Source organism: Jaculus jaculus, chromosome 1, assembly GCF_020740685.1.
Source record: "Jaculus jaculus isolate mJacJac1 chromosome 1, mJacJac1.mat.Y.cur, whole genome shotgun sequence".
Taxonomy (NCBI): Eukaryota; Metazoa; Chordata; class Mammalia; order Rodentia; family Dipodidae; genus Jaculus; species Jaculus jaculus.
In genome coordinates this window covers 9,945,741-10,234,098 of record NC_059102.1, presented here as the reverse complement: position 1 = coordinate 10,234,098, position 288,358 = coordinate 9,945,741, and the positions used below count along the sequence as shown (strand labels likewise).

The 288,358-nt window shown below is 48.1% G+C and overlaps 2 protein-coding genes and 1 long non-coding RNA gene across 3 annotated transcripts in view; 1 reads left to right on the top strand and 2 right to left on the bottom strand.

Moving 5' to 3' along the window:
* The window catches only part of Gpr26 (G protein-coupled receptor 26), a 23,090-nt gene extending 9,576 nt beyond the window's left edge, over positions 1-13,514 (top strand). The window contains exon 3 of the mRNA XM_004659268.2: positions 10,107-13,514. Coding sequence (XP_004659325.1) covers positions 10,107-10,338 — 232 coding nt within the window. The 3' untranslated portion in view covers positions 10,339-13,514. The remainder of the gene's footprint in view (positions 1-10,106) is intronic.
* Positions 13,515-55,946: 42,432 nt separating this feature from the next.
* Positions 55,947-206,967, bottom strand: Cpxm2 (carboxypeptidase X, M14 family member 2). Its single transcript, XM_004659267.3, has 14 exons — positions 206,670-206,967; positions 195,826-195,924; positions 171,209-171,318; positions 142,339-142,478; positions 108,357-108,441; positions 107,184-107,334; positions 92,583-92,671; positions 83,025-83,148; positions 78,205-78,401; positions 76,860-77,039; positions 71,287-71,584; positions 65,513-65,652; positions 61,861-61,960; positions 55,947-57,279 (listed from the first exon to the last, which is right to left on the bottom strand). The coding sequence occupies exons 1-14, from the start codon at positions 206,965-206,967 to the stop codon at positions 57,026-57,028; spliced, it is 2,265 nt and encodes a 754-aa protein (XP_004659324.2). The 3' UTR covers positions 55,947-57,025.
* Positions 206,968-254,566: 47,599 nt separating this feature from the next.
* LOC123460274 lies at positions 254,567-274,487 on the bottom strand. The gene is made up of 4 exons (XR_006636864.1): positions 274,399-274,487; positions 257,331-257,484; positions 256,758-256,858; positions 254,567-254,732 (listed from the first exon to the last, which is right to left on the bottom strand). It is a non-coding gene; the product is annotated as an uncharacterized LOC123460274 (long non-coding RNA).
* Positions 274,488-288,358: the final 13,871 nt, after the last annotated feature.

Below are 288,358 nucleotides of genomic sequence, written 5' to 3'. Positions count from 1 at the left end.
TTCTCCCTAGTCAGCCTTGAGTTCAATACTGAAAAGCTTTGAGAGGCTTTCCCACTGGATTTCTAAACACAGAAGGCTAACCCTTTATGCTGACCCACAGTCCAGTAGGCCAACGGGAAGAAATGGGGCAAAAAGGCACAGAGGAGCACAGCAAAGCGCTGGGACCCCTGATGCCAGGTGAGGGGTGGGTAGCCAGCCCATGTAGCTCCCTCAGCCTGTGTCTCTGGTCCACCCTCACGGGGGTAGAAAGCAAGTTCTGTGTCTAGCCAGTCAGGCTCGCTGTGAGCTTGTCCTCTCCTCAAAGCTCCAGCTCCCGAGCCAGCCACGGCTGCAGTCTGTTGGGGATCTGCATTCCTCATTGAAGCCTGCTTTGGCTATGACATTTTCTCTATGCTGGTTTCAGCCAGAAGAAAAGATATATTATATATACATAAATACATACATACATACATACATACACACACACACACACGTGTGTGTGTGTGTGTGTGTGTCACTCCATTTTTTTGGTGGACTGAAAGGAAAGGGAAAACTCTGTATCCAATCCTATATCCAAAGTGGTTTGAATCTTGGAAGTAGGGAATCAAAAGGAACATGAACGTTCCATTAGGAAATAGAGGTAGGCGCTTTGGTTGACTTTGTGTTTGAGTGTGAATGAGTGTGTGTTTTTGTGTGTGTGCATAGTAAGATCACAGCCAGCACAATCCACTTCAGTACCGTCGTCACACCCGGGGAGAGCCAGCCGCTGTGGAAGGGGCTCACGGCTCTCTCCGCCCTCCCTGCCACAGCCACAGCCCTCGATCCTGCAGCTGAGGACAAGGTCCTCTGCTCCCTGGATGTCTTGGGACAGGCACACTGGCTGTCGGTGACCCTGGCCCGCCTCGCCAGCCCTGTCCTGTCTTCTCGAGACAACCCGAGCAGGGTTTCTTCTGCTGCCCTCCGTGGCATGGCCCTCCTCTAGGGAGATGAAGTTGGCCTGCATTTCAGTTTTAACCCAACCTGGGCCAGTGAGCAGGTCTCTGGGTGGAGTGACCCAGGCAGGGCAGAGCCATCAATTCTTCCTTCGGGAACTGTCCGCTGCACTTTGGCACTATTGCTGTGATATGCAGATATCTAGGAAAAGTTGCCCAGTGCACTGCAGAGTATTTTGTGGGCTCCCCAAAATTATCCACTAGATGACAGGAATGTCTCTTTCCTTCCCCACCCCGGCCCCCAGTTTTGAAAACTAAGGCTTGAGCTTGATAACCAAGTCTCCCTTGGTTGAGAACCACTGGTGGACATGGAGAGCTAGTCTAGAGCAGGGTCTGCATGGGCCACAAGCTCACCTGCAGTGACAGAGAAGAGCTCCATTGCTCTCCGAGAGAGGAGCGGATGGGTAATTAGCAACCTCGGGCCAGTGTTCTCACCTCTCTGGACCCCCCAGAAAGGAGTATGATGCTGTGAGGGTTAAAGGACACAGAGCTCTGAATCACGTGACAAAGGTGTGGCCTGAGTGCCATCTCTACCCATGACACTATCTACACACACACACACACACACACACCTCTGGCTGTTACTGTATGGTGCCTGCTCAGAACTGAAGGAGATCCAGCCAGCCAGGGAAGGTGGATCAGAAAAGGAACTGTATAGAGAACCCCTCTTCTTAAACCCCAGAGTAAGGAGCCCATGAACTGGTGAGGTGAACTTGACCCCTCAGGGGAGAGAAGGTAATGTGCCTACAGCTTTAGCTGACTGGATTTTTCCCCAGGCAGCTCCATTCCTTTCTCCCTCCTTTTCTCCCTTCCTCCCTCTCTCCCTCCTTTCTTCCCTTCCTTCTGGCCATAGCTTGTTTCTCACTAATAGTGCCCAGGAAATAATGTTTTCATAATGCTGCTAGTGGAGTCACACAGTTCAACGTGTTCCTTCCTAATAGATTTGATGCAGCTTGAGTTCTTAGCAACATTTGTAACACTGTGTCCTGCCTGGGGAATGAGCCCCACCTTACCGGAGAGAAAGGTTCTGCCCAAAGAAAGCTCAGAAGTGTAAACCTGGCTCTGGGGAAGAGTGCATCCCCCAGGCCTTTCATGTGCGTGCATGCAGGAGGCTTCCCCATCAACCCTCCCACAGCTTCTGGTCACTTCAGCACACGTGCCTCCAACACCTCTGTGCAGAGTGTAAAAGTTCACCCACTGATGGGGTGTGAAGAGACCTCCAGGGACACTTGTAACCAAGTCAGAGCCATGTCACCTAGCAGGCCCAGCATTCAGGGATCTGCGGCAGGGAGGAGCTCCCTGGAAGGGCTCGTGGTGAAGCTCGTGAATTGGGCCAAGTGGGCACAAAGGAGAGGGGTTATCCAAGCAGGAAGGACAGCATGTGACATGTCCAGAGCGGCATCGTCTAGCATGACAGGTGGCTAGGGAGAACTTGAAATGTGACCCATCCAAATCAACGGGTACTGCAGGTCTAAGATTTCCAAGATTTAGCATGATGAAAGTAGCATAATTAACACGATTTATATTGCTTCCATAATGAAATGATAAGTTAAATATAAAATGAAAATTAATTCCATCTGTTTCTTTTTACTGGAACATGTCAGATGGCATCTGGGCCCAGCTTTCCTGCAGCTATCTGGCCATGGCCATCTGCAGCCAGGGAGGTCTGGAGTGAGCTGTGCAGCTCTTGGGTCCCAGGCACCCACCTAATCCCTGAGCAAGCAGGGTTCCTAACAAGGAGACTCAGAAGATGCGGCAGGGCGCCTGGCCTTGCTAGGGTGACTGAGCGTGGGCGAGGGCAACCTTATATCGCTGTGGGAACTAAAAAATATGCTCTGTCACGATTCTGTTGTATCTAACCTAGCTGCACCTTCCTCAGCACTCTACAGTTTGCTCAGCTCTTCCCCCTGGAATTCTACAATGTCCCCAAGAGGTGTTCTGGGTGAGGTTCACCTCACTGAAGGGGAAAGGGAGGTTCTAACAGGGAGGGTCTGCTGGACTCTCGGGCTCAGGGACCCAGCCTTGGGTGCTATTGTATGGTGCCGGTCGAAAGGATGGCTCTCCTGGACACAGCACCGACTCCTTTCTGTCTGGAGACGTGAACATCCAAAGCTGGTGTGGTGGCATGGCCCTTGGGAGGTTGGAGGCAGGAGGATCAGGAGTTCAAGATCACCCTTTTTTTTTTTTTTTTTTTTTTTTTTAGGTTAGGTTTTGTTTTCCAAGGTAGGGTCTCGCTCTAGCCCAGGCTGATCTGGAATTCACTATTTCATCTCAGGGTGGCCTTGAACTCATAGTGATCCTCCTACTTCTGCTTCCCAAGTGCTGGGATTAAAGGTGTGTGTCATCACGCTTGGCAAGATGATCTTTAATACAAAACTAGTTCCAAGCCAGCCTGGGCTACATGAGACCTTGTCAAAAAAAAGGAAGGAAGGGAAGGAGGAAGGAAGGAAAGGAAGGAAGAAGGGAGGGAGGGAGGGAGAGAAGGAAGGAAGGAAGGAAGGAAGGAAGGAAGGAAGGAAGGAAGGAAGGAAGGAAGGAAAGAAAGGAAAGGAAGGAACAAGGAAGGAAGGGAGGGAAGGAAGGAAGGAAGGGAGGGAGAGGGGGAAGGAAGGAAGAAAGAAGGAAGGAAGGAAGAAGGAAGGAAGGAAGGAAAGGAAGGAGAAGGAGAAGGGAGGGAAGGAAGGAAGAAAGGGAGGGAGAGGGGGAAGGAAGAAGGAAGGGAGGGAGGGAGGGAGGGAGGGAGGGAGGGAAGAAAGAAGGAAAGAAAGGAAGGAAGAAGGAGGGAAGGGAGGGAAGGAGGGAAGGAGAAGGAGAAGGGAGGGAAGGAAGGAAGAAAGGGAGGGAGAGAGGGAAGGAAGGAAGAAAGAAGGAAGGAAGGAAGGAAGGGAGGGAGGGAAGAAAGAAGGAAGGAAGGGAGGAAAGGAGTGAAAGAGGGAGGGAAGGAAGGAGGAAAGGGAAGCGTCACCAACCCCACCCCCATCTTGTGATTTATAAAGGGCAACATGCCAAGAGCATGACTAATGTCAGCCAGCTCCAAGAAAGCTGGCGGCTGACGGTAGGAAGATACTGAGGCAGGGGTAGGAGGTTTCCATTGTCTGCCACCCTTTGAACCAATCCAGAAGATTCTTCTGGCACGGAGCATCCCTTCTCTTTCTCCTCCACATATTCCCATCCATGGAAGCTTCCTCAGAGAGAGAAGCAATGCCAGTCTTGACCCAACCCTTAAAACAACCATTCAGCTCTTCAGATAGGAGCCATATTTTCTGGGAGAAAACACAAAGCTTGCCTAGTCACACCTGTCGCCTGGTGAACACCTGTCATACCGCGTGACTGTTGCTGCATGCTGCCCTGCACCTAGGACATCTTTCCTGCAAAGTGGGGACTAGGGTACCGCACAAGGCCCAGAGAGGCAAGATGAATTGCCCAGGGACATATGAATAGTGAGTGAGCGGCTGAGCCAAGCAAGGTCAAGGGACAACATCAGGACAGTTGGCTGTAAGTTAGCCTTTGGGGCCTTATATGTGTTCAACACTGGGGCTAGGTGCAGGCTTTTGGCCCCACTTGATGTCTAAAGGGAAGTACCTTGGCTGGACCTCACACGGCACCCCAGACTCCCATGGAGGAAGCAGGTATGTGTTTCTCTAGCACGAGCAACGCGGTCATGTGGAGCCATCCCTACCTCCCACCCAACTGACTGGCAGCGGGTTGTATAGCTTTAGTTAGACCCAAGAGGCCAGCGGGGCTGGTGGCTAAAGCCACAGTTTGGTACTTGCTGACCATGTGGAAAATGGCTTTCAGAAGACACCTCATTCACCAGCACCAGCCCAAGAACCACCTACCTCTTAAGCACTGGGACCTGCGAGGTGACACGGGGACGTGCTGGCAAAGCTCTTACCCCAAGTCTGATACCTCCGCCTCACAGTCACACAGCTCCAGTGTCCTCCAAGCTCTGGGTTAATAGACTCTTTTGGGAGCCACTGAGCAGGGCCTGAGGGCCACCTGTCACTCATAGGCTTTCAGTGGGATAATTTCTGCGTTAATGTTCATGTGACTGGAAACAGTTGTAAGTCTATTGTCTCTGCAGCAATCTATGCTTATAAATAATTATAGTTGTAAGGCACTGGGATCAGGATGTGAGACATTTCCAGATCTGACAGCTCCATTATTACAACTTTCCAAAATAATAGAAACATGTAGATGGGAGAGGGGTTAATATGCAGGCGGCTCCCAGGTAACCTTCTAGTGATAAAATGACTATTGTTGTTTAGGGTCTCATGCAAGTTTAAAGCATTAGCTCATGGCTTCGGACCTTCACATATATAGAATATGTTCTCCAGACATCCTGAGAACTGTCAGGCTCTTTTCGCAGCCGCGCTCCGTAGCCCACAATGCACTTTGTAGACACTGTGTATGTGTTGAGGAGGAGAGAAAGACAGGGATGGAAACAGGGAGCAAGAGTGAAGGAGAGAGGAGAAGCAGAGTATGAAGGGAGGGCTCTAAATTGGTGCTTTGAATTGGGTTGGTATTTGAGAAAAAAAATGTGTCCCATGTACTATGGAAACAGAAACAGAGTTAAAGGAGCCTGTGGGGCCGTCTGCCACTAAGAATGCTCATGGTCAGTGGAATTCATAACCCAGAGTCAAAACATGCTTCCTCCATGTCTGGGCTACGTGGCGACCCTGACACATCACTGCCTTCGTTCATGTCTTCGGGCAGAAAGAAAGGATAAGGGGCTGGGCCGGGAGATGCCGTGGGAAGCAGTGAGTGAGGCATTGGGCCCCTTGGGGCCCAGGGCAGGTGATCAATGGTCACTGCTGTTCTCACCCCAAGCTTCTTCCCTAGGGCACTCCCACTGGGAGGAAGAAGGGCAGGATGTTGTCCCCTCCAGGGTCAGAGATTGCCTTGGGATTTGGGAAGGTATGTCCCTACCTCCTTCCAGGGACCAGGGTGGCCAGAGCTTCTAGACGGGGCGAGGTCAAGGCTGAGCAGCTTCCTGTCTTGCCAGCCCTCCTCTGTGGCAGCCTGTTCACAGAGCTGTAAGAAGGACTCACTGCCAAGGGAGGGATCACGGTGCACTGAGGTCCCCCAGACACGAAGGGGTGAGCAGGTGTGTAGGATTCGGGAACCATGGTCTGTGGGTTTCTGCTCTGTACTGCACTTTGAGTAAGAAAAAATATATATATACCTCTCTGTGTTCTGCTTCCTATTCAACATGCTCTGTGCCTCGAAGATCTTTATGCTCCCAAACAAATACACATGCACACACATGAAACAGGCATGTACACAACACACATGCACAATACATGACACATTCCTACATAATCCACACGCGTGAACACACAAGTGTGCACACTGCACAGATTTATGTAGACACACAGTGGGGCACTGCTCAGACTCATAATGGGTAGAAGCATCTGCGTTACACTAAACTGGGGGGCTTGAAGGGGTAGGACCCCCCCCCACAACATGCTGCTTGATGACTCGTGCAGACTTTCACAAGGGGGCAGGAGTGGAGGCAGGGGGCTTTGAACACAGGCTTCGCCCAAGTGGAGCCTGATGACGGGCAGGATTTTCGGGAAGCATGTGGAAGTCACCCTGTGCTTAGTGGAAGGTGGGGCAGGTGGCAGAAGCGATGCTCATGGGGACAAGCCCTGCTTCCTGGAGGCTGGGAGGGGCCACGCTGCTCCTGGAGGTGCTGAAGCTGTGACAATTCTCCACGGCCATCCTGGGCACACGGGGTGGAGGGATGGGCTAGTGCTGTTTCGACATTGCTGCGGCCAGGCGCCTGGAACCGTCACGCCACCTCAGAACCGCGGCACGTCCCCACGGGCTCTCGGGCTCCCTCGGGGTGCGGGGCTGCCAGGACAAAGTGCTCCCCAAGTGGCTTTAGCAGTATAGTCACGGCCTCTGAGGCTGCACATCCAACAGGAGGCCGTGGATGCGGGCATTGGGGGCACGTGGGCAGGGCTGGGCCTTTGGGAGCTGAGAGGGAGAATGGGCCACACTTTGTCCCAGGGGCTTGCTGGTGATCTTTGGTGTTTCTTGTGACACATCACACTGCTCAGCCTTCATCATCATCACCCGCACTTATCCCTGAGTGTCTGGGCCCACAGAGCCCTTACTTATGAGGACATCTCTCACACTGGGTCAGGGGTCCATCCCACTTACACATGCCACAACCCCATTCCCACAGATCCCATTCTGAGATCTTGGAAGTAAAGACTTAAATATGTAATTTTGGGTCTATATTGCTTGTCAACCTGACAGGACCTAAAGTCACCTGGGATGAATTGTCTAGATTAAGTTAGCCTCAGTGCACATCTGTGAGAGATTATCTTGATTGGGTTAATTAAGGAGGAAAGACCCACCTTAACAGTGGACATAGCACCATTCGGTGGTCTGCTCCTGGACTATGTAAAAAGGAGAGAACTGGAGAGATGACCCAGTAGTTGAAGGTGCTTGCTTGCAAAGCCTGAGGCCCAGATCCAATTCCCCAATACCCATGTAAAGCCAAATACACAAAGTGGTGCACACATCTGGAGTTTGTTTACAGTGGCAAGAAGCCCTGGCATTCCCCTTGTCTCATTCTTTCTTTCTCTCTTTCTCCTTACAAATAAATAACAAAAAAATATTGTTTTTTGCCAGGCGTGGTAGCTCACACCTTTAATCCCAGCACTTTGGAGGCAGAGGTAGGAGGATCACCATGAGTTTGAGGCCACCCTGAGAATACATAGTGAATTCCAGGTCAGCCTGGGCCAGAGTGGAATCCTACATCAAAAACCAAACAAACAAACAAACAAAATATTGTTCTTATATCATTAATATTATTATTTGGTTTTACGAGATAAGGTCTCACTCTAGCCCAGGCTGACCTGGAATTCACTCTGTAGTCTCAGAGTGGCCTTGAACTCATGGCGACGATCCTCCTACTTCTGCCTCCCAAGTGCTGGGATTAAAGGTGTGCACCACCACGCCCAGCTCAAAATTATTGTTTTTTTGTTTGTTTGTTTATTTGTTTGTTTGTTTGCTTTTTTTTTAAAGGAGAGCTGACTGAACAGCAGCATTCACCTCTGCTCTGTGTCCTCATTCTGCACTAAAGGTGACCAGCTCCTGCCACCTGGCCTTCCCTGCTGTGATGTGCTGTGACTTTTCATTTCCATGGCTCTCTGCCACATTCTTTGAGACAGTGTCTCTCGTTGAGTTTAGAGCTCTCTGGTTGGGCTAGACTAACTAGCTGGCAAACCGAGCAACCTGTCTGCATGTCCACAGCGCTGGGATTATAGGCATTTGGCCCTATGCCCAACATTTTATGTGGACACTGGGGATTCAAACTCATGTCATCATGCAGCAAGCACTTTACCCACTGAGCCATCACCCTAACACAAATATTTGGCTCCTTAAAAAAGAAATCCTTCTGAGAGAACCAGCATGCTAGAACTGATGTTGGTGATATATAAAAGCCAAGACATTTTGGTAGTGTGATTTGGCATCCCATGGCAACAGTGTGTTGGCATTCAGCTATTTCATTGTTATTATGAAGTGTGAAATCTAAATTCAACAGTTTTGTCTCTTTTAATCCATCAACCCTCAAAAATAGATTTGATATCAGTGCAGATTCCTCAAATGCTAACAGTTACAGTTCCCAATTCAGGCTCTCAAGGGCATGAGAAAAAAATGTAACCACAATCCCCACAGGGTCAAAGAGCAGAGTGATGCTAGAAATGGAGGGTCAGAGAGTGACTTCAGAATGTACCCCCTGGACGTCCATGCGGGACAGAGCTATTTTCATGGGGACAGCATCAAACTGTCCCTTTCTCCCCTCTACCAGTTCTGCAGTCAGGCCACACACCCTCAGCCACCAGAAGGCTTCAAGAAAACTAGCCAAGCTGGCAGCAGAGTTATCGCTCATGCTCTGACCCCTCTGTCCCTGCGTCCTCTCCCTGTTTGGTCCACCAAGCTGAAAGCCACCACTGACTGCTATCCCGCAGATGCCAGCATCAGCCCTGAGAATCTAGAACGCATGTTCTGGAGCTGCCGTGGCCGACGTGCTTTGAGATGCTGAACATCCCCTTCCCTCTCCTGGGCCTCGGCTTCCTTGCGACAGTGGATTGGTGGAGAAGGATTTGTGATCTCCAAGCATTCCCAGCTCTGTGGGCCTTTTTTGACCTTATGTTAATGCCAGATAATTTTCCAGATATGGCCAGAAGCTCTTGATCGTATCTGGGAGAGAATTAGTAGCTTGATTGGAGCGGGGTGTATAGATGCGGTGTACACAGTCCAGGAGCTCTTACTATCCTCAGAGCCAGAATGTGCACAGCTCCGTGGTGAGCTCCGTGGGTACCAAGAAGGCTCTGAGGACCTTCCTCTTGACCACACAGGCTATGTGTTCCCTTGCCCTTCCCAGTGGTAAATGCCACTTTCAGGTCTCCTCACTGCTGCTAGTATCGAAGGTCTCCAGAACCCCATTTGAGGAGGAGCTTCTCCTTGCTGTCACATTCTTCCCCGGGCCAGGCCATATGCGCTGAGTTTACAGAATTTTTGCCAAGCGTGTCTCAGCCCTCCCTCCCACACTGCCTCCCTAGGAAGACAGAACCAGGAGGGGGTGAAGGGGCTTCAGAGAAGACACTTCGGGATGAAAAGGTCATAGAGACAGCCCCATTCAACATCTTCACTCTGCATGCAGGCCCAAGGAATGCCAGGACTTGCCCCGGGGCACAAGGAGGGCCGGCAGTAGATTTTGAGCGAAAGCTCGTGAGTAGTTACACACCCACTTCCTAGCTCAGTCTGGAATTATGTGTCAGGCAGAGCCAGCTTCAAATCTTGCCTTTGCGCTCACCTGGCCTTCAGAGCTGGGGCAAGCTACTTAACCCTCGGGGACATCTGAGCGATCACATGGAAAATGGAGATGGGCATGTCTCCAGGGTTGTGCAATTGCCTGCATGCTCAGTTGATGCGGTAAGTACCTGATCAACGCTCACCTGCATCTTCATCGTTGGCGCAAAGTACTACTGTTGCCATGGTCTCTTGAGATGGTTTCTAAGAAACAGAGTATTTCTTAAGGGAAACATGGCTAAGAAGCAGTGGCCCAACACGTGCTTGCTGTACCCTCAGTGACATCCTCCTGTCTCTTCACAGGCTGGTGGAACTCTTCTCTATGGCGCCCATCGGCCCCCACTGGGGGGTGCTGTCCAAGTGCTTGGCCTACAGCAAGGCCGCCTCCGACCCTTTTGTGTACTCCTTACTGCGACACCAGTACAGGAAGACTTGCAAAGAGCTTCTGAACAGGATCCTCAACAGACGCTCCATCCGCTCGGTGGGCCTCACAGGTGACTCTCATAGTCAGAACATTCTCCCAGTGTCCGAGTGAAGGACCACCCTCCACTGGGGAGTTCTGAATGAGGTGGCCAGAAGCAGAGGGAGGCAGGCTCGGGCACCTGGGTTGGCACCAACCACTACCATTGCCCGGCAGGCCCAACGATGCTGGCACCCGAACACGTTCTGGGGCTGCTCCCTGGATCGTCCAGGACAGATGTTGGACTGTCTGCAATTGTCACCAAAGGATGGCCATGTGCCATGATCTGGCCTTTCTGAGAGAGTGTTTTGAGCTCCTAGACTCACCAAAGGCCTCCCAAGAGATGATAGGTCAGTCACTGTCAAGGACACAGAGTACCAATGACAGGAAAGGGACATAGCACCCACCTGTTTGATAACCACTGGACATGAGGCTCCATGCTAAAGAAAAGCAGTGTCTCCAAGGGACACTTCAGATATGCTGAAAGTGAAAGTGGCCACCTGGCCCCAGATCTACTCTGGTGACCCTTCTGTACTCGGTAGTGCTGGCTGCTTTAACCCAAATATTATCCAGCTGCTGCCAACCAAATTGTGCTCATTTGGGACCCTTGACCTCTGCACCTAAAGGATAAACATTTAACAACTAGTGGTCGGTTACCAGATCACTGCCCACCAGTTGTTTTAGGAATGGTAAATTGGATTCAACTTTCGTCCGTCCTCCCACGAAACAAACTCACGTTTGTGTGTGCAGACAATCTCAGCATGAAAGTGGTGTCAGTAGGCAGGCAATACATGCCTTAGGGACTCTGAAGTCTGACCAGGAAGTCGTTTTTTTCTCATTTACATTTCATGCTTATAGGAGCTAAGTAAAGCACCAGGGTGGCTAGCGTGTCCCGCCGCCCTTTTTGTGTCCTGAGTTGGCAGGAGGTCTTCCCTTTGTCTTTCACATCTTCTCTACTACATCCTGTGAAATGGAAAGACAAGAGCGGACCTGAACAGAGGTGCAGCCTTTGTTTTCAGGCACTGGGTCCCATTATCTCTGTTTCTATAAATCTGTCCCCAGAAAGCAGAGGCTGCCCAAGGCCACCAAGGAAGTGCCCTGTGCCACTGATGAGAGAATGAAATTATTATATCATTATCATAATGCACAGGCTGGACCCACTGGGCACCCCTGTCTCAGTTTCCTTAAAAACCAAGACAGATGGCCCAAGTTTCTGCTCATCTCACCATTATTTATCAATTCAACTTGACTTATGAATGTTGAACGCAGTTGGTGCTTTCTCAGCCCTGTGACTCCTCCAGGTGGGAAGGATGGTGTGCCATCAAACCAGAGGGCTCATTTTCTCCAAATAGATCACACATCCTGGCTTGGGAGGGACAGAGTGGAGGACACAGTTTGCTAGGGACATATAAGGAAAGTATTGATTTCCATGGACAGAGAGTCTCAGGACTTAAAGCAGAGAAGTGTCTGCTTTTCTGTTTGAAAAGTTATCCTCTCATTAACTCTTAGCTCCTTGTTTAGAAAACCACTCAGCCAGGCCTAGTGTGGTCTGGTTTCAGAGTTTCCATAGAGACAGACGCAGCATCTGAGGAGGCATTGACATCTTCTGGGAGCTAGCAGAAGCATGCTCACACCTGCCTTGTTAGAGAAAAGGGACGTGGGCTTTCAGAGAGGAGTTCTCCAGACATTTGTTTGGGTCTGGGGTCAAACTCTGCCTAGCCAGTCTTCTGGGACAGCCAGTGGGGCATGTCCCTTCCTCCTTCTGTGATGGGGGACGTCATGTGAGTAGCATGAAGTTGGCTGTGGTGGAGATCTTGATATCATAAAAATAGCCAAATGTTATAAATGAGGCCTTTTCCCTAGAGAGCAGGTTGCTAACCTTCTACCAGAACACCACTGCCAATCATATTTTGTTACTGAAACAAAATTGCTGGGGTTCAGAGTCCATCAGGCCCCTCTGTCTCAAATCAACATAGATGCTTTTATGCAGTTTCCCAGCGACAAGCGGCTGTCTATCTTCTATTATCCCAACACCAAAAGTGCCATGGACGCTGAAATCAAACGGGGAGCTAAGATAACATACACAACATAACATGGCAAGAGACACTCCCCTTTCACACAGATATTCTTTTTAAAAAATATTTTATAAGAGAGAGAGAGAGAGGCCTCCAGCCACTGCAAATGAACTCCAGATGCATGTGCCTCCTTGTGCATCTGGCTTATGTGGGTCCTGGGGAGTTGAACCTGGGTCCTTTGGTTTTGCAGGCAAACTGTGCCCAGCTGGTGAGGTCAGTAGATATTCAAAGCCAAGAAGTGACATGGGCTTCACCAGTATTGGTTTGGAGAAGAGGGACAAGTCCTTTCTCTGCTTGCTCCATCTAGGCAGCATATTGTGTCCTGTAGCAATGAGATCTCTTTGTCCCTTAGCTAAGAAACAGAATACACCGCCCACAACACCACGTATCTGGAAGGATGTACGCCGTGATTTTTCACTATGCCTCTAATACTGCCTACTATCCAATAACTCCAGTTTGATTGGTGTCATGTCTATAAGAACCCCAGATAAGTCATTTGATTAAGTTTTCATTGTGATTCAGACACAGGCATTAAAACCCAAGGGGAAGTGAGGAAGAAATGGCTACATGGGCAGTCAGTGCCAGCCAATGCTATGGTAATTATCACTGGTAAATATTTATTTTCATCTCCACACCATCTCTGAATATCACCCCCTGGGTTCACTATTCCCAGTTGAATGTTCTACCTCATTCTAGTAATTTAATTTCTCAAACATCATGTGGTTTTCCCAGTGACAACACACAGAAACATTAGGACTTCTGGCCGCCAAGGCAATGGGTCTGTGCTTATGTGATGCCATGACTTCCTCTAGCTCAAGGATCCACATGCATTGCCCAAGCACCTGGGAGTGATTCCATGGGGTGAGAACATCTATGAAGCTCAGGAGCAGTGGCCTACATCCACAGAGGGCTCGGCTCCTGTCCTACATGAGCAGTTGGTTCATCTTTTGTAACCACGCATCTGCAGTTCCAGCTTTGGAATCCCAGAGCCCAGGGAACACAGGCCACCTGATGGATGCCACAGCATTTGGGTCTGGGTGTCTTGCGGCTAGCTCACATCCCGACTCTTACCTGTGTCCTTTAGGGATCGGGCACATCTCAGAGCAGGGGGTTTGTGTGTGTTCTTCCTGGGATTGGCCCAGGCTCCTGTTGCACTGACTAAAACCTCTCACCTCACGTTTGTGAAATTCTTTTTCTTTTTCATGTGCCTTTCTTCCTGAGAGAAGATAGAGAGAATGGGGACAAGCTTGGGCATGGGTTGTCACCCTTTGCATGCTTGGATGCAGGTAGGTGTCTGTGTCCTGGCCATCCAATGAAGCAAAGGCTATGTGGTGTCAGGATACAGGATAAGGTAATTACCTGGCTTTATAGGAACATCTATCTAGTGCCAGAAATCCCGTGGGTCAGCTCACAAGCCTTTGAACGCCACGGGGAAACGTCTGAAGGGTATGAAGTACCCACTGCTTTCCTGACTGTGTGGGTGTCTGAATGGAGGTTGTGGCTCTTAAACTTTGCCAACTGTCTCCAGCTGTCACTAAGAGAGGTGTTGAAAAGATGAACTTGTAGTGTTCAGTGTCCTCAGTGGCCAATTCCAGAAGGCTGGGCAGGACTTAAGATTCCTCATGCTACCCATCAGTGCCCAGGCAACTGACACGGGTGGTCTTCAAACTTCTCCTTTAGGAAAAATGACCTCAGCTATCAGGATAAACTGGAAGACTGATGTCTCTCAATATCAGTAACCCATGTCTTGTGCCATTGCCTGATTCTCCAAAGAGTCTGCTCTCCAGCTTCACCCTGGGGCTGATCATTTGTCTTCAGAGGGACAAAATGAGTCTCTCCATGAAACTCCAAAAGCTTATTTTCAGAAGACCCTGGCCCACAACAGAGTTTCCCCTCTTGGCCTACAAAGGCATTTACAAAGCAACCTCTTTTCTTTTGGGGGCTGGGTAGGTGCAGATACAAAATGTGAGACTCCCTCAGGGCTGTGGGCAGAAGATGCTGATTTGGGACTCCTTGAGAGAGCCTGTGGATTCACAGCAGGCCTCCTCAGGACTCTTACTTGGTCTTCAGAGCGAGCTGACCCCAGGCAGCCTGGCTGCGGGAGACAAAGACGTTTGACCCTTGTCCCATGATCCAGAGCCTGTCCATCTTCCCACTTTAGAACCGGAAGCAGTGCCAGTCTAGGGCAGGGCTGGGGGGAGGTGGTTCTGGATGCCAGCCCCTGGATGGGGGTCTTCATCAGAGCCTGGTCTCCTCCAGGGAGGCAGCTCCTGTCAGCCCCCCCCTTGGGGGGGCAGCTAGTAGTCATAGAGACCCTTTCATCTGGTGTGCACTGAGTTAGGCTTAACACCATGCATAGTGCTGAAAGCTAGGGCTGAGGAAGTTGGCACTCTTAACCCTTCCTTTTGTGGGTCTGGGGGCATGTGGGGGCCACAGAGACTTGAGGAGTCACCCCAAACAGGAAAGCTCTTTAAGGGCAGGCTGCTCCTGGTGGGGAGGTTCTCAGCTTCACCCAGCTCAGGACAAATCTCAGCACAGTGGCTGTCACTCCCTGTGAACAGCACCCCGCAGCTCATATATGTCTAGGGAATCATGAAAGAGGGTGCTCAGTTGTCACAACTGTCCCCAGCACTGATCATTCACATGCACGGACTCTATGTGGCTAGTGTTTTAGGTCTTGAAGACTCATTCATTATCAACCTGAGAATGTTCCAGAACTTCTGGGCCAATCACTCCATGGGCATCAGTAAGACATGGCATTTCCACCACACCCAAGTCAGCCCCTCTTTCCCTGCAGCAGAGGGATATCTGTGGTGCACTGAGCAGAGCCTGATGTGGGGACATGGCAAAGGAACTCAGCTTCTCCTGGGTTCCAAGGAGAAATGTGCATGAGACAGGCTTTGTAAGCTCCCCCAACCTTCCTAGCCACTCCCATTTTCTACCAAGAACAAGTGGCCTGTTGGAGCTTGGGGCTCTCTCTTGCTTCCTGTCTTCATTCCTGGTCTGGTCAAAGGAAATCGCCAGGAAACCAGAAGCGGCCACGGGCCTCCTCAGCTCCCTCTGCAAACGCAGAGCGAGGAGCGCAGCGAGCAGCCAGCGCGGAGGGGAGCTGCCAGGAGGAAGGGGGCAGAGACACCGGGTGGAAATGTCCAGCTTCCAGGCAACCTGGGTATGCAGAGAAGGAAACAGCTGAGACCAAGAGTGGTTTCACTCAGCCTGGCACCACAGGGCAGCGACTGTGCTCTGCCAGGGCTCTGGAGAGCAGAGTCGTGGGGCGACGTGCAGAGCGGCAGAGATGGCTCTGAGCAAGAGGTGTGGAAGTCTGCACCTGTCACTGCACATTTCTCTGTGTCAGGCCCTGGCAGAGATGGGTGCTTGGGTTTAGGGAGGACAGATGTCCCAGGGTGGTGTTCATCGCAGTGAGGTACAGAGAAAGCTAGGAAACTTGGCTTGAGGGGAAGGAGGGTTCTGGAAGTCTTTTCAGAGACAATGGGGTTTGAGCTGGACCTGACAGTAAGGCATGTGGTCCGACACAGGCATGCCGTCCTGCCTGGTGAGAGGGAGGGCAAGGTGGGGTGCTTCTAGGAATGGTGTCTAGTGGACATTGAGTAGACAGATGGAATGTCATCTGTGGCCAGAGAACAAGTCAGAGATTTTGATGTTGGGTTTGGGGAATCCATATATATATATTTAGCTGCCCCAACAGAGAATAAGGAATTAAAAAAAAAAAACTGGAGGGAAGCAAAAGGAAAAAATAAGAAAAGGAAGAATAAAGGAGTGAGGGGCTAAAGAAATTCCATTCTTTTTGGAGAACATCAAGATTCATTTTAAAAGCAGAATATTTATTTATTTATTTATTTATTTATTTATTTATTTATTTATTTATTTGACAAGGTCTCACTATAGAGCCCAGGCTAGTTTTGAACTCACTGTGTGGCCAGGCTGGCCTTAAGCTTGCATCAATCCTTCTATGTGCTTGGATTACAGACCTGAGTTACCACACACACACACACACACACACACACTGTAATTCATTTTTAAGACGCCAAACCCAGCCACAATCATCCCGAGGACGTCCCGTAACAGCATCCTAAGTGGGAATAAAAGTCTGTCTTTGTCTTCCAGATGGGGGTGTTAGAGAGTATGAACACAGGGTCTGAGGGGCACTGCCCGCAATCCCCAGAAACAAATGGGAGAGATCACACAGCAAGGTCAGCTGTGTTCTGAAAGTTGTCCTCACATTGCTTAGGCATTTCATACCCGTACTCTTTGCCGGGGTCGGGGAGGAGGTGTCACACGGTCCCTTCTGCATTGCGTCATGTAAATGTGTACCTTGCATTTGAAGGTCAAACATGAATCAAATCAATAATAGCGACATCCTATTTTGTCTATTTCCATGTCCACTTTGAAGGACACTTTTAAAGTAACTGTTATTCTTAATTTTATTTTTTTTTTGCTTCAAAAGTCTGTGTGCACCCCTTGGGCGTGTGTGTGCTCTTGGAAACACTGGCGCGTGACATTTTCTGTGTCTTCTCACGCATGCTTAGTGAGTCAGGTTGTCAGCATTGTGCTTATTTCCTGGCACAGAAGTTGGGCAGGTGGCATGAGTAATTGGTGCACCCATGCTTTGATGGTTTGTGTTCGGACATAGACAATGTGCTTCTGTCATGAGATTCAGAGAGGAGTCCTCAGGGCCCAGACCTGAGCCACGCTCCATACCATCCACAAGGGATGTGTGCGGGCACGGGAGTTTCAGGGGCCTTCACAATGACACCAAATTACCTGGGCGATTTCCTAAGGACCAGATCATAGTGATGGCCCAGGCATGGCCAACAGCTCCTAAATTCTTAACCTGCCCTCGACTTCTTTCAGCTCGTCCATTACCAAATCTCTGCTTGAATTAATAGCCCTCAACCATCAACCCTCCCTTCTCGAGAAAGTGTCGAATGCCAAGTTTCCTTGCACGCTGGAATCGTTCCAAACCTCAGCAGTCTTGTTTTACAACAAATGTGTAAACACAGCCTCTTCTGGAGCCCAGGGACATGTATGGGATCTGGTGTCCTGCCAACCCTATCAGGATCTCCCCAGGGGAAACCCTGTTTGCACTGGGTTGAAGTTTGGGTGGGACCAGTGGCTAAAGGTGTTTCTCCTGGCCCTCAGTGCCACCTGGAGTTGTTTAATAATGTTGGAATGGACCAGCCTTTTTTTTTTCTTTAAGGGCTTTTGGGAAAAGGAACTAGAACCTTCTGGAACCTTGCCATCTGAATCTGGCCTTCTCCCCTTCTCTTAGCGAGGAAGCTCCTAGGTGGACATAAATCTCCCTCTGCTGTGGTATCCTGTGCAGTGGATGATAGCATCCTTGCCCTTCCTTCCTCCCTCACCCAGAAAATAGAGGCTTCACCCTGCCAGGTGTTCAGTGGGGGAACTGCCACCTCCTGGGGTGAAAAGAGAGCCGGTGGAAAACTCCTCAAGGGGCCTTCCTGGGGGCTCCAGGTCATGGAGGCACCACAGACCGATGTTTGCATTCCTTGTTTTCATGAATGCTCAATCACTTTTTGGGTCTGTGAAGGGAGGTGAGGAACCCATACCACCCGCAGCTTGGGGCATCCAGAGAGTCCACATTAAGGAAACACAAAGTGCGTGGAGCCTCGCTTGCTGTTCCACATAGACATGCACTGTGTATGCGCACTTTAATGGCTTCAGAAACTAAGATTTAGAAAGTGAAGGTTGGTTCACCTCCGGGGACACAGTGATCTTCTCATGCTTGGTTTCTGTAGTGCTGAGGGTCCTCACAACCAGGTTCATAGGAAAACGGGGGGAGCATCGGTGTGAGGGGAGCCTCTGCACCCGACACCGTGGTGCCTGTGAGTGGTTCCCCGTGGGCGGATTTCAACACAAACAGTTACACAATGAGCGTGAAAGAACTGAAGCAAAATATGAGCGGCTTCTTCCCTATCACTGTAACTTTGATTTTGCTTTCTGCTTGTGTATAGGACAGAAGTATGGCTCCACTTACTCAACACAACACGGCCCCAGCCTTCCTAACACGGCAGTAGTAACTTCCATGTACACACCTACACACAGCTGTTTTCTGTGGAAAGGGGACTCAAGTATTCTGGATCCAAGGCCAATGCTGCCTGCTCTGTTTACAATGGCTTGTGTTTTGTGAATATATCAAATGTTGTAATATATTTTTATGATAGAATTGATGGTTAATACAAGGGAAACAAATATATATATATATATATTGTGATTATGTCCAATAAAGACAACTGTTATAAAATCTCATCTGTTGATCTGGTATGAACACTTTTTAAAAGTATTTTTACTTATTTATTTGGCAGAGGAAGGGAGACAGACATACACAGGAGGGGAGAGAGAGAGAATGGGCACACCTGTGTTTCCTGCCACTACAGACAAACGTCAGATGCATGTGCCACTTTGTGCATCTAGCTTTAAGTTGGTACTGGGGACTCAGGCTTTGCAAGGAAGTGTCTTTAACAGTTGAGCCATCTCTCCAGCCTAAGAACACATTTATTTTATAAATAAGTTAATTATCAGAAATGTTGACAATCCATAATTTCCTTGTTATTTCTTTTCCATCATGATACTGTGTCCTCTTTTCTATCCGTGTCCACCATCCCCGGCTTCATACAGCCACAAGTGGGAAGGATCATCCTTTGGGACTGTCTTAATTTGCCCAAATCCGCAGTAGCCACCCCTTCCCAAACATAGTCTTTGAGGGAGAGACATATCCCCTTCCTTTTCTCCCAAACATCATATGTCTTTGTTCTGTGCTGTTAGCATGCTTGAGACTGAGTAAAATATAAATAACAGAGATTTATTTATAAAGTTCTGAAAGCTGGGAAGTCCAAAGCTGAGGAAGAGAAAGAGAGTGAGAACAAGAGATGAATCTTGGAACTTGAGGCTTCAAGCCCTCTTTTTATGTCCTGTCTATGTGTGTGTGGTATTCACGTATGTGTGTATGCATGTTCATGTGTGTGTGGCCACACATGTATGTGAAGCTGTGTATACACGAGTGTGTGCAGGGGAAGCAGAGGTGAGTGTCAAGTGTCTTCTTCTATCAATCTCAAGCTTATTCTTTGAGACAGGGTCTCTCACTGAACCCGGAGCTCATAAATTTGGCTAGACTAGCTAGCCAGTGAGCCCCAGTGATGTCCAGTCTCTGCTTCCCCTGCAGTGGGATTCCAGGAATGGGTTACTATGCCCAGTATTTTATATGGGCTCTGAGAATAAGAAGTATGGTTTTCTTTAAATTTTTGTTTATTTTTATTTATTTGAAAGTGACAGACGGAGAGAGAAAGAGGCAGATAGAGAGAGAATGGGCACTCCAGGGCCTCCAGCCACTACAAACGAACTCTAGACGCGTGTTCCCCCTTGTACATCTGGCTAACGTGGGTCCTAGGGAATTGAACCTGGGTCCTTTGGCTTTGCAGGCAAACGCCTTACCCGCTAAGCCATCTCTCCAGCCCAGAACTACAGTTTTCATGCTTATGCAGCAGCACTTTATCCACTAAACAATAGTCACAACCCCAAAGGCCTCTTAAAATTGATGCTAATGTAGATGGAGCCCCCCAAAACCTAAACGCCTCTCATTAGGCCCCACCTTCCAACACTGTTGCTTTGGAGATTGAGTTTCCTTCACATGCTTTCGGGAACACATTCTAACCACAGCGCCACACAGCCTTCACCTGTGCGCTGGTTCTCTGGGCCCGGCTCTGACTGATGGGCTGCTGAGGAACAGAGACAGCAGAGGAGCTGCCTGGAAGGAAGGAGCCACCTACCTTCAGCTGGACTGTCACAGGCTTGCCACGGCTCCTGTCTCTCGATCAATAGGGCTTTTTCCCTTCATGCTGCAAGGACTGAGACCAGATGCCCAGGATTGCACGGCTATGGTGAGGGTGGGCTCTGAGACTTGATCCCAAGTGTGACTCATACCAAGCTCATCTTTCACCCAAATCCCCAAAGTTAGAGATGATTCAGCAAAGGCCTCACATTTCTTAGTTGAGGAAACTGAGGCATAGAGCAAGAAGTGACCTCCTAATATGGGACATTAAAACTCAGGTGTCCTGGGCTCTCAGACAAATCGCTTCCTTCTCTCCACACTCGCTGTTTGTGGCTCGAATGTCAGATGTGCCACCCTTGTCTGTACCCATGCTCAGTCACCTCTAGAACTGGGCAGGCATCCTGAGCCCAGCTCCACACAGCTGCTCCAGAGGAAGGAAGCAGGAAGGAGACTGCATGTGGGGGTGGCAGGCCCCGCTCAGCAGGGGCTGCTCTGGCCACCAAGGTCACTGTCGGGACCACTGCGGGGGTACTGTGTTGAGTGAAAGTGCAGACGGCTATGCCCACCTGAGCACCCGCTGCGCCCCCGATGCGGCGTCCCACGCGTCAACGGGACCACCTCCCCACACATTGTTCCTATGGAAGCAGTGGTTTCTTATCTCCATCTCTCAGCAGAAGGACCTGCAAGGCCAGGCCAACACAGGTAAGATAATGCAGCTGCTCTGTGAAGACCCCAGCTGGTCTCCCTTCTGCAGGGACCTTCCACACAGGCTGGTGGGTCCAACCCTGGCATTGATGTCCACACGGCCTTTTATTACAGCGGTCTCCGCTCAGTTCGGGCTTCCTTTGCCAGGGTTTTCGTTTGCTTCGGTATACCATAATCCAAAAATGTAAATGGAAAATGCCAGAGATAATTCATACGTTTTAAATGGCACACCAAAGCCCCTGCCCCATCCCACCAGGACGTGAGTCAGCTCTGGGCACGCAGCTTATCCACGGGTCCACGTGCTCATGTGCCCTGCTCACCAGCCGCTTTGTAACTCTCACGGACCAGACGCCCCTCCCCATTTTGCAGCTCCTCTGTTCCAGTGGCCCCGTTTTCTTTCATACTGACCACAAATGCAAGAGAAGCAATGCTGGCCACGTGGATATGCCAGAGAAAAGCCATGCAGAGAAAAGATGAACGTTCTCGATTTAAGGAAAAAAAAAGAAAATGAAATGCTAGGGTTACTAAGACCTTTAACTCTTGTGGTAAAAATGACTCTCCTATTAGTTAAATGTAAAAAAAGGGGGGGGTGGAGAAAAAACCAGCCTCCTAACTTGACTGTTGTATATGAAACTACAAGTGATGGCCTCGGGCCTGCTCACTCAGTGCCCGGGGAAGGTGGAAAGAAAGGCCTTCCATTCTGAGGCCTCAGTGCTTTGCCGCTTGTAGCACTTACTGGGGGTTGATTCAATGGCACTGAAATTACTAGACATCCACAGAAAAGAAAATAAGCAAACCTTGGCCCAGTCCAACCCCCCACATGAAGTTTTACTTGCAAATCTCATAAACTCAAATGTAAAGACTAAAAATATAAACCTCCCAGAAGAAAACACATGAGAAAGTCTTTGCAACTTTGGGGTATGCTAAGTATGCTTTTGATAGAATTAAAGAAAAAATAAACCATGACTATAAAAGCAAGCCAGGAGCCAGGCTCCATTATGATAAAAAAAAAAAAGTCTGGTCTCTGTTTTGAAAATTTTATTTTATTAGCACACAGGGCATTAGGTTTCATGATGGTGTTTTAATATTTTATTTATTTATGAGAGAGAAAAGAGAAAAATGAAGAGAGAAAGAAAGAGAGAGAGAGAGAGAATGGGCACACCAGGGCCTCCAGCTACTGCACGCGAATGCCAGGCGCATGTGCCCCACCCCTTGTGCATCTGGCTAACATGGGTCCAGGGGAATCAAACCTGGGTCCTTTGGCTTTGCAGGTAAGCACCTTAACTGCTAGGCCACATGATGGTGTTTTAAACTTCTGCTTGGAAGCATCAAGAAGATCCCGAGGAGATGGTTCCATGGGTAAAAGTGTTTGTTGCACCAGCATGGCACACTGAATTTGGCCTCCCAGCACCCACGTAGAAAGCCAGACCCGGAGTAAGCGTTGGTGATTCCAGCCTTGCAGCAGTGAGAGGGGAGTGGTCAGAGGCAGGAGAATGACCGGAAGCTCGCAGGTCAGCTCCAGAAGTTGTTCTCTGACGTCTGCATGCATGCCAAGGCACTGTGCACACTTGCCTCTGTGAGTCACGTGTGCAGGGCTTTTCTAGATTAGGTTCACTGAGGCGGGAAGACCCACCTTGACTGTGGGCATCACTATTCCATGGGCCAGGGTCCTGGACTGGGTAGAAGGGAGAGAACTGGCCGAACGCTGGCATTCGTCACTCTGCCTCCTCCCTGTGGCCTGACCGTGTCCAGCTGCTCCTCATGCTCCTGCCGCCACTCCTTCCCCATCACGATGGGCTGTAACCTGGAACTGTGAGCTAAAAAGATCTGTCCGGTAAACTGTTTTGTCAAGTGTTTTGTCCCAGTAACAAAAGGTAACTCACAGAGAGGCTCCAGCCATCAGCAGCCCTGAGTATTCATGGGCCTGAGGCTGAACTTCCGCAGGGCCCTTGGCTCCACTTCTGGAAGCTTTGCTCTCTGCCCTGCCAAAATCCCCCTGGGGACAGAGTCACGGAGGACGGCTGCCTGCTGAAACTCCCACGGAGTCACTGAATGGAGGCCACAGGAGGGGGAGGGGCTGGCACTTAGGGGAGGTGCCCTTCTTCCATCAGAGAAGCTCACTGGCTGCCACCCCACTGAACAGGAAGGCCAGACCACCTCAACAGCTGCACCCCGCTTCCCACTATGTCTCCTTGGAAACACACAGGCTGCTCGAGCCACAGAACACACACACACACACACACACACACACACACACACACACACACACACACACACAGGCTGCTAGAGGCAAAGTGGGTCTTCAACCCTGTCAGGTACACTTTGATAGAAAGAGAGGTGGTGAAGAGAAGAGGAGGGAGAATGGCCACCAACCCAGCTGGCAGGTGTTAGGACCCCATCCTGGCTCTAGGGAAAGCATCTCCCACACTGACACCACCCTTCTCGACCTGCCCAGCACTGCCAGATCAGCATCTCTACAGAGGGTCCTGGCACCTGTGGCAGAGTCGCCCCCACACATGCCCTAGGAAGAGTTTGGGTGCTGGCCCCTGCCACTGGCTTGGATTCTGGGAGAAGAAGAGGATCAGGGAATCACTGAAGCCTGAAACCTCTTTTCCCTTTCACTGGCTCCATTTAAACTAAGGAGGATGGGGCTGGAGAAATGGCTTAGAGGTTAAGGCACCCCGGTTCAATTCCCCAGGACCCACGTAAGCCAGATGCACAAGGTGGCACTTGTGTCTGGAGTTTGTTTGCTGTGGCTGGAGGCCCTGGCATGCCCATTCTCTATCTGCCTTTCTCTGTGCTTCTTCCTCTTTCTGTCTCTCTCTCTCTCTCTCACATAAATAAATAAATAAATACATTTTCATATTTAAACTAGGGAGGATGGGAGGCAGGGCAGGGGATTGCCAGGGGAGACTAGTCTTGGCTGAGCTGTGCCCAAGATGAATGTGGCCAGTGGCTTGCCTGGATCCAGCAGGTGGGACTTCCCAAATCTAAATGGCCATGAATGTACCCAAGTGACAGGTAGAAATGTAGACACTTGGTGGCTCTAAAACCTATGGGGCAGCACTAAACTCTCACGTCAATGACCTCCAGACTCAGCCAACATATGAACTGGTATTCTCCAAAATCAGTCTGCAGCCTGCACCCAGGCTCCTGTGGAGCTGCACCTCTGAGGCTCCGAGCTAGCTGCTCACCTCACAGCAGGGAGCCTTGCACCTCGACCCTTCTGTCCTACCTGTCCTCACCCATGGCTCCTGCTCCCGGGACCACCTCTTAGCATCCAGGATATAGTCCCTCCTTCTGGTTCCAGAGTTCTGAACTAAGTCCTTATGTTTGATTAGCAAGCACTTTACACACTGAGCCATCTCCTAGCTCTGAGTTTGCATCTTTTCTTACATTGGAAGATGATTAGTTTCAGTTATTCTTTTCCTTGGCTTCCAAGTGGCTTAGCAGTCCATGGAGAGAACACCACACGGGGTCTTGCTGTAGGTGATCTCCATTCTGCTTTATCCTTGAATGTCAATATGTCATTGACCCCAAAATACTGCTTCAAATCTTTTGAACAAATGTGGGCTATGCATCTTAAATTAGCTCCACAAATGCTCCAGTGGCGGACACAGAAATCTTTGGAGAAACATGAGCATGACGGTTCTTTCCTGGTTCATCTGACCTCCTTATAGACACAGTGTTTTCAGTAGCTGAAGGACGTTTCTATAAACGAAAAGCTTGTGTCCTGTTGCTGAGTCACTGACAGTGAGGAGGTATCTGCCTTCTGAGCAGACCACGGAGTCTAAGAGAGGGATGGAGTCAAGTCAGTGACCAGATACCAAACCAGTGCTTGTCCTGGCTGATAGAGAGAATGGCAAGTGCTCAGTCCCTCAGATCCTAAGATGACACTGACCATGGCCAGCCAGCTCTCTTCAGGAAAGGAGGGAGGACCTGAGATAGGCAGGAGCCAGAAGAGCATTGCAGAAAGTCCAGAGGAAGCTCCGAGCTCCCCGCCAGAGGAGGCGACCCACACAGCTGCTGGCAAAAAGTGGCCCTCCCTCTGAGGGTCAGCCTTCCTGCAGCAGGACTGTCAGTGAGGGTCGGGCGTGTTGCTCTACCTTAGCCCTAAGCAGACAGACTCGCACTGACTCGCATACTGGATTTTCTGCCCGTCCCATTCCATCCTCTGTCCCACAAGTTCTCACCTTCTCCATTTTGCCTTCCCAGAAGTAAAAGAACACTGTTATTGGGGTACAGAGTTTGCACACTGGGGGACAGCACTTGATAGAGCCAGGCTGATGAGCAGTTGACATCTGGTGTTTCTCCACATGCCTCCCCCCCCCATTTGGTTGTCTTTCCTCTGACAGCCCCATACAGGGAGAGGCCCCTATATTCTGTATTTATGCGTTAACATAGTGTTTCTTCTGTCTCCTCTCCCACCGCCATCTTCTTTCCTATAACCTAAGTGCACAGAGTACTGAGAAGCACACAGCAGGCACTAAATAAATGTTTCTTCCATGGGCTTCCCATTAACAGCTACACAGTGTGAATGGTACTTGGATATCAGATTTTATTACTTTTTTGTCACCCCTCAAGTTCCTGTAGACATTGGGCATTATGAGAATGCTATTTTCCAGGTGAAAATATTCATACTGCTTACAGTTTCCTCAGTCCAGGGAATCAGCCTGTGGTGATCACCCTCCCATCCCTTGGGAGGAAAGCAGACCTCTCCCTGGGAAGCCACAGCTGAGGCTTAGAGCCCTGCCTCAACACTTGGTGGCCTTGCTGACCTCACTTCTCCACTGACCCCAACCAGAAGACCATTCTAGGTCAAGAAGCCCCAGAGCCCCAGGAGGGCCAACTCCCCCGTCCCTGCATATGCTGTGTGCAGCAGGTGCTCTGGGAAGCCAGGCACCAATCAGGCAAGCCAGCAAGGCAGAGAGCCTTCTGTTTGACACTTCCCCCTGTTTATCCCATTAAAAACAAATAGCTGTGCAGCACCCAAGTTTGTTCGTATGCTCTCATTAGGTGTCTCCTTGTAATTGCAGGTTTTAAAGCAAGATCAAGGCACAGCCTCTCAGGGAAATTAAACCCAAAAAGTGAGGGAACACGCAGCTGCGTAAGGCCTGGATAATTGCGCATCTGAGTCTTCAGTGGCGGCTCAGGCGGGCAGAGCACCAGATGGGATCTCAATGGAGGAAGACTGAAATGAAACAGCTCAGACAGATGCTGACTAAAGCGAGCCAGGGGAACACTGTGGACAAACCTCCTGCTGTGTAACACCTTGGTGATCTTGCTTGATAATTGACCACCCTTTCTTCCTCCTCTCGCCCCTAATGACTGGCACCCACCTAATTCCCTCTCTTCCTGGTGTTGGAGAAGCTTTGGCAACTGTTTTCTGGGCAGTGTGTTACAGGACGCCAGCCAGGAGGCTTCCCTCCCCTTTCCCACCCAGTCTTTCCCAGATATATGCGGTTTAATCCCACTCGAAGACTTATCCAGGGAACACGGGGCTCCTTGGACTCTGTTGTCCTATATAGCAGGTGCTGGGTATGACTTGTTTGAACCCGGGCTTATGCTTGGGAGCTCCTCCAGCGTGTGTGAGTGGGGGAAAAGAAGCCACAGGCTTTGGAAGCTGATGGAAGGATCTGCCCAAAGTCACTTCTTGCCACCTCTGCAGCATTACTCTCAGAGCTGCTGACAGCTGCCCGGTGATGCCGGCAGCTCAACTGTTGGCAGAACTGAATGAGTTCCTGTGAAAAATGCTGGCACACAGTAGGTACTCCTTTCATGCCAATGCCCTCCCCATTGGCCTCCAATTTCTCTGACATGGGCCAAAGACCCTTTGGGATTTTCAGAATTTCTACTCTTGAACACAGCATCTTAGGAACAGAGATGGTGGCTCAGTAAGAGGAGCTCCATGGGCCTGAGTCATCACCTGCTGATATGGAGAACTTGGCTGGGGCCCTGGTCTCTCTGAGCTTCCATGTCCTCTAGGCCGTCAGGAGTTTGGAAATGTTATCCCAGGCCTGCCCAGCTGAGCCAACGAGGCTGTCACAGATTCTAGTGATGGCATGAAACGTGTCTGCAAATTCTTGAAGTGGAGCTCCACTCCAACCCCATGAGTAGTTTAGGGAGCCCCAGAAACCCACAAGAACAGGGGAGTTCTCTGGGGACACCTTGAAGCTTCGCAGCAGACTCTTAAGCAGCCATAACAATGAGAAGAGGGGCAGCTCTGGTCTTAGAAGAGCCCATATGGGCTCCAGCCACGAGTGGTCTTGAGTAGTGCCCAAAGCCCCAAGAGATTCAGTTTCCTCACCCAGGGGGTCAAATTACCTTCTGACACTGGATATAAGTGTTCCTTATAAACTATGAAGCACATGTCAGTTGTTACTTCTTGTCACTCTTCCATCTAGTGGCAGAGTGCTCACTCAACATGGCATGAGTGTTGGTACCAGGAAAAATGTTCAGATCCCCATGGACACCTCTTTCTGTTGAGGAAGGATTAGAAGCAATTAACCTTGATCCTATGATATTTGATGAAGATTGTGGGTGGCAGAAAATGGCTCCCTAAAGATATCTATGTTTCACCCCCAGAACCTGCAGAATTTTCGCCTGGCATGGCTTTGACCTTGGATTTCTAAGTCCCCACAACAGTGCAAAATAAATTTATCTCCTTTACAATCCACCCAGTTCTGGGTGTTTCATTATGGAAGAGCAATAGACTATGACTCACTCTGCCTGTTTCCTGCTTCAGGCTTATCAGAAGCTCCCTGGCACATTTACTTGGTCTCTCCATGGTCCTTAATTGTTTTTGTTTTTTCATTGAAAACACAGGTGTCAACCAGGTGTGGTGGCACATGCCTTTAATCACAGCACTTGAGAAACAGAGGTTGGAGGATCACTGAGAGTTCAAGGGACTACATAGTGAATTCTAGGACAGGCTGGGCTGGAGTGAGACTGTACATCGAAAAACAAAAACAAGCAAACAAAAAACCACAGGTGCACATTTTACTTATCTCAGTATGATCTAGGGACAGAGACAGTTCATAATCTTTGCAGAAATCATGTGCCATACTTGGGATAATGATGGTGTTTTGTGTACGACAATTTCATTCAGCTGAGCATTTATAAACAGCATTGCTGTTCCTGTTAAGGTCAGGTGTGAAAAGAATGACTGGTTGTCCATAAGAAATACTGGAGCTTAGGGGATGGTGAGTGGGAATTTCACTGAGACCCAGAATGTGGCAAGTGGAACAATGGGTCCGTGTGAAACCTCACTGAGTAGGAGAAGCTGTATGACACCCAGGTTAGGAAGTCCACCGGAAGTTAGCTAGATAACTGTGAAAAAGGAGGAAGAGAACGGAGGGGATCATCGGGGAAGCACGCAGAGTTAGAGGGGGGCTGCCGAGAAGACTGCTGGCAAAACGCTCGCTGCACAAGCTGAGAACCAGGTCCACATCTTCACCATCTGCATATGTGCCGGGTGGGAATGGCAGCTACCTGTAATCTCAGCACTCCATCTAACTGCAATTTCAGCACTTAATCTACCTGTAATCTCAGCAATTAATCTACCTGCAATCTCAGCACTCCATCTACCAGTAATCTCAGCACTCCATCTACCTGCAATGTCACCACTATATACCTGCAATCTCAACTTTCCATCTACCTGTAATCTCAGCACTCCATCTACCTGTAGTCTCAGCACTCCATCTACCTGCAATCTCAGCACTCCATCGACCTGTAATCTCAGCACTCCATCTACCTGTAATCCCAGCACTCCATCTACCTGCAATCTCAGCACTCCATCGACCTGTAATCTCAGCACTCCATCTACCTGTAATCCCAGCACTCCATCTACCTGCAATCTCAGCACTCCATCTACCTGTAGTCTCAGCACTCCATCTACCTGCAATCTCAGCACTCCATCTACCTGTAATCCCAGCACTCCATCTACCTGCAATCTCAGCACTCCATCTACCTGTAGTCTCAGCACTCCATCTACCTGTAATCTCAGCACTCCATCTACCTGTAGTCCCAGCACTCCATCTACCTGTAGTCTCAGCACTCCATCTACCTGTAATCTCAGCACTCCATCTACCTGTAGTCCCAGCACTCCATCGACCTGCAATTTTACACTCCATCTACCTGTAATCTCAGCACTCCATCTACCTGCAATCACAGCACTCCATCTACCTGCAATCCCAGCACTCCATCTACCTGCAATCTCAGCACTCCATCTACCTGCAATCTCAGCACTCCATCTACCTGCAATCCCAGCACTCCATCTACCTGCAATCTCAGCCCTCCATCTACCTGCAATCTCAGCACTCCATCTACCTGCAATCTCAGCACTCCATCTACCTGCAATCTCAGCCCTCCATCTACCTGCAATCTCAGCACTCCATCTACCTGCAATCTCAGCACTCCATCTACCTGCAATCCCAGCACTCCATCTACCTGCAATCTCAGCACTCCATCTACCTGCAATCTCAGCACTCCATCTACCTGCAATCTCAGCACTCCATCTACCTGCAATCTCAGCACTCCATCTACCTGTAATCCCAGCACTCCATCTAACTGTAATACAAGCACTCCATCTTCCTGTAATCCCAGCACTCCATATACCTGTAATCTCAGCACTCCATCTACCTGTAACCCCAGCCCTCCATCTACCTGTAATCCCAGCCCTCCATCTACCTGTAATCTCACCCTCCATCGACCTGTAATCTCAGCACTCCATCGACCTGTAATCTCAGCACTGCATCTACCTGCAATGCCAGCAATCCATCTACCTGCAATCTCAGCACTCCATCTACCTGCAATCTCAGCACTCCATCTACCTGTAATCCCAGCCCTCCATCTACCTGTAATCTCACCCTCCATCGACCTGTAATCTCAGCACTCCATCGACCTGCAATCTCAGCACTCCATCTACCTGCAATCTCAGCACTCCATCTACCTGCAATCTCAGCACTCCATCTACCTGTAATCCCAGCACTCCATCTACCTGCAATCCCAGCACTCCATCTACCTGTAATCCCAGCACTCCATCTACCTGTAATCCCAGCACTCCATCTACCTGCAATCTCAGCACTCCATCTACCTGCAATCTCAGCACTCCATCTACCTGCAATCTCAGCACTCCATCTACCTGCAATCTCAGCACTCCATCTACCTGTAATCTCAGCACTCCATCTACCTGTAATCCCAGCACTCCATCTACCTGTAATCCCAGCACTCCATCTACCTGCAATCTCAGCACTCCATCTACCTGTAATCCCAGCACTCCATCTTCCTGTAATCCCAGCACTCCATCTACCTGTAATCCCAGCACTCCATCTACCTGCAATCTCAGCACTCCATCTACCTGCAATCTCAGCACTCCATCTACCTGCAATCTCAGCACTCCATCTACCTGTAATCTCAGCACTCCATCTACCTGTAATCCCAGCACTCCATCTACCTGTAATCTCAGCACTGCATCTACCTGTAATCTCAGCACTCCATCTTCCTGTAATCCCAGCACTCCATCTACCTGTAATCCCAGCACTCCATCTTCCTGTAATCCCAGCACTCCATCTTCCTGTAATCCCAGCACTCCATCTACCTGTAATCCCAGCACTCCATCTACCTGTAATCTCAGCACTCCATCTACCTGTAGTCTCAGCCCTCCATCTACCTGCAATCTCAGCACTCCATCTTCCTGTAATCCCAGCACTCCATCTACCTGTAATCCCAGCACTCCATCTACCTGTAATCCCAGCACTCCATCTACCTGTAATCTCAGCACTGCATCTACCTGTAATCTCAGCACTCCATCTAACTGTAATACAAGCACTCCATCGACCTGCAATGTCACCACTCTATCTACCTTTAGTCCCAGCACTCCAGCTGCAGAGACAAGGGGATCCTCAGGACAAGATGACTAGCTAGACTAATTTGTGAAACCTTGTTTACAAGTGGAAGGATCTGTCTCAACAAATAAGGTGAGGAGTAAAGACACATGATATCAACCTCTCGTCTCCACATCATGCACATACTCATGCATGCTCACCCTACACATGTACCACACACATTAACATGGATATACATACAAGTGTACATACATATACATATGTATATGTATATGTGTATATATATATCTATATATATATAACACACACGATTTAGAAGGCGAAACAATTCATGTGGAGAGAGCACCCCAGCAACTGTGTTCAGTGATGAAGACCAAGGGAACCCAATGTTTATGGGCAGGTATAAAGAGAAGGCTGGAGACAGAGATGAAGGAAGACACATGGTGAAAACCAGGAAGAATGCTAATGCCTGAAGCTCCACAAAGAAGGTTCAAGAAAGGGACAATGTAGCAGAAAGGTCCAGCAAGGTAAGACCACCAATGTGCTCTTGGTTAGAGGACTCATGTCAGACACAAAAGATGGAGCCCAGAGCTCCATCTTACCCAACTAGAGGCTCATTAAATACTAATTAAAGCCTAAAAATAGAAAAGCAAGATAATTTTCCTGTGCTTTCCAGCCTTTCCTTTATCATAACCTTTTTTCCATCCTCACAAATCACACGTATCAATGTGTCCATCTCCGTGTTTAAATCACTTTGCCTTCAGTTATTATACTTTGAAATTGTCTAAAAGAGAAAAATCACAATGCATCCCACATCTGCCAGGACTCTACAGGGAAATAGAAACAGTATGTGTGAAGACATTTGCTGTAAGGAATAGGTTCATGTGCATGTGAAGGAGGCAAGCGTGTAACTGAGCTAGAAACCTGGCATGAGTTGATATTGCCTCCCTGAGACGGAACTCAGCTGCTTCGTGAGAGGTCAGGTTTGGCTCTGAAGGTCTCTGACTGGTTGGGTGAGCCCCCTTCTCATTCTAGAGGGTGACATCTCCTTAACTGAAAGTCCCCTAATGGCTTATGTTGACCACGTCTGCAAAATACCCTCAAGACAGCAGTGAGATTCATGTTTGATTGGCTAGCTAGCTGGTCTAGCCAAGTTGGCATTTGAAGTAACTGTCATGGACTCTAATCATGCGAACTGCACAGGCTGGACCACAAGACAGGCTGCCACGTGTGTCTGACAAAGCACTGGAATGGTCCTCCTATGCCTCTCAATAAATCACAAAGCAGAAGAAGGTAAAACAAGCCCATTTGCTCAGATGATTTCAGCTCGCTCCCTTGGCGTTCACCCCACTTGGCCTATACATGTCTTGTGCAAAGAAGCATTTTATTACTTATCCAACAGTTGTAGTCTCAAAATGACTTTCTCCATGACATGTTAGCAAGCAGGCACCTTTTCAATGACAAACAGTGGGGAACTGATAAAGTGCTCCATCCCACACTCAGTTCTTACGGAGTGTTTAACATGACTAAATTGGTCTGGCATGCTGGTTATCCCCCCCCCCACTGCAATTAACATCAGCCTAATCGCATCTTGAACAGCTGTTCTTTGAGGGACAAATCTCAGTTATCACAGTGTGATACTGGTGAAGTGCCCACCCTGCCACCTCTGGAGGGTGCTGTGCCTCCCAGCTGAATATGGCTAACCAGAAGTGGACTGGACTTCAAGCCAATGCCTTGTTGTACGGTCAGCTGCCATGGATCAGGATGGAAGGGCTGCAGAGGAAAGCAGTGCCAAGTGCTATAGACCAGGATGGAAGGCTGCAAAGGGAACGGGTGTCTTGCTGGTCACTGCCTTGACCTCTACACTGCTTTTGATTCTTTCCTTAGTTCTTTTTTAAAAATATTTTATTTTTATTTATTTATTGAGAGAAAGAGAGAGAGAGAATGGGTGCACCAGGGTCTGCAGCCACTGCAAATGAACTCCAGATATGTGTGCCCCTTGTGCATCTGGCCTTATTTGGGTCCTTGGGAGTTGAACCTGGGTCCTTTGGCTTTGCAGTCCAGTGCCTGAGCTGCTAAGCCATCTCTCCAGCCCTCCCTCATTTTTAAGGTTGGTAGATCTGCAGTGACAGCACCCACAAAATGAGCAGTTGAAGGTCTACGTGGGATGAGGATTAACATTTCTCAACCCCGCCAGTAGGACTACAGATCCCAGAAAAGTGATCAACCAAGGGCAGCTGAGGGCTACCTCGGTGCTGATAGGCGCAGAACTGACCCAGCTCACATACTTACTTCTGTTTTGTTTGAGACAGTTTGTCGGTACCTAGCCCAGGCTGGCCCAGAACCAATGTGTTCCCACCTCAGCCTTCTGTATGTATACCACAATGCCTGGTTTCTTCACCTCGTACTAATGCCTCAGTGCCAAGGTCAAAGAACAGTGCCTTTGACCCTTCTGAAAGAATGGAACGGGGCGGGCTGGAGAGATGGCTTAGTGGTTAAGCGCTTGCCTATGAAGCCTAAGGACCCCGGCTCAAGGCTCAATTCCCCAGGCCTCACGTTAGCCAGATGTACAAGGGGGCGAACGTGTATGGTGTTCGTTTACAGTGGCTGGAAGCCCTGGTGCGTCCATTCTCTGTCTCTCTCTATCTGCCTCTTTCTCTCTCTGTCTGTCACTCTCAAATAAATAAATAAAAATTTTTAAAAAGTATATTTTAAAAAAAGAATGGAACAGGGCTTAGTTTTTTTGAGCCAAGACACTAGGGCCCCCACAAGGAAATCCACAGGCACTTAGGCTCTTTTTAAAAAAATGTTTTTTGACAACTTCCATAATTATAAACAATAAACCATGATAATTCCCCCCCTCCCTCACAACTCTACTTTCCATCACAGTCCTGTGAGTTTGGATGTTCCTTTGTTTGTATCAACTTCTGAAAGTTAGCACCCCTTGTGCTATAGTGTAAGTGACACTTTAAAGTGGTGTTTGCAGAACCTGTGACTGTCACCCCAATAATTAAAGATATTTTGGAATCACATATAGTTGTAGAATTTTAAAAAATATCATTTCTTCTCATCACCACTTCAAAAGGACAGTCACTATGAGTCAGCTGCCAGGTCCCGTAATTAAGGCATTAGTAATGAAGGCTACCCACAACTGCAGTCTCACGCTTGTTTATTAAATTATTTTAAATATCTTCATGGTTATAGTGACATTTAGATGGAATAGATTTTTTGGTCACCCTGTTTTTATTGCTTTGTACATCAAAGTGGATGGCCCCAAAGACTGAGTGACAGAGAAGCCATCCAAACCTCTACCCTGGAGCAGTGTTGTTCAAATTGCAGGACTGATCCACGCAGCTATGATCCCAAAATCAATGGAATGGGTAGGGACTGCCATTGTATAACTCAGGAAAAATGAGTAAAGGAGAAAATATAAGAGTCTACCTGTGTAGTGACAATCCATTAAACTTTTATGATCATTGCTATGTGATTTCTGACTCTCAGAAGACAACATATTTCCCCATGTGCATTGGTTAAGATATTTAAAAATCACACTTAGAGACCAAGTTTATCAGGATAGAAACACTGGCTTCTCTTTCTAGGACTTAAGACAGTGTTTAAGGTCAACAGGCAGCCATCACATATCTGTACAAAGCAGAAATGGAAAGCTAAGGATCTTTAATGGTAAAAATCTGTCAAAAGGACCGTTGTTGAGTACTTACCCTGGGCTCAGAGTGTGCTGGGAAAGGGGGATTTCAACTGGGAATGGTCCCAGTTTACTCTTAGTAAGCTCTTGCTCTGATGAATGAATGACTTTTTGAAGTTTTTACAAAAACAGTGAAAGAATATAAATGTTACACGTGTGTTTTCTGGGTATGCACTGTTGATCTTGGGGACTGAAAGATGAGGGCCAAGTGACCTTGACTGTGAAAAACCCACTGGACCTGGCAATATTACAAGTGTGACAATTCATATTGTCAACTTGACAGGAAACGAATTTTGGACATATCTGTGGGGCAATTTCTAGATTAGGTTGCTTGGGGTGGGAAGACCCACTCTAACTGTGAGTGGTACCGTTCCGTGGGCCGGGGTCCCATACTGCGTAAAGGAGAAAGTGAGCTTGCAGCAAGAATTCATAGCTCTCTGCTTGCTTCCTGACTATAGGTGCAAGGGGTCCAGCTATGTCATGCTCTGGATGCCAGGCGTTCCCCACCAGGATAGACTGTGTCCCCTCAAATCACAGGACCAAACAAACCCTTCCTTCCATTTGCTTCTTGTTAGGTATTGGATCACAACAATAAGAAAAATCACTAATACAACAACCAAGCCACTAGAAGGCCAAAAGTTGCCAGGGAGGAGACAGTGGTCACTGCTTGCCAGAGAAACTTCCCTGAGCCAGGTGTCTTATGTAATCATAGGGTCTGGAGCAGCGAAGATCCGCTGCTTTAGTGGATCGAGACCCTGCCCAGATCCCTGGCATGTGCATGAGGAGCCCCACCCCTTCCTCTCTATCTCATATGGTGTTGTAGTCACCTGGGTGTTGCTAGGACAACACGCCAGACTGAAAGCAGCTGGTGGGAGGAAAGGATGCATTTTGGCTTCCAGTCTCAAGAGAAGCCTCAGGACGGCAGCAGAAAGCGCAGTATGAGCAGACGCTGGACATCTTTCCTGCCATGGCAGGTGGAAAACAGCAATAGGAGAGTGAGCCCTAGCAAGGGAGAGCTGTCTATATAATTCTACAAAACCCTCCCCACAACAACACACCTCCTCCAGCAAGGCTCTGCTTAAAAAAAAATTACCAGGCTGGAGAGATGGCTTAGCGGTTAAGCGCTTGCCTGTGAAGCCTAAGGACCCCGGTTCGAGGCTCGGTTCCCCAGGTCCCACATTAGCCAGATGCACAAGGGGGCGTGCACATCTGGAGTTCGTTTGCAGAGGCTGGAAGCCCTGGCGCGCCCATTCTCTCTCTCTCCCTCTATCTGTCTTTCTCTCTGTGTCTGTCGCTCTCAAATAAATAAATAAATAATTTAAAAAAATTACCATCAGCTGGGGACCAAGCATTCAAACACACAATTTTATAGGGGAACATCTGATTCAAATCACCATGTACAGTAAATAAGTCTTCATTTTTTTTGTAGCCCTAAGTTTCTCATGTAATAGATTCTTTTTTAACTCTTTGGAGTTTATTTTTATTTGAGATAGGGAGGAGGGAGGGAGGGAGATCCATGCTCTGAACCCGCCCCCCTTCCTACTTGCAGCCATTAGAACTTGTGTTATCTGCTGCCATAAAGTGCTAGACACGGGGTTGGAGACATGGCTCAGCAGTTGAGGTGCTTGCCTGCACAACCTAAGGCCCCGGGTTCAACTCCCCAGAGCCCACATTAAGCCAGATGCATAGTAGCACAGGAATCTGGGGTTTATTTACAGTGGCTGGATGACCTGGTATGCCATTCTCTCTCTGTCTCTCTTCTCTCTTTCTCAGCTTGAAAAAAAGAATAGTGTTCGACATGGACATCATCTTAAAATAATTCAGACTGTCATTATCCATTCTCTCTTTACTTAAAGACAGCAGAGGAAAATCTCCATGGAGCTGAAAATGAATAGCCCACAGTCATTGCTATACTCCTGGGACTTCCCTAGCTACCTGTGATCTACCACCTATCTTTGCCTCTCCTTCCCTTGGGACCCCCCCTCTTCTCTTTTTGACAAATGTTCCCATTTCACCTTCTTGTCCAGCGACTGTGTCTCAAGTCAAGTCCTGGATTTGTTTAATTTGGGTGACTTCCCATCTCAAGAAACCAAGGCCAAGATAACAAAACCATGCCACAGTGAGAGGTGAGGCACCAGGCAGATGATGGGTCACATGACCATATCTCTGACTAGAGTGGGTGTGATAGGATCATGTGAACCCCATTCCCTAGGGTTAGAAGAATCTTGCTTTGGCAGAGAGCTAAGTGACCCCAAGGAAGGATCTTCCTGAGTCCCCGGGCACAGTGTTGGCTCTGGCTCTGTCCTCTGGGCTTTATGACAAGACACTGGGCCCAATCAGAGGCAGGCATATGTTCCTGCTCCCAGACGACTTGTCTGCCTTCCTCTGGGGACTGTGCTCTGTGAACGCCTCACCACAAAGCTCTGAATCTTACACAGAAGCTTGCCCAGCAGGAACCAGGCACACAGCAAAGGGCTTTGCAGAGACACCACAAAAATGGGCTCTGGTAGAGACTATTCGGTAAAGTTGCACAGGTCTTCCTCCTCTCCCAAACCACAAGAGGAGCCCGGCACCAAGACGAATATCTCCCCACCTGTGATGGCACAAACGTTCATGCTGCACACGATGACAGTCCCAACCAGGGAACTGAAGCAGCAATGCGTCCAGTGTCCTGGCCGGTAGGTTAGCTCATGCCAAGCACCGCATGGCCCAACCAGTCTTCACAACAAGGCCCCATTCACAGAGAGATGCATGGTTTCTGGACTGGTAGAACCCAAAGCTGTCGGAGGAGTTTTTTCTCTGTCATCCCAGGCTTGTTAGGTGGTTTTCTGTGGTTTCCAGTGGGTCATTGTTTCTCACCAAAAATGATCAAGTATGTCCACACAGATGTATAATGCTGAGCCTGGAACACACACACACTGAGAGGAGAGAGAGAGAGAGAGAGAGAGAGAGAGAGAGAGAGAGAGAGAGAGAGAGAAAGAGTCTTCCAGAAGAGCCCCTCACCAAGCCTGGACTGAAAAGGCTTTGAAAGCTGCATCTCTCTTCATCCTGGTCTCCATGGAAACCTTGAAAGCAGAAAGGATGAAAGCCAGCTGAGTTACTTGTCTCCTCAATGAGCAGTCGCAACAGAACCCAGTCCCTGGGGCTACGAGTTCATAAGACAAGACTTTTCAGATATCCATGCACAGTTCCTGCCTGCCTTTAAATACTGCATAGCTTAGGGACAGCCCTTCACACGGCACCAATGCACCTGTAAGGAAAGGTAACTAGCGCTGGGGCCAGTGGTGGGCTCATGTCTGCGGTGGGAAGCGAATCTTGATAACGGTTGCCACTGCAATGACAGCTAGGTGGGCACTTGCTGTGGCACTGGGAAAAGCTTTACTCCAACTCACCCCCTGGAATCACACAAACCATCAAGCTCCTAAGTCTGCTCATTTTCCCCCACAGCTCAGGGTCCTCTGTGGGCTGGTGTTTGGGGTCCTTGCTCTGGTCTGCTGGGCCTGAACCCCTTTGCTGTTCCAGCAACTACACAATCATTCCCTCTCCTGCTCAGTGCGTGAGCGATCATCATTCTGTGGAATGTGACTCCATCCAAGCCCCAGGGCTGGACACGTGACTCTGCCATTCACGGTCACACTCCTTGGCTGTGACCATTCTAGTTGGCACATGGCCTCCTGGCCCAAATCAACCCTGAGAAGAACACCCCCAGTGAGCCTTCATCAATAGTCCTCATTTTACAGAGTCACTAAGCTCATCGAAGAAAATTTCTCTTTCTTTTTTGTTGTTGTTGGTGTGTATGTGGTGTGTATATGTGCACGTGTGTGTGTGTGTATACATGTAGATGCTGGTGTGTGAGGGTGCACATCTGCGTGCATGTGTGTGGAGGCCAGAGGTTGACATCATCGATTGCTCTCTACCTTATCCACTGAGATAGAATCTTTGCTGAGCTCGGAGCTCACCAATGCAGCTAGACCAGCTCTTCTGTAAGCCCCAGGGATCCCCTGTCTCTGCCTTACCTGTACTGAGATTACAGGTGCACACCAGCACACCTGGCATTTATGTGGGTGCTAGGGATTAAAACTCAGGCCCGTGTGCTTAAAGCATCATCATTTTACCCACTAAGCCATCTCCCCGGCCCTTGTTTGTTTGTTGAGATAGACGCCCACTATGTTGCCCAGGCTGGTCTCCAATTTTATGGAGTGTGGCATCCTCTTGCCTCAGCTCCTGAGTAGCTGAGACTATAGGAGTGCACCACCACAGCGGGCTTAGGGTGTTGTTTTCTAACTGATAGGAACTTATTGGGATTATCAACTTCTCTCTAACTAGCACTCCAAGACTTGATGGCTTTAACCAAGAACAATACCTTGATTTCTCGTGGTTTTATGTCTTAGATACAAACCAAAGGCATGAGCCACAAGATAGCACACTGATGAAATAAATAACTGGAATTTATCAAAAGCAGGTGAGGAGAAGAATGTAGTGGCTCATGCCTGAAGTCTGTACTCAGGAGGCTAAGGTAGGAGGGTCACCATGAGTTCAAGGTTCAAGGCCAGCCTGGGCGAGAGTGAGGCCCTGTCTCAGAAACAAACAAAAGACAGAGATGAAGATGTGGAGTTTCTTAAAGATGAGGTGACTTTTCTAACCGATGTAGGACATGAAGGTCCAGGCCTGGCCCCTGAGTCTGAGTCACTCCAAATTGCACACGCATCATGCTTTAGTATTTCTTCGGGGTCAGAATGTCTAATCTCTCTTTTAGAAAACTGGAATAGTCTAATGCAGCTCCCAGTACCTCAGAAAGGATGTGACCTTGTGAAGTGTTTCTGAAATTCAAAAGTTCAAAGAAAAGGGAGACACTTTCACAGACAACTTGCAAAGCTACAAAGTCCCTCAGTCTACTCAAAGTTTTGTCATCAGCAATCTGTAAAGTGTGCCACCTCTCTACGTGTGAGGAGGAAGCGATGGGAGTGAGTTGGGGAAATACATCAGCTACATCCTTCAGAGGAAGTCCTTCCTCCCTCAGCCAGGCCCCACCATGTCAGCTGGTGGGACAGCCCAAAGTGCAAGGCTGTAATGGTGAACAACCTCCACATCAGACTTGGCAGTATGAATTGTGGGCACCCCAATGGAACCCAGAGCAAGGCTGCCAGGACTTCTATTTGAAGGAATCGGGCTCAGCACCTTCTCATGTCATCGACTCTTAACTTCTAATTCCTCAGAACAGAGCTCCCTCCTACACCGCAGAAGCCTTCGCTCGGGTCAGCATCCAGTTTGCAGGTCGGCCATGGGGCGGCAGGGTAGAGGGACAGCTTCGTGGGCTCCACAGTCTTCCCACCCAGCTGCTGCACAGGAAGGAGGATTGGGGGAGCAGGAAGAGGGGGAGCAAAAATGAAGAGGAAGAAGAAGAGAACGAGGTTCAAATAAGCACCAGGGCAATTCTGAGAGGAGACTGGACACAGGTGAGGAGCTCACAGGAGGGACTGGCAGAAGAGGAAACTGAACTGTCCCCAAGTGAGGAAAACTGAGGCCCCCCGTGCAGGAACAACAGGTGTGAAGTGTGCAAGGGAACATTGCTGCTTACACACTCCTGCCTGGATGGACAACAGAAATTTAAATCACCATGGCACCAGCACGGGTAAACCTGCAGGGGTGGTTTCCACAGGAAATAAATCGTAGCAGTTTGTAAGAGTTTGTATGTCAAGCACCTGTCATATTTAACACTTTAACAGCCCACAGGCATTAGTCTCATTGCCTGCAGTTGAAAGATGAAAACATTTAGGCTCATGGAGGCTGGAACTGCAGACTTATTAAACACCAAACTCAGCTTCTAATTCAAGGATCCCACTGTGCCTCCAGGCGGTTTGTGTCCCACGGCTGGTGTAGACACAGTGGTCCCCGGTCCTACAGACTCACCTTAAAATTCACCCACCCCACTGTACCTCAGGGAGGTTTGTGTCTCACCACGGGATAAAGGCGGCTGATGGAGACACTGTGGGCCGTGACGTCCTGCAGACTCAGCTCAAACTAGCACTGAAGGAGGAGGCTGCATTGAGAGAGGGGCACAGTTCGGGTGACTGGACCCTGGAGGTAAAAATTTTCAAAAAGGCAAGAAAGTCTATACTTGCTAGAAACCAAAGATGATCTGACTTCTTATCTCTTGCCTAGTTCTCACGATCTGCTTCTCCACAAGCAACCAGGACCCCTCCTGGGAGGGAGGTCTTTCATAGGATTTAAACACAGTGGCTGGTCAAGTGCAGCCCCTGGAACTTGGTGTCAGAGACAACCTCTTCCTGAGACAGCCCCTAGTCCTAACCAACCAGCTGGCCCTCTGGCTCACCTGAGTCAGAAGACAGCCCACCACTGTAAGGTTATAAATTCCTTTGCAAGGGGAAGGCAGGCTCTCTGAGCACTTGGGAACTTCCAGCCCAGGCCCAGGCCCAGCCGTGAAAATGCCCCAGCCCTTACTTCCTACATGGATTCTTTATTCCCTCCAGCTCCCCACATGGCAGGAGCTCCTTGAACTTTATTTTCTTTTGTTTCTCTCTGTGGTTTTTTCCAGGTCCTCCACGTGGGATCTCTAGCCATGTGGGTGCCTTTCTTTGGCTCTGTACTTCCCTCAGTAAATATGATAATTTAATAATTATCCTTCACAGTCTTTTTTATTCAATTATTTGATTAAAATTAGAAACAAACCTATGGTTTGGAGTTCAAACATTTTCCTGGATCCCTGACACCCACCTACCCTAGGAGGCAGGGGCAAGGGATGCCACTGAGGGTTGCAGTGTTGGGCATTGGTAGTGAGAAGGAGAAGGCAGTTAGGGTGACTGGGTCCCTGAAAGTGAAAAAAGGCAGGAAAGTCTGCACTTGCTAAAAGATGATCTGACTTCTTATCTTTTGCCTAGTCCTCTAGGCCTGATTTTCCACTAACAACCAGATCCCCTCTTGGGAGGGAGATCTTTTGTAGGATTTAAACATTGTGGTTGGTCAAGTTCTGCTCCTAGAACTTGGTGTCAGGGCTAGCCTCTTCCTGAGACAGCCCCTATCTCTAACCAACCAGCTGTCCCTCTGGTTCACTTGAGCTGGAAGACAGCCCACCACTATAAGGTATAAATACCTTTGTAAGGGGAGGGCACACTCTCTGAGCTGCCTGACCACTTGGGAACTTCTAGCTGTTGGTGAATTTTCCCTCTTCTGGGCCTCTGGGCCCAGCTGGGCCAGCCGAGCAAGAGCCCCTGAACCCTTACTCAACACATGGGCTCTTTATCCCCTCTAGCTCCCCACATGGCAACAACTCTTTGAACTTTCTTTTCTCTCTCTCTCTCCTTTAAATGGGTTTCCCAGGTCCACAGGGGATCTCGAGCCACATGAGTGCTTTTTCTTGGCTCAGTACTTCCACCAATAAATATACTAAGGGCTGGAGAGATGGCTTAGTGGCTAAGGCATTTGCCTATGAAGACAAAGATCCCAGGTTTGATTCCGCAGACCTACGTTAACCAGATGCACAAGGTGGCGCATGTGTGTGGAGTTTGTTTATAGTGGCTGAAGGCCCTGACATGTCCATTCTTTCTTTTTTTTTTCTCTCTCTCTATTTCTGCCTCTTTCTCTCTCTCAAATAAATAAAATAAATAAATATAAAAATATAAGTATGATTTGATAATTATCTTTCTCCTGCCATCAGGACCTTTGCTGGGTCCTCAAATACACACCCCATTGAGACTGTCCTGCACCCCAGCCCATAGCAGAGCCACCCTGACATTGCAAAGTGGAGTTTTACACAGATTCCTAATTAAACAAGAAAGTCACAGTGTGCATTCTGATGGGAAATAGGTGTCACTACATGGTCAAAGGTTTCTTCTTGTCTTCTTGTTTTGCCAGACTCAGGGGACATGGTTGGCTTTGGAGGACAGAAGCAGGCAAGATGCAGCTATGGGCTGCGTCTGTGTGTACGACGCCACCACATGCCCAGGTATGTTCCTTTCACATCCACCAGTCCCCAACCCCTGCTGCCCTCTCTCTAGCCCCAGAATCTAGGACTGGGATGTCAAGAGGTAAGGATCTTCCCCCAGGAAGCAGGGGCCAGCGGAGAGAAGTCCTCTCTCTGTGTCCTGAGGCACTGTTGCCGTGGAGCCACTGCCGGGGCTGAGAGTACAAATAAGCTAAGTGCAGATAACTCCAGATGTGGGGTCCAGGCCTGGGGTGTACGCATCAGGGAGGTACACTCATTCCTGGATAAGATGCTCGTGGCATCTTACTCATTAGACTCAAAGATTCTGTGGGCGATGTGTGTGATGGGGGCCCAGGTGCCTCTATTATATTAAGCATTTTTTTTTCTTTTGAGGCAAGCCCGATAGACTGGCCTTTTTATGAGAGCGAGAAAGAGAGAGATGAATTGGCACACAAGGGCCACCAGCCACTGTAATCGAACTCCAGACACGTGTGCCACCTTGTGCATGCATCACCTTGTGCATCTGGCTTACATGGGATCTGGAGAGTCCAATATGGGTCCTTAGGCTTTGCAGACAAGCGCCTTAACTGCTAAGCCATCTCTCCAGCCCATGTTAAGCTTTTATCAAGTTCCTTATGAGAGCTTGGTGCACCAGTGACCAGCTCATGCTATTTCTTTTCTAGACAAGCATACTCTCATTCAGCCATTTGATACCAATGATGCAACAGTCAACAAGTCAGCAGGCACCCTGCCCTTTTAAATGCTGCTTTGCATGCTAGAAGTGGTTTTTTTCCTGGGAACAGCCTGATTTTTTTTTTTCCCCTTGTAGTACCACGCTCTTTCCCACTCAACACTTAGAATGGAAATCACCTCCTTCGCCAGCCCTTGAGGTGGCCCTGCGCCCCACACCTGATCACGTGGACACTGCAATCTCAGCAGCAAGGGAACCAGATTGGAGACGAACACCAACCCCGAAGCTTGGCCTGGGATCATTGGCAAGAGGTGTTTTCCTCCCCACTGGTAAGAGGTGGAAAGCCTGGTTTCTGTTGCCCCATCTCTAACACTGTGTTTGACAACATTCCTGCTATAAGGCAACTTCTGAGGAAACCAAAGTCAATGTACTTACAGAGGTTCCTGATGAAATCATTTGTCCCCAGACCCGCCTGGTGCCTGATGTCCACATACTCCTTGAGGTTTCAGTCACTTTGACCCAGGAATTCCTTACTTTTCTAATCCTCGCAATAATAATAGTAATAATAATAACCTTTCTCATTGCTAGGGGAAAAATACCTGAAAAAAATTAGTCTAAGGAAGCAAGGGTTTATTTCAGCTTACAGTTCAAGGTCACAGCCCATCAAGACAAAAAAGTCATGGTGGCAGGAGCTTGAGGCAGCTGCTCTCACTCCATCCTCAGTGATGGCAGCTGCTGCTTAGCCGGTGCTCCCCTTTTTGTTCAGTTCAGGACCCCAGCCTGTGGGGTAGTTCCACCCACAGTTAGGGCAGGCCTTCCCACTTAAACTAACTCCATCAACATAATCTCTCGCAGGTGACTCTAGGTCTTGTTAACTTGGCAATCAATATTAAATATCACAGAGCCTTTCTGGTAAAGGTGACCTACACGTCCCTTCAAATGGAGCTGACCTTCACAGACAAATCAAGAAGCCAATCAAGTCCCTTCCATCCAGGATGCTTCTGTTCTCCAGCCTCTTGTCTACCGCCCACAAGCAGTACCACTCCCCGTGCCCATGCACACCTCATCCTGCAAATCCCAAGTCCCCTCAGCTGGGCCAGCCCGTTCGTGCGTCCATCCCTATCTCTGTTCCTTTCCCCCACAATCATTCCTGGGGCCAGGCCCCACAACCCTGGGGGAAGCCGCCCACCTTCTTCCACTCTGGGCCCAGAGGATCCTTTTTATCCCAGTCTCCTTGTCAGGAGAGGAGAAATAATATAAGCAACACGAAATATTTTACTAAGCTGTATTTCCCAGCTCCCTGCTTAGTGAGTTTTGTTTTTTTCTAGGAAACAAAGAAAAAAACAATCCCAAGAAATGCGGAATGTAGCTTTTCCTAGTAACTGTGGGAGTTACAAACAAGGTTGAACATGGAGGAGGCTGTATTTGAATTGGTTTGAGACAAAGGTGACTTATTCCTCCAAAGGTTAATTTTAAAAGTCACCATAAGAGCAGGTCTGGCAGTCTAATCCCTTAGAACTCCTATTTCTCAGTGACATTGTTTTGGATGCTGGCTCGGGCTGTCACCTGGTTACAATGCTTTGAAAAGATGTTATCAGACTCAGAAAGTTCAAATAAAGATGCCCTTTGGAGACCAGAACTATTGCTGTGATTTTATACCTGGGTCATATATATCAAAGAGAGCTTCTTTCCGAGGATGGGGAGGGGAAAGGGGAAATCTACTGACTTCTTTGCCATCAAGTCCCACAGCTCTGTTCACAACAAACAGAATCTGGCGGTAGACATCGTTTGAACTTAAATTAGTGACCAGCACAATAAACCCCATCAAAAAGTCCTGAGTGCTGGCTTTTCTAAGGGGATGGGACAGAGTGGTTAAGGTAGCCATTTAACCACAGCCACTTAGGCACGTGGGCTGGGCAGACACTGTCTTCCTCGAGGAAGAATTTCTATTGGAATATGGGGATTGGGAAGCCCTAGTTAAACTCAAAGGGAAAGAAACCTCCGTGACCTCGTGAGACAGCCCACATATTAAAGACTTAACAACTGCATTGCCGTGGGAAGAAGCCATTCACCTCATCCTCAGCCTGCACTTGATCACTGCCTCTGCCCTTGAGGCTCAGCTGGAAGGAGGCCTGCCTGGCCTGGAAGCCCCACAGGGTAGACGAGTCAGCACACCAGGAACTGCAGCCACCACTTTCTCTGCCTGGGCCTCCACTGCTGTTCACACTGCCAGGGACTTTGGGTTTCAAAGGGTTGTTAGTTATTTTTCCTGTTGTTGTTGTGACCAAATACCTGACAAAAACCAGCTTTTGGCCCACAGTTCAGAGAAGTATACAATCCATCATGGCTGTGGTTGGGGGAGGCATGGTGGCAGGAGCAGCTTAGTCAGAGTTGCCAGCTGGGCAGCAGAGAGAGGCGCATGCCGATGCTCAGCTGGCTTCCTCCTTTTCATTCAGCCCAGGACCCCAGCCATCCACATTCAGGGTGGGATGTCCCCCCTCCAGTTAGTCTCTCTGGAAACTCCCTCAAAGGCATGTCCAAAAGTATACCTCTGGTAATAACCCCTTACCTGTTCATGCAAGCAACCCTAATTAAATAGAATCACACAGACGCGCACACGTGCACACACACACACACACCCCTCAATGTATAAGAGGGGCTAACTGGGAAACAGAAGGGAGTCAGTGGGAAGTGAAAGAAAAGAGAAGGCAATGGAGCAGGGCATGGTGGTGCATGCCTTTAATCCCAGCACTCGGGAGGCAGAGGTAGAAGGATCGCTGTGAGTTCAAGGCCACCCTGAGACTACATAGTGAATTCCAGGTCAGCCTGAGCTAGAGTGAGACCCTACCTTAGAAAATCAAAAACAAAACAAAACAAAACAAAACATGCTGTCTTCTGCCAGGCATGGTGGCACACACCTTTAATCCCAGCACTGAGGAGGCAGAGGTAGGAGTATCTCTGTGAATTCAAGGCCACCCTGAGAATACACAGAAATTCCAGGTCAGCCTGGGTTACAGTGAGACCCTACCTCAAAAAAAAGAAAGAAAGAAAAGAAAAGAAAAGAAATGAAAAGAAAAGAAAAGAAGAGAGAGAGAAGGCAATGGGAAGTCAGTGTATTTGTAATAAAACTACATTATACTTATAGAGATGTATAAAAATGGTCAATATATATGAGATTAACAAATAATCCATTTTTAAAGGTGTGACTCATTAATAGGCCAAACATTTATTAATCCAGTCGAGTTGGCAATGGGAAATAAGCATTATTCGTTCGGGATGAGAGCAGGCATCCCTGGTGCAGACGCATGTCTCTAATATACAACTATTTTTCTACCACCTAATAAATGTTAAATTCAGAACTCAACTCAGGAACAAGAATACAAATCAGCCCCTGGCATTTACACTGAGCAGAATGATTGATACTCAGTTAAATGTGTAATGTGATCCTGTTAATTTCTTAGGAGATTGACACATTCCCACGAGGGAAGATTATGTCTTCATAAGACAAAGATACCATAAACAACTATTTTCTTTCCTACAGAATGTGCATTTCTGCTCTAAAGAAACAGAAATTCTTTTGTGTAGGACTGGATAGGCAAGAACTTTGAAACTTAGCTAATTATATCTGTGATCATTAACCAGCACAGGAAAAACCTACTGTACTTCTGGTGCTAATAGGCATCAGGACTAGACATCAGTTGGAAAAATTGGCACACTTTTGAGCCCACTTTTAATGTATAGAAAATGCCACACTTGTCTGTGAGAAATCTAAGCAATTATTAAAATGAGAGCATATGCTTCATTGGAGCTAGTGACAATGACTTCAGTTCCCTTTGCCTCAGAACAAGGAAAGAGATTTTGCTGAAGACTTAAAAGAGTGGAGGAGAGGAGGTGGGCAGATAGTTCAGCTGGTAAGGTACTGCCACACAGTGTGAGGACCTGGGTTCGGATCCCCAGAAACCAGGTAGCTGTAATCCTAGCACTCAGAAAGTGGAGAGAGACAGGCCCCCAGGGCAAGGTGGCTAACTGAACTAGTCTGGTCAGTGAGCTGTATTTCACTGAGAGACACTGCCTCAAGAACAAGTAGCTTTCAGAAAGGTCATTTGTCCTGAGCACATGAACATCCTAGCTTCACCACCTCATATGTATATTGGCAGAAGTCACCTTAGCCAAGTGGTATTTGCAGTGGATTCCACCAAGCCAGGAAAAATTCACAGGGGTACCATATGTTTTCCTCCAAATACATCTTCCTCCCCTTTGGTGTGATGACTCCTGTGGTAGTTAGACTTTTTGTTGTTGTTGTTGTTGTTGTTGTTGTTGTTGTTGTTGTTGTTGTGTGTGTGTGTGTGTTTGGAGGTAGGGTTTCTCTCTAATCTCAGGCTGACCTGGAATTTACTATGTAATCTCAGGGTGGCCTCGAACTCATCAATTCTTCTACTTCTGCCTCCCAAGTGCAGGGATTAAAGGCATGTACCACCACACCTGGTTTTTGATACTTAATCTTGGTTGTCAACTTGATGGGACATAGAATCAGCATGGTAACAAATATCTCTGAGAGAGTTTCTAGATTAGATTGAGTAGGGAAGACTCACCCTGACCATGGGTGGCACCATTCTGTGGGCTGAGGTCTTTGACATTTTCATAATGTGTGTAACTTATTTTTATGTTATTTCCCCACTTGCCCTCTCTTACCCTCACACCCTCTCCTTCTCCACTAACTTCCGTCTTCTTCCCCATTCATCTTACCTTCCTGCCATTGGGCTCTGCTAGGGTCACTTGCACAATCATGGTTGGAAGGTTGTTTACCATGGAATGGGCAACTTGCCAGAGGCTATGCCACTGAGGGACCCGACTCCCTCTCACCCCACAATCACGAGCTGCCATTAGCTACTCTGGTTCATGTGGGGTCTCAAATGCCCCTCTCCCATCAAAGGTGACTGTAGCAGACAGCTTCAGGTTCACTGAAACAAACTTCCAAACCAAGCACAGTTATGGAGGAAGGGATATTTATTGAAGCTTACAGACCCAGGGGAAGTTCCATAATGGCAGAAGAAGCTGGCCTGCCTTCACAGGCCCAAGCAGACAGAGAGAAGCACAAGCCTAAAAGCCAAAAGCCACAGCACACTTCAGGAACTCCAGCTAGGCACGCTTTTCATATCTTTAGATTGAAGTCTGAAACCCACCACTACACCTTAAGATCCACTCAGTGACACTGACTCCAGCCAGGTGGCTGCAGATGCAAGCTACAAACAATAAAAAACTGAATATATTGGGGGCCATCTGTTCAAACTACCACAGTGACTTACTGATGGGGTCAATCTTGTAAAGGAAGCCACGGGTGCTGGGAAGTCATAAATGCACTGCCCATGCATCCAGAAGACAGCATTGCACAGCCTTCCTTCCCATCCTCCTGCTCTTCCATTCTTTCTACCCCTCTTCCATGAGGCTCACTCAGCCTTGAAAGGGGTGTTTTACATGCATGTCCTGTTTGAGGCTAAGCATATAGTAGGTCACTGATTCTCAGAAACTTTGCCAGCTATGCATCTCTACATTAACCCCTCCCTGTACATTGTTGTAAGAAACTTCTGTGATCAAGGCTTCCAGCAGTACTGATGTATGGGAGCAAGTAGATATTTAGCAAGCAGCTTGACAGGTTCTGTTCAGCAAAACCATTGGAGTAATTTCCTCCATAAGGCCTAGATCCCCAGCTGAAGGCTTTTGGCCAACTTTATAGTACTAGGGTTGAAATCCCTCCAGCAGAGCGACCTCAAATCCAGTCAGAAAGCAACTGGGGGTTGAAGAGGTAGCTTGGTGGTTAGGTGCTTGCCTGTGAAGCCTAAGGACCCTGGTTCGAGTCTCGAGTCCCCAGGACACATGTAAGCCAGATTCACAAGGTGGCACATGCGTCTGGAGTTCATTTGCAGTGGCTGGGGGCCCTGATGTGTCCATTCTCTCTCTCTCTCTCTCTGTCCCTCCCTCCCTCTCCCTCTTTCTCTCTCTGTCTGTTGTTCTAAAATAAATAAATAAATAAAAACAACAACAAAAAGAAAGTAACTGGTTAATCCCATAACTTTCATGCCATTATGACTGCAGTGGCTTTGTTTTGCCTGGCAAGACAGTGGTGGAGTCCACAGGGTCCACGCTGGACTGTGGATGGCCTTTCTCTTCCAGCAGCTTGAGTGCTTAGCTCAACAGCACTGCTCATCCTGCTTCACTCCTGGCTGCAGCCTGAATAGGACAGCTGCTTCTTGCTCTTTTCTGCCAGGGTGGACTATGTCCCCTTGAACTGTGACTCAAAGTCAGCTCTTCTTCCTTCAGTTTCTTCTGTCAGCTATTTTGTCCCAGCAACAAGAAAAGTAACTAATACAGCTCCTAAGACCCCAGTCTCCCAGGCAACCCCAGTGTGTGATCCTCCTCCATCAAGCTGCTTCCTTGACTGGGAAATGTTTGCCTCCTACCTGTCTTCCTCCACATAGCCATCATGAATCATGGACGTTGCTGCATTTGAAAAGAAACTGCCTTACTGGACTTCCTCTACCTGTGATCCCATGGCTTTGACAGGGGACAAAAGGGCCTCATAGGAGGAACACTTCCACATTCTGTATTATAAAGACCCTTTTGTACTTCATATTGTAGAAGGGAATCTACACTGGTGTTCTTGACAGAGAATAATCAGTTGTTTGCTCGGAGTTAGCATGCCCCCTCCTCCAAGTCACCCCTATAGGAGCACAAGGCTGTTCCCTTCAGATGAGAACTAGATGCCATATGCATGTCAAGAGGGCCTCGGGCCCAAGTATCCAAAGAATGAGGCAGGAATGCAAGGATGATAATGAGGGAAGCAGACATCCCAAGTCTCAGGAATGTGACTGACCACCTGACTAAAGGGACAAGAGCTGAGCTGCAGAATGGTGGTCATCTGCTGGCTGTAGATGACAGTGCCCGGGTGTAAACCTGCTGCCTTCCCGGATTGCCAACTCTTTGAATAAAGCACAGCGTCAAGATTCAGCTCCTATCTCTATGTGAGGACAAGACCCCACCAAGTCCAGTATTTGGTTACAGCTTCTCTTGGCATGACTGTATAGCAAGCCCACCAGGGCCAGACTACAAGAGCGCCTCACAAGTCCATGCTCTTGAGGACAGGGTCGTCTGCTCCTTCCTGGGCTTTATGGACAGATCCCAGCATGGTGCCTCATCAGCAGTAGATTTTGAGTAACTATTTGTTAAAATAATAAATCAGTGGGCCAAAGAGCTCAAAGTCCCCCCTCTGGTTGCAGAAGGGGTAGCTCATTTTTCTTCTTGTTGACAAGGCTGAGAGGAGATACGGATCATTGAACATGGTTTCCTTTCCAGGATGTCTTCCGGGGGCTGCAGGTGCTTCTCAGGAATGGAGCCTCTGTCCGCTGGTTCCTGCCAAGCCTCACACTCATTTCTTGCTGGAGGCATCTGTCTCACCCAGCTGCTCTGCATCACTCACTTTTCACACCAGGCCTCTCTTGGACAAATGGGAGGTCCCAAGGCTGCATCAAAGATCAGCCAAGAGTGAAGGGGAGTGACCATTCCACGGTCAACTGTGGCCAGGCAGGAAAGGATCAGGAGGCCAAAGCTTCTGCCTGCCTCCTGTTCCTAACAGGGACATTCACAGCCTCTCAAAGACCACCATGGCATAAGACATCACTGTCCATGGCACTCAGCTTACATTAAGTTCGCTTTCCCCATGTCACCGTCCTTGCTTCCTCAGTCCCTTTTTATTGGGGGGGGGGCTACATCCAAATGAGCTTCCTACACCCAACTTCTTATAGAGAGTTGACTTTTGAGAAACACCAAACCAAAGCCCACAGTTAGACAAGACAGCCCGCTGTGAACATTGTTCTGCCCCAAATCCCATTTGGTGATCAGTCCTTCTCCATCCTCAATTCTCAATGTTTTCACTAAGTCCTACTTTCTCTGAATCTCTGCTTCCTTCTCAATGAAGGAAAGTCACTTGGGTTAGTTTCTGGCCATCCACAGGCTCCGTGTGCCGTGATCAACACCTTAGTATGAAATGAGACATCTCTGGCATATTCTGCAAGGCTTGGGGAACATTACAGAAGAGGAGAGGAAAAGAATGCAAGAGCCAGAGGACGGGAGGAGTGCTTTGGAATGCTGCTCCAGACACGCAGTGGGCATTGCCTTCACGGCCTCAGCACTGTACTCACCCGCACCACGTGGACACGCCGTCCGGGACAGGGGCGTAGGGCCAGCACATGCAGTCTCCAGGGTAGAAGAGGGTCATGAGTTGGAAAGAAAAAGTTCAGCGGAAGGCAGACAGAGGAGGGATGACAGTAGGAGGTACCAGGAGAGGGTCGGGATCAAAATAACGTTCTATCCATGTATAAAAATTGCCAATAAAAATAAGAATTTAGAGAAATTTAAACAAAAAACCAGTTGCAAATATCTCAGTGAACAGTCCATTTCCATCACAGCTTAGTATTTTGACTTCAGGTTCCCCAAACTCTGAGAAGGATGAAATGAAAGACCAGGTTCTCTACCTGTTTGTGGGTTCAGTGCCGCTTAGGGTTAGGCATGTCCTCCTTTACCGCCCACCGTCTGCTTTGACACTGTCCCTCGGGAGAATGTTCTGCTGCACATATCAAACCTCATCTTAAATGAAGCTGGAATAAATTGGCGCATTCAGAAGGTGGCTGGGGACTGACGTAGTGGCACCCTAGTGTCCCATGGTTCCAGACTCTGCCCTCCCCAAGGCCTGGCTTCCCCTGTCAAATTTACCATCAAAGACGGCTACAGAAGCGCAGGACTCTGTCTCTGTTTCAAACCAACAGAAGGAGAAAGAATAAAGAACCAAAGAAAAGGCACTCTTTGGGGAATCCCCAAGAATTTCTGCTTATATTTCATTGTTCAGAGCTTAACCTGGCACCATCCTTGCCCAAAAGCATGACTGAAAAAATGCAGTCTCTTCCTTGTTGATATTTGCATGTTGGGAAAAACCAAATGCCCAGTACAGAATATTTCTGGGGTTGTTTCCTCTTCATATAAAGTCACTCTGCGATGTGAGATGGGCATCCTAAAATTTAATTCCCATGTATCTACCCCAAATAGTGTCAGGTCCCACAGCCTGGGGCTGTCCCATAGTACTGCCTCACTCAGTTCAGACTGGGGTTCCAAGTCATAGGTTATGTACTGCTGTTCAATTCATCTAATGCATAGGTTCGAGTAATTTTTATTATAGTATGCTACCGTATTATATATTATTAATTAATTTCATTATGCCTAATTTATAAACTTTATCCTAAGTATGAATGTATGAGAAAACCACAAGTGCTTATAGTGTTCAGTACTCGGTTAGAGTCCAGGGGGGCGGGGGGATTCGGCCATATGTTCTCTGGCCTCTCTCCTCTTCAGCGAGATGAAACGGAGCTGAGAGTTCCAAGCTCCCATAATGAATTTGTTTTTCAGGGATCCCGCCCAATCTAGGAGCCAATGACAGCCACCTTTTACCAGCCAGAGATTCCAAGGAATTAGGAGCTTTGTGTCAGGATCCAGGGACAGAAGGAGCATCCTGCTTCACTGAGTGCACCCAGGTTCTGCTACACCAGATGGGGGTTATGGGGCAGAACGAACTGTAGGTGGGGCTCCCCAGAAGCAGCTCCTGACCTAGAGATCTGTGTGGAGAGGATTTACGAGGAAGTGAATCAATGGATCCCTTTCATTGTGTATTTAATGTCTCCCTACATGAAGGGAATCATTACTAAACTACATGTAAAACACTTATACTTTTAAGAAGCCAATGTCTGATTGGCATATAAATACACACTTATCACTTTCAGAAATTAAATTTTCCTAAATATGTCAGAATGACATGGACCTTTATTTAAATGTGCGTGTGGTGTGCATGCACACTTGTGGGGGGGGGCACACATGCACATGTGAGGGTATGTGTGCCCACGAGTGTGGAAGTCAGAGGTCAATGTCAGGGGTCTTCTTCAATCACTCATTTTATTTTTTAAAGTCAGTCTCTCACTGAACGTGGAGCTCAATTTGGCTAGATTAGCTAACCAAAAAATCCTGAGAATCCTCCTGTTTCCACTTCCCCAGTGCTGGGATTACAGGTATGCACCGCCATGCCAGGCTTTTTTTTTTTAACATGGGCACTGGGATCTGAACTTGGGCTCCCTCATGCTTGCTTAGCAAGCCCTTTATCCACTGAGCCATGTCCTCAGCCCCAACATAAAACCTTTGAATGCTTTAAATATATCATCAAAGGTAATTTATAAGCAGTTTAGGAATGCATATGATTAATGTAAATCTTTGGCAAATGAAATTAGTTTAATACTTTGGATTTAATTTAAAAATAAGCTATGCTTTTCATAAGTAATGCTATAAGTAATATGAGCTATATTTTACTCTGCTGTGCCCTAAACTTCTCCAGGTTTACTCATCAAGTAAGCTAACATTTTTTTTTTTTTTGCAATTAATGTTGAGACTTACAAATGTGTAAATTTGTTAGTTGAATCATTATTCCTGGAAACTCTAAGTTCAATAGTAATTGTGTTTTTTAATGTGTTGCTTTACAATAATTTTCAAGATCTTTAATATTCTGGCTGTATTAATTTGCATTAACTAATGGATGATCATTAGATGCCTAGATCACTCTTTAATAAGGAATGAAATAAATTATTAAATATTACTTGAAACTTGTAGGCATTTGCTTCCCATTTGACATGCTCTAGGCCACCATATGAGTGAGCAGGCCCATTTCTACTGTTACTGGAGGTTCTGTGGAGGAGGTAGGAATACAGCGTTAGCAAGTTGCTGAGTAAATTAGTGAGTGCTGTTAGGTAAGTTGCTGCTGAGTCATCACAGCTTGCCATGAGCCATCCTGCCACTTGCTCTATGAAAGAGTGATTTACTTTGGCTAAAATGTGATTGAGGGCTAGAGAGATGGCTTAGCGGTTAAGCGCTTGCCTTTGAAGCCTAAGGAACCTGGTTCAAGGCTCGATTCCCCAGGACCCATGTAAGCCAGATGCACAAGGGGGTGCACGTGTCTGGAGTTCATTTGCAGTGGCTGGAGGCCCTGGCACACCCATTCTCTCTCTCTGTCTCTCTCCCTTTTTCTCTCTCTGTCATTCTCAACTAAATAAATAAAAATGAACAAAAAAATAAAATAAAATGTGATGGAAGCTGGTGGTGTGCACATGGAATCCTGACTACTCAGGAGTCAGAGCCAGGAGGCCTAAGAATTTGAAGCTAGTCTGTGCAACTTGTATGTCTCAAAATAAGGTAAAAAGAAAGAAAAACAGGTAGGGCATAGCTCAGTGGCTGAGCACTTGTGTGATGCTCTGATCTCCTTGTAGCTGAGCCACCTGGTGGAAGGTGATGCCTTCTCCCCTCAGTCAGTCCTTTCTCAAAACGCCCTCACAGAGGCATGTCTGTTAGTTGACTCCAGATCCCAACAAGCTGACAAGCAAGCTTGCTTACCACAGACACGCTGATAAAAAGCTTTATTGAGATATAATCTATATAGTTCATCTATTTAAATTGAAAAAACATCAGCATTTTTTTCCCTGAATTGCCACCATCAATTTTGGGATAAATTACTACCCCCCAAAGAAACCTACTTCTCCACTTAGCCTGCACCACGACAGACCCCTGATTCCCTTAGCCCTAGACAGCCACCCATTACTTTGTCTCTGTGGAACATTTCATTGAAATGGAATCAAACAATGCATTTTTCTTTGTGGATAATTTCTGTCACTTAGCATTAAGGTTCGTTTAAGTTATAAAAGGTGACAATTTACTGGCTTTCTTTTTTGAATTATATACATATAGGCATAAGGCTGTCCTAGCACACATGTGTAAGTCAAAAGACAACCTCAGGTATCTGTGGTCTGTTTCCACCTTCTTTGAGACGGGCTTTCTTTTTTTTTTTTAATTTTTTTAATTTATTTATTTGAGAGCGACAGACACAGAGAGAAAGACAGATAGAGGGAGAGAGAGAGAATGGGCGCGCCAGGGCTTCCAGCCTCTGCAAATGAACTCCAGACGCCTGCGCCCCCTTGTGCATCTGGCTAACGTGGGACCTGGGGAACCGAGCCTTGAACCGGGGTCCTTAGGCTTCACAGGCAAGCGCTTAACCGCTAAGCCATCTCTTCAGCCCGAGATGGGCTTTCTTGCTGCAGCAAATGGTGCCTCTCTAGCTGGCCCCACGTATCTTCAGCAAGTCCAGGCCTGCGTCCCTCCTAGGAGGCGGCAGAGAGCGCGCAGCGGTCACATCAGAGCCTCGGCTTTGCGAGAGATCAGGGTGGGCATCCTAAGCAGGCTCCTGCTCGAAGGGGACCACGCCGGGGCAGTGGTGGTGCAGCCATCCTGGCAGGAATGAAGACGCCCTAAAGGGAAACTTGTGCCCCTCCCTTTGACTGTGAGACTATTGAAACAACATTTCTCAAGGAACCAGAATTTCCTCACAAATCATGCTGGGAGATGGGTAAGGCTAGAGCCTGGAGCCAGCTAGAGGAGAGATTTCACACTCCTGACCATGACACAGAACAGACTGAGGGGGGAATTAGTCAGATAGCTTTGTTTCTAAGTAGCTCAGCAGGGACGGGTCAGCGAAGGACAGGACCACACCTTGACCAGGATCACTGAGTTACCCAGACTTTGTGCCCTTCTGTTTTGTCAGACCTGGAAGACGGACGTGCAGGGGAGAAGGTAACTGAACTTCTTCATTTGTTTTTCTTCCCAACATGGCCCCACTGAATAACTCTCCTCTCTCTGTTTTCTACTATCACGTGGGTCTTTAAGTGCCCTGCTGAGGATCGGTGGTAGAGCTGCCAGAGATCTGCCTAACAGATCTGCTAACATCTCTGGTAACAGGACAGACTATGGGTGGCTGGGAAACCACACAAGAAGGTCTTGCCATTTGCTTTATTTATTTATTTATTTATTCTGTTCACTCTCCCCAAGTCAATGAGGCAGCAGGGTGAGTAAAGATGAGACACATGATTTCTTCATACAGTCACTCCATAACCCCCTCCCAAACCGCTGGGTCCCAGATAACCCCAAGCGTTTACATCACATGAAGCCTGATTTGGAAGACATGGCATTCCACTCACCCACACTAACTCCCCCCACCCGTGGAGGCTAGCTGGAACACTTGGCTCCGTTAGCCAAGAGAGGCCTGCGGGTCGGCCTCCTTCATACTCCTGAACTCCTCACCAGCCGGAGGAGGAGACCCAGGCGACTGCTCTGACCTCTGAGGCAGACCTGTCCCTCTGGCCCTCCCCACCCGCAGAGTCCCCAGTACTAGTGGCCCAGCAGGGAGTTGGGGAGAGAACCCCAGTAGTCATGTAATAATTCCCACGAGACTTATCACCTAGCCATAACTCTTGAATTATCTCCACATCTGTCTCCTTTTAGGAATAGTAATCTTTATTGAAAGGAAAAGTGAGCTGGTTCCCGGACTCCCTAATGCTCACTTAGTAATGCCACCATTGTTCACAGAGCGCAAGACTGATTCTTAGTGACTCAGATTGTCCCCTAGAGCCAGAGAGGACGGATCCTCTTAGCATGTCTGAGAGCTTCTCAAATGGGAACATGGGGACAGCAGGGGCCTGGGGGGGCGGGGTCAGCAACACCAGCTGTGCCATTTGCAAACGCTTCAGGAACTTGTAATGTCACGCAAACAGGGCACGTCCTGGCTTCCCTTCCCGGGCTGCCTGGGGACTCTGGATGGGCTAGCTCTTCTCAGACCTCCAGGTTGACTTGCTGAATTCTTTCACTCCCACTAGCCTCTTTTCTGCTTCTCTGCCCAAAGTATTTGGATAAAAGACAATTCAAGCCTCCAAGTCCTCTCCTTTGGAGCCAACCAAGCTGTGCACACACGATCCCAGGCGGTTCTTGAATTACAGACAAAACAGTATGCGAGTCTGCTACGGAGCTACTATTGGAGTTGGGTTTCACTGGAATGGTCAGGGGCACATCTCAAATGTCCCAGAGGGTCACCCCCGCTGCCGTCTCTTCCGTCCCCGCAGCTTCAGCCTCCTGGCAGGCAGGCTGACAGGCCGCTTCCCGAACTTCGCCATGATCTCTCTGATCCTCGCCAGGTTGGTCTTGCTGAGCGTGAAATCGCATCGCGTGGCCCCCATGGCATAGCCGACCATGCAGTTCTTGGTGGAGGTGGTATAGCCTTCTCCCTTCGCCGTGACCACGTATTCTCCAGGGTTCAGCAGGCGCCAGTAATCCCCATCGCTGGCTGTGAAAAGGAAGCAGGGGGACTTAAAATTGATCCTTCTAGCACAAATCCCTTAGCTCTACCGCACGCCCGACCTGCTGGCAGAGAAGGGCCCTGAGCTGGTGGTTGGGGCCCCTGAGCGCCTTACAGATCAAGTTCTTTATGCATTCTGGAAGGCATGATGTTTTCCGCCATGGAAGCTGCCTTGAATGAGTTTAACAGGAAGGGGCTTAGAGCGTAGGCACCCCATGGTGCTCATATACGTGAGCAGAATTGGAGAAGCAAGCATGGCTAGTTTTTCCTCTGTGACAATCTACCCTATTCATGGTGAACTTGAGCTTGAAAACAATATGCCCTTGCTGCCAAATGCCACCTTGCAAAACCACCGGTGTTCCAGCTCCCTGGCTTCCTTGGTCAGATTTAAGGGAACTCATTCCTACCGAGGAGGAGGAAAGGATTTCCCAGGAGAAGACCCTGGTGCCTACATGCCACTCCTGCCCCATCCTGGAGCCAGGAGTCAAAGGAAGGTATGAGAGCCAACCCACTGCAGGCAGGGCTGAGGTGGAATGCCTGTTCCCCCAGTCAATCCACTGGTTTCATAGTGGGTTCCTCATGTGATAAGGTCCTTCTAATGGAGGAACAAGAGTAAGCCAGTTTTGTTATAGGTAGTCAGCCAGGAACACAGGCCCAAGGAGATGCCACCTTAACTGCCCTGGCAAAACTAGAACCGGGGTCTGCTCCTGTCTCATCCAAGATGGCTGAAAGCGATTCTTCTGCAACTGGTCTTCCTGCTCCTTCCTCGGGGCTGGCCTTCCCACATCAGCCACTTGAGTCTGCCAACCAATCAGGTTGATTACAAACCTGAGTCTGAGGACGAGGCTCACCCTAATTGGATGTTTGAGCCACATCCTTCTGGCTCTGACTCTCCCGGTTGGTTCTTGCTCTGGTAAGCTCTCCCTCTTCCCAGCCCAGCCATGTGGGGAGGGGGGGACTTCTCTTCTGCTGGCTGTTCTTTTGTTTACTTTGTCTTGACCAGGGTGCGTTCTTATCCAATCACATGGATCTGCCACTTCTTGGTCCCCTTTGCCCTTTGGGTCAATCTGGACATGAGGATGGACAATGGGGAGGACTTCTTGTCTGTGTCCTTTTCTGCCTTGTTTCTGAATGCCTCCCTGGTTTGCTACACTTGAGATTGTCTCTTTAAGCCCCGAGAGCTTTACTCTTTCCTTGTCTTTCTGACCCTCTGTGGGAATGTGGAGGGGATCTTTGCCATGGGCCCTCTTCTCTGGAGATCTCTCTATGTGAAGATTTTCTCTGTCTCCCCTTCGCCTTTCTAGCCTGGCCAGGGAGAGGATTTCTTTTTGGCTTGGGACTTCCTGCTGGCCCTCATTCTCGGTTCTAACTCTCTCTCTCTAACATACACCTTATAATTCACAATTTACCCTTTTCAGAATCCATATTTTCAACTCATTGCTAACTTCAACAAGAACCCAAAAGGTGCAGGTCCACAGACTTGGGATCCCCTGCATCTTTACAGAATTTAATTCCTCCCTGGGCCTCACATCCTGCATTACTTCCTTAGCCCATCAGAGCAAGTCCTAACCAGCCCTCTGCAGAAGACCTGCAGTCACTGAGGCCCACTGTGTCGCCTGCTTGTGCTGTAGAGCTCTGGCTTCCTGTCCACGCGTTTCTCTTTGTCATTCGGTTGGCCTGGTAGTGGTCAATCACACAAGTGCCACTTGGGATTCAATTGAGGATGGATTATAGTATACAGCACATGCTCTGAAGGACTCTACAGCTTAGCACAAGACGTAAGACAGGAGCCCAAGACCATTCCTACACTCAGAGATGCCATCTTCTAGAAGGAGAGGTGTTAAGGTGGCAGGCCTGTGAAGGAGGTTGCTTACTCAGGCTGGCTGGGGAGCTGTGGGAGCCAGAGGTGCCTCAAAGGGCAAACTATGTACAAGGCTGACTGCCTGACCTCAGGCCTAGGACTGCCAGGTGGAAAGTCATGAAGGTACTTTATTCAGTAGAAAACTCACATTCTCACCAATGTGAGACACAAAGCAAAGGCTGGGGAGTACCAGGGGGCCGTTTCCATGCGTGTGTATGTGTGTGTACACACACATGTGTGTGCCTGAGCCTCTCACATACAGCTACCATTAGCAGACTGTACGACATGTAAAAGACACAGTACTGCCTCCAGATTTCACTGGACAACATCTTGTGCTCCTGAGAGCTCGCCACATTATGCAGGGCATCTCTAATGAATGAGCCTGTAGTACAGATTTAAACCTGATGCTTCAAAGTGTCATGTACGCATATGAGGGAGACATCTACCTCATATTCATTGATTTGGAGGATGTAGTATGTACAGTGTGTGTGTGTGTGGGGGGGGGGTATGCACACATGTGTGCACATGCCCTCTCATCTTGCATGTGCATGTGAGGAGGCCAAAGGAAGACATCGGGCATTTTCTATTACTTTTCTGCCTTATTTCCTTGAGACAGACTCTCATTAAACCTAGAGCTCCCTACTTTTTTGGCTAGGCTGGCTGACCAGGGAGCTCTGTGATCTTGCTCTCTGGGGCCCCTCAACATTGAGACGACAGCCATGTCCAGCCTTTTGACAAAGATGCTAGGGAATTGGTGTTAGGTCCCCAAGCTTGGCCAACATATTCTTACACATTGAGTGATTTTCCCAACCCCAGAGGTTTATCTCCACCCCTCAGAGGAGTTTAGGACATGTGTAGTCAGTGCTGGTAGCTGTGCAGTCTAGAAGTTTCTAGGCTCTTTCTGATTCTCCCCTCTCAACAGCTTAGAGCTCAGCTTCTCCTGCCTCATCCTTGAGGCTCCTCTTGTCTCTGCTTTTCCTCCCATGACCCTTAGCCTAGAACCGTGCACCTGTGTGAGCATTCAAGCACACACTCCATGCAGGTCCCCAGCAAGGTTGCTTGTCCTTGTAGATGGAAGGGGCACCCCAGGCTCCATGAGTGCCTCTAGTCTAGAAGTTCCCGGAGAGGAGTAACCTTGACCTAGCTGTTTATGTAACTCGTTTGCAGGTCAGCTGGGGCTCTCCAAGCAGTAGATGACAGATTATGCTGAATTCCAAGGCAGGTGCATCTCAAAAGTGTGCTTACTAGCTCTCTCACTGTGGAATTCCTGTTTAGTTTATGCAAAATCTTCCTGAAATGAAACATGTCAGATCACATGAGCCTCAGAGAGAAATCAAGGCAAACTCCACGCTTTTGTTGATCACAAGAAGATGCTCATAGAGAGTTGTGTGAAGTGTGGAAGGCATCTGTCAGGTGCACACACTGGGAGATTATTTATGGGGGAAATAGTGAGAGAGGGATACACTTCCCGTTAGTTTGTCCAAATCGTCTCCTTGATTACAGGGCTTGAAATTAAGAGTCCACTGGCAAAGCTTTCTCATCTAGGCTTAGGGGGCCCCAGGGCCTTTTAACTCCCCACTCAGTTTAGAACCCTTGTGCTTTCCCACAATGCCTACCCAAGCCGTGCAAGGAATAGTCCAGCCCTTTATGAAGCGCTCTCTTCAAGGAGCTCTAAAGCAGGATTTAGAATAGAAATCCCACATAGAGCCGGATCAGACAGCACGGCTTTCATCCATAATGACCACTGTCATGAGCATCCTGCATGGTCATTGGCAAATTACAGGGACTCGGTCCACATTTGTTGATTTAATGGGTGAATGGACAAGTGGGTGAATGAATGAATACAGAGATGCCTATAAAGGGCTCCAAGGTCCAAAACTGCAAGCAGCATAATGAGCCCTCCCAGTAGTCAATGGCTGCAAGTCCCAGGACAAATGGGAGGAGTGTTTAGAAAACACTAGAGTAAAGCAAATAGTAACAAGGGCTGAAGGGATGGCTTAGTGGTTAAGGCCCTTGCCTGTGAAGCCTAAGGACCCAGGTTCAGTTCCGTAGAACACATGTAAGTCAGATGCACATGGGGGTGCATGTGTCTGGAGAAACTGAGTCAACATACATATAGCAGAAACATGCCTGGTGAGTAGGTGGTGCCCAAAGCCTTGTTACTGTTACTGTTAGTGCCCTATCCACCTCCTCATCTGACAGGCACCTGCATCTTCCTCAAAGGTCACACTCAGCAATGTTCTGTGCTTCAGCACAAGAGCTGCAGCCCCGGACCAGCATTCAAAGCCTGCTCCTTGCTTCCACGGCAGCCCCGTCTGCTGTCTGCTTTGGACTCTGCACTCCAGCCCTGCTGAGCTCTGCATGAGCATGAAGGCGCCATGCCCCCGCATCCTTGCCTGCCTCCCTCGCTGGGCCCATCCTGCCTGGTCTGGGAGCTCGGCTGCCTGCCTTGATAACAACCCTGAGTTACATCTGCAACTTTTCTGAGCTTCCCTTGCATCTGGCCTCCAAGCTGTCCCATGTGAGGAACAAAGAGAAGCTTGGAAGTGCAGCTTGAAAACCTTGCTTTCTAGGATTTCTTGGGGGAAAAAATTGATTCAGCTTTGAATGAGAAGTTTCTGCAACTCATGTTGTGACTATAACTCCAATAAAATACTCCAGGGAAGCAGATATTTCTCACCGAGAGACAGTTATACATTCGCAGTTACCTGTTCGGATGTCATGATTAATGCCTTCCACGGAGATGACAGCGTTGGGGATTCCTTTACCATGCGAATCCCTCACCATGCCTTTGATACCACGATGGACCTGCTCAGCAAACACCAGATATGGTGAGTCACCGACCAGCTCTGAACACCAGCAGCAGCAGGAACAGGCCAGCAACCTGGTGTCAGCCCAGTCCCCAGCAAGAATGCTTACAGCACTGTTTAGCTCCAACACATCACCTGGCCCTGCGTGGGCTTGGTGAGAGTTTATGCATTCCTTTTGGAGCTCCATGTCCCAGAAAACTTTCCATTGAAATTAAAATCTGCCAAGGTCTAAAAACATTAGGATCTGAAAGTTTTATCAAAACAGTTGGGCCGTGGAGGCGCACCCAGGTAGCAGAGGTAGGAGGATAGCCGTGAGTTCTAGGCCACCCTGAGAATACAGAGTAAATTCCAGGTCAAGCTGGGTTGGAGCCGCCACCCTACCTCAACCGCCCCCCCCAAAAAAACATTCAATACGTCGGGGGTTGTAACTCAAGATAGAGGGTGTGCCTAGAATCTGTGAGGCTTTAGGTTCAATCCCTAGCACTGAAAAAAAATATCGCCAAAAATGGGAATTGATGTTTTATCTGGCACATTTCCTTGGACTCCCTGGACTCTATGAACCTACTAATGTATGCATCAGAGAAGAAAGGAAAGAACCAGAATTCATCTGAAGATGACAGAGCTGTGTAGATCCCATCCGTCAACCAGCTGTGTCACTAGACGCACCCCAGCTTTGAACAGTGGCTTCCCTCCCTCCATCTGTAAAATGACAACAAACCCAGGTGTCACAGCAGCATTTTGAATGATATTCTCGGTACATGCTACTTTGCCTGGGCATTATACCCACGGGGGCACTTCAGTTAGCACAGACTATTGCTAGGAATGACTAGGTTGCTCCAGGCAAGACCTCTCTGCAAGGAAAAGGAACTTTCTTTCGTGAAATTCCAGAGTAGGAACAGAAGGAAATTTCACAGCTTCTCAAGAGGGAGGAGCTGGCTTATGTCCTGTGAGTCAGGAAACCTCCAGACAGACTCACATTGGAGATCCAGGCACCCACCCCTGCCACCCACCTGGGTGGAGATGCGGCCACAGTACCAAGAAGCTACCACCCAAGGCATGGGCTGCATGTATCTGTTGACAACTACCCACTGAAGGGCACCAGCTTTTCACCCCATCTCAAAACCATCCCTCCTCCTGGGGGAGAGAAGCCACAGTCACATAGCTAACGCGCACACATAGAAGGAATCCTGCAGTCCAACTTTCGGTTCGCTCATCCCTCAGATTTCTATGGGGTCTGTTCCTTCCTTAGTGGAGCCTGGATATTACTCAGCTAGTTTCAGCATTAAACTGGTGCTGGTTAACTAAGTAATGCTACAAAATGGGCATGTCCTGTTAGGTCATAGACACTGTTCTTTTAAGAGGACGGTTGCTAGTGTTACGGCCGCTGCGATGCCTTCTCATCCCAGGTACAAGTAAGAGAAAAAGCAGGCAGCTTGGACTACACAGTAAGACCAGCCAAATCCCTGATTTATGGTTTCACAATCTGCCTAATGCCGTCTCCTAGCCACTAACACAACAACCCTGCCGCATGCACCCTGTAGCAAGGCCTTATCTTAGAGGACCCCTCCCCTTAAAAGTTTATGAAAGTCAGCAATTTCTTCATTCAGAGAGCTTTTGCTATTGACCCTCTTGCCTTAGCTTCCCCAGGTGCAGGTGCCTGGTGTTCATAAAATAATATTTATTTTTATTTGTGACATTTTCATGTATATATGTATGTGTGTGTGTGTGTGTGTGTGTGTGTGTGTGTATATGTATATGTATATGTGTATGTATATATATATATATCCCACTTTGCCCAACTACCCTTTCACTTTCCCTCTTTCTCCCACTAAACACTTTTTCTTCCTTTTAGATAACCATTCTAATTTCATGTACCGTTTTTTGTTTGTTTGTTTTTAACATGCTGAGATAAATCATGTCCATTTCATGATCATGGATAGGAGGTTATTTACTGGACAATGAGTATCTTAGGAATGGCTACTCTGCTAAAGGATAAAGGATATTTCACCAGAAACCTGCATCTGCGCCTCACTATGGAACTGGGCTGGAGATCTTTCTTCGATTAAAAAAATATTTCATTTTTATTTATTTGAAAGAGGGAGGGAGGGAGAGAGATTAAGAATGGGCACACCAGGGCCTCCAGCCACTGTAAACAAACTCCAGGCACATGTGCCACCTTGTGCATCTGGCTTATGAGGGTCCCAGCAAGTCAAACCTGGGTCCTTTGGCTTTGTAGGCAAGCACCTTACCACTAAGCCATTTCTCCAGCCCTCTTTCCTCAATTTACTAAACCTTTCCTTGAGAACACAGAGCAGGGAAGACAGCAGAATCCTCACCAGCCCACAACAGGATCTCAGCAGGTATGTGGTACCTCACCCTACCCCCTGAAACAGTGTTGTGGGCTGTGTTGGGGTTTCTAAAATTTGTATCTTGAGGTCTTAATCTCAGGACCTCAAAATAGGGATGCATTTGGAGACTGAGGCTTTAGTGAAGTGATTGTGTTAAATGAGATTCTTAGGGTTGTTCCTCATCCAACATGCGCCTGTGAGAAGAGGAAAAATGGACACATGCAGGGAGTATGTGTTTGGGTGTGGGGGGATGACCTTGAAAAGAGGGAGCAAAAGGAGAGACCTCTGCAAATCACATAGAGAGACCCTAGAGGAAATCAACTCTGTACCTCGACCTTGGGCTCCAGGCTGCATTAACTCATCTCCTATGGTAAAAGCAGACCAAGACAAGGGGTCTGGGCATGTTGGCTCAGGCAATATCACCACTCCTGACAGAACCACACCTGAGCTTCCTGCACCATCTAACTTGCTTGTCCTGTGCCAGTGAAAACCTCACTGGTATGTTATGACTCTGAGTGTGTGCATGTGTGCACATGCATGAGGGACTGGAAGGCAACACTGCTCACCACGGCACCACCAATGCTGCACCAAAGGATTGGACCCAGCACCTTGTACATCCTAAGCCATAAGTGCTTACTCTGCCTCAGAGCTCCACCACAGCCATGTCCATTCTGGAAAAGAATGTCTGGTAGGCTGTCCTCTGCCTGAGTGGGAGAAGCACTTTCTTCAGGAAAAGCTCTTCTAATGAGTGAAGTCTTCTAATGAGGTTGAAGTGTGAAATCTATCCTTTTATCCTGGCCACATCCACAGCATGTCCCCTTAGCTAGTCCCTTCCTCATAGCCATGTACCCATCATGCTTAGCATAGGGACTCTGTGACTGTTAACTTGACAGGATGGAGAATCACCAAGGAAACAAATCGCTAGCCATGTGTGTGATTTAGTTGAGGTGGGAGCACCTCCCTAACTGTGGGTAGCACCAATCATGGCTGGATTCCTGGGCTGTACAGAAAGGTGAGACGGACATTTAGCATTCACCTCGCTCTGCGTCCTCCCTCATGACGTGATGATGCGATGCCAGCTTCCTGCTCCTGCCACACTGCCCTTGCCGTAAGTGGACTCCACCTTCTGAAAGCTGCTTTAAACCTGTTTTCCTTCCATTACCACTTCCGCACAGGCAATGACAGAGTCCCGGATACGATACCTGTTCCATGAATACGATCAGAGACTCGCGGTTGTTCTCCCACTCCTCGGGCAGCTGGCTCTCGTGTGGGTATTTATCACAGCCCACATAGATGGATAGCTCGAAGCAGTTAGTGTGCAGATAGCTGAAGTCATTCAGACCTGCCAAGCCAAGCAGACGGGTTTATGGAATGACATGCCAAGTGGCACAGGGGAGGGAACAAGAATGTCCAAGAAGATTCCAGCTGACCAGGGAAGCATCAAGGATCCACTTGAGATCAACACTTGGGGGAACGTGAATGAGTGTGGGTGGGAGAAGCATGGAGAAGAGGCACAGTGGGGAGGCCTGGGGTGAGGACAGAACACGGGCTGGCCAAGTCAGCCCTCCTCACAGATTAGCTCCTGAGAGCTCCCTGGATCGTTTCACTTGCTCTAAGCCAATGGGATCAAGACCTCTACAGATTTTTACTTTTATAAATGTACTTTAACACTCCATGCTTGGCACAAAGCTATTGTTAATTAGCAGAACAGCTTTTTAAAGTACTTAATTAAATGTATCTCTACACTTACACAGATCTAGAACAGGTTCACTAAAACTGCTCTCCAGGGGATTAGAGAGATGAGTCAGTGGTTAAAATTCTCATGCCATGAGCTGGGTGTGGTGGCGCAAGCCTTTAATCCCAGCACTCGGGAGGCAGGGGTAGGAGGATCGCCATGAGTTCAAGGCCACCCTGAGACTACATAGTGAATTTCAGGTCAGCTTAGGCTAGAGTGAGACCCTACTTCGAGCTGCCCCCTGGCCCCACCAAGTGCTTATGCTATAAGCCTGCCAGCTAGAGTTCAAATCCTTAACACCAACACAACTGGTGCACATGTCTGTGATCCCAAAGCACTCGTGGCAATGGGGGCTCATGAGGCCATCTCAAGTGGTGTTTCCAGAGGCTTAACCAATAGAGAACCTGTCTCAAAGAAAGGTGGAAGGAGAGGATCACCCCGAGGTTATCTTATGGCCTCCACATGCATGCCGTGGCGTTTGCACACCTTTACACACACACACACACACATACACACACCCCATCAGCACGCTCCTCTGCTCTGTGCCTGTCTTCTCCTCTCCTTGCCTTTATAAGGACAGTTCCATAGGCTGTGTCCTGCTGGTCACTATGACGTTCCTCAAGCTCAGACAAGGTATCAAGGTACGCAACAGCACACAGTCTTACCATAAGGTAAATGGCAAGAATCAGATCCAGGGACATGTGTCCAGATCCGCTAGTTCACCCAGGCCCTAACTCACTCAAGGGAGGGATGGACTCCCCTTTCAGCCTAAGAGTGTATTAGTTTTGTCAGAAAAGGTGTGGTTGCTTTAACAGGTCAGATGCTGCCCTGGCCCAAGGCAGAAGGAAAAGCAAGGCCATCCATCCCCCTGTTGTCAGGCCTACTTGAATTATTGCTGTGGGTCCTTCTAGTGCCTTCTTGACTCTGTGCATCTCATCCAGTGCCTCTGTGACTCATAGCGTGTGGCTGGGTCACATGGTATGAAATATCTCTCCTCCCCCAAGAACTTACAGAAAAGGGACTCCTCACTTTGTTCCTTGTAACTGAAGTCCCCACCTCTCACTGTCTCTCTGGCTTTGGGACCCCACCATGCTCTTTTGTGATGTAAGAACCCCTCAAATAAACCTGTACCCAAAAGACCTGTCTCAGCTTCTTTCTACTGAACCTGTACAAAATCTGTTTTTTTAAAATTTTGTCATCTTGTTAGGCCTCATCAGTACTGAAGTAAACGTGATAAGTAAATGTCCCAGGATAGGCCTGTGTTTTTTCCAGAGGCACCTTTGAAGTACTGGAGGCCTGAGACAGCAGTAAGAACAGTAAACTTACTCTCCATTGGAGAATCTGCTTCTCTTTTTCAGATAGACATAGATCCTAAGGAGAGAGCTGCCCCAACATACCTCAAAAGGGGCCCAACTGAAACTAAGGACAATTGGCGAAACAAGCAAGGGTCATGTTTTCCTGTGAACCAGATACCAGCACAAAGGGGAAGGAGACCAACGCAGAGAAAAATCAACTCCTACGAAATCAGAGAGCCAGAGCCTCAGAGGCCCCCAACACCTCAGCACTGACGCAGACCAAAAATGAACCCAACATGGCTCAGGGAAATTTTGCGGAAGAGGGGGCGGAAAGAATGTCAGAGTCACATGTTGGGTCATGATTTGCAGAGACATTTATCATACCAATAACTGTGGGCTAACTCCACAATGCACGACCCATTTACATCAACAAGGAGGGTCCAATGGGAGGGGGTAGATCATAGATGAGCCTAAACAATGGTACCAAACTGCCTGTATTTGCTGAAAAGAAAACTAATAAATTAAATTAAAAAAAAAAAAAAGAACAGTAAGAGCCGTCAAGTGAGGCCTTGCTCTGACAGCTCAGGATGGATGGGCCCTAGACCATAAAACCTGCTTCCTGTCTGAGGCTCCTGAGGATGAGAACCTGCCACACGTCTGGGTAGAGCTTCTGACCCTCAGCCCTGGCTGGGGCATGAGGCATCCTTTAGGTTGGTTCTCTCTGTGACTAAACTCTGCTCCCTATCACTGGCTTCCGTAGAGATGCATCATCCCTCACAGGCGGTGCGTGGACTCCACAAGCCCTTCCTCCCCTGCAGCTGTCTGCAGAATCGCAAACAAGAACGAGCAGCAACGTCACTTTGAGTTCAAAACCACTGGCCACCCATGCTGGGCGCTTTGAAATGGACTGAACTCGCAGCTGCCTTCCTCCCCTTCCACTGTGGCCTGCAGCGGCCTGCTAATGAGAGAGCTGAACAGAAAGATGAGGGCGTGAGGTGGTCAGAAGCCCACAGTTCATTAATGTACAAGAGAAAAGAGAGAAAACTACACACTGCACACCACTGAAGAGAATGATGCAAAAGGCTCCAGCCACCATATGACTCTGCCCCAAAGCCCCTGAAATAAGGGCAAAATATGACTGATAGAAGAAAAAAATCAAAATCAAAGGCTGTCTATGTGCATCTAGGCAACCCCTTTCCATAATGAGACTACTGTCTTGTCACAGCAAACTCCACAGTCTGGACCCTGCTTAGTCATGATGCCATAAGAATACACAGATTTTACTTAAAGATTCTTGTAGGTAGAACGGGGTGGTTTGAAATAGGTGGCCCCAATAAATGCATCTGCTTTCAACATGTCATTTCCAGCTGGTGGCAATTTAGGAGGTGAAACCTTGCTGCAGGAGGTGCGTTGTTGGGGCTTAGGGGTGTTACAGCTCCCCTTTGCCAGTGTTCAGTCCACTCTCCTGCTGCGGTGCCCACCTGCTGTGGCAGAGGTGATGTCCAGCCTCCGCTCATGCCATCCTCGGCCCTGCCATGAAACTTCCTTTTAAGTTTGTAAGCCCGAGCAAAGCTTTTCCTTCCATAACCTGCTTTTAAGGTGCTTTTTAGAACAAACCTCAACATTAAAAATGCTTTTGCTGGGCTAGAGAGATTGCCTAGTGGTTAAGGTACTTGCCTGCAAAGCCTAAGGATCCACATTCGATTTCCCAGGACCCACATAAGCCAGATGTCCAAGGCGGCACATGTGGCTGAAGTTTGGTTGCAGTGGCTGGAAGCCTCGGTGTGCCAATTCTCTCCCTCTCAAACAATAAATAATATATTTTAAAAAATTAAAAATGCTTTGCCATTAGAAATGGCAAATTTTCTTGACAAATGGAGATTTGTATCTATTCTTTAGTTTGTGTTGTGCTGAATATGATAAGGCTCCAGTTGTGCCCTCACCAACACACTAAACACAACACACGTTCTGTCTTCAAAATGGCTACAAGAACAAATATTTCTAACTACTTATTTTATTTACAATGTGTGTGTGTGCGTGTGTGTTTGTGTGCGTGCGTGCGTGTGTGTGTGTGTGTGTGTGTGTGTGTGTGTGTAGATCATGGGACAACATTCAGGTAGGTCCTCACCTCCTTTGAAGCAGAGTCTCTTGTTATTGTTCACCCCTACATTTGTAAACTTCTGGAAGATTCTTTATCTCTGCCTCCCTTCTCACCATGGGTTCACTGGGACTCCAGAAGTGTGGCAGAGCTTCCGTCTCTTATGTGGGGTCTGGGGATCCAAACTCGGGTACTCAGAGTTGCACACCAACTACTCTATCCACTGAGCTACCTCGTCAGCCTCTTTCTTTGCTTTTCTTTTCTAAAGGTGGAGGTATTCTTGAAAAGTATGTGAAGACTAAATTTTCAGGGGAAAAAAAAAAACTATTAAAGTTAGTTTAGTGGAAACCAAAATAGGATAAGCTCATGAAATCGGAAGGATTTTAAAGTGTGTATGCCCTGGCTGAGGAGAGGCAGTACAGGATGGAACCTCATGAACCACAAAAATCCACAGTTACCTAAGGAAAGATCTCACCACCACCATCAATACTGTCAGCATCAGGCCCATTTTACTAACTCAGAAAATAAAGTCACTTGTCTAGGGTCACATGGCAACTGAAAGATAAAGCCCTATGTAAACCCAGGTCTGTCAGACATGGAGTATTTTCCTAACTCATCATTGGCTTCCCAGCCCTCTCAAGGTCAAGAAAATAAGTGACTCGCTTTACACTGAGGTCTAATCCATGTCATGGGACTAACACACCCCTTTCTCATCCCTGCTGGTTAACAGCACAGGACAGGAAGCAAAATGCAAGATCCCCAACATGTGAAGCACGGGGCCCTCTGACTGCTCTGAAGTGATCCTGGGGGGAGGGTCTCTATGGGAAGCTTCTCCAGGCCCTTGTGGATCTCGAGAGCTATGCCTCATAACCCCATGCAAGTGCATGGTTGGTTTTGACCTATCCTGAGGGTAAGACTGGCCAGACAGGCTGCTGACCTCTACTGTGTATGAATTGCTCTTCTCAGGACACCAGCTGCTCAGTCACGACACACCTGAGCTTGAAGTCAGCACCCAGCACCCTTGTAGACTCACAGCCCAGGACCTTCCCCCAAATCAAAGCTCAAGGCCCTGGGTTTCAGTGCCAGGACCAGCATGTTCCCTGAATTCAAGTGACCACTAAGTCCACGCCCTCCCTTTGTGACCCTACAGAATCTGAATAGCTCAGTGGCTAAAAGCCAAACAAACCTAGCTCTACCACTCTCCTGCTGGGGCAGAAACCAGCAGCCTCCAAAAGCTCAGCTCATTCTCTCTCTCTCTCTCTCTCTCTCTCTCTCTCTCTCTCTCTCCCTCTCTTTCCCCCACTGTCTCTGTGCCCCCCCCCCCGTTTCTCTCTCCCTCCCTCTCTCTCATTCATGTATATGAGCATAGGAATACATGTGGGTGTCAAAAGACAAATCTACCGTGTTTGAAGCAGGGCGTGTCATTTACTGCTGCATACGCCAGGCTAGCTGGCCTGCACGCGTCCAGGGCGTTCTTTTCCCTCCACCTCCCATCTCACCATAGGTGTGCTGCGACTGCAGACTCCCACCACAGCACCTGGCTTCACACCGGTTCTGGGGATCCAGACTCAGGTACACACACTTGTGGCAAGTGTTTTAACCACTGAGCAATCTCCGCAGCCTAAGGCCCGGTTCTCTCGTCTATAAACCCCACCTCTGAGACCACAGCCCGGCTCGCAGGAGGATTGGCAGGGGGATGGCACCCTGGGAGGACCCAGCCGCGCCACGACCGTGCCACACTGAATCCAACAACTGGAGGGGGTTGGGAAGAGACCCTTGTTGAGGAGCCGCAGTTCCCAATCACTGGGGCCCACAATGCCTGGCAGAGCAGAGTTAATTAAGACTTACTTCCAGCCACTGTATGCCAGGAAGCCCCGTTGACGGTGCCCTCCTCCTTCTGGAAGTCTTCCGCGTGGCACACTCGCCTTCTGGCATCTGTCATGAGGCGGTGAGTGGAGGCATAGGAGTAGGCCAGCCAGCGGAACACGTGGTCATCGGGCGTGGGCGTGGGCTCCTGGGTCTTCCACAGGGACCGCACCATGTCGTAGGGGTACGCCACCACCAGCTCCCCGCCTTGGAGGTTGCCGCCCAGCACAAAGGGGATCTTCTCCATCCAGGCGATGACTGCTCTGGTCTCCAGGGCCACCTGCAGGCGTACAAAATGGACAAGGGAAGGAAGGCAGTGGGGGCTAAGAAGATGGCTCAGCTGGTAAAACGTGTGCCATACAAGCATGAGGACCTGGGTTCAATCCCCACCACCCGAGTAAAGCGTCAAGCACGACGGCCCTCGCCCGTCATCCCAGCACTCACGCCGCAGAGACATGCGGATCCCAGAGGCAAGCTGGCTCACTAGTTTGGCGGAATCAGTGGACCCTGGGTCCAGTGAAAGACCTTGTTTCAATAAATAAGATGGAAAATACATGATGGATGTCAACCCCTGGATTCCACATGTGCACATGTGCTTATACACACATGAACATACACATGAACACACACACACACATACACACATGAAGGAAATTGTCTCATCGCCTTAGCTTTCAAAACAGGGCCATGGTTTTAATTTTTTGTTTGTTTATTTTTATTTATTTATTTGAGAGTGACAGACAGAGAGAAGGAAAGAGATAGAGAGAATGGACACACCAGGGCCTCCAGCCACTGCACACAAACTCCAGATACGTGCGCCCCCTTGTGCTTCTGGCTAACGTGGGTCCTGGGGAATCAAGCCTTGATCCGGGATTCTTAGGCTTCACAGGCAAGCGCTTAACCGCTAAGCCATCTCTCCAGCCCAGGGCCATGGTTTTAAAAGCTGGATTTTGGGGGGGAATAATGTTAGCACTATTTAGATTCTCAAAGCCTATCCTGGGGAAACAGGACTTTGTGGAAACAATGGATCAAAATAGAGAGAGCCAGGGAATGATCAAGTGTCCACTGTAGAATATTCAGGTGACTGCTGGCGAGGGGACAGGAGTGAACTAAGTGCTGGGTCAGGCATGTCCTCCACAACTGAAAGAGCAAGAGAACCAGACCCAGCCGAGGTGGCGCGCCTCTCCCTGGAAGACACACCCCTAAAACAGCAAGAGAACCAGACCCAGCCGAGGTGGCGCGCCTCTCCCTGGAAGACACACCCCTAAAACAGCAAGAGAACCAGACCCAGCCGAGGTGGCGCGCCTCTCCCTGGAAGACACACCTCTAAAACAGCAAGAGCAGATCGGCCCAAGCCTCTGTGTAACCCAAAGCTCAGCAGACCTTTCCTGCAAAGGGCCAGATGGTAAATATTTTAGGCTTTGTGGGCCAGGTGGTCTCTGTCACACCATGGACAAAACAAATGTGCACCATGAAGAAGCCACTCAGGAAAAGAGGCCTGGGTGGGCTGTAGTGGGCCAGCCTCTGTTCTATCCAGCCTAAGTCAGGCCCAAAGTCATCATCGAGTCCAAGAAACAAAGAGGAAGGCATACACGGCATCACAGGCATGCAGCTGGCAGCCCCTGAGGGCAGAGGAGAAGGCAGAAACCCATCTGTCCACTGACAGACAAGCAACATGGACACCATGGAAAAGGAGAGAAAATGACAGACACATGCACTTTACAAGAGATGTCAAGTGACCAGCAATCCAAGAGAACTGAATCTTCATTTAAATAGAGGGGAGAAGGAGAGAGGGGAGAGAGGAAGAGAGAAAATTCAGTGATTGTATAATAAAGAAAATATGAACACTGACCAGATATTGTATAATATCAAGAAATATCTTATTTTTCTTTTTTTTTAATGTAAGAATGAGAGAGAGAGAGAATTGGTGTGCCAGGGCCACCAGCCACTGCAATTGAACTCCAGACATGTGTGCCCCCTTGTTTACATGTGTAACCTTGTACGCTTGCATCACTGTGCATCTGGCTTACATTGTACCTGGAGAGTCGAACATGAGTCCTTAGGATTTGCAGACAACCTTAACCACTAGCCAGTTTTGTTTGTTTGGTTGGTTGGTTGAGGCAGGGTCTTGCTCTAGTTCAGGCTGACCTGGAATCTGAAATTCACTATGCAATCTCTCAAGCTGGCCTTGAACTCATGGTGATCCTCCTATTTCTGCCTCCCAAATGCTTGGATTAAAGGTGTATGCCACCACACCCAGCAAGAAAAATCCTATTTTCATGCAGTAATAGGACTATTTCATATAGCTTTAAAACAGAACCTCTAGTTTTGGAGATGCTTATTGAAATGTGTACAGACAAAACGATACGCTGTCCAGGACCTGCTTTAGTGAGAGGGGAGGAGGAAAACATGGGTGGAGAGAAAGGGGAAGCACAGGTTAGTGAGGGTCAAAGCTGATCTGAATGTGTGCACATGCTTGACATTTTTATGAAAAAAAAAGAGTTAAGAAAAAAAGAGAAGATAATTAGAAATGCTAAATTTAGATGGGAAAATCTGATATGGTCAGACACAGACAAGTGAATCAGTGAGGTGATAAGTTACCAGTCCTCATAAAGGTAACTTCAGCAGATAAAACTGATATGGAGAGAAAAGCCAACACTGGCATCAGTAACTTCAGGAAAGTCAACTGAGGGATGAGGTGCCCATACTGGGCTTCATGAAGTTTTGTCTTGTTGCTAAACACCCCCAGGTGCCCTGAATTGGGCTAGTCATGAAATATAACCCATCACACCGAATCAGCCCTGGTCCATGCTATGAACCCACAGCCCAACCCAAGACCCAGGGTCTCAGGAGCGGGTGTTGTGCCCCTGTGTGACTCCACCCCCCCCTTCAAGCGTCCCAGCCAGAGGACACGTCCCCGCTTCAAGAGGCCACTCATGTCCTCGCTGCTCTGTCTTAACCACAAAAGAATGTCGGAAAATATTGTTTGCTTTCACTTGTCTTCTGTAATTTTTTCCCCACTCATTTTGTGTTTCTAAGATTCATTCCAGATTTTGATTAAAGCTATTGTTTGGTCTTGTTCAGTTAAATATGCAGAGTTCATTTAACTATAATTATTTTGATGAGCATTAAATAATGTTCTATACTATAGTAGACAATGTGCTTGGAAAGTTTTTACAACCCCCTGATACACTTATCACCAAAGGTGGAATTGTATATAACACCATATATCACCAGAAGTGTATATCAAACAATAACTGAAAGCTGATGTCCAAAGTCCATGGAAAGCCAGGCGTGGTGGCGCACGCCTTTAATCCCAGCACTTGGGAGGCAGAGGTAGGAGGATCGCCGTGAGTTCAAGGCCACCCTGAGACTACATAGTGAATTCCAGGTCAGCCTGGGCTAGAGTGAGACCCTACCTCAAAAAACAAAACAAAACAAAACAAAACAAAACAAAACAAAACAAAGTTCATGGAAAACCCAGATGTCCATTATTAGACGAATGGATAACCAAGATGTGGCATATCTATATGATGGAATTTTAAACAGCAATAAGGAAAAATGACACAATGAAATTTGAAGACAAATGGTCAAACCTGGAACAGATCATTCTCTGTGAATTCACCCAATCACAGAAAGATAATCGTCATATAGTTTCTCACATCTATGGCTCCTAACCTGACTCTGCCTGGGATGTTGACATACTTAATAAGCATCTCAAGGACTGGACAATAGGGTGGGTGGGGTGGGAAGGGAGGAAAAGAGTGGGGATGGGAGATACAAAACTGGACCCAGATGGCAATGGTACCATAAAACTCACATCCTAAAAGACAGACTAAATGGTTGAACCTTCATCAGGTCCTTAGAGGAAATACCTGAATCACAAGGTTCTGGAGAGGGTATGATGAAGACTAACCTTAATCTTCTCCTGTCTCTCTCTCTCCCTCCCTCTCCCTCTTCTCTCTCTCTGTCTCTTGTGTTACTTATCTTTTTCTTCCTTCTCTTACAGGTGCTGACCTGTAACTCCCAGTACCAGCATGTGGCTAACATCCATAATGAGCTATTGATCAGAGAGCTACAAGGTTTCCCAAAAGAAGACAGATTTCTGTCAGAGTACTTGATGACCCACCAAAGGTTAGTGGTAAGACTCCACTGCTGAAGACACCATATGCAGTTGATACATGCCATGGAGTGACATGGCTGGAAGCTGGAAGAGTCAATCCCTAGACAGTTAGCTTGTCTAGTGCCAGAAGGTGCTACATGAGTGACTGTGGGAAAATGACCAACATCTGTCCAAGCAACTCGCAAGCTAAGCTTCTCAGCATGAAACAATCTGATGTGATGCTCACACAAGGGCAATAGTGGCTCACAGCCATGGCAGGAAACCATCTGCTCTTGATTTGGCTAATTGCTTTGCTCAGTGGAAAGAACCTATAGCTGGAGCTGGGAAACAAGTGAGAACCATATCCAAAAATGAGCCCACTCTCCATTATCAAGTCCCCACCAATTGTGGGCTACAAGAGGGCCTACACTTATTAAATTCTCTCTAAAAAAAAAACAAAGGTTATCCAATTTATCTGGCACTAACTTTACTCCCCATTAGAGAACTTGCTTCTCTTTTTCAGATGGATGCAGATTCTAAGGAGAGAACCAGCCCATCACACCTCAAAAGGGCCCCAGCTGAAACTAACACTATTTGGGGAAATGAACAAGCGTGCTGCTTCCTGGTACCAGCACAAGAGTGAAGGAGATAGACACAGAGAACTCTCAGCTCCTACCAAACCAGAGATCCAGAGACACAGAGGCTCCCAAGACCTCATCACTGAAGCAGACCAAAAAGGAACCCAATATGGCTCAGGGAAATTTGCAGAAGAGAGGGTGGGAAGAATGTCAGAGCCGCACGTTGGGTCATGACACACAGAGACATTGCCTCTCACCCATTACTGATGGCTAATCCCACAATGCATGACCCATATTCCACAACAAGGAGGGTCCCTGTGGAGGGGGGAGGACAGGGAGGAGGCTAACGATGGTACCAACATGACTGTATACACTGTGTACATAACTGAAAAAAGAATAGTCCATGGAAGCCTGACAACAGTAGGGATTAATAATGAAAGCAACAAGCCGGGCGTGAGAGCGCACACCTTTAACTCCAGCATTTGGAAGGCAGAGGTAAGTGGATTGCCATGAGTTCGAGGCCACCCTGAGACTATGTATTCCAGGTCATCCTGAGCTATAGTGAGACCCTACCTTGAAAAACAAAAACAAAACAAAAAATAATGAGAGCAACAGATTTGTGCATTTCAGTGGTGGATGTTTTGTTTCTCTACAACTGTGTAGTCACAAAGAAATAGAACTAAATGATTTCTACAAAGAGCCTCCCAGATCCCAGCTTAAAGGGTGGTTGTTATCTCGTGCTCATCCCTGCTTTTGGAGAAAACAAGAAAGCAAAGAACGCTTCATCTTATTCTGAGATGCCATATCCTCTGCAAATACCACCGGCTGTCCTTTGGCCTTCTCCTGTCCTACAAATTAGAGGTATTTTCACTCACGGTGGCATTTTCAGACAGGAACCACTCAGGGATGGCAATGTAGTGGTTAGGAACTTTCCTTGGGACATTTTGCCGATCCTCTGCCTCCCAGAGCAGCGAGTTTAAATCTGGAAAGTTGTTATTGATGTCGATGCCATCATGAGTCCAGCGTCCCAAGGACCAGCCTCCCAGCTCTGAGCCCTGGAGACAAAAGACAAGATGAAGAACCCACAGATTCGTTGGGAGCACAATGTGCCTATCCCCTGCACATACCTCTAAGTCTGTGCACGCTTTTTAGCCCAAAGAAGGCATCAAACGGGATGCTGCAAAAACCTACTCATATTTCATGGGTGATGCATAACGCAGCTAAATCCCCCCAAAGAGGTCTCAGAGACCCCGCGTATGGTAGTGCTCAAATATAGTGGATCTTTCCCCCAACCTCTTTCCTCCTCCCTTCTCCCCTGCTCAGCTGAACCCTTGAATGATGATAAAATGGTAGCACCGTGACGCTAACCATAGAGTACAATGACTCTTCAATGTGCCCAGCATCTTGGCTTACTAGCTAGCACGGTAAATCCCTAACCAAGAAAACACAACCAAAGCCCTGTGTCAGAAAATGTGCATTCATGGTGCATGCCTTTAATCCCACCACTGGGGAGGTAGAGGTAGGAGGATTGCTGTGAGTTTGAGGCCAGCCAGAGACTATATAGTGATTTACAGGTCATCCTGAGCTACAGTGAGACCCTACCTTGAAACCCCCCCGCAAAAAAAAGAAGAAGAAGAAGAAGAAGAAAATGTGCATTCAAAGCACAACTCTTTACATAGCGGTCCGTTCTGTTCTCAGATATTCTGATATACCACTATGTGTGTGTGTGTGTGTGTGTGTGTGTGTGTGTGTGTGTGTGTGTATGTATATAATGACACTAAATATTTATAACACTAAACATATTCAATACGTAATTATAGGCATATGTATATTGTAGACATAGCTAGGATCTATACAAACTATGTATCATAATTAGAACACAAAATGTAAACTATATTTCAGAGTAATAAAAACAATCCCTAGGGGACTGATGAGAGGATTCGAGATGATAACCGAGGCTGGCCCACACCTCCAAAAGGCTCCGTCAGCATGAGGTGCTTCTTGCCATTGTGTATATAATGTTATCACTGCTCACACAGACTGCAGGTTGTGGACACATCCCCCTCTTAGAATCACCCTAAGTTTTAATTTCTTCCCAGAAACCATGGGGCTCCCCAGCCTCCACAAAGACTCACTCAGGAAGAAAGAAAGCAAGAGGTTCCAGTGAACCCTGGGTGCGCCTTCGTGCTGATGTTGGTGGGTGGGAACCGGCATCCTTACCCCTTCCCAGGCCTTCTCATAGCCGTCGGGGTTCAGGGAGGGGAGGACATGGATCCGGGTCTCCTCCACCAAGTGGACGATGCGCGGGTTCTGCGCCAGGTACTCCTGGCACAGGAACTGCAGCAGCAGCAGCAGAAGCTCGCGGCCCAGCACCTCGTTGCCGTGGGCCCCGGCGATGTAGTGGAACTCGGGTTCACCTTGATGGGGACAGAAACACGGGCTCCCGTGACCAGGGGCACAGCCACGCGGGGCCTGGTGGGGTTTCCAGATCACACAGGCTTCTCTCACAGTGTATTTGTTCCTTCAAATAAACTTCCAAAATTATATTTGGATGACTATTTTATGCCCATGCATATAAAAGCAGACAAGTCCTAGACACCACCTGCCACAGGGTGCCCGTTCATTCTCACCTAGGGAGAGTAGGCCAAGGAACCAGTGCTTCTGGCGCGTAAGTCAAACAAGTTACCACTACGTGTTTTCTCTTTGGGGGCAAAGGTTTGTCTTCAAAGAGCTCCCTGTCAAGTTTCATCAGGACCTAGTGACGAGTGAGAACAAGGAGACAGTGGTCCTGCAGGGCAAGTCACTGGAGACACAACTGAGTGCAGGGTCGGAGTAGTTTCCCTTTCAAAGCATAGCTTCTGAAGCATGAGAGGTGCTATGGTGTAAAGCCTGTGTCTCCACAGAACTTTATGTTGGGGGTCAATGCTCTGGTAGCATTAGAAGTACAGGGGCGGGGGAACTGGAGTGATACCCCAGTGGCTAAAGGTACTTGCTTGAAAAGTCTTATGGCATGGGTGTGATTCCCCAGTATCCACCTAAAGCCAGGGACACGAAGTGGAGCATGTATCTGAAGTTTGTTTGCAGTGACAGGAAGCCCTGGTGAGCCCTTATGCTCATCCTCTCTCTCTTCTTCCCTCCCCCTCTCTCTTTCTGCTTCTTTCTCTGGAAAGGATTATAGTCAGTGAGGTAACCCAGGCCCAGAAAGTCAAATGTCACATGTTCTCCCTCATATATGGATTCTAGCTACAAATGTATAGATTTGTGTGAGAGCTGAAACCAAAAATCAGTAGCAGAGGCCCACAAGCTAGAAACAGGGCATAAGGGAGGGAGGAGAAGGAAGGTCCAAGGGAAAGGTATTATATATATGGAAGTCAAAGAACAGATCACAGGGAGGGGAAAAGGCCTAAGCGAGGTCAGGGGAAGAGATTGTACAAAAGAAGGATGGGGGAAGGTCAATCAAAATTCAAGATATTCTGAATATGACATGAAAAGCTACTTTCTTGAATAATGGCACATCCAGAAGCCATAGATTCTTACTAGAAAGTTTTCAATGCCAGGGATGGGATACCTTCCAGTGAGTTATTGGTCAAGGAGGTGCCTATTGCCTGCAAAACATTATAGGACATTGCCAAGGCTCTTGGTTTCCCATGAGAAAGAGATGGTAAGACCCTATTGCTGAAGACGTCACATGCCTTAGCAGCAGAGTCACCGTGAAATCAAGTTGGTGCTGAGCAGAAAACCCTCTCTCTGTAGCCCAGCCAACTGAAAGCTGGAAAAAACTGCACTGTATGCAGCCTTATGGGAGGCAGAAGTCATCAGCGGTAAAAACAGTTGACATTGGAAACCTCAAGTTTGGCCAGACAAATGACTGAAAGAGTGCAATAGTGGCATGTCTGCTCTGGGGGAAACCAACTGCTCTCTAATTGGACTGGAAGCCCACTCTATGGGAGGGAATACGTGCCTGGTACTGAAAACCTAATCAAAACCCTATGGCAGGGGAGGTCATGAGCCTTAGGGGTATAAAGCCTGCTCTTGTCTGGATGAATGCATATATTACTCTCACCAAATTGCCCTGAAAGCACTACACTTAATGTTCATACTCATATATTAATGCTACTCTCACTTCTGGTTAGAGAAGCTTCTCTTTTCAGATGGTAATGACCACTGGGATGACTCAAAAGGCAATACAGTGCTGAGAAGAAGGGACAGAGGAGTGTCCAGCACTGAAACATCTCACACCCTCCAAGGCTCAGGGTCCATTGCGTAAGAGGTGGCAGAAAGAATGTAAGAGCCAAAGGAAAGATACCACTCCTTACATACAACTGTCTAGACATAAATTGGCCTCAATGTCCAAGACCTTACAATCCCTAGCAATACCTACACAAGACCCTCATAATAGGAGAAAAAGATGATGACATCAACTTAAAAGAGAGACTAATAATGGAGAGAGAGAGAGGATATGACGGAGAGCAGAGTTATCAAGGGGAAAGTGTGGGAGAGGGGAGGAGAGGGAAATACCATGGTTAGTTATCTGTAAGTATAGAAGTTATCAATAAAAATCACCAAAATGCTGGGCGTGGTGGTACATGCCTTTAATCCCAGAACTCAGGAGGCAGAGGTAGGAGGATCACTGTGAGTTTGAGGCCACCCTGAGACTACATAGTGAATTCTAGGTCAACCTGAGCCAGAGTGAGACCCTACCTCGGAAAAAAAAAAAAAGAAAGAAAAGAAGTAAGGCCTTGGGCTGGAGAAATGGCTTAACAGTTAAGGTACTTGCCTGTGAAGCCTAAGGACCTAGGTTTGATTCCCTGGGACCCACATGAGCCAGATGCACAAGGTAGCACATGCAGCTGGAATTCGTTTGCAGTGGCTAGAGGCCCTGGCACACCCAATCTCTTTCTCTCTTGACCTCTTTCTCTCTCTCTCTCTTCCTATCTCTGCCTCTTTCTCTCTCTTTGATAAATAAATAAAAAAAATTTTAAAATACAAAATAAAGAAGTAGGGCCTTTAGGGGAATAGGATTTATTATCTCTATAAGGGGGCCTTGGGGAATTAGCCAGGTAAGTTTCACCTGTGAGAAAATAGCCTTCCACCATGTAGAGACACAGGAAGAAGCAGACATAAGGAAACAGGCCTCTAATAGACACCATATTCACTGGAATCTTGATCCTGGACTTCCCAGTCTCCATATCAATGGGAGCTAAATTTCCATTGTTTATAAATGATCTAATTTCAAGGTTTTTTTTGTTTTTTGTTTGTTTGTTTTTGGTTTTTTTTTTTTTAGTTTCAAGGTTTTGTTTTTTGGTTTTTCAAGGTAGGGTCTCACTCTAGCTCAGGATGACTGGCACAGTGATCTTCCTACCTCTGCCTCCTGAGTGCTGGGATTAAAGGTGTGTGCCACCATGCCCAGATTTTTTTTTTAATTATTTATTTATTTATTTGAGAGCAACAGTCACAGAGAGAAAGACAGATAGAGGGAGAGAGAGAGAGAATGGGCGCGCCAGGGCCTCCAGCCTCTGCAAACGAACTCCAGACGCGTGAGCCCCCTTGTGCATCTGGCTAACATGGGACCTGGGGAACCGAGCCTCGAACCGGGGTCCTTAGGCTTCACAGGCAAGTGCTTAACCGCTAAGCCATCTCTCCAGCCCCAGATTTTTTTTTAAATAATCAAGCACCTGTAGTTCTTTTTTAAAAATATATTTTATTTATTTGAGAGAGGGAGGGAGAGAGAGAATGGGCCCACCAGGGACTCAAAAGAACTCCAGATGCATGCACCCCCTTGTGCATCTGGCTTATGTGGGTCCTGGAGATTCAAACTGGGATCCTTTGGCTTTGCAGGCAAACGCCTTAACTCCTAAGCCATCTCTCCAGCCCCAATTTCAGGTTATTTTTAATAAGAGAGAGAGAGAGAGAGGAGAGATAATTGGTGCACCAGGGCCTTAGCCATTACAATCTAACTCCAGATACATGTGCCACCTTGTGTACATGCCAGCTTTGTGCCAGCTTTGTGTTTCTGCCACCTTGTGCATCTGTCCTACATGGGACCCAGGGAGTTAAACATGGGTTCTTAGGCTTTGCAGGCAAGCACCTTGAGTGCTAAGCAATCTCTCCAGCCCTCAAGATTTTGTTACAGCAGCTGAACAGACTCAGAAATGCTGGACATGAGCTGGCCACACTGCTCCTTCTCCCACTGTCCAAGGTGATATGTGGGGGAGGAGTGTGAATTTACCCACACAGACGACCTTTACCCTTTGGAGGAAACTCCTTGGAGGAATATGGAGCAATGCTAGAGTTGAGTGAGTCAGACATATTTGCTCAAATTTCAGTGGATCTTGAAAGAGCTCCCAGTTTTATCAAAATGAAGATCAAAGTCCACCTGGCCTGTAGGGTTTCAGAGTGGAGATGGCTAATGGGACAGCTGAAAATAGTCAATTGATGAAGGAAGAATTCATATTTTTATTATTTATTTATTTACTAGAGATGAGAGAGAGGGAGAGAGAGCGAATAGGCATGCCAGGACCTCCAGCAACTACAAATAACTCCAGACACATGTGCTACCTTGTACATATGGCTTACATGGGACTTGGAGAATCAAATGTGGGTCCTTAGGCTTTGCAGGTAAGTACCTTAACTGCTAAGCCATGTCTCCAGCTCAGAATTTGTATTTTTAAAAGAGAGTGAATGCTTATGATTTTGAACCATCCATGAGCCAAGGAGAAAATAACCCATCTCATTTCTAGACATTTCCTCCATTTGTCTCTTGTTACTGGCCTCAGAGGTGCAGAGCCCAATTCACTATGTTCCCTTGGTTACAAAGGAAGGTGTTTCTAGCTCAAGTAAATTTAGAGCACTTGCCATAACATGAGACGTTCATGGAACAAAAGTTGGCCTATGTGAAACTTGTCCATGTAAAATGGCTGTGGAATGAGTGATTTATGCCCTGAATCATGAATGTTCTCCTGGGGGGGGGGGCAGTCTTCTAACTACATAAGAAGGTAGAGTAAATGGGGGCATCATTATCCCAGGGAGACCCTTCTTACCAACTTCATGCTCTCCAGGGTGGTCAGAGATCTCCACAGCATACAATTTCAGGCCCTGGTGACTTTTGCCAATGTTGTAAATTCTGGTGATATTAGGGCACATTTCGTTCACAACCTTCATCAACTGAAGGACAAGCAAAAGCAAAGGGTTGAAGTAATGAGGGATCTGTACCGTGAGAATTCTCAAAAAGACAGCTTACTTCCACAGCCCCTTAAACACGCCTCCCCATGACCAGCTGTTATCGCCCTACCCACAATACCCTCACTGGACACCTTTCCCAGAGAACACTTACCTTTCCTGTCAGCATCTGCCCTTTGGACACCACCTCACCTGTACTCTCAGCACATCTGTTTGTTATTAGCTCTTGCTGTGGCCTGAATGCATGTGTCTCCCCCAAACTTCATATGTTGAAGTCTAATCACCAGTGCAATAGTATGACAAGATGCAGTCAACAGGCGATGGTTAGGTCGCCAGGGAGGAGGCTTCATGCACAGGATTAGTGCCCCATCAATGAGGCCCCAGAGCTTCTTTGACTCTCCTTCATGAGAGGAACAGAGGGGCGGCTCCACCTAGGAACTGCACAAGCCCAAGCTTACGCTTGCAGCCTCCGATCAGGACCTTTGCATTACCTGCCAATCATCTAGTGCATGGCGCCTTTTCTGTGGCAATATCCAAAATGTGAGGCATCTCTTGGCTGGGATTCTCACCTCCCTGGCAGCATGGTTTACTTCTCTGGTTACCAGGCTCACCTGCCTGGTCGTTATCACCTCCTTGGTTGCATTGTTCACCTCCCTGGCCATTACTTTCTCGATGTCATTTCCTGTTTTCTTAAACAATATCTTTTGGGTATCAATTGCCCGAATAAACATTGAATTTTAATTTTTTTCATAATCACCAAGCACTAGCACCGACTGAGGAAATGGAAGGTCCGAGAGTGCTCCCTGCCTCCCCCCCGGAGCTGGCAGTGCAGCGAGGAGGGAGCATGGGACCGGTGTACAAGTATTGGGTAAGGACAGCATGGGGTGACTGGCCGTGGGCACAGACCGTGTGACGCTAAATGGGTGACTGAATCAGGCAACAGCAGGGAAGAGAAGTGTCTATCAGCCAAGGTCTGGATTTTGCTTTGCAGGGTCAGCTAGTCAGACTGACAGCTTTGGTCTGTGAGAATGGGGTGGGCGTTCAGAGGAGGAGGTAGTTAGGCCTCTGCTAGTCACAGGAGAAGAAGCTGCCTGAGCGGTGGAGGGCTGGAGACACCATCTCTCCGGAGGGTGGCTCATACACACCACACCGCCCTGAACAGGTGCCTATGCGCTGGTTCGGGAGTAGCTCTGATTGGCTGCGCAAAACTTGCTTTATAATCCCAACGTGTTCCTACACCCATCACCCAGAAAGGACCGAGGTGTCAGGGGTGAGCAGAGACACAAACAGGTAGAACCAAAGTTGAATGAAAGATACAACGGTCATGTCACTAACACTGCCAGGGGCACGGGTAACAATATTTTCAGTTTCTCTGTTGAATCACACCACTGTGACCACCAGGTGAGTTAGAAAAGGCAGAAGTGATTATCCTCATGCCGCAGACATGGGGACTGAGGCTCAGGGAGACTTGGAGTGACATGCCCTGAGTCATCCGTCTGGTCCAGGTGGAGTGGGGACGTGGAGTCTCAAGGCTCTTCCTGCAGCACTTTCAACCCAGGAAGACAGTAAAGCGCCGAGAAAACACGTCTCCCCGCCCCTTTCACCTGCTGCCCAAGGTGACTGCTCTGAAAAGATGACTACGGCACACGGACCCCAAGACTCCATATAGCAGACCATGCTGGTCACCCTCAGCCTCAGCATTGGTCTCAACTAGCCTGACTGGCAGGCAGCCACTGTCTTGTGTTCAAATCAAAAACTAGCTCTGCAGTTACAATTGACAGGTTGTATCTTACCAACCAAGCAAAAAGTACATTTTGGGTACAGGCCTGGCTGTGTGGTACTCTTCACTCTCTGTGGTGTTTCCAACTAAGCCCGAAGGCAAAAGGCACTAGTAGACCTAAAAGGATCAGCATCATATTCCCTCCAATGTGCGCACAGCAGTGTCTGTGAGAAGACTTTGAGGCCACAAGGCAGAACCTGCTTTCCTCTTAGCACTCTCCTCCTCTTAGCACGCTCCTCCTCTTAGCACGCTCCTCCTCTTAGCCCTCTCCTCCTCTTAGCCCTCTCCTCCTCTTAGCCCTCTCCTCCTCTTAGCACTCTCCTCCTCTTAGCACTCTCCTCCTCTTAGCACTCTCCTCCTCTTAGCCCTCTCCTCCTCTTAGCCCTCTCCTCCTCTTAGCCCTCTCCTCCTCTTAGCACCCTCCTCCTCTTAGCACCCTCCTCCTCTTAGCACCCTCCTCCTCTTAGCACTCTCCTCCTCTTAGCACTCTCCTCCTCTTAGCACTCTCCTCCTCTTAGCACTCTCCTCCTCTTAGCACTCTCCTCCTCTTAGCACTCTCCTCCTCTTAGCACCCTCCTCCTCTTAGCACTCTCCTCCTCTTAGCACCCTCCTCCTCTTAGCACCCTCCTCCTCTTAGCACTCTCCTCCTCTTAGCACCCTCCTCCTCTTAGCACCCTCCTCCTCTTAGCACCCTCCTCCTCTTAGCACCCTCCTCCTCTTAGAACTCTCCTCCTCTTAGCACCCTCCTCCTCTTAGCACCCTCCTCCTCTTAGCACCCTCCTCCTCTTAGCACCCTCCTCCTCTTAGCACCCTCCTCCTCTTAGCACCCTCCTCCTCTTAGCACCCTCCTCCTCTTAGCACCCTCCTCCTCTTAGCACCCTCCTCCTCTTAGCACCCTCCTGCTCTTAGCACCCTCCTCCTCTTAGAACTCTCCTCCTCTTAGAACTCTCCTCCATTGCAGTATTTTACCCCCTCCTGGCTTTATTTCCAATGGTATAGTGCTGGTTATTAAATAAGCCACTTCATAATCATTCACAGTATCTAAATCCTCTCCCTCTCAAAATAACAAGGAATTCATAGAATTTTCATCTTTGGGAAGGTCCTTGATAGTTCTCTGCTCAGTGGCACTTTGGAATGCCACCACCTCCTTGAAAGACATGGGCAGTGATACTCCCACTCCTCTCAGGTAGGCAAATCATCAACACCACCAGGAATGAAGTCTTCCACATAAATACAACTTCTTGTAAGAGAATGTCATTACCTGCCCCTGAATAGAGTCAGACATTCTCTTTTGGAATCCAGGTCTTTATGGTAAATGTGAGGGCCTTGGTGAATAAGGAGTAGAATTTTTCATCCTCACATGTGTCAGGTATTCTGGCAAATGAAGAGGTAGTTCTCCATGTCTGAAACATTTTAGATATCACAATGCCTTATGTCTCTCCAAGGTTCAACCCAACTGGAAAGAACAAAACTTATCTATGAGAATTTGATATAGTGGAAGGCAAGAGTGATGATGGAAAAAAATCCTTAGGAGGCATACTAGTCACCTTCTGGTTGCTTGGGGAAAAACACCTGACACAAATCAGTCTACGAGAGGAAGGGTTTACTTCAGCTCGCAGTCCCAAGGTCACCGTCACCATGGTGGCGCAGGCAGCAGGAGCTCGAGGCAGCCGTCATGTTCATCCCACCGGGAGGAAGCAGAGAGCGATGAGCGCTGCTGCTCAGCCAGATGCCTTCTTCTTATAAAGTCCTGGCATGGAATGGTGCCACCCACAGTTAAGGTAGGTCTTTCCACCTCAATTAACCTACTCTAGATAATCCCTCACAGTCATGCCCAGAGGCCAACCTCATCTAATGTGATCCCTCACAGGTGACTAGGTCCTGTCAATTTGGAAATCAGCACAAGCCACTGTAGGGGGCGATATAAGGAACGGGTTGAGATGCGGCACCTAAGAGAACACAGGGATTCCCAGATGTGGTTCTTCAACTCTGGCTGGAGGGGAGCTTCACCATCCCCACATCTGTTGAAGTCCAAACTCCCCTGTTTCCCTCCTGTACCAAAGGATCCGAAATAAAAAGCCTCTTTTCTGGTGATCCAATTTCTGGCCACATATCAGAGAGAAATTGTTCATGAGCAATGCTGAAATTATGCACATGGTAACACTTGTTGTGACATGTTTCCTATTTTGCATATTCATTTAAAACCTGGGTGGTATCCAAATGCTTCAGAGCAGGAAAGAAAGCTGCAACATGATGACGCATCCACTCTTCAGGCCAGGATGCAATGTCACCATTGCTGACAAGAGATATAGCAGAGAAAATGCTAATGATCCTATGTTAACCAAGAGACATGGGCAAAGGCGCCACTCTGTTCTAAGCAAAACCATATGGACTCTGTGAACAGAGATATTCAAACACTGGAATGGAAAGGCATGGCTCCCTATATATTGAATCCTATAAATTCATATGGTGGAACCCAAGATCTAATTTGATAGTATATAGACATAAAGACCTTAAGAAGTGGTTAAGTTAGGCTAGCTCTGCCCTTACGAATGGAATCAGTGTCTTTATAAAAGGGTTTGGAGTTTGAAGAAACTGACTAGGCCATTTCGCATTTCTGTCTTCCACATGAGGACAAAAAAAAAAAAAAAAAAAGACACTATGCTAGAAGCAGAGAGCTGTCCTCACCAGACAGAATCAACTTGCTTCTGAACTTCCAATCTTCAGGAAGGAATGAGATGAACTTCTGTTGTTTGGCAATCACCCAGTCTCTGGTGCTTTGTTACAGACTAAGACGCAAGGCAAGTATGCAAACTTCTGATTCTTCAGTATGGCAAATGCCTGGGAAGCTCTTGCTGTTCTGTTGATGTAAATGTGTTTGAAGGGCTGGAGAGATGGCTTAGCAGTTAAGGCACTTGCCTGCAAAGCCTGAGAACCCAGGTTTGGTTCCCCAGAACCCACATAAGCCAGATGCACAAGGTGGCACATGTACACAAGGTTGTTCATGCTCACAAAATGGTGCACACATCTGGAGTTTGGTTGCAGTGGCTAAGGCCCTGGCATGTCAGTTCTCTCTCTCTCTCTCTCATAAGTAAAAAAGTGTTTGAATCATGAATTAAAATGTTTTCTTCAATACAGAAAAAGAAAAGGGGAATATGGCTCAGTTAGTCAAGTGCTTGCTACATAAGAAAGAGGACTGGAGTTTGGCTGCCAGAACCCACAGAAAATACCAGACATGCATTTAATCCTAGCACTCGGGAGGCTGAGACAGGCGGACCACCAGGGCAAGGTTTCTGGTCTAGACAAATCAGTGAACTCTGGGCTTAGTGAGAGACCTTGTTTCAATAAGTAAGGTAGAGAGTGATTGAGGAAAATGTCTCCACATGTGTGCATACATCATGTACATGCCATGCACACATGTACATGCAAAAGAAAGAGCAAAAAGGTACCAGAGCACAAGTTGATACCACCCCATATGCCACTGAGACCAGTGGCAATAGGATTCCCATAGTAAGGGAGGAGGGAGAGGACTGCAGTGAGGGACACCCATGGGTCAGGACTTCTAAGTCTCTGAACTTGTACAACTACTTTCTTGCTACTGTCACTCAGGTTGAGCATGGAGCATGTAGGCTGGCCAAAAACTGCCCACTGTGACATCCCATCTCATTCTCAACAGCCCCACACCTCAGTATCACTTACTGGCTCTCCTTCCAACCCCCCCCCACCACCACCTCACTCCTTCCCTGCTGTCTACCTGTGTTACACTGGGTAACACACAACCAACCTATATCTCCTGAGCATCCTGGGCCTGGCCACACATGCCTCAAACCACAATCAAGTTAAACCTACCTGGGAAAATCTTTCCTTCCTAGGAAATGCATGCTGTTCCTACACAGGAGCAGGTCAGATCTCTCCCCCACACTCACTCCAGCAGGTGACCTAGGACAACTGGTCGCCTCAACAATGCTTGCCTCTTACCTTCCTCAGATCTAGGACTCACAGGGGCTCCGGGAACACTCACCAGCCTTCCATGAGGAAGGAACGTGGCTTACTCAGAACCAGCCTCCTCTCCTAGCTGGCCAAGTGTTTCAGACACCCACCTGTATGCTCCTTCCTCCACGCCTTTGTTCTTGCTGTCCTTTCTGTTTGGACAGAGAGAAGTGCCCTCCCTCTCTCCTTCCCTCCAGGCCTCTCTTCCTTTCTTTCTTCTTTCCCTATTTCCCTTTCTTCCCTAGAAAGCCTGGCCAGCAACCTGCACAGCAGGTGGTCCCAGCCACAGCCTTTTCCAGACACAGGCTGCAAAACCACCTCTCCCCTTTCATCTGCAATGACTACAATGATGTCAAGTGCAGGTATCGATAAATTTTGTTTATGAATTGATGATAAAATGACAAGTCTTTTCTCTCACCCCGATGAGGGAAACATAATGTATATTTAAACAGACAAGCAATCAAGCAGTTATAAATTGCGACATATGCTTGGAAAGCCTTCAGCATTCTCTTGGCACACTTCTTACTCTGTCCTACAGTATCAATTTTTGGGTAGTCTCCACCCTCCTCCCTGATCCTCAATCCTGCCTGGAATGAGGGTCCTACAAACCAGTGCTTAAAAGACATTTATCTCTGCCGGGGGATTTTACACGTATTTCCCTCAGTCCTCCCACAGTGCAATAAGCTTTAACCATGCCTCAGCTGCCTTTCTACTGCTACGTCTTATGATTGTAAATGTGTAAATGTGTCTTTCAATAGTAGTACATGTCAGGCCAGGTGTAGTGGTGCACACCTTTAATCCCAGAACTCAGGAGGCTGAGGTAGGAGGATTGCCATGAGTTTGAGGCCAGCCTGCGACTACATAGTGAATTCCATGTCAGCCTGGGATAGAGTGAGACCCAATCATGAAAAACAAACAAAAAAGTACTAATAGAACTCAACCATTTTTCCTGTTGTAGAAAGATTTCCACAATAACCTAGCAAGGGAAATGGCTAAAAACTCTATCTGGTGCCTGCAAAGCCTGAAGGTTTGATTCCCCATTACCCATGTAAAGCCAGATGCACAAAGTGATGCATGCATCTGGAGATCATTTGTACCATAAGACTGGAGCACCCATTCTTTTTTTTTATTTTTTTTTAAATTATTTATTTATTTGAGAACGACAGACACAGAGACAAAGACAGATAGAGAGAGAGAGAGAGAATGGGCGCGCCAGGGCCTCCAGCCTCTGCAAACGAACTCCAGACGCATGCGCCCCCTTGTGCATCTGGCTAACGTGGGTCCTGGGGAACCGAGCCTCAAACCGGGGTCCTTAGGCTTCACAGGGAAGTGCTTAACCACTAAGCCATCTCTCCAGCCCTGGAGCACCCATTCTTATCCTCATTCTCTCTCTTTCTCTCTGTCTGCTTGCAAATAATCAATTAATTTAAAGAAAAACAACTCTTCTTCCCAACCTCAGGAGCCATGAACCTATATGACAATTTGGCTTGAACACTTGTCAGGAATTTAAAATGCCCATTGGAAAGTTCCCAGCTAAGGTCTGCTGTATGGTGAGACCTCAGTACGATCATATAGGGTCCTTTGAGGTGCTACATTGGTGACTCCAAAGTCCTCATTGCTCTGATATCTCCTAAGTAATATTCGCCATGGCCTTATAGTGTATGAAGCACACTTCCCAGTTCTCCCTATGAGAAGAACAGTTATGAATGTTGTGATGGTTTGATTCCAGCATCCCCCATAAACTTGGGTGTTCTGAATGCTAGGTTCCCAGCTGATGGAGATTTGGGAACTAATACCTCCTGGAGACAGTGTATTGTTGGGGTTGTCTTACAGGTACTATAGCCAGTTTCCCCTTGCCAGTGTTTGGCACACACTCTCCTATTCCTGCTGTCTACCTTATGTTAGCCAGGGGGTGATGTTCAACCCTCTGCTCATGTCATCATTTTCCCTGCCATTATGGAGATTCCCCTTGAGTCTGTAAGCCAAAATGAATTCTTTTTTTCTTTTACAAAAAGCTGTCCTTAGTTGGGTGATTTCTGCCAGCCATGCGAACCTGACTGCAACAAATGTGGTGTAACTGTTAAAGGCGCCAGCACTTACATTCTCTATATAGCCAGCTCATTCTGAACCCTCCTCACAGTGCCCTTGAAGTTCATTGCTCCAACTGACAAGACATCCTGAGACATCCATCACGACTGAGCTAACCCTCGTGGGCACCAGCACAGAGCGGCAGGCAGAGCCAGAAACACACTGAGAAAGAGGAGCAGCAGACATGAGTCACAGACCTCGGGCCCAAGCACACTGTCTTAGTCTGTGCAAAGCAAGACAGCAAAGTGGACTCCTTAACACATCCCACCTCAAAGCCAGTGCTGACAGGTGCCTGGAAGCCATGTGCGAGTATCTCCAGTTAACTGACACCCAGACGAGCTGGGCGTGTTCATACCATAACGACTCTAACCTCACACGCATCCCCAGACACTGTCCTGGACGGCGGGGCTCTTCCCCAGCACCACCAAGCCCTCCTTTGAGCTGTGCTGACTGGCCCTTGCTGAGTCCTTGTTCTAAATGAAGTCCTGAGGACGTTTCTCCCTGTCCCGTGTCTTCAAACGAATTCTTGGATAGACAAGAATTTTTCATTTGCCCACGCCTTCTGGTACTTTCTAGCACATGATGGAGGGTACACGGTACAGAATGTCAGAGGTGCGTACTCAGCGTGGGAGCTGCCCTTTGCGCTTGTTCTGATAAGGGAGTGGTCCCTGCCCACTTCCGCATCCAGCATGCGCTGTCTTCCACGGCTCAGACTTGTTGAGGGATCTCAGGAATTCAGTCTGAGGAAATCTCACCTCATTGTCTTTCCCTTCTAACTGTCTTCAGGTCCATAAAGACAGCAATCACGGGTCCTGAGGCTCAGTTTCCCAGACACACAGCAGAGCTTGCAGAAACATTGGGGCTGGTGGGATGGCTTAGTGGTTAAGGCATTTGCCTGCAAAGCCAAAGGACCCAGGTTTGATTCCCCAGGACCCACATTAGCCAGATGTACAAGGGGATGCAAACATCTGGAGTTCGTTTGCAGAAGCTGGAAACCTGGAGCACCCACTCTCCCTCTCTTTCTCTCTCTCTCCTTCTTTCTCTGTCAAATAAATAAATAAATAAAAATAAAATATTTTTTAAAAAGAAACTTTAGAACCTGATCTTCCCCAAAGAATTCTGTTCTGAGGAAGGTTAAAGTATACATGCTTTTAAGTGCTTTCCCAGGTGACTCTCAGACAACCAAGATCAAGGGGAAGTAACGCTATATAGTGTCTTGGGGACACTGTAAGAGAGTCCCTGCCTCACTGGGCTCTCGAAAGGACTGAGCACATTAAGAGAGGTCAATGGCTGAGGACAGAAGAAGGCTCCTTGTGCCATCATTGTGCTATCCTGAATCCTTTCTCTCCTCTCATTCCACAATCACTCAGATCCTTCAGTACCCCCCATAAAAACACCATGGCTTGAGGGACTAAAGAAAAGTCTAGATTTGAAACCTGTCTCAATGATTTGCTAGCGAGGGAGTGTTCCTTTGGTCAGCGAGAGAGACAACACAGTGCTTACGGGAGCATGCGCGGTGCTTTGACAAAGTTCTGGCCAAGGCTCCACACTCCGCTCTTACCTGGCGCATCTCCTTATAGCTGTGGTGCTTGAAATCCAGGTCATCAGTGGTGGTCATCTCATTGCGTCGGTGGTAATAGTTATTAGGATCTGGACACAGAAAGATGGTGTTGAGTTTATTCAGATCATTTTGTTACTTGTTATTTGTGGTTCCACTTAGGGTTCTGGTTCATGGGGGAACATGGAAACAGTGAAGGCGAACCCCAGCTTCTGACATCGACTCTGAGGTAAAAGAATCAGGAGGCACGTAAGAGTCAGAACGGCCTAGCAGGTAAGAGTACACAGCCACAGTGCCTGGGTTCATATCTCCTAGACTGTGATCTTGCCAAGTTACTTGAGCAATCTTTGCTTTAAACATTTTCTTTTTACCTGCCCTGGCTGGTTATGGTGAGCAGTACAAGGGACTGCCCATGTACCTGGCCAACAACTAGCTGTGAATATCAAAACCACCTGCTATGCATGGGGACTTCAGCAAGTAGTGGCCACTGAGCCTCTTACCCGGGATGCATTCCCTCTCATGATTCCTAGCAGAAGCCCTGCATATGGGATCCTCTCTCCCACCTCTCAGGTCCCCAGCTCCAGGCCCAGGCCAATCAGAGGACAGGATCCCAGCTACTCGAATAGTTCTGGGTGAAAGGGAATCACTTCAGCACAAAAGAGGACAGGTTCAAACATCTCTTCTGGGGCTGGAGAGATGGCCTGGCATTAAGATGTTTGCCTACAAAGCCAAAGGACCCAGGCCCAAATCCCCAGACCCACATAAGCCAAATGCACAAGGTGGCAGATGTGTCTGAAGTTTGTTTACAGTGGCTGAAGGCACTGGCATGTTCATTCTCTCTCTCCCTACCTCTTTCTATCTCCCTCTCAAATAAATAAAACCAAATTAAAATAAAAAATAATGGATGATAAAACTGCCCTCTAAAGATTTACCTTAAAAAAAAAAAAACTTCCCAGCCGGGCGTGGTGGCGCATGCCTTTAATCCCAGCACTTGCGAGGCAGAGGTAGGAGGATCACTGTGAGTTTGAGGCCACCCTGAGATTCCATATTGAATTCTAGGTCAGCCTGAGTTAGAGTGAGACCCTACCTTGGAAAACCAAAAAAAAAAAAAAAAAAACCTCTTCCCTGTGAATAGTCCACTTGCTGTGGTGGCCATATGACCACAAGAGAAATGGGCCCCAGAGTGACCTCAGTGACATCAGCAGACAGAAGCCCAATGATGTGGAGAGCCTTTGATCAGGCAGCCTTATGTCCACCTTTCTAGAAGGCATCTGCTCAGCCTGGTGAAGGGTCTCCAGTGTGGTGACACCAATGGGTTCTTAACATGGGAACAGAACTGGCCACTATGGATTCAACAGGAAATGTCCTCAAAGGCTCATGTGCTGAACGACTCGTCCCCAGCCAGTGACAAATTTGGGGAGGTGGTGAAAATTTCGGTAGGTAGGGTCTAGCTGGAGGAAATGGGTCAATGGGGGTGTACCTGTGAAGATGTTACCTGGTCCCAAGTCTCCTCCCCGCCCCCCTCCATTTCCTGTGCACCATGAGGCGGAGAATCTCCCCCACCACACATTCCACCTTCCTATCGCCATGGCGTTCTGTTTTACTATGGGCCAATGATCAGAGGAGCCCAGGACTGCGGACTGAAAGCTCCGGGAGTGTAAGTCCAAACCAATCTTCCCTGCCCTTAGCATACTTACGCCAGGTACGCCGTCACAGAGGTGACAGTCACAGCGCCCTAGCAGGTGTCATCAGGTAGGGACAAAGGTGGCCCTGAGTATTGTACAAGTTGACTTCTCCCTTCCATGGCTGTGAGCCCGTGCTGCAAATCATTGCAGGACAGAGACCGCACAGAAGGAGGGAGAGGACGAAGGGCGTGAAGAGGACGGGTGGGGGAGGGACACTGGATCTGCACTGAGGTCCTTACCCTCCTCTGAAGAAGAGTGGCTGAAGACCCCAGGCCCAACCACCACGCTGACAAGTGCCCCGAGGATGCAGCTGGGAGTCTTGGCTAGTGCAGAGGCCTGCACTCCACTTCCACTGTGGAGAACGCACAGTGCTTTGGAAGGCCAGCCTGCTACCTGACGGTCCTATGAGCACGCTGGAGTCGCAGCAGCCTCAGTTAGACCCGTGTGACTCGAGGGCCCACTCTGGAACTCAGGACCACGGGGGCAGCAGAAGGAGCCCCGAGACGTCAGGAGCAGCAAGGCCCCGTCCGTGCTGCCGAGCGTTGTGGCCCTACCAAGTCACAGCAGCGTCCACGTCCACACCGCACCCGAAACCCAGCTCTCTCCTCAGGCTCCAGTGCAAGAAGCGCGGAGCACATCTCTGAGGAGGGGGCGGCATTGCTCTCTGGCCTGTGCCGCACACCCACCATCAGCTGAACCCGCTGCTTGGAGGGCATGAACCTTACCAACTGAGACCACCTGCAACAACTTAGGACCCAAACGATGAACACAGGTTTTTTTTTTTAATTTTTTTTTCTTATTTTTATTTATTTATTTGACAGTGACAGACAGAAAGAGGCAGAGGGAAAGAGAATGGGTATATCAGGGCCTCCAGCCACGGCAAATGAACTCCAGATGCATGTGCCACTTTGTGCATCTGGCTTATGTGGGTACCAGGGAATTGAGCCTCAAGCTGGGGTCCTTAGGCTCCACAAGCAAGGACTTAACCACTAAGCCATCTCTACAGCCCACTGAACATAGTTTTTTTTTAAAAAAAAATTTATTTATCTGACAGAGAGAGAAAGAGAATGGGTACTCCAGGGCCTCCAGCCACTGAAAACTTGTACACTTGTGCATCTGGCTAATGTGGGTCCTGGAGAATCGAACCTGGGTCCTTTGGCTTAGCAGGCAAATGCTTTAACTGCTAAGCCATCCCTCCAGCCCTGAACACAGTTTAAGAAAATGTTTTCATTTTTATTTACCTAAGAGACAGAGAAAGAAAAAGCACACAGAGCCTCTGGCCACTGCAAAAAAAAAAAAAGAACCTCCAGATGCATCAGACGCATGTGCCACTCTGTGCATCTGGCTACATGGGTGCTATGGAGTACAGCCCAGACTTAAAGGCTTTGCAAGTAAGCACCTTTAACTGCTGACCATCTCCTTAGCCCAAAATGTTTATTTATTTATTTATTTTAAATCAGAGGAAGACAGAGCGAGGCAGAGAAAGAGAAAATGGGCACCCCAGGGCCTCCCGCCACCACAAATGAACTTGAAATACACACACCATTTTTTGGATACTGGGGAATTGAACCCAGGCTCGCCGGCTTTGCAAGAAAGCATCTTTAACCACTGAGCCCAGCCCACCACAGTTACTTTTGTTTGCCTGTTGTATGTTATAATATCTTCAATGTAAACTGTTTTCCATAGGCTTATGGTTATAGTATCTTCAATGTAAACTGTTTTCCATAGGCTTATGTGTTTGAACACGTGATTCCCAGTTATTCGGGAAGGTTGTAGAAACCTTCAGGAGGTAGAGCCTTGGAGGTGTGTCACCCAGGGTAGGCCTACAGGTGTAACAGATTGGTTCCATGGCTGTTCTGTCTGTACTTACTACCTGCTGATGTGCTAATATGATGCCAATTTCCTGCCCTTGCCATGGACTTGGCCCTCTGCAACTGTAAGCTGAATTAAACCCTTTTCCTTCCACAAGTCACTACCAGTTGGGTATTTTGCCTGAGAAATAAGAAAATAGTTGGTGAGGGTGCGGGTGTGGGTGTGTGTGTGCATGCATGCAAAAGCCAGAGTTTGATGGTAGGTGTCTTCCTCAATTGTACTCCATTCTATTTTTTTGTAACAAGGTTTCTAATTGAACCTTGAGCTCACTAATTGGCTAGACTAGCTAGCCCTAGGGATCTACCTGTCTCTCCAGCCCTGGGGTTACAGGTGTATACCACCACACCTGGCATGTAATGTGGATGCTGGGGATCCAAATGCAAGTTCTCATGCTGGTTCAGCAAGCACTTTACCTCTCAGCCATCTCTGTAGCCCCTTGAACATAGATTCTCATCTCTAGGAAAGGTCACCTAGTAATACTGTCAGAGACAAGTAGCCGTCATGGAAAAGGACTACCTCGGGGCGAGGGTTGAGGAAGACTGAAACTGTGTCCAGGCAAGAAAGAGAAGGCTGTCTGGGCTCAGCCAAGTCCCCCAAATTATTTCTCAAATGACTACCTTTGAGAATAGGGTGACCATGCCTTTCTAAACAAGCCAGGCCCACAGGTCCAAAAGCAAAGGGAAGGTATAATATGGTTTTGTATTTTTCTTGGCATTAATTTATACCAAACTCTAACTATCAGCATGTTGGTTTTCCAGGATATTCAACACCCACCCCCAGCCTCAAGGGTGTCTTTCCAGATGGTACAAAAGGTTCTTTTGTTTCTAAACACCAGTTATGCCTTCAAGGTTGTGGAAAGGAAATGAAGGGAAGCTCAGACTTAGTACAAAAGTGTCCTAGCTTTAGCAATAGTCTTTCCTTAATGTCTTCAGTTAGTTGACGGGACTGGGTATGCATGAGTTCCAGAGCCGTCTCAGAACTACCAGGATTTTCGCAACTTTCAGTCTCTCATATTTGGACAAGTGCTTCTTTACTTCTCCCATTCCTTAACTGGACAACGTTTCATTGAGAAGATCCCGGGAGTCATTATCTTAGGCTTAAAAGTGAGAGCTGAGCTCAGAGCACAAAGACAGCCCATCCACCATCCAAGGGACTGCCCCTGCCTGCCCCCCCATCTCTCTCTTGTGGGGTACCTACTCCAGGTGGTTCAATTACCATGCTGGAAATGCACAGGCAAAAGCGTGGGGCTTGGGGCTACCCAGTGAGCACTCCCACTCTGGCCACATCACTGGTTCCAAGATGTCCCAGGACCCGTTCCTGACCAGAAACCTTCTCCCACTGTGACCATCTTGGCAGGGGTGAAGAAGATATTCTAAGAGACACCAGAACCCCTGCTTTTGAAACAAGAGATTAGAATTTCCCCAGGAATCTCATGCTAGAAGGATAAAGTGGAAGCCTGGTACCAGCCAGAGAAGAGATTTCACACAGCTCTAACAACTTGTCAGACCACCTCACAAGAGAGACTAGGGCCAAACCAGTGATGGGTCAATGACGAGCAGGAGGGGACCACACCTTGTCTAGGACTGCTTAGTCATGCATGCCTCATACCTTCTATTTAAACCTAAACCTTGTGTCGGAACCCTGAAAATGAACCTGGGGTTCATTGAACCTCTTTATTTCTTCTTCCAGTGGGCCATGTTGAATAAATCTCCCTTTTCTGCTTTTCCCTATTGCTCATCTGTTTAATTAGGCTATAAAGTATGCATGGCCAAACCTGCTGCCCAGAGCCCAGGCTCTGACCATAACAAGCCCACTCACAACCAGAGCTATTGAGCCTCCTTCTGCTGGAGTCAACTGGATGGCTGTATAGCAGTTACCGTCTCAGCCAGAAACAACTTATATAAGGAAAGACTTTGTTTCAATTTAATTTACAGTTGTGGTTGTTTGACTCAGGTGTCCCCCATAAACTCAAGTGTTCTGAATGCCAGGTCCCCAGCAGGTGGCAATTTGTGTATTGGAGCCCCCTGGAGGCAGTGTATTGTTGGGGGTGGGCTTATGGGTGTTATAGCCAGCTTCCCCATGCCAGTGTTTGGTACACTTTCCTACTGCTGTTGTCCACTTGATGTTGGCCAGGAGGTGATGTCCACCCTCTGCTCATGCCATCATTTTCCCTGCCATCATGGAGCTTCCCCTCAAGCCTGTAAGCCAAAACAAACCCTTTCCTCCCACAAGCTGCTCTTGGTCAAATGTTTTCTGCCAGCAATGTGAAGTTGACTGCAACAGTAAAATTGGTACCAGAGAAGTGGGGTCATTGATTCTAGAAACCCGGCTGTGGCTTTTGACTTTTTTAGACTGGTTTGAAGAAGGGATGTGGAAAGAATCTTAAATCTTGGCCTAAGCTATGTCCTGTGGTGTTGTAAGTACAGCTTCATGGAGTATTCTGGTCAGAGTTGAAAAGCCTGAATGCAATAAGAACTATGGACAATAGGTTTGGTTTATGAGGGGAATGAAGAGCTGTGTCCAGACTGGGATAAAGGCAATTTGTGTGTAAAGCTTACTATGTTCTAACTGCCTGTGTCCTGAGAACTTGTGCAGGATTGTGTTTCATAGAAACAGACTGGTGTGAGCAGAAGGATATGACACAGAAAGCAATAAAATCTTTGGGCCATAACTGCTGCCTATTCAACAGTTTGTTTATACCATTCCCCTAGCTAGCTAATCTACCAAAATTTTCAATTCTATTGAAACTGCCCTACTGAGTCTGTTGCCTCAGCTATCTCCAATGTGTGTCTTGACAGGAATGCTAGGTTGGCAAAAATGGAATGGAAGAGCCCACTGCAGCCATGTGCTTCCCCGACCCCACTGGGAATACATGGCTATCAATGTCAAGTTCCTCTCAGACAAATGGCATGACCAGTGGTCAGTTATAGCCTCATATACAGCACTTTTACAACGGGCATGGGTGATGGTTTGTAATTCCCTTTACAAAGCCCATGTCTGGACCAGGTGACGGGAGAACTCACTTGAGGCAAGCCTCTTCTCTAAAGAGAAAGTCTTATTTAACATCCTTGAAAAAGGCCAGACTAAAACCAAAAGGTGAAAAGAAATGTGGTGCATCTGAGGATGAGATCAGAAAATGGGAAAGGGGCTAGGGTGATGGCTCCAGGGGTATAAAAAACATGTCATCCAAGTGTCAGGGACTGGATCAGGCATGCAAGCACACATGTCAATGCCAGGCAGCATGGCAGCCCGCCTATACTTCCAGCACTCAGAAGGCACAGGCAGGGGAATCCCTGGGGCAGGTTGGCTAGCTAAACTAGGCAAATGGATAAGCCCTGGCTTTAAGTAAAAGACCCTGCCTCAGCAAACAAGGAGGGGAGAGATCAAGGAAGACACTCCACATCAACCTCTGGCTTCCACACACATGGGCACACTTGTGCATGTGCACCCACATACATGTGTGTGCCCATAAACATGAACATGCATACGTGTGGCCACATATCCCAATACATATGTGTGCAAAAAAATCCACATGAATTGGAAGAATTACTTTCTCCTTAATGAGATAGGAACTCTATATGCCCCAAATCAACCCTCTGAAGGCAGCTGCATGCATACCTCTGCTGTCGGGCCTATTTGGCTGAGTAGGAAATTAGAAAACAAAGGAGGCTGATTTCAGACACTATAAGAGCTATAATCTGCTGAAACCCATCTTCCAGCACTGGCCTTCCAGAACTAGATAAAAAGTAAACCAGCCTTGGCCTCTCAGTAAGTGATCATGTGCCACAGGGGCAAGGGAGATGCTCCGTGGATACAATATTTGCTACCAAACTGGGAGTGCCTGAGTGCAGGTCCCCAGACACCACGCAGAAGCTGGGAGCTGCGGTGGGCTTCTCTGATCCCAATGTCCCCCCCCAGATGAGAAGGGAGGAAGAGACAGGAGGATTTCCTGGAAGATCATGAATGGAACAGAGAATAACAAAAGAAGCTGCCTCAAACATGGAGGGAAGTGAAGACCAACCCGAAACTTGTCCTGATCTCAAACATGGGGGGCTGCAGCAGCTCTTTCAGAGCTGAGCCTAGAGAAGGAATGAGATGAAGGAGGCAACACAGCAGCCAGGCAGCTGCTCCGAGAGGCCCCACAATTATAGAGAGATACGAACATAGGGACTGTGTTGAGGGGTTGAGTTGCTTTAAGAAAGGGTATCCAAGAAGTTGCAGGGCCTAGTTACAATTCTACCAGGGAGGCAACGCCTTCATCATGCAGAGGAGTACAAGACAGCACGACTGTGCCAGCTTCTGAAGGGAGAAGAACCATGTGAACCCCAGCAGACGTGCTTACGTCACTTCTTCCCATCAGACTCCTCCTGGAAGGGGAAGGGGTTCACCTCGTCTTTACCAGTGCCGGGGCTGCGGCCACACACAGATTCCAACAAGCTCTGTGTGCTCGTAAGAGACCTGGAACTTCCCCTTAGCAAGGACGATAAGGGGAAGGGCAATGGGTACCTTCATGCCACCCTCTCATTCCTGATCTCCAGTAGCCCCACATTAATGATTAACTCCTTGTCACAAGGGGGCATTCAGACTAGCGGCTGAGTGTGAGGAACAGAGGAAGGCAGCAAAGAAAGCTGGTTTACGTCGATGCTTTTGCAACTATCAAGAACCCAGCAGAGCAACAGCGCGTCCTCCCTTCGACTCACATCTTGATGGGACGGGGATCGGGTTGAAACACATGACAGCCCAGCTGCACGGGGGACAGTGTGACCATGATAAGAACCTCACTGACTCGTGGGTATCATGGTGCCAGCTGTCCGTGCACGCCGCCTGGTGGTAGTCAGGTCCAAGGACCAACAGCGAGTCTTGCTGGGAGGAAGGAGATACAGCGTTTCCATGGATCCCAACAGGACCAGCTCCAGTAGCATCTCCTGCTCGGAGGACAAGACGTTGCTCTACACAGTTTATCACTGCATTCTCAGAGAGCCAAACCCAAGAACCTCACACACCTCAGTTCTCTGTGGAAGCACATGTGCTCAGACTGGGCAGCCAGGCAGGTGGGATGGGGAGAAGAGAGATCGTCCCCCAGTGTCGAGGCCACATATGTGTCAGAGGAGAGCAGGGGTTCCCGTACGTACCCATCCCCAATCCTGAAGGTCACTTCCCAGCACTCTGGCCACCACTCTGCCACCCTGTTCGGAAGCTTCATGCAAAGGTCCCTTAAGAACTGGTCAATATGTACTGTAGGCTTATTTGCAACAGAAACACCCAAAACCTACCAAGGTCATGACCTTGAAGTGATCTGGCCTGCGTCTTCATCTATAAATGCTCTCTGAAGATTCTGCAAGGCAAAGTCCTCCAGTCTTATATGGACATGACCATTCAACTCGGAAAACTTGGCTTTCTTCTTTCTTCTACTTTTTAAAATTAGAAATATTTACCACCCGAGCTACTTTTTTAAGTGTGGGCCAAGAAGCACTTAGCACGGTGTGTAGCCAGTACCACCACCCATCTCTACACTCATTCAACTACAAGCCCCATTCTCTTTTACTTTTGAACTTTGAAAGGCCTACTATACACCATGGCATATGCCAAGGTGCCCTCTAGACAAAGGATTTCTGGAAACATCATTCACGGAGTCTTAAAAAGCAACATTAGCCTCTGACCCATCCCCACCACAGAGTTTCACATAAAGAAGGAAAGAGATAGAATGACAGAAAAGAGAGGTATGCTGTTAAGTAAGTTCTAGAAGAGCATTCTCATGTCCTCCTTAGATGAGACAGGTAGAAACTTCTGGCCCCTAGATAAGCAAGTCTATGTCCTTGTTCAGCATAAAGAGGGTTAAGAAAATGGAACTTTGGTGCCCTTAATAGTGAGGGTAAAAGTCTGAAATAAGAAAAACAAGGCAGGATAGAAAGATAGGTGAAATTGGTAAGAGAAACGAATCTTTTGTCTCTGTTGGTTAGGAATCAAGAAAATCTCACAAGAATAGGAACTGTGTCTATAATCCAAACATGTGTCTCGATTTCCTTGTGCTCCATGTAAAATGACTACAATGGCCTTGGCCCTTTCTGACCCATGTTCTTGTAAGCTTTATAATGCAGCCCATGCTACCTTATACTCTCACTGGCTAAGAAAAAGGTACATTAAAAAGTAGTATATTTTACAAGTATTGAATTTACATGCTGTTGTAATCTGGATGTAAGGTGTTCCCCACAGGCCTATGTGCTTGAACACTTGGTCACCAGCTGGTGGCGCTGTTTGGGAGGGCTGTGGAAACCCACTGGGGGCAGGCCCTGAGGTTTTAAACCCAGGCCTACTTCCCTTTACTTCTCCTCTTGCTGATTGTGGCTGCTCCGGCTACCACACCATGATGGACTCTAGCTCCTGGAACTGTAAGCCAAAACAAATCTTTCCACCGTCAAGTTGCTTCTCATCAGATAGGTGTCCAAGCAAGGAAAAGATAGCTAGTACGTATGCTTTTATCTCTGTATGCTTTAACCTAATATTTAGGTAAAATTTCTCATTTTCTTTGCCTCAGCCTCCTGGTTTGACTTTGCCTACCAAACCCATCTCGTTCCCTTTCTAAGCTGAAGGTCTGGCAATAAGCCATTGTCCCGAACCAGTAGTCACCCTGGGTTCCAGGGAGAATAAAACCTCTGGGGAAAGAGCTGCACCCCACTCCCATGAGGACTTGGTTGCCCCCTGGGAAAGAAGTAATCATCTCATAAGACTCGGATTGGTCCTCTTAGGTGATGATAGCAACTAACAGTTAATTTATCCAACCACCCTGTACAACCAGAGTTAAGACAATTATCAGCCAAAGATGGGCAGGCCCCACCTGGACCAAGACTACTTAGTTATGCATATCTCTTGCCCTCTATTTAATCATAAATCTCATGTCAGTACCCCAAGGATGGACTTAGGGTGTCACTGGAACCCTTTTACCTCTTCCTCTTCCCAATGTAGCCATATTCAATAAATTTCCTTTCCCTGATTTTCACACACACACACACACAAAAATGTATTTCAGGGGCTGGAGGGATGGTTTAGCAGTTAAGGCATTTGCCTGTGAAGTCAAAGGACCCAGGTTCAATTTCCCAGGACCTACAAAAGCCAGATACACAAAGTTGCACATGTGTCTGGAGTTTGTTTGTAGTGGCTGGGGGGGGGGTGCATCCATTCTATCTGCCTCTCTCTCTCTCTCTTAAATAAAATAAAATATTTTTTAAAGGTATTTCAAAACAATTTTACTAACATACTTCAGAAGCCACCAAAATTGCATGTTTAGCCATCAAGACACTTAAATGCAACTTTTTTGAGAAGCCTGTGCCTACTTGGATATGAGCAGCTGTTCTTTATTTTAATTTAATTTTTTTATTTTTATTTACTTATTTTAGAAAGAGAGAGGGAGAGAGAGGAAAAGAGGCAGGTAGAGAGAAAGAGAGAGAACAGGCATGCCAGGGCATTCAGCCACTGCAAAGGAACTCCAGATACATGGGCCACCTTGTACATCTGGCTTACATGGGTCCTGGAGAATCGAACCTGGGTCCTTAGGCTGCACAAGCAAGTGCCTCAATCGCTAAGCCATCTCTCCAGCCCCAGCTGTCCTTTTTAAAAGCACCTCTCTTTCTCCTTTAACCCTATGTATAAAACTATATTGAAACCTTTTCTTAATAAACTATAACGTTTCTGTAAAACAACAACAAAAAAAAAAAGGCTGTAACTTTTTGTTGAGTAGAAAACTAACCACACTAAGCCCATACTTGAAAGTCACCCAGATTTTATAATGCAACATTCTTTGTGAGCATTTCCATAGCTCCCAGGACAAATCTTCAAATGCACACCAAGAATAACTTCCCAGGGAAATATTTATTTCATGAGACTCGCACAGACTGCCCTCTGCCCTTTACCAGCCACAGAGGAATGCCTCCCTGCAGAGAGATTCCACAGCCCCACTCTACAGCAGGCCGACGGCGCTGTGCTGAGCATGATCCTGGCCTGGGATGAAGAGGGACAGACGGACCCCAGGACTGCCCCCTTGCCGAGCTCTGCGGACATCTGTGCTTACAGAGGCCTGGAGCCCAGTGGGCTCAGGACCACAGCAGGCCAGGCCGGAATGGCAGCTGCAGCAGGAACCAGCATAAGAGAGGCTCGAGTCCCAGGTAGGCTGTGTCTGTACCAGCCTTGGGAAGCGGGCACAGGCTTTTGTACTGGCAATCCTGGTTCTCACCACCCAGTTGTAGGCAGTGACCGTGGACACACCCGCGAAACAATGTCAGAAACCAAGACACTCACTGAGAGCTTGCTCACTGAGCTTCCAACTACCACAGGCAGACTGGAGCCAATGGGACTTCATCCACAGATGAGGACAGGGAGCATGATGGGTGGCTTCCCTGGCTTTGAGGACACTCTAGGAAGGGTAAATAAACGTCAAACGTGATAATAAATCGAGGATGGGGAGTGGTTTAGCAGTTAAGGTGCTCACCTGCGAAGCCTGAGGACCCAGGTTCGATTCCCCAGTACCCATGTAAGCCAGATGCACAAGATGGTACATGCATCTGGAGTTCATTTGCAGTGGCTGAAGGTCCTGATGTGCCCATTCTCTTTCTCTCTCTCCCTCTCTCTCTGTCTCTCTCTCTCTCTGCCCTTTCTCTCACACTTTCTGTCTTTTCCTCATCTTCTCAAATAAAGAGATAAAATATTTAGGCAAAACATCAAATGAGATACTAGCTCTAGGCTGAGGAGATGGCTTAGTGGATAAGGTACTTGTACAACTCTGGGTTTGGATCCCACACCCTACACAAAAGCTAGAAGCGGCCATGGTGGAGTCATAGCATGCCTGGAGTGGGAAGGAAGGTGGGAAAGGAGAATTTCCAGGAAGCTCACAAGCACAGCAGTGAACAAGAGGGAGGCCCTGCCTCACAGGAGGTGAAAGTGCAGGGCTGGCCTGAAAGTTGTCCTCCGACCTCCACATTGCACCACAGGACATCTGTGCCTGCACTCATGAACACACATGAACACACATGAACACACACACACATCCACACACACCAAATTAAAAAACTTTTTTAAAGAAAAAGATCTGTCTGATGTGAGGGTCATTATGAAGACAGACAGGTTCAACTCTATCACCATAGAAGGGTTTGTGTTCTAAAAATTCATACTTGGCACAGAAGACTTGTAGATGTTATGGGCTTGAGATAAAAACAGTAAAGTGACATTAAACATGCCTTGCAAGCAGAGCCACTGTGAGTTCGTGGCAGAGGGGAGACACTAGAACAGCAGCAGTGTGGCTCCTGTCAGAGCTGGCAGAGTGTGGGGACCCGCAAGTGACCAGGCCCCAGCTCAGACAAGGCGGGAGCCAGAGTGAGGAGGCTGCTGGGAAAGGCGGACCAGGTCCGTGCGCCTCGCAACCCGCTGGGGGAGGACAGTGCTGAGCACGCCACGGCAGACACCACTGGGTGACGGGGGTGGGGGTCTAGAGCCAGCCGCTTCCTGAAGCAGCAAGCTGAAGCAGCTCCTTGAGGAGGTCCCAGGGACACAAGCCGGCGCCTTCTGAAAGGCTGCACCACACAAGCCTGTCCAGGGCAGACACTAACAGGACCCAGGGGGCTGCGCGAATTCTCACCTGTCTCCCCGTATCCTGACGTTAGACTCACACACTGCCTTGTGCAAACGAGACCACGAGAACGGAAAGAGCAAACATTTACCAAAGACAACAGAATATGAAGGAAGCTCTCCAAGGAAAAAGGCCCTGAAAATGATCAAATTCAAAATGAACTCCTGGGCTGGAGAGGTGGCTTAGCGGTTCAGGGGTTTGCCTGCAAAGCCAGAGGACCCAGGTTTGATTCCCCCCCAGGACCCACGTAAGCCAGATGCACAGGTATTGCATGCATCTAGAGTTTGTTTCCAGCGGCTGGGGCCCTGGCATGCCCATTCTGTCTGTCTGTCTCTCTCTCTCAAGTAAATAAATAAAAAGTTAAAAAAATATTTAAGAAAGAACTTCTGTGGGCCAGACACAGAGGCGCATGTCTGTAACCCCTGCACTTAGGAAGCATAAGACGGGGACTGCCACAAGTTTGGTGGCAGCCTGGTCTACATAGCAAGTTTCAGACTCATCAGGACTATACAGTGAGACCCGGACTCCCAAGATAAACAAAGTGAGAGGCGGGGAAATGACCCAGTCAGCAAAGGGCTTGCTGTGTAGGCGTGAAGATCTGAATTCAGATTCCCAGAACTCATATAAATGCCGGGCATGGCAGTGGGTGCCTGTTACCCTGCACTCCAGAGGCAGAGATAGGCAGCCCCCCAGGCCAAGCTGGCTAGCCAAACTAGCCAGATGGATGAGGTCTGGTTCAGGGAGACACCCTGCCTCAATAAATAAGATGGAGAGGGATTGATAAACATTCCCCATGTTGATCTCTAGCCTCCACAATTGTATGCACACACAAGCACATGCACCCCCACACATACAAACATGCACACACATGTGCATGCAACACACACACAAAAAAATGAATAAATAAACAAATGAATAGCTAAATAAATTAATTAAATGAACTTCTGTTACCTCTTTTTTTGTGTGAAAGCAAACCTTAAAAAACACACTTTAATTTCAACCTAACTTCTGTTCCCTCTTGCCCACCTCCAATGTTCAGATTACTAAAACGTGCCAGGGACAGATACACGCACCTCTTGACCATGCTTAACCACTAAGCTCCATTCCCAGGCCTCACAAACTTCTGTAGTTTTTCTTCACTTCTGAGGGGTAACATCGTGTTGGGTACATTTTCAGCTTTTGGTATGCACTGCACCTTAAAATCACACTTGGCAAGAGACCCAAGTATTCCCGACGTTCACGTTTCTGAGTGGGATTATAAAAACCTTTTATTGTTTCCTTTTTTGGCTCACCTGTGTTTTTCACATAGCCTACCATGAACACGCACTTTCTTTCGAACACAAGAAAATAATGACTCAGCTTACTCTGCCTTGTCTTGGCAAGGTGCCTGTCAGTTTCCGGCCCTGCAGGAAGTGCAAGGGCCAAACTCACCTGGCAGCGGACAGCCCAGGATCTCCATCCGCAAGCAGATACTCCCATTCTCAAACCAGGACCGGGGGTTGATGCGAATGTAGCGGGCCACCATGGGTACAGGCAGCTCGTTGAGCACAGGGATCTCCTTTTCACTGTTTCCTTCAAAGATCTATTGATGTGCAAGGGGCGAGGGAGACTCTTAGAGCTTCATTACCAAGGATAAGAGAGTCAGCAACTCACTTGTTCATCAGGATTCTACTCGGGCATACCTAATGCATGCTGGGCACTAAAGGGAAGTCCCAGAGCTCTGGAGTTTCAGAAGCAGGAATTCAAAGCCAAGATTTTGGGGGTTGGGGAGATACTGTTGGACCTGACTGTCAAAGAAAACCACTTATGGGTTGGAGGGATGGCTTAGTGGTTAAGGTGTTTGCCTGCAAAGCCAAAGGACCCAGGTTCAATTCCCTAGAACCCACGTTAGCCAGAGGCACAAGGCAGTGCAAGCGTCTGGAGTTCATTTGCAGTGGCTGGAGGCCCTGGCATGCCCATTCTCTCTCTCTCTTTGTCTCTCTCTCTCCCTTTCTCTGTCTAATAAATAAATAAAAATAGAATATATTAAAAAAAGAAAACCACTTAGATCTATAGGAATGGGAGGATTGTAGAGAAAGGAATAGCAGTAGTTGTAGAAGCCCAGGCATGGGATTCATAGGTGGAAGAGTAGCCGGCTTCTCTCTGCTGGCACACAAGCCTGTTGGTAGAGGAAAGAAGGAGAGAAGGCCAAACAAGGAGCGTGCAAGATAGAGGGCCGAGGCTCGCAGTGTGCACTTGGGAATCTGAGTGCTGGAGTGGCAGGATAAGAACTTGGATGCTGCAGCTAATCGTGCAAGGTCATTCGAAGAAGTTAGAAACATCATGAGGAAACATGTGTCCCAGGAGCCCTAGGTGCTGACTTGTGAACTGGGTCAGACGCTGCATCCCAGAAGCCCTCCGACTGAAGGCAGAATTCGACATTGGCACCAGATGTGGGCCACTTGATGCTGGGCTTCAGGGCTTGGAAAGAGGGTCACTGTCCACCAGACTCTCATGGTTGGTTTGCATTGACACAGAATTGGCAAACCTCCTGGGGAACAATCTCTCTTAGCAGAACCCACGTCCAAGCACCAAGGGCGTGATTAGAGGACAGTCGAGACTTACCAAGTCACCAGATCCGTTCTTCACGGTGATCCATGTGTGGCTGTCATTGCTCACCATGACTTTATAAGATGTCACCCAGTCACTCCTGCGAGGAAATGGAAACATCACTGGGGCTACATGTTTAAAAATGCTTCCTCTTCCACATAGAGGCCTGGGAATCAGGAGAGTGGGTGGGATCTCTCTGACATTGGGCCAGACTCTGGTTCCAAAATACTGGCTGTGTGAACTTGATCAGGTACTGACCCATTTGTGCCACTGTTTATGTGAAAATGGGAATGAAGACATTTCCCAGTTCTAATGTCCATGAAACATTTAGGACGATTCCTAGCTCCTAGGTAAGTACCCAATGTTGAGTGCACACATAAAGATACACAAACACAACCTGTTTATAATGAGTAATTATGTCATACACAGTAGAAGCTTAATGAAATCCAGCAGGGAGAAATAATCTCAGTGAATCCTAAAGATCAGTCTAGAAATTTCACTTGGGAAACTGATTAGGAAATGTAGCAAACCAGATCCAACCAGCTACAAAAGTAACAGCCAGACCTATGAGAAATGGGTTTCCCCTTTGTCACAGCTAAACACACTCCCCATTTCAGCAAGACTCCAGTGATGGATGGACCCCAAGCCAGATCCCTTTCACCACAGCCCACTGAAAAGAAATTACTGAGGTCAAAACAGCCATAATTTGACTTCCCAGAGTGGAGGTCAATCTGATAGGATTAGCAAAATAAATAAATAAATAAAACCTGTGTAAGAAACATTTTTCTTTTCTCTCACTGGGTTATATATAATTGCTAAGAAATTCACCAAAGTCTTCCTGTGAACTCCCACTTTTTAATACTTGAAACCATGGTGCTAAGCACCAGCGTCTTAGTCCTGGAATCCTTCCCTTCCTGTGAAACATGCTGGGTGTCAGAATCCAGACCCACCCCAGCAGGATGGGGGCTGGAAGTGTGTCACAAGGCCCAGAGGTTCACCCCCACGTGTCCGCCCGGTTGGGAAGATTTCCTTCAGTGTGTCCGTCCACGATCAGAAGTAAACCCTCATCTCACGTCTTCTCCCGCGGGGTCCTGGGCGTCTACCAGCTCTGCTCCGCTCCCTGCTGGAAGCTAGAATCCAGCAGCCAGTGTGCCCGCAAGCCCTGGGCTGGGCCAGGACTGCGGCAGGGGCCGCAGCAACCAGGCCCATTGAAAAGTCCCTCACGAGAAGCTCCTGTCCCCTGCCTGGAAAATCACCCTCACCCCAAAAAGCAACCTGCGCCCTCATTCCAGTGATTTCCAAATGATGTGCAACAGCAGCTCCACTGGCGGCAGCCTGCTTGTCAGCTGATGACGTCTGTGGTCTGGCAGCTACCAGCCAGGCAGGCTGCAGGGCGGAGCAGAGGGCACGGAGGGCAAAAGCAGCCAGTGAGCCACAGAAGGGCAGTGGGCCTGGTTACCCAGCCTGTAATGCCAGCTATCCAGGAGGCTAAAGCAAGGACATCACAAACTCCAGGCTTATCCTGGCAACTTAGTGAGACCCTGACTCAAAGTAAAAAGTAACGAGAGAACTAGATAGAGGCATCACTTGGCCATAGAGCACCTTCCCAGTCTTCAAAACGCTTTGAGGTTGATCCCCAATCTTTCCATAGTGTAACTTGCAAGTATAATTTTAAACCCATTCCTGGATTTTTTAAAATTAATGTTATTTATTTACAAGCAGAGAGAGAAATAGTAAGTATAGCCATCCCAGGGCCTCTAGCCACTGCAAACGGACTTCAAATGCAAGCATCACTTTGTGCATCCAGCTATACGTGAGGACTGAGGACTGAAATCCAGGTCATTAGGCTTTGCAGGCAAGTACCTTAACCTCTGAGCCATCTCCCCAGCCCCACCACCACCCCCGGAATTATTTGACAGCCTTTCTCTCCCACCAAAGCCTGAGCCTCAGGAGCCATAAAGCAAAAGCCTCTCCATTTTGCCTGGGCCTGTTCTTAAGTTGACTCATTTATCAAAAAGCTGGCCCATCCAGCTTTCTATTAGGTACTTCTGGAATGTCAGTCAGCAGACTGCTTACAGAATCTTATCTTTCGCAAAAGACCTGTTTATGGTCAGGCTGTGAAGCCTGGTGCAATCAGGATGTTAAGCCCTTGAGGCAAGATTAGATAAACACTTAATCACATTTCCTCTAGGTTTCCTAACAATTCCAAGGCCCTAAATCACGTCAGCCAGCTTATTCCCCCCTTTTCTTCCCCTATATAACCACTGTGTAAAAAATAAAAATTGAAAGACCTTGATCAGACTATAGACTTGGTCTCCTTCTTTGTGTCTCTTGTCTCTCACCCAGGTTAATTTCCCCTTGGGTCCTTGTTTAACTCCCCTCTGGCCGGGGCACCTGAGCATCTCACAGATGGAGGAGAGAGAGACCATGGCTCTCAGAGGCCCTGAATGGAAGCTGATGCTCCTGACATACACAGACATGGGGACAGGACATGTGGGGGTGGAGGGTGTCTCTGCCAGCCATTCACAGGATGGGCCAGAACAGAACTCCCTCCTTTAGGCAGCACACTGCTAGCCTCCCAAGTTCCACCAAACACAGTAGTCAAAAGTGCCTGGAGGGCTGGAGAGATGGCTTAGCAGTTAAGGTGAATGCCTGCAAAGCCCAAGTATCCAGGTTTGATTCTCCAGGTCCCATGTAAGCCAGATGCACATGGTGGCGCCTGCCTCTGGAGTCCGTTTGCAGTGGCTAGAAGCCCTGGGCACCCACTCTCCCTCTATCTCTCCTACCTTTGTCTCTAATAAATAAATAAAAATAAATCTTTTTTTTTTAAGTGCCCGGAGATTGGTTAGAAAGTCTCCTCCACTTCCAAAATTCCATCATCACGGACTACTTGCCCTTCACAGTCAATCCCGGCAGTCCCCCGTTTATAAAGTGGAATCTCCTTCCTGCTGCCATCAGACATGGTTGGAATGGAAGTGACCACAGAGGCTTCCTCATGTCACAAGTTCGTGAGAACTTTGCTCATTTTGTCTCAGACTTGGTGCTGATGTGTGTTCTGTTTGTAGTGGGGATTGAACCCACGACCTTGCACATGCCAAGCACATGCACTACCAATAAGCTACCTTCCAAGTCTCCTGTTATTGCCTGTTGTCATAATTCTTTCTCTTCTATTGCTTTCTGCTATTGTTCTCTGAGCATACACCACAGGTGACCGGTGCTTTTTACTACTAATGAAGATCTGAGTGGCTTCCAGCTTGGGTAACTGAGAATACTCTTATATGTATGCTTTGGTAAATTTATACCCATTGGGGGTATAATTGGGAGAGTAACTTCTGGGTCACTGTGTCATAGGATAGACCACATCTAGCTGTAATAGTTTCCAAATTCATTATCACAGTTTGCACTCACACCAGCGTGGTGTGAGAATTCAGGTTGCACCACGATCTTTCCCTACTGGGTAGCCATTCTGGTGGCTATAGCTGCCGTCTCATTATGCTCTTATCAGTGGACTTGCTAACTAATGCAGTTCAAAATTTTGCTTTTATTTGGGCATTTAAATAACATTTGTGAAGTGCTTAATCAAGTTTTCCAATAAGTTCTCTCTCTTGTACTGCATTTCAAGAGTTGATGTATTATAGATGTGAGTTTTTGATTAGATACATGTTTTACAAATATTCTCCTCATAGTATCTTTTGAAGAAGACAAGTTTTCAATTTTTTAAATATTTTATTTTAATTATTTATTTGAGAGACAGAATGGGTATACCAGGGCCTCCAGCCACTGCAAATGAATTCCAGATGTGTGTGCCCCCTTGTGCATCTGGCTTACATGGGTCCTGGGGAATCAAGCCTGGGTCCTTTGGCTTTGCAGACAACCACCTTAACCACTAAGCCAACTCTCCAGCCCAAGTTTTCAATGTTAATATAGTCCCAATAACTTTTTTTAAAAAATCATATTGAATATTTGTGTCCTTTTCAATAACTGTTTGCCTGTCCAAGACCAAGGATCTTCATGCTGTGGCATTCATGTGTGGCTCTGCAACACACCTGAAACTTACTAAGGCATGATGCAAGGTAGGGTCAAGATATGTTATTTCTCTATGTTGGTCCACTTTATTATTGCTTTTCAAAGTTAAAAAGTCCTTTTATAAAACTAATTATATAAACTCTGGAGTAAATTGGTGTCTTTTCAATATTAAATCTTTCAATCTTATGACATGGCACATCCCCTTATTTAATCAGACTTCTTAAATCTACTTTCTGTTAGATTTATCCTTGGATATTTGATACATCAATATCACTTGAAACTTTATTTTCTCCTTGTTTATTGATAGAGTAGATATACAAATGCCTTTTTATCCAAATATCTTTCTGGTTCATTAATTACTTCTTATAACTTACGGATTCCTTTGATATTTTTAGGGATGTGACTATCATATGAGAACACTAACAGTTCTGTTTATTTCTTTTTTAAAAAAACTGTATTTTATTTATTTATCTGAGAGAGAGAAAGAATGAATGCACCAGGGCTTACAGCCACTGCAAACGAACTCCAGACACATGCTCCCTCTTGTGATTCTGGCTTACGTGGGTCCTGAGGAATCGAAACGGGCCTCTTTGGCTTTGCAGGCAAGTACCTTACTGCTAAGCCATCTCTTCAGCCCCCAGTTCTGTTTATTTCTAATCATTGTGTCTTTTATTTCTTTTCCTTGCCTTATTATGTTGGCTAAGATTTCTAGCCAAAGGCTGAAAACCGTAGTAAAAATAAACATACTTGTGTCATTCCTGTGATTAAAAGGTTTCAATATTTCACCATTAAGTGTAAACACACACACACACACACACACACACACACACACACACACACACACACACAGCTCTTGCTCTGACATTTAGGAAATGTATAATACAAATATAGTAGAAAAAATGATTATAACTTTTTAAACTCTAATCCAGTTTTGTTGCTGACTAACAAATAAACTTTATTTATTTATTATACCTTACATTCTGAAAACAATGTTAAAAATATCTCAGGAGGTCATACTTCAATTTTAATATTTTTTGTTTTTATTTTTAGTTATTTATTTGGGAGTGACAGACAGAGAGAGAAAGAGACAGAGAGAAAGAGACAGAGAGAGAGAGTGAATGGGCATGCCAGGGCCTCCAGCCATTACAAATGAACTCCAGATGTGTGTGCCACCTTGTGCATGTGGCTTACATGGGTCCTGGGGAATGGGACCTCAAACCAGGGTCCCTAGGCTTCACAGGCAAGCACTTAACCACTAAGCCATCTCTCCATCCCCATACTTTGACTTTAAAACTAAATTGTGTTATAGTATACTGATTAAGACCTCAGGCTTTGGGGTCAAGTCATTCAAACTTAAATCCATTTTTTTTCCTTATAAGGTATGACCTGTGTGAGGCCTGTGATTCCTGGGCTTCAGCTGCAAGGTAAGCTAGCAACTCTACCCTCATCGTCGGTGAATAAGGGTTAACTGAATGAAGCAATGTATGTAGGGTCTGAGCTGAGTGCATGGTGTCTGCTCTAAGATGATGAGGGCTAAGACTGATAACACCATAATCTGTCAGACACCTGGACAACAACTCGGGTTACAAGTAGCCTGCAGCCTCCCTCCATCCGCCCTCCAGACACTTCCAGGGAGCCGAGCTTCAAGCTGAACCCTGTGTGCCCTAGTAATGAGAGCAGTCTGCTAACCAACATAGAAATTCACAATTAACTAAATCTTAATGAAAAGTAACATGGTGGACAACCCAGGTTCATCTTCCAATCAGGATGAGGCCATGGCCATGGGATGCCCGATGTTTTGAAGTTCTACCGCAGAAAGCTCAAACCGTGTGGAATGCGCAGGTCCTGCCCCTGAAGCTCCTGCTGCTGAGTCAATACACGTTCTGGCCTCTGAGCACAGGCCAACTCCATGTGCTCTTGCATTCACGGGTCTCACAGGTTAATGCGGAAGGCAGCTAAGTAAACCCCAAATTTAAGAGTGTGATCCAGGGCCATGGAGGGGGCGGCCGCAGCAAGTGGGGGGAGAAAGAGGGAGGCCGCTTAGAGCAGAACAAAGGAGGAGGGCAGGTGAGGGAGCTGCAGGCAGTCCCTATCTCACAGAGAAAGCCGCATATTTTATTCTTTTGTGGCAGCCACATCCATTGTTGCAGAGCCAGCCCTGGAGACGGGAGCTACAATATCCCTGCTGCCTGGTCTAATCTTCAGGGAGGCTTGAAAATCAAGGCATTGCTGTGGCTTATTTCCACTCCTCTTGGAGAGATTATTCCACATCACAAAGCCACCTTGACATTCAACTCTCCGCCACTGAAGGCTGGACACAAAGCAGGGCAGTTTCTGCAAAGGAGTGTTGGGGTCAGAGGCCTCGGGACAGAGGGAGGCAGAGCCCAGGCAACGCTCCTTGGCCTTGGAAATGCAAAAGTGATTAAAAAATTATGTATATATATATTCTGAATGGTGGCGGCACCCTTCCCTCCAATCCAGCCTTCCTTCAAATCAGGAAAACAAGGGGTGGGCCACAAAGGAAACAAGTCAGAGTGCATTCTGATACACTGCTCGTTTGGTTTAAACAAAGAATGCCCATCACCAGCAACCAGACACCCTAAATGTTTACAGAGCTTTCCCATATAGTTTAACTGGAGCCTGGTTCTGTGAGGACAAATAAATGGGGGCTGGGGAGATGGTTCACTGGGTAAGTGCTCAGCCGTGAGCTCAAGGGCCCGAGTTTGGACCATGGCACCTACATAAAAGCTATGTGCAGTGGCATGTACCTATAATCCCAGGGCTAGGTTGGGTGAGACAGGAGGCTGCCCAGGGATTACTGGCTAGCTAGTCTGGCTAAATCAGTGAGCACGAGTTAGGGTTAGTCTTACAAAACAAGGTGGAGAGCAACTGAGGATGACTCTCAGCATTTTCCTCTGGCCTTCACACATGCACGCCCGCCCACATGTAGGTACACACACACACACACACACACACACACACATGCACAATACATAGTGGAAAATGAGACAAATGTTTCAAGCTACGAATGGGCCTGTGAGCAAGGAAGAGAGATGTCCGGGGGTCAGAGGTGGGCAAGAAAACATGAAGGTTAGTCAGCAGTGGGTGGCTGCAGAAGCCGGGGCTGCTGCAGGACAATGCATACCAGGATGGGATTAAAGTATTCATATTAAAATATTAAGCCCACAGTTGTTGTTGTTGTTTTCTAGGACTTCCACAGGGAGAACCCAGAACCCAGTGTCTGCAACTTGACTTCCAACAGAAGTGCACAAAAATCCTCTTATAGAGGAATCTTCCATTTAGACCCTCACTGGTTTCACTAGATAGATGAAACAGAGTTAGGAGAGGATAATTATAAAAACTTGTTGAATGCCCAAGAAAACATTCTCCATGGAAAATAGGTAGCAGCAAAAAAAAGGGGGGTGGAGTAAGTTCAGATCTTGGAACTATTAAGCATTGTTTTGCATTTTCTTCATCCAAGACTTATAGGGACCCATGCTGCACTGACATGGGGTTATGTCCCAGAATACCCAGCATAAAGCAAATGTGCAGTGAGCTGAAAGTGCATTTGATAACCTAGCTATCTCATCTTTGTGCAGATCAAGCTAATTGGAAAAAGAATATTTTTTGCCCAGGCTAGGCCTGGGGACATGGAAAACTGTAAGTCTGAGGTGGAGCTATTTTTGGAGACAGGAAACTCACAGCTTCTCGACAGATTTCTGGATAAACATAAACAAACAACTCACGCTCTGACGCCATGTGATCACAGGGCCTGTCGGAGGCTCTGACCGCCTGAGTGTAAATAAAAGCTGTAAGGAGGGTCACGGGCAGGCGGGCCGGCAATCACAAACACCCCCCAACCCACCACGAAACCAGATTTCGCCTGCTGTGGGTTCCTTTCGTGTAGATCCAGACACCGCTGGACCAGGTACACCAGTGAGGCCCAAACAGGGACAGTGTAACGACAGGAGGTGAGAAAAGCCGAGGCAACTGGAAATGTTCCATGGCAGAATTGAAGTAAGGAGAACTCCACCATCCTCAAGGATGAGTTGGTCAGGGAAACACGGAGGAATAATTTTCCACAGAGCAGAAAAAAATATATAAAGGTGTCTTGACTTTTTTTTTTTTTAATTCTCAGGGGCTTAAGTCTTAGAAGAACAACTCTTAGAGCCCCTGCAAGTGACATTGATTTTCAGTGGGTCTGGCATTGTGGGCTTGGTGGAGACCATATGAGATGGGCTCATGACAAGGGCAGCCTTCAATGTCGTCCCTCTCTGTCAGTTCTCCTCTCAGACCCGGGTCCTACGAGGAAACCGTCTCTTCTTCCCACTAAACAGGTACTATTCTCCAGGACACCCACCTTGCCTGGGCTCAAGGAGAGGACCAAGTCCTCGGTCCCTGTACCACAGCATTTCAAACTTGCTTACCTCTTTCTACAGTGCATGGCTTTTCTGGTGGGATGTCATATACAGGCTGATTCCCAAGATATTCTAGCCACTCTCTTAACCTCAAGGGAGCAACTAGAAACACTGTGGGAGAGCTACTCTTAAAGCAGAGCATTCTGGATTCAAACTATTAAAAATTGGCTTTTGGGCTAGAGAGATGGCTCTCGCCTGCAAACCCACAAGACCTAGGTTTGATTCCCCAGGACCCATGTAAGCCAGATGCACAAGATGGCCCATGCATCTGGAGTTTGTTAGCAGTGACTGGATGCCCTCATGTGCTCTCTCTCTCTCTCTCTCTCTCTCTCTCTCTCCCTCCCTCCCTCCCAAATAAATAAATAAAAATAGCATTTTATTTATTTTTTTTATTTTTTTGTTCATTTTTATTTATTTTTTTGAGAGTGACAGGACAGAAAGAGGCAGAGAGAGAGAGTGAGAGAATGAGCATGCCAGGGCTTCCAGACACTGCAAACAAACTCCAGACGCATGCATCCCCTTGTGCATCTGGCTAACATGGGTCCTGGAGAATCAAGCCTCGAACCAGGGACCTTAGGCTTCACAGGCAAGCGCTTAACCTCTAAGCCATCTTTCCAGCCAAAAAATAGTATTTTAAAAATGGCTTTCTTCTAAATTTCTCTGCTTGTTATGAACCTGAGAAGTCTTTAAATCTAGATTCTTATTAGGTGCTTGAAAGTGTTTCCCTAGCTTTCAAGGGCAGAATATATAAACTGAATAAAAGAATATAAAGTTTTGGCCTAAAATGTTTCAAAAAATATTTCCATCTATAAGGGTCTCTCTCTCTCTCGTTTAGTTCTCAAAAACATATCCATAATCATTTGCTATAGATCCACACCATACAGTACACAGTGGGGTCTCCACTGTGCACCATTGTGGTACTATGAGCATGGCTGGCTGGGAGACACTGCTGCCTGGCATGACAACAGAGCACCCTACCACAGGTCACTAGCTCAGGAGAGGAGAAAAAAAATCCAGGGACTTGAGAGATGGCTTAGTGGTGAAGGCACTTGCCTGTGAAGCCTAAGGACCTATGTTAGACTGCCCAGATTCCATGTAAGCCAGACGCACAAGGTGAGCATGTGCAAAATCATGAATGCGCACAAGGTGGTGCACGCATCTGGAGTTCCATTGCAGCAACTGGAGGTCCTGGTGTGCCAATTCTCCCCGTCTTCTCTCATAAACAAAATAAAAATAAAAATTCAGGGGGCTGGAGAGATGGCTCTGCGGCTAAGGCACTTGCCTGCAAAGCCTAACAACCTGAGTTCAAGTCCCCAGTATCCACATAAAAGTCAGATGCACAAAGTGAAGCATGGGGCTGGAGAGATGGCTTAGCAATTAAGGCACTTGCCTACAAAGCCAAGGGACCCAGGTTCAACTCCCCAGGACTCACGTAAGCCAGATGCACAAGATTGGCGCATGTGTCTGGAGTTCATGTGCAGCACTGGAATCCCTGACGCACCCATTCTGTCTCGTATCTGCCTCTTTCTCTCTCTCTCTCCCTTTCTCTGTCAAATAAATAAATAAAAATAAAACATTTTTTTAAAAAGTGATGCATGCATCTGGAGTCCATTTACAGCAGCTGGAGGACCTGGTATGTCCATCCTCTTTGTCTGTCTCTCTTTCTTTCTCTCTGCTTGCAAATATATAAAGAAAAATAAAAATTCAAAGTATGGCTTTCTACTTCATGAGCCCACACTTAAAGCTGATTATATATACCCCTAGCACACGACCAGTGCCTTTCTCAGCACTCTGAGGACAGCTCATGTTTCTCTAGCAATGCCCATGGCACAGTATACTCGCCATCGGAATTCCAAACAGACAGAAGACAGGGGAAGAGATGTGGAGTTGGGGCAGAAATGGCTAGAACTTTTCCAGATTAAAGGCAAGACTGGACACTTGCTCCAAAATGGGCCAAGACATTCTTCTCTGAGAATTGTCATTTGAGAACATGGGGCAGCCTCAGCTAAGAGTGAGTGGGAAGCCTTGCGTGTTTATGAGCATTCCGTTCACCATCACGTGACTGGAGATGGAGAGGATGCTTTAGGAAAGAGAGAAACTTACAGGAGAAACCCTCTCAAAGATCCCCACAGAAGAGGCCAAGCCCCAGCCCCTCCTGTCCTTAGCCTTCCTGAACATACTGAGTGTATTTCAAGATGGGCCAAAACAAGACCTGCTCATAGACCATAACCACAGCTCCATGGATCCTCAGATGTGGAACCAGCTAAACGGGAGAGAAACAGAGATGATAAACCCGTGCCAGGAGTGGATAACCATGGTTCCACAGGAGCAAAGCAGTCATCTTGTGACTCTGACCTCAAGTCCAAGGGGATGGCGCAACATAGAGAAGACCAGGTTAGGAGCTGGTGGGCTGCGTCTTGTGGCTTTGATCAGGTACTTACAAGGAGGGATGCCATGTCTGGTCTAGCACTTGGAAGCTGGTGAGGAACAGGAAAGCATAGGCATGGTGTGCTCAGGCTGCCCCGTGGGGGCCCTGGCAAGGGATCAGATCCTACTGAGAGACACCTCATGGAAGGCTCAGTGGTTGGGGGTGGGGCAAATTCCCCACTGAAGCTTGAGGCAAGTGTGTGGGTTAAGTATGTGGCAGCTGTAGTAATAAGGATTTCTGACAAGAATCAAAAGAACCAGGGAAGCGTTTGTCATCTTTTACCGTGAATTCTGGAAATTCTGAGCGTAGTCCTAGGGCAGATCAGCTCGAGTGTTCTACCCCAACTGCAGCCACCTGCAGAGACTATATGAGATCATGCTCTGGTGCTCAGGGACACAGAACACGAAACTGCCTTGTAATTTCTCTTATTCATAGTTTCCTTTCCATGAAAGAACAACTTCTACCACTTGCTAATAATAATTCAAATGGAGTTTCCATTTACCAACTGCTTCTACCCACAAGTCCTTGTTTTATTCTGAGAAGAAGCCAAGATCATCATGGGAGATCACGTCCACTAGATGTTCCTAGGTGGAGATATCTCCCCATCCTCTTTTAAGCTTTCTGATAAAAATACAAGGGCCAAAGAGAAATATAGAAGTGCCAAACCTGAATACGCGAGCACAGATTATGGTGACGGAAGAAACAGAACACAAGGCCTTTCATTTGACCCAGAATGGGGACTGCTGGTCAGAGCAGGCTGTGACCTCACACACAAGGCTTCTGAACTGCGACCAGGCAGACCAAACAGGAACTCACACATGCACACATGCCTCTTAGGGTCACCCCGTGAGACAAGGAGCTGTGCCCACTCTCCCATGTCTGTTCCCAAGTGCCTCAGCTGGTTTTTAGGCTTCTTTGTTTGGCCCTATGGAGACCTCTGTGAGCTGGTTTTGGTTACTTTACTCGGTGCTGTGATCTAATGCTTACAAGACGCAACTTCAGGGGGAAGCCAAGGCTGGCTGCCCACCCGCAGCCACACACAGGAGGAAGTGGATCACTGGGCATGGGCCTGGCCTCACATCCTCCAGCAAGGCTCTACCTCCTAAAAGTTCTGAAACCTTCCTAAGTAGGATCCCTGGACCTCTGGGAGACATTGTGCATTCAAGCCACAATGGAGCTCTATGAGTTTCTTATTCCTGCTGCAACAAATTGCCCTGCACAGTACCTTCAAATGACGCAGATCCATTGTCTCAGAGTTCTGTAAGACGAGAGTCCAGTTCAGCTCCCACTGGGAGAAAGGCTAGGTGCAGGCTGGACTGGAGACTCCTGGGAGCATCTGTTTGCTTGCCGCCCTAGCTTTGTCGAGCCACCTGTATCCTGGGCTGGTGGCCCATTTCTCCTCCTCAAAGCCAACAAGGCTGCACCTCGCTGGTCACTGTCAATCACATCACAGCTCCCTGTATCTACATCAGGAGAAGGCCCTCCTGCCTGATGACCCACGTGGTAAGATGGGATGCATCTGAGCACTCCAGAGTGACCCCTCCAGTCAAAACCCCTTTAACCATATTAGATGACACAGCCACCTAAGAGGACATGTACTACCACAACCACCAGCACTTTAACCGGGGCTACACTTTTGGTCTCTCCAGAATCCTCTCTCTCCTCACCAAGGCCTGAAGTCCAGGCCTGTCTTCCAGCCCAGTCATTAAAAAAAAGCATAAAACAACATTTCCCTAAGTGCAGTCAATACATAGGAAGCTTAGGTCTTAGCCAGAAAACCACAGCCAGGGAAAACTAGGTCACTCCACCCACCCCCGCAACAGGCTCTCTCCTAAAGTGGACATCAGAGTTCAAATAAACATTAAGAAAATTCCTTCCCACCTGACAAATCAGTGCTTGACTTCATGGTGCACTTACTGCAATTAAAACTCCCTGGCATTTCTCAAAACACTTGGCTCCTTATATACAATCTCAGAAACTGTGTTCCTGGAAGAGGCATGTTCTATTTTTTTTTTTTTTTTTTAACCCAGAGTCAGCAAAACTGGTGAGAAGCAACAGGTCATAGTGTCAGCCACTGTGGACCTCAGAAAACTCTTTCAAGTCCCAGCCCAAGGCTCGATGTGCTCGGCTGAGCGCTCTGCCCACCCTGTGAGCAGTCCCATAGCTGTGTGGAGTGTCAGTTCTCCCTGACTGCCACCAAGGGCATGAGCAGATACTGCCAAATATATCTGACTGGAAAGAGGCCCTGTCTGCATGCACACAATGGTGCTGGGGCAGCCCTGAGCCACAGGGGACATCTGCAATGGCTGGTGACATCCTGGTAGCCATGGCTGTGGAGGCCGGAAAGAGTGTTACACTGGAGGCCGGGGCGTGTGGTGGATAGCAGGTGCCGCTCAACGACCCGAAGTGCGTGGGAAAGGTGCCCCGGCAATGTGCTAAGCAATTCCAGCAATGGGATTGTTCTCCAGTATTTTGCTCCTACCTGTTTCTGGGACAGGGGAAATATCATGGGCAATTTATCAATGAGGGAACCAAGACACAGACTTGTCAGGGCTGTGACATTTTGAATACCAGAATGGATATTAGAAAATACAGGCTTCACCAACATGTTCCTGTTGATTTGTCCAAAAGCAGGATGGTGCTGGGAGCCGGTGTGGGATTAACGAAAGAGTTCCAACACAAGCCACTTTCAGAGTCACCTGACAGACACAAGCAGGGAATTGCTATTTCAGGGGACAGAAAATGGTTTCTCCATGATATTTGAAGACCATTGATTTTCAAATTCTTTGGACGCACATAACAATGTGTTTCTGTGCTAACCAAAGCCATTCTTGTTTTTGTCTGATTGGTTTCTGGTTTTAGACACAGGGTCTCCTGGAGCCCAGGCTGGCCTGCATGTCCTGACCCTCTTGCCTCTAAGCTGCCAAGTGGTGGCACTGGGGATGCACATCACCACACTCAACTCCAGAGCTGCTTCTGTCAGTGTGAACCGCAGCTTGGGCCTCACTCACCCTAGTGCAGAAGTCACATTGTTGAAACGGTACCAGATACTTGTCAATACCAAGGAGAGAGAAGAGAGTAAGCCAGGCACTGGGCAGTGACTCTCAAATCAAGCCTGTCCTGAACCCCAAGGAGCTCACAATCTAGAGGGGTTGTCAGAGTCAACATATCCAATTATACCATTACTGACGGAACTGCCATCATGATATTGTTTAAAGGGGAGATGCAGAGGGCTTGTTGATGGCTGGAGGTGGAGGCCGACTTAAGGAATGCCTTTACATTATGGTGAATAGATGGGAAGTAACTAGGTGAGAATTGTTATGCATTTCATTTTCTGCCTGAAAGAAAAAATGAACACAAGATTTAATATACAAATAATAATAATTCTTAAAATGTAGCAAAAGCTGGGTGTGGTGACATATACACTGGAGAGGCTAAGGCAGAAGCACTGAGAGTTGGAGGCCATTCTGGACTACATAATGAATCCAAGGCTAGCCTGGGAGACATGGGAAGACTGTGAAGGGAGGGAGAGAGGGAGCGAGGGAGGCAAGACGAGAAGGAGGGGGCTGGAGAGATGGCTTAGCGGTTAAGCGCTTGCCTGTGAAGCCTAAGGACCTGGGTTCGAGGCTCGGTTCCCCAGGTCCCACGTTAGCCAGATGCACAAGGGGGCGCACGCGTCTGGAGTTCGTTTGCAGAGGCTGGAAGCCCTGGCGCGCCCATTCTCTCTCCCTCTATCTGTCTTTCTCCCTGTGTCTGTCGCTCTCAAATAAATAAATAAAATTTTTTTTAAAAAAAAAAGAAGAGAAGGAGGGAGGAAGGAAGAAAAAAGGGCAGGAAAGTAGGGAAAGAAAGAAGAGATTAGAGGTGTGGCACAGTTGGAGAGTGCTTTGCCAGCATATGCCAGGCATAAACCAGATGTGATGGTGCCGTGGCGGTGGTACACAGGTACAATCCTGTCACTCTGGGGTGGAGACAGGAGAATTAGCAGTTCAAGGTCATCTTCAGCTACACAGCAAGATCAAGACCATCCTGGAATACATGAGACCCTGTCAAGAAGAAGAGGAGGAGGAAAGAAGAGAGGGAGAGAGGAAGGGGAGGGGAAGAGGGGAAGAGTATGATTTGGCATCATTAATATGAATGGAATTTTCAATATTTTGGGGTCACATCAAGTGGCAACTACAACACTATACAGTTTAGCATGAGGAACAGAAGCATGATCCTGGAAACTTGACTGAGGAAGGACCACTCAAAGGTTCATAGGAACGAGCAGCCTTGGGCTATGAGTCCACAACGCTGCGAGTCCTGGGAAGTGACGGCGTGGGGCTTCTCACTGGCACGAGGAAAATGTCCTAAGCTAAGGCCATCGTGATCCCAACTGTGCAAAACTAACTAAAGCCCATTTCGAGCCCATTTGACAAGGGTGAAGTGTATGGTATGGGCAGTATACCTCAGGAAAGAAACGAGCAATTCTTAGGGAAACGTTTCCCAAAGTGCCCTCCAAGGGTCAGAGCAACAGGGATGAATTTCATTCAAGGACCCCAAAGATTACCTCCCAATCTCCATTACGGGAAAACAGGTATCACCAGAAGGTAAGAGCAAACAGAGACATCCGAGAGCTACCTAACCCAGAGCATAGCTCGTGGAAGAGGGGAGGGTGCCAAGGAGATGAGGAAGAATCAAGGAAATGCCAGACAAGAGGACCAAACCAGTGCAAAGGCTATCAAGGGTCCAGATGACCACAGGAGGAAATGCGCCGGGTGTACTGTGCACGTGTGCACACACACACACACACACACACACACGGAGAACTGACAGTATTTTGTTCAGAACACACAGGGATTAAGAAAAACATAACAGTCAACCTAACCAAACAGTTTGCAGTAGTGTCCAGAACAGGAGGTGGGACCAAGGCATCTGAAATGAGGACGACTGTTTTTAATGGTCAGTATCACTAGGTGGCTGTTTCAACTACAAAACCAATCCTTAATTAGAAAATAAGCACAGGTAGTTCCTCCCCCCCCCCCTTCTCTCTCTCTTGCACTTCACTTCTCTCATTCTTTGAGTTTCTCCACTCCTGTCAAGGTCATTTCCTTCTAGCATGTGCAAGAGTTAAGGCCAGTTTGTATCTCAGCTGTAAATTCAATGCAGGGCTAAAAAAGCAGAATTTCTCTTTTTCTTTTCTTTTAAGGGCTCACATTTACTGTGACTCTGGAGAGAAGGTTGTGGAATTTTGAATAGAGCTGGAAAGCACTTTGCTTTCCCTTCCATCCCCACCTGTGTTTTGAAGGCATTGCCAATGGACTCCTCTGGCTGCACTAATGGTATTTTGTAGACAGGCTTAAAAGAAAAACAGGAGACTCAAAACGTTACTTGCAAAAAAAAAGAAAAAAAAACCATAGTTACTTCTGTGAGAGTCAGCAAAGCTTTTAACTTTTAAAAATGCATAGAAAAATCATGGGCTCACCCACTCCTTTGACCATTTGAAGGGAGCACAGTGTGAGAAAATCTGCACTAGAAGAAGAAATATTAACCAAATACTGGAAGCTTCCTCCAAGACCTGCAGGATGATACTGAGGGAGCAAAATTCAATCATGTGACCTCGGGACAGGCAGCAGTGCCGCGATGGAGCAGACGCAGCCACTGGGGGCTCGAAGGGTTGGGTGGGCACCTGAAAAGACCAGGGGCCTTCCAGACTGGAAGAACTGGGATGAAAGCCCCTCTCTGCGTGTGCTATCCAAACCACGATGTCCAGGGACATTGTAAGACACCGAGGCAACAGCACTTTGCGGTAACAGCATCTCAATTCAGCCTACTTACTTGTCTCGTGACTATTCCGTAAAATGAAACGGCGCCTTCCTGCTCTGAATGATACTACGTAGCAGAGACATGGGCATCCAGCAGCTTGCCGCTGTGCCAGCATTGGGAGCAAGGGCCGGGCCACTGAGACCTTCCCTTTTCCTAGTCAAAGTCTCCTTTGCTCGCAAATCAAAATTATCACACGTGACTTAGAAATTTCCATTGAGATAGCTGGAGAGTTTGAGAGGAAAGCTAGATGGTGGGTGTTGTTCAATAGGAGAGTATTTGCTTCCTGTGTGCAAAGCTATAGGCTGAACCTTTAGAATTTCTCTCTCTCACACACACACACAATGTTTAAAAAACAACTAAAACCAGCTGGGTTCCATTTGCAAAGGGCAGAATACACTGTCAAGCTATGCTTCAGTTTTCAGTGTGGTTCCTGGCCCACCAGCTCGGTGTGGTAGGGTCTGCCCAGAGAAGCTGTCAGGGCCCACTCTTGTAGGACATGAAGTTTTCCATGCTGCGGTATTGCTGCTGAAAAGGCTCCTCTGTGGATGAGAAGCCTCCAAGGGTTTCCTTGGCCCCTCAGCAGTATCTTCAGAGATGCTCGCTTCATCAGGATCACCGGCGTGTAAATGCACAGGCCAGCGAACCGTACGTGCTAGCTGGGTTCCAACTGCTTTCCTTGTTTGGTTCCAGCTTCCCAACGCAGAGGCAAGCACTGTTCTCCTGTACCTTTTACAAGTAAGGAGTCAGGAGCACCTGAAATCCGGTAACGGCTCAGTGTTGTATGGAAGATAGCCAAGCTCCTCTTCACAAAGGAAGAGAAGACTCCACCTGGCAAGAAGATGATGATGATGATAGTGGTGGTGGTAGTGATGATAAGATGATATTATAGGGCTAGAGAGATGGCTTAGTGGTTAAGCACTTGTCTGTGAAGCCTAAGGACCCCAGTTCAAGGCTCAATTCCCCAGGACCCACGTAAGCCAGATGCACAAGGTGGCACATGAATCTGGAGTTTGTTTGCGATGGGTGGAAGCCCTGGCATGTCCGTTCTCTCTCTCTCTCCCTCTTTCTCTCTCTGTCTGTCACTCTCAAATAAATAAATAAAAATAAACAAGTTTTTTTTAATTTAAAAAAAAGATGACATTACAAAGCACAGGAAGTTCAAGAGAACATCCCGTAGCCAGGCGTGTTGGTGCACACCTTTAATCCCAGCACTCGGGAGGCAGAGGTAAGAGGATCACTGTGAGTTCGAGGCCACCCTGAGAATACATATTGAATTCCATATCAGCCTGAGCTAGAGTGAGACCCTACCTCAAAAAACAAAAAAAAAAAAAAGAAAGAAAGAAAGAAAAGAGAGAGAGAACTTCCCACCTCCCTCAGAGGGGGGGGACACCCCAAGGCCATGTTGTTATTCATGCATTATCAGTAGCCAGAGAAGGAGAAAAACAGTTAGAAAATATTCACTCTAACAAACTAAGCAATGCAAGTTCAAGAACACTTAGCAATGTGAAGGTGAACACTGAGAAAGGTAATTGACCAGCTAAAATTGGGAGAACTACATAAATTGAATCTTTTCTTTTTAATAAAAGCAAGTATAGTTGTCAGGTTTCTCATTCAAGCAACAAAAGCAACTTAAGGAAGGAGAGGCTTATTCTGGCTTGTAGTTCAAGGGTGGGGACAGTCCATCCATCGTACTGGAGAAGACACCGCAGCAGGTGTGTGAGGTGGCTGGTCACATGGCCTCCACAGTGAGGCGGTGGGGCCACGCTGCAAAACCTCAAGACCCGCCCCCAGTGACCCACTTCATGTATCAAAGCTCTACTTCCTCAAGGTTGTGTAACCTTCCTAGACACTGCCATGAGCTGGGGACAGAGTGCTCCAACACATGAGCCTGTGCGGTGTTTCCCATTCAACCAGTACAGGAAATGAAGAGATAGCATCTGAATAAAATTGTGCATTGGGGAGCTGGAGGGATGGCTTAGTGGCTAAGGCATTTGCCTGCAAAGCCAAAGGACCCAGGTTTGATTCCCCAGGACCTACATTAGCCAGATGCACAAGGGGGCACATGTGTCTGGAATTCGTTTGCAGTGGTTGGAGGCCCTGGAGTGCCCATGTTCTCTCTCTCTCTCCCTCTCTCTCTCTCTCTCTCTCTCTCTCTCTCTCTCTCTCTCTCCCCCTCTGGAATATTGTGAAGAGTTCCAATCATCATTTCACAAGTATAAAATATATTATATTAAATATATAACTGTATAATTATATACATCATAAAAAATATTACAATCTTTATAATTATCAGAGGAAGCCCAGGTCTATGGTTGTCCACAAGGACCACACCAAGTGGTTCAGAAGAGCTGGAACCGTGTGGGCACACAGCGACCGCTGACAAGCAGGGAGAAAGCTAAGGCAGCCATCACAGAATCTAAAGGTAGAATCCAGAAGAAAAGGCTCCAAAGCAGGCCAAGGACAGCCCTGTGTGATTCTAGAAGGCTCTGCCCATAGCAGGCATTAAACATTTACAAATACCTGTGGCACTACACAGGAGACCAGCAGCAGGGGAACAGGCAGTAAAGCGCCTCACAAGGGGGAGGACCGGAACTTGATCTCCCGGATCCAGGTAAAATGCCAGTTAGGGTAGTGGGCGCCTGTAATCCCAGACATGGGGAAGTCAAGGACCTCTGGGCCTCACTGGGCAGCTAGTCTAGCCCAGTTGGTGGCCTCCATGCCAAAGAGAGGTCCTATCTCAAAAAGAGGTGAACAGCAAACCTGAGGAATAACACCCAAGGTTGTCCTCTGGTTTCTATACGTACCTAGGCACACACCATGCACAAGTGTGTACCCACAGACATGCATGCACGTCACACACAAAAGATGAGGGGGGTAGAGAGGTTGCTTAGCAGTTAAAGCGCTTGCCTACAAAGCCAAAGAACCCAGGTTCTATTCCCCAGAACCCACGTAAGCCAGATGCACAAGATGGCACATGAGCCTAGAGTGCACTGGCAGCCACTGGAGGCCCCGGTGTGCCCCTTCTCTTTCTCTCCATCTGCCTCTCTCTCTCTTCCTCACTCTCTTTCAAATACATAAATAAAAACATTTTTTTTTAATGAGGTCAACATGAAAAAAATACATAGGAAGTATAGGGATGGATGAACCCATCGGTCTGGGCTATTATCTATTATTAAGTAGTAAAGAAGATCAAATAGCCTGGTGTGGTGGTGCACACCTTTAATCCCAGCACTTGGGAGGCAGAGGCAGGAGGATCACCGTGAGTTCAAGGCCGCCCTAAGACTACTTCCAGGTTAGCCTGGGCTAGAATGAGACCCCACCTTGAAAAACCAAAAGAAGGAGGAGGAGGAAGAAGAGGAGGAGAAGATTAAATGTCAGGATTAATAAATATTTTATATATATAAAGTTTTGTGGCATGAAAACAAAAATAACGTTCTTTTAAAATATTAATGGAGAAGTCACAAAAACTGTCCTTATTTTTAGGCTTCAAAGGAAACTTTCAAACCATCAATAAATTTGAAAGTAGAGATAACATTTTCTGATACCATGAGAAATGCATAAAAGCGAAAAATCCAAGTCTCCTGCCCCAGGAAATATAAATCAGTATTTGACTAAAGAGAAAAAGCAAGCTGGAAATAACACCAAGCACTCCGTGTGAATGAGACTAGCAGGACCGAGCTGTAGCAGCCGCATGCCGCAGCCTCAGGGCCTCAGGTGAGCAGCAGAGACAGGAAAGCAAATGGAATTAAGCATTCCATTCAGAGAGTGGAGAGAATACGAAAGTGAACCTCAATGAAACAAAAGGAAACAGTTTTTAATAAAATCAAGAATCAAAAATAAAACCAAGGAAAATGATCCTTCAAAAATTTGTTTTAGGACTGGAGAGATGGTTTAGTGGTTAAGGTGCTTGCCTGTAAACCCAAAGGACCCAGGTTCAACTCCCCAGGACCCGTGTAAGCCAGATGCACAAGGTGGAGCTACCATCCGCAGTTCCTGTGCAGAGGCTGGAGGCTCTGACGTGCCCATTCTCTCTCTCCCTTCCTCCCTCTCTCTGCCTCTCTTTCAAATAAATAAATAATTTTTAAAAATTGTCTTAATTATATAACAGATAAACCATTAGATCACTCAATGAAGAAAAAAGAGCAGGGAGGAACATACACAATACACAAATACATTAAAATAAAGAGAAGATAATCACTAATGAAAATAAAAACTATTTGGGGGGGTTCGAGGTAGGGTCTCACTCTATCCCAGGCTGACCTGGAATTCACTATGTAATCTCAGGGTGGCCTCGAACTCATGGCAATCCACCTATCTCTGTGTCCCAAGTGCAGGGATTAAAGGCATGCACCACCACACCCGGCATAAAAACTATTTTAAGAGAATTTTGATGAATCAAAAATATTTTTGAAAATATAACTTTCAAGACAACAGAACTCATCAAAAATGACTGCCAAAGAGACTAAAAACCTGACCAGATTGAATAGCACAACAACACCCCTCAGCAAGCTATCAAAGAACGCACAAAGGCCTGGTAACACCTCCTGCATATATCCAAAACATGAGGAGCCAAGGACTCCACCCTCACCTGGAAGATATGATACTAAGACCCAACAAAGGCTGCCTACAAGAGACCTTCGTCCTAATGTCACTCATGAGCACTGATGCAAACATCCCAAACAACAGTTGACAATCACACTACTCACCATTGCCAAAAAGAAAATTAAAAAACTCCCTCCTTATATGCTAATCTAGAAAAAACACATACAAGACTTGCATGTTAAACATGGCTAAATTCTGATGGAGAAAACCAAAGATTTAAATAAATGGAAAAAAGAACACTATGGTCTCAGATTAGATTCAACATACTAAATATGTCATCTCTCACCTAAATTACTCACATGGGCTTAGTACAAGGCCTATCAAAATACTAGTAAGATTTTGGGGGGCTGGAGAGATGGCTTAGCAGTTAATCACTTGCCTGTGAAGCCTAAGGACCTTGGCTTGAGGCTTGATTCCCCAGGACCCATGTAAGCCCGATGCACAAGGTAGCTGGAGATCATTTGCAATGGCTGGAGTACCTGGTGCTCCCGTTCTTTCTCTCTTTCTACCTCTTTGTCTGTCACTCTCAAATGAATAAAAATAAACAGAACTTAAAAAAAAAAAGAAAATACTTTTGGTAGATCTAAACAAGGTTATTCTAAAGTTAATACATGAAAGAAATAGAATAAAGTGGAAGAGATGGGTCTACCTAACTTGGAACATTGTGTAGCAGCAGAAACTATGATCTTGGTGTTGGGTTTAATACCCTAGGATTTGAGTAATGAAAGAAGAAAAGAGAGGAGGAAGGGAATAAGAAAGGAGGAAGGCACTATGTAGTATAGAGAATTCACAAACAAACCCACAGGGATCTGGCATATGGATTGCTAATGCAGGTGCAGAAGCTGGTCATTGGTGAAAGGGCAGTTTTCAGCGAGGGGCCTTTGTAAGTGTGATGGTATGAGGTAAGTGTAAAGACTGGCTACGCCACCTGTGCCAGTTTGAATGGCCCACAGACTCAGGCTGGCAACCTGAGTGTCCAGTGTGCGGAGCCCTACTGGGGACAGGGCATGTCACTGGGGGCAGTTGTGAGACCAACCCTACTAGGTGTGTGGCGAGCAGGTGGGCCTGTGGCTGTTCATCCTTGCTGGTATTGGTGTTTGCTTGCTGTATTTATTTCTCTCTGCTTGTATCTATGGAAGAAAACCAGCTTCTTCTGCCAATGATGGTGTCCCCTAGATTCTGTAAGGCTGAAATAAACTCTTTCCTCCCATACACTGTGTCAGGTTGAATGTTTGTCCCAACAATGAGGAGCCAGCTACAATATCAATCACACAAAAATTTACAAGGTGAGTGCAGCAAAAGGTGACAAAGTGACAGGAAAGAAAATAATCAGGTAAAACAGAAGTGGCTTAAATCCCAGTCAAACAGTTAATCTGGCAAGACCTGAGTCACCTGCTTTAGATCCCTGACACTGGCCTTACTGGGTCTCTACCACTCTGGAGGTCCACAGCCTGGACCTTCTCTGCCCACCTCGCCGGAGAGAGCGCCCCCTCAAGTCCATGAAAAGAACAGCAGAAGTTTGGGCACGCACCACTGGATTCAGCAAGTGGCCAAGTTGGTCAGGTTCAAGTTGAGCATCCCCAAGCTGGAAACCCAATACCAAACCCTGAAATGCCAGCATGGCACCGTACATGGAAAACTCCACCCCTGAGCTCCTGGCATGAAATACTGTGAATGATACAAGCACACTAGAAATATTACATTGAATTACCTTCATGCCACATGTACAAGGAGTCCAAAGAAACAAACGGAGTTCATGTTTACCTTTGGTTCCAATCCCCAAATATCTCATCATAATGTAGATGCAATTCTCCCAAAATTTGCAAAAAAAAAACTCCAAACACTTCTGGTCCTAAGCACTTCAGGTGAGTGACACTCACCCTGTCACAGGGCTGTGAATATCCCCCATGAGTGACTAACACTCTCCCATCTCACCCTCCTATACAGCAGTAGGGAAAGCACTGCTCAATCCTCCACTTGGAAAGAGGAAGTTTTGAGGCCAATTCTCTGTTAGAATCAGAGGAGGCTGGCGGCTCCCTAGCCCACCCCTCGTCTCCCTGCAGAGCTGCATTCCACCAGTCTCATGGCCCAAATCCTGCCCAGGGCTACGTTATAAGTTTGAGAAGAACTGTTGATTCCAAGAGATCTAGAGCTGATCAACAGCCAATGGAAACAAGCCGTAAAGGGGAACGTTCTGTCCGGCTTGCCGCAAGCCCGCTGGCCACGCAGCAGTGGGTGCTCGTCCACCCCCACCCCACCCCCGCCGCTGGGACCCAGCTCAAGGGTTCTGCCACATTCTCAGTACAGCCAGATGTTAGATACTGTGCATACCAAGACACCAGACCACTGAGTCATTGGATTTTTACTTTTAACTGGTTACCATGGCTTTTAGAGAATGCAGGAGGAATGCTATAAACTCAAGTATCATCTATTTTCCGTTACCTTCGGTAAAACTATCTACCAGGGAAACAGCAAAGGAAATGCCACTTTGGGGCCAAGAGGCAATAAATTTGGGTAAAGGTGAGGTAGCAAGACTCGCTCACTGCAGAGAGCTAAGACGTAGAAGAATGTAGGGGAAGCCTCCCAAACCTGAAGCCTTTGCTAGACGGATCAGGGAATAGGAAGCCAAAGAGATATTTCCCTTGGGGGCTAAATAGTGGAGAGGCGGTGTCCACACCACCCCTGCTACATACCTGGGGGGATCTCCTCGGGGCTGGAGGTTCTATTGTGGCTTGCCTGCAGCAGAGAGCCCAGGATCGGGCCTGGGCGAGCCACTGAGAGCCTCTGTAGGCTCCAGGCATGCTATACTTGTGGCTCTCTGGGCTTTCTTTTCTTTCTTTATTTTTTTTATATATTTTATTTTATTTACTTGAGAGGTGGGGGGAGGCAGAGAGAAAGAAAGAATGGACATGCCAGGACCTCCAGCCACTACAAACAAATTCCAGACCACTAAGCCTTAACCACTAATCCATCTCCCCAGCCCCTCTCTGGGTTTTCTATCGCTGCTGCAAACTTACTGGTGTAAACTGCAGTGTATCCTCTCACAGATGTGGAGGTGAGAAGTCCTAACGTCAAGGTATCAGCACTGCTGGGCTTTTGGAAGCTCGGGGGACATCTGTATCATTGCTATGGGCCTTCCTCTGCTGCCCAAGCCAGCCTCAGGGAAGTCCTTCATAAGCTGTCATCCCTCTGGTTTTGCCTTCTTGCCTCCCTGCTCCAGTTGAGGACCCCTGGCCATTGCAACAATATAGCAGCTACCTTCTTGTTGCTGGACAAACACCTCGGCCAAAAACAGCTTATGGGAGGCAAGGGTTTATTTCAGGCTTACAAATTCCAGGGGAACATCCTCAATGCTGGAGGAAAGCGGCTCACTTCCACAGATCATAGCAGAGAAACACCAGTAAACAGGAGCGGCCTGAGCTTCAAACTGGCTCTGAACACACCTTAGGGCTGGACTGCAAGATCCGCCCCCCAGTGACACCTCCTCCAGCAGGCTGCTGGAGATTCAAATAAGAAGTTTAACCTTAATCAAAAATCTCTGAGGCTGCCAGGCATGGCAGCGCACACCTTTCATCCCAGCACTGGGGAGGCAGAGGTAGGAGGATCGCTGTGAGTTCGAGGCCACCCTGAGACTACAGATGAATTCCAGGTCAGCCTGAGCTAGAGTGAGACCCTATCTCGAAAAACCAAAAAAAAAAAAAAAAAAAAAAAAAATCTCTGAGGCTATGAGTGACATACATTCACATTCCAACCCCACAACCAGGCCCATCCAGGCAGTCCAGAATGGGTGCCCACTTTAAGAATGGCTTATTAAAACTGGGCGTGGGTGGTACTCCTAGCACTGGAGGCAGAGGTAGGAGGATCACCATGAGTTCAAGGCCACACTTAGACTACATAGTGAATTCCAGGTCAGCCTTCAGCTAAAAATGAGACCCTACCTTGAAAAACCAAAAACAAACAAAGAAAAAAAGAACAGCTTATCAGCAATGCTTCCCACCTATCACTTCCCTTCCCCTTTGCTGGCTAAACTCACCTAGTGGCGTGTCTGGGAGTCAGGAGATGTATGGATTAACAGAAGGAAACTATTTTGTAGACTAGCATTACATAGTAAAATACTCTCTTCAACCAGAGCTGCTTGCTGATGAAATGTGGCCTGTCTCCTCCCAATGGCTTGGTCCTGTGTTCGGCAGACTCTGGCACTGGGACGCAGGGAGGTGAGGGGGCCAGTTGAAGGGCAGCGTACTGACCTGGCACCAGAGACTGGGGGCAAAGAACCTTGCTGTACTTCTGGAGTAATGTCTATATGCACCATAAACACAGAAAGGAAAAGGTGGCCCAAGAAAGCCACGAGCAGACACAGAGAGACCAAGGGCGGGCTTCCGAAGGGGGCAGGGAAGGTAAAGAGGGCCCTGGCATCAGGCAGAGGACACAGCACGTGTAAAGACCCCGAGGCAGGAGCATGCTTACTCGTCTATGGAACAAAACGGAAGCAGCTGAAGGCAACGTGTGGCCAGCAACCATCTGGTGGGTTTCTCACAAATCATGGCCCAGGCACAGTGACCCTTTCACAATGGAAGGTTCTAACCAGGAACTCACCATACAGATGGACTTCAGGCACATCACCGCCTGAGAGTTCGTTCCTCAGTCAGGGGCGTTGAGTCAAAGCCCTGCGAGTCATTTGTGAAAACTCTAATTTTAAACAACTGCCCCTGCACAGGTGAAATGTAACTCAAGATGAAGAAAGAGTGACATGCCTGGCCTTGTGCTTGAACCCAAAGGTGTTTTCATTAAAACCCTTCTATTCCTGCCAGACTGTACTGTTCAGGAACTGACAGTTCTCTAAGTGGTTAGAAGGGAACGAGGAAGTGTCTGTCTCTCCAGGTCCCCACAAGTGCCAAGCATTTCCTTTCCCCCCTGTCAAGCGAGGAGGCGACTCTGCAGGACATGCTCGCTCGGGAAGCATGCTGAGTGATTGAAGAAGCTTCCTGCCAGGCTCTGCTTCCAGGGGGCTCTGGGCTCCCTTCCCAAGAGCAGGGTTCTAGCTCACACTCCCTATGTGACCTGATGGGCTGCTGTGTGGGGCCCAGACCCACAAGGGTAGGGTAATGACAGCGACAGAGGACAACCCCCAGGGATGCAGAAAAACAATAGGTACCACTGGAAAGGGAGGGAGGCACCCGCTGAACACCTTGCTGGGAAAGCAGGACCCTCCTCTGGCAGGGAAGCGTGGTGCAGAGGCTCTGGTTCCCGGCCCCTCTTGTCCGGGACCAGCATCTGCCAGCTACTCCTCAAGTGCCCTGTATTCTCACTTTCATGTTTCCCTGTGCTACGACCCCAATGAGCCTGACTACCTGTTACCAAGTCAGCCAAGTAACCAACCTTCCTCAGGCCTACCCCGCAAACCCAGCACTCTAATGGGCGCCTCGCTTGAAGGACAGATGGTTCTGTCTGTTGAACAGTTAAGTGCAAAGCATTTAGTTATTTTAAATTGCATTTCTTCTAAATCTTCAGAAGCACTGACTCACCTCATGCAGAATAATTAACTTTTCCATCATCACATTGGTTATAATTGCAGCGCTCATACGTCTAACATACTTTTTGTCACTGGGGAAATCAAAGACTGGTTTCCATTAGTGTACTAACACTTCACTAAATTGCAATGCAGTGGGAAATGATCGTTTATACTGGTGACAAAAAGCATTCAAAATCATTAACACAATTACATTTTATAACTTTCACATAGCACAAATTGAAAAAATATTGAAACTGAAATAGTAGAGTTTATCATCAACTTGGATATGAATTAGTGGTGGGATTACAGCAGCTATGCCTCATAATGTCACTGTATCACTCTTCCCATTCTCATGACAGGTCAAAGGCACCTCCTCTGCCCTTGGCCTGTGGTCAAGTGCGGCATCTATTAGCATACCGGATCCTCACACTAGACCCCAAGCTCCCTGCATGCGGGGACACCCTCCTGCTTAGGGTTGTTCTCCTCACGTTTAGTACAGAGCTCTCAGTGGACACCATATGAATGAGTGGGTGAATAAACACAAGCAAAGAATGTTAGAAACAGATCATATTATGGACATTCATTTCAAATGACCAACAAGAGAAGTCATGTCAATGAAAAGCATTAACAGGGGCTTAGCAGTAAAGCACTTGCCTGTGAAGCCTAAGGACCCTGGTTTGAGGCTCCATTCCCCAGGACCCACGTTAGCCAGATGCACAAGGGGGCGCACGCATCTGGAGTTCATTTGCAGTGGCTGGAGGCCCTGGCGTGCCCATTCTCTCTGTCTATCTGCCTCTTTCTCTCTCTGTTGCTCTCAACTAAATAAATAAAAATGAACAAAAATTTTTTTTAAAAAAAGCATTAACAGAATTATTTTTGTATTACTTGTATATGTGTGCATTTCTATGTGTGCAGCAGGTACATTTGTGTGAATGGGCAAGAATGTACATGTATTTATGAAGGCCAGAGGACAACCTCAGATGTTGTTCCCCCAAATACTATATACCTCTTGTGGTGGTCTGAATCAGGTGTCCCCCATAAATTGACGTGTTTTACATGTTTGGTGTCCAGCTGATGGCAATTTGGAAGGTGGAGCATTGCTGGGGGAGGTGTGTTGTTGAGGGCAAGCTTAGGTGTACTGGAGCCAGTCCCCCTTTGCTGGAGTTTGGCTCACTCTCCTGCTGCTATTTCCACCTGCTGTGACAGAGGTGATGTCCAGCCTCTGCTCATGTCATCTTTGCCCTGTCATCATGGAGCTTTCCTTTGAGACTTTAAGCCAAAATAGAGACTTTCCACCCATATTCTGCCTTTGGTCAGGTGTTTCATGCCAGCAATGAGAAAGCAACTATAACACTTCTTATTCTGAGACAGGATTTCTCACTGGCCTGGCATAGACTGACCAGCAGGCTCCAGGGATCCATCTGCTTCTGCACTTCTAGCTTTGGGATTCCTGGCATGAGCATCACACCCAGCTTTTTATTCATGGGTTCTGGGGTCTGACCTAGGTCTTCATGGGTAAGCACTTTACTGACTGAGCTGTGGTATGTCCATACATGTATATTAAGTATATATTTGCTAAGTGATTTTACATTCCACTGCCAGCAAGAAGGTCTGTTAATCAACAATATCTACTTGGCCAATTCCCAGAGCAGGAGGCCCCTTTCCTCTCCATATCTAAAATATTACCCAGCCAAATGCAGCACACACTGAGAGTGGAGTCTGCTTTTTACATTTGATTGAAAGTTCAGCTCTGGCTTCAGCTCGGGTGTTGCCTGTTTGATCTGAACCCCAGAGCTGCCAGTAACCTGCAGGCTGCCAGAAGTAGCAGTTAGCACTTGGGGAGTGGGCAAGCTGTAACCTGCTCCAGGCACCTCAAGCCTTCGAGAATGCTTCACATAGAGACACATGACCCATCTGTCATCTAGGGAGTTCTATGATGGGAGCAGAGACGGCCAGGCAGGAGGCATTCCCCTCATCCCGACACCCCCACACAGCAGGCTCACCTGTCTTTCTCCAAATGTTTCCAAGAAAGATTTTATTTGAGAGAAAGATCTGTGGCTAAAGATAAAAAGCTCAGAGAAGTGGGGAAGGAAGAAAGTCCCATGTACTTCTCTGGGTAAACTTTAAACATCATAATTATAACCACTGCTAACCCCCGCCACATCTGTAGGAGACAGAGAATGGTCATCCCATTTTATTTTTTATTTTTCTTTATTTATTATTATTATTATTTTATTTTTGAGGTAGGGTCTTGCTGTAGCACAGGCTGTAGTCTCAAGGTGGCCTTGAACTCATGGCAGTACTCACTCCTACCTCTGCCTCCCAAGTGCTGGGATTAAAGGTGTGTACCACCACTCCTGGCTGGCCATCCCATTTTAAAGGACAGAAGACTGAGGTTTCCAGAAAGGAACTCTCAGAACCAGTGAGAGTCAGGAGTCACATGATTCCAGGGTCATAACTTCTACTAGCTTTCTCTTTTCTAGTTCTCTTCCCTGTCACATCTTAAGCCTGCACTTAGTCACTTATAGTCAAAGATCCGTTAACCCGCTATTGCTCAGAGTGAACGCTGTCAGACTAAAGATAGGCAGTCACACAGAGTCACGTGTTGGGCATCAAATTGCTGCACATGCTGAACAGGTTCCCTGAGATACAGATGGTGTCACGGTCTCTATCTGCAAGGTTCTCAATGACAGTTGGAGAGAAATACAGAAAGCCAAAGAAGGGGACCTTAAAAATGGTGTTATGCTTTCTGGGGACAATGTAGGGAGAGAGAGGTTATGAGGTAAGACATGTGCTGTCCTTTTTACAGTGAGAGTTCAATGATTTCTGTTGTTGGCATACTTAATGGTCACACTTCTACATCATCCCTGCCTAAGGTTGGAAAAGGGCTCAACTACCAAAACATGCCATCCTTCCACACCCCGTTCAGTCCGCGGTGGGTGTCCTGTCCCATGAGGTAAGGCAGTGGAACATCTCAGGTTTCTTCTCTTCATACCCTAAATAATCATTGAACTTGAAGTATAATTAGGCATAAATATTCTGACTCAAGAGTACTTTCATCCCCAGCCTTCCCTCTTTACAAGTCCCTATCATGGGTAGGCGATGAAAGACACGGCTCTTCTAAGCCTTCTCGTGTTTCTCACTGACACAGAACATGAGCATTGCGCTCGCCTGGCCCTTACATCCTAATCCAGTAATAACCAGACCATCCCACCTACAGTGACAGAGGCAAGACAGGTTATCGTCCACGTGTGAAGAACAAAACCCCGGCTTTCATTCCTCACTGGTTTTCCCAAACCCATCTTTTCCCCACAAGTTTCCTTTTTCCAACTTCCATGCCCCTCAAAATGTAACCAGAAAAAAATAACCATGACGGGAATCGGCTGGCAGTGATCAAAGCCCGCGGAGCAGAGTGGGAAGTAGCTCCATGAACGCCCATGGGAAGGCCGCTGAGAAAACAGTGCGATCCCCAAAGCAGCGCACCCCAAAAAGCAGCAACCAAGTCTTGTCACAATTCACAATGATCCCAGCCCTGGAAATTTATTTGAAGGATGTAATTCAAACGAAGGCAAAAGATGAAAAGGCTTCTTTCACTATGAAATGAGAGCACAGTGAATTGGGTCAGTGATCAAGGTGTGGTTGAGTAAATGACGGACATTAAAAATGACCATGATGTGGTTTGGGTTGCAGCATGAGCAACGTCATGGATAGATTAAGTCACGAATGATGTAAGTCAATGTGCAACATGTAAAAAATAATCTGTTGGAATAAAGTCAGTGGAATCATATGCCATGTTTTAAAATACTACTAGATTTTTTTTTTTTTTGGTTTTACGAGATAGGGTCTCACTCAACTAGCTCAGGCTGACCTGGAATTCACTATGTAGTCTCAGAGTGGCCTCGAACTCATGGCGATCCTCCTACCTCTGCCTCTCCAGTGCTAGGATTAAAGGCATGTGCCACCATGTCCGGCTCACTATTAGATATTTTTTGTTTTATTTATTTATTTGAGAGAGACATACAAACAGAGAAAGAGGCAGAGAGAGAGAGAGAGAGAGAGAGAGAGAGAGAGAGAGAATGGGCACACCAGGGCCTCCAGCCACTGCAAATGAACTCCAGATGCATATGATACCTTGTGCATCTGGCTTATGTGGGTCCTAGGGAATCGAGCCTCGAACTAGGGTCCTTAGGCTTCATAGGCAAGCACTTAACTGCTAAGCCATCTTTCCAACCCCTGCTATTAGATATTTTTAAATGCTACTATATTGTCTATGTAATCAAAAGAAATGCAGAGGAAAACTGGTGATGTGTTCCTGCCAGACAACTGTCACTCTGTAAGAATGTCCCCTTTCCAGGAATAATGACAGGTAGCTAGATGTCAGTACAGCTCTCTTGTCACCATTTAGTTATTAATGTTGACCTCTTCAGAAATTTGAATTAATCTCTGAGGTAGGATAGCAAGACAGGGTTAGTTATGGAGACATGGAATGGGAAACAGGCCTCTTGCTCTGGAGTCTGCTTGAAGTCCCGCACCAGCTGAGTCATTTATTCCAAAACAATGAACCAAGAGCCAAAAGTAGGACTCCTTACAACGTGCTCCTCCAGACACAAAATGGCCTGGATATCCATGACCTCACAGTGCCCAACACTACCTACACAAGACCATCAGAATAGGAGGAAAGGATCATGACATCAAAATAAAAGAGACGGATTGAGAGGGGGAGGGGATATGATGGAGAGTGAAGGTTCAAAGAGGAAAGTGGGGGAGGGAGGGAATTACCAGGGGATATCATTTACAATTATGGAAGTTGCCAATAAAAAAAGAAATGTTTCAAATAAGAATACTAAAAAAGCAAATAAATCATGCTTCAGGCCTAACCATGTATGGTCTCACTGTCACAGATGTGAACCTGCAGTTTTGCGGAAGTTTCACGAACAAGACTGAAATTGTTTACAGTGAAAACATCTCTCTGACAGGGTTTACCTACCAGCTGTGATTCTACCCAGTATCACAAGCCCTCTTATGATCTTGTTTAAGTTCCTCAGCAGCCCTTCGAGAAGTAACCACTTCAGAAGCCACCAAAATCATATATCCGGCTATTGGAAGGACACTGACGTGAGACCCTCTGTGTCGAAAAGGCCACACCCATGACTGGATGTCCCTTATGCTTTCCCTGAACACCTTTTCTTCCTATCAACTCCGGTTCTCAAGTCTAGTCACAAATCCCTTACTGATAAACTCCAGCTGGTGCTGACCTGACTGGCTCCTCCTGAAATCTGCCCTGCCAGGAAGTCAAGAACCTTGGCTGCACCTGAGCAGAGGTTTGTGACAAGAACCCCTCAGGCAGCTGCTGGCTGGCAGCAGGGTGTGGCTCTCTGTGGCCCATGCCTCACCACTGCCAACAATCTCACCAGCATTCACCACTTTGATTTTACGTGGTTGCCATTAGCGAGGTGATTAGTGAATAGTGAACGATGCCAAGGAATGGAGCTGGGCACTACTGCTGCAGTGTGAGCGGTGGCCATTCCTGGGCAGGAGGGGGTCTCAGCTGAGACACGTGACCAGTTTCCTTAACGCTCAAGTGTGGAGCATTTGTCTTCATGACTCCTCAGTGCAAACAGATGCTGAAGACCTGCTACTTATCATGCTGAGACCCACTGAGCCTCCACGTCTGCATGCCCGATGCCCACGTCCATCTCCACAACCAGTCCTGAGCCGAGATGGAGAGGATATATATGTGTCTTTTAATGTATTAATTAATATAACATTTTGCATAATAAAAATATGTTGATTGGCATAAAATATGCATGACACCAAATGCATCATATAGACTATTTCAAGTATACACGTCTGTGGCATGAAATAAATTCACACTAATGTGCCATCATTGCCACCGTCTATCTCTCGACCTTGGCATCTTCCCACACTCTATATTTACAAATATTAAAGCCCCACTCCCTTTCCTTCCAGCATATGTAAATCACCACTCCACTTCCTGTCTCTAAGAACCTGACACGCTGTACCCTCATATAAGGAAAACTGTCCTTCTGTGACGTGTTTATTATACTGAGCATCATGTGCTCAAGGTTCATCCATGTGTATGCAGCTGAGAATGACCTTGAACTTCTGATACTCCTACCTCTTCCTCCTAGGTCTATAGGCATGTGCTACCATGCCTAGTTTATGCTTTAGGCATGCTAGACAAATAGTCTACCAATGGAGTGACATCCACAGCCCAAGATGGAGGGTTGGGAGGCCCCCATATGTAGGTGGCTTTTAGCCTATTGCATTCTGTTTGCAGAAGACTATGATTCTGCAGACACTATCCTTTGAGAAAAAGGACACCTGTGCCTCATCACAGAATGCTGGCAACAGTGTTTATGGTGCTTATTCTCCTGCTGTTAAGGAGGTCTAATATTCATCTATAGCCTCAAGTTAGCCAAAATTGTCTCCTCCTTCTGAGACAGGGAAGTTGCCATCTTCTTTGTTTTGTATAAGCCGTTATCTGCATAAGCTCTGCACAAACCCTGGACACAGAGCTCTTCTAATGAAAGCTCTGCAAGCTGCTGCCTCTGGGCTTCTATGCAGAAGAAATTGCCTGGAGTCCCTGGTTCTGTTGACTCGCCCCAGTCTCAGCTCAATTCCTCCACACCAGTCATTCTGGACCGGGACACAGGTTCACTTAGCGCCAGCAAATGACAGTGCCAACACACAGCCATCTCGCTTGGGACTGGTCATACTTGTTATTGACACAGCGCTGACCTCAAAGTCAGGTTTAAAACACAGCCTCATTCCCAGGCCTCACATTTAAGTAAATCTCTAGCAGTCCTTCATTTGAGAACCTTCCAAGGCTCTAGCCTTTCTTCCAGGGTCTGGCTGGTTCATACACATGATGCCCAGGCTGTGTGCTCAACACTTGTCCAGTGCCCCTACCTCAGGATGAGTTCAACTCACCTGTCCTGAAGTCAATATCTCACCACGGTTCAAGATGGCAGCTGGACGCTATGACTGTCTCTGGGCCTATTTCCTTCTCCCTTCCAGGAGGACCCTGCTCTGCTCCTGCACTTTCAGTCCCCTCAGAGTCCAGTATTCTTCCCCTGAGTTACCCCTCACCAAATCTACTCGGCAACTTCCTTATGTCTGGCAAAACCTTCTAACACTACATCGAAGACAGAGCCCAGCAGGCATTGATTCAGGTCCACTTACAGCCAGAGTGAATTCCTTCCTTGAGTGATGACCCCTGTGAACTTGGTCAGGCGTCGGGCATCTACTTCAATCCACTGCTGGAGGTCACTCCTGCCCGCGCACCATGCCCCATCATAAAAGTCGTTCTCATTAATGCCTGCCTGGAAAGAAAAGAGGGGTGCTCTTCAGAAAGACCCTGGGTTTAAGACGATTAAGGCTAATATTTTAATGAGATTGAGAGAAGAAAGAGATAAAATTTTAAAAGTAAGAAGGGGGATGAAGAAAAAAATTATTATGCCCTGAACTTCCTGTTTTAAATTATATAAGGGTATTATATAGTGTTAAGAAGTTAGACTATCTCAAGATGACATGTTCTCTTCTTGCCCAGCGTGAAGGATGAAATTTAATGAGTTCTCCTATTACTCAGTTATCCAGCACACAAACCCAGTCTCCTGCATACCCGCCCACATGCTCTGGGTGCTGGGGAATCAGAGGTGGAGAGTTTTCTCTGGGAACCTCACCATCCAGGCAGCGGCTGCGTGACGGCGCAATGAGCTGGTGCCGCGGAGGACTCTGCGCAAACTGCTGTGGGAGCATTTAAGGACAGCCCAGCTGTGTCCCCAGAGATCACACAGAGACTCTCCAAGATGAGGGTGGCATTTGAGCTGAGCCCTGAAGAATAAGCATCTATCTAATGAATATTTATCCATAAGAATTTAGCTCATTTAGTCTGCGGGTTATCAGTCACAAGTATGAACAAAATTTCTTTAGATCTGCATTTCCAAGGTAGGTTAAACTTCTGGTCTGAAATTGTTCTTACATTCTCACCATTTGAAGAGATGGTTTCTTGATACACACACACACACACACACACACACACACACACACACACACACACACATATACATACATGAATGATTAGGAGCTGGAGAGATGGCTTGGTGGGTAAAAGTGCTTGCCACACACACGTGAGGACCTGAGAGAGTACCTGGGGCTGAGTTGATTCCCAAGCTGGGTGGTGTAGCCCTGCACACGGCTGCCACTCTAATGGGGGTGTAGTAACAGGAGAATTAATCGCTGAGGCTGCCTGACTGAAATCAGTAACTCCAGGTGGAGTGAAAGACTATCTCGAGAAAACACATAGATGAGAAATAAGGGACACCTGACCTTCCCCTCCGGCCTCAGCACACACATGCATGTCACACATCCACAATTCATTATCACCATGCACATATTATACATATATACACACGAAATAAACCCATACTTTAAAAAGAGATATTTGAGTCAAGTGAAACATTCTTGTTTGCTTAGCCTCCTTCTTCATGAACCCTCCTTTTCCTATGGCTATTTCACAAGGACATAACAAGAGGGGAAAAAGTCAGAAGAATGTCAGACTGACAGTTCAGCCTATCCTCTCATTCATTTAGCCCTTTTCAGCTCACATTTTGGGGTCCAGCCTGCCCTTTAATGGGCAACAGTTCAGAAGACGGTGATAGTACATGACCAACCGAGCCAAGAGATACAGCAGCAGAACTCTGCCCATCACCACAGGAACTCATGCAACCCTGCGTCAGTACCAAATTGTGGTTTGTGCATCTTCAGTGCAATCCTGAATTCATCCTCAATGACTTTTGAAGCAAACAGTAGACTGCTAACTTAGCATGGTCTTTTAAAAGCACTGCAGTCTCAAATGAAAGGGAGTTTAAAAACCATTAGTCAGGCTGGGGAAATAACTCTGTTGGAAAATGCTTGCCTTCCAAGCATGAGGATCTGACTTTGGCCCACAGAGCCCATGTGTTTTAAAAGAAAGGTTGGTGGGAGGGGAGGGGTTCTGGAGAAATGACTCAGCAGTTAAGGCATTTTCCTACAAGGCCTAACAATCCATGTCTGAGTCCCTAGTACCCACGTAAGCCAGATGCATAAAGTGGTACATGCATCTAGAGTATGTTTGCAGTGGCTAGAGGCCCTGGAATGTCCATTCATTCTCTCTCTCCTTGCAAATAAATAAGCCAATCAAATATTTTAAAGATTTATTTATTTATTTATTTATTTATTTATTTATTTATTTAATACAGAGAGAGGGAGAGACAGAGAGTGAGAATGGGCATGCCAGGACCTCTAGCCACTGCAAACGAACTCCAGATGCATCATGAACACCATGTGCATCTGGCTAACATGGGACCTGGAGAATCGAACCCGGGTCCTTAGGCTTTGAAGGCATGCGCCTTAACCACTAAACCATCTTTCCAGCCCCCAATAAAATATTTTTTAAATGTTTTGGATAGCTTATAATTCCAACTCTGACCACAAAGATATAGTTGTGGGGTTCAATTGAGTTAACTGGTAAGCCAGTCTAGCCTATATGGAGAGTTCTAGATCAGTTTAGAGACCCTATCTCAAAAAAAAAAAAATTGGGTGGCACCTGAAGAATGACACCTGAGGTTGCCCTCTGCCCTCTACACACATGTGCACATACATGCGTGTACACACACACACACACAAGCTGTTAGTCAATACTCCCCAGAAACCAAACTCTCACTTCCCCAGCACAAGGGTCCAGATGGCTTCAGAGATGTCTCTGGTAGTACCCGGCAGTTCTGTAGGTTCTGCCTTCTAGAATCATCTAGAAAAGCTTGCGTTTAGCAGCTTTGTTACCTGTGCATCTGGGGCCGGGGCCGGGTAATTCTTTCAGAAGCCTGGTGCCTCTCTGCGCACAAGGCGTCTCAGTTCCCAACCCCGCCAGACAGCAAGCAGGTCATGATGGCAGCCGAGGGCTATAATTACACTGCCGCTTCCTTTCTCCATCTGAAGACAATTATCTTCCTAATAACAGACATCCGCAGCACAGTAATGACCTACGATATCACAACCCGCCCATCTCCTCTCAAGAAACCACGACACACACTTGGGCTCTTTTTGTTGTCCTTGTTATGGGCCTCCTGTTCTCGTGAACAGCCGTGGGGGCGGGGCTGGTGCTCAGAACAGTTCTTTTCCTTTAGTAAAGGAACCTCCCCATGCCTCTGCTGCACGGTGGATGTTAAAAGTGAAAGAAGCAAGCAGCCTTGCCCCGAGAGCTCAGGGCAGAAGGACAGATTGAAGTCTACACATGACACAGGCTGATAGTCCCTGGACAGGTGCTGGTAAAGAGTGTGGCTCTAAGGTTCCACCAAAAGCTGTGAGTTCCAGCTGACCCTCTACACTGTCTAAACGTGGGCCATTTGGGCTGGAGGGATGGCTTAGTGGTTAAGGGCATTTGCCTACAAAGCCAAAGGACCCAGGTTCAATTCTCCAGGACCCACGTTAGCCAGATACACAAAGAGACACATGCATCTGGAGTTCGTTTGCAATGGCTGGAGGCCCTGATGCGCCCATTCTCTCTCTCTCTCTTTCTCTGCCACTCTCTCTCTGTCTCTCTCTCCCTCTGTTGCAGTCCGGTTCGCATTGCTGGTAGAAATCACCCAACCAAGAGCAGCTTCTTGGAAAAAGAGATTTATTTTGGCTTACAGGCTTGAGGGGAAGCTCCATGATGGCAGGGGAAAACGATGGCATGAGCGGAGGGTGGACATCACTCCCTGGCCAACATAAGGTGGACTACAGCAACAGGAGGGTGTGCCAAACACTGGCATGGGGAAACTGGCTATATAGCCCTTAAGCCCGCCCCCAACAATACACTCCCTCCAGGAGGGCTTAATTCCCAAATATCCATCAGCTGGGAACCTAGCATTCAGAACACCTAAGTTTATTGGGGACACCTGAATCAAACCACCACACCCTCTCTCCCTCTTTCTCTGTCAAATAAATAAATAAAAATAAACTTGGGCCATTTGCCCAACTGTTCTGTGCTGTGCTTTGGTTTCTACATCTGTCAATGAGAGGGTGATGGTCATTTCTCCCTTAGGATTGACATAAAGGTGTGGGTAAAAAGAATGAGAGCTGGGCTGGATGGATGGCTTAGCTGATAAGGCATTTGCCTACAAAGCCAAAGGACCCAGGTTTGATTCTCCAGGACCCATGTTAGCCAGATACACAAGGAGGCACATATATCTGGAGTTCGTTTGCTGTGGCTGGAGGCCCTGATGTGCCCATTCTCTCTCTCTTTCTCTGTCAAATAAATAGATAAATAAAAATAAACTTGGACCATTTGCCCACCTGCTCTGTGCTGTGCTTTGGTTTCTACATATGTCAATGAGGGGTGATGATCCTTTCCCCCTTAGTGCTGACATCAAAGTGTGGGTAAAAAGAATGAGTGCTGGGCTGGAGGGATGGCTTAGCTGTTAAGGCATTTGCCTGCAAAGCCAAAGGACCTAGGTTCGATTCCCCAGGACCCACGTTAGCCAGATGTAAAGGGGTTTGGAGTTCGTTTTCAGTGGCTGAAGGCCCTGATGCACCCATTCATTCTCTCTTCCTCTGTCTCTCTTCCTCTTTCTCTGTCAAATAAATAAATAAATAAATAATTTTTTTTTTTTTAAAGAATGAGTGCTGGGGGCTGGGGAGGTGACTGAGAGGTTAAAGGTGCTTGCTTGAAAGCCTGACGGGCTGAGTTAAATCCCATGTCACCTGTGCCAAGCTGGCACAAAGTGGCATCTGCATCATTGACTGCAGTGTGCCCACAGCAATGGCAAGGGGAATCCAGAGGCTTGAAGGCCAGATAGCCTGGTGCACACACAGTACCAAAACAACGAGGTCCCTTCTCAAAGCAGGTGGGGGCTGCAGACATGGACCAGTGGTTGAGGCACTTGCCTGCAAAGCCTAATGACCTGGGTTAGAGTCTCCAGGACCCACGTAATGCCAGATACACAAAGTGGTGCCTTTCTCTGCAGTTCATTTGCAGTGGCTAGAGTCCCTGGCATGCCCTTTCCCTCTCTCTCTTTCTCTGCATGCCAATAAATAAAATGTTTTTAAATGGTGGAAAAGTGGAAGAAGAGGGCTGGAGAGATGGCTTAGCAGTTAAGCGCTTGCCTGTGAAGCCTAAGGACCCCGGTTCGAGGCTCGGTTCCCCAGGTCCCACGTTAGCCAGATGCACAAGCGGGCGCATGCGTCTGGAGTTCGTTTGCAAAGGCTGGAAGCCCTGGCACGCCCATTCTCTCTCTCCCTCTATCTGTCTTTCTCTCTGTGTCTGTCGCTCTCAAATAAATAAATAAATAATTTAAAAAAAAAAAAAAGAAAAGTGGAAGAAGAGAACAAAAACCCCAAGGTTGTCCTCAAAACCTCCACATGCACGCTGCGGTACATGAGTGACCCCCCCACACACACACATACATCACACGCACATAAAGTCTTTAATTTTTATTTATTTATTTATTTATTTTGGTTTTTTGAGGGTTTCACTCTAGCCCAGGCTGACCTGGAATTCCCTATGTGGCCTCGAACTCATGGAGATCCTCCCACCTCTGCCTCACGAGTGCTGGGATTAAAGGCAGGCGCCATCACGCCCAGCTTAAAATTTTTAATTTCTTAAATAAGTGCTCCAAAGATGTTAGTTATCAGGATATTTAAAGCAGCGGTGTACAATTGGTTAGCACTGTCAGTATGTGGAAACGCATGTGGTTTATGAATCAGTTCAAATTTTACGTGATTCTGGGGAATTATGCTACTATTCCAGGTCATTGCCATCACTTTTTTTTTTTACAACTTCAAACATTCAGAACACCATCCAGATTCTGAGCTAAAAGGCAGCCCATGCTCTGAGGCTGTCAGCGGATGCCCACACTGCCCTGTCACGGCACACCCTCACTCTGTTTACCCACACAGCCACAGTTTCTATGATTTTTATTGTGAAAAATCAAGCAAACAAGCAAACAATTTGGCAGTGACTGGAGTCATTTGAGGCTGTCACGGCTAGTGGAGGGGTAGAGGACAAGGCTGCTGCTAACCCCCTACACTGCCCAAGACCACTTCCACAGGAAGAGGCACCTGGGTGAAATCTTTCAAACGCCATGGTACCGATCCTGGTTTAAGGTGCACCAGCGAGCACAGAGCAGCCCGTGGCTTGGGCTCTTTCCCTGTGAAACCCCAGAAGCCTAGAGGAGCCGGTTCTTCTCCCCCAGCATCTGCCAACCAAGCCTTGGCATTGCATGTAAAGTTCCTGGCTTCTCCAGCCTGTAGCTATTGCTCTCACTGCCAATCTCAGTTCTTTCTGGGCATACCAAATAGCCAATTAAGTGTAGCCCAGTGTCACTGGAGAGGGAGCGCCCTGGCGGTGGATGACTCATGAGGAAATGGCAGCCTTCTCTGCAAAACCAATTAGGAACCAACAAAGCCATCACCTAGAGAGGTCACCACGCTGCACTGTGGCACAATTAGCGGAATCAGTAAAACACCTCTGAGAAAACAGAAGGCAAGAATCTCCACCACGTTGTTTAAGAGCACAGGATACATTTCGGAGAAACTTCAGCTAACAGTTGTTAAATTTAAAGGTTGGATTCCTTAAAGGATAAGCTAGTGTCAAAACCACCATTAGCACGGCATGCTTCGTTCTGCCACAGCAGCTAATGAATTAAGAATTAAGGGAATTTTTTCAAGGCAATCAAGTTATAGGAATCATCTATCTTCCTTCTGACAGGCTCAGTTATGGGAAAGTTAAATGTAGTTACTAGTAAGCCCAAAACAAAAACCAAACCTAATATAACGTGCTTGAGATTAATCATATAGAATTTTTCTATTTCAAAGTGATGTAATAAACGTGTTAGTTTTCCTCTGTCCTTCCCTTAAGAATCCCTTTAAAGAAAGAACATCATAACCTCAATCACTGGTACAAAACAAACAAACAAACAAAAAACTTAAATTATTATATTTGAAGACAGAAATCCGATGGAGGAATCCTGAGTGTTTCTGGGGAAGGAAGCACAGGACTCCAGCAGAATGGAGCCACACAGAGCCTCAAGGGAGTGCAGGAGTCTTGGAAGGAAAGGCAAGGCAGGACTGAAGAGGAACTATTCCCCCAATGTGTGGAAAAAAGCAGTGAGGTCCTCCATATTTACTCCTGCACTCCACAGAGGACCTGAGTTTTTTGTTGGTTTGTTTGCTTGCTTGCTTGTTTTTGTTTTTTTAAATTTCAAAATAAAAATCATAGAAACTGTGGCTATGTGGAGCCCAGGTAAGCAGAGTGAGGGTGTGCTGTGACAGATTTCAGTGGCTGTCAGCATACTGTGGAGTGATGTGGTCCAGCTCCACTCTCCTTCCCAGACACTAACGTGATGCAGCCAGGTTGAAACAAAGCAAAACAAAACAAGCAACGCAAGGCGTGACAGAGAACAGAAAGCACATCAAAGAAGCTTTAACTGTTATTCCAGAAAGATCTTGGTGACATGAAACAAGAACAGGGCACTCTAAAAAAGCAAAAGAAGCAGGGAATAAGAAAGGCCTTGTAGAAGTGAAGAATGTAAAAGCTGAGTTTAAAAGAAAGATTAAGACTAGAGAGACAGCTCAGTAGTAAAAGGTGCTGGCTTGCAAAGTCTGATGGCCCCAGTATGATTCCCCAGTGCCCAAATAAATCCAGATGCACAAAGGGGCACATGCAGTGGCAGAAGACCCAGGCATGTCCATGCCCCTCTATCTGTTAAATAGATAAATAAAAATATTTCTAAAAATAAAAAGAAAGGTTAAATAGGAAAAGTTGAGGAAATTTTTACAAAAAGTAAACAGAACACAAAAACAGTCAGCGGGAGAAAAACAAGAGCAGAGGAAGAAATCCAGAATAATTTTAGGGAAAAATCCACCAAATAAAAAACGTGATATGATCTCCTAGATGTGAAAGGCTGAAGTCTACAAAACACTAAAAACACAATGAATAAACTAAGGCATGCCATTGCAAACCATCAAAGCATCAGAAACAAACAAAAAAAAAATAGATTTCAAGAACTACCAAAGAGAAAACAAATAATAAGACAAATACATAAAGACAAAGAGGCATAATGATGGCACATTGTTTTCTTATTGAGAATAATATTAATTAATATCACTAATATTATTGAGAATTCTAGAAGAATGGAGAGAGCATGCCTCAGAATCCTGAATCCACAAAGATTTCACACCCTAGGATTTTGTGTCTGGACGGATTATCAATTCAGTATGGAGGTAAAATAAAGACAGTTTTAGATTCATCAGCTTCTCCAAACTCTTATTTCTCACATGCCATTTCCATGAGGCTACTAGAGAACGTGTTTCCCAAAGGCAGAACACTGGAAACATAAGGAAGAGATCCAGAAGTTTGGAGTTCCAACACAGAAGAGAATTCTCAGAATCACAGTGAAGGAGGTCTCAAGACTGCGGTGGCTCCACAGGTGAGCCACGAGCAGCTCAGGAAATCAGAAGAGACGGCCACAGAAAAAGGAGCAAAAGTAGGCTGCGATTACTCACAGGCTTTCCCGATTAAAGGCATCTGAAGGGTGTTAACAGACCCAGCCCTGTTGCTAGATATAGAAGACATTTTCAAAACATTTAAGCAGTTCTAGAAAAACATAAGGTCAAGGAGCAATATAAAATGAACTTTTTTGGCTTAAATATATATTTCTTGGCTTAGTAAGAAGAAATATTTACATAGTCATAAAAAGAAAAGCCTTGAACCCGACATGGTGGTGCATGCCTTTAGTCTAAGCACTCGGGAGGCAGAGGTAGGAGAATCACTGTGATTTCGAGGCCACCCTGAGACTACATAGTGAATCCCAGGTCAGCCTGGGCTAGAGTGAGACCCTATCTCAAAAAACCAAAAAAAAAAAAAAAAAAACCCTAAGACCCAATTCTTTGAATGCCTATGTATATGTGGCATATGTGCATGTGTGCATGCATGTTCCTATGTGGGCAGACATACATGTGTAGGCACGTGCACATGTGTGCATCAATATGTGCAAGACAGAGGCTGGCTTCATTCACTTCTCAGCCTTATTTTTTTTTTAATTTATTTATTTAAAAGCGACAGACAGAGAAAAAGGCAGATAGAGAAAGAGAGAATGGGCGCTCCAGGGCTTCCAGCCATTGCAAACGAACTCCAGACGCGTACCCCCTTGTGCATCCTGGCTAACATGGGTCCTGGGGATTCGAGCCTCGAACCAGGGTCCTTAGGCTTCACAGGCAAGCACTTAACCGCTAAGCCATCTCTCCAGTCCTCAGCCTTATTTTTTGAGACTGTGTTTCTCACGGAAAACAGAGCTTACTGTTTCTGCTATAAGCTAGCGTGCGAGGTCCAGGGAGCCTCCTGCCTCCACCTATTTATGGGGCCTGGATTGCGGGCACGCACTGCCACACCCAGCTTCTACGTGGATGCTGGGGTTCTAAACTCAGGTCCTTAGGCTTGTGTGGAAAGCACCTTACCACTGAGCCATCTCCCCAACCCCTAAGATACAATCAAAGTTGATCAAGCTTACTAACATTAGCACAGTAAGATTGTCAACACTAACTGGAAAAAAAAATAATAGACAACATCCAAAGGATAAAAATGACGTGATAGCCTCATTTTCATAGGAACAATCCAAAACACAAAGCCAAAAATTTAGGAACTAATACACATTAGGCAGAGAAGATTGCTCAGTGGTTAAAGCTTCTTGCTTTAATATGTGCATATTAACTGAAAATAGAGATCTAAATCTCCAAATAAACAAGTAAGAATTTAAGCCGGGTGTGGTGGCGCATGCCTTTAATCCCAGCACTCGGGAGGCAGAGGTAGGAGGATCGCCGTGAGTTCAAGGCCACCCTGAGACTCCATAGTGAATTCCAGGTCAGCCTGAGCTAGAGTGAGACCCTACCTCAAAAAACCAAAAAAAAAAAAAAAAAAAGAATTTAAAGTAGCTGCTTGTCCCACAGGACCTGCTGACAGTCAGAGAGAGAATAAACATGGCAGACACTCTCAAAAGACCAATGTTTGTCATTGTCATATCCTTTTAATGCTGAGTCTATCCTGCTTGTTTGTAAAACCAATCTTTTAAAAACACATCTAAATATTCAAAAGCAAAGGAAGAAAATACATCGCACAGACCCCAACTGAAGGAAAGGCCACTGCTTTTTTCCCCACTTCCTACAGGAGCACCTACTATGTGCCAGGTATATGCACAGTGCTTTGCTCTGTGGTACATAGGGAACACAGTGAGCCTCAAGCCCATGCTGCCCTCATGAAATCACTGCAGTGCAGCTCCCAACATCCTGAGAGCAGCCCCTAAGCAGGAACATCTGGAAGCAAATTAAAAAGTCATATCCAAGTGAACATAACCATTTAACAACTCTACAATAGTTGACTTACAGCTGTTATTCTGCAGACATAGCCCATGGCTATTTAGACAAAAACAAAATAAAGTGGAAGTTATTTCAATTTTTTTGTGTGGTATTTGTATGTAGCATATGTATGTGTGTGTGTGCATGCACACACACAGATGTGCATGTCTCATGAACAAACATGCAGAGGATGGAGGGGAAGGTCTGGTTTCTACCAGTATATCTCCTCTGCATGTTTCTTTGAAATGGAGTCTCTCACTAAACCTGGAGCTGCTGTTTTATTTTTTGTTTGTTTGTTTTTTGGTTGTTGTTGCTTTTTTTTTTTTCCAGTCGGATTGGCTGAAACATTAAGCACCAACAATTCTCTGGTCTTTGTCCCACATAGGACTAGGCTACAGACATGTATAGTTATATGCTGCTGCTGACCAAAGTGCTAAGGAATCAAATTCAAGGCATATCAGGCCCCCTCAGGCCCTCGTGCTTGGGCAGCAAGAGCTCTTACCCACTAAACCATCTTCCCTACCCCAGCCCCTTCAAAAGGTTTTTGAGAAAAAAAAAAATTTAGAAGCAATGGTTTAATCTTCACAGGTTATCAATGTGTTACCCTGTGGTGGTTTGAATGTAAAATATTCCCATAGTTTCATGAGTTTGTGTTTAAGCCTCATACTGGGTCCCCACCACGCATAGCCTTGGGGAGGTGAAGCCGGGCTGGAGGAGGGGCACTGCTGGGAGCAGCCTTGGGGAGCTACGACCTAGGCCCCCTGCCAAGCTGAGCTCACACTCTCTTCTTCCTTCCTGCTCATGGGGAGCTGTGCACGCCTGGTTGTCATGCTCTTGCCACGCCTCCCCCGCCAGGACGAGGCTCCCCCACCCCGCCAAACTGTAAGCTAGAAATAAGGCTTCCATAAACTGCTTCTGGTCAGATGTTTTGTCCCTGCAGCAAGGACAAAGTAACTGCTAAGTATCCCCTTTGGGAGTGGTGGTAGTGGGGTACCTGAAAAAAAATCAGTAATGACATCTGATTGACATAGCTAAGTAGCTAATCTGCCATAAAGGTGCTGTGATGTGGTATGAACTGTTAGAGCCAGAATGACTCCATCTTTTGACTCTTACTGCCATCTCATTGTAATCCTCTGTTTCTCAAGAGTACCCAAACCACCGGTGATTCAGGTGCCCCCCATAAACTTAGGGGCTCGGAATGGTAGCTTCCCAGATGATGGAGATTTGGGAATTAACACCTCCTGGAGGCAGTGTATTTCTGGGGACGGGCTTATGGGTGTTATAACCAGCTCCTCCTTGCCAGTGTTTGGCACACTCTCCTGTTGCTATTGTCTACCTTATGTTGGCCAGTTGGTGATGTCCACCCTCTGCTCATGCAACTTCCCCCTCAAGCCTGTAAGCCAAAATCAACCTCTTTTTTTTCCCACAAGCTGGTGGTCGGGTGATTTCTGTCAGCAATGCAAACCCAACTGCAACAACACCACTCCCAAATTATCACATTCCTGGAATGATCCAGACTGCCCATCCCCATTACCACTTCCCTGAAGGGGCTGAGCCCTGAGGCGAGGTGGACTGTTCTGCAACTGAGACATTTCAACAACCCCCTCCCACTGCCCCATAAGTATCCCCTAGTCTGTAAGGGAAGGGGGGGGGCTCTAAGCTTGCCTGGTTAGAGCCCTTCTCAGGCTCTCCCTGAATAAAGCCTGTCTCTGCAGCCGAGCCAGGGTGTAGGTGACACAATCTACCCTACTCCCTACTGCGTTTGCAAAGTGCCGCTGTTCCCATAGTTGAGCGTTGATCCTTTAGTCAGAGAAGCGTTTGCTGTGCAGGTGGGGCTGGCTACTGGGGAGACTCAAACTCATCCACGTGCTGACTGTAAGTGGCTGTTGAAAGCTCAGCAGGAAATGAGACATCTCTATCACGCCCTCCAGGGCTCAGGGACCATCGCAGACGAGGGCACCGAAAGAGTGTAAGGACCAGAGACGATGGGGCAGAGTGCCTTGGGATGTTACCTTTCTAACGTGAAGCGGTCATTGCTCTCATGACCTAACAATGACTGCCATTATCCTCACCAGACTGGCATAATTCTGGGCCCATCAACATTGTGACATGATGATAAAGTAGGGCAATAAGAAGACATCAAAACTAGAAGAGGAGGCTAGAGAGATGGCTCAGCATTTAAGTGCTTGCCTGTGAAGCCTAAGGACCCTGGTTCGAGGCTCGATTCCCCAGGACCCACGTTAGCCAGATGCACAAGGGGGCGCACGTGTCTGGAGTTAGTCTGCAGTGGCCGGAGGCCCCGGCACGCCCATTCTCTCTCTCTCTATCTGCCTTTCTCTCTGTCTGTCACTCTCAAATAAATAAATAATAAGCAAAAAAAAAAAAAAAAGAAGAGGGACTCGTCAGAAAGAAGAAGGGGTTCAGTGGAAGGAGGTGGGATGGGAGAACAGCAGAAGGTAATAGAACTATGATGAAAACACATTATGCACATGCATGAAACTTGTCAATTAAAAGTTCAAAAGAGGGGCTGGAGAGATGGCTTAGCTGTTAAGGTGCTTGCCCACAAAGCCAAAGGACCCAGGTTCAATTTGCCTGTACCCACATAAAGCCAGATGCACAAAGTGTTGCAAGCGTCTGGAGTTTGTGTGCAGTGGCTAGAGGCCCTGGCATACCCATCCTCGCTCTCTCTCTCTCTCTCTCTCTCTCTCTCTAATAAGTAAAACAAAAATTATAAAAAAGAAAGTTCCTATTAACTCTACACTGGACAGTGATGAAATCATATTTCTACTTTCGGCCACAGCTCCTCTTGCTTTCTCATGACCTAATTTCATTTATGACATTATTATGAATATTCCACTTTATATATGTTTTCATTTTAGTCAGCACATAATGATTGTACATATTTAGGGGTACAGAGTGAAAGTTAAATGAAATATGCAACCTGTGAGTCAGGGTCACTAGCATATCTAAACCTCACATACCTTTCTCTGCACTGGAAGACATTCAAAATCCCTCTCTACCAGCTGTTCTGAAATGTTCAATGAGACAGCCCACTGTGCTGGAAAATGCCCTGCCTCCTTCCTCCTAAGCAACTGCACCCTATCTATTATTTGCCTGTTCTCTGGATGGGTGTTTCCAAGTTCTTATTTAATGACACACGAAGTAGGCTGGGCGTGGTGGCGCACACCTTTCATCCCAGCACTCGGGAGGCAGAGATAGGAGGATCTCCGTGAGTTCAAGGCAATCCTGAGACTACATAGCGAATTCCAGGTCAGGCTGGGCCAGAGTGAGACCCTACCTCGAAAAAAATAAATAAAAAGACACATGAAGTAAAGTAGCCAGAAACGTTACTAAGAGAAAAGTGATGGTCCACCACAAGGGGCACAGTGTGCCACCTGAGGAGAAGAATCCCCAAGGACCCCAGTTATTGTCCACGAGTCCTTTATAAAGAGTCCATGAGAAGTGGGTCCAGGTATAAGAAGCATAGTTGGGGTGGTGTTCTGGTTTGATTGGCAGGTTTGGGTTACGTAACCTTTTCCTCTAGGATAGGCATGTCCCTTCCCACAATGCATCTGACTTTAATCCCATGCATGCCCAGCTAACTATCCTTAGGCATGAGATGGTGGTGGATAGGGGACTCTCCTTTTAGTTCACCTACAGTCTTACTGTGTATGCAGTCAACACCAGTCCAGGCTGGCTGTTCATCCTGGATGTATCTAAGAATGTATTTGACTAGAAAGTGAGCATAAAAGGAGAGAAACTGGCGGTTACTAGGGAAGGAGATATCTACCCCATTGTTTGGGGTGGGGAGTATGTTCAGCTTGGTGCAGGTGTGTGTCTGTGTGGTGGGGGGGTCTAAGGTTCTAAGGTTGTTAAGTGCACAGTGAGGACAGGGCGTGTTTCCTCCCAACCAAGCAGTGTTCCAGGCTGCCTAGCTAGTCCCTGTGCTCGCCCGCCTCCCTGCATCTCTTTCCTTCTCAGGCTCTGATCAGACCAACTTGTCAGCCTCCACACACAGCTAACAACATGGAGTAGCCGTCTTTCTGCAACTGCCTTAGTTCATTTAAAATAGTGTCCTCCAGCCCCTCCCATGCTGCTGCAAGACGCGTTTCGCTTGAATATCTGAACACGATTCCACTGTGCGTCCTTCCCTTGCTTAATCCACGCATCTGCTGATGCACACTGAGGCTGGTTCGGTACCTTAGCTGCTAATGGACAGCGCTGCAACAAACGTGAACGTATGCCAACTTCAGTGCCTTCAGATATCTACTCAGTGTATGCAACTGCATTTATCTCACTGCTGTAGAGTGCTCCATTGGGTGCATGTACAAACACCTTTCCTATTGGCTGTGGATGGGCATGCATTTCCAATACTGTGGTGAACACCCCTGGGCATGTATATACATACATAAACACACACACATATATACATATACATATGTATATGTATATGTATATATACACATACATATATATACACACACACACAGTGTACATGTACATGCACTTTTGTCTAATCACGACAGGGGTATGAGAATGCTATATTCCCAATGCTGCACTGGAATTCCTATTGATCTATGGCTTTGCCAACACTTAAGACTACCCTATTTGTTCAAAGCCTCTCTGGTGCCTAGGTACTGTCCCATTGTGGTTTACACATGTATTTTCTGCATGACCGGGATGGAGTAGGCAGTTAGGGTGACTGGGTCCCTGAAAGTAAAAGGGCAGGAAGGGTTCCTCTTAGCTAGAGATAAAACTAAGGTCTGACTTCTTACCTCTTCCCTAGATCTGTTTTTCCACAAACAACCTGGGCCCCTCCTGGGAGGGTGGTCTCTCCTAGGATTTAAATCTAATCCTGACATTGTGGTTGGTCAAGCTGAGACCCCAGAGAACTTTGCATCATGGCTGGCCTTTTCTTGCGACAGCCCCTGGTCCCAACCAATTAGCTGTCCCTCTGGCTCACCTGAGCCAGAAAGTGGGGCCCACCACCATAAGGTTATAAATACGTTTGTGAGGGGAGGACAAGGTCTCTGGACTCCCTGACCACTTGTGAACCTCCAGTTTCTGGTGAGTTTCTCCCCAGCTTGGCCCAGCTGGTCCGAGGGGAGAATGCCCTTAGCCCTTACTCTCCACAGGGGCTCTCTACCCCTGCTGCTCCCCACATGACAGGAGCTCTTTGAGCTTTCTTTTCTGTCCTCCATGGTTTCTCCAAGCCCTCCATGTGGGCTCTCAATCTACATGGGTGTCTTCCCTTGTTTCTGTACTTCCCTAAATAAATATAATAATTTAATAATTAGCCTTCTCAGTTTTATTTTATTCAATTCTTTGATTAAAATTAGACACAAACTTAGGGTTTGGGATTCAAGGACTTTCCTGAACTCCAGCACCCCACTCCATGACCAAAGGTAGCAAGCACTTTTTATCATTATTATTATTATTATTATTATTATTATTATTTTGTTTTATTTATTTATTTGAGAGAGACCAAAAGAGAAAGAGGCAGAGAGAGAGAATGGGCGCGCCAGGGCTTCCAGCCACTGCAAACGAACTCCAGAAGCGTGCGCCCCCTTGTGCATCTGGCTAACGTGGGTCCTGGGGAGTTGAACCTCGAACCAGGGTCCTTAGGCTTCACAGGCAAGCGCTTAACCACTAAACCATCTCTCCAGCCCAGCAAGGACGTTTGTTTGGCTTATTGACCATGACATTGCTCTGTAACTACACCACAGCTTTTCTTTGGTCCCTCAAGTGTGTTAAGATCCCCATGATCACAGGAGCTTTACACACAGTTCCTCTGACCTGGAATGTTCTTCCCTCTCCACACCAAACTTTTAGACTGATAAGCTCAACTTCTAATCCTGCTTCAGGTTAAGACACAGAACCTCTGCACTGAATCTCTACACTGAACACCAGAAAGATGCATTCGAATGCCAAGTTTCAGAATGGGGCCTCATTCAGAAAAATACTGTTGCAGACATGATGAGCTAAGACGAGGCCAGACAGTAGCGGGGTCAGCACTGGATCCAAGGTGATGGGCATTCCTAATAGAAAAATGTGGGCTCAGAAACTGGCTGCACGTTAAGCCACTTGTCTGTGGAACTTTCCCCAGGCAGCGTATAAAACGTGTGTAGGGAGCCAATGCAAACGCCATTACAAGATGGCGCTGGCTTCCTGCCAGTCTTGAGGTAAACATTTCCTTATTTAGGCAACGCCTTGGCGCCAACCTCGCTTGAGGTTGCGCATGCGCTTGACGTACCTTCTCCCAAGCCTATCCCGTGGCTCCTGTGGGCAGGTGAGCTTTGGCAGCCAATCAGTAGATGCCCCATAGTGCTCGGCCCTATAAAAGCAGCTGTAATCCTACCCTCCTCGCCCCTCGCCATCAACTTTCCTGTTAACCAAGAGGCTCTCCAATAAAGTGTGATCGAGAAGGATCTTCGTTTGCTGGTCGTTCTTTCCCTGCTGGACAGGGGTTCGCCGCAAAGTGGTGCCGAAATCCCGGGACGCCGGGTGTTTTGTGGTCACCGGGCGAGGGGCCGAAGAGGATCCAGAACTTGACACACGGAGAGGAAGACGTCGGTAAGTCATCCCCAGTCATAATGTTTTTTTACTTAGATCCCTACTTGATCCTTGTTATTTTCATTCCTGTGTGGTTTATTGTCCTTGCTGTTTGCTGTGAGCGCAACATGGGCAACTCAGAGGACAGAATTGGTGAGGGTACACTGCCGTTTTGGCGGCTGATTCACTCTTGCTTAAGTAAAGAAAACCACATGGAACTTATTAGAAGGGGCCGGGAAGTTCTCGCAAGGCATCAGGATAGCCTTTCTGAGTCAGATTCAAATGGGGAGTCAAAAACTAGGCCTAGAAAAAGAAAAAAAATAAAAAAGGAGGGATTAAACAAAGATAAAAGTTTAAAAGATGAGCTCAGAGAAACAGGTGAAATCTATAATTGCCCCCCCCTGAGGGGGAGAAAGGAGCCTTTGACAGGCTCTACCCTCCCATTGAGGAGCTTGCACATGCAAATGTACTTGACACAGATGAGGAGGCTAGCTCCGATTCTGCAGAGGAGGAAGAAGAAGAATTATTTAAAGGGGAAGAGGAAAGACTAAAGGAGGCCTGTTATAAAAGGGAGCGATATAGGTCCCCGCCTAAACGCCCTTTACTGACAAAGGGGCCTCAAGGCCAAGGGTGTGGTCCTTTACAGTCGATACAGCCTTCCGCACCCCCACCCTATAACTGCCCTGGGGACACATGCCGCTTCATTAAAACAAAAACCTGGTCGCGGCTGGCCTCCGCTTTTCCCGTTTTTGAGGATCCAGTAACTCAACAAAGGAGACATGAACCAGTTCCCTATAAACAACTAAAGGATTTGGTTCAGGCTGTCAAGGATTTTGGACCAGGTGCAGATTATTCCGTTGCGTTGTTGCGCAGGATTATTACAGCAGGGCTCGGAGCCTATAGTAAGAATGTTTAGACCCGATTCCCCTCAAATTGTTGAATGCCTAATTGTTTTGGAGGTCTTTCAGACATTCTATACTTCTTTTAACTTGTTTACGGATTCCTTATATGTGGCTAATGCGGTTGCTGGCCTAGAGACTGCTGCTTCTGTTCGCTCTGCTAGTCTGGTGTCTAATATTCTTTTACAACTTCAGTCTTTAATTTTGCAGCGAACTTGCCCTTTCTATGTCTTAGATAATAAATAAAAAGGACCGGATCTTGTTATAATAAGATCCAGGGGAGCTGTTTGTGTTTTTCCACAGGAACAGGATTCTCCTCATTGGGTTCCAGCCTGGCTGGTGAGGACAGTCAAGCGATCTCCGGAGGAGGGTCCAGAAGACAGTAAGGTCCATCAGGGCGGAGATGATAAAGGTCTTGTGGACAATCTTCCTCCTGTGCCTGAAATCCATTAAAGGAGAGCCACGTTGGGGTATTCTGTCAACCTTTCCCAAACCTATGCCGGTGCTCCATTCTGCCAAGGTCTTCCCTCGCTTCTTTACAACTCCATTTTCAAAGTGGATTTTATGTGGGACAAATGGCAGCTGCACGGACTTTACACCCTTTGTACTGTTACAAGGAGGACTTGTAGCTTGCAATAATGTGTCCAGGACCCTCCATACGGAAAATCAAGTGGAAGAGGGTGTTTAATGACATTGGACATGGCTGTGGGAGGAATACTTCCTTTGCCCCTGAGCCGGCGTGTGTTCATCCACCGTTTCTGTTCGTTCTTAGTAACTTCTCTTTCAGTAATTGTACCAATGCTTCCTGTTACTTGTCTCAATGCTGGAATGCCAAGGTATTCAAGAATGCTATGGTCCTTAGGGTGCCCCGGTGGGTCCCCGTGCCTGTAGAGGCCCCCAGCACGCTATCGCTATTCAGACAAAAAAGAGATTTTGGTATCACGGCAGCAGTGATAGCGGCTGTGGCCGCAATAGCAGCTGCTGCCACATCAGCCAGTGTGGCCATGGCCACTTCGGTACAGACTGCTGAAGCTTTGAATAGTTTGGCCTCCTCCACTACCGTGGCCCTGGAGACTCAGACAGCCCTAAATTCCCATCTAAAGAATGTTCTCTTACTTTAAGGAATGAGTAGGAGTGGGAATGTTCCTGGTGTGCTGCTTGGGAGGATGCGTACTTTGCCTCTGGTTGATTTGCCACTTGCGAGCCCAAACCAAGAGGGACAAAGTGGTCATTTCTCAAGCACTCGCTGCCTTGGAAAGTGGTTCCTCCCCCCAAATTTGGCTGTCAGCTTTAAAAGGCATATAGCTCCCCTGGCCCTTGCACCCTCAGGGTCTCAGAGTACCCATTGCACGAGGATGGGCAGGGATCTGGTAGCTTTCGTTTGACTGCCGCCTTTGCACTCTCAGGGGATCTGTCCCATTGCACTGAGGAAGGGGAGGTTGAACTTCTTCCCTTGATCGGTCAACACATCATGAGGTGCGGACCTGATCGGGAAGGTGGCTATTTTTCCTGAGCTATGCCATAAGTTAATAAAAAAGGGGGAACTGTAGGGAGCCAATGCAAACGCCATTACAAGATGGCGCTGGCTTCCTGCCAGTCTTGAGGTAAACATTTCCTTATTTAGGCAACGCCTTGGCGCCAACCTCGCTTGAGGTTGCGCATGCGCTTGACGTACCTTCTCCCAAGCCTATCCCGTGGCTCCTGTGGGCAGGTGAGCTTTGGCAGCCAATCAGTAGATGCCCCATAGTGCTCAGCCCTATAAAAGCAGCTGTAATCCTACCCTCCTCGCCCCTCGCCATCAACTTTCCTGTTAACCAAGAGGCTCTCCAATAAAGTGTGATCGAGAAGGATCTTCGTTTGCTGGTCGTTCTTTCCCTGCTGGACAGGGGTTCGCCACAACGTGCACGATCCTCTCCCACCAAGTGCTTGCTACAGGAGGAATCACACATTGGCTGCCAAGAGCTTTCCAGTAATCTCATCTCATGTCCCCAATCCTTGCAGGTCAAAAGAACAAAACACCATGGGCTGGAGAGGTGGCTTAGCAGTTAAGGCACTTGCCTGCGAAGCCCAACAACCCATGTTGGACTCTCCAGATCCCACATAAACCAGACTGACTAAGGTGAGGCAAACACAAGGTCACACATGCCCATTAGGTGGCAAAAGCATCTGGAGTTCAATTTCAGTGGCTGAGGCCCTGGTGCCCCAATTTTCTCTCTCTCTCTCTAAAACAAAAAGAAAAGAAAAGAAGGAACAAAACACCAGATCAGCACTGGAGAGATGGCTCAGTCAGCTTGCCTTACAAGCATAAGAACCTGTGTGAGGACCCCCAGCATGCATGGAACATCTGGGAGAGCTGCACACACCTGTAATCTCAGTGCTGGGGAGGAGGAAACAGGCAGATCCCTGGAGCTCTCTGGTCAGCTAGGCTTACTGAGTCAGTGAGCTCTAGGTTCAGTGAGAGACCTTGTCTCAAAAAATAAGAGAAAAAGTAACTGAAGACAACACCCAATGTTGGTCTCAGCTTCCACACTCACACCCATATATGTGTACCATGCACACACAAGTATGAATATCTAAATATGCAAACTCGCCAGACATATACACACACCACAGTAAAAATCTCACCCTTGACTCTCCTTTGATTGCTCAAATCCCTCGTTCATAAAATCCTAAATCATAAAATCTTTAAAACCCTCCCAGTCCAGCCACTGGTCACCACCTCCCTCCCTCCTGTGTCGACCTGGGCCAGCACTGTGTCTCATTCATGTGGCAGAAGTTGTCCCAACAGACCTCACCACAGAGACAGTCACTCCTAGAAAGCCAGCAGACTAGTTGTATAATTCAGACCACAGCATTCCTGATTTAAAAGCAAAAACCAGCATCCATCCAGCAGGCCACAAGACTTGTCATGTCCTGGCCATGTCTCCTCTTTCCTGATGACCTCTCTGTGCCAGCCCCACCAGCCTTCTCTTGCCCCTTAGTGATAACAAGCACACAGACCCCAGACCTTTGAGCAAGCCATCCCTCTACCTAAACCCTCTCCCCATAGCTGCTCCGCTCACTGACAGTCTCTAAGCTGACCCTGGCCTCAATAAAGCCAGCATGGGCTCTTCTAAAGTAGGCTGGCCCTTCCCAGGCTGGCCCTCCTGACTTCTGGTGCCAGATCAATGGTTTGTCTTCCTTCTCTCCACAGTGCCTGGCACCTTCTACATACTATAAGAGTGAGGCTTGGGCTGGAGAGATGGCTTAGCGGTTAAACACTTGCCTGTGAAGCCTGAGGACCCCAGTTCGAGGCTTGATTCCCCAGGACCCACATTAGCCAGATGCACAAGGGGGTACACGCATCTGGAGTTCATTTAGTGGCTGGAGGCCCTGGCGCGTCCATTCTCTCTCTCCCTCTCTCTCTCTCTCTCTCTCTTTCTCTCTCTCTCTATCTGCCTCTTTCTCTCTCTGTCTATCACTCTCAAATAAAGAAACAAAAATTATATTTAAAAAAAAAAGAGTGAGGCTTGCCAGGTATGGTGGCACATGCCTTTAATCCCAGCACTCAGGAAGCAGAGGTAGGAGGATCACCATGAGTTTGAGGCCACCCTGAGACTCCATAGTGATTTCCTGTTCAGCCTGTGCTAGAGTGAAACTCTACCTTGAAAAACAAAAAAGAAAAAAAAAAGTAAGCTTTTATGACACTCGCACCCTGGTTTCCCTCCCCACTGTAATGTAAGCAGTAAGAAATTCTCGTCACTGAAGGATCCACCCTAAGCACCAAGAAGAGAGCCCCACACATAGTAGATCGCCAACAAGTACCACCTACTCACTGATGGGACTGCCCTCATTTGCTCACCTGTGTTTCTTCAGGATTTATCATAGCGCCCGGCATGTGGTCCCACCCCGGAGGTGTGGGCTCCAGTAGTGAAGAAAACAAACGAGGGCTCCGCGTCTTTGGTCCTCCTCCTTCTCCTCTCCTGCTCCCTGCCCCCGCCCTGGCTTTCTCACCTTGTATAGCAGTGTGTCCTTGGCGCGCTTCACAATGACTTGCTTACAGATGCATCAAGGGCACGTGCGCAGGTGTCAGCTGACCCACATGTGCGGGGGAGGCAACCCAGAGGGTCCCTCGGGATGGCAGCATTTGGGTCAGCACAGAGAGGTATGACACGTGGACAGCAAGGCTCAGCAGCGTGACTACTGTCTGCCGGGGACTTCTTGGGATTTTCCAGCGCTCAGAGAGACTTGTCCTAAGGTCAGAAAAGAGGGAGGCCCCAGACTGATCATCAAGCTTAGCCACCTCATGGTCGCTGCAGCTGCCAGGGGAAGGAGCGCTGGGATCAGGTGCAGCCAGAAACCTTGAACTGGGGTCTCAGCTGATACTTGCTGCTGTGGGGGAAGAGAGAGCAGGTCACTTCCCCTCTGGGCCAGCTGCTGCTTCTTCCTCCTCTTCCTCTTCTTCCTCCTTCTTCTTCTTCCTCCTCTTCCTCTTCCTCCTCTTCTTCTTCCTCCTCCTTTTCCTCCTACTCCTCTCCCTCCTCCTCCCCTCTCCTTCCTCCTCCTCCTTCTTCTTTTTCCAAGGTAGGGTCTCACTCTAGTGCAGGCTGACCTGGAATTTACCATGTAGTCTCAGGGTGGCCTTGAACTCTCAGTGATCCTCCTACTTCTGCCTCCTGAGTGCTGGTATTTAAGGCGTGCACCACCATGCCCGGCTCTGTTTCTTCTTCTTGAAACAGCTGCTCCTCCTAGGGTGCAGTAGATTGAGGGAACTACCAGTTCCAGGAAAAATGATTGTTGCATTGAAGGGAGACTCCTCTGCAGAAGCAGCAGACTGGGCCTCACCCAGGTGACCACATGTGTCCATTGCCTACCTGGAGCTTCCCTTTGACGTTGACTGCATTGCTGTAGTGGGCTCAGGAGTTCACAACAGAAATATTTTTCTTTTTCCTTTCATTTTTTACTTTGAGACAGAGTCTCATGTAGCCCAGGCTGCCCTCGAACTCACTATGTAGCACAGACCAGCTTTGAACTCCTGTTCCTTCTGTCCCTACCTTCCAAGTGCTTAGATTACAGGTGTGTGCCACCACACCCAGCTAAAATGGAAACTTCTTGGGAAGAAAAATGAGAACTACACTTTGTAGTCATTATAACAAATATTCACTTTGAATTTTCCAAGGGAGCTCTCGTTTTAAATATCCAGTCCTGTTATTGTCATAAAAAGCCAAATATTCAAAATTCCAGCGCTTTGGCACCCCAACACCATCTCCCTGACTACTGCCCAAAGCCAGACGCAGAACAAAGGCTCTTTATCAGAGCAGACAGGGCGACGTTCCTGAACTGGGAAACAGATTCCACTGGGATTATTTTTTTTGCCTCTGAAACACCCAGTGCATAGCAGTCCAGGCAGGGCTTGTGGAGGGGCCGCAAGCTCAGGGCAGCTAGAAGCCCATGGAGGCTGAGCACCAAGAGAGTCGGGCAGGGCTGGAGGAGCAGACGGGCCCCAGAGTCCAAAGCTCGCAGCAGAGTCCAGCAACAGGCTGGCAGGCGTGGTAGCAGGGGCAGATGAGGTAACCATCAGAGGAGAGACAGAGTGACCCAGCTGGCCCGTGTCACTGCAGACGCTGCACCTAGAACACCCCTGGCTGCTGCTGATGTGGGAATCATTTAGGAGCAGTAACTGGAGGGTAGATTCATAAGCTGCGCCTCCCAAGGAATCATAGCTGGGCCACTAGGTTCTTTCTGCGTCTGAGGAAAATAAGACAGGAGTACCCTTAATGGTACTTATCTCTGTTGTTGGGGAGAAAATGGAATGACTGCAGAGAGGGCACCAAGCAAGATACCAATGCCTGCTCTTCCTCCACCGGCACCAGGGCTTCCCGAAGGCAAGGCATCAACAGCCACTTTGCTCCTGCTCTGTCTCCCATCCCGGTACTAACCAGGCCTGACCCTGCTTAGCTTCCAAGATCAGTCAAGATTCACAGTAGTATAGCCATAGACCCTCCCGCTTTTTCTCCTCCAGGCCAGAGGAGGAAGCTCACCGCAGTCACCTGAGCAAATAGATTCTGATGGATATGAACAAGACCTCAAAGGTTTCCAGAGACATTTCCCTCCCTTCCCCTCCTCTGACCACCTCTACACTGTGAAGGTAGCAGAGCTGGGACCCGCACTTCCCTAAGGAAGACATGGAGCTTCGGGAACGATGGGCGTCTCACCTATAGCCCCACAGCTAGCTCAGGCATCCAAACCCAGACGCTCTGTGTGCTGAGGCCTGGAAAGCAGCCAGTGTACGCCTGCAGAGCCCTGGGCCAGGCGAGGACTGGCCTAGATCTGCTTGGATCCTGCAACGCACTGGGAGATGGATTTAAATACAACTTCTAATTCTGACAACTTGGTGGTTCTCACACTTAAAATCCCATTAGCCTGTCATGCCTACAAAATACATGTGAGACAAGCCATGGTTGTTTTTAAACTGTGCTTCAAGCCACCACATGTGGGGTGACGTGTCTCTGGGGCATTGGCTGCACTTGTGCACCCGGAGCTGACAAATGGCAATGCTTGCCACACTGGCTCTAGAAGGTCTGGGCTGAAGAGAGGCCCCTGATGGTGTCGTGATTTGCCCCTGGCCGTCCTGCATTGAAGCCCAGCCACACGCTGCAGGCCGTGCTCCAGGCTCTGGGGTCAGCCCCGGGAAGAGGCTGTGAGATGGCTTGAATATGTCATGTCGCCCACAAGCTCATGTGTCATGGCGGAGCTGTTCTGGAAGCACGGGACCTAGCTAGTGGGTAAGGGCACTGAGGCCAAGTTTTGAGCATTATAGCCCAGGCCAATTTCCAGTTCCTTTCTCTACTTCCAGATCCTTCCAGATGTGAACAAGCAAGCCATTGTGGTGAGCCCTCACACCGTGGACTGAGCCACTCCAGCTACCATGCCTTCGCTGCCATCATGGAACGTACTCTACGATCTGCGAGCCAAAAGAAACCTCTCCGCCCTTAAGTGGCTTCTGTCAGCTGTTTTGTCACGGTGACTGGACAAGTAGCGAATCCAATAACTAGCACAGGGTGGAAGACCAGAGGCTAGGGGATGGGCTGGCTTGGCCTGGTGAGAAGAGCCGCAATTCCATCCCTTAAGAACAGGTTTTAGAGAATTCCTTGAGAGAGGGCTTCAGGAAAAGCATTTACGGTCCCAGAGAAAATTCACTCCCCATGAAGATCAATAGCTACGCTGTGACTTTCAACCACCCCTCTGTCTACCCTGACAGCTGGCACCGAATGTTCTAGCAGAGTGTTCATGGAGGGGAGCTGGCTTGTTCCCTGGACTGTGCCTCCCTATGGTGAAGGAGAGAGGAGGCGGGACTAGAGGGTTAGGATTGCCTAATCCATCGTTCAAGCGGCCCACCGCATGGCCCAGAAATGGCAGGATGGGGTCACCCACTGCCACGCTTCCCTGTCTCCTCTGTGCGCCCTTGTGCTGCAGGGGCTGTTCTGGGCAGCGCAGACACAAGCAAGACACCAGGTCCCTCTCACACGGAGCTTCCGGTCAAAGAAGAGCGCAGAGAAACTTGGTGGAAACTAGAATCACCCCAGAAACAAACCTCTGAGCATGGTTGTGAGTTTGTACATTGGGTCAACAAGGTGGGGAGACCCTCCTTAAATGTGATGGCACTCTTCCATGGGCTGCACACAAAGAAGCCAAGCTGAGCGCCTTTCACCCCCTTGATTCTGAGGCACTATGAGCAGCTGCCTGATCCTTTCCACCATGATGAACTGTGTCCCCTCAAACCATGAGCCAAAGACACCTCTTCCTAGTTAGGGTGCACTGGTTGCATAACTCACAGCAGGGAAACCAGAAAGGAAGCCTGCAGAGAGGACCGTACTAGACAGGGGACCCAGCTGGGATTTTGTCACTGAGCAGCTGGAACCAAATGGAGACTTCAACCGAGAGACAATCTTACCAAAGTTTTCAAATCATGACCCATCTAATGCCCCCTCCCCCGGGAAGCTCAGGACTCTCATTTCTCTGATGAAGCAACCCAGGCTCAGTGATGCAAGTCACCATTCCAAATGTCTCAGGAAGAAAAGCACCCGGGTTGAGGCCTGAACCCCATGTGCCAGGCTATGACGTCTTCACTTCAGATTTCAAATTAGAGTTACAAGCCTTTCAACTGTCGACAGAAAACGCAGGTAAAAGTAGCCACTTTCTTTTCAATAGATAACTTTATTTATAGAGAGGCTATTGGGGCTGATGAGAGATGGCTCCGTGGTCAAAGTGCTCGCTGTACAAGCATGAGCACTTGAGTCCAGATCCCCAGAACCCGTGTATGCCTATAACCCCAGTACGGGGGGTGGGCATAAACAGAGAATCCCCATGGCTCACTGGCTAACTAGTGTAGCTGAATCAGTGAGATCTAAGTTCATAGAGACACACTGTCTCCAAGAATAAGGTAGAGGAAGACCACCCAACTTCAACCTCTGACTTCCATATGTATGTGTACCCATATGCATGCATACACATGTACCCACATGTATCACACATGTACCTACATACATGAACATTCATAAACACACACACACATACACACACAAACCAGAACCAGAGATCCAGAGGCTCCAAAGAGCCCATCACTGAAGTTGACTTAAAATGCACTCAACATGGCTCAGGGAATTTCACAGAAGAAGGGATGGAAAGATTGTTAGGGCTACAAGTTGGGACACAGAGACATTGCCTTTTCCCCATAACTGATAGCTGCCCCCACAACACGTGACCTACAATCCCTTTGTAAGGGGCCAGGGATGAGGGAAAGGATGGTACCAAGATGTGCTGTTTACATACTAAGTAAGTCCATAACTAATAAAAACATGAAAAACATTTTTTAAAGGAGGGAGAAACTATTGACATATCAATGCCAGTTCATTAATGCACCTATTAGACTCCCACATGCATTTTTAGGTTGTTCTGTGTAGAGCTAACCATTGTTTCCTCAAAGATTTGGAGCTCAGCCTAGGGGGTCCAAGGCACTTGGGAGATAACATAGTGATTCCTGGTCAAACATGGAGTTCATCTCTTTACCCTTTTATAAAACACAAGAAGGTGGAGGGTTTCCTGTTTATGTTTTTTATGCTTTCTAGTTATAAGCAACCAAATGTTTCTTAACAGCTATTACTATTGTTATGACTATTTGTAGATTTTATTATCATTTCTCCTGCAAATGTCCTACATGACCTCATCTTAGTTAACAATGGAAGAAGGTGAGGGCTTTGGAAGTGTATTGAATGGGGCCAAATCTAAGGTAAAAAGAACATTGACTCAGATACCCTGGAGCCCATGTGCCTTGCTTGGTCACTCCTGTCCTGTTCCCAGCACAGAGATTATGCCTAATTAACATCACAGTGACTGGAGAACACATCACCTGATGTACTGGTCACAAGCCATTAGTTGAGTGCAGCCCAGAAGGGCCCTCATGCAAGGATGGTTTGACCACCTTTCTTTCCAGGTGGACAGTGAATGTGAAGAAGGTTTTAGAAGTCACAAACAGTCACAGAATAACTGGGGAGGGAACTAAAATCTATCTCTGTTAGAGATCCACTAGGATATAGGTCCATGTGAAATTGAGAAGGGCTAGGCCAGCAGGGAAGGGCACAGGAGGAAAGGCATTGGCAGAACAATGCCCATTTCTAAGATGTCCACGCCCCTATTCCAGAACTTGCACACCTCAGGCTACACAGAAAGGGGAAAGGAGGCTATGATGGAATTAAGATTGTGTGAGGAAGAGAAATGATCATGGGCTGTCCAGAGAGGCCTGATATAATCCAGAGCACATATGTCCACCTTGAAGCCTATAGGCTGCATGTATACAAGGATAGCCACAAATGCAGCCCCAGGCATTTGTAAACGACAACATGATGTCACAAAGTCAACAGATTGGACACCCTGATATAGAGGAAAATCAGGAGAGAAAAGCCAGTGGCCCCCACAGGAGACAAATTCCACCTGCTAAGCTGGTTTCAGAGAAGGAAAAACAAGGAGCCAGTAGCAGGGAGGCCCCTGGATGCTGGGAGGGAAGGAACCTGGTTCTCCATTGAGTCTCTACAAGGACCTCCCTGCCCACACCTGGGTGAATCCCTGTATAACCTCTCTCCTCCAGCATGCAAGAGAATAAGCATGTGTTGTCTCAGAGGCCACTGTTCACACTGAGCCCTACAGCAGTGACGGGCCTCCTCCCTCCCCGCGAGTCTGCAGGGCTGCAGTTGCTCGGCGTGCTGGGGGAAAGGAATCAGGCAGAGGACCTCCTTCAGAAGAGGCCTAGAGTCAGCAGTGGGGTGCAATGGGGTGGGCAGGAGGAGCTCACTGGAAACAGAGACACAATAATCACAAGGGCCAGAGTCAAAATTGCCCTTGGAGCCACAGGAAAGAAGCCAGATATGATACACCCAGGCTAGGGAGCCAGTGTGGATTTGACTTGGATGCTACACTAGGAGAGGCCTGGATGAAGTGGGTTTGGTGGGGGGAAGAGGAAATTAGCAGGAAGGCAAAGAAGACCATCATCCCCTTCCTCCCCAGGGCATCTCAGCCACGCCCATGATCACAGGCATTCCTTGTCCTGCCTCGGCCCCTTCTGCACACCCGGCGTGGGGAAGGAGCACTCAGGAGGTACAAGTCTGCTGTAGTCAGCTCCACATTTCTGGGATGAACGTACAAGCCAGACACAGAAGGTTTATTTCAAGCTTACAGATCCAGGGGGAGGTTCCACCCGTGGTGAAAGAAACTTCTTCCACACATCCAAGCAGAGAGAAATAGCCAGCAAAACCCAAACGCAGCAGCAGGGAATTGGCAGCCAGCGGCAGGGTCCTCCCGCCGAAGCCCAGACTGCTCTGCATAGCTTTGGGCTGGAAAAAGACACACCCCCAAACACATCTTAGGGCTTAGGTGGACCCCAAGGATCACCCCCAGTGACACCTCCTCCAGCCAGGCAGCTGGGGTAAAATTGCCTGGGTCTTTGGGGCACATACATTCAAACCACCACAGGTACCCATGACCATTCTTGACCTGATGCTTGTCTCTGGAGAAGACCCATCCTCTCCCTGCACACAGGGTGACTATGCCACACACCCCTGACCCAAAAAAAACTGGTTAGCCCCCCACACTTTAAATGCTATGCACAGTGCCCGACCTGAACTCAGGGGAGCCCTCCCTGTGCCTGTGACCCAAGCAATCAGCAGTGTGACGACGGGAACACATCCAAAGGGCTCGCGTACCTGGATGTTGAGTCTCCCCCGATGCGCACCCAGGCCGTAGCGCTTGGTGGTGGAGGCGTGCATCTGGAAGTCTGTGATTTTTAAGGTCTCTAGGCCGAGGGGTGGGCAACCTGGAAAGGACAGGGCTTGTTAGAAACAAAGACAGGGGCTGCAAGAAATCAATGTCTGCTTCTCTCCATGTGGTCATTCTTTCCCTCTCCCCTGGGACCCCGGCCCGCCTGCCCACCCTGTGTTTCAGACAGAGATGGTTGATGGACCTGTCAATGCTTTGCCAGTTCGCTCTCTCTCCCCCCTCCCGGCCCCGCCCCTGCTTGCTCGCATTTGATTTCTGGGTATTTTGATTTTGAGATGCCTTCTCTGCTGCTGCCCTTGCTACCGTCTGAGGCTGCTTTCGATTAACGACCTTTGTATGGACTCCATCAGGGAGTATCCCTGGGAAGAAATTTCCAAACAATCCCAAGGTTGAGCTCTGCAGATGAATCAGTCAGAACTTGTTGATTTTTGTCTCAGCAACTCTGAACTCTGGATTTGCACATGCTAATGAACAGAGGGCTATAAATAGAAAACCTCTGTTGTCTTTGGTTCTTGGCAAAACAAGTGACTTTGGAGACACTTACTGGGGACAGTTGGCCCCTGGAATAGAATGCCAGTACTTGAGCAGACCCTTGATGAGCATCCAAGTTCAGCCAGTCCATCACCCCTCCCTACACACAAGAGCGCTAATTATTGCTGAGGCTACTATTCTCCACTACCCACCTGAATCACACTGGCACATCCCCACGGGCAGCCTCCTCCTTACCATCTGACCAGGGGAAGGAAAACATCCCTCAAGTAGGAGAGGACAAAATCTATTCCCACCAGACGAGATTGACAACCCTGAGTGTGACAGAGGAAAACGCAGGTGACTGTGGAAGTGGAAGTGTCCCGGATCCAGAGTTCCCCATGTGCACATGCAGGATAGCCCTGGCAGGGAAGAGGCCCTGCAGGTCGCAAGGCAGAGAAACCTGGAGAGGTGGCAGCTACCAGTGGCTCTGTGGACACCTGACTGAGGAAGTCTGCCCAGGCACTATGTGCAGATGAATTAGGACTTGCCAGGGCTCAAGATGCCACCTAGTCCTTCCCTTCAGCTCTTACAAAAGGAAACCCTAGGCCTCAAGACCTGAGGCAAACCACTCAAGAGGAACCAGCTACCCACAGAATTAGAGACAGATCCAGTCTCTAGTCTCAGTTCCAGGCTGGTAAAGTCCATCACACTGCCTCCCTGGTCCTGCCAACACCCTCTGGGAGGTTTCCTGGGTTGGGAATTGACATTAGTCACGTGCCTGCCCCCCCACCATGTTGGGAGCGTTAAGCAGGCAGGTGAAGGTGCCACTTTTCCATAGCTGGACACTGTGGAAAGAATGGTGGCTTCTGGTGACCAGTGGTCCTCCAGTGGCTTCTATGAGAGGGCCCTGCAGCCACAAGGAGGGCATGGGAGCTGTGGGTCAAGGGTCAACAAAGGGATAAGAAACTAATGACAACCAGCATGCAGAAAGGGTCACCCAGTAACTAGGGGTCATGTGACAAGCCCAGAGGAGCATGTGAGATGACAGGGGGCAACATGAATGATGATATTCAATGAGTAGAGGGTAAGCTACACACGAAAGGTCACCATAAGGTAGGGGCCTATGATGTGAGTCCCCATGACCTCCCAAGGTTGGCCTCTCAGTGGACAGTAGTTACCACAGCCCTCTGCCCATAGGGATTGTCCTTCACCTTCCAGGACTGGAGGACACATGGGTCAGAAACACATGGATGGCACATCCGCAGTGCCAGGTGTTCACTGAGTTCTTCTCCATCCTGCTGACCAGGAAGCGACTGCAATGTCCAACACCTGAGTGAGATTGTCCCACAGCCTCCTCTGAAGCCACACTGACAGCTGGACTTCCTTAAAGACCTTCTTAAGGGGCACAGAGGCAGCTCACCCCACCCTCTCAGTGCCCCAGCCCTGAAGTGATAAGTTGATAAGACTGAAACCATCCTGCTGCAAGAAGGCTGGGAGCCTGGGCTCTGGAACCCCAAAACTTGGCCTCAGGACAAGGGACTCACTCTCTCAGGTACCACCTACCTCTCTGGGCTGTCATATCCTTGTGTTCTCTTGCAGCCACTAGGGTCTGTTGGGAACTCAGGCAAGGACTGAGGGTTACAGTCAGGCATCATTAGGGACTCCGGGGCCCAGCGCGTCCTTTGGACTGCTGCTCAGAGCCCGGCTCTGACTCTGGTTCACGGACCCATGAAGTGATATCGCTGCTCCATACTCCCCCTTGTTCCTGGACCCTTGTACTTCCACTCGTCACCTGGGCCCCACCTGTCCTGCCAGAGTCCCTGTGAACACCCTCAGCCTGTGTGTGCGAGGTCCCACCTCCCGGTCTTGGAGCCGGGCTGGCCTGGCAGTAGTTTCGGTGGAGGATCCGTCATACCCTGGCATGGCCTCTGCTCATCTCAGCTCTACCGAGTTCTTTTCTGACTCCAGGGGACTGGAGCATTATAAACCCAGGCGGGGAAAGGGGCCCTGGCTCTGTCCCTCCATGTCTTGGTACTATAAGGAGGAGGATAAGACACAGGGAAGAAAAAGGCATCAAGAGTAACGTATTTTTTAAAAGCCACTTGGCAAGAAACTGGAAACCCCTCCCTCACCAGGGCGACATGTGAAAGTATGCAATATACAACCCAACCCGGACAGGGAAAAGGCAGCTGTGATGTAAATGACCCAGGTCACCAGGTCATGACCCCAGGGCAAGAGGCTTGAGTTTCTGACCTTCCGCAGATTCCATTCCCAGGAAGTGCCTTTGTCTCTCTTGATAAACTGCTTCTATTCCTATTACTGTCAGTGTCTCTGGGTCAATTCTTTGTTTGGGGACACAAGAGCCTAGAGGCCACAGTGGGTGTCTTCTGGACCCTGAAGGAGACCTTAGCATTCAGATCTGCCACATTCCCATCTAATCAAGGATCAAAAATGCCAAGGTTTCTGCTGCCATTTTGACGAGACTGTCTCGGAGCCATGCGAAAGCGGTCACAGCCGTCACTTAACAGAAAACAGAGCAGCAGGTGGTGGGTCCATCTTCAGCCAGCGAAGCAACCTGCATTTGTATCATTTATAGTCAGACAGACAGGTGCACAGGTAGACAGATGGACAGGCAGCTCAACACAGCAATAATTGCTATTCAAAGCATTTCTTCTAGAAAAAGAAAATATCTCATATGTAAATGAATATCTTAATTCTCAACTACCTGAATAAAGTTACATATTCATCAAAGTTGCTTCCCTGATGATATAAGGAAGTTCTCCCACATCCTCCATTAAGATTCATAAGGAGGGCTGGAGGGATGGCTTAGCGGTTAAGGTATTTGCCTGCAAAGCCACAGGACTCAGGTTCGATTCCCCAGGACCCATGTTAGCCAGATGCACAAGGGGGCGCATGCGTCTGGAGTTCATTTGCAATGGCTGGAAGCACTAGCGTGCCCATTCTCTCTCTCTCTCTCTCTCTCTCCCTCTTTCTCTGTCAAATAAATTAAAAAATAAATAAAATGAAAAGATTCATGAATAATGAAAAGAAAGGGCCTACAATTGGGGTGTTTAATGGGTGCATTTCTCCACCCCAAAGTTCAACGCCTGCCCTCTCAAGGAAGCGAGGCCCCCATGCACCCATGGAAAGCATAGTTTGATGTAGACGGCCACTCCCTTGAGCAGCATCCACCCTTACAAGCAGGAGCGAGAGAATCAGCTCCTTCCATCCACAGCACCGACAGGCTGGGCCTCTGGTGGGAGCCCAAATAAACACATGGACCCGGCCAGCTCACAGATGGTGTCTTCCATGAACGCGGCCCTCTGACACTGGGGAATTTTTTTTTCCTTATTAGAAGGTGCTGTCTTTAGATGGTCTTGTTTTGTTTGGAAGCCTTTGCCAACATCCATGCCATTTAAAAGCAGAGATGGATCCACCCTGGGGAACACAATGTCCTTGAAAGGCAAAGTCCAAGCAACTGACCACGTGGGTTAGTGAGTGTCCTCTGGCTAAAGGAAACCAACAGCAGCTTGCTTAAACAGAAGGGATCTTGGGAGGGCCAAGGGAGGATGGAGTGACATGGGAACGGAAGAGCTTACACCATGTAGGCATTAAAAGCCCCACACCCTGCTTCCGAGTCCACTGATGCTTCTAGCCTCACACCACACCTGCCCAGAGTCTCTATCTCCACCTGCCTGTCCACCACGACTCAAGGACAATGGAAGCCACACAAAAGGTCACAGCCACTACAGTGCCCACAGTAGGTGTGTGGAGTTGCCTGGCCAGAACTGAGGAATAACAGCGAGCCAAGGGCAAGCCTTGTCCAGCTGGCCTGTTACGGGTTCTCCCAGCCTCTCCTCTGGCTATCAAGCACAGGAGAGAGCACACACCCCAGCCCACTTCGAATCTCTGCCCATCTCTCCTGCATTCCTGCACTCTGTGCCTTGGCATCATTGCAGCCTCTCCTTGATTTCCTTCGTGCCAGGTCTGCAGTGGGTGCTCCCTTTCAGCTTCTCCCTCACCTCCATACTGCCCTCCTCCAGCCTTCGGGCCATGGTTCTAAGAAAACGCTGCCTTTCTTCCTCTCCTTCCTTCTCAGAGCACACCTTCCATGCTTCCCTCTCTGCTGTGCCTGAGGGGAGCCCTTCCTTCCCTGCACACAGGCCTGTCACCCTCGGACCCATTCCCCGAAACACCCTTTAACAACCTGCGCTGGGCAGCCAACCCTTCATCCACTGGATGACACAGATATCAGCGACACTGGAGGAATCCACATATGCACAGAAAGTTGTGACTTGGGCCCCAGTCGTGGGCTGCTTTGGATACTAACCAACTGATGCCAAGTGGAAATCAGCGGCCACAGGGCTCGAGCAGCTGCTGTGGCTGCGAATGCTGTATCTGAAGCAATGGCCCACTGTCCTATATGGTGCTGGAGAATCTCCCCAAGGTGCTGGGGTTCTGCCCTCACACTGAATGGCAGAAATCCCAGCAAGGGTCACAGAGACACCACGCGGGGTCATCCTCACCGGAGAAGTTTCCATTCCATCAACCTTCCCGTTCTCACCTCCCCCCGCCCCCGCCCCAATAGCTTGCTGTGGTGTGACTGCTCACGGGTTTGAGCGCTTGGACCCCAGCTGGCAGCACTGCTTTGGGAAGGATGTGGAACTTTCCAGAAGCGGAGTCCTGCTGGAGGAAGTGGGTCAGTGGGAGCAGGCGCTGAGGTTTCCTAGCTCTGCCACAGCCATTCTTCCTATTAATTCTCTGCCTCCTAACTGTCAACGTGATGAGCTGGCCCCCTGCTCCAGCTGGCACACCTACCTGCCGCAGTGGAAGGTAGCCCCTTGAAACTGTAAGCCGCAGTAAGCACTTTCCTCCCTTAAGTTGTTGCTGATCAGGTATTTTGTCCCAGCAATGAGTAAAGCAATTAAGAGATAACTTCACTCCTTCCTTCCCATCACATAACTGCTTTAACTGCCTTCCCCCAGTTTCCGGAACAAGGGACTGCTTCCCTGTCCAGCGCAGGGCAACGTGCTCCCCAGTGCAGGACACCACAAGCCTCAGATAAAACCATCTGCTAAGCCAGTGGTGAGTGAGCCACCTCCCCAGAACAACCCTTTTAGAGGATTTTTAATCTTTTGAACATATATGTATGTGTGATGAGCCCGTGTGCATGAATGGGTGAGCACACAGGGGCATGTGGCTGTGTGTGTGTGTGTGTGGCTGTGTGTGTGTGTGTGTGTGCACATGTGCAGGCATGTATGTGGAGGCCAGAAGTCAAGGTCAAGTACATTTGCAATCACTATCCATCTGACTTTTATGAGACAAGCTTTCTCAGTGAACCTAGAGCTCACAGATTGGGCCAGACAAGCTTGCCAGCTTGCCTAGGACCCTCCTGCCTCGGCCTCCCCGCCGCTAAGGCCCCAGGTGCACGCCATCACACGTACGGGTGACGGGAATCTGAAGTCGTGCAGCAAGCACTTTACCTACTAAACCATCTCCACAGTCCTCACATGTTTTTAGACTAATATAAACTTAAACCAAGAGCAGTTTAAACACAAATTCTCTGTCCTACATCCCGTTTTGCAAAGATTACTCTCAGGTCAGAATCATGTACCTCCTGGCCAGTGTCCCAAGGCTCATCTTAATATTTATTCTGAAAGTTCGACGATGGAATGTTCATATTTAGAAAAAGGAAGAATCTCCTACATTAAGGACAAGTAAGAGCAAAGAAAAGCATCTTTTTTTATTTAGATCCTAAATTAATTCAAAATATAGAGTACTAAAATTTTCTCGGTGTGATATGCTCGCTTCTGATGACTTTCCATACTTTTCAGTCTGATATGCTTTCCTCCTTGTGACAGCTCACCTCTATTGACAGCTTCATTGGATCAGGAATCAAGTAAGGGACACACCTTGCCAGCAGGTCTGTGATGGCATTTCCAAGAAGGATAAACTGGGGAGGGAGGTGGAGGGAACCTTCCTCCAGTGTGAATAGCCATTCTTCTAGCAGCTCAGAGACAAAGAGATTCCTAGGAAAATGCAGTGCCTTCCTGGCCGCCCTTACTGCTTGCTGGTGAGTGTATCTACCATATTGCTGCCATCCTTTACTGGCACTGAACCCCGGTTTCTCAAGCTTTCCAGTGAGGACTGGAAGACCAGCAGCTCTCTAGGAAGCCTTGGTCTGCAGCGCCAGACACCCAGCCTCAGGCACTGAGGAGCTAGCGGGTTCTCAGCCTCTCCAGCCGGCAGACAGTCGCTGCTGGACTTCCACCCAACGCATATTGTGTAAGCCAACCTAACACCCCCTTTGTAATGTTCCTACTATCACGTCTGTTCCTCTGGAGAACCCTGACCGAAGCACTCCTCTTCTCCCCACCCTAAGTACATCATGCTGAAGATTCCTAGCCGACCAGGTAGATGAGCAGAGAAACGTCTCCTCCCCTCCCCTCCACCTGCAAAGTCCTCTGCATTGGAGAGAACTGTATGGAAGGTAAGGAGTGGATCAGCATAAGCTTGCTCCCTTCTCAGGAGAAAGGTGGAGATGTATTGTCGGCACACAGGGCAGGCTAAAGTCCTCTGAGCCACAGAGCCCAGGGACGAGCTTGTGTCACCACAGCCCTTGAGGACATCTGAGGTCCTAAGTCCCGCCCAGGAAGATGGCCTGCCCCCTTTCCTGTAGCTCTCAGGGCAGACAAAGACTAGAAAGACATACAAAGAAAAGGATCAACAGGTAACTTCCTTGGGGCTGTGCCCAAGCCTGCCTGGTCCCCAAAGTGGCATCTTCAGGACTTCAGTCTTCACTCTAGGTTTTGGACTTGAGCCCCAAGGACGACAGTCCCTAGTGGCACTGAAGGCACTTTCTCTGGGGCAATGGCAAAATCCATGGGCACGGAATGCCTTCAAAGGCACCTCTACAACCTCCTGATCAGAAACCTAGGAGGGCAGTGAACAGGCAACGGTTACTTTCCCAGTTACAGTCCCTGCCTGATCTGCCTATGACTGGATGGATCTCGCATGAGGATGTCATGAGACATAGGCACTCATGTATCCAAAGGACTGGGTGAAAAGAAATTAGAAGTTTACACCAGCTAAGCTGTCAGTCAAGGTCAGTTGCTGCAAATAGACAGATTCAGTGTCCTGTTGTGGCTGAGCTCTGCTGTTCACCATCACTGCGGTGGAGACCTGTTCTCCAGGCAATCCACGCCTCAGCCATCACACCTCAGGTCAACGTCCCTTTCCTACTGTAAAAATAAACATGTCTCTGACCATCACAGCAAGATTCTGTTGCTTCCCAGGAGAAATAGGCTGTAGTCCCAAGAAGCATGTGGGTGAAGAGAACATAGCAAACAGTGTGAAAAAAAAAAAAAAACCTTCGGTAAAATATTAATTAGAAACCGGAGATGTGTTACAATCTGGAGCAAAGAATGACAGTCTTCAAGGACAGAGCTGCTTTCTGTACAGACGCGCAGCTCCTGGAACACCCAGTGCTGGGACACATGCTTCTCTGCGCCGTCCCCCATCCCTGGGCTCCACTCCTCAGGAGGGCAAGATGGGACCCCTATCTCACGACAGCCCTGCACATGCACACTTCATTAGTTCTGTCGCAATTGGAATTCTCTGCGTGGCAACCACATTGGAGAGCACACAGAATGGAGAGCAGCACCGATGTGCCTGAGCAGCCAGACCTCACTGTGCGTCACCACCAGTACATACACCACCACCACCAGCACACACACACACCACCAGCACACACACACACCACCAGCACACACACACACCACCAGCACACACACCACCAGCTCATACACACCATCAGCACACACACCACCAGCTCACACACACCATGTGTGCACATGAGCTCGAACACATTCCTATGCCCATTGTCTTAAATTCCATGGACGGTTTAATGCCCACGATTGACAGGAAATCAAATACAGGGCATAAATTCTGATTTGGGGATACCCACCCTCAGAATTCTACCCTCAATGTCGCAAATCTGTCTGGGGTGCAGGGGGTCGTGGGAAAGCTGTTATGAGGGACGTGTGATCGATGTGTTCAGAGCTGGTGACCTGAGAAGCAATGGGGCTAATGCGCAATCAACCCCACGAGCCGCCCCTCTGGAGTATCTTGACACTTACTCTCCACAGCTGGCCAGGGGCAGGGACACTGTCACTCCATCTTACACATGAACACACTGAGATTTGAAGAGGGAAGTTCACCAGCTACAAAGTGTCTAAGTTCAAATTTGAAAATGAAGTGTGACATGAAATCCCCACTCTAATCTTCACAACCCTCCATTGGACTTGAAAGTGAGCTTCAAGGCTCACTTACCCAAGCCCTGGTGTCGTCTGGGGCACACAGAAAGGAGCTGAAGCTGGGACAATCATCACTCAGTGGTGTAGAGGAGCTGTGACCCGCTGTGCTTACCTGCAGAGAATTCTTGAAGACATGGAGGCGACAAGCTGCCAGTGACACGTGTCTACTCTCCTGAGCTTTTGTTTTCCTTTGCCGTTCTGAACATGACATTGCCTTTGACCAAGGCAGGGTGTGAAGGTAGCTTCCTGCTGTGCTGGGCATGTGTCTGCAGTGGCTTGCTGCCTGCCTCAGACACCACAGGCTGCCCAGAGAGGCACAGGTCTCCCCCAAGGTCTTGGGAAGCCTGTGACCTAATGTCACAGTAGACAGTGAGATAGGGGTCCCATCTTGCCCTCCTGAGGAGTGGAGCCCAGGGATGGGGGACGGCGCATTAGGACCTACTGACCCTCAGAAAGTTCTTTAGCACCAGCACAGTAAAGACGCTGAAGCCCTCCCACATGGCACTGTTGAAAGAGCAAAGCAAAATGGCCCAGCCTGAGCACCCCCACCTCCTGGGAGTCTAGAAAAATGGACTCTCAACTGTGCGTGGTGGCGCACGCCTTTAATCCCAGCACTCGGGAGGCAGAGGTAGGAGGATCACCAGGAGTTCAAGGCCACCCTGAGACTCCATAGTGCATTCCAGGTCAGCCTCAGCTAGAGAGAGACCCTACCTCGAAAAAACAAAAAAAAAAAAAAAGAAAAATGGACTCTCCCTCTAGGGGCTTTGATAAATAGGGCAGCAGCTCTTAGGAGAGCCTTCAGAGGTAAGAAGTGCTTTGAGGGCCCCCAGAACCTGTCTGATGCCTCTCACCTGCAGAAGGAAGGAAAGACGGAAGGAGAGAGAGAGGAGGGGAAGAGAGAGATGGGAGGGGAGGGGAAGGCAAGGGGGAAGGGAAGAAGAAAGTGTCGGTCAGATACTTTCCGAGGTCATCCCAGAATGTCCAGCAGAGGGAACTGCCAGGGAACTGGAACTGAGCCCAAACTGTCAGAGGCCCCTGAAGTCCACCCAAAAGAGGCTTTGGCCTCAAAGGCTCTGACCACTCCTGTCCTTGTGGAGGCCCAGCCCAGCAGCTGCTTCATCTGAAAGCCTCCCCAGACCCAGCCCCGACCACCCAGCCCCTCCTAGCCACCCTGCCTTGAGGTTGAACTCCTAAAAGTCCTTTAAGAAAGTTCTACTGTCCAGGTCAGAGTTCAGTCTGTCTCCCTATAGAGGCTGGGAGCCCCAACCACAACCACAATGTATTTTCCTCATTGAATTCCCAAGGCCAGACCAATGCTTTCCAAACAAATGAGTGACTGTATTAAAGTCAATATAGCCGATAATGACTACCTTTGCATTATCATGAAAATCACTATTTTTCCTTTGTTTTTAATAAAGTCCCCAAAGGTTCAAAATAGCCTTCTGAAGCCTTAATCCCTTGTCATCTATAAATATCACCACATCCATGTACCACCTACACTATGATTTACTTCATATTTCTATTTAGAGCAAATAATTTTAGCAGAAATACATGAATCTTAAAGACAACTTTATCAACAGATGCAGCATTAAAAATGTCTTCTAGACCTCGAGGGAGATAAAAAATAATTTTAATATGAAGAAAATAAGTACTAACTACAAAAGAAAAGATTAATGATTAATTTGTTTTAAGTTTATGAACATCTGCTATTCAAAACACACCATTGCTAGAGCAAAAGATAAGCTAATGAGTGGAAGAAGATCCTTGTTCTGCAAATATCTGACACACGACTCATAGTCACAGTATTTTTTTAAAAAAAACAAGCAAATAAACAAAAATCCTCCCATAAAAGAATAATAAAAATAATAAGCAAAAAGAAAAAGAAAATACCTAAACAGGTTTGAATAAAATAAGTTGTCCTGGGGCTGGAGAGATGGCTTAGCGGTTAAGCGCTTGCCTGTGAAGCCTAAGGACCCTGGTTCGAGGCTCGGTTCCCCAGGTCCCACGTTAGCCAGATGCACAAGGGGGCGCACGCGTCTGGAGTTCGTTTACAGAGGCTGGAAGCCCTGGCGCGCCCATTCTCTCTCTTTCCCTCTATCTGTCTTTCTCTCTGTGTCTGTCACTCTCAAATAAATAAATAAAAAATTAAAAAAAAAATAAGTTGTCCTGGAGGCAAAGAAACATTAGTCACCAGTCAAGAAAAGACAAATCAGGACCACAACAAAATAGCAGTATACACCCACCAACATGAATAACGCTCCAGAGGTTAATAATACCAATGGGGAGGAGAAGCAACTGGAATGCTCATTCATGGGTGGGGAGTAATGATTGTCATAAGCAATTTGGAAAATGCTGGAGCAGTTCTTCCTGAAGATAAGCATTCTTCTCCAAGGATCCAGTAACTGCTAAAGGTACAGCCCCAACAGAAATGCATTCTTCCATGCACCAAAAGGCATACAAGAATGACCATGCATAGTAGTCCAATTATTAATTATTTAAAAATGGAAAAAAAAACTAAAATCAACCCTGATGCCCATCAATACAAGAGCGGATAAATAACCTGTGCTACCGTTCTCCATGGGGAATACTGTAAGGGAATGGCAGCACATGAGCCCCACTGCCCACAGCAACGCGATGTGCCTCATCAACACGATCTTGAGTGGAGCCAGACACGAGAGGACACGACTATGATTCCACCAATATTACCAAGCTCAAAACCATACACAAAGCAGCTCTGAGGGTGGTGATCTTGAAGAAGCAGCGGGGACGGGGCTGGAGAGATGGATTAGCGGTTAAAAGCTTGTCTGTGAAGCGGAAGGATCCCGGTTTGAGGTTCGATTCCCCAGAGCCAGATGCACAAGGTGGCGCATGCATCTGGAGTTTATTTGCAGTGGCTAGAGGCCCTGATGTGCCCTCTCTCTCTCCCACTCTCTCTCAAATAAATAAATAAAAATAAACAACAAAATAGCAAGGATGAATTGAATTGACTGGTGGGGGTACAGAAGAGGCTTCAGAGATTCCATCCATGATCTAATTCTTGCCACCCAGGGTTACCACGGCTCATTGGCATGCTGTGTGAATGGTACCTATGAAAATCCAAGTCAGTGAATGGTGATTATGCAAACCATAGATTCATATCCTGCTACACATATACCTTTATGTAGACTTCAATAGTTTCTAAAAGGGCTTAGCTTTTCTTAATTATTATATCATAACACCAAATGGAGTCTTTATCCAAATCAGAAGGAGTCAATGAAAACTAAAAGTCAATATGAAAAGTCATCTGCAGTATGACTCCATATAACTAATTGTCTTACAGCAAACAACAAAATTAAACAGAACAAACTAGTGTTGCCAGGAGTTAGGGACTAGGTGTAGGAAGTACCCCGAGAATCTCTGATACACAGTGATGCTTTGGGAAACCATGCATGGGACACGGTTGCATAAGGTTACACACACACGTGCAGCTGGTGAACTGTGAATACACTTTGTGACATACCAATGTCATTTCCCTGACTCTGTCATTATACCACAGTTATGCAGAATGCCAACACTGCAAGGGGCAGAGGGAAGGGTGAAGCAGACCTAACACAGGAGGGAATTGAGCTGAACCCTTCTCCCCACATGCGCCCTTGTTTGCAACTCCCTGTGCATCTCTAACTTTATGTCTAAAAATCCCTACAGAGCATTGAAATTGCATACTCTGTTCAGGATTACTCAATGTGTCTCATAAAACTATCAGAAGTGCCTCCAATTTTGCAGACTTTTAGTTTGAAATTTTTCAACCTCTCCTAAACATGCCCTAATAAAAAGCCAATATTACAATTAAGACTTAGAGTCACTTCAGCCTAATGCCAGATGTGGATGACTGCTTGCCACGTGTGAGCCAGATGAAGACACTTGAAGGAGAAAACAGATTCCCAGAGGAAGAAGGGAGCTTTCATCCCACTCTCCCTGGGAGCCTCCAGCTTAACCAGGTTCTATAGCAACTGGAAAACTAGACGCCTTCTCTAAGGCTCACATGTGACTTTCTGGAGTGGGAAGGAGCTCACCTCTCCACTCATTCAACTTCCCACAATGATTCTCATTGCGGATGCTCAGAAAACAGCTGGACAGAAAGTAAGAAGGGGAATTGTCTCAACAGTGAACAAGAGTACTGACAACATGCACAGGTGGTGAGGGTTCTCTGGAATATTCTGTCAGAACAGAGTGTCTGAGAGCCAGCAGTAGGGAAGAACGAGACACCTCAGAATGAGTGTCTACATAGGTCACTGGCAGCAGGAACTTGCGATGAACTGGACGGTGGGGGAGGGCAGTGATGGAGTGCTTATGAGCTGGCTCAACACATGTAGATCTGAGGAAGGCTTAAACTTCAGACTACCCACCAATGGAGGAAATCTGACCAAAGTTTGTCTCGTTCAAAAGGGAGTAAAGGTGCTGGAGAGATGACTTAGCCATTAAGGCACTTGCCTGCAAAGTCAAAGGACCCAGGTTCAATTCCCCAGGACCCATGTAAGCCAGATACACAAGGGGCACATATGTCTGGAGTTCCTTTGCAGTGGCTGGAGGCCCTGGTGTGCCCATTCTTTGTCTCTCCCTCCTCTCTCTCTCTCTCTCTCTCTCTCTCTCTCTCTCTCTCTCTCTCTCTGTCTGTCTCTCCCTCCCTCTTTCTTTCTCTGTCTCAAATAACTTAAAAAAAGATTTTAAAAAGGGAGTAAAGAATGAACAATAATGAGTAGTGTGAAGGGAGCCAAAATGCCCCCAAAAAGAACAAGAAAAAGGGTCACCATCCAAAAGATTCAGGGAAATAATGTAACCTTAGGAGTGATAGGTATATAGCTAGAAAACTATTTTATGCAGAAAACTTTCATCCTTAGTACAGTTTAACAATCAAGACTTCAACTTGGCAAAAAGGATCAGATAGATAGATAGATAGATAGATAGATAGATAGATAGATAGATAGATAGATAAATGCTTATTTAAGGAATAAATATATATATATAATCTCTATCTAATATATATATATATATATATATATATATATACATATATATATATATATATATACACACAAAATAGATCTTAATAGCTAAAATAAAGGCACATCTCAAAATGTTAAAAGTTCAAAAACAAAAATCATTTGGAAATGGGATCTTTGCCAATGCAACAACAAAAAAAGTAAATACACTATATAAGAAGTACAAAGATGACTGGGGAGATGGCTTGATGGTTAAGAACACTTTCTGTGCAAGTAAGAAGGACTGAGGAGGCCCGAGAGACCACTCAAGTTCAATCCCCAGGACGGACATAAACAGCTAGACATGGCCACACAGACCTGTGACTCCAGTCACAGAGGAACAGAGACCTGAGAATTGCTGGAGCAAATAAAAAAACTGGGAATCTCCAGGCTCAGGGAGAGAAATGGGCAGGAGATGGATGGAGCAGGAAACGGAAGCTCTGCTCTGACCACCCCAGGCAAGCGCCTGCGGAGCCACGTGACACATACACACACACATACCACACACACACCACACACACCGCACAAACACACACTACACAAGTGCACATATGCACTACAAAAACACACATTACGCCAACATACACAGACACACACATACATGAGCAAAAAATAAAAAAGTAGCTGGGCGTGGTGGCGCATGCCTTTAGTCCTAGCATTTGGGAGGCAGAGGTAAGTGGATCACAGTGAGTTCCAGGCCACCCTGAGACTACACAGTGAATTCCAGATCAGCCTGAGCTAGAGTGAGACCATACCTCGAAAAACTAAAATAAATAAATAAATAAATAAATAAATAAATAAATAAATAAATAAATATGAAAAAGGAAGTAATAGAAAGGGCAGAATGTGATTATTTAGCATGCATCATGATTTTGCACCCAAAATCCAGAATAGCATATAATTAGCTAGAATTTAGAAAGGTTGCTGAATCTAACTAAAGTCAGCATAAAAAAATCAATATCTGTCTATACCATAAACAGTCAGGTGATGGGAATGAAAAGCATCACAGAACAGCAGATATCCATGGATAAATCTGTTAAAACATGGGCAAGACCTTGTAGAAAGTTATAGCCATCAGAGGCACTATATAAACTATATACATGCACACATTTATATGTATGTATATATATGTATGTAAGTATGTGTGTGTATGTGTGTGTGTGTATACATACATACATACATACATACATATATTTACCATATAGACTAGAGAATAACTCTACACCTGCTTCAGATGGAGTTGGAAGTAGGGGACTCTCCAGACCCACATTTCTCTCAACCTTCCTGACCAAGAACTATTAAGAAAAATGTGGCCTTGGCTGGGCATGGTAGTGCATACCTTTAATCCCAGCACTTGGGAGGAAGAGGTAGGAGGATTGCCATGAGCTCAAGGCCACCCTTAGATTCCATACTGAATTCCAGGTCAGCCTGAGCTAGAGTAAGACCCTACCTCAAAAATAAATAAATAAATAAATAAAACAATAAAAACAAAACAAAACAAAGAAAAACATGGCCCTGTCCCAGCTCCGGTTCCTCACTCTCCCCTCTCAGTCCCAGAGGGGTCTGACATACAGATGTGAGCGTTCCTCACCGCATCAACCAGGTCAGCCCCTCCTGTAAAATTAGGGGCCTGGAAATAACTCCAGGTTCCTGTCCTATGCAGATGTCAGGACCAAAGACCCAAGATGAGCCTCAGAGAACCATGAAAAAAAAGGGAATGGACTTGGATTAACACCCAAACTGTCTGTAATGTGTGATGCTACATGTACACACACACACACACACACACACACACACACACACACACACATTAAGGTGGCCAATCCCAAGCAAGGCACCTGGTTATGACCTCAACTCCCAGTGAACCTGTAGCGGCCTGGTAGGAAGGAAGAAACTCCACGAGATACTCATGCCATTTCAGACTTCTGAAAAGATGAACCCAAAAGACTGGCATTTCCTCAGAAGTCTCATGTGGTGAAAAGAAAAGGGCAGAATCCTAATGCCAGGCAGACAGGAAACGTGTCTCCCCCTGAGGATTTCATGCAACTTGTCAGAATGCCTGGCAGGATTGGCCGGGGCACTACATGGCACATACATGTGCACATGCCACACATACACACACACAAGCATAAAAAGAAAAGATGGGTGGGCCAAGCCTTGACCAAGTTTGCTCATCTATGCATACTTCTGGTCCCATATTTAAACCATGTCAAAGCTCATGTCAAAACCCCCAAGGATGGAGTGGGACAAGGGTGGAATCACTGGATTTCTTTGCCTCTCTTCTCAGTGTGGCCACATTTAAATAAATCTTTTTCTGCTTTTCATTCTTCATTTGGCATCAAATTGGCTTATGGAGGATGGGTGGCTGAGCCTGGTGGGGTGGAGTTGCTCAGGCTCTAATAACTACAGTCGCAAACGCCGACCTGAGGGAGATGCACCAGCAAGCTCCCACCACCCATCACGTGTTTGGGAAGCCCCTCTTGAAACCAAAGCGTTGCACACGGGGAGAGAGAAGGAAGGGATAGGGCCATGAAAAAGAAGCAAAGGAATCTGGGCATGGTGGCGCACGCCTTTAATCCCAGCACTAGGGAGGCAGAGGTAGAAGGATTGCCATGAGTTCAAGGCCACCCTGAGATGACAGAGTTAATTCCAGGTCAGCCTGGACCAGAGTGAGACCCTACCTTGAAAAACCAAAAAAAAAAAAAAAAAAAAAGAAACAAAGGAAAGAAAAATAGAGGAGCTGGGGGAACTTTCCTAGAAGCAGCATCTGCAGAACACTGAGGTGCCACAGCAAGGCTGGCAGCCCATGGGAAACCAGAGAGCCATCACCTGCCTTTGAACGGCTCATGAGGTAAGAACGGTGTGCTCCTTGAGCTCAGCTTGACTGGCTCTGGAAATAGCTAAGGAACAAGCCTCTGGGTGGGTCTGTGAGGGCATCACCAGAGAGGCTTAACTGAACAGGAAGCCCTCCCCCAGAGTGGGTGGAACCTTCTGGTGCTTATATGGAGGTCTGAGGAAGACAGTGCAGTGTGCTTGCCTTAGGCGTGTATCCCATTGTTACTGATGCCATCAGAACCATTTTTCCAGCCTCCTGAAGACCAGAAGAGCTCTATGAACCCTCCAGGCTTACAACACCAGCCTAGGACTGCTGAGGCATTCAGCCTCGTGGACTAAAGCAACCCAGCTCTCAGCCTCTGCAGTGTTCTGGCAACCATTGCTGGATGGCTCAGTCACAGCATGTAGGCCAGTCTAACAAATTCATACCACAATATACACTCATCCTATTGATGTGCTCCTCCAGAGAACCCTAACTAATGCAAATGGATTTTACATATGTTTTAAGGATTGTGTTTTAAGTGGTTATGTAAGGGCCTGCATAATCACCTCGATTCTGCTTTTTAGCTAATAAGACATAAAATATTTATTATCTGATCCTTTATAAAAGTTTTCTGACCCCTGTTCCAAGGCACAAATAAAACTCTATGACAGGAACCAAGACCAGCCAAGATGTGCTGACAGCTTTACTGTGTGTTATACTCTGCGGACCTTCACAGGGCACCTCTGAAGTGGATTTTATTTCCACTTTACAGAGGAAACTGAGTCATAGCAGAATAGTAGCTTGTGGAGAATCTTATACACAGTGAGTACCAAATCCAGTCCCAAAACTGTCTCCTCAATCACCAGCTCAGCTGCTGGCAATCCCTAGAGAGAGGACATAGGCACAGAGGCTCACAGCACAGGGCACATGTGAGAAATGCACTCCCTAAATAAAAGGGAAACAGAGGTCATAAATGAGTCCAGCATGACAGAATTGCTAAATGGGGAATCATTTTGCAATCTGTGCATGATAATGGTATGGGAATATGATGTTCCCCTGAAACACTGCTTATAAGTAGTAAAAGACTAGACACAATCAAACCATCCATCATTAGGTGAAGGAATAATGGAACTTGAATTGATGGGGTCATATGAAGCCTTTTCTAAATCAAGGATATTCTGACTGATAAGTATCAGTCAGCTATTGCTGTGTAACAAAACATTACACAATCTCAATAGCAATTGCTGGGACAAAATACACAACAAGAAGCAGATTGTGGGTGAAATTGGTTTATTTCAGGTTTACAGATTCCATGGGAAGCCTCATCATGGCAGAAGAAAGTAACTCACTTCATCATACATCAATGGCAGAGAGAGGAGAGTGAACAGCCAGAACTCAAGCTGGCTCTAAACACACCTTAGGGCTAGACTCAAGATTCACCCCACGGTTACACACCTCCTCTAGCAGGGCTCTGCCTGCTGGAGGCTTAAGTAGAAAGCTTAATTTTAATCAAAAATACCTGAGGCTATGGGCCTATTTATATTCAAACCTCCATAGTATATAATACTCAGTGTCACGTTCATACAAGTATGTCGCATACTTTCTCCATGTTTTCCCCTTCCCCTCACAGGCTCCTTTATTCTCCCACCTTAACTCACTTAGTATGCTAATAAACATATCGTTCATAGATGTCTATGGATCAGCACAGTGGCTCTAGGCTACAGGTTGGAACCAAAGCTAATGTACTGACCTCTCACTTCCTTGGTCCACTGACCTAAGGGTAAACCTTTGGAAATAAGCAAAGCCTTTCAAGGTCTCCACTCAGGACTAGCCCGTGATCCTAAGCCTGACACATTCATCAGTCCAGAGTCAAGCAGCTTTCGATGTCTGAGACGGGGAGTGAAAAGGTACAGGAGGTTTGCATGTAGAGAAAGGTGAAGATTGGACTGAAAAGTCACCCAAGCTCACACAGTTATTTAACAACAACCCAAGTGTTTCTGGGACACTTGACCCAGCTGACACTGCTCCCTAGTCATGGGGCAGCCAAGTATATGTGTTCTCTCAATGGCAAACTTCCCCAAGGGTGACTTTCACATGTAAGGCAGTGCATCAGGGGTCATCCACCCACCCATCCACCCACATATCTTGATGTGGTTAGTATCTGTTTTGCCCATCACATTGGACATTACATGTGAACATCTGCAAGGGACATCTTGGATATGACAATGACATTGCCCCCCCACAACATTTCTGTCACAGCTCCACTAAGGTACCCATTTTGGCCTAAGAAGGGGTACTCTGGGTCCAAAGAATGTCCAGCCACTGGAGAGATTGATTACTCAGTGGTTACAGTGTGTGTTGCAGTCAGGTTCACATTGCTGGCAGAAATCACCCAACCAAGAGCAGCTTGTGGGACAAAGGTTTATTTTGACTTACAGGCTTGAGTGGGAATTTCTATGATGGCAGGGAAAATGTCAGCATGAGAAGAGGATGGACATCACCCCCTGGTAAACATAAGGTGGACAATAATAACAGGAGAATGTGCCAAACATTGGCAAAGGGAAACTGGCTACAACACCCATAAGCCTGCCCCCAGCAATACACGCCCTCCAGGAAATGTTAATTCTCAAATCTCCATCAGCTAGGAACCTAGCATTCAGAACACCTAAGTTTATGGGGGACACTTGAATCAAACCATCACATTCCACCCTTGGCCCCCACAAACTGATATCCATACATGATGTAAACTACAATGTATTCAGTCCAACTTTAAAAGTCCCCATAGTTTTTAATCAACCCCAAAGATGTTCAAACATCTCCATAGTCCAAGATCTTTTAACTGAGTCATAATACCAAATACCAAAAAATAACCTCAAAAAACCCATAATGGCACAGAATGAACATTCACACTGCAAAAGATCGCATTGGACATAGCAAAGAAAGATTCAGCAAATAAAAGATTTAAAACAACCAAGGCAAACATCAAACTCTGTAGTTTCAAGTCCAACAACTTTAGCCAGTGACAGACAAATCTCCAAGTCTGATAATTCAAACCAGCAACAAATCTCTGGAGTTCCAATTCCACCCCTCCAGCTAGGCTACTCAGAGTCCTGGAAAACCTCATCGGAGGCCACCAGCTGTCCTTGGCATCTGTCCCATGGTCCCAGATCCTCCACTGGATCTCTACTGCAATCCACAGTTCATCCTCACGGCCCCATAGTGTTTCCAGGCAGCCATCCAGCAAACCTGCTTCACACTGCCCATGGCCATTTCCAAAACACAATACCATGTTGCAGACTCAATGGCCCTCTCTTTCCTGCATTTCTTATACTCCATAATACCAGGTAGAGTGTTAATTTGTTAATCCAGGGGGGAAATAAAGCAAACTTTGAAAAACAGGATACTTCTTGAGCAGTCATGCCCTTTCAAAAGAGTCTACATTTTTCTGTTGCCCCAGCGCAGGTCAGCTGGCCCAATGTTGTAATCTCTCAATTTGCAGGTGAATGGGCAGGAGTTTAGGCCCAAAGATCTCATTTTTTTCTGTGCCATATTCCTCTGCTCATGCCAGTCTATTTCTATGCAATGCAACCCTGCATAAATTCTCAGGACACAGGCAAAACAGCAAGCTTCTCACACAAACTGCTAGCCCAGTCAAAGCAAAGTACTTCCTCACTCTCATAAGCCAAACTTCACAGTCCATAGTTCTTACTGCATTCAGGTCTTTCAACTCTGACCAGAATAATCCATCAGTACTTATAGCACTGCAAGGCATCTCTTAAGTCAAGGTATCAAATCCTTTAACATTCCTCTTGAACATCAGCTCTAAAAGGCCAGAGCCACAGTCAGGTGTCTAGCAGCAACCCCACTCCTGGTACCACTTTACTGTTGCAGTCAGGTTCACATTGCTGGTAAAAATCACCCAACAATGAGCAACTCGTGGGAAAAAAAGAGGTTTATTTTGGCTTACAGGCTTGAGAGGGAAGCTCCATGATGGCAGGGAAAACGATGGCATGAGCAGAGGGTGGACATCACCCCCTGGCCAATAGCAACAGGAGAGTATGCCAAACATTGGCAAGGGGAAACTGGCTCTAACATCCATAAGCCTGCCCCCAACAATACACTCCCTCCAGGAGGCATTAATTCCCAAATCTCCATCAGCTGGGAACCTAGCATTCAGAAAACCTAAGTTTATGGGAACACCTGATTCAAACCACCACATGGCACCTTCCTAATTCCCCAGGACCCATGTAAGCCAGATGTACAGGGTGGTACATGTGTCTGGGGTTCATTTGCAGCAGCTGGAGGCCCTGGTGTGCCCGTTGTTCCTCTCTCTCTCTCTCTCTCTCCCTCTTTCTCTCTCCCTTTTTCAAATAAATAAATAAATGAAAAGTATGTGCAGCCATATGCGTGAAGCCTCAAGCAACCCTCATGTATCCCCACTGGACTCCAAGCTCGTTCCTTGGGCACTGTGTCCTTTGCCCCCATGTACACTTTCCAGTCTCCATCCCCTGTCTCCTTTCCACAGATGTACAACAGGAACCTCCCAACTACCCTTCTATACAGGCTCTCCTCAATCCTTCACCAAAAAAATTGAAAGAGGGCTGGAGAGATGGCTTAGTGGTTAAGCGCTTGCCTGTGAAGCCTAAGGACCCTGGTTCGAGGTTCGGTTCCCCAGGTCCCACGTTAGCCAGATGCACAAGGGGGCGCACGTGTCTGGAGTTCGTTTGCAGTGGCTGGAGGCCCTGGTGCACCCATTCTCTCTCTCCCTCTATGTGTCTTTCTCTCTATGTCTGTCACTCTCAAATAAATAAATAAAAATTGAACAAAAATTTTAAAAAACAATTGAAAGAAATTTCTATAAGCTAAAAGCACAGCTAAGACATTCCATGAATGACAAACCTGGACAAGCCAGTAGGGAACAGGGAGACCCACAGAAGAAAAGAAGCAGCTCCAGGCGTGTGTACACATGTGTGCATGTGTGTGTGCATGCTTGCATGTGTGTGTGTATTGTGTATAGGTAGGTAGAAATAAGCCTCAGAAAATCTTTCTGAAAATGCCTCCCCCAATTTTTTAAAATTCTCTATTTTATTTATTTATTTATTTATTTATTTATTTATTTATTTGACAGAGAAAGAGGGGGAGAGAGAGAGAGAGAATGGGCACGCCAGGGCCTCCAGCCACTGCACACAAACTCCAGACACATGCACCCCCTTGTGCATCTGGCTAACATGGGTCCTGGGGAATCAAAGTTGGGTCCTTTGGCTTTGCAGGCAAATGCCTTAACTGCTAAGCCATCCCTATAGCCCTCCTCAAATTTTAATAACTTCCATTCTGAGAATAAAGAAGTCAGATCATCCAGCACAACCTTCTTTTAAACGACTTGTAAACATCTGGACAAAATATGGTTTGAGATATGTTTGAGATCACTTAAGCATTCACAAGACAATGAGGAGCTATCAGGCCTAGGCCGGAGGCAGCAAGAATTCAAAGCATCCTAAGGTCAGCACTCACAGCCACCTCAGCCTCAGCCTCAGCCTCAGCCTCAGCCTCAGCCTCAGCCTCAGCCTGGGGCACTTGTGATCCTGAAGGACAGCTGCTGTCCTATCAGCCCAGTAGAACCGAGCCAGAACCTCAGAGTAAGTGCTGGGGAAATGGCTAAGCAGTTCAAGGTGCTTGTCTGCAAGGACCGCCAGCCCGGTTGACTCCCCAGCACCCACATAAAGCCAGACACACAGTGGATTGCGCACCTGTGATCCCAAGAAACCTAACCCAGAGGGAGGTAGAGCCAGAAAAATGTGACCTTCTCAGGCAGCTAGTCTGATGTTTGGAATATAGACTCCTGGAAGCTGTCCTCTGACAACGTGTGTGCCATGGCACACGTGAACACACACACACACACACACACACACACACACACACACACACACACACAAATAACAGGTCCTAAAAGAACCCACCTCAGGCAAACCTAGAAGTACAGTGCCAGCATTTCAATGGTACTCAAAATACCCTTCTTGCAGACTAAGTCCTCACAGTGGGCAGGGGGTATGGTACAAACCTATTTTAATGTGCAATAGTCATTTCATTCCATAGGTGACTGAAGTTCAACAATACTGACTTCTGTTTGGGGGAGGGTTTTTTTTTTTTTTTTTTTTTTTGTGTGTGTGTGTGTGTGTGTGTGTGTGTGTGTGTGTGTGTTTTGAAGTAGGGTCTCACTCTAGAGAGACCTGGAATTCACTATGTAGTAGTCACAGGGTAGACTCAAACTCAAGGTGATCCTCCTTCTTCTGCCTACTGAGTACTGGGATTAAAGGCATGTACCACCACACCCAGTGACTTCTATTTTTTTTTTTTTTAATTTTAGAACAAACTGTTAGTCATAGTTGTGATTTCTTGACAATGCACTCCTGGTTAGAATCACAGCCTCAGATCATGACATCATGCCCAAGGGCGCAAGCAATTCCCTTGGTGACAATCAATTCTGTGACATTGGTTCATAGGCTCACATAGCAGCTGAAAATGAGTCCTATGAAAGTTCTTAAAATGTTCTGTTTATTTTTGGCAGCTAAGCACACAATCTAGAATCAGGGAACCTTAAATTCAAATCGCTGGTTTCCTACTTACCAGCTGCCTAATAACACCAGGCAAATCACCCTTAATACTGAATTTCATTTGCCTTATGTACAAGATATAGAAAATAATAATGCCAGTGGGGCTAAGGAGATCGCTCAGCGAACCAAGGGCTCATTGCTCAAGCCTGACCCCAAGTTTGAGCCTCCCTAGACTACGTAAAGAGCCGGAAGCCATGGCAGGTGCCTGGGATCCCAGCGCGTTGATGGTGAAATGGGAGGTGGAGGCACAGACCATCGACGGCAGCAGACCCAGAGCGAGAAACCTGCCACAGAATGACGAGTGGAAAGGCAAGGACGAAGCTGAGAGTTACCTTTGGACCTCTACACATACTCTTACACACACGAAACCCATACACACACATGGACACGCACAAAACAAGAATTATGGTGGTGATAATGACACCATGAAGCTCAGAGGGGCACCAGGAAAGGCCAGGCATTAGGGAGAGGCCCTGGCAACTACTTAAGGCTTAATAAATGGCTCCTACTAATGATATTAAAGAAAGTAGCCAGGCATGGTGGCACATGCATTTTATCCCAACACTTGGGAGGCAGAGGTAGGAGGATCGCTGAGAGTTCGAGGCCACCCTGAGACTCCATAGTGAATTCCAGGTCAGCCTGAGCTACAGTGAGACCCTACCTCAGAAAATCAAAATAATAATAATAATAATAATAATAATAATAATAATAATGACAATGATCTTGAATAGTATAGTTTGGAATATTGGAGACATATAATGGATATAAAATAGTTTAAAAACAGCCATGCCTACTGCAGGTGGGCAAGAGCTTACCTCTGAGTCCAAAACTAACAGTACCAAATGTTCTAAGATAACCACACAACCAATAACCTCACATGGCTGCAAGATGTCAGGCCTAGCATCATAGGCTTTGGTAACAGAAGACTTGATTTGTGATTCCCAGAAGCCTCTGGCCTAGACTGAGACAAGAAATACCCCAGGCTATGGGCAGCTAAGAGGTCCCACAGAAAGGCATTGATGCTGTCTTTGGAGAGGGACATTCTCAGGGTGGGGACAGCAACCAATGATCAGGAAATTCTACAGCGACTTAAGCAAATAAATCAGGAAACTTTGGTTGGGGTGGTGGTGTCCCAGTGAAGTGTGAGCTGTTGAGATGATGCCGCACCCCCACATGACAGCTTAGAATAGACACCAGCCCAGACAGTCCTACACACATGGCATCCAAGGTTGGGTAGCTGTGCCAAGGGCCTGTGCCTACCCTAGGCAAGTGACAGAACTGGGACAGGGGAACTCGCACGGCCTCACTTACTCTCTCTGACATCTGCATGGGCCACCGGGACACTGTGATCATCACTGGCAGCCTTCTCAGGGCTCTTGCTTCTTCTGCCTTTCCGTTTGCTATTTTTACCTAGAAAGAGAGAGAAAAATGCCTTTACTTTCACTTGTCAGAGAAGCCTCAAGATGTGAGAACTCACTGTCCTCTCCTGCACAGAGCTATCCTCAGCCTTGCTTCTCTGTCCCTGAGAATGGAAATTCAGATTCTAAGGGGTCTGTGTTGAAGGAAAGGACTCAAAGTAAGCGTGGAAAATGAAGGCCACCAGTGAAAACTGTGCACACTTGGAAACCGTTACTACTGCATGACCACAAAGTGCTGTTGGCACTCCTCCTGGGCCCAGGGGCACCTGGCATACGTGCTGGAATTGGAAACGGAAGCTGGACTTGGCCTCCAAAACCACCACATTCCCTCGGGCCAGGTCCCCACACCTAATGTCTCCAAGACCATGGCTGGGCATGGTGAAGCTCCTCACGAGCTGGCGGGGGGAGGGGGGCCTTGCCTCGGCCTAGGAAGCCAGACCCCCCAGCTTCTCCTCACACCCTGGCCCCTCTCTCTGCAGTCTTCAGTTCAGCCTTCCGCCCCACCAGCACCAGGCATAGGTGGTTCCCATCCTGGAACAACCCTTCTTTCACTCCCAAGCTAATTGGCAACTCCCTCCCTTGCAGATCTCAGCTCTGGAACCAGCTCCTCACACTGGCTTTCCTGATCCGCTCAGCTAAATCAAATCCACCTTTCATGGGCCCTGATAGCCTGTGTCTAGGGCCACATGACCCGTAAGCAGAGCGCAGTGCAGGGGACTGAGTGCATCGGAAGTACCACGGGGAAAGGGAGGGAAGAGAGGGAGGCGGGATCTGGTCAGAGAAGGAGCTAGATTCTGCCGGCTGTGGCTGTGGCCTGTCTGGTTCAGCTCCTCAGCTGGGGGTCTAGAGCAGGACTGGTACCTAACACACCCCAGAGACAGTCTCGAGCTGCAGACTGGCCAACTGGGGAGCAGGGATGCATTGTCCCAAGGATGCTTTTCAGAGATGGGAAGAGATGCGAGCCAAATGCAAGCCAGACTCATGGTGCCTTACAGGTGGGGATATTCATGAAGAACGAACTGGAAAGTGCCAGCACCTCCACCAGAGCTCTGCATACCATACCCTTGATGCTTCACACAGGTGATGGTGAGTGAATTAATTAAAGGATGGATGGATGGATAGACAAACCAGTCAGTGAACTACCAATGGGACAAAAACAAGAGAACAAGTTTGTGGGAAAATATACCTAAAGATTGAGAACCTATTATTGTCAAGTGGCATTAAAATGAAAGTTGAAAGCTGTGTGTGATAGTGCACACCTTCAATCTCGGCACTGGGGAAGCAGAGGTGGGAGAATCACTGGGAGTTTGAAGCCCGCCTGGGGCTACAGAGTGAGGATTCTCTTGATTTGGTGCACTGCAGTCAGGAGAGCTACCATCCACGGTCTGGGGTCCCAGAGGGGTAATAAAAGGGAGAGAGCTGGCTGAGCACCAGCATCCCTCTCTGCTTCCTGAGCACAGAAGCAATGTGGCCAGCTGGTCCCCTGCAGCTGCCGCCATGCCTTCCCCACGGTGACAGACTGCATCCCCGGGAGATGCCAGCAGCGATACATCTTTTCCTTCCTTAAACTGCTTCTGCTCAGATGCTTCATCACAGCAATAGGAAAGTAACTAGTACACGTACTTAGAGAAAAATCCTAAGCCTTCCCAAAAAAATGTAAGGAGTTCAATCACGGGAAATCTCTTTTCTGTAAGCTGCAGTACCCCTGCTATATCTTTCATTTCCCTTGAAAGCTAAAAAACAGAAAAATACAAGGTCAAGTGTTACCTTGAGGGTCTGGAAGCCAATAAGACAAAATGTTCATACAAAACAAAGGACTGGTGCAGAGACTTGTCACATTGACACCTGCTCAGGGCCACCTCAGCCATCATTATGCCTCTGTGGGCAAGTGTGTTCTTGTTGAAACCAGAGAGATGGTACTTCCAAAAGAGTCTGACCCAGAGTGTGCAAAACCTGGCTGACTTAGCAACTCCAGGACCATGACCATTGACAATGCTGAGTCTCACTGGGTAGAAAGATCAAATGTATTTTTTTAATTATAAAATATGCACAGAAAAAGCCAGTTTGGGGGGGGGGGGAGGGAGAATGTACCATGTGAGCTCTTCCTAGAAGTATGCATTCATTGCAAGTCTTCTCTAGTAGGGATGACCTTCCCCCCCACAGAGCCTTCCTGGGACAAATTGCTAAAAGTTGGAGGCAGGAGGTGGGCCCAGGTGACATTCAGACACTTCAATGAGGAAAGCCCATTCTCTCAGCTTTGGTCCTCCAGTAAAGGCCAGATGTCTCATTCCCCAGGGAGGGCAGCACATGGAGAACAGTGTGCCCTTGGGAAGGGGCACATGACCCCAACATCACTGGCAGGGTCCCAGCCACTTCTGCTCAGAGAGAGAGAGAAAGATCATATTCAGAAAATGGCACATGAAGCCCGTCTCCAGGCTGGGGTCCCTCCGGATCTACCCGGCACAGACAATGTGTCTTTGGGGGCCACCAGCTCTGCTTCTCTACCGTATTCCCTTCTTGGTGGAAAACAATGGAGCCTCTTACATGGGAAGTTAGAGGGAAGATTCTAGATGGTATCTGTGAGGTGCTGAGGGGCAGGGCCTGAGCTGCCATCATCCCTGGATAAGAGCCAGCCCCGGCGACTGTCTTTTCAGTCAGTGTCATCCTGGGACCCCACACGCCGCAAGCCTTTATTGCACTTGCTAACAGCTAACATGGGCCACGCGGGCTTTACAATCCGCAGTGTAAGCAACCATTGACCCACTGAGGCCAGAAACAGCATTTTATAGATAAGGACATCAAGGCCCAGAGAGGGGAAGAGACCTGCCCAAAGTCACTGACGGAGCCAAGAGGTAACAGAGCTGGAGACTGGCTCCAAAGCTGAGCCTTTGCCTGCGGGCACAGGGGCCTCCTCTGCAGCCCCTTCCTCTCTTACAACAAGAAACGCACCATATGGTCTGCGCAGATGAAAGAAGAAAGGGAAGTGGAAATAGTGTTCAGAGAAGGAGCCAGAATCAAATCACCATCTCCATCTGGGCCACATGACAACACAGAATTCCTTAAAAGTAGCAAACCAAATTGCCAATGCAGGCCACATGTTCCATTCTGGTTCTCTGGTGATAAATATAATTCCTCTGGGTTAATAGAAAACTATTTTTTCTCCTTGCTGCACTATACAAGGAGCTTACAGTAGCAACCCCCACCTGCCCCAAACTGAAAAGCGCTTTGCTTTCCTGCAGTCCCACATTTCCCCAGGAAATTCCAGCCGGTTACACTCTGCACTCCCTCCAAAGGAGAGAAGCTGGCCCTGGGATACAGCAGCCCTTGCCTATTTCTTGGTAATGAACCCACAGTAAGAAGAAACAGCCACCAAATTGGGTTCTCAGGAGCTCCTCAGAAGTGCAAGCCCAAAGACCCTCTCAGGAGACCCTCCTGGAGAGCCCAGGACAGATGGGAATTAAGATTTCTAACTGCATAAATTGACCTGCAAAGAACCAGGAGAACTCTACAGGTGAACATGGAAAGCCCAAAGAACTGCACTTAGAAGGCCCTGCCCCCTGCAGACGTGAGCAAGAGGGGACAAGGCCACAGGGAGGAGACAGTCTTGACCCTCATCCTCATCCTATTCTCAGGACAGGGAGTGCCAGGGAAACGGGATACCAGGGTGGCTGGCTAATCCAGACAGGTGACTGCTGGTTGATGTGATGCATTTGCGTCGAGTCACAGGTGACTTCGGTGTTCTTGAAGAGAACGGTGCAGCGGCTGAGGGGTGATCAGTGAGGTACTGATAGGCTGCATCAGGACCAGGCCCCAATCAAATGAACCTGCCCATCCTCCTCCATCTGCCTGTTCCTCTCTGCTGTATCCTCCCTGGGAGGCCAGCCTGGTTCCTTAAGCCTACTCCTTAGGGCAGCCTTTCCGGCAGCAGTCTGGGTCTTGCCAGACCTGAGACAGGAGGGCAATAGGGTCAGTTGGGGCCACAGTGCCTCTAAGACAAGAACTCCCTCTCTCCACACAGTTAGTGTCCATCTTGATTCACAACCACACGGAACCCTTTGCTTTTGCAGGCCTATAGCACAGGGCTGTACCTGGGAGGTGGTTTCATACAGCCAGAGAGAAAGGCAGCAGAGCCAAGAGAAGACATGCCAACAATCCAAGTGCATAGTCTGGCAGGGCCCACAGAATATAGTTTGGCTGGGGACTAGAGGAACAGGGAAGAAAGTGCCACAGAGTGACAACTCCAGACCCTAGGAGGCTGCGAATTGACCCACCTAACCTGGTACTTCCTCAGGCGGTGTGGGTAGTATTGTCTCCACCCTCCACGGAGCCATCAGGGCTTGAAGTCAGACATGCTCATAAGTGACGGAGCCAGACTGGGAACCTGGCCGTCTCTGAACAGGTTTAACATGGAGTCCTGCACACGCCTCGCACAGAGTAGGTACCCCATCCAAATCTGCAACATTAGAGGCTCAGATTCACACCCGAAGGTGTTCTGTGCCATCTTAACTATCCACGACGCCAAATGAGTAGCTGCATGGCTGCCAGCCACACAGGAATGCCACCTCTTCCCTGAGTCGGCCAAAGGAATCTAACTCATGGATTTCAGATTCCCAGAGTGGCAGTTGCAAGGGCAGGTGACCTGAGAGAGCCACAGAAGGCAGAGCCTGCATGCTCATCTCCCCAGCCCCTTGGGACATCCATAGATAGACCCGTCCGCCACAAAACCCAGGTTGTGGGGCTAAAGCTGGCTTTGTCCCATGCTTGCCTTGAGATGCGGCAGTCACAGCCACTAGGAGTATACAGGGAAACAGGGTGACTATGTTTAGGGACCAAAGCATGCAAGCCAGCTTCCCCGACCCTGGAAGGGTTCCCAACCCTAGTCTCTGGAATCATGGGGGCAGGAGGAAGGAGCCAACACAGAGTTGACTTTGGACAGCATTTTGGAAAGGGTGGCGGTGCCTTATAAAGCTGATGCTTTTTTTGAAAAAAAAAAATATATATATATATACACACAATATGTCCTTTCCTTTGGTAGGGGGTGGCCTGGATGAAAGGCTTCATGTTTAACACAGAAACATGTAATCTAAAATCAAGGCTTGTTAGCTGTTTTAGCATGCTAATGGCTAATGCTAATGGGTTTTTAAAGTACATATTGAAATATTTACAAACACATCCTTCTAATCTTCATACCCTAGCTTTGCCTAAGAGAAGACATTTCCATCAAAGGCCAGGCTGCATAGCACCAGCAATCAAGCCAAGGAGGGGAGCTTAGCCACAGGGAAGAAGCCCTTTCCACCAGTCGGCTGCCACAAAGAGCTGACCAGGGCCTTGTTTACAGCCGATGCGCTCCAGTAACCGCTCCCAGGTTGTCTCCCTTGCAGCTGGGCTGTAGCACAGAAGTGCATGCCAACTGGATGATTCCAGCACACGTGGCTCGCTGCCCACTCGATGCATTATAAGGACCTCAGGACTAGGGGTCTCCATGAGGGTCTATGCATCTTAGAACAGCGGCGCATCTTGCCTGTGCTTGGGAAAACTGCAGGCAAAGGAGGAAGTGGGAACCCAGAGTCCAAGGCTCCATATCGAAGCCAGCTTCTAAGCCACGATTCAATGGCAGGGGAGGGGGAAGGGGGATTAAAGACAATCTTCAAATCACTTTGCGTCTTGTTTATGGTTTTGTTTCTTTCTGGCTGCCAAGTGTGAGGGGAAGGTAGGTGAGTTATATAACTGTGGTTTATAATCAGCAACATTTATTCTGTAGAAAGTGAGTGACCACAAGTCAGAGCCATCAATTTGGAGACACCTCGCAAAGTGAGTACACCCCAAATGTCCCACTGGTGTCCCCCCCAATACAGTAACTTCTTATTCTACACCTTGGAATAATGAAAACTGGGTAGCCTGAGGCTCACTTCTGAGACACCCCCCCACCACCACCACCAAAGCATTCCAGCTTCAGGGATCTGGAAAACGTAGAATTCAACTAGAAACAGCTGAATAAATAGGAGAGGAGAAGGTTCTCAAGTCTGTGTGGGAAAGAACATTCTAGCAAGCAGTACTGTCCATCCAATGACGGGGCAGCCTCGAGGTGGGGAGAGCCCATTTGTGCAGCTGGAGGGTGGAGCAGACGCTGGGCAACCCACTGTTGGGATCTTTTCATGGACAGGAATTTGCACTCCGTGCCCACTTCAGTTCCCTCTAGTTCTAAAATTCTGGGCTATCTCAGACATTCTAAGATAACAAAGTCCCTTGCATATCACAAGAAGAATCCCCAGTCCCATTTCCTGGTGAGCACGCGCGCACGCGCGCGCGCGCGCGCGCGTACACACACGCAAACAGATGCACGTAGGAACAAGAGAAGTGGAACTGACGTGATAATGTATTGAACAGTGTTGCAACCGTCCATGTCCTATTTTTGAGACACAGTAATGATTCTCAACCCCCTGGGGATATCCAACAATGTCTGCAGACATTTTGGATTGGGACGGATGGGGAGAAGGTGCTACCGGTGTCTCGTGGGTCAAAACCAGGGTTGCTGAACCACATCCTACAGCACACAGATGCCAGCCCCCAAAATAGGGACCTTGCCAAGTGGGAAGCCCTGACGATAGGTGCCCATCGGTGGAGCCTGAGGGGTGGGGCCATGAGACCGCACCCTACTGTTCTCGCAATTTCTTGTAAGTCTGCAACTATTCGAAACTAAAAGCTTCAGAAAAAAAAGTTTTTGTTTTTGTTTTTGTTTTTGTTTTGGCTTTTGTCATGCCGCTCCATGCGCTCAGTCGCCTGCAGCAGTCGGAAGAGGACGTCAGGCGTCTCACTCCTGCTCCTCTACCGGCTGTAATTTGAGCCAGGGCCTGTCTCGTGACCCTCAGGTCTCTGCTGCCCTCCGGCGCCGGGGTTACAGGCATGCACGGCCATGCCCCGCTGTTCACGTGGGTCCCCTGGATCAAACTCGAGCGGTCTCTCAGGCCTCCTCCAGCCCCCACGCTTGCACAAGAAGTGCTCTCAACCACTACCGAGCATCTCTCTAGCACCAGTAAATGGTTTTAAAGATTGTATTGAGCTCTTCTCTGAGATATACCGACCCCTCAAGGAAAATGTGGCGCGGGTTAAGTAACCCTTTTACCCATGCTTGAGACCAGAAGGGCTTCAGATTTCAAAGTGTTTCCAATTTTGAGATGGGACCTACATCTCGCCATGAAATTCATTTATGCTTTGGATATGCCTTGAACACATAGGCTGAAGGTAATTTTATACAACGTTTAAATAGCTTCATACATGAAACAGTGCTTCGTGGTATAGAAGTCCCATGGGTGGCATCACATTAGTTAGTGCTCAGCAGCCTCAGAGCTCGGAAGCTGTCACCGTAGGGACCCTTATCTCAGTTCTCCATGATGCCAGCACATGACATCCACAGGGGATTTCCTGTGCTGGTCAAAGGTCAATGTCAAAACCCACACCAAGGGCTGGAGAGATGGCTTAGCGGTTAAGCGCTTGCCTGTGAAGCCTAAGGACCCTGGTTCGAGGCTCGATTCCCCAGGACCCACATTAGCCAGATGCGCAAGGGGGCGCACGCATCTGGAGTTCGTTTTCAGTGGCTGGGGGCCCTGGCATGCCCATTCTCTCTCTCTCTCTCTCTCTCTCTCTCTCTCTCTCCATATATATATATATATGTATATGTATATATATGTGTGTGTGTGTGTGTGAGTGTGTATGTATATATATATATATATATATATATATATATATATATATATATATATATATATCTGCCTCTTTCTTTGTCTGTCACTCTCAAATAAATAAATAAAAAATAAACCAAAAAATTTTTTTAAAAACCACACCAAGGCCAAATACTCTGTGCCTCTACAAAGGTGACACACATGACGGAGGTTTAAACAGCTCTGTGGTACTGACACCCTCGCCTGTCTCTCTGTCCCATCAGTCCCTCCCTCTCCCCTCACCTCAGTGCTGAGCCAGTCCCAGCACTTAGCGTGGGACATCCACACAGTAGATTCCAGAGGTTTGTATCGAACGCCTCGGACTAGAGTTCCATGCTCCTTCCTCTGAGAGCCCCTTCTTGAGGTAAAAAGATGAGGTGACTTGTTCTCAAAATAATCCACTGCAGAGAGGAGACTGTCTGTCACGTCATCAGGGCTGCACAGACAAGCCACCACCAGTGCCACTGAACCATGCAAAATCCTACAGATTCCCCTTGGTTACTTCAACATTCAGAATCAGGTCTCCCCTACTACATGGGGCCCAGGGGGAAGGTTTTATTGAAAACACACGCACACACACACACACACACACACACACACACCAAGCATCAGTTAAAACTATAAGATAAATGGCACACTTAGCTGGAGAAGCTCTAAAAAGGCCCAGACGAAAAAATATTTTAAAAAAAAGTTCCTAAGGGCTGGAGAGATGGCTTAGCGGTTAAGCACTTGCCTGTGAAGCCTAAGGACCCCGGTTCAAGGCTTGGTTCCCCAGGTCCCACGTTAGCCAGATGCACAAGGGGGCGCACGCGTCTGGAGTTCGTTTGCAGAGGCTGGAAGCCCTGGCGCACCCATTCTCTCTCTCTCCCTCTATGTGCCTTTCTCTATGTGTCTGTAGCTCTCAAATAAATAAATAAATAATGAACAAAAAAAAATTTAAAAAAAAAGGCCCAGACGATTCCTTAGAAAAGGTTCAACCACAGCAGGGTGGGAAGCAGCTCCCCAAGGCCTTTGACCAGACTCTGGAGCTTTGCCCGAGTTGTACTGGGGTTGGGAGATGAGATCCAGGTGGGTGCCAGGAGTGTCTTTCCTGAAGGAGCAGGGCTGACTGTTGACTAGGAACAGATAGCTTCCTGTTCCACAGTGAACCTCTATGAGTTTCCAAAAACAAATGACCCTTTTCTTGTGAATCAGATTACACCCTGGTTTCAGACAGCCCATCCCAAGGCTGGCAAATGCTGGCAGTCAAAGGAGAGGCATCTCCAAGCTGTGACAGGTGAATCCCAGACAATAAAGTGGGCTTGCAGCTCAGGGTTTTTTTGGTTCATTTTTATTATTTATTTGAGAGTGACAGAGAGAAAGAGGCAGATAGAGAAAGAATGGGCGCACCAGGGCTTCCAGCCACTGCAAACGAACTCCAGACATGTGTGCCCCCTTATGCATCTGGCTAACGTGGGTCCTGGAGAATCGAACCTCGAACCAGGGTCCTTAGGCTTCACAGGCAAGCGCTTAACCGCTAAGCCATCTCTCCAGCCCGCGGCTCAGGTTTTAAGCATCGTCTCCCCAGGAAGCATTAGCCAAGCTCCTCTATTGATTTGCTTGACATCCCACACCTCCGTGCAACTCCGAGCACTCCAATCACAATTCCTCTAAATCCTCCAAACTCCCTGGTCAGCGTGTGCTCTTACCCCAGGGTGTTACCCAGCACCTGTTACCAGGCAGATTCTTAGAAACCATCTGCCCCCAGCAGGACAAACACAGCTGAAAGTTTGGGGTAGGCTGGAAGCCCCTGTTGAAAGGCTTTTGCAGCAAAGGTCAGAGTCAAGTACAGTCGCGATCACTGCTCTCCCTATCTGCAAGTGACACAAGTGGAACCAGAGTCCCAGGTCCTGAGAGCAGGCTCCAGACCTGGCCTCAAGAAACAAGCACGTATAAAGGCGTTTGAGTCCCCCAAGTTGACCAGTGACTCTGAACAAGTTACGTTCACTCATCTGAGCTTCAGGGTCCTTCTCCCCCAGGAAAGCAACGACGCACCCACCCTCCAGGCCCACGGAAAGAACCTCACGGGTGTGTGCCCCTGTCCCAGGGTCATGGTGGACACGCTACCAATGCCAGTGTCTTATCTCACTCCTGTTCTGTCATTAAGCCCCTGTGCCAGCTGTCCACATTATCACCCCAAAGCTCCCCTGGAAACCCTGGGAAGTCCTTATGGTTCTATTTGGGGGTCACAACCCACAGAACTGCCCGTGAAACAGAGCAGGGCCTTAGTTAGGTTGCAAAAGCAGTGCTCAGTGTAGGCACCGCCCCCTCAAGGGTGCCCCCACCTCCACCACTTCCTGGCCACCCTGGCTCTGACTTTCATAGCGCTGTATCCAAACAACAGCCACTTCTCTATAACCTGGCACATGTCTCCTTTCAGACAAGGCCACTGCAAGGCTAAAAGGTTTGGTCATCATTCCGCATAGTCCTCATGGTTGAGGTCTGCAGCCCCTGCCAATGTGCAAAGACCACTGGGAAGGGCTCAGAGAAAGTCCACCTCACAAGGTGGTCTATAGCAGGGCGCATCTGACATTCAAGGAACTCACTGACGGGGGTATAGAATCATCCGTGGGGCACTGCCTGGGTAAAGGCCACTTGCCACGCCTTCCTTCCTCCAGCCATCTGCCAAGTTGTGCCAGCCACTCACAAGCCAAATGGGAAAATCAGTCCCCAGTAAACGCCGCCTCTAAAGACAAAGTCAGAACGGGCAGAGGATCTGCCCAGGGAACGTCAAGTTTAGGAAACCGACCGGGCTCCCAGCGCAGCTTCCCAAGCGCACAACTTTGTCTCTACCTGCGGAGGAGACAGGAAGAGAACACGGGACCCGCGGGTCCCTTCCTGGAGGGAGGGGGCGCTGATGTAAGTCCCCAGGGAGGCGCGGGCACCTGAGGCTCCATCGTCTCAGAGAAAGTGGCCACAATATCCACTTGTCCCCTGGAGTCCCGCCCTCGCGGGCCACGGAGCGAGCGCACGGAGTTACCTGGAGGAGGCGTCTGTGCCACTAACTTCTCTCTCTTGGGAGCCTTCTTGGGCTTGGTCGTCCTTTGGGGCGTCCTGGGCTCGGGTGGACTTGGCTCCGGGTCCTGCTCCCCGGGCCCCTCGGGCTGCGACGACGGCGAGAAGGGCTCGGGCTCCGGGTGCTCGCTTCTCCGGACCTCCCGCGCGTCATCGCCGGGCTCCTCGAGGGCTGCACCCTGAGCTCGGAGCCCCGCCAAGGCCAAAGCCACGGCCACGAGCGCCAGGGCCAACACTGGCGAGGTGGTCCCCGCGACGGCCATGCCCGCTCCGCCCCAGCCCTGGGCAGGGTCCCGGTCAGGGGAGCGGCGGGCAGGCTGCGGACGCGGACGGGACGCGGGCACTGCAGTGGGGCGCGGATGCGGCGGCGGGCAGGCGGGTGGGACCCGCCGTCCGGGCGGGGCTGGGCTGGGCCAGCTCGGGGCGGGCAGGGCGGCCCCGCCTCCCCTCTTTCCCTCCAGACTGGCCTGGCCTAACCCGCAGGTGCTGGAGTCCCCTCCAGCTCTGGGGACCATTGCGAAATCCTCCCCTTTCCTAGCACAGGCCAGTGTGCTACCCTACTGGGCGCCTCTTCTTCACACTGGGGTACTGGGCTCGTAGGAGGAGACTTCATCGTTTCGGTTTACAGGTGGACAGATTTGACCTGAGAGGGCTTTAAGATTGGCCATAGGTGCTCAAGCAAATAGAATCCAGCCCTGGTTCCCCGCGACCCAGCCAGGATCCTGGAATAGAATCTGTGAAGAGGGATTCCAGGAGCCCCAGGTTCCCTGCATGAAGTTCCTCGCGAGAAGATCCTAGGGGCTTGCTCCCTGACCCACCCCCCATTCTGTTGGAGAGAAGGGGCCACCATTCTTCCCCCAGTGAAAAGAAGACATTGGGCTCCTGCAGAAGAGGACCCCGGGGTTTACTCTCCCTTTGAGCAAAGAGCCTCCTACCTGGGACAATAGCAGTTACTGTATAATTAGTAAAATGGAGGCTCTTTGCCCCAGCTTGTCTCTGGACTAAGCTGCTGGGGACCCAGGGGGCTCCGTGGTTTTTCTATTGCCCCTTTAACAGATTACAGCAGGCGCTGTGGTCTAAAACAAGAGCGCCTCGTCGCCTCACAGCTCTGCAGGGTGACATCTGATGAACCATCACCAGGATGTGGGCAAAGAGGTTTGGCCAGACAGGGTAGCACTAAAGTCAGTTCCTTTGCAGTTGCAGACATGGTTCCTGTATGTTTGCTGGATTCATTGCCTGCCTGCCCTCCCCGGTTTTGTGTGACTCCTGGGCCTGTCTCTGATCCCTGCATGCGGTCTTGCATCTCAGAGCCAGAACTACAAAGTCAAGTCCAAAGCACAGATCTAAATCCTCTTCTGCCACATCTTCCTTTTCTCTAGATGGGGAATGTTCCCCACTTTCAAAGTCTCATGGGATTAGAGGGGCCACTCTGGTAGGACAGGACAGGCAACCTCTCTGGAGCTGGTCATGATCACCAGTTGCACTATAACTTAATTTCCAGCCTCTAGGGATTCAGCACAGATATCTCTGGGAGCCAGAATACCTGCCACTGGGACAGATGGACAGACATTACAAGAGGAAACTGCAGGCTGAGATAGACCCAGTGTGGGAGGGATGTGGGTGAAAGTTATAGCTGGCAGTCAGACCCCTATGAGACCCCAAAACACAGATCTCCAAAGCAAGAGGGGAAAAGGCCTCTTCTCCTACCCCAGTATTCCAGGAGGCCTGAGTTGGGCTGGATTCCATCCACCTTCCTCTATAGTGTTGTACCCAGAGCTCACTCAAGAAGCTATTTTATCTAAAGCCAGTTGAGACAAGAAGGCCAGCACAGGAATTGTGTGGGCACAAGGCTCCAATAGCAAGTTCCATTCCTCAACTTCCTGCTAGCAGAAAGATGCCTAGCAAGAGACCCATCTGGGGTCTTGGTTAGAGGGGCCATGCCAAAAGCCTGGGTGAGGAATGTGCCCTGTACCACTTCCTCAGAACCCTTAAAGCCTGCTAACCCTGCAGACAGACACCAGGCCCACTCAGACCTCGGCGCTTCCTAAAAACTGGCCTCAAGAGCATCCAAGTGTCCACAGAGCTCTTCACTTTGTACTTACAAAGCTGACATTCACAACTCCCTTTCCCTGGCAGTCTACAGAATGCCCCAGGACACACCGGCAACCAGGTACCAATAAGTATAAAACCCTGCTTCATCCGGGAATTAGAACAGAGTGAATTGTGATGGCCCCAAGCTTTAAGTTCTAAAAACGTTTTAGTTCTTCCCTTCACAACTCCAAGATGCAAATAAAACCTGCACCTGCTTTGGTGTCTGGGAAGTGTCCAGAGAAAAGTCCCATCCAAAGGAGTCTCTCCACACATCCCTGGAATCAGGAAATGAGTCCCCCTCATCCCAGCTCTCCCCGATGGCCGGCTGGGTTGTTTTCTCGGGAGGGACACCTAATTAGAGCAAGCAGGACAAAAGGCCCAGGAACCAAATGCGCAGTGCCAGATCTACAGGGCAGCAGCAGGCGGCCATGTTCCTGGAGGGTCCGTTGCCTCCCCTCTCTCTGGGGCTGCACTCCTGAAAATGTGTACTACTCAGTCAAAGGTAACAAAGGACAGAGAGGGCAGCAAAGCTGAGCTCCGCCTCTTGGCCCACAAGCCTCTTCCTGCCTCCCAGGGCCTGCCTGCCTGTCTGCGGGAGGGTCCCTGACTTCTGCAATTTCCCTGCTAAGGGGTTTCCAACCCATTTTGGTTTCATCTGTTCATGTCTGAGATATATGAGAGTCCCACACCCTCTTATGAGGCATTACTCTTTTTTAAAAAAATATTTATTTGCAAGCAGGAAGAGACAGGGATAAGAGAGACAAAGACAATGAGAAATGGTACGCCAGAGCCTCCAGCCTCTGCAAACGAGTGCCAGATGTATGTACCACCTTGTGCATCTGGCTTATGTGGGTAATGGGGACTCAAACCTGGGTCCTTAGGATTTCTAGGCAAGCACCTTAACCACTAAGCCATCTCTCCGACCCTGGTGCGTTATTCTTTAACTTACCTCTTCCTCTGCTCCCCGCACCCGTGGTCGGCGCAGGGACATGTGCAGCATGAGAAATCGACCAGGAGCCAGCCACGCTCCTGAGGTGCCAGCTATTTAAAGGAAGCCAGCACAGCTTCCATTCAGCGCCTGTGCTAGATTAGAGGAATATTTGCTCATTAGGTCTTCCTGCTTCCAGGATGCCATGAACTTGAGGCTCCCAGCTCCTTTTCAGGTACAGTGTTAGCCCCCCGCCCCCACTGAAGGACCCACATAAGTCCACTACCTCTACATGAGTTGCCAGGCTCACCACATTAAGACTTAGTTCTCTCCCCTGCATGGCCTTAGGCTCAGCATTTATAGGCTTTTTATAAACTAGTGACTATGAAAATCTGCTAATTTTACATCCTCTGCAGAAACCAACAAAGTACCAGAAAGACAGGAAATCTCTGTTGCATGACTAACCTTGGCTGAAGACACACATGGCATTGGCCAGTGCTTTTCTCTGAGACTGTTTTGTTCTCAACCTCAGAATGTGTCCATTTAACTTTAGTCTAGGACCCCAACAAAGGGCTGCAGAGCTGACTGTCTGGACGATGGCCCATGCTCTCAAAGTGTTCTCCTGCTGCAGGTAGCCACTGGGCAAACTGAGGGTCCAAAATGGCAGCTCAGAGCCGTCCCAGCTTCTGAGTTTGGTACAGAGAACCCATTGTTTGCTTCCCTTGAGCATCTGTTAATGCATTTCTGTCAAGCACGGTAAGCCAATGTTGGTCTGTTCATTCACTTCAGACTCAAGATGCTGTTAAGCCAATTTCTGTTATACCACATAAATCTGCACTTGTCAAATAATCCTCAAACACCTTACACAGCTAATAATTGTTCAAATATTTATGAGCCCTGCAGAGGAGGTTTATGTTAAGTTTCTTGACAAGGAACAAGAGACTGCGCGGGTCCAGGGAACACTGTTGAAACAAATATTGTCAAGGCATCAATATTTCTATAACATTTTTCATAACGGACTTTCACACCTGCTCATTTCCCTAATTATCCCTGAAACTGTTACACTTTCAGAGGGAGAATGGAAATGAGATTTTTGAAAGATCAGTAATTTGAAAAATTAGCTGCTATATAAAGAAAAATACATACTCAAGGACAGCCCATTTCTAAAAATATAGTCTGGAGATGGATACTCGGGGAGAAAGATACTGAGTTGTTATGGCAACTATGAGGATAATTACAAAGCTGGAGGGCTTTCCTGTTCATTACTGTGTTGAGATGTAATAGTTTAAATGGCATTGTCCTCTGTAATGTCCTCAATCTCGTGCCTACGTAATTATCCATTTCATATTGAATCTTTGGTGTTTGTTCTAGTCCCCATGCCCTGGAGACCTGACGCCTATTGGGAGGTTCTTAGCGCAAGGGTTCCCTGCCTGCTCGCCTCGCTCTCCACCACTGCCCCTACCTTTCAGCTGGACCTTGGGGGCAGCTTGCGTGGGCATGAGCTACTCCATTTGCACACCATGGGACACTGTTAACAGTTTTGAGGATCCTCTCCCCCGGAGACATTTGGGGAGATGCCAGACTTGGTGTAAGCAGAGCCTGTGATGCATCCTTTGAGACCCAGCATTTTTTTTTTCCACAATCTGCTAGGCTGTATTAATTACTTTCCACACTGTAGTGGCCAAATTCCTGACAAAGCAACTTGAGGGAGGAAGGATTTATTTCAGATCACAATTTTCAAGGAAGACAGTCCCCCTTGGAGAGGAGGTCCTAGCAGCAGGCAATTCCTGGCAGGAGCGTGTGGCAGCAGCTTGCTAACATCGTAGAGGAGCAGAAAGCAGAGAGGAAACAGGATGGTCTAGAAAGCCTCAAGCCCCGCCCCCAGCTCACCCACTTCCTCCTGTGAAGCTCCACTTCATAAAGTTCCATCGCCTCCCAAAACAGTGTCATGAGCCGAGGACCAGAGGGTTCAAATACACGAGCCTATGGGGGACATTTTCCACATTCAAGTCATAACAAAAGTGGCAGGGTAACTTACAGAAGTGAAGACGCTTCACCTTTGCTCTGGCCTTTCTATACACATACGTCATCCCCACCAGAGGAATATCAGGGTTCACTGGCGAGCCACCAGCTGCCATCCCTCCTACACATTTGCCCAGACAGGACTTGCCTGTCTCCCATGAGACCCGCCGGGGCACAGGCTGCATGAGCAGACCCACCTCAGCAGAGGTGTCTCCCAGTTCCCTCTCTCAAGACAAAGGCGATGAGTTGAGGAGGTTAGAGGAAGACAGCTCAACAACTAACATCAGTATGAACTGTTTTCTTTCCAAATGAAACCTCCCCAGTTATTAGCTACATAAATAAAATCCCTTTCATCTTTCAGGTCTCAACTCAAATGCTATTTCCCAGGGAGCCCTTTAAAGAAAATTCTATCTGGAGACTTTCCTCATTGCCCGGCTCTGTCTTGTTCTTTTCCTGTGGGACCCAGCGCTGTCTTCCTTCTCTGATTGCGGTGACACTGGAGGAGTCAGGGAGAGGGTGACAGAAGCCGAGTGGGCCTGTAGTCACACTGGCACAGGTCACCTCCCCTCTGTGTCTCGGTGGTCTCACCCGAGGAGCAGAGATGAGAATAGCTCCCATTCTCAGACCAAGTGTCGGGAGTAAGTGAGCCAACCTAGGCAGAGTGTGGTGGTCAGCTCACCAAGCACAAGGCTGAGCCACAGGACTTCCCTCTGTGCTGTTGGCTTCTCATGTGTTCTGGGTACTAACGAGGAGCCACATCCTCTACAGTTGCTATCCTGGGGCAAAGGTTCAGTGAGGCTGGCACAAGGTTCTCCCAGGCTCGAGTCCTGGCATGTGTTTCTAAGCTAACCTCTTTTAACTTAGAAATATATATATAATTTATTTATTTAAGAGAGAGAAAGAGTGAGAGAGAATGGGTGTACCAGGGTCTCCAGCCACTGCAAACAAACTCCAGACACATGCCCCCTTCTGTATCTGGCTTACGTGGGTCCTGAAGAGTCTAATGGAGATCCTTTGGCTTTGTAGGAAAATGCCTTAACCGCTAAGCCATCTCTCCAGCCAACTAGGAGCTTCTCCTCTGGCCACACTGAGCCCTGTCTTCTCCTGCACTAAGCATGGGTTCTCTTTTCCCACCTCTGTTTTGCTCCACAGACACTTTGAAGCCTTCCTTTGGAGTGTGTCCACCCAGACCCTCACCATGTCCAGGCCATGTGATCTCCCCAACACACCCACCAAGAGGACCCCTGGAGCCCTACATTACACTTGCATCCCAGTGAGGAGCCAGCTTCCCAGGCACCTTGAAACTGCAGTCCCTGAGAGCTCACTCCTGGACATTCTCAGGGCCAGGCTGGTGGCCAGTGATAGATTGCAGGGAAATTGTTGAGGAATGAACAGGGCAGGGCTTTCTCAGCTCCCTTGTTGGGCATGTATGCCCATCAGATAGTGCCTGCTTCAGTAAGGCTACTTCTGTGTCACCATGGGACACCACCTAGGCAGTGGACCACTCACAGCTGACCGTGTTCCGGGGGGTCTCATGGAGAGCTGCGGTGACAGCCACACTAGAGATCTGAGCTGGAGAACCATGGTTCCCGGTTGGACAGCTCGGGGACAGCATGGGACAAGGAGTGCATGGTCCAAAGTTGTCACTCTGTGGGCCATAGCTTTTCATGACTTCCTGCTCCATCTGCAAACTAGGGGACTGATCATGACATCTGCCTTCCCCACCCTGTCTCAGGCACTGGCCTCCTATACAGGGTGACTAGATCCCAGAAGTCCCCAGTCCAGAGCAGGGGCGAGCATAGCACAGCACACCAAGACCCAGGCCCTCTGGGCCCCTGGGCGCAACCCACTGCATGCCACCCTGAACCATCTTCACACGCCCCTGCGCCCCGCCCTACCGGCCCTATTCCAAGCTGCCCTTGGTGAGCCAAGGAGCCCGTCTATGCAGTAGTGATTTGCTCTCTAACCCTGACCTTTCTGCCTGGGGTCTCTCTCATTCCACTGCCTCCCACTTTTAACCTTACCCCAAACCATCCTCTGCAGCACACCCAGGATCCTTGCCCGAAAGTGAAGCCTCCTTCATCCTCAGTGGGTGAGCTCAATCCCTCAGGGCCTCCCTGATGGCCAGTGTCCAAATCCCAGGCTGACACCCTGCACGAACTGGCGGGCTCCCCCTGCCCAGACGATTGCTCATCTGCATCCCACCAGCCACGCATAGATATGGAAGCAAGGTTATGCCATCATGGCACCCAACTTTGCCCTACCACATCCAACTTCCCAGGCTCAGAAAGCCCCCCCCCGGATTGCCATATGTTCATGCTCTATTCCAGAAGTCCTCCTTAGACCTGGGAAAGACAGGGCATGCTCACCTTGTTGTCCAACTCAACAGAGCCTCAGTTCCCTGTGTGTGATAGTGAACCTGTAGTGTGAAGTTGACCGGACCAAAAATCAAGCAAGAGACACACCTGTTGGGAAGATCTGTAAGGGCATTTGCAGGAAGGGTTAACTGAGAGGAGAGAAGACTCCTCTTCACATCTACACAACGGGGACCCCTTCCAGTGTGCGGGGAGAGAGAGAGAAAGATTACCATCCTAGGAAAAAGCAGTGCCTTTGGCCTGGCCATTCTCGTTAACTTGCTGGTGAGTGCGTTCCTCTTGTCACTGCGTCCCTCGTGTACACTGTAATCCTAATCCACCTCCTCCCACCTTCCTGCAGGGACTGTGCGACATCCAGACTCGTGAACTGAGCAGCTACCAGGTTATCAAACCCTCCAGCCCGCAAGCAGCTATTGTTGGAGTGCCCGGTCTGTAAGCATGTAAGCCAATTCAATAAACCCTCTTAATAATAGAGTTTCATGTTAACAGTTCCATTTCTCTTGAGAACTCTGACTAATACACTGTCCCCTCTCCAACTTCACAAACTGTAAATGTGACACAAATGTCAAGCCAGTGTGGAATCAAGCAGGCTCGTTCCCCTGCCCACGTGCCTGCAGTTCCTCCCTGCCTCAGACAGCATAGCACTTTTCATCCTCCAGAGAGGTGAGAATCTTGCGATCAGTGAGGGTTAGCCTCACCAGCTCCAGCTCCCGAGAGCCTCTGGCCTACGTGTTATGACATCAGAGTAAAGCTGAGATTAAATCCAGCCCTGGATGTGGGGCAGCACACCAACAATGGAATCATAAATAAGCACTCCACTTTGCCTGTGAACCCCAAGCACCCCTAAGATAAGAAATCTATGCAGAAAACCTTCCCCAGTTCCTCAGGATTTAAGTCATTCCATATCCCAATCCCTCAGGAAGGAAAGGCCAGAAGGTGACCTCCCCACAAGTGCCCAAGGGCAAGGAGGATGGCTTGGGGCACAGGGTGCCCTTTCTAAGCAAGACAGCTCCTGTCTTCTCCAGGCGAAATTTCCAAAGATTTGAATGCTCAAAGGTAGATGCCCCCTGTCTATCTGGAGTTCATCTCTCCGCTTTCTTTTTACTCATTTGTGTGTCAACAGGCCCGGGCACATGTGTGTTCACGTAGAGGCCAGCAAACAACCTTGGGTGCCATCCTCAGGAACAGTGCCCACCTTGTTTTGAGTCAGGGTCTCTTGTTGGCCTGGAGCTCATCAAGTAGACTAGATTGGCTGCCCAGTAAGACATCTTGTCTCTGCTTCTCAGCGCTTTATAGGGTCACAAGACTATACCACCACACCTGGCATTTTTTAAATTTTTTATTATTTATTTATTTACTTACTTACTTACTCATTTGGGGAGCAGAGAGACAGAACGGATGCATCAAGACCTCCAGCCACTGCAAATGAACTCCAGACACATGCACCACCTTGTGTATCTGGTTTATATGGATCTTGGGGAATCGAACCTGGGTCCTTTGGATTTGCAGGCAAGGCTTTAACCACTAGACCATCTCTCCAGCCTACACCTAGCATTTTTATGTGGAACCTGAGGATCAAAACTCAGGTCCTCAGGATTATGAGGCAAGCACTTTTCCAACTGAGACATCTCCCCAGCCCCCATCTCCCGGCTATATGAGTTTCTGCCACACAGGTCCAACACAATGAGCTGCACAGAGGCACCAGAGGAAGCCCAGGGAGAGGTGTGAGAACAGTTTCTAAGGAACCCAGGTGTGGGGAGGGCTGTCTTCTGTAGGAGTGTTCACAAGAGAGCCACTAGGGTAGAGGAGGGTAGGGACGCATGCTCCTGCTGCCAAAATGATTTGCTAATGTAATTAACATGCTGCTGAAAGGGGATAAGGCCATTCAGATCACAGCGACTATTTTTAGAGGCCTTCTAATAGGAAAATCTTTTCCTTTCAAACCGCACAAATTTCTGTAATTAGAAGACTGTTATTCAAGACAGTGGTACCTTTTATTTCCCCCTTGAATTTCTGTGCTTTGTGTGATATTACATGAAAATGCATTTACTTGGGATGGACAACAGTTAGAGCAAACAGCAGCACCAGGACAGGCCTGAGCAGGCTGCTCACACGCCCTGTGGCCTTATTCATCTCAAACAGAAGGGGGAGCCTCACCACCTCAGACCCCTGCCTGGCCCCACTCTGCCCCGAGGTGGATCACCAGGCAAGGGGGAACCTGCTCTTGGAAACTGGCTGAGCGGAGTCGAGTACATTGCTATCTGATGAAGCTCAGGAAGTGTTTCTCCCACTGTAGTCATCAGAGCATCACAGATGCTCCTAAATACTCACTGGGCTCCATCTGAGAGAGCATGCCTGCTTGGCACCAAGAGAAGACAGGACCTTGCAAAAGACCGATGTTTATGGGTACTGGGACATGGTCTCTGCCCTCACAGAGCTTACATTCTAGAAGGAGGGGGATACTGGGACATGGTCTCTGCCCTCACAGGGCTTATATTCTAGAGGGAGGGGGATACGGCGACATGGTCTCTGCCCTCACAGAGCTTACATTCTAGAGAGAGGGAGAACCGGGATATTGTCTCTGCCCTCACAGGGCTTACATTCTAGAAGGAGGGGGATACTGGAACATGGTCTCTTCCCTCACAGAGATTACATTCTAGAGAGAGGGGAATACTGGGACATGGTCTCTGCCCTTACAGGGCTTACATTCTAGAAGGAGGGGAATACCGTGACATGGTCTCTGCCTTCACAGGGCTTACATTATAGAGAGATGGGGAATCTGGGACATGGTCTCTGCCCTCACAGGGTTTACATTCCAGAAGGAGGGGCATACTGGGACATGGTCTCTGCCCTCACTGGGCTTACATTCTACAAGGATAGGGTACCAGGACATGGTCTCTGATTCACCGGGCTTACATTATAGAGAGACGGGGAATCTGGGAAATGGTCTCAGCCCTCACAGGGCTTACATTCTAGGAGAGGAATACTGGGACATGGTCTCTGCCTTCACAGGGTTTACATTCTAGAAGGAGGGGGTTACTGGGACATGGTCTCTGCCCTTACAGGGCCTACATTTTATAGGGAGGGGGATAGTGGGACATGGTCTCTGCCCCCACAGGGCTTACATTCTAGAGGGAGGGGGATACTGGGATATAGTTCCTGTCATCACAGTGCTTACATTCCTAATGGAGAGCGATACTGTGTCATGGTCTCTGCCCTCACAGGGCTTACATTCTAGAGGGAGGGGGATACTGGGATATAGTTCCTGTCCTCACAGTGCTTACATTCTATAGGGAGGGGATACTGGGTCATGGTCTCAGCCCTCACAGGGCTTACATTCTAGAGGGAGGGTGATACTGGGTCATGGTCTCTGCTTTCACAGTGCTTACATTCCAGAGGGAGGGGGATACTGGGACATGGTCTCTGTCCTCACACGTCTTACATTTTAGAGGGAGGGGGATACTGGGACATGTTTCTGCCCTCCATGTGCTTACATTCTAGTGTGGAGGACTAAGTAAAGCAGCTATCACTGACAGACATGCTTCATTTGGTTTAAGTCTTTAAATGAAAAACAAGGGGAGAAAGGTGGACCATGAAGAAAGGAGGGATGAAAGGAGAGAGCAGGAAAGGAAAAAGGAAAGAAGAAGGGAAGGGGGAAGGAAGTGAACAGTGTGAGGACAGAGAGAGGAAGGTCATTAGGGGAGGGTGGTGACAAGGAAGGAGGGATCTGTGGGGTAGGAGGACAGGGCCATGAGGATGGACAGAGCCAGTAGGACTTGCTGGTATAATCCTGGTAAGTGGAGGAGCAGCGAAGAGCCAATGTGGAGTCTCGGGTTGCATTATGGACTTCCATTGGTCGCTGTGTAGGGCATAAGGGAGTGAGAGGGTGGAAGTGCAAAGGTTGAAGCCTAAACCACAGCTACTGACAAGAGGCTCCAGGCCAAATGCAGAAACCGTCCCCTTTGCAGATGAGCCAGGGCACCTGCTAATTTTTCCAGTCACTCACTCAATCAACACACACTGACTAAACACACACTGGCAGGCCTGGGGAACTGGCTGCAGGGACTCCACCTGAAGCCTGAGAGGGGAAGATGTATGCAAATGACGTATGCAAATGAGGTCCACCCTCCCAGAAGGTCAAGGCTGTAATAAGGGGCTGGGAGCAATCATAGGGGTGAAAAGCACCACTAGGGACAGCTGTTCAGGCACTGGGCGACTGAGCAGAGTATTTCAGAGCAGTGGGTGCTGGGCAGCATCTATCCACATGTTCAGAGTTAACTGGGAGTTAAAGCAGCCATGGAGTGACTAACCGCAGTACCCGGGGCCATGATGGAAGTGTCCCACTTCATGGTTTGAATTGGGTCCACTGAAAATCATTGAAATTCAGCAAGCAGTATGCTTTGCTGTGGGTCTATTAGAGTCTGTGGTGGTGCGAATGAAACATCCTGCAGATACTCGTGTATTTTGAGTCCTTGGTCTCCAGCTGGTAGCAATCTGGGAAGGCTGTAAGGCCTTGAGGAGGCTGAGTCTTGCTAGAGGAGGTTTTGGCTGGGTGCGGGGGTGCAGGTGACATAGTCCAGCTCCAAGCCCAGTGTACGGACGACTTCCTCTCTGCTGATGTGAAAATGTGACCCAGACTTCGTCCTCAGGCCTGTCATGTTTTCCCTGCCATGATGAAACTTCTCAAAACTATAAGCTGAAATAAACCCCACCCTTCCATAAGTTAGTTCTGTTTGAGTGCTTTGTCCCAGCAGTGTGAAGGCAGCCACCATTGACCCTAACTTTAAAAAAATTAAGAGCAAACACATAAAAGTCAAGCGATCTGCTGTGAAGGTTTATATCGATTGTCAACTTGACAGATCCTGGAATCTCCTAAGAACAGAGCATCTGGGCATGCCTTTGAGAGACTACCTTGGTTAGGTTGGTTGAGGTGGGAAGACCCTCCCTAACTATGGGCAGCTCCGTTCCACAGGCTGGGTCCTGGGCTGTAGACAAGAGAGCAGGCTGTGCCCCGGAGTCTATCACTCTCTGCTTCCTCACTGCAGGCTGGATGGGACCAGCTGCTTCACGCTCCTACCACCATGAACTCTGCAGCCCTCGAACCATACGCTGAAATGAGCCCTCCTCTGTTGGGCTGTTTCCAGTGAGGACGCAGCCACAAGAAAGCCACGAACTGGCTCCATAACTCTCACTACTCTTAGGTGAGTGCTGCCTCACAACCAGAAGTATTGACTACTTTTTTTCTCAAATTTCTATTTTTATATATTTGAGAGTGGGAAAAAGACAAAGAGAGAAAGAATGTGCGTGCCAGGGCTTCTAGCCACTACAAACGAACTCCAGATGCATGTGCCACCTTGTGCACCTGGCTTGCCTGGGCACTGGGGAATTGAACCGAGGTCCTTTGATTTTGCAGGCAAGTGCTATCTCCCCAGCCCACTTGACTACTTTCTTCTTCAAACACTTTTATTGACAGCTTCCATACTTAAATACAATAAACCATGATAATCCCCCCAGCTTTCCCCTTCACAATTTCACCCTCCACCATATCCCCTCCCCCTCTCAATTAATCCCTCTTTTATTTCAATGTCATCATCTTTTCCTCCTCTTAGGAGGAGCTCGTGTAGGTGGTGCCTTGACAACCTGATAAGATGCAGTCTTGTCCTTTCGAAGCTGAGGCTTCAAGCCTTCTGCCAGGCACAAGCACATCCTGTCATCAATGCAGGCCCAGTGGTCTCCACACAAGACAACGTGAGAATAGTATTTTCATGATGTATGTGTGTGTGTGTGTCTCATTTGGGCCATTGACTCCCTCCACCCTGTTCCTCCTTGAGTTTCTTCTCCCTAGACAGCTCTTCAGGAAGGCTGCTGCTTTCCAGACCTCCTGAGCCCGAAGGTAGGACTCGCCCTTGGCCAGGACTCCCAGCCCTGAATCTGCATTCCCACGCATGAAGATTGCAGACTGGGGGCTCAAGGGAGGTCTGAGTGGTTCAAGAAAACCTGACAGCCCAGATTCAACTCCCCAGGACCCACATAAGCCTTATGCTCAAAGTGGCACATGCATCTGGAGTTTGTTTGCAGTGGCTGGAGGCCCTGGTGCCCTCATACCCTCACTCCTCACTTGCAGATGGCACTAGGTTCTGCTATTGTTTTCCAAAGTGACAAATCTGTGTTCAGTAGGGCAATGAACCGGTGCTGTGCCCTGGAAGGCAAGAGTGTCCATCAGTCAGGCTCTGCCTGGTCACACGCCAACCCCATGGTGCCTCTCCTCTGCCCTTCACTGGGCTCTATATGCCTCCTCTGGGCTGCTTGGATCCGATTTTGATGAATTGCTGGGTCAAAGTATCCAGAATCTTCCTTTCCATTGTTCATTTCTACAACTTTGTTGACACATCCCCAAATGCAGAGGTTGACAGTGAGCCTTCAGTGTCTGAAGCATGACTCAGATGGAAAGGCAATAAAAGCTCCCTAAGGGACATTTTTCAACAAGTCACTCTGATTTCATAAAATAAACCAGAAAAGCCAAGGCAGGAATGAAGAGACAATCCCGCTTCTCTCCCCTGCTGTGTGCTTTGAAAGCAGAGACCATGCGGCAGATGACTGGGGGCTTCCCCAGTGTCCAGGGGACACATCATTAGCACATGGCCACCCACAGGGTACCCTGAGGTCACCCCAAGACTTAGCCCCTCAATCTGGTACACACAGAAACAAAGATGCCTCCCACAGAGGGGTCCCCACATCACAGGCTCCTGCAGTCACAATGACCTGCCTGTCCCTAGGGGCAAGCCCAGACAGCTCCAAAGCCTATGCAGCCAGGGTAAGGCAGGAGTGCAGAGCAGTTTTCCCCAGCAAGCAGGACTGCCAGAGGCCACTGCTTGCAGCAGAGACCCAGGTCCCTGATGGCCATGACCCCACAGAGCCTGCACCTCCATGGTGGCCAATCTGTACAAGAGAGCTCCTGCACACCTCTTTCAGCCTACTGAGCCCTTTAGTAGTTCATCCAAGCCTGGCTCTGGCCACCAGGGTTGGGTCAGGACTATTAGTCTATTGCCCTGTGAGGGACCAGAGCTCACATTGTGGAGCTGGGCCCCCAAGGGTCTCCAGATCATTCTTCGTAGCAGTTTCCTATTCTCTTGTCCCCTGCACCATAAGATTCTGAGGTCTTGCATCCCTAGCACCTTGTATGATCAATTAAATGCTTGCTGGATATAAAAGTGAGTGGAAAAAGTCACAAAACCAGGCATACCAAAGGATACCTCTTTCTGTTGTCGGTTGAATTGTGTTTCTCCTAAAAATATGCTGAAGTTCCAACCCCTGGTGTCTCTGTGTGACATTATTAGGAAAGAGGGTCTTTGTTGATGCCATGGAGTTTGGATGAAGTGATGAGGGTGGGTCTTAACCAATGCGACTGCTGTCCCTATCAGAAGACGAAGTGGAAGGCCACCACATCCGTGGGAGGAGAATCTCCTCAATGCAGAAGAGAGGCTGTGTGAGGAACACAGTGATTGGACGGATGAGGTCATATCCAGGAGCACTCAGGACCATCAGAAGCCGGAAGAAATAGGAAGTACCCCCCCCACCCTAGATCTCCTGGAGAGAGTGGCCCTGGGAACTTCTTGACTTCAGACTTCTCCACAGCAGAGAGAGGATATGTGGGAGAAAAGAAACTAAAAGCTGAACTGATTCACTGAGTTACTGTGATTAATTGCTGAGGAGCTAAACTTATCTTTGTCAGCAGATGGAAAAAAATCCCAGAGAGGAAACTAACTGTCCAGAAAGAGTCCAAAAGGACCACAGAAGGAAAGACAGTTTAGGCTAAAACAAAGTAAAATGGAGTTCATTGTTAGGGTGGCCTGACTCCAGAAATGATTGATATGCAAATTGCCACGTCTTGTTTGTTCACTCACCCCTCCCAGACGCTATGAAAACTATAAAATGGAAATAAAATCTCAGCTTGGGGCCAAAGCCTCTTTGGAGGGCTCTCTCAAGCTCTTTGGCCCCCCAGGTAAATAAATGCCTCTATTTTCACTCATACTGGCATTGGAGTGATCTTTTCCAGAGAATTTCTGCAACAAATGCATCAGGTGTTGTTTCAAGGCCTTGCATCGGTGATGTCTCATTACAGCAGCAGTCCTAGGAAGTGGGTGCTGAGTCAAGGAGGGATTAGAAAGTGGGGTGAACTGGATAAGAAACTGTTCATAGCTTGCTCATTAGCTTTCTGAGCTGTGACCAAATACCTGAGAGATCAACTAAAAGGGAAGAAGTATTTATTTCCGTTTGTAGTTTCTGGGGTTTTATCCATCGTGGTGGGGAGGGCCTGGCGGAGCAGAGCTGTTTCATTTATGGAAGGAAGTAGAGGGGAGTCAGAGAGGAGGCAAGATAACACGTGCCCCAGCCGCCTACTTCCTCCCAGCAGGCCTCACCTTACACTGCGCCCTATTTTGCGTTGCTTTCTTTGCTAGAAGGTGATTCATTCATGAAGGGAATGCCAGGCTGTGCTGTTTTGCCCTTTCGCCACGGCCACGGCCACATTCAGGATCTGGACAAAGCCAGGATCCCCGGAGCTCTGGCTGAGGGCTCAGTGATGCAGTGCGTCCTGAGGCCCTCCTCCGAAGAGACAGAGCGCTCCCCATGTGGGAAGGCCTGACTCCCCGTTATCTGTTGGGCTTCTGCCTTAGTTTGATGCATGACTACTGAGTTTGGCGGAGCTTCCTGGAAGGTTCGGGATTGGTTGTGTGTATACATAAAATAAAAGATGCGCCGAGTGTATTCTTAGCTGCATATGACTGACAAGTGTGTTTATTAAGATAGGAGCAATCACGCCCTGGCTGTTTTAAGTTTTAAGTTAGACACAGATCTGCCAGAGATGCAGTGCTTTGTCTAGCTGTGCAGTTTCGGGCTGGAGGGATGGCTTAGCGGTTAAGCGCTTGTCTGTGAAGCCTAAGGACCCCGGTTCCAGGCTCAGTTCCCCAGGACCCATGTAAGCCAGATGCACAAGGGGGGGGGCACGCATCTGGAGTTCGTTTGCCGTGGTTAGAAGCCCTGGTGCGCCCATTCTCTCCCTCTCTCTCTCTCTCTGTCACTCTCAAATAAGAATGAACAAAAAAAAAATTTTTTTAAGACTATGCAGATGTGCAGTTTCAGGGCCAACAGGAAAAAGAAAAAAAAAAAAAACACTCTTTACCCTCCAAGTATCATTTGGTGCTTGGTGAATGACAGGATACACTATGACTTTCCTCCATTACTTATTCTTTTTCTAATATCATTACTTGAATCACATTGGCTTGGTAAAAGAGCGCAGGATTGTTGCTTTATAAATGTGTTTATGTGTGTGGGTAGGCATGTGGATATGGCTAAGTGAAGCTATGTATGCATTTGACACTTGATTCCCACAGAGGCAGTAGAGGAAGCTCCCAAAACTACAGAACAGAAATTTAATTTTTTTTTTTCTGGATGAGGAAATCAGGGCAAGTGAGATGGAAAATGAGGAATAAAAATAGAAGAAGAAAGTAGAGTGAAGGGAGCAAGTGGGTGTGAGGACAGGAAAGAAAGAAAAGGAGGAGGAGGTGGAGGAGTAAGAAAAAGAGGCAAGGGAATGGTGAACAAAAGCTTTTGTTCCCATGGCAACCAGCAGCTCCAGGTCCACAGAGATAAAGCCTTGGAAGAGGCTGAGCCTGGGCTGTTGAACTGGAAGCTGTGGGCATCCTTCCAAGCACAGGTCCACCTCAGGAGTTACCCCTACCTGGTGCTCTAGAAGCCGCCTCCAGGCCCCGGTGCCAAAAGACTCCCTAACCACAAGCCATACCTGGTGGGCACTGGTCCATCAGGCCAACAATAGAACCTCCCTGGGGACCTGGAATGCAGCCGGAGGGGCAGGAACTCGGCATTTGTGGGTGACATGGCCCATGGCATGGGGCACGAGAGCTAGGACGGGCTCTAGCCTGACCTATGGATTGAGGAACAGAGCAAGTGAGTGTGGTCAAATTGCAGGTCAAAACAGTGCTTGCCAAGGGACTCACATGGCCAAACATGGCTGTTGACTTCTGGGCCGGTCTCTCGGCAGAGCACTAGATGGTGGCTTCTTTCCCAAACACTCTCCCATCCCAGATTCTGGAATTTCCCTCTGCCTGCGTCCTGCTGTCTTCACTGAGATGCCCGTATGCGTGTGCCTTGGAGCTGGTTCTCCACTGCTTTTCCAGAGTCCCCTTCTCTGTGAGCGGATGCCACTCAGACCTGTGGCTTCAAGTGGCCCTCGTGCAAATGTGTCCCCACACAGCTGCCAAGCTCATCCTAGCCCTGAGCTCCTGTGTATCACAGGGACCCACAGCCCACCCCTAGAATCTGTCCATGGCTGACATTCAGCGAATGTTCCTTTAAAGCTACGACCAGGGACGAGGACGTGAGACTGCGCACATGCCCACAGACACTCCAGCTCCCACTCCCAGCTGGCCAGAAGGCTAGCATGCACCCTTATTTCTGGGGTCCCACCAAATACCCTTGGACTCTTCCAGCAAAGTCCCCGCTAACTTCAGCAGCTCTCTGACCTGACCACTGCACCGCTGCCTCCTAGCACCCGGCTCTGGGCCTCTCAGGCCCTCGGGGGAACCAACCTACAGCTCCGGAAGCTGATGGAATCCAGACCCTGTGACAGAGGCCTGCTTTCTTCTGGAGCTGGGAGTTCAATGCTGTGCTTGGGCTTTGGGAGGAGAACTACTCATGAAAACACCAACAACTGCAGAAAAGTAAAATGTGGGCTTGGAGAGATGGCTCGGTTGCTGAGGCACTTGCCTGCAAAGCCAAACAACATAGGTTCAATTCCCCAGTAGCCACATAAAGCCAGATGCACAAAGTGACACATGCATCTGGAGTTTGCAACAGCTAGAGACCCTGAAATACCCATTCTCTCTCTCTCTCTCTCTCTCTCTCTCTCTCTCTCTCTCTCTCTCTCTCTCCCTCTCTGATTACAGATAAATAAATAAAAATATTTTTTTTAAGTGGACCAACTATCCCTCCAGCCATTCAGGCACTACATTGGTCACTATAGAGTTGGGATCCATCCTACAAGGGGCTCTGATCTCTCTAATGCAAATGCTCCTCAAGGCAGTGACCTTGGGGAAACTCTTTCCCCAGGCTGAGCCTGAGAAACAGCAGGTAGTAAATGAAGGCTGGTTGGCTCCACAGGGCTGGGTTACCTCAAGGGAAACTTTAGTTCCTATTCCAGCTGCCTTTGCTATCCAACTCACTTCTTGATGCCAGTCCCTTGCTGGGTGGAGTGGGCAGAGAGGGAGTGCAACAGATGGAATATGGGGACAGGAGGGCGACAAGGGGTAGGGAGGCTTGGGGTCCTTGCTGAGAAGCTGCATGGTCATGGATGACACAAGCATTGAGAGAGCCTGAGACCAGGGAGGTCGTGAGAGGTGGATGAAGATGGGTCTACAAGACCCCCGGAAGTCCCAACACTCAGCACATTCCTTAGTCTCCCAGAACAGCTCCCTAGAGAGGCCTGCGGCAAAGATCCTTTCTCCCATCGCTAATTAAGAATCAGCTTTGATGGGCTCAGGCACAGGAAGGAAAGCTACAATGACTAACATTTTTAATGTCATTAAAATAATTAAATTACACAGTCATTTCTTACACCCAGCCTGGACTTTTTTTTTTTTTTTTTTTTTTGGCACTTTCTTTCACAAGGAAGTATTGCAAAGCCACCAGAGAGTTGGAGATAATTGTGGAAAAGCCTTTGTTTTTATTGCCACGCTGTGCAAAAAGGTTGGAGCGCACCCCATGGGCTGAAGGTTTTGGGGTGATTTTGTACCCGCTATAGCAGACATACTGCCTCTGACTGGAACGGAACCGTCCATTGGACCAAGCGGATGTTCTCTCACTGGCGTCTTCTCTCTGTGTGTCACGGAGAGAGAAGGATTCCAGCTGTGCTTAGCAGAGTAAGTTGAAAGCAGCAGTGAGTCCCTGACTCCCACCTCGCTGGGGACCGAGCCTTTCACGGGCTCTTATTGACATCCTTTCCCAGCTTTTGTTCCAGCACTCACCCCCGGGCAGTCAGACTAAGACACGGGCTTCAACACCGGGGATTTACCAAGCGGATCGCGCTGGGAGAACTAGGGAACAGGCTACTGGGCGACAGCAGAGTGTGAGCAAAAGACCTGTTCTGGAGGGGATGACATTACGCCATTGTTGCAGATTTTCATACTTTTCTATGTCTCACGACCAGGAAAAACTAGGCACACTGATGATGAGGAGTGAGAGAGTCGGGGGAGATTCATTGAGGAAAATAAAAGTGGAGAAGCCTTCAAGTGTCGGGGAAAGCATGCTTCGAAGAGGAAGAAAAGGGAAAAGGAATTCAGAAAAGCAGGTGGGCTCAGCAGCGGGGATCTGAGAGCAGATGCGCAGGAGAGGGGGGCTTCTGCAGCCCTAAGAGGATAAGTACTCCCCCATCTCTGTACCATGTCTGCAGGTGAGAGGTGGTCTCTCAAGCAGGGAAGTGATAGACAGATCCAGCTGGATTAACTGTTAAGGGAGGGGACAGTTAGTCTTCATTTAGACCCACAAGGGAACATGGACTGTTTCTGACAAAGGGAAGCCTTCCCTTAACGGGCCTAAACCAAAAACCCTCAGCTTCCATCCTCTGCCTTTTCAGATGCTATTTTAAATCTCATGGATGAGCACTTTGAGGGTCCCCTTTCTAACGCTGCCAGGGATACAGGAAGTGAGGACCAGCCTCCAATACCCTCCAAGCCTGATGTCTGCCAACCAGCTACACTATTCTAGAACACACAGCAAATTTGCTGGGAAGAAACTAAAAGAACAACATGGCCAAGGGCAAATAGCAGGTGGAGGAAGGATGGTTGGCTCAGAAGGGACAAATGAAAGAAGGTCCCACTTGTAAGAAAATAGACACAGGGTATCCTAGACATAAAAAAGCACAGAGAGCTAAAACTCTACATATTACCTGTCTGGTAATTCTACTCCTACATACCTATTGTAACACAATTTCTTTGAGGTAGGGTCTTGTTCCAGCCCAGGCTCACCTGGGATTCACTGTGTAGTCTCAAGGTGGTCTCAAACTCATGGCAATCCTCCTACAAGTGCTGGGATTAAAGGTGTGCACCACCACACCCAGTTTGCAGGACACTTTTTAATACAGAAGCAGATATTCACTTATTCGTAGTAACTAAAAAAATAGAAGTAACTTAGAATCTAGTGGTAGAAAATGTCAAGGAGCCATGACACACGTACTGGCTGCAATAATAGGCAGTTGTAAAAACTGGGCGTTGATCCTGGCTAGGAGGGATGTCCCACCATGCCTCTCCCATGAGCTAGAACTGAAAGCCAGAATAGAACATAGAAAATCACTCAGATTGCTCTGAAAAAGAAAGCATATGTGGAAAGAGGAGGGGCCTCAAACCTGAGGGGAAGGCAGGCATGGCAGTGTGGGCTCCTGGTGCTTTACCCCGTGTTCTGGCTGAGACAACCTGACGACCAAACCCTGAACCTCGCCAGCAGATGTGAGCAGAATGAGTTTCAGTGGGAGTCATCACTTTCTGACAGGGAACCCGGGAGGCAACAGCCGCCTCCTGAAAGGCAGGCGCAGCGCCTCCTTGGACTTCTGGCCTCCACCTTTTGCTCTCCCAGCTGTGCCCGGGGCAAGTGTCAGTGGCAAAGCCAGGACCCTTGGAGCAGCGCCGATAGCAGTCACCCATCTCGCTGGCCCTTGAAATGCCGAGACAAGCATCTTGTTCCACAATGTTCTTTCACAAGAAGAACTTGAAACAGTGGTGGAAAGAGAAGTTGGCGTCTCATCTCTCCTCTCTCTCTCTCTCCCGACATTTGATTTTTCCAGGATGACCCAGTCACAGGAAAGATGTGGAAACACAAGGATATTAAGTGGTTCAAGAGGTTAAAGTTTCGGGGCTGGAGGGATGGCTTAGCGGTTAAGGTATTTGCCTGCAAAGTCAAAGGACCCAGGTTCAATTCCCCAGAACCCACGTTAGCCAGATGCACAAGGAGGCACACGCATCTGGAGTTCTGGCACAACAATTCTTTCTCATTCTCTCCCTTTCTCTGTCAAATAAATAAAAATAAATTTTAAAATATTTAAATTATAACTGTAATAAAACCTGAACATATATATATATATATATATGTATATATATATATATACAGAGAGAGAGGTTAAAGTTTCACAATCACACTCTGAGAAGAATGAACTCTCTTGAGGCTACTAAAAAGTTAAATGTTCTTAGCAAACAAAGAAAACTCAAGAGAAAACAGGGGCTGAGAGAGTTCTCAGTGGTTAAAGAAACTTGCTTAATAGCTTGCTGGCCAGGGTTCAATCCTCCGGCACCCATATAAAGCCAGGTGTAAACAGTAGCACATAAATCTGCTATTTGTTTGTAGCTGCAAGAGACCCTGCATGCACACACACATACTTGTACGCACACATGCATGTGTGTAAATGAACAACTAAAAAATTTTTAAAGACAGGGTCTCACGTACACCAGGCTGGCCTTGAACTCATGTAGCCAAGGCTGGCCTTGAACTCCTAATCTTCCTGCTTCTTCTCCCAAGTGCTGGGATTACAAATGTGTACCACTGTGCCTGGCTCCAAGCAGACATTTCTAAATTGAACATTATAATTGCAGAAACATAGCAGAGGACTAATGTTGATGTCATTAGAGCCCTGGAAATAACATAATACAAAAATTATTTGAATAATGTCTTAAACTTCCCAAATATAATAATAACATAGTTTAATAACATAAATTTACAGATTCAAGAAACTCAGCAAGTTGTGCACAGGGCCACACACTTGTAACAACAGACTCTGGAGGCTGAGCTGGATGGATGCAGAGTTCAAGGCCAGCCCAGGCTACATAGTAAGGCTTAGGAAAGAAGGAGGGAGGGAAGAAAGGAAGGAACGAAGAAAGGAAGGAAGGAAGGGGGGCAGGAGGGAGGAAGGACTGAGGGAGGGAAGGAAGGGAAGACTGGCTCAGCAAACCTCAAGCAAAATAAAGTAAAATTGAAACCAGTATCAAGATGTTTTAATCAAACTACGGAAAGTCAAGGTTCAAGAAGACATCCTTAGCTAACCTGTCATACCAAGTTGGAGGCTAGCCTGTCTGGACACAGAATAAGTTCGAAGCTAGCTTGCCATCTCATAAGACGGTCTCAAAAAATAAATAAGTAAATAAAAAGAGAGCTGGATGGGCATGTCAGTGCAAGCCTGAATTTCTAGCACTTGGGTGACAGAAACAGGCAGATCACAGTAAACTGGCTAAACAGACTGACTGAATCAGTGAGCTCTGGGTTCAGTGAGAGCACATCTCAAAGAATAAGGTAGAAAGTGACTGAAAAAGACACCCACAGTGACCTCCGGCTTCCACATGCATGAGCACACACAAACACACCTCACCAATACACATGCACGCGCACACGCACACACATACACACAGGGCCAGAGATGCATAGGTTCAATCTCTGTCTGTTTGTTTATTTGTTTTGGTTTTCAAGGTAGGGTTTTACTATAGCTCAGGCTGACCTGGAATTCACTATGTAGTCTCAGGGTGGCCTTGGACTCACAACGATCCTCCAACCTCTGCCTCCCAAGTGCTGGGATTAAAGGCGTGTGCCACCACGCCTGGCAGGTTCAATCTTTGGTACCATAATAAATGAATGAATTAATGAATGACCCTGAACTCTGTCAGAGAAAGATGTGATACAGGTAAGGAATCAATAATTTGAACATTTTAAAATTTCTCACCAAAAACCACAGAGACTGAATAACAGAAATTATTTTTAAGGGGCTACAAATATGGCTTAGCAGTTCAGACGCTTGCCTTCAAAGCAAAAGGACCCAGGTTCAGTTCCCCGGTATCCATGCAAAGCCAGGTGCACAAAGTGGTGCATGTGTCTGGAGTTTACTTGCAGTGGCTGGAGGGTCTGGTGTGCCCATTCCTCTCTATGTCTATCTATCTATCTGCCTCCCTCTCTCAAATAAATAAATAAATAATTTTAAAAATAGAAATTATTTTTAAAGTTCTCAAAAGATAAGAATTCTTTATCCAGCTAAACTTTTCTTGGGAATGACAGTGAAATTAAGGCATAATCAGAAGAGATCATTTATCACCAATAGTATACAAACTTTGAAAGAAATTTTATAAATAAGAACAATGCAAGTTTACCTTAGAAGAGGCTTATGGTGTCTTAGAAAATGTCTGTAAAATAAGATTTTTAAAATCATGAGTTTGAATTTAAATATAATATGATGTGTCCAAAAATACTAATCAGATAAAAAAAATTTAATGGGCCACAACAGTCTAATTGTGACATCTTTTGGTACCAGCACTATAGAAATTTTCTCTCTAGCTTATTTTTTATATTTTCTATAATTTCAATGGATAATAAGCTATGTTGTGACCTTAATAATAATTCTAAGTGTACTACTTAGTGGAGAAAAGGTTGTCTAAATTCCATTACTGTAGCACAAGAAAAAATACCATGCTTCAGATTGAAGATTTATTTTTTAATATCCTTATATACCTATTATTTGAGAGAAAGAATGGGAATTCCAAGGCCTCTTTTTTTAAATGGAAGTTATTTTTTTATTTTATTTTATTTTATTTTATTTTATTTTATTTTATTTTATTTTATTTTATTTTATTTTATTTATGAGAAAGAGAGAATAGGTGTGCTAGAGTCTGGCCATTGCAGGCAAACTCCAGATACATATGTCACCTTGTGCATCTGACTTTACATGGGTCCTGGGTAATTGAACCTGGTCCTTAAGCTTTGCAGGCAAGTTCCTTAACCACTGAACCATCTTCAGCCCTGTCTGGGTCGCTTGCCTCTACAAACGAACTCCAGATGTTTGTGCCACTTTGTGCATCTGACTTTGCAAGGACACTAGTGACTCAAACCCAGGCTGTCAGGTTTTTCAAGCAATGCATTCAACTGCTTAGCCATCTCTCGAGCCCTAATTGTTTCTTTATAGAGAGTAGAGGTAAGAAAGCATTCTCACCAGATAAAATAATCAATTATGTCAGCTTTTACTCATTTACAATGTTCTAAGATAATTAGGATTTTTTAAAAAGGTAAAGGGACTGGAGAGATGGCTTAGCGATTAAGGCACTTGCCTGCAAAGCCTAAGGACCCATGTTTGATTCTCCAGATCCCACATAAGCCAGACACACAAGCTGATACAAGCGCACAAGTCACACATGCGCACAAGGGGGCACATGCATCTGGAGTTCAATTGCAGTGGCTGGAGGCCTTGGCGTGCCCATTCTCATTCTCTCTCTCATAAAAATTAAAGTTCAAAAATATTTCAAGGGCTGGAGAGATGGCTTAGCAGTTAAGGCCCTTGCCTGTGAAGCTTAAGGACCCAGGTTCAGTTCCCCAGTACCCCTGTAAGTCATATGCACAATGTGGCACATGTGTTTGGATTTCATTTGCAGTGGCTAAAGGCCCTGGTGTGCCCATTCTCTCCCTCTCTCTCCCTCTCACTCCCTCTCTCTCTCGCTCTCTCTCAATCCTTGAAAATAATTAATTTTTTTAAATATTTTAAGAAATTATTTTAATATTACAGATTTAGTTTGCCTGAAAGTCTTTAATCCTGTTTACATAGATAAATGAGTCTCTGTGGAAATCCAAGATTGCACCCCCACAAATGATAATGCTGACAACCAATTGAAAACAAAACAAAACAAAATAGTTAGCTCAAATGGCAGAAGTATATTGGAAAGCTTAAGGGACTCTGCACAGAACACCAGAGCACCAGGTGGCCATGATCACAAACCACGAATGACAAGTGCTTACAGAGCGACGGCAGCCCGGGCTCCACACTCAGGGTGGGATGGCAAGGAGGCTGAGCTGCAGAGGCCCTGGGAGACCTGCTGGCTGTTGGGCAAGGTAGTCACCTCTGGTATGTTCGCCTGACCGGAAGAGAGAAAGCAGACGTTCATAAAGGTAAAGAGTCCCCTCGCAGCTCCCAATGCTGGGCAGGAGAACTAGTGGTTGATAGACTCCGCCAGGGCCCAAGAGAGGGGCAGTGCAGCGTGGTGCCTCCGCTCAGCTCCTGGTTCCACCCGCCCGGCGCTTCTCTGCACAGCACTTTGAATCTATGCCCTCCCTTCAGAGTGTCTGCTCTGCTGTGGGATCTCTCAGCCTGAGCATGATTGACATGTGGGTAGGTTTTTTTCTCTCTCTTTTTTTTTTTTTTTTTGCTATGGGACAGCACAATGTTTTGAAGTTTGTGTAAGAGCAGCTCCGGATTCCGACCATCAGATAATGGCAGCATTCGTGTCCCATGTTTGTAACAACTCAGAATGTCTCTAGACATTGTAAATGGTCTGAAGGGAGCAAAAATCACCTCGACTAAGAGTCACTGTCCTAGACACTTACAAAACTGTGTGACACTGAAACTTCGGTTGTCTTTAGTGAGCGCAGAAGACCGTGAGGGCATATGGTACTCAAGTTTTATGTTCGATTTGATTTTGCTGAGATAGGTCTCATTATGTGGACTGTTTTCAAGAACTGCAAAGGGGATCCAGTGTGCTGGTACTCACTTATAATCTCAGCGCTTGGCAGGGGACGGCAGAAAGATCAAGGTTTCCGTGTCATCCTCAGCTACACAGGAAAGTCAAGGGCAGCCTGGATTACATGAAACTCTGTCTCAGAAATAAAATTCTGAGTGAGAATCAAAATACTTAGTAGCAGAGGCCAGTAAGTTCAAAAGGAGACATAAAGGGAAGAGAAAGGAAGGGAAGAGGGTACTTAATAGGTTGATATTGGGCTGGAGAAATGGCTTAGCGGTTAAGCACTCGCCTATGAAGCCTATGGACCCCGGTTCGAGGCTCGGTTCCCCAGGTCCCACGTTAGCCAGATGCACAAGGGGGCGCACGCGTCTGGAGTTCGTTTGCAGTGGCTGGAAGCCCTGGCGTGCCCATTCTCTCTCTCTCCCTCTATCTGTCTTTCTCTCTGTGTCTGTTGCTCTCAAATAAATAAATAAAAAATGAACAAAAAATATTAAAAAAAAAATAGGTTGATATTGTATATATGTAAGTACAATGATTGTGATGGGGAGGTAATATGATGGAGAATGGAATTTCAAAGGAGAAAGTGTGGGAGGGGAGGGAGGGAATTAACATGGGATTTTTTTTATAATCATGGAAAATGCTAATAAAAATTTTTTAAAAATTAAAAAAAGAAATTAAATTAAAAGGATAAAAAATTTTCTGAGTATAATGTAGTTTTTTTTTTTCTCTTTTGAAAATGGACTGCCACAGCTCTTTCATACCCGCTTTTGGAACGCACTTGTTAGTCATTCAGGCAGGCTTTATGCACACTGGGTTCAGCACCCCTCACTTGACAGCAGCCGGCTGACCATCTGTGTGCGCCCCTGAGGTAAGCAATAACACACCTGCATAAGCAAGGGCAGGACTTCACAGTCTATGACATGTACTTGACTTCACTGAATCTCGCAACATTTCCGGGAGCTGAGACTATATTCCCAAGGAAAAGGAGGCTGATTGGTCCTCCCGCCTAGCTGGCAAAGTGCTGGAAAGTGCTCTGCAGGCTGTTGGATGCGAATATCCACCAATAGGCTCACCCAGCTGTGGAACAACCCTTCATGTTAGACAGTCAGCTAAGCGGGTAAGAGCTGACCACCAGTGGCATGACTGGCAGAGGGATAACCAATCTGTTCTCTGTTTTTATTTGAAGCCCACTCCAAGGGAAAGAACATGGGTCTGGCATTAAAAACCTAATCCAAAGCCTACAGTTGGGAAGGTCATAGACCCTGTTGGTGAAAGTGGTGGGGGGAGCCACTAATGTTCATTGACTGAATGGACATGCCATGTCCATCAAATTGCCCTCTAAATCTTTATATTACATTTATCTCCATAAGTCAATGCTCATTGCACCTGTGGTGAGAGAGGCTTCCTTGTGCAGATGGAGGCAACTACTTGTGAGATTCAGAGGCTAAAACTCATCAAAGTGCTGACAGTAAAGGAAGGCTCAGGGCCCACTGCTAAGTAAGACATATCTATCACACCCTCCAAGGCCCAAGGAGCACTGCAGAAGAGGAGGCAGAAAGAATTTACCCAGAGGTTGGGGGAAAGTGCTTTGGGACACTATCTTTCAGGTACCAGAAATGACCATTATGCTATGACCTCACAGTAGCTGTTGCTGCCTCCCCAAGACCTCCTCAACATTGAAATTAGCAACACTTTGACATGGATGATGGAGGAGAATAAACAAAAGGGCATCAAGATAGAAGGGGGCGCTGGAGAGATGGCTCAGTGGTTAAGATGCTCACCTGCAACGCCTTATGACCTGGGTTTGATTCCCCAGTACCCACATAAAGCCAGATGCACAGAGTGGCACATGCATCTGGAGTTCCTTTGCAGCAGCTGGAGACCCTGGCATGCCCATTATTTCTGTCTGTATCTCTTCTCTCTAACTTTTATGCTTGCAAATAAATATGATATGTTTATTTATTTTTTATTTAGAGAGAGCAAGCAAGAGAGAATTGGTGGGCTGGAGAGATGGCTTAGCGGTTAAGCGCTTGCCTGTGAAGCCTAAGGACCCCGGTTCGAGGCTCGGTTCCCCAGGTCCCACGTTAGCCAGATGCACAAGGGGGCGCACGCGTCTGGAGTTCGTTTGCAGTGGCTGGAAGCCCTGGCGCGCCCATTCTCTCTCTCTCCCTCTATCTGTCTTTCTCTCTGTGTCTGTCGCTCTCAAATAAATAAATAAATAATGAACAAAAAAAAATTTAAGAGAGAATTGGTGCCCCAGGGCTTCATCCACTGCAATTGACCTCTAGACCCTTGCGCCACCTACTGGGCATGTGCGACTTTGTGCTTGCCTCGCCTTTGCGCGTCTGGTTTAAGTGGGATCTGGAGAGTAGTACATGGGTCCTTAGGCTTCACAGGCAAGCTCCTTAACCACTGAGCCATCTCTCCAGCCCCTAAAACTCTTTAAAACTAGAAGAGGGTTTAGTTTGAAAGAAGGAGTTCAATTAAAGGGGTTTGGAGGGACAAGAAGATATTGGGAGGGGTTTAGGGTCAAATTATATTATGTTCATATAAGAAGCTTGTCAATAACAAAGTTTTAAAAAAAGTGTGAGGGCCTGGAAGATGAAATGACACCCCCAAGCGGGTAGGGAAGAAGGAAGTTTCTTATAGAATGTCACCAGCTATAGGATGCCTCAGGAACAACCACGTGATGATGACTGAGTCAGGCCAGAATCATCACTGGGTGACAAGCTGTTGTGAAACAGAATGTTCATGCATGTCAATGTGTCACTCCACGGAGGCCTGGCTCTTTGCAAGGGAATGAGTGGGTTCAGCACAGAGACAGCTTGCTGTCAACACTTAACCAAGTAATCAGATCAGCAACAGTGTCACATCATGATGTCATGCAGTAATGCAAAGTCACCACCCTCATCTATGACACACTTATCAAGGAAATAAAATCCATGGCTGGGGAAATGGCTTAGTGCTTAAGGCATTTGCCTGCAAAGCCTAAGGACCCTGGCTTAATTCTCCAGGACCCACATAAGTCAGATGCACAAGGGGGTGCATGTGTCTGGAGTTCATTTGCAGGGGCTGGAAGCCCTGGCACACCCATTCTCAATTTCTCTCTGCCTCTTCCTCTCTCTGTCTCTCAAATAAATAAAAAGAAAAGAATAAAGAAATCAAATCCACTCTGGACCTAAGACCACTTCAGATGAACTGAAGCAGGGTGTTAGGAAACAGGAAAGTCCTTGAACCCCAAACCCTAGGTTTATGTCTAGTGCTAAACAAAGAACTGGATAAAATAAGACTGAGAAGGATAATTATTAAATTATTATATCAAGGGAAGTACAGAACCAAGGGAAGGAAAATGAATACACTCATATGGTCTGAGAACCCATGAGGTGGGTCTGGAAGAAATGTAAAAAGAGAGAGAGGACAGAAAAGAAAGTACAAAGAGTTCCTTCCATGTGGAGGGCAGGAGGGGATAAAGAACCCATGTGGGAAGTAGGGGCTAGGGGGTTCCCAAGCCGGGCTGAGATGAGAGAAAATGCAACAGAACCTGGAGGTTCACTAGTGATGAATGGGCACTGTTGCAGTCCAGGTTCACATTGCTGGTAGAAATCACCCAACCAAGAGTAGCTTATGGGAAAAAGAGGTCTATTTTGGCTTACAGGCTCCAGGGGAAGCTCCACGATGGTGGGGGAAAACGATGGCATGAGCAGAGGGTGGACATCACCCCTGGCCAACATAAAGTAAACAACAGCAAAACTGGCTATAACACCCATAAGTCCACCCTCAACAATACACTGCCTCCTGGAGGCGTTAATTCCCAAATCTCCATCAGCTTGGAACCTAGCTTCAGAACACCTAAGTTTTTAGGGGCCAGGGACGGAATGTTGTGGTTTGATTCAGGTGTGCCCTGTAAATGTCCACCCTCTGCTCATGTCATCGTTTCCCCCCACTATTGTGGAGCTTCCCCCAGAGTCTGTAAGCCAAAATAAACCTCTTTTTCCCACAAGCTCCTCTTGGTTGGGTGATTTCTACCAGCAATGAGAACCTGACTGCAACTATAAAGTGGTACCAAGAGTGGGGTTGCCGCTAGAAACCTGACTGTGTGGTTTTGGCCTTTTGGAGCTGATTTTCAAGAGGAATGTGGAAGGATTTGGACTAAGAGATGTCTTGCAGTGCTGTAAGCACAGCCTGATGGACTATGATGGTCAGAGTACAAAGACCTGAATGCAGTAAGAGCTATAGACTGTGAGGTTTGGCTTGTGAAGATGAGAAAGAGCTTTACTTGGACTGGGCTAGTAGTTTGTGTGAAAAGCTTGCTGTTATGCCTGTATCCTGAGAAGTTGTGCAGTGTTGCTCTACATAAAAATGAATTGGTGTGAGCAGAAGGATATGACATAGAAAAAATGAAATATTTGGGGCTAAATTGCTGCCCATTCACCGGAAAATTGTTTCAGAGATTTCAGCCTTTCAGATTGGGCCAGCTGACCATTACTGGAGCAACAGGAAGAATATAGACTCTTTTGAAAGGGCCTTAGTGCTCAATGGGTGTCCTGTTCTTCAAAATCTGCTTTATTCTCCCCTGGATTAATGAATTGGCACCCTGCCTGGTATTGTGTAATACAAGAAATGCAGGAAAGAGAGGGTCACTGAGTTTGCAACATGGTCCTATGTTTTGGAAATGGTCATGAGCAGCATGAAGCAGGTTTGCTGGACGCCTGTATGGAGACCCCATGGGGCTATGAGGATGAACCCTGGATTGCAGTGGAGACCCAGTGGAGATGCCAGGACCACAAGATGGCTGCTAAGGAGAGCTGCCGGCCCCGATGAAGTTTTCTAGGACTGTGAGTGACCTAGCTGGAGGGGGGGAATTGGAATTCCAGAGACTTGTTGCTGGTTAGAGTTATAGGACATGGAGATTTGTCACTGGCTAGAGTTATTGCACTTGAAGTTACAGAGTTCAATGTTATCCCTGTTTAAATCTTGTGTTGGTTGAATGTTTGTTTGCTCTGCCTAATGCCATCTTTTGTAGTGTGAATGTTTATTCTGCACCATTATGGGCTGGGGGGGATTTTTTGGTATAATGGCTTAGTTAAAAGATCTTGGACTGGGCTGGAGAGATGGCTTAGTGGTTAAGCGCTTGCCTGTGAAGCCTAAGGACCCCGGTTCAAGGCTCGGTTCCCCAGGTCCCACGTTAGCCAGATGCACAAGGGGGCGCACGCATCTGGAGTTCATTTGCAGAGGCTGGAAGCCCTGGCACGCCCATTCTCTCTCTCTCCCTCTATCTGTCTTTCTCTCTGTGTCTGTTGCTCTCAAATAAATAAAATAAAAAAAAAAAGATCTTGGACTATGGGGATGTTTTAACATAATTGGAATTGACAAAAACTGTGGGGACTTTTAAAGTTGGACTGAATGCATTGTATTTCACATCATGTATGGATATCAGTTTATGGGGGCCAGGGGGTAATGTCCACCCTCTGCTCATGCCATCATTTTCCCTGCCATCGTGGAGCTTCCCCTTGAGTCTATAAGCCAAAATAAACCTCTTTTTCCCAGAAGCTGCTTTTGGTTGGGTGATTTCTACCAGCAATGCGAACCAGACTGCAACAGGCACTGAGAGAGGTTGCCCTCCCCTGTTCAAAGTATTTATAACCTGAACTGGAGAGATGGCCTAGCAGTTAGAAGTTAGTTAGGAGCTTGCCTACAAAGCCTAAGGACCCAGGTTCCATTCCCCAGGATCCACATAAGCCAAATGCATAAGGTGGCACATTTGTCTGGAGTTCCTTTGCAGTGGCTGGAGGTTTGGCTTGCCCATTCTCTCTCTCTTTCTCTTCTCTCTCAATAAAAATAAATAACTAAAATCTTTTTTAAAAGGTATTTATAACCTTATGATGGTAGTTACTACCTTCCAGCTCAGGTGAGCCAGAGAGATAGCTGGTTGGTCTGGGCTAGGGGCTGTCTCAGAAAAAGGCTAGCCATGATGCCAAGTTCGGGTGGCTGAACTTGACCAGCAGTGTTAGGATTAAATCCTAGGAAAAGTGACCTCCTTCCCAGGAGGGGCCCAGGTTGTTTGTGGAAAAGCAGATCTAGGGACGAGGTAAGAAATGAGATCATTCTTTGATCTCTACCAAAGTAGTGACTATAAGGATAGGCCCAAAGACTTTCCTGCTTCTTACTTTCAGGGGCCCAGTCACCCAAACTGTCTGACAGAACTACCTGGCTCCCTCTCAGAACTACAGGGGACAGAAGAACCTCTAAGACACACAGGCACAAGGAGACTAATCAGTGACAAGCCAATGTCTAGAGACAAGATCAAAGAATGTGAGGACTGCAAAAGACCTCTAATTGGATTTGCACTGGCCTTGTGCTTTTCAAAAGTTAATGTCATGGAAGAGAAAAGGAACTGGAGAGGGTATTGCAGATGCACTGTGAGTGCCTGAATTAGATTCTAGTTTTTAAAAACTAGTTATGAAGCGATCTGTGGGCAGGCAAGTGTATATATGAGCATGAACAATATTGTAGTTTTAATGATTAATTTCTCAAATATAATAATAATGGTGTTATGGTTATATAAGTGAAACAAATACCTTTTCCCTTGCCATACTCTTAACATCCTTCTGTTCTACTTGGGTTGCTTGGTTGGGGACATTGTCTCATTCTGTATCCCAGGTTGACCTAGAACTCACTATATAACTCAAGCTAGCTTTGGACATATGACATGGAATTTCAGCCATGAGCCACCACAGCCAGCTCTCTTTCACTTCTTTTTAAAAAAAAAAATTAATTTTTAAAAAATTTTTATTTTAGAGAGAGAGAGACAGAGAGGAGAGAGAGAATTGGCACACTAGGGCCTCAGTCACTGAAATCAAACTCCAGACGCTTACACCACCTAGTGGGCACATGTGACCTTGCACTTGCCTCACCTTTCTGCACCTGGCTTGGGATCTGGAGAGTTAAACATGGGTCCTTAGGCTTTGCAGGCAAGCGCCTTAATGGCTAAACCATCTCTCCAGCCCACCTTTCACTTCTGACATTACATTTGCAGATTTTCCACACCACCAACTTCTCCACAGGCCCCAGCACCAAGTAGCTGTTCTGCAGTTTAGCCACAGTATCCACCACACATCACGAGTGCAGACGTCTCAGGTGACCAAGTCCCACCAGTTCAGCCATGACATTAGCCACCCACCATGAGTGAAGAGGCCTTGGAGGAAGGATTCAGTCCCACAAGGCTGTGTCTACTTCAGATGTCAACTAAAGAGAAGGGTCCCTAGGTTTCCATACGCCTACCTGTCTTGGCTATAAATTAAGAAATCCTGTGAATGACTCCTCCTTCCCCCTCCCCCCAGGCTCAACAATTTCTTATAATGGCTCACAAAACTCAGAGACACTTATATGTACTGGTTGATTATGATCAGCTGGGTAAATGGATCAAGGTGAGCAGTCAGCAGAAGAGGTACAGAATCCATCCAGCTCAGGAGTTTCTGTCCTGTTACCCTGCTGACCCCAGGGTGAGTTCACCAATCGGGAACTACATTACTGTGATATCTCTGTGCCTATACCTCCTACACATGCCACTGTGATTACAGTTCACTCGCCCTGCCCCTCTGACCCCTTCCAGAGAGTCGGGAGGAGGCCTGAGAGGCCCAGGCTTCTAATCACAAGTTGGTCTTCTTGGAATCTAGCTCTGTGCTGATGCTATCAAGGAGTCACTAAGACTCTCCTCACTGGATAGATGACAGCCCAGTCACCCAGGAAATGTCAAAGGATTTAGGAGTTCTGGGCAGGAACCAGAGACAGGAGTAAAATACTTAAACACACACACACACACACACACACACACACACACATGCACATTTCCTGTTTTCTCAGGAGATATGGGCTGAAGGTTAGGTTGTGGGACTAATTGTCATACTAGTTGTAACTTATTTCAAATGACTCATATATATCTACATCTATATGAATCATCTAAAATACTTGTTTAGCTTATATAATATAGGCAGAGAGAGAGAGAAGCAAATTGGGTAAACTGAATCTAGGAGAAGGATCTCAACTTCCCCATAAATGTAACAAAGTTCATTACAGGCAAGGGGTCCCTGGTCCCATGGTAACTGACTAACATCTCGATTCAGCTTGTGACAGGTGAGCCTGCTGCTGTGTACATCCTTGCACTGTTCATGAGGCTGGTTAAACCAAGGCCAAATGAGCAAGGTCTTTGTCCTGAAGGGGAATGTGTTCCCAGATTGTAATTAAAATTGAGCAGTTTTTTTTTCTTCAATTTCTCACATAAGGTTCTAACAGCTAGAGGCTTGAAGGAACGACCCTCTGGTTATTTCTTTTATCAGCTAGGTGCCAACTCTAACATTGAAAATCAACATCATGTTTGTTTGTTTTTTCTTTCCAAAGCCTGAGAAGGCTTGAATGCCTGCATAGCCCTCCGGCAAGTTTCCAGGTCTCATTAAGCGGTGGAGATTATTAGAAAGAAACGTACACACTTATTAATTTTGTTTTCCAGTGAATCAAAGATCATCTTTGTCAGCCTTTGCTAAATCTGCAGAACACACTGGCAGCTAGATTGCTAATTAGTGTACAAGGAGAGAGAGTGGCTTCCACAACAATTTCACATAATAGACTGCACATAATTGAAATGCATAAGTCCTAAAAACATTCTAATTCGTAAACACCCTCTTGTAAATCATATTCCTATGCTAAATATTGGTAGGTTGTACACATCTAATGAAACTGGCATCTCTGTCAGATGTACCCAAAGGTGAACTGCCAACGAGAGGGTCCTATTCAACAAACAAGCGTCACCACCCAGATCCACATCTGCTCGAATTAGTGCTTTGACATCTGTCAGCCATTCGCACACTCACTAATTCATTCAACAGACATCTACTGTGTGTGCATGGTGTGCATGCGTAGATGTATGTCTATATGTATGTGGGTGCATGTACACATGTTGTGCATGCATGTGGAGATCAGAAGTCAGCATCCGGCATCTTCCTCAGCCACCCTCCATCTTATCTTGAGACAGGGTCTCCCAGTTGATGTAGAACAGATTTGGCTGGACCAGCTAGTCAGCAAACCCTACCCACCTCCTCCCCAAGGCTGGGATTACAGGCTCTCGCGTGGGTGCTGGCAAACACTTTAACTGACTGAGCCATCTCTGTTGGCTTCTGTCCAGATTCCTGGTCCGCAGACTCCACAAGCATGAGCTATGACTGTTCTATGTCATGGAGTTTGGAGTGGCATGTTACACAGCAGCAGTAACTGGGATGGAGGATCACCCCCAGAATGCCAAGGAAGTGAGCTGTGCCCTGTGTGGAGCTGGGGTCATTCTTTCAGAAAGCCTGTAGCTGCCTCCCTCACACCTGCTTGACAGGAGGCTGAACCAAAATTCCAAGATAAGAAGGAAGGTTAAAAATCAGGAGAGGGGGCTGGATGATGGCTTAGCGGTTAAGTGCTTGCCTGTGAAGCCTAAGGACCCCGGTTCGAGGCTCGGTTCCCCAGGTCCCACGTTAGCCAGATGCACAAGGGGGCGCACGTGTCTGGAGTTCGTTTGCAGAGGCTGGAAGCCCTGGCACGCCCATTCTCTCTCTCTCTCTCTCTCTCTCTCTCTCTCTCTCTCTCTCTCTGCCTGTTTCTCTCTGTGTCTGTCGCTCTCAAATAAATAAATAAAACATAAAAAAAAATCAGGAGACATCTTGAGTTCTTATGAGAGGACAAGCTGCGGGGGGGTGGGGGGACTGTCACCAGTGGAGCAGAAAGTGCCAGGACAGGCAATGGCCCAGCACGCAGGCAAGGCTGGCTTTAGGATGACTACAGGTATGGATGTGAGTGGCCAAAGACTGCAGCACTAGCTTAGTGTGAAGAGGAAAATTCTAGAGGATTCTAAGGCCAGAGCCTTGCATGTAGGGGAGAGTGTTAGCATATGTCAAGTGAGGGGCTGGCTTGGCTCTGAGAACTGGGGTGACTCCATTGATGGCTTTTTTATTTTAATTTTTTTGTTTATTTTTATTTATTTATTTGAGAGTGACAGACAGAGCAAAAGAGGCAGAGAAAGAGGGAAAGAGAATGGGCACGCCAGGGCCTCTGGCCACTGCAAACGAACTCCAGACGCGTGCATCTGGCTAACGTGGGTCCTGGGGAAACGAGCCTCGAACCAGGGTCCTTAGGCTTCACAGGCAAGCGCTTAACTGCTAAGCCACCTCTCCAGCCCTCCATTGATGGCTTTAACGGTCAGAGTCCCTAAAACCTCTAAGGAAAGGGAAGTTTCAGAAAAACTGACTCTAAGCAGAGACTGGGCAAACTGAGGACCTAACCAACCACAGGGCTTGGAGCAGGGAAGCTGAGAGGCCTCTCTGGGGGAAGCCCCGAGTCAAAGTCCTTAGTGTTCCTCCTCCCTCATCCCCTTTCTTGGGGAAAGTGCTCCTCTGCCTTCTACAGCCTCAGTACGACATCATGCCTGCGAACAGCCTGCTGCCCGCGGCCTGCTTCTCTCGCCCGGTGGGCCAGCAGTCCTCCCGCGGCGCAGCGCGCAGCTGTGCTGGGCAATGGCCTGCCTTCACCAGCTCCTGGCCGCATCCCACAACCCGTCTGAAATCACCAGAAAGGCGTGGGGAGTCTGGAGACACAGCCCGCCAGCTGGTCCCAGTCTCCTCCCCTTGGTTTGCCTGGGAGCCCTGCCAAAGCAGATGGGGCACCCCTCGACCTCCTTCCGTCCTGTGAGCAGGCCGGCCCGGCGCCCCTGAGGGCTGTGCTCCTGAGAACCGCATTTCTCTGAGGAACCGGGCTCTGTTCCTGCTGCCACCCTGGGGCCTCCTTGATGTAGCCAGTACGTGAGACCCATAGGACAGGCAGGCTTACAACTCAAAAGTTCATGGCTTCGTCCATGCCGTAGTGCTTACCAGGGCTCCCGGGGGCACCCCCACACCCTTCCCCTAGCCTTCCAGGCCTGTTTTCAAGTGTGCCCTGAGGCCTCCGGTTTGCTCTGAGGCGCTGTCTGAAGCAGGCCCTGAGCTCCACAGCACAAGCTCGGGGCACCGACCTCTGGTCTTCCCGCGGCTCGGCTTCGTTTAGGGTGGGCCTGAAGTATTTCCAAGGCCCACAGCCCCCCCGCCAGGGACAAGGCTGAGGGGGAGAGGGCCAGGGCCTCCGTGCCTCAGCAGGGTCTCGGGTTCTCAGAAGATTCCTTGTGCCCCCCTCCCCGGAAATCTCAAAGTGTGGAGGACTAGATGATCATTCAGCTCAGGAAGAGTCGGCAAACCTCTCAGACCTCCTGTTAGAGAGTTGGGATTTGAAACTTCAAAACATGCCTGAGAGCTGCCATGTGTTTTTAATTTCCCTGTTACCATAAAAGCTAGAGAGAGAGAGAGAAGAAAAAAAAAATAGGCCCAGTGAATGGATCCAACCAGCCACTAAGAAATGCTCCCAAAACAATTCACAAAGGCATTTCCTGACATTCATTTTAACTGGACAGTTGAGTGTTGGACTATTCTAGGCCTTTCACATTAGCAGAGGACAGAGGCCTGAGCTTCATGCAGAGCAGAGCAGGCTGTGAGTGGCTGTCTTTCCCTCCATTACCCGGAGCATGCAGTCACAGACAGGGCCTCACGCTTGCTGGCTTGGCATGCCGTCCTGGTTGTCAGCCTGGCTTCTGTGTCTAGCCATGCCTAGAGGACACCTTGACAACAGGCAACCCCATAAGAAACCACAAACAAATGGGCCTCGTTGCCATGGAGAGTCCTAAAACAGGGAAGGGATGACCACCACCACCGAGGGACAGTGACTATCCAGCACAGCCTTGAGGGGAGGGGGGTTCAGAGATCCTCCCAAACTGATCTATCTACACAGAAAGAAGGAAGTGAGGTGAAGCCTTTGTAAAATGACTCCTTGACACTCTAGAATATTGGAAATTTCATATGCTGACCATGTACGTACCTATAACTAGTACATAATTAGTATGTGCACACGTGTGTATAGCTACATGTACTGATGTATAGTATAGATGGTGTACATTTGTATGTTTATGTGTGTTCACACTCAGGTACTATGGAATATTCCCCTTACCCTTGACTTGCCCTTGATTCTCAAAGAGGTCCTTTTTGAGAAGCCTCTGGGTGTCCTACCTATCGAAGCCTTTGGCAAATCTGTGCTTACCTATGACCCATGGGCCACACCATAAAGTCAGTCTAACAGTTTGCTGCAGGTTGGAGCCAGGGGTGCCAAGGGTATCAGTTTGACCTCTGGAGGAGAAAAATCCACATTTCATCCTTCTTTCAAGAACACACGAAATAAAGTCACACTCCATTTAGTCATAAACTAGCCCAGCTTGGCCTTATAACTTGATTACATTTGCAAAGATTCTATTTCTAGAAGAAGTCTCAGCTCATGCTCTTCTTGGTAGACATGGAATTGGGGGAGACCCTATTCAGTTCTCCAAACCCTAAGTGAAGGGCTTCATCCTGCAAATAACAGCGAGCCTACTCCCCGCTGGAATGTCAGAAGGACTCGGCGCAGGCACAAAGAACCTTGACCCTCATGTGGAAGGACGTTCCTCCATGCCCCCACTTCCCCACACACACACGGAAGCAGAGGACTGCAGCCACAACCCCACTCACTGTTTCATCTTGTGTCTCTGTTCATGCATCACTTCCGGCTCACCTGGCTCACTGAAAAATGAGACAACTGTGTGATGTTGGCAGGTGTCAGAGAAAGTTTGCTTTGTGTTCTCCTTCACATGCTGTCAGGCTGCAGCAAGCTGAGCTTCTCAGCAACTTGAACTAGAAGACATACCGAGGATACCCTGAGGCAAAATTGCCAGTCTGCCCAGCTCGGGCGACTGCTCAGTTCTTCCCTACAAGCATCCTTCTACCTCAGCACAGCCAGGGCACTCATCAGCAAGCTACCTAACTGAGGTGCCCTGTCTCCGTCCCTGCAAGGGAACAGGTTATGCATGGTGTGAGACTATGGGGACACATAGCATCTCACTGGATACTCAACCTTATCAAGTATTAGCTGCTACTGCTATTAAATTCAGAGGGAATGAAAAGGTAACCATGACTCACCGAAAGGCTGATGATGCCTGGCTCAAAAAGTGGCTGGGAGAATGCATCTTAAACAAGTAAAGCCTTGAGCTGTAGCGTTTACAGACGGCAGAGGACCTCAGCAGAGGCAGCTGCCCTATGGTTGGGAAAGGTGAACTTAGAGGTCAGACGTAGACCAGCTGTCTTGGGAGGGGCTGCTGGGAGGAGCCTCAGAGACTACCAGGTACCACCTAGCTCATGCCCACTCAGCAAAGAGCATGGGACTGGGAAGCCGCTGTCTCTTCTATGCCATCTCAGAAGGCATGGAGCTTCTAATACAGACACTGGCTGGAAAAGCCCAGACATTGGAGAAAGAACCCATGGAGGAAGACCCGCAGCAGCTCCTTCAGAGAATGAGTGAGAACCTCACCCCGCTCCATGTCCTAGGAGGAAGACCTGCAAGAGTTCCTTCAGAGAATGAGGGAGAACCCTCACCCCGCTCCACGTTCTAGAAGGAAGACCCGCAGCAGCTCCTTCAGAGAATGAGTGAGAACCTCACCCCGCTCCACGTCCTAGGAGGAAGACCCGCAGCAGCTCCTTCAGAGAATGAGGGAGAACCCTCACCCCACTCCATGTCCTCCTCCCTCCTCTCACAGTGATCAGCAAGTGCTCCAGGTTGGTATCAGCTACCTACAAGCCAGAATAGGTGGAGCCTAAGGCTGAAGGCTGGGAACAAAATGAGCCAACAGAAGGGATGACATCAGGGAGGCAGGAAGGGACTCTGAGCAAAGATCTATCCAGAGAATCAAGCACCATGCCATCAAAATCACTAGTATTTATCACTATTAGCACCATCATCACCACAACCATCATCATCAATCACCACCATCACCATCGTCATCACCATCACCATCATCACCACCATGTCTATCATCACAATCATTATCACCACCATCACTATCCTTACCATCATCACCACCACCATCAACATCATCACCACCATCACTATCATCATCACCATCACCATCAACAACATCATCATCACCACCATCATCACCATAGTCATCACCATCACCATCACCACCATCACCATCACCATTATCATCACCACCATCATCACCACCATCATCACCATCATCATCATCACCATCATCAACATCACTAGCATCACCACCACCATCATCACCATCACCACCATAACCATAATCATCATCACTATTGGCACCTCAATTTCATCACTATCACCAACCACTACCACCATCATCACCACCCCATCATCACCACCATCATCATCATCACCTCCCCATCATCACCATCATCATCATTACCACCACCATCACCATCACTACCATCACCATCATCATCATCGCTATCATCACCTTCACTACCATTATCATCACCACTACCATCACCACCATCATCGCCACCATCACTATCAGCACCATCATTTTCATGCCTTCACTCCCATCATCACCTTCATTACCACCACAGTCATCACTATTGCTGTTATTACCATCAGCCTCACTGCTTCATCACCACCACTACAGCAATCAACATTACCATGTTCACTGCCAGCACCATCATCGTCATCATGACTGCCATTTTCATTGCCATCACTACCACCATCATTCTTACTATAATTACGATCACCATCATGTTTCACTACCATCCACTGACATCTTACCGGGGTGTGGCACTGTGCTTTAGAGCTATTGATTAATTTAATCCACATAACAATGTTGTAAAGTCAGCATGATCTCCCTTGTTTTATAGATGAGTAAATGGAGCCTTGGGAGCTATCAAGAACCATCCAGAGCAATCAGGTGCCAAAGGCAGTATGGACCACATGGAAAACCAGTCCTCGAGATCATTCAGGAAGATGGTCAGGGCCTAAGTGACTGCTCAGGACCTTTCACAAGTATTTTTGATTCTTCTCAGTGGCACACCAATGTCCTGAAGTGTGAGTGGGTCAGCTTGGGACACAGGAGGCCCCTGTTGCCTCTGGCAATAGCCTCATAGAGCAGATATTGTCATATTTTGAATGTCTGCCCTGCAAAAGAGGCCACTTAGAGGCCCACTTTGGCACCATGATGCATCCCAGGTGTGAGGGGTCCTCCAGTAGCTCTAAAACCTCTGATAAACCTTGGTAGGGAATGAAGCTCCCCACTGAGTGTCTTCTCTCAAGGAGAAGTGACAACTTGTAAGTCCCTTTTAAAGCCGTCTCTATTCTCCTCCAGTCCCATGACCAACAGCAGTCTGTATTCCACGTCTTTCCACTCTGTGGTCCCTGGGTCCAATGTACCCTCCCCATCTCTGCTTATGCCCTCCTCACTACCTTGGGGCTATACCTCTGTGAGTAGCAATGAGCTTCTTCTTGGGTATTCTTGGACCTTCACATTCAAGGCTGCAGACCAAGGTGTCTTCTTCAAAGGCTGGGTTGGAGAAGGTTGTGGGTGCCACATGCTTTCATTATCCCCAACTCAACAGGACAAGGAGGCTCGGGTCAGAGGTCAATGACAGATAGATGGAGGCCAGGCTAGGACATCTGCAACGCCTGCCTCCACCCACCATCCCACAGCCCATTCTGGTCACTGTTGGACCCTTCCTGGCAAAAAGGAGTCCAGGTCACTCTGAGATTTCTCTGATGTAACTCAGCCCTGGGGAGGGGATGTGGGCCAACAGGTAGAGAAGAGAGTCTACACTGGGGTTCTAGTTCTGACTGAATCACTTAACAGCTAACAAACCTCAAGGAAGCCATGAGTCTCCTCAGGAGCCTGGTCTCCTTCCAGATAAGGGGTGGTGTGGGGGTGGAATAGCAGCCAGGGTGCCCTTCTTCAGTGATGTGGAGGAACCTCCTCAACTTTGAGGTCCCCCGCCCCTGAGCTTTCTCCTATGTGCCAGTTTTCAGCCCTGATAGCAAAAAAAAAAAAAAAATAATAATAATGCCATTAAAAGGTAGGGTGGGGCAGGGGAGATGGCTTAGCGCTTAAGAACCTTACGTACAAAACCAAAGGACCTAGGCTCGATTCCCCAGGACCCATGTAAGCCAGATGCACAAGGGGGCGCATGCATCTGGAGTTTGTTTGCAGCATCTGGAGGCTCTGGCACGCCCATTCTCTCTCCATCTCTCTGCTTCTTTCTCTCCCCTCTCTCTCTTAAACAAATAAATATTTCTTTAAAAAAATTTTTTTTAATGCTAGGGTGGAAGAAAGAAGCTGTTTCCCCTGGGATCTGAGGTCTTCATTGTCTTCATTTGCTTCCAGGAACTGAGTATTCTTCCTCAAGATGGAGGTGCTTTTTGACCTGCTAATAGTTCCTTGAGGCTGAAACACAGTTTTCTCTCCTGATCATCCTGACTGCTCGGCTGGCAAAGGGGACAAACTTTCTGAAAGAAAGAGCCTCAGGCCCGGGTCTTATTTTTCAAGGCAAGTTTTTGATCTTTCTAAAATTCAGTGGCAGTCTTCAGAGAGAATAAGGGGAGAAGATTCCAGATCCACCCAGGGAACCATGACACAAATGTCCATTTCCCTGCACCCTGGAGATGTCCTGGGGACCGGCCACAATGTCATCTCCTGGTTCTGAGGAGAGCTGGGAAGGGTGGAGACAGCTGTCTTCCTCCTGGGTGGAATTAGCATACAGCCCAGGTTACTCTCCCTGGGAGACACAGGTGACCCAGGGACCCAGCTGGGCTTTAGCCCAGGTGCCCCTATAACACCACCAGAACTTCAGGAGTGCTACCTCCCATGATCAGGCAGATGTGCCTATGCAAAGGACACAGCCCCTCCCTACCATCTCCAGCAAATGCATCCCATTTCCTGGTATCCTGGAAACCACAACTGAGACATAACGCCAAGAAGGGTGTCCACTGAGCCCACTGGGAACGATGCCAATTAAATCCGTCCCTCAGACCCACAGAACACTAAGTCCTGGGAACCAAAATACCTTTTTTTTTTTTTTTCCTGAAAAGATATAGCAAGGGTTGCCATGGTGATGTTCTACCTGGATCTGCTTGGGAAAGGTTGGAAATATTGCTAGCAGATCTAAGCCAAACCAAAAGAGCTATACATGACAAGGTTCAGGTCCAGAAGGTGGAGGGGAGGTAGCTATAGAGGCCCCTATCTTGAGGCCTTTTGGGGTTCAACCTTCTTGGTCACATTGGTAGTTATCAGCAAAATGATATAGGAGATGAATTTTGGAGTCAGATGGTCTGGGTTCCAGTTCTCTTCCTTCTACTGGCCAACTGGGTGGCTCTGGGCCAATATTTAGCCATCTTAAGACTTACTTTCTTCATCTTCAAGGCAGGGACAAAGAAAGACATGCACCCCAACATACAAGACTATTGGGCTTCACACGAGACGTGGAAAGTGTGCTGTGTGGTGTCTGTTTCAGAACTAAAGAGAGGGGCTGGAGAGATGGCTTAGTGGTTTCAGTACCTGCCAGCAAAGCCAAAGGATCAATTCCCCAGGACCCATGTAAGCCAGATGAACAAGGCAGTGCATGCATCTGGAGTTTATTTATAGTAGCTGGAGGCCCTCGCCTACCCATTCTATCTAACTCTCTCTCTCTCTCTCTCTAGTAAATTTAAAAAAAAAAGTTTTATAGAGAGGATGAGCTCTGTCAGAAGAGCCAGCCTGTCTGCAATTTCGTCAGGCACAGACGAACAGATGTATGTCTGAACTTCATTAGGCACAGAAAGACAGACATGTGTAAGAACTGACACAGACAGACGTGTGTGGGAGCTGGTGCGGAGGCAAGATGTAGGAAACACAGAGGCTGCCATATACATCCCTGCCCCAGAGCCTGGCCACTTCAGTTGATTGGAGCCAACTGGGAAGGTGACCCATGTCTGAAAGCCACGTGGCTAATTCTCCATGAGGGCCCTGGGAGACTGGAGGGTAGGAGATCAACACATTCTTTCTTTCCACATTGACAGGGCTGCCAGGACATATCCACTGGCTTGGAGCTCATGGCATCAGAAGGAGGAGACTTAGAAGAACTGCTGAGATATTTCATGGCCTGGCTACTATGCAGACCTCAGCCCAGCTCCAGAATCTGTCACATGTCCTAGCTACAAGGCTCCCTGCCACACTCTGCAGTGGGTAGCATATCGTCCCGTGCCAGGGGCTGAGGAGATGGCACAGTCAAGAAAGTATTTGCTGCATGAGCAGGAGGAGTTCAGAGCCTGGGTGGTGTGACTCAGGCGTCCCCCATAAACTCAGGTGTTCTGAATGCAAGGTTCCCAGCTGATGGAGATTTGGGAATTAACGCCTCCTGGAGGGAGTGTATTATTGGGGGAGGGCTTATGGGTGTTATAGCCAGCTTCCCCTTGCCAGTGTTTGGCACACTCTCCTGTTACTGTTGTCCACCTGCTGTTGGCCGGGGGTGATGTCCACCCTCTGCTCGTGTCATCATTTCCGCCTGCCGTTGTGGAGCTTCCCCTTGAGTCTGTAAGCCAAAAATAAATCATTTTTTTCTCACAAGCTGCTCTTGGTTGGGTGAGTTCTACCAGCAATGCGACCCTGACTGCAACAGACCCCCAGCACCATGCAAGGCACGCTGGGAATTCCAGCACTGGGACAGCCAGGCAGATCCCAGGGGCAAGCTGGCTGGTCAGATGCGCTGCACTACTGAGTTCGGGGCTCAGTAAATAAGTGGACAGTGTTGGGGGAAGACAGCCAGCTTCAATTCTGGCCTCCACACACAGTTGCATGTGCACCTTACACATACGTACACCCACACGCATATGAATACACATGCGTTACACCACACACACACACACACATACTTGCAGCAAAAGAAAAATAATCTTCTCGTGTTTTCTGCTCCCAACTTGTCCCTGGAGTGCCTAGTCCCACCTTCAGCACAGAAAAGACTGAATTCATACTTGATGGCCCACTTGTCCTAGGCGGTGAGGCCCACACCTTCTGTAGCAGGGTGCTGGGGGTCCAGTAAAGTCCTTGAACCCCCAAACCCTAGGTTCATTTCTAATTTTAATCAAAGAATTGAATAAAAAAGACTAAGAAGGATATTATTAAATTATTATATTTATTGAGGGCTGTACAGAGCCAAGGAAAGGAGGAAAGGCACCCACGTGGCTAGAGATCCCACGTGGGGGGCCTGGGGAAAAAAGTGGAAAGAAAACAGAAAAGAAAGTTCAAGGAGCTCCTGCCCTGTGGGGAGCTGGAGGGGACAAAGAACCCGTGTAGAGAGTAAGGGATAGGGGCCTCCAGGCTGGGCCTCAGCCTGGGATGAGCCGACCCAGGCCCAGCTGAGGGAAAATCTCACCCTCAGCTGGAAGTTCCCAAGTGGTCAGAGAACCTGCCCGCTCCTTGCAAAGGTATTTATAACCTTAGGGTAGTGGCTGCCTTCCAGCTCAGGTGAACCAGAAGGACGGCTGGTTGTTGTTTAAATCCTATGAAAGACCTTCCACCCATGAGAGGCCCTGGTTGTTTGCGGGAAAACTGGTCTAAGGAACTAGGCAAGAGATAAGCAATCAGATCATCTTTGATTTCTAACAAGTGCAAACTTTCTTGCCTTTTTTATCTTCAGGGGTCCAGGTATTCTAACTATCCCCATCTCATTTCCCCTATGACTTGTCTGAAGAGCCCCTGACCCAGTATGAACAATATTCCTGAGGCTTACCCAGGATGCAAGCCTACGGACAGGTGTCCAAGCTAGAAAGCACCCCATACCTCTATCCTCTCTGCATGTTGGTCTGACCACAGGAGCTGGCCTGTCACGCATTGCCAGTTTTCAGGGGACGCCTCAACGTCCATCATATATGTCAACAGCCTTTCCCTTTCAATTCCCGGTATGTAAGGCCACAGTCACCATGGAGAAAAAGCAGTGGGTGCCCCTCCAGTATTCTGGATTAATCTGCGATTCCCACATAACTACAGTCAAGTCCTCAAGGCCACAGCACAGGCTCTATGCTTCTTTGTGGAGCAACATCATGCCAATAGTGTCTGCATTCATTTCTGAGGACTGCTGTGACAAAGAGCCACTACTTAAGTGGCTCTGAACATCTGTCATCTCACAGCTCCAGAGCTGAGAAGTCAGAAAGCAAGGTCATGTTCCTGGACATCTGGAGGCTGTGGGGGGAGGGCCTCCATGCCCCTTCAGGACTCTGGGCACTGCCAGCTGCCCAGGCATCTCTTGCCTGTTTTCTGTGGCCCCTCAGCCACTATTCTGTTATCATGTTCAGAGGGGAGTAAAGCTGGGGTGACTGGACCCCTGAAGGTAAAATGCACAGGAAAGTTTGCTCTTGCTGGAAACCCAAGATGACCTGACTTCTTATCTCTTGCCTAGTGTCCAGACAGACTTATTTTTCCCAGTCAGGACCCCTCCTGGGAGGGAGGTCTTTCACGGGATTTAAACATTGTGGTTGGTCAAGTTCAATCCTTGGAACTTGGTGTCAGGGCTAATCTCTTCCTGAGACAGCCCCTAGCCCTAACCAACCAGCTAGCCCTCTGGTTCACCTGAGCTGGAAGTCAGCCACCACCCTAAGGTTATAATTGCCTTTGCAAGGGGAGGGCAGGCTCTCTGACCACTTGGGAACTTCCAGCTGTGGGTGGGTTTTCCCCTCTGCTGGGCCTGGGCTGGCTGGGCGTGGGTTCTTGATCCCCTCCAGCTCCCTACATGGCAGGAGCTTCTTGAACTATCTTTTTTCTTTCCACACTTTTCCCTCCAGGCCCTCCACATGGGATCTCTAGCCATGTGAGTGCCTTTCCTTGGCTCTACTTCCCTCAGTAAATATAATAATTTAATACTTATCCTCCTCAGTTTTCTTTGTGATTCACTTCTTTGATTAAAACTAGAAATAAACCTAGGGTTTGGGGTTCACAGACTTTCCTGGGCCCTTCGCAGCCCATTACAATGTGGCCTTCTCCCCATGGCTTCCTGTCCTCTTATAAGACACCAGTCATAATGTTATGAGCCTGCCCGGCTCCATGGAAGACCTCATCTAAATATGACCAATTACAGCTGGACTCAGCCCATCTCAGATATGCTCTGAGATGCTTTATGATCAGGACTTCGTCCTACCTTTTGGGTGCATTTGCCTTATAGCACTGAATGATTTAAAGGGGCTGCTTTTATGTTTAACCCAACATGGACATACATGGAATATCGTGAAACCCCCATGAACTTAAAGCTAAGCCCCTTGCACCTGTGGGAGGCTGCCTGCCCTGCAGACCCTAGAGCTCATCCTCCCCTGCCTCTGGAGTGCTCAGAGAGAAACTTACAACCAGGGTCTGGGTCAGAAGCTTGCATTTTTCCCCATGCCTGGGGAAGGCCACCTGCCCTCAAAGTGCCTTAGTCACCTCAACGGCAGGATGTAAGCCGCCGAAGTCCTCACCCTAGGACCACTAGAATGCCAACCAGCCACCCGAGCATGCGCCTGGGGCCATGGGAGTCAGTCAAGAGGAAACTGGAAACCGTGAAAGTCTGTGGAAAAGCTGCAAGTCCCAGGCGCTCCACACAATGCTCACCCAAAGGGTCCACCATTCTCCAGGGCCTCTCGCTTTCCTGGTCTGTACGCTAGTTGATGGCCAAGTTGTGAAGAACGCTTAGCCATGCAAATGAACTTGTCCATGGGCGCGTAAATGAACTTGAATTCCATACTGATCGCCCTGGAGACTGACAGAGGTGGCAAATACTCCTAGGGTCACTTTGTCCCCTTGTTTACCTGCATCTATTACTCAGCCCATCTCTATATCCCTGCTTGCCTGAGTACATGTGCGATTTGGATTTTCTTACTGTTTCTTTTTTTTCAGTAAATGATGAGTTAAATAAATTTGCTGTGTCTTAATTTCATATCTTATGACAGACAGGCCTGATTTGACCTTGAAAATATTATCCTTTGTACAAATACAACAGGGAAATACACTTGAGCATATATGTTTATAAATAGCAGTGGCAAGAGCAGGCTTGATGCATCAGCTGAATCTCTAGAGCCTCAGATGTCATCATCTCAGAAGGGACTTGCCGGCTGCACAGGACACGGGCGATCAGCAAGAGCCGCTAAAGTGCACAGTGATGAGGTTGGGTCTGAAAGATAATAACCAGTGTCATAAAACGGTCCCCGCTGGCAGTACGGGCCTTGGGCAGGCCAACTGGCTGAGGCCAGGCTCCTGGGCTGTTGCAGACAGCCGGAGTATGCAGGGGTCCGGGTTGGGGCCAGAGACTGTTCTCAGAGGAATCCACCGCATGGAGAAGCAGAGCACCTTGGCCGACAGGCATCCCACCCTTCAAATGGTCTTTTAAGACAGACGCACAGCGCTTGCTGCCCAGAAGAAAAGAACAGGCACTCTGAAGCCCACAGTTAGTGGCAGCTCCTTCCACCTGAGGCGACAAGCTTGGGACAGGATGCTCAGTGCAGGGAAACGGCCCTGAGCTCGCACGTGAGGCTCATGTGGGCTCGGGTCCCCAATTTCTGCGTTGCTGCCACGTGACAAGAAGTGCTTAACTCAGCTTCCTGAGTCCACAGTGGTGAGCTGTGGGGTTACCTGAGGACTCTCAGAGCACACTCACAACTGCGCCTGGGGGCTGGAGAGACGGCTTAGTGGTTAAGGCGCTTGTCTGCAAAGCCCCAGGTTCGATTCCTCAGGACCCACAAAAGCCAGATGCACAAAGTGGCGCATGTGTCTGGAGTTCATTTGCAGTGGCTGAAGGCCCTGATGTGCCCATTTTCTCCCTCTCTCTCTCTTTCTCTGGGTGGGTGGGTGTGTCTGTCTGTCTCTAACTCTCCCTCTCTCTATTTGGCTGTCTATCTATCTGCCTCTCTCTCAAAAAAAAAAACATATAAAAACAAAAATATTTTTAAAACTCTGTGTCTGGTGAAGAGTGGATGCCACCTGGGGACAGGGCCACCCCCACGCCTGTGGCAGAGGGATCAATGAGGTCGCCTGCAGGCTCTGGCAGCCCAGCACATTTGGCTAGTCTCCACCAGGCAAAGAGCAAAGTGCTACTGCTGGTCGGGATACACACTCACCCTTTTCGCTGCCGGTCCTTAACCAGGTACATGATCCTCCTCACCCTCGTCAGGGCTGGGAAAGCTAACTGTCCCCCCTCCCGAGAGGTGGCTTCAAAGAATCACCGAAACACTCCTGTAACCAAACCTTCTGACGGGTGCTTTGTCCTCGGATGGAATTTCTAGGTGGGGCAAGTCTAAGGGAGGCTCCTTGGAATGATGTGTGGAACTTCCTTTAACCCACAGTTCTCTCTGGGCAACACAGAATCCCAGATGCATCCCTAACATTCTTTTCCCAAGGGGAAGAAATGGGGCATTTCCTGACCTCCTGAGATGCTGGGCTGAGGGGCGGGGCTGCCACAGGTGGAGCTCAGTGGTAGAGAAATTGCCTACTGTGTGCAAGGAAGGCCCTGGGTTTGATCCCCAGCCCCACAATTTTAAAAAATAAAGGCATCCTAGAGCAGAGAATCAGCTTGCTGAGCTGGTACAGTCCGTGGACTCCTAGAGAAGCCAGGCAGCCACAGTGCGTGTGGGCAGCTCAGCCTCTTATTCCAGTGATGGAATTCTGTGGCCCTGAAAGCTCACCTCTGTGTTTCTGCCAAACGATTAAAATGCTAAGTGAAAACCATTGCTGAGAATCAAAGAGCTGGTGATATGTCCTTAAGTCACTCCTCAGGCTGCGCTCTAATGTCTCCTCACCCAGTCTCAGTTGTAAAATCAGCCTCCAGCTAGGCCAGAAGTGCACATCTGTCCTTTTCCTACAAAGAACACTTCCCCCTTTGATGACAATTCCAAAAATGCAAGGAGAGACAATGTTTTCTTTCTAAAAATGATGCTTCCAGACTTGGAGCTACCACTACACAGCTGAATGGATAGCTAAGAAGAGTCCGCAATGCTCGGCCCATAAGAGGGTAGAAAGCACGGGCATGCAGCCTGTAGACACCCAAGCAGGGCCCTCTCAACGGCTGTGCCAAGTGGGTTTTAAATGGTGCCATCATAGGCTGAGGAAATGACTCCGTGGCAAAGGGCTTACCAAATAAGCATGAGGACTTCAGTTTGGATCCCCAGTATCCATGTCAAAGGTCAGGAATGGTGGCACCTACCGATAAATCACTGTGCTGGGGGGGTGGAACGGGAGGATCTGCAGGATTCGCAGGCTAGCTGGTCTAACAAGATGAGTGAGCTCCAAATTCAGTGTGATACCCTGGTTCAAAAACGAATAAATAAGTAAATAAGGTGGAGACTGGTTGAGGGAAACATCTGACCTTGACCGCTGGCCTCCACCCCCATGTAAGCACAGCACAAGCACACACATACATACATGAGTCAGACCTGACTGAACCTTCTTCTGTGTTCTGCAGAAGCTCACAGTGCTGTTCACATCAACGACCTCAGGGTAACTCTGACCCAACCACACACTATCCTGCTCATAAAGTCAACTCCCACCTAGACTCGACAGTACACACACACACACACACACACACACACACACACACACTTACTTTTCATGTATGCATGGAATTTGTGCTGTTATAGATAGTAAAGGGGTTATACAGACAGAGGGAGGGAGAAAGACAGGGAATGCCTACCTGTCAGACAATAGGCTTCATTGCTCTGGGCACGTGGACTACATTCCCTAGCTCCTCTTGCAGCCTGGCTGTGTAGCAAACACTTACCGACTGTTTTTGGAAAGAAACCCTGACTCCTCACACAGTCCCACAAGGTAACATGAACGGGATGAAGGCGCAGCATCTCCACTTTCATTTGGTGTCTGTCTTCTTTACTTCAAGCCACCTGCTGGATTGTTCAGGATTCTCTAGAGGAACAGAACTGATAGAATGAAAATGTATAATCAGGGGGATTTATTGGATTAGCTCACAGGATATGAGCTGGGAAGTCCTGAGATAACTGTGTGTAGACTAAAGAGTCGGAGAGCCAATAGCTCCTCAGTCCATGAGGCTGGATACCTCATGGTTTCGAGCTGTCTGGATGTCTTCTGCAGAGCAGCTGGTCTTCAGACCTCCTGAGAAGGCTGAGAAGGCAGGGATCAAGTGTCTAAAGAAGCAAGAAGTCAGAGGGAGTCACTAAGCATCATGGAGCACATGATGGGCAGCAAGGCAAAAGGCAGTGTGTCCTGTCAGAGCTTCTTTACATATAGTCCTCCACCAGTGTCAGAGCTTCTTTACATATAGTCCTCCTCCAGTGTCAGACGTTCTCTACATATAGTCCTCCTCCAGTGTCAGACCTTCTCTACATATAGTCCTCCTCCAGTGTCAGACCTTCTTTACATATAGTCCTCCTCCAGTGTCAGACGTTCTCTACATATAGTCCTCCTCCAGTGTCAGACCTTCTTTACATATAGTCCTCCTCCAGTGTCAGAAATCTTTACATATAGTCCTCCTCCAGTGTCAGACCTTCTTTACATATAGTACTCCTCCAGTGTCAGACCTTCTCTACATAGAGTCCTCCTCCAGTGTCAGACGTTCTCTACATATAGTCCTCCTCAGGGGTCAGACCTTCTTTACATATAATCCTCCCCCAGTGTCAGACCTTCTCTACATATAGTCCTCCTCCAGTGTCAGACCTTCTTTACATATAGTCCTCCTCCAGTGTCAGACCTTCTTTACATATAGTCCTCCTCCAGTGTCAGACCTTCTTTACATATAGTCCTCCTCCAGTGTCAGACCTTCTATACATATAGTCCTCCTCCAGTGTCAGACCTTCTATACATATAGTCCTCCTCCAGTGTCAGACCTTCTTTACATATAGTCCTCCTCCAGTGTCAGACCTTCTTTACATACAGTCCTCCTCCAGTGTCAGACCTTCTTTACATATAGTCCTCCTCCAGTGTCAGACCTTCTCTACATATAGTCCTCCTCCAGTGTCAGACCTTCTCTACATACAGTCCTCCTCCAGTGTCAGACCTTCTCTACATATAGTCCTCCTCCAATGTCAGTCCTTCTTTACATATAGTCCTCCTCCAGTGTCAGACCTTCTTTACATATAGTCCTCCTCCAGTGTCAGACCTTCTTTACATATAGTCCTCCTCCAGTGTCAGACCTTCTTTACATATAGTCCTCCTCCAGTGTCAGACCTTCTCTACATATAGTCCTCGTCCAGTGTCAGACCTTCTCTACATATAGTCCTCCTCCAGTGTCAGACCTTCTCTACATATAGTCCTCCTCCAGTGTCACACCTTCTTTACATATAGTCCTCCTCCAGTGTCAGACCTTCTCTACATATAGTCCTCCTCCACTGTCAGACCTTCTTTACATATAGTCCTCCTCCAGTGTCAGACCTTCTTTATATATATTCCTCCTCCAGTGTCAGACCTTCTTTACATATAGTCCCCCTCAGTGTCAGACCTTCTTTACATATAGTCCTCCTCCAGTGTCAGACCTTCTCTACATATAGTCCTCCTCCAGTGTCAGATCTTCTTTACATATAGTCCTCCTCCAGTGTCAGACCTTCTCTACATATAGTCCTCCTCCAGTGTCAGACCTTCTCTACATATAGTCCCCCTCCATTGTCAGACCTTCCTTCCCTATAGTCCTCCTCCAGTGTCAGACCTTCTTTCCCTAAAGTCCTCCTCCAGTGTCAGACCTTCTTTACATATAGTCCGCCTCCACTGTCAGACCTTCTTTACATATAGTCCTCCTCCAGTGTCAGACCTTCTCTACATACAGTCCTCCTCCAGTGTCAGACCTTCTCTACATACAGTCCTCCTCCAGTGTCAGACCTTCTCTACATATAGTCCTCCTCCAATGTCAGTCCTTCTTTACATATAGTCCTCCTCCAGTGTCAGACCTTCTTTACATATAGTCCTCCTCCAGTGTCAGACCTTCTTTACATATAGTCCTCCTCCAGTGTCAGACCTTCTTTACATATAGTCCTCCTCCTGTGTCAGACCTTCTTTACATATAATCCTCTTCCAGTGTCAGACCTTCTCTACATATAGTCCCCCTCAGTGTCAGACCTTCTTTACATATAGTCCTCCAGTGTCAGACCTTCTTTACATATAGTCCTCCTCCAGTGTCAGACCTTCTTTACATATAGTCCTCCTCCAGTGTCAGACCTTCTCTACATATAGTCCTCCTCCAGTGTCAGATCTTCTTTACATATAGTCCTCCTCCAGTGTCAGACCTTCTCTACATATAGTCCTCCTCCAGTGTCAGACCTTCTCTACATATAGTCCTCCTCCATTGTCAGACCTTCCTTCCCTATAGTCCTCCTCCAGTGTCAGACCTTCTTTCCCTAAAGTCCTCCTCCAGTGTCAGACCTTCTTTACATATAGTCCGCCTCCACTGTCAGACCTTCTTTACATATAGTCCTCCTCCAGTGTCAGACCTTCTCTACATACAGTCCTCCTCCAGTGTCAGACCTTCTCTACATATAGTCCTCCTCCAATGTCAGTCCTTCTTTACATATAGTCCTCCTCCAGTGTCAGACCTTCTTTACATATAGTCCTCCTCCAGTGTCAGACCTTCTTTACATATAGTCCTCCTCCAGTGTCAGACCTTCTTTACATATAGTCCTCCTCCAGTGTCAGACCTTCTCTACATATAGTCCTCGTCCAGTGTCAGACCTTCTCTACATATAGTCCTCCTCCAGTGTCAGACCTTCTCTACATATAGTCCTCCTCCACTGTCAGACCTTCTCTACATATAGTCCTCCTCCAGTGTCAGACCTTCTTTACATATAGTCCTCCTCCAGTGTCACACCTTCTTTACATATAGTCCTCCTCCAGTGTCAGACCTTCTCTACATATAGTCCTCCTCCACTGTCAGACCTTCTTTACATATAGTCCTCTTCCAGTGTCAGACCTTCTCTACATATAGTCCCCCTCAGTGTCAGACCTTCTTTACATATAGTCCTCCAGTGTCAGACCTTCTTTACATATAGTCCTCCTCCAGTGTCAGACCTTCTTTACATATAGTCCTCCTCCAGTGTCAGACCTTCTCTACATATAGTCCTCCTCCAGTGTCAGATCTTCTTTACATATAGTCCTCCCCCAGTGTCAGATCTTCTTTACATACAGTCCTCCCCCATCCATGCCTTTCTCCTCAGTGATGTCTTCTTCCCTCCATCCATCCTCCTGCAAATGCCACGAAGCTTGTCTCTTACTTGATTCCTAATCTGATGGAGTTGACATTTGGCAATAACAGCCACATCTGCTACCTCTCTACATAGCTATCTGCCCCAGCACTATTCATCTAAAGGCCAGTGCTACCTACTCTATCCCATTCCACAGTTAAAGGCACAAAGATCATAGCAAATGAGACTTTCTCCTTTCAGCCTTTCACAATTTCCTATTCCAACTTGTAGTCCCTTTGAATTCTAGGTACCACAGGCCACCCCAAGATAAGGACACTGTCCTTGAGGAGGGCTCTACCTGAGCTGGAGTAATCATCTCCTGAAAACCAGTTTGTCAGCCTGGTCAATAGGCCTTCTTACCACCTTGCATCACCAGAACTGAAGTCATGATCAACCACACCACACATCTGCCATGTCAGCTTAATCACACCTATCTCTTCTATTGAAACTTCCAGCTTATGTCAGGACCTTGACCTTGAAGAGGATTTGGCTGGGGCATTAGACTCCATTCTCTTTTCCCAATATATGCATTGATTAAATCCCCTTTTAAAAAAAGATTTTATTTATTCGTATTAGAAAGAGAGAATAGGCACACCAGGGCCTATAGTCACAGCAAAGGAACTCCAGATGCATATGCCACCATGTGCATCTGGCTTATGTGGGACCTGGAGAATCGAACCTGGCTCCTTAGGCACCACAGACATGCACCTTAACTGCTAAGCCATCTCTCCAGCCCTAAATCTCCTTTCTATGCTCTTCTCCATTGCTGACTGTGTTAATTGGTGTATTAGAATGATTGGCTGAGCCTAGTTCTCTGGAATTCCCAGAACTATGGCTTCTGCTATAAAACTCATGTTTTCTGTATCCTAGCCAATGAAAGAGGAGCAGAAGTTAAGGTGCCAAGGTCAATATCTTCAGCAATAGAAAGAAAAATCTGCTTTTGACAGATGCTGTGTTGGGGTAAACCTCAAAATTATGATGTTAAGGGAAGGCAAGCCATAAGCAAGAGAGCACATGTTGTAAGTTTCCACTTGAGCGAGACACCCAGTATAGGAAATCCACAGAGACTATGGGTGGAATGGGATAGGATCAGAGAGTTACAGGAAATGGTGTAAGGGAATATCCTGGGAGGTAGGTTTAAAAAAAGCTCTAAAGGGCCAAGGAGATGGCTCAGTGAGTAAAGGGCTTGCTTGCCACAAAACATGAGGACATGAGTTGAGATCCCCAGAACCCATGTAAAAATGCCCCGTTTCCCAGCATGTACCTGAAATGTCAGCACTAGAGAGATGGAAAGACAGGAAATTCCTAGGCTCACTGGCCAGCTAGTCTAATCAGATTAGTGAGCTAAAGGTTTAACCAAAGGCTCTGTCTCCATGAATGAAAGTACAGAGCTGAGTATGGTGGCCCATGCCTTTAATCTCAGCACTCGGGAGGCAGAGGTTGGAGGATCACTGTGAGTTTAAGGCCACCCTGAGAATACAGAGTGAATTCCAGAGTGAGACCCTACCTCAAAAAGAACCAAAAAAACAGAATGAAAGTAGAGAGCAGGGCTGGAGGGATGGCTTAGGGGTTAAGGCATTAGCCTGCAAAGCCAAAGGACTCAGGTTTGATTCCCCAAGACCACGTAAGCCAGATGCACAAGATGACACATGCATCTGGAGTTTATTTGCAGCGGCTGACGGCCTTGGAGCACCCATTCTCTCTCTCTCTCTCTCTAATAAATAAATTAATTAAATTAAGTAAAATTTTAAAAATTTAAAAAGAAAGTAGAGAGCAATCAGGAAAGATACTGACACCTACCTCTGGCATCCCCCACATGCATGCACAAGGGCATGGACACCCACTCACACACACATGGTCACACAAATACCAACATGCATCACACGCACACACCCAACACATACACACAAACACAAACTAATGACTTCAGGTAATGCCTACATCTCTTGGCAAAGCTGCCAAAAACCGTTGGATTATACACCTGAACCTGGTAACCTTCGTATTTTGTGAGTGTCCCTCAAAAACAGACATGAAGGTGCCACTTCTAGGCCTGACCAGTTTTAAAAAAAAAAAAAAGTCTACCAGGCTGGAAAGATGGCTTAATGGTTAAGGCACTTGCCTTCAAAGCCTAAGGACCCAGGTTCAATTCCCTAGGACCCACATAAACCAGATGCACAAGGTGGCACATGGGTCTGGAGTTCAGTTGTAGTGGCTGAAGGCCCTGGCATGCCCATTCTCTCCCTCTCTCTCTTTCCCTCCTTCCCTTCTTTTCATAAATAAATAAATAAACTATTTTTTAAGTACAATTTTAAATTTTTATTCATTTATTTATTTATTTGAGAGCGACAGACACAGAGACAGAGAGAAAGACAGATAGAGGGAGAGAGAGAGAATGGGCGCGCCAGGGCTTCCAGCCTCTGCAAACGAACTCCAGACGCAAGCGCCCCCTTGTGCATCTGGCTAACGTGGGACCTGGGGAACCGAGCCTCGAACCGGGGTCCTTAGGCTTCACAGGCAAGCGCTTAACCACTAAGCCATCTCTCCAGCCCTTAAGTGCAATTTTAAAAAAGAACATCTACCTACTCTACTCTAGGCCCTTCTCTTCATGGGGACAGACAGAGACCAAGATGGAGACAAGAAGAGAGGGCCTCATTCCCTGAGTGACTCCACTGGGAGGGGAAGCAGCCCCCTGCCATGCTCTGTGAGCAGCAAGTGAACCACCTACCTTGCCTTACTTTTCCGCTGGGTTTGGTTGTTAAAACCACTGGCCTACCAAACTGCCTGGTGGTTCCACAGCAACCATCTGAATGGCCTCCTGGCCCTTTGGCCACTGCTCCCTAGCTGTGTGTCTTAGCCGTGAGCTTTTTCAGATTCTTCTCCTCCCCCAGTTCCTCTCTCTGCCTCGCCCCCCGCTTAAGAGCTCCACGCTCTTCTTTCTCTCTGTGGACTCCTTTGCAAGGTAGCCTTGAGGGAAAACCGAGGTGAGGGCCTTGCGCCTAGGGTTCGGGTCAGGAGCTGAGCCTCAGTGGAGGGACGCGGGGGTCAGCCTGTTCTGCTGTAAGTGGCTCCACACTGCGTGGGAAAGTGGCTTGCACGCTGTGACTTGCCCTGGGTGACTGTCCACGTCGGGTGCAAGTACAGAGGTAAAGTGACATGTGTCTCATTCACACAGACACCACCACTGTCCCGCACCACCCATGAGGCAGTTGCTGATCAATAATTGACTGGACAAAGGTGTTACCTGTAGATTTGTCACAGCGGATGAGGAACATACGAGCACATAGGCAAAATAAAACCACAGAGGAAAAATCAGGCCCAAGAACTTATCAAACACACGAGGCCAAGGAGGGCTGCAATACCTTCACCTGAACCCCATGAAGAGAAGGACACTTTGATGGTGATGCCCCCGCCGATCTGTGTGTGTGCATCTGACCACGTGGTGTGTGCATCAAGGGACTGGCCAGCAGAGAATCCCTTGATTGTCCCAAGGGCTTGAGCTCAGTTTTGTCCCCACAGCTTAAGGTGGTTGCCCCCTCCTTTCATCAGTCTGGACTAAGTCCTGCACCTCACTTCTACAGTCCTATAACCCTGTCACTCAGCTCTCCAGCCATGAAGCCCCAACTGGGTTCATCAAAATCCCACCACCTGGAATCAGGCTTGGTGGCTCACACCTTTAATTCCAGCACAATGGAGACTGAGGTAGGAGAATTCTCTTAAATTCCTTCAAGGCCAGCCTGGGCTACAGAATAAGTTTGGGGGCATCCTGGGCTATAGTGAGAAACTGCCTCAAAATAAATAAAACTAAAGGAAAGAAAGAAAGAAAGGAGGAAGGAGGAGAAAAAATTCTAACCACCTCAATGACTTCATCTGTAAGAGCTCTCTGCTTCTGCCTTAGTAAGGACTCAACTTGGTGGCCACTTTAACCCTTTTTAGACATTTTATAACCTACATATGTGTACATCTATAAATCAAATTACTATGTGATATGTAATGAATGTGTGACCTGAGAGTTAATATCAATACTTTAGCTGGGAACAACAGCAACAACAAAAAAACTGTTTGCCAATCACCAGCCATCAAGGGAAATTGGGAAAAGCTGGCAAATTATAGCCAATGTGACCAAAATAGTTTGTGAATTTATTGTTATTCACTAAGTTCCAACATTGTGGAAAGTCACAAGCATGTCTGTTTATGTTTCTGGAAAAGCCTGCTCACCACAAGGGCAATGGGCTGCACAGCAAACAGACTCTACCCAACTCTGCTGGGAGGAGCCCCGCAGGTCCCACGCAGCCCCCCTTAACTCTGTGCATGAGTGGGGGACGGGCCGCAGGCACACGTGGTACCGGGTAGGTCAGCAACACGGGCACTTTTCCACCTCACGTGTCTAACTTGTCTGCCTCTCCAGAACTAGCACTAGGGCTATAGGAGTCAAGAACGTTTCTTTCAGTCACAAGAGGGAAAGATGTTGGATGTTAACATGGAAGAGATACGGAAAGGAGGAAATCACTTTGGAATAGGCATGTTATCAGCAGAGAGCAAAATTATTTTTCCAGCATCCCAAACTGTGGAAGAGGAAAAGCCTAGAAGGACTCCGGGGAGTGGGCAACAGCGAGAAGCTGATCTGAGAAGCCCCGTGCTCTTCTCTGCAGGGGTCTGTGATGACAGGGGAGGTCTTTCTAGATTCCACCGCTGGCCTGGTATCTGTGACTACAACTCCGGCAGAATTTGCCCTGCCACCATCAACATGCCTTGTCCCCAGTGCTGCTCTGGGACGGTCCTAAACACGGATCCCCTGGATTGCCAGGGCTCCTCCAAACTGCTTTTTCTACATCTGATATTTTCTTCTCCAGCCTTCTCTCCAAAGACAGTGTGACCTTCTTGGGTTTTTTTGTTTTGTTTTGTTTTATTTTGTTTTGTTTTTTTGAGGCAGGGTGTCACTTGGAACGTGGAACTCAATCTGTAGCCCAGGCTGGCTTTGAACTCATGGCAATCATCTTACCTTGTCCTCCTAAGGGCTGCGTTATAGGCATAAGTCAGCATGCCTGGCTCTCACATTGTGACCTTTTTAATGCACATTTCTAACCCCAGCATCCTCCTGTTGAAAGGCCGTAGAGAGCTTCTCCCTGGCCTCAGGACAAGGCTCATTTCCCTCCATGGGCAGGATCACCCTATTTAGTGATCCGGGTTGTACCATACGTACATGGAGACACTCCTGACAAGCTGCAGTGCACACCGCACACATCTGCACCTGCACCCCTGAATCCAACATGAAGAAGCCTCCCAGGTCTTCAGCTCCCAGAGTCTCTGTCCTCACCTGTCACCATCGTTGACACATGTCCAAACACATGGGAGCCCCAATCTGTGCGTGTGGATGTGTGTTCCTCCTACCGGGGACCCCTACCACCTCCCTTCTCACCTCGCTCCAGCGCAGTGGCTTCCTGGAGGCTGCCCCACCCTGCGCCCGGCCTCCACACCGCTGCCGAGCCCAGCCCTTGCTGCTGTCAGCCCTCTATATCCACATCGGGGTCGACAGCCCAGGGTTGTGACTGTCCTGCTAGCCTTCCCAGAACCACTGTCTCACCCCAGGTGTGAGGTTCAGACTCTCTCTGCAGGAGGGAGTGGAACAGAACCCTAAGTCAGAAGGTCTCACGTCAGCCAGAAGAGGACCAGAGGGAAGACCGAGAGAAACTGAGGCTGGGTCCAGGGGTCTGAGGCAGTCAGACCTCCGAGCCAGGGTTGGCATGCGGAGGAAAGATGACAGATTCCTGTTGAAAACGGGGACTGTGCGTCCCCCAGCCAGCCCTCTCAGCTCCAGCCGGGCTTTCTCCCCATGTTACTACCTGGGAGTGGGAGGTTTGTTTTCCCTGCGGAGTAGAGATTTAAAAGGTATGAAAGAGGGCTGGAGAGATGGCTTAGCGGTTAAGCGCTTGCCTGTGAAGCCTAAGGACCCCAGTTCGAGGCTCGGTTCCCCAGGTCCCACATTAGCCAGATGCACAAGGGGGCGCACGCGTCTGGAGTTCGTTTGCAGAGGCTGGAAGCCCTGGCACGCCCATTCTCTCTCTCTCCCTCTATCTGTCTTTCTCTCTGTGTCTGTCGCTCTCAAATAAATAAATTAATTTTAAAAATTCTTTAAAAAAAAAAGGTATGAAAGAGCAGAGTTTATTTAAAGTGAGAGGTAAAGGAATCATAGGAAACTGACTCCTAATGGAGGAGGGTGCTCCAGAGCTGGAGGAGCCACTGCCCGGGGGAGCCAGACTCTTACTGAACGACAGGAGAGCTCCCATCTGAAGTATAGGATTCGTCAGTTTACACAAAGATGAAGGCGCAGGCTGGCCCCATGATACGTGTGGCCATCCATGACATGCATGTCCCAGAAAGCCTGCCAAGCAAGCCCACCAGTGGGAAAATTTATTTAAGCAGGGAAGAAGAAGCCCATCTTAAGGCACTCTAGAATACAGCCACCAACCAAGGGCCCTTTTCCCTATGTCTGCCTAGCCAAGGAGACGGCTTAGTCCTGGAATGTCTCCCCTGAGCCACCACCTCTAGCTCACTACTACGACGTGAACTGAAGTCCCTCCTATCCCCAAAGGCACAACTATGTTACAGATTGTACAAGGTTGATTGACTGATTAGAAGTTTGTGTCTGTGGGGGCTGGAGAGATGGCTCGGCGGTTAAAGGAGCCAGTTTACAAAGCCTGACAGGCTGGGTTCTATTCCCCAGTTCCCAGAAAAAGCCAGATGCACAAAGTGGCGTATATGTCTGGAGTTCATTTGCAGAAGACCCTGGTGCACCCATTCTCTCTCTCTCTCTCTCTCTCTCTCTCTCTCTCTCTCTCTCTCTCTCTCATGTGTACTTGCTCTCACTCTCTCTCAAATTAATAATAAATAAATTATTTTTAAAAGAACTTTATGACTGTGGGTTGTTGGAATGTTGCAGATCAAAATCCAAAATTATCTCAAGCTATCTTTAGTGGTCTTGATAGCTAGTTATTCATTGCCCACATCTGTCTCTGACCTAAGATTCTTCTGACTATCAGATAACACATTCTGGAATGTGTTAACACAGTAGTCCACCAGCTTCCATGAACCTAAAAGTTGAAAGTGTCATCAGATCACACCTGAGACTCAAAGCAGACATTTTTCCCTACCTTCTGTAATCTGCTTACCCAATGCTTTCACCAACGCATTTGAGAAATGCCTTGATTTATAACTTTCTCTTGTTCTATAACTATAAAAACTTCATGAATCTGTTTCCACATTGAACATGTTATTTCAGGCAACCTGAGCCCATGCCATCCCCAGGCCATAGTCATTACTATTTGCTAAGAATAATCTATCCCTACTCCCTATGAAGTGAGAGCTGGATTTGTGTTGATAGGTTACAAGGCACTGAGCCAATGATAGTCCTGAAAGAGCCCTGGGTTGGCAAGGGTTAACAAGACAAGCAACATCAAGGTGCCAGCCTGAGACTTCGAGCCCCCATAACTTAAAAGACTATTACTGGGGTCAAGCTGGGTGTGGTGGCGCATGCATACCTTTAATCCCAGCACTCCAGAGGTAGAGACCACCCTGAGACTACCAAGTGAATTCCAGGTCAGCCTGGGCTAGAGTGAGACTTTACCTCGAAAAGCAAAAGGGAAAAAAAAAAAATATATATATATATATATATATATACACATACACAGTAACTGGGGTCAAGAGAACCCAGATTAAGAGTACCACCTAGTCTCCTCCTTTCCTGAGACCTAGGGTGTTAGACCCCTAGGCCCTGCCAGCCGGACGGGAAGCACTTCAGAGCATGTCACTGTTGTTAACAAGAGTTAATGCACAGCGATCACAGAGGTGGGAATGCGCTGTGGTGTGGTGAGATCCAGCGAGCTCTCAGGACTGTGGAAGCTGGCCAGATGGGTCTCCCCAGGCAAGATCTGATGATGCACTCTCTTTGAAGTAAGGGCTTCTGCCTCTGCGATCACATAAAAAAATACCAGCTTGAAAATTCAGGCAGAGGAGGAAGCCTGGGATGGAGGGCTGCAGACAGAGATGACCAGGGAAGGAGCCAGGCTCTTTTTCCTTTTTTCTAATGTAAAATTGCTAAATTAAAAGCCTTTTTGTTCTCTATTGGGTTTCCGAATCCTGGGCTGTTTTTACTTTAAGTGAAACCAGACCACGGAGGTATTTGTTATGTATATTAAGTACAGATGCAACCAGAGAAAGCAAGTGGCAGGCAGACAGGGGCCGGGCTGGAGACTGGGTTTCAGCCCAGAGCCTTCAAAGAAGCAAGCTGGTCAGGCTCCTGTGTGCAGAATGCAGGTGTTTTCCCAAGCCTTGCCAGTTAGGAGTCAGGGCTAGGCCAGCCTCTGATGCGCCCTTGGGTTCCAGTCACCTAACTCCTCCCTTTCACCCTACTTCCCGCCCTTTTCTGTGAATCTACCAGTTCTTCCCTTTCCGTATTTGGTTGCCTACCAATGCAGGGAAAAAATTTGATATTTAAGGACCCTACAAAATATGAGTATAGGGCTGGGGAGATGGCTTAGCAGTTAAGGCACTTGCCTGAGGAGCCTAAGGACTCATCCTTGACTCTCCAAGTCCCATGTAAGCCAGACACACAGTGACACAAGCGTGCAATATCACACGTGTGCACAAAGGGGGCACACACACCTGGAGATTGACTGCAGTGGATGGAGGCCCTGGTGTGCCAATTCTCTCTCTCTCTCTCTCTCTCACACACACACACACACACACACACACACACATTAAACAAAATGAGTATATTGATTAATTGCAAGACATGACACAGGAATCTAAATTTTATCCAGGCTCAAGTGCCTCTACCACTTCCAATGGAGCAGGCATTATTGAGGGAGAAACAGGAGCAAGGTAGCTTTTTATGGGCAGTCAGCCGGAAACAAGGCCCAAGGACAAGATGTCACCTCACCTGTCTTGGCAAAAGTAGAACCCAGCGTCAAACCCAGTCTTATCTAAGATGGCTAAGAGATATATATATTTTTTGCAATCATGGCCCCTACTTCTACCAATCTAGCAGCCCCAGGTGAGCTGGTCCTCCTGAGTCAGCCCCTCGATTCCATGAACCAGTCAAGTTTCTCCCTTATGTCTAATGACAAAGTGCATCCTAATTAACTGTAAAGGGCTTGCCACAGGCATAATCTCTCCCTTGGTGGCATTCTCTTGGCACTAACTCATCTGGTCCCTGTTTATCCTCCTTTACCTAGGAGGGAGGAAGGGGAATTATATCTCTCTCCCTCCCATTTTAGCCACTGATGTTCACGTGAATACTAATGTATAACTTGTATTCTCCCCTTTCCCAGCCAGGCTAAAGGAGAGGGTACTCGCCTTTTTTTATTTCTTATTTTTACTTGTGACTTCTGTGCATGTTGCTCGAGATGTCTTTTCACTTTGTTACAGGCATGATTTTCCTCTGAACTTGGACTCCTTCCTATCTCATCTCTTTGGCTCTCGTGCTGTGTTCTCCTGGAAACAGACTTTCCTGATTCCTGCTGGGAACAGTGAAGGGACTGAGCACACAGGCTCTGCTTCCCACCTGCATGGCCGGTGTTTCCTCTGAATCCTTGGGCCTGGCCTCCCACATGAGCCCTCCTCATGGGCTTCTCCCTTAGACATCTCCCCAGCTTCCCTTCCTCCTGTCTCCTTGTCCAACTGGGCAAGGAGGGGACTTCCCTTCTGGCTTGAGTCTTTCTGGCCTTCATTTTGATAATTCCTTACACACACACACACACACACACACACACACACAACTTGAAAAGAAAAGAAAAACAAAACAAAGAATGGCAGAGTAAAGGAAACCTGTGTAGGAATTAGAAGGCGTCAGGAAGGTCAGCATTGTGTCTTCAGGATGGTATGCGCTAAGTGTATTACTAAGTCCAAAGCATGCAGTGTTTACACTGGAAGGAGCCTCGGGGGTTAATCTAGTCTAACAGCCCCTCTTACAAAGCAGAGCGATGTCGGGACTGGAGGAAGGGCTCCCTGGACCAAGCAGCTGCGTGTAACTGGGCTCTCATAGTGTGCTGACCCCTCACGTGGCACCTTGCCAACCACCTGGGTCCACCAGCCTAGCCCAGACCCCCCAGTCTGACCTGGGGTTCCCCCTGCTTCAGTAGCATGCACCTGGATGTACTCAGCTTTGTTCCTGCCCAACAGGTCCTAGAAAGCATCTTCCAGCGTTCAGCTCCCTTTCCAGCTCTGTTGCTCTGTCCGGGTCCATCAGAACACCTTTGGATACTGTTGCAATGCACAGAACTCCGCCACCACTGTCACCGCAAAGACAGGACGTGGAAAATTTAACATAAAAGCATGAACTAGATCGTAATCTTCAAGGGCAAGAGGAAAGTCAGGCCTCTGGAAGGGTTGGAATCCAGACAGGGAGTAGCCTGGGGGACTCGGAACCCTCCCACTACTCAGGGCGTCTATGCTGTTATCCACCTGGAGTCAGGCACCGTGCCAAGTCTCACACATGTGCCAAACAGCTGACTCCCACCTCAACCCCATAAGGTAGGGGACAGGGTTCCATATCTCAAATGAGAAGCTGGGGCAGTGAGTACTTGGTTTACCCAGGCTCACACAGCCTGTCAGCTAAGGTGTTGAAAGCTGAACCAAGCTGATTGGTCAGTCATCTCCCTCCAATTGTTCCAAGCCAGCCAGCATTCCCTAACCCTGGACCTGTCAGCACACCTAAAGGTGGGAAGACTGAGAGCTGGGAGTTAAAGTAAGAGCCCTGCGGTAGTCAGCTTCCTGTTTCTGGGATAAAAACCCAACCAGAAACAGTTTATGGGAGGAAAGGGCTTATTTTAGGCTTACAGATAAATTCCAGGGAACACCATCAATACGGGAAGAATCCAGCTCACTTCCATAGATCGAATCAGAGAGACACCACCAGCAACCAACCCCACAAAACGGTCAGAGCTCAGGCTGCTCTGGACACACCTAGCAGGGCTGGGCTGAAGATCCTCCCCAGTGACATGCCCCCCAGGCAGGGGTCTGCCTGCTAGGGACTCACGTTGCAAGCTCAGTCTCAATGAAAAATGAGTCCATGGGGCTATCCACTCAAACCAGCACGTTCTGGCCCTGAACTGCACGGACTCATGACCATCTCATAACTGCAAACTGCATTCAGTACAACTTCAAAGGTTCCCACAGTCTTTGCCAACTTTAACACATTTCAAAGTCCCTAGTCTAATCTGGGATTTAAGGCTGTCTCTTAAATGAGAGCCCTGTAAAACTAAGACACAAGTTACATGCACAGCAACACATAACGGCATGGAAGAATCATTTCCATTGCCAGAGGCATAACAAGGAACGACTGGGCTAATACAAACAATAACCATCAGATAGACATCAAACAGCTGCAGCTCCAGCTCCAACATCCATGACCCATGATGAAAGTCTCTGGATTCCTAGTCTGCTCCCCATCCCCCATCCAGCTGGCAACCAGTCCATAGTCCTGGTATAGCCAAAACATCTTCAGGTCTCCACTATAAACTATGATCCATCTTCATAACGCCATACAATAGCATTCCTTGTCCAGGGATTTCAACCCTGTTTCCTATGCTCCATCTCAGCAGTGGCTTTCAGAACCATGTTTCACATCCAGTGACCTTTTCTTTCCCGCATTTGTCACACTTCCAAAACCATTGCTTAGGTGAGTGGCATATACAAATTTGTTCATCAGTGGAGGAGGGGAGTAAATCTTGATCTTAAAGAGCAGACTACTTCTTTAAAATTATTTCTTTGGGCTGGAGAGATGGCTTAGCGGTTAAGCGCTTGCCTGTGAAGCCTAAGGACCCTGGTTCGAGGCTCGGTTCCCCAGGTCCCACGTTAGCCAGATGCACAAGGGGGCGGACGCATCTGGAGTTCGTTTGCAGAGGCTGGAAGCCCTGGCGCACCCATTCTCTCTCTCTCTCTCCCTCTATCTGTCTTTCTCTCTGAGTCTTTCACTCTCAAATAAGTAAATTAAAAAAAAAATTATTTCTTCAAGCCATCTCCTTGTAAAAGAGTTTGCATTCTTACTCACTGAGCCTTTCCTGGGTTGATGTCACCCTCAGGCATCTTTTCTACTGTCTCGATGCAAAGCAGTTGGCCCACCCTTAGTAGCAGCAATCAACTGAACAAATGCAGCTTCAAACACCTAAAACCAGTCCCTGTGCTGGTAACTTTAAACTTGCTTGAATTTTTCTGGTGACAAACTGTACATTTTTCATATCTTCCTGTCTGTACCTTCCTCCAAGAACACCAGTTCATTGCCTTTAAAATCAACGTGGATCAAATTTTCAGGGCACAGGCAGAATGCCATCAGCCTTTCCACCACTAGCCAAGTTCCAAGGTTGTCTGCTTCCCCGTGGAAGTTCATAAGCCAAGCCCTCTCAGCCCACAATCCTCGGCATGTAGCATTTTCAAACTCTCACCAGAACAACCCATAAAACTTTGCTTACTGCAACTGTGAGGCTTCTCCAGTCCCAAGTATCAAGTCCTTCCACATGACTCCAGCTCACAGCTTCCAAAAGGCCAAAACCAATACAGTCAGATTCGTAGCACCAACGACCCCACTTCTCACTATCAATTGGCTGTCATAGTCAGCTTCTTGTTGCTGGGACAAACACCTGATCAGAAACAGCCTTTGGGAGAAAAGGGTCTATTTCAGGCTTACAAATTCCAGGGGAACGCCATCAATACTGGAAGAAGCTGACTTGCTTCCGCAGATCCAAGCAGAAATACACCAGCAGTGTGCAATGCCACAAAACTGTCAGAGCTCAAACCGCTCCTAACACACCTAGCAGGGCTGGGCTGAAGATCCTCCCCAGTGGCATGCCCCCTAGGCAGGGGTCTGCCTGCTAGGGACTCACGTTGCAAGCTCAATCTCAATAATAAAAATCCTGAGTCTATGGAGGTCATGCATTCAATCCACCATAAGCCCCCCAAAGACCTTGCATAGAACATGGGACCATCATCCCTGAGACTCTTTTGAGAAGCAACCTGCCCCAGAAGGAGTCTCTCTTCCTGCCCTGGGACCACCATGTCACTCACGTTAGGGCAAAGCCTGCACACAGGCTCTGCCTCCCCAGCACCCATAAGTTCATGTGTGGGTTTTTCTGCTGGCCTCCTCACCCCATGGGCCTTAGGGCATCTGTGTCCCAGAGATGGCCAAGCTTGCATGTAGAAGCCACTTGGTGTAGGAGCGAATGGATGAATGAATCAGCGAATGCGACCCCCCCCCCCCCCGCTCACCTCACGTGCTCTCGGCTGACAGCCCCTGAGTGAGCGCAGCACAGGCAGACACTGGAGAAAGTGGGGGGCAGCAAGTGGGGTGCTAATTTGGAGCCTAGTGCTCTAGAAGCTGGGAAAGAAAAGGACCTGGCCATGGAAATCCCCCCATCAGGGATCTGGATGGCCCTCGTCCCCAGCTATGCCCAGGGTTCTGTGAGGCAGGCTCCTAGGAGGCAGAGGACCCCTCTTCTCTAGGGCTGGCCTGGGTCCTGGCCCCAGGGATGTACGGGTGGAGACATCCAAGCTGACCACACAAAGCAAGCCAGCGCTCCAAGCTTGGGTCTGGCCTCCCAGCAACCCTTTCTGTAAGAGCACCCACCAACCTCAGCAGTGGAAAGCAGAAGTGTCACCCACCTCCCCAAGGCTCCACACCACAGACAGTTGCTTTCTTGTCCTGGGACAGTGAATGGAAACAGCTTCTCAAAAGCACAGAAATTCCCTCTCTCTTATCTCTCTTCCTTTCTCCTTCCCTCCCTCTTACTCTCTCCCCCTGTGTTTCTCTCTCTCTCTCTCTCTCTTTCTCTCTCTTTCTCACTCACTCGCTCTCTCTCTCTGACTTTTATGCAGCAGACCAGATGGAGAGGAGAGAATTCAAAAGAAATGTTTAAAGAATAATGACTTTTTGTTAGTTTTTTAAAACAGACATGCTCATTAAAAACAAATCCAAGCCATATAAAAAGACCAAAAGGATCCCTTCAACATTAAGGAAGAGCATAAAAATTATAAAAACTTGAGAGATTTTAATTTGAAATGGCTGCACATCATGGGTCTGATTTCATTCTCTAATAACTCAGCCACTGCCCCCTGCCCTCTCCTGTTCTGATGTGGTTACTGGCGCCATCACTCACACAGGCCAGGTTTCTGACGCTGCGCCCTAGTCTGCGCGGTAATCACGTGAGTTGTTGGATGTCAGTTCCAGAGCAGAACGGCCTACGTGTGCCCTGCTACCCTAACCACCGAGCCTCGCTCATGAGGGCTGCAGTGAGCATTAGCAAGGGCTTGCAGGAGCCATGCGCTGAGCACCCCCCGCCTGAGGAGACCTGCAGGCTTTGTGTCCTGGGCCACACTGCCTTACCCCAAACTGCAGGCTTGGGCCACCACATTCAGGCAGGGGACGCCGTGAAGGAATTGTGTGTTCTGTCTGCTTTCTTTTGACTCAACTTTGTCCCCTTGCAAACAGGCTCGTGTGGCAACAGCCAACATTCCCTGTACTCCTCTTTCTTCCTGGGGTCCATGTACTCTGCTATGTTGCAGATTCGAGCCCGCCTTCTGGAAAGTTCTCTCCTCTGATTCCCCTGACTATGTAGTCTGTTTTGTGCACTCTGTCCTCTTCTTGGGAAACATCAGCTACATGGGGCCCTTGGGTTGGTGTCTCTACATTGATTTTCGCATCCCTTGGTGCAGGTTTATTTTTGCATGATTTTTGTCAAACTTTTGTGTGTCCAGGTTGCTTTTTCTCCCTCGGGGCTTTGCACATGTCTGCACGTGCATCACGTGTCTCTCGTCCTGAGCTCCTGAGCTTCTCAAACCCGCCCTTCCACTCCCTGCCCAGACCTCGTTCTGCACTCTGCTGGGCCGTTGGTCCCTCGCGTCTGTCCCTTCCTGTGTATTACAGGGCGTCATTTCATCTCTGAGCCCCCTGTCTGCAGATCTAGGCCATTTGATTGGATTTTCCTGTTTCTCTCCCACCTTTTTTTTTTTTATTGTTGTTTGTTTGCTTGGGTTTTTTATTTTTTAATTTCTCTTGAGAGGTCCATGAATAGGTTTTATGCTGGCTTCATTTTTTTATCGCTCAGATTTGATGCACTCAGCTCTCTGCGGACAAAACAGTGGGAGTCAGGACTTCTAAAATTGTAGACTCAAGTCTGGCCTCTGCTAGGGCCTTGACTCCCTCCCAAGTCCAGGAGGCTGTGGCCACTCATAGTGGCTGAGGCCACAGACTTGAAGCTCGGCTCCTCTCCTCCTCCACACAGCATCCCTTCCAGCATGCCCACGGAGGACCTCAGGCAAGAAAGCCACAGGTGCCAGCTGCCCCCTTGTGTGCTCTTGGGTCACCTGAGGTAGCCCGGCTTGTGCTAAGGGAATGGTGGGCCAGATGGCAAGTGGAGGGTGCAGAGCGCTCCTGGCCCCGCTGTGCCAGGCTGACTGGCCCCAGGTGAAGGTGCCCATGAAGGGCTGAGTTTAGCGAGAGTCTCTCTCGTACTTCACCTTCTCCCCATGTCCATTGCTTTCTCTTACAGGCATTCTGTACACACACTGGATTTTTTGACTTATCTTCTAATGGTTTTACCTTTTTCCTCTTTTATCTTTTCCTTTTTAGCCTTCCCCCTCCCCCCCCCAATGTCTTCCAACTCTTCTATGTATATTTTTAATTTTTTATTTTTGAGGCTTGGGAAATGGCTTAGTGGTTAAGGTGTTTGCCTGTAAAGCCTAAGGACCCTGGTTCGATTCCTCAGGATCCATGTAAGCCAGATGCACAAGGGGGTGCATGCATCTGGAGTTTATTTGCAGTGGCTAGAGGCCCTGGCGTGCCCATTCTCTCTTTCTCTCTATCTGCCTCTTCCTCTCTCTGTCAAATAAATAAATAAATTTTAAAAATTATTTTTGAGAGAGAGAGAGAATGGGTACACCAGGACCTTCAAGCCAGCTCAAATGAACTCCAGGCCCATGTGCCCCCTTGTGGCACGTGTGTGACATTGCATGCTTGTGTCACTGTGTGTCTAGCTTACATGGGACCTGGAAATTCAAACATGAATTCTTAGGCTTCTCAGGTAAGTGCCTTAACTGCTAAGCCAGCTTTCCAGACTGGATTTTTAAAAGAGGTTATGCTCTCTTAATTTAATCTCCAAGAATTCTTTTCTTCTCTTTCTTTAAGCCTTCTGCTTTGGTTTTTAAGACACCAACTATGTAAGGATATCACTCAGTTTCCCTGTCTCCTGTGCACACCCCCCCTCTCCAAGCCCCAACCCACTTCATCTATCATCCACTCTTTCTCTAAGTCTCATGGCCTTGATTGTGGCTCCCTGTCAGCAGGGGCACATGGAGAGGACGCTGTGTACAGCAAGGATCTGGGATGGCAGGGTAATCTCTCAGGACCTTTCCCCAGGGAAGTTGGCACAGTTGGCAGCTGGGGCTGATCAATGTCCTACAGAGGTGACTGCCACACTCTTGCCTGGGAAGGCCACACATTTTAGAGGCAGACAGGAAGGGGCTGAAGTCAGAGCATGTGAGGTCCTCCTCCTGCCTTCCCCTGGGTTTTGTGGAAGCTTCCTTCTCCAGTTACATGGGGGTTTGTGGTCCCTGTGCCAAGTCTCTTCGGGAACAGAGTTCCAGTCTTCTGGTAGTCCATAGGGAGCCAGGGACCCAGGCTTCAGCGGGGAGCAGTGCAGTCTGAAACCCAGCTATTCCCTTGGCAGGCTTCCCACCCAGTCCCACCCCGTCACAAAGTCCCCTTGCTCTCCATCCCACCATCTGAGCTCCTGGTGGCTTCTTCTTGGTCACTGAACACTCGCCCTCCCTGCTGTGATCTCAGCATAGGTGTTCCCCCTGCTGGAACCTAGCATGTTGTGTTGGAGTCTTAGAAGGAGGATCTATAGGGAGAAACTAGGGCCACCAGGGTGTTTGCCTCATGAATGGAATCAGTGCCCTTAAAAAGAGGTCTGGGGTAGCCTGCTCACCCCTTTGGCCAGATGATGATGATGATGATGATGATGATGATGATGATGATGATGATGACGGAGGAAGACACCAGCTATGATGGGCAGACCCTCACCAGACACTGCATCTGCTGCAGCCTAGCCCTTGAACTTCCAGCCTCCAAAACTTTGAACAGTAGGTTTATCATGTTTATACATAGCCCCATTTGGTAGTGTTTTGTAGCAGCTGAGCAGAGCTCATCGCCACCAGACCCTGAACATCCTTTCTCGGTTATCTACCATCTAGCTCCCAAACATTCTGTCTTGTTGACGGACTCTTTGTCTCAGAAGTATGCACTACCTTTAACCCCCCTTACTGCCTCTTCACTGGGATTTGAGTGGCAGCTGAGGTCAATCCACCCACACTGCCTGCCATATTTAGCTAGTTAGCTCTATACTAGCTTTGAAGGTACATGTTATAACCAGAGCCCACCACACCCATCCTACCTGCTTCAAAATTCTGCCGTGTTCAAGGCCCAAGTGAAATATCTCTGGCTGAGTATCCACTACCTCCCTCTGATTTGAAAGTTCACCTTGCCAAGACCCCAGCTACACAGAGAAGACCGACAGGGCCCAGCAAGGGCATAAAAGTAGACAGCAACCTGTGTCAGTTATTTTTCCTCTTGCTGTAACAAAACACCTGACAAAAGCAACTTAAGGGAAAAAAGGGTTACTTTGGCTCACAGTTCAAGGGGACACGGTACACCTATGCATAGAAAGCTTGGTGAGGAGAGGGTGCGGGGATGCTCACACTGTGTTCACAGCCAGGAAGCAGAAAGAAACGACTGTTGCTCAGCTGCCAGCCTCCCTTGTGTGCAGCCTGAGACCCCAGCCCACGGGGTGATGTTATCAGGGTCTTCCCTCCATGAAATCTCTTGAGTAAGACCCTCACAGTCATGCCCAGAGATTGTCCCCTAGCAATTCCAAATCCAGCCAAGTTAACAATGAAAATTAGCCAGTATGATATCCCATAGCTAAATGTTCAAGTTATACATCAAGCAAACAAATTGAAAGACATCTATCCTTTTACGCTGACAAACACTCTTTTATAACAACCTGGAAAAGCCAAGTTCAATTTGAAAATGCCTGAGTTTTACAACATGCCACGTGGCAACTGCTAGCCCACTCTGTGCCATCTTTTTACCACACCTGCATGTCATGTTCACTACATTAGGTCTCTAACCCTCACATCTTTGCTCTTCTGCTCATCCCTGCAAACAGCCAACCTGGGCTTCACTTTGGTCCTAGGTGCTCATGCAATAATGTGGCTTTCCTAGCTCAGCTGGAGAAGTTGAGCCCAGGCCCCAACATTGATTTGGGGCCTGAGATAATTAATCTTCATGTGTGATATTTGGCCAAATATTTGGGGGATCGCTTTTCTGAGGTAGAGTGTCTAGCCCAGGCTGACCTGGAATTCACTGTGTAGTCTCAGGGTGGCATCAAACTCATAGCAATCCTTCTACATCTGCCTCCCAAGTGCTGGGATTAAAGGCATGCACCACCATACCCTCCTCTGGTCAAATATTATTCTGGGAAAATTAGTCAGGGTGATTCTGGATAAGAGTAGCTTTTGACTATGTGGACTTAGAAAACAAAATTGCCCTCTCCTGAGTGGATGGGCCACACCCAGTCAATGAAGATCTTAACCAAAGGCTGACAAGGAAGAACTCATCTTCTTTCTGGTATTTGACCTGGGACATCAGTCTTCTCTTCAGATTTGAACCTGGGCTACAGCTATACTTTTGTCTCTCTCCTTATTCTCAGATGCTTAGGGTCAATTAGAACTATAGGCCTGGAGAGATGGCTTAGTGGATAAGGTGCATGCCTGCAAAGCCAAAGGACCCAGTTTGATTCTCCAGTACCAACGTAAAGCCAGGCACACAAGGTAGTGCATGTGGTTGGAGGCCCTAAAATGCCCATTCTCTCCCTCCCTCCCTCTATTTCTCTTTCCCAAATAAATAAAATAGAATTATATATCAGCTCTTCAGAGTCTTCAGTTTTCTAATTGAACATCCTGGGACTTTTCAATCTCAATAACCACATGGGCCAAGGGCCAATTTTCATATTTGTGTGTGTGTGTGTGTGTGTGTGTGTATACATATACATACACGCATATATATATATATATATATATATATACACACACACATATATATATGCATATATATGTGTGTGTATAATGAGTCTATATATATACATATATATATATATATACACATATGGAATTTATCCTAAGCAATTAAATGAGGACATGGAATTTATTATAAGGAGCCAATATTATTTCTGATTGCTTCTATCTTTCAGGAGAACCCAGACTATTCAGGACCAATTTGGACTGGGAAGTTTCAAAGTTCCAGAAACTGGAGCACTGTCTAGAAGGAAGGTTCATAAGAGATGAGAAATTGCCACGGTAAAAGATGCCTCTTTAGCACAAGGACTATTTTGAGCTGATTATTTTAAGAAGCTCTGCAAACAAAGCAGAAGTTGTCCTCCTGTAAGGGAGACTTCCGTGCACAAGGCAATCTCTGCTGGTAAGGCGTCCTTTCTGCCCCGAGAAGAGAGTTAGTGCAGACTCGTTGACAGTGCTTTCCCCAAGCACCTCCGCCAGGCCCTCTCTCTTCGGCATTTAAGTCTGAGCTTCGACGCCTTTGCGAGATTTCCTCATCTGCTTGAGCATTTCCCACCTGCACATCAGGTTCCTGTGTTATAACTTGTGGTCGTTTCCCTCTCGTTAACCTGTCTCTTGTCCCAGCGTTCTGTCCTAAGAACGACAAAGGGTTAAGAAAATACTTTTTCCTTCCCTACAAGGGCACGGGCCCTGAGCTCGTGTGCCAGCTTGCCTTTGCCCTCTCTGGCCCCAGGAGCATGGCATGGCCGGAGAGCAGTCAGCAAGGTGTGACGACGAAGGAGTGTCAAAAGGCCCTCGGTCAGGCACTTCCTGACCACACCATGGCTAAGGCAAAGGCCAGGAACGTCTCCGATCCTAGGTGCTGCAGTCCGCTCGCTGTTGCTGAGATGAACATCCAGCTAGACACAGTCAATGGGAGGAAGGCTTATTTCAGTTCACGGATCCAGGGGAAGCCCCGTCAGTAGTGGAAGAAGCCACTGCCTTCCACAGATCCAAGCAGAGAGACCCCGTGGGTTCCCGGGCCCCAGGTGCCCCCTACGGCACCCAGGCCACCGGGGTGGGCGAGTGCGTGACAAGAGAAGGTACCACTCCTGGTGGACAGGTGAACAGCTCTCTGTTTCTTGTCAGGAAAATGGGTTTATAAGCATCTGAGAGCGGGGGTGGAGGGGTCCTCAGGGGATTGAATGTTCCAGGTTCATATCTAATGCCTGATTAGCATATCGGGACATTCATTCCAGCACGTAGGCAGTGGGGGGGGGGGGCTCAGGTGATCTAGGTAGGGTCTCAGGGGGGTGGGCTGTGTGAAGGTGCCAGCTGATAAGGAGTTTCCTAGGCAACTGGTGAAAGGTCACAGGGCTGTGGGCAGAGTCTAAGTTCAGGTGTGCCGGGCTTGGGGAGGGAGTGGCCTCCTGTAGACCGGGGGTCCTAAGCCATGCCTGGAAGCTCAACTCCTCTCCTGGAGGTTCCAGCCTGTGCCTGGCAGTACCTGACAAGAAACAAGTGCTCAAACTGCGCCCTCCACACCTTTGGGCTGGAATCCAGATCCACCCTCAAGCTCACCTTAGGGATGGACTCTAGGATCTGCCCCTATAACACCTCCTCCAGCCAGATGGCTGGAGACGCACGTTATAAGTTTAATTTTAATAACATGCCTGAGTCTGTGGGGCCTTGCTTTTACACCGTCACTTCCAAACCACGACACTAGGCGTCACTCAAAGAAACGAGCTTTCAGAACTAGGGTACCACGCAGCCTCTGCTCAATTTGTGCCGCACCGCCCGTCACTGCAGTCACACACATCTCCAGGGAATCGAGCCAAAGAGGCAGGAGAGAAGTGGACTTTGCAGCTTCCTGTCTTCTGAGGGACAGGCCAGACCACTGCATACATAGCCGGGTCGTGACCTTTTTTAAAAAAAATTTATTTATTTATTTGAGAATACACATGTGAGAAAGAGGCAGACACACATATATGTAGAGAGAGGGAATGGGTGCGCCAGGGCCTGTAGCCACTTCAAAGGAACTCCAAACTCATGTGCCACCTTGTGCATCTGGCTTACATGGGTCCTGGGGAATTGAACCAAGGTCCAGCTTGAGTAGTGGTCTTTTGTTGTCTGGCCAATTCTGCCTTCCCAGAGGTCAATGTCCACTGGTCAAAATTCCACTAAGGGCTGAGAAGATGGCTCTGCAGTTAAACGTGCTTGCTTGCAAAGCCTGCTGGCCTGGATTCAATTCCCCAGTCCTCACAGTAAAGTCAGACACACAACATGGTACATGTGTCTGGAGCTCATAGGCACTGGTAAGAGGCTCTGGTGCACCCATATGCTCCCTCTTCAAACATATAAGTTAACTAATTAATTAATTTGAAAAAAGTCTTGTAAAGAGTTCTTCAAAAGAAATCCTGTTTGAGCCATGACCAAGTGGCGGTTAGGATTTCAAGAATGAGAAATTTTAATGTTAACTCATCTCAGGGACCATGATGCCATTAAAGGAAGCCAGCGGAGCAGTTAAGCCATTGTTCCAGTGTCATTTCAGCAAAAAGGACATTCCTTTAACCCAAATTTAGCGTTACAAAAAAAAAAAAAATCATTACATTGTCTCTGTTTCACATTTTGCCTTAGACCAGGGGAAGCTTGATTCATTCCTTGTGTTTTCCACACAGACCAATGTTTGGAAAATACTTCTCTAAAGCACATAATTGGGGAAAAAAATAATTAAAAAAATAATTAAGCCATTATCTTAACCCTGAGGCAGGTGAAAACTCGCTTGCTGGGGAGGTGGTGCAGGGCAACCAAAAGAGAAAGATTCGCAGCCCCGCCCTGCCCTTGCTGTTTGGAAGATGAGCTCGGCTGGGCCGCTCCTGGTCTGGTACCCAAGCTGGTCTTCACCGGGAAGCATCTGCAGTGCATCTTCCCTGCAGACACAGCTCTGGTTTGTATTAGGCCTGTCTTCCTGCTCCCCGCACTAGGCCTCCAAGATGTTCAGACTGAGGATGGATAGCTGGCTAGGAAATAGAGGAGCCATGAGAAGGGATAGGGTCCCCCCCACCCTCCTCTGGTTCTGACTTTCATCTCCTGCTGGTTGACCTCCAGGAGTTTTTGTCATAACTGACTAAACCACCTGCATAGGGCCTCTCCTTGCATTCTGAGAAATATCACAAATGAGACTGCACAAAATGACCAATGACCCATCTTTGCCTCAAGCCCAGTGCCCCTGTGACCTGCCTCCCCTGCAAGCCTGTGCAGTGTACCTGGAATCCCTCAAGAACATGATTCCACGGACAAGGAAAGGAAGGAGTGCACCGGTTCACGCTTTCCCTAACGTCTACCCGGAGTTGCGGGATCAGCAGCCGCAAGGCCCGAGTCCCACGGAGCTGCCTGCTCAGGCGCTCAGGCTCCAGCCTCTCCTGAGGCCCCGCTCGGCTCTCATCACGAGGGCCTTTTCTTTCTGCTTCATCATTCAGCTCAGCCATTACCTCGGACTCCCCCTGGATTTTCCTGTGGCGGACACCAGGGCCCCAGATGTGCCTACCAGGGGCTCTGAAGGGAACTCCTGAGCCGGCACCCATGGAAACACCCACATGTACATCCTGTTACCTGTGATGGCCTCTCTGGCTTGCCGCCCTCCCTCCCTCCCTCTGGGGTCTCTTCTTGCCTCCCAGTTACTGAGCATGCTCTGTTTTCCCTGCCTGACCCCTCCCATCCACCTGCCTGCCCAAATGCTTTTGGTTCCGGTGTGGGGGTGTCCCCAGGCCATCTCCAGGCTCCCCACTGTCCCTTGTGAACTCCCACACTCCACTTAGCCCCACTTGCTTCTCAGCCATCTCCAGCCGTTTTCATATGTGCATGTACGTGCGCAGGCACATGTGTGTGCAGCTCCACGTGTGTGCATGTGTGTGTGGAGACCAGAGGACAAGTTTAGGCTTTTGTGGGCTTTTTATTTTTTTGAGACAGGGTCTGTCATTGGCCTGGAATTCACAAATTAGGTGAAACTGACTAGCTAACTAACGAACCCTAGAGATCTGCCCGTCTCTGCCTCTCCAGCACTCAGATTGCACGCCCGGCATGCTTACATGGGCACTGGGAGGCCAGCCTCAAGTCCTCTTGCTATTAAAGCAAACACGTTACTGACGAAGCTATCTCCCAAGCCCTCTAGCCATTCCCATGGGTGACAGCTAAGACCCAGGTCACCTGTGAAAAGTGATTCCGCTTTATGTCCTTCAGAGAGGTCAGCTGCCCTGAAAAGAGGACCCGGGCACCTGGGCCAAAACTAGGCATGGACTCCCACTGTGCCCGGCTGGGGCAAGGCAGGGGTGGGGAGAGTGTTGGACCGTCCGTCCTCCCGTGGCTGGGAAGCTGCTCCGTTATTTTAATCCAAGTCACTCCCTGGTGCATTTGTTCTGCAAACTCTGGTCTCACTCCAAGCCACTGCCTCTGCCACGCTGGCTGATTCTCTGTCTATAAACATGACAGTCGAGGCTATATTGGGATTTTATGAGTCTCTGTGTGAAAGAGATTAAGATTCAGTGTGAAATTCTGCTTCTTTTGAAAACTCCCCTTCCCACTGCCGCCCATCAGTCAATCACATCAGCTTTGGCCTCAGTAGGCTCTGGCTGCAGGCAGCCCCAGGCACCTGGGATGGGCAAGTTAAATTAAGCACTGCCTTCTCTGAACAGATGGAGATAAGCCACCTTCCCCTCCCAGCCAGTGTTACCATTGTCTCCAAGGTTCGTCCCACTTTCTTCAGCACAGGGCATGGTGCCCTCCTCTTCCCCACACCTCCGTGCCTCCCTCCAGGTCTAAGCTACTCAAGGGGATGTGAGAATGGCCAAATGGCCTGGCTGTGCCTGAAACTGTCCCACCATTAGCCTTGAGAATCTCTGTCCTGGGCAAACGAAGTGCTGGTCATTCTAGAAGGAGGGGCCATTGCCAGATATCTTTTAAAGTTAGAGCCAGGAGTCAGGGGTGGTGGCTCATGCCTTTAATCCCAGCACTTGGGAGGCAGAGGTAGGAGGAACGCCTGAGTTCGAGGCCACCCTGAGACTACAAAGTGAATCCCAGGTCAGCCTGGGCCAGAGCAAGACCCTACCTTGAAAAAACAAAACAAAACAAAACAAAAAAAAAAAAAGTTAGAGCCAGGAGCCCCTATGCCCCAGAGCACGGGTCCCAGGATTTCCAAGTGCTGAGAGTCACAGCTCTTTCTTCATGTGAAAACCTGTGTGAAAAGCAATGCAAGGACTCTCAGAGCAGCTCTGGTACACAGAGGTCTTTGGGTGCCTGCCTGCCTGGGTTCTCAGCTCCCTGATGCCATCCAACTCCCAACCAGCACCCACGGAGCAGCGTCTCCCACTTACCCCAAACCAAGGCCCTGGTGAGGAACTCTATGGGGACCTGCTGTAAGCAGTGCAGGTTTGGGGATGGAAGCCAGGTCCTTTCGTAAGCTAAGCAGGCACCCCACTGAGCTGAACTCCCACCCCCTGCAGTGACTTTAATTAATGATGAGAGCTGATGAGAATCCGCAGCCCTGGTGGGGAGGGGCGGGCCACCCCAAGCTGGTGACTTCAGGGCTCAAACTAGAATTGTCTTTCTTCATTTCAGAAAGAGACACAGATGTGGCAGCCCACGCCCTCAGGCAGCTCCTCCTTTGTCCTCCCACATATTTGCTTTCTGAATTTAGAACCATCTCATGGCCCCCAAACCCAGACTCCAAGAGGCTGACACCTGCCCTTTCACACACGTGCACTGGCTCATACACTTGTCCTTGCCGGGAAGGACGCCAGCCCTGCTCAGTAACAGGGAGAGGTGAACACGGGGCCAGAGAGACCCAGGAGGAAAGGAAGAGGAGGGAAGCTCAAAAGTCGGGGGCTAGGCGCTATTGATCTCAGTGACTCAGGGTGGAGAACCGGGCTTCAAGGAGGGCGTTCACAGCTGGGGTCCGGGGGGGGGGACTGCCCTACTTTGCAGTGACACATCCCAGGCCTCCCACTTCAGGGCTTTCTTCAGCCCATAGCAAATCCAACCACCTGGACCCCAGCTGTTCAAAGGAGGCCATCTGCCCATCCTTGTTTGATCCAAACATGGGGGGAAAAAGTGCAGGAGGTGGACTGGAGAGATGGCTCAGTAGTCAAAGGCTCTTGCTTACACAGCCTGATGGCCCAGATTTAACTCTCCAATACCCACATAAAGTCAGATGCACAAAGTGGCTCAGGGGTCTGGAATTCATTTGCAGTGGCAGGTGGCCCTGACATGCCCATATTCTCTCTCTCTCTCTAATAAATAAAAAATATTTTAAAAAATAAGTACAGGGGAAGTGGGTGCACTCTGTGAGCCCCCACCACGTGTCCATGATGACTATGGAGCTGTCCCGGAAGGGCACAGCCTCTGCTCACACCTCACAATTTCCCTAACCGACCTCAGCAGGCTGGTGGGTCTGTTCTTGCATGCCACAAGCGACCAGGGCCCCAGCTCACACTGATCTAGACACCTGCATTGCCAGCTGTCCCTGCAGACCTCCGGTTAGAAAGCACGTTGTAGCGTTTAGGGTTTAGGAGGAAGGGACGAGCCACCCAACCCTTGCTGGTGTTGGCACCTGGCTGCTGAACCCAGTTTCCATGGAAACGCTAACTCAGGCCTGGGATCCCTTCAGCCTTAGCTGCTTGGAGCTGCTTGGCTGGCTCATGTCTGTGCAACGGGCTCCTGGTCCTACACTACCTGGAGACAGTTCTCCCCATGGAGCTGGGCCAAGCTGACCAAGGCTCACTGTGGTGGGTGACACAATCCTTTCATTCCTCCCTCTGACCAACAAGCTGGGCAGGAAAACCATCAGAGGATGGCACAAGTCACAGAAGATCTGTTCGCCCAGGCTCCTAGCCAGTTCTTGGGGGCAGAGGGGGAGTTAACTCCACTCCAGCACCTGATCTGGTCCCCCCTCAACCAGACAGCAGGCTCCCACCCAGGAGCAGAGCCACTGCTCAGAGAAAGTCACCTCACCTTACACAGGCTGTCCTGGGGCCTCCAGACCCAATCCTTCCACTTCCCCCGGGCGGCCTGGCTTTTCAGTCCCAAATCCCAGCACCTGGATGTTCATGAGTATATGTCATTCTCCCAAGACTTCCTTTCATCCAATGTCCTCCTCCCCCACCCTTTTTCCATGTGGCTGTGGCTGTCAGTGTGTGGTGTGTATCCATATCTGTATGTGTGAGGGCTCACATGTGTATGAAGACACATATGTGTATGTCTCTGTGTGTGTGGAGGCCAGAAGTCCCTCTCTGTCCTCAAAGACCCTTATTCTTTGAGACAGAGTCTTTCCCTGAGCCTGGAGGTCTCCAGCCAGTGAGCCTCAGGGATCCCCTGGCTCTGCCTCCCCAGGGCATCGAGCCACCTCCCTGCCCACCCCCAGTCCGCTTTTGCTCACAGATGGGAAAATGGCTCAAGAATCCCAAGGACATCGGCACCTATCACTTGATCCTTTGGGAACCCCCAGAATCCTTCCTCTTTCTAATCTAAGAACAATCCTCAGGCTGCCTCAGAGGATCAGGAGCTCTGGGGTCCCCACTTGATGAATGAGTCAAGTAGGGAAAAGAGGAGCCTGTGTCAGGTCCCCTGGCCTCAAAGCCAGAGTCAAGGAGGGGTCTTCCTGTTGCTCCATCTGAGAGAGCCCACACCCCGCACAGTTGTCTGGTCACTCCCACATTCCCTGGTGTGCAGGGCTTGAGAAAGATTGGCCACTTGTGGAGAAATCACCAGAAATGCGGCCGAAACCATCCCATGAAAGGAAGCCAGAAGGACCAATGATAAAGCTCCAGAGGCCTGAGGGGACTGGCAACCTGGAACAAGGGTCACCCGGGGTCCCTAGGCCTGTTCCACCTCTGCTGAGGAAGGAGACACGGACCAGAACCCCCCCCCCCCGGGGTTGCACAGCAGCCATCCTTTGGTAATGGATATCCCAGCTGATTGCGAGCGCCAGAGGAAACCAGAGTGGGGAAGCGGGAAAGCAAAACGGGTTTGCTGGAGCGCATACCCTGCACACACCCAGGGCCTGCCCATTATAAAGAGCCTCTTAGAATCTGGGCAGCCCTGAGGAGGCCCAGTCCACTGTTAAATCCAAGAGGAACCTGAGATGCTCCCAGGGGTCCTTACTGGAAAGAGCTGCCATCAGCAGTGGGCAGGGTAGGGGGAGTTGGACGGACTAAGTCCAACAAAGGAGCCTTGTGCCGTGAGAAGTGGAGGGGCAGTTTCCTGTGCTGCAGGACCCACGCCGAGGACACCGCGGCTGCCTCTGGACGTGGCCTCCCTTCATGCCATCATGCCCCAGGACTCTCCTGGCTTCTGGCTGCATCCGTGGTCTAATGCCCAGGCGGCCCAGCCCTGTCTGGAGGGCAGGGAGGAAGGTTTGGCAGGTCCCCGGTGTTCTCAATAGCTTCGCTTCAGGAATGAGCCATACCTGTATATAATTTCAGGGTTTCCTTAGTTTTCCAGACTCTGAGGCTGAAACCCA

Coding starts and splice junctions, on each gene's coding strand:
- Cpxm2 (XM_004659267.3), bottom strand. CDS start 206,967: ATGGCCGTCGCGGGGACCACCTCGCCAGTGTTGGCCCTGGCGCTCGTG. Junction 171,319..195,825: donor CCATGCAGATGTCAGAGAGA/GTAAGTGAGGCC, acceptor TGTCCTTTCCAG/GTTGCCCACCCCTCGGCCTA. Junction 107,335..108,356: donor AGAACGGATCTGGTGACTTG/GTAAGTCTCGAC, acceptor GCACATCAATAG/ATCTTTGAAGGAAACAGTGA.